Below are 272639 nucleotides of genomic sequence, written 5' to 3'. Positions count from 1 at the left end.
CCCCCACCAATGGAGGGGCCTGTGGAGTCGGCAACTCTGGGTAACTCAAGCAAGCGAGTCAAGCCATGCGCTACAGGGAAGGCAAACTTTCACTGCCCCCCCCATCCCGCTGCCTCAAGTTTCCCTGGGACCCTGCAGGCCAGTCCAGTGCTATGTCCAGGGCCGGATTGAGGTTGGATGAGGCCCTCAGCTCCTGAAGGTAACGGGGCTCTTGCTATGCCCAGCTGTCCTTTGTCCAATAACAAATTGTCACAGTTTTTCGTATTGAATACTGTATTTTTCGCTCCATAAGGCGCACCTAGTTTTTAGAGGGGGAACGCAAGAAAAAAAATTTTTTTTTTAAAGGGAGCACTGAGCAGAGCCTGTATGCATCCCAGGCTCTGCTCAGCGCTCCCTTTCACAAGCCGCATGGAGTGTGTGTGCGGCGCTTGGGGGCTTTCCTCGCCTGCATTCGCTCCATAAGACGCACACACATTTCCCCTTACTTTTTAGGAGGAAAAAAGTGTGTCTTATGGAGCGAAAAATACGGTAGATGCTATATGGTCATTGATGGACCTAAGAGGTATCTCAAGCCATTTGCACATTGCAAAATATGTATTTTATCAAATTGTTATATTAACAGTGAAATACAACTAAGAAGTATATTAATAGTGAAATAATTATTAAGCTCTAACTTAAAAAGATTTTTTACATTTTAGGGAGCAGGCTAGCAGGTGGGGCCCATGACTTACACCTTAGGAGCCTACACAACACAAAACACTGTTGCTGTGTGTAGGTTTTATTTGCTTTTTATCTTATATTTTGGAAATGTATGTTCAGTGGTTTTTTTTCCTTTAAATTTTTGGGGGCCCCAAAAAAAGAGTAGGGCCCTAAGCTACGGCTTGTTTAGCTTATACGTAAATCCGGCACTGGCTGTGTCCCTGAGACCACCTCTGCCGCTGCCCCACAGACACTGCCTGGAGGTGCAAAGGCACAGCTCTGGGCCCCCAGCAGCTGCACCACTGGAGACAGGGCTGGGCGAGGACTGGGACCTGAGAGCCCCCCTCCTTTGAGAGCACTCCCCCCGGCCTCCCCCCCCCTCCGTCGCCATCCTCACCTCTGTTTCTCCAGGCACAGCAAGACGTGCTCGTCGAAGCGGTAATAATGGGCCCGTGAGTGGTCAAAGGTGGTGTAGGGCAGGCCCACGCGGTCAGAGGCTGAGTCTGGGGGGGGGCGAGGAAGCAGTCAGGACCCCTGTGTCCCCTCCCTTTCCGCAAAGGAGGCCTGCCAACCCACCCCTCCTCTTCCTCCTCCTCCTGCCCCACACCCCCCAATTCAGGCTCCTTTGCTCCGTTCCCTGCTGGGGGAGGGGGTCAAAAAGAAAGCGCCCCCACCTTCGTTGCTGGGTTGGCTGACGCGCTCCAGGCCGCGGGATTGGTAGAACTCACGGATCCTCTTCTCCTCACCTGTGGGGGGGGGAGAGGGGGGCAGAAGAGAGCCGGCCGTCGCTGGCGTCAAGGGGCAAATCTCGGCCAGCTTGCACTGACCCTCCAAAAGGGGAGAGAAGGATGGGGGGGCTTGTCTCTTTCCTATGCTCAGGTAGAGGCCCCTCCCAGGGTGGAGCCCCCCTGCAAGCGGAGGGTTGTGGGCCTCCCGGCCTGGCCCCCCAGGGCACCAGGGGAGCAGGCAATGTCCCTCTTTGCCTCAGAGGCTGCTGCCCTGACACCTGCCCTGGGGGGGGCCCAGAGGAGGCAGGAGCCCCCCCCCGCTCCCTCCCCGCACTTACTCTCCTGCAGGCCCGGCACCAGCTTGTAGACGATGTCCTGCATGACGCGGTCCAGCTTGAGGTTGAGCAGGGGCTGCGTCTCGTGGATCTTGGTGCTGCACATGGGGCAGTACTTGCTGGTCTGCAGGTACTTCACGATGCAGCTCTTGCAGACTGGGAGAGAGGGGGGGCGCCATGAGCCGTGCTGGGGGGGGGGTCCCGCCGGGGCAACTCTCCAAAAGGCGGCCCTCCCAGACTCAGCCACAAGAATGACCAGGAGAGGAAACTCCATTGATCTTCCAGCTTCAGAGGTTCCCAGACATTTCCGGGTCCCCTTCCCAGAGCCGGGTGATCTTGTGCCGCTGGTAGAACCGTCCAGACTGAGCCCCCCCCCCCCCCAGCCACGGGATCTTCTCTGCGTCTCTCCTCCAACCCCCCCTCCACCCTTTCAATTCACCCTCTATTTAAAACCATTTCTAATGAGGCAATAATCAATATTTATATTTGCGGACATACTTTTAGCCAATTTTGCGCCCACCTCGCCACCCCCTCACTACAGCCCTGCCCCTCCCCCTTGGTTCCACAGGCTCTGCCCAGTGCCCCCTACCCTATGGAAAGTGCCTTTCAAAACAGCCTTTTTGCAAGACCCACCAAGGAAGATAATACAATAAAACCCAAAATGGTTACAATTAGTTGAACGTTTCTTCAAAATCCAGCTGAAGCTATTTAGATTAATTCAATGAAACTGATGAATGTGTGAACCAGTGATACCAGTCTGACGGTTATTTAAACCCCCATCACCCCCCATTGCCTCCTCGTCTCTTAGCACCCCCCCAGCACCCGAGGGTGCTCCCACCTACTTTGGGAACCACTGGCCTCACCCTCAGATGGCTGTTAAGCAGAGGGTTGGGGGTCTGAGCCCCCCAGGGGTGGCGCTTGGGCCAGACCTCCGCTCTGGAAGGCAACCCCCCCTTCCTGCTTGCGCATGTCAGACACCCCCCCCCCCCGATCTCTGCTTTCCAATGTTTCCCTCCAGGCAAGGAGGGGGAGCACCCCTTTCGCGGTTTCCGTGTGAGAGAGGAAGAGTTTGGGGCGAGCTTAACTTCAGAGCAACAACCTCCGCCTGCACTGCCTCCCCCCCCCCCCCGGCTAACTCTGACCCCCTACTGCTGGCATGTGGCCCCCGGCAGATTTCCTCCCAAGGGAAGGTGGCCCTCATTGGCAAAAGGCTGCTCCTTCTGGTCTGCCCCGCGGAGGACCTTAAGGTCCACAAATGACAAAAAGCCGCAAGGTGGTTAGATTGGTCTCCACTAGGGCCAGGGCCTTTTCAGTACTGGCCCCGACTTGGTGGAACGCTCTGCCACAAGAGACTAGGGCCCTGACATCTTTCCGCAGGGCCTGCAAGACAGAGCTGCTCCGCCTGGCCTTTGGTCTGGACTCAGTCTGACCCTTATATTTCCCTCTCCTTATGGTCTTGATTTATCGGCTACTTTTAAAATGAGGCTGCATTTTAACCTGTCTTTTAAATTGGTTTTTCCCCCCCTTCCCCCTATTATGTTTTTACTGTGATTTTATTGGTGTTAGCCAACCTGAGCCTGGCTCTGGCTGGGGAGGGCGGGGTGTAAATAAAATTTATTATTATTTATTATTAACACACCTCTCTTTGGTCAGGAACATGCCTCCCCCCCGGTCCCCCCCCCGCTTTCCCTGGTGCTACTCACAGGTGTGCAGGCATTCGGTGATGGTCGTGGCATCGATGAAGTATCCGGCGCAAAGGAAGCAGACAATGTGCTCGTTTAGCTCCTTCATCTTCACCCTCACCTCCTCCTGGGGACACGTAGGGGGATTAGACCATGGGTGGGCAAACTAAGCCCCAGGGGCCGGATCCAGCCCAATCGCCTTCTCAGTCCGGCCTGCGGACAGTGTGTTTTTGCATGAGCAGAACGTGTCCTTTTATTTAAAATGCATCTCTGGGTTATTTGTGGGGCATAGGAATTCGTTCATTTTTTTCTTCAAAATATAGTCCGGCCCCCCACAAGATCTGAGGGACAGTGGACCGGCCCCTTGCTGAAAAAGTTTGCTGACCCCTGGATTAAACAGATTGGGGAGAGGGAGCTCCTCAGCCCCTCCCTCCCAGCCGGCCAAGAGAGCTGCTCCTCTACCATCTCTCTCTCTCTCTCTCTCCATAGAATTGTAGTTTGAGAAGGGACCCCCAAAGTCATCTAGTCCAGCCCCCTCCATTGCCAGCCCAGGTCCCACTGGTCAAAGCCTTAGCCCCCCGTTTGAAAGACGGGTCCCAGGAGGCCCCCACCAGCTGCTGGAGGGGCAGCTTGACCCACCCCCTTGTCCCAATGCACGTCCAGATCTAAAAGGCCCGAGTTCCAAACCCGCCTCTGCCATGGCCTCTTTTTCAAGTCTTGGTCCAATCTCCCTCTCTCCTTTAGACCCCCCCCCCCGCCACGGAACAAGCCTCCCCAAATGAAGACGGGCTCCGTGAACATCCCTTTGCCCCTGCGGATCGTGTCCCGCCTCAATTCCTGGGCCTTGCTTTTCCGCATCTCCTCTGAATATTGGGTTGAATTGATGCCATTCCCAGAACGTCTGTTCTTGTGCCCTTATGCCCATTTAAACCGTCCCCACATCAGGCAGGGTGTCCTCATCTCCCAGGGACCCACCAGAGACCCCAAAGGGGTAGGATCCGAGCACAAGAGCAGCCCTCTCCTCTCAAAGTTGGTGGCCATGACTGCCTCTTGTGGCAGTGAGTTCCACCGTTCAACTATGCGCTGCGGAAAGACGGACTTTCTTCCTCTGACTTACGAGAGAGGGAAGGATGCCAAGTTTGGACCTGCCTGGCGACAGGTGAGCAGTTTGCCTGCCTTTGCCATGCGAGGCTTCAAGCGCCCAGTTCGCCCTCCAGTGGGCGCCTGGCTCAACAAACTACAACTCCCACCATTCCTGGCCACTGGCTGGGCTTGCTTGAAGTTGTAGTTCTGCAACACCTGGAGGCCAAAGATTCCTCCCAGCCGGCTCTGAAATCAAGAGCTGCCCTTTGGCCAGGAAATGGCCTGAGCTGAGTCTCAGTTTGCCTGGCTGAGAAATGGGGCCAACACCAACTTGCTCTTCTCAGGACAAAGTCTTGCGGCACCTGAAAGACCAGCACATTTAGTCCATAAATGTCACTTTGTCCGGCAGCCCCTGAAGATGCCAGGGCAGTGCAATGGTTAAGCTTGAGACTGGAAATCGGGAGACCCGGGTTCAAGCCCCCCCTCAACCAAGAAACTCACAGGGTCATTGTGGCAAAATGGAGGAGGGGAGAACCAAGAGCTCCTTGTGGGGGGGGGGGGGAGGTGGCATTTACAAACAGGAAACAAAATGAAATATCTGTAGGAAGCGAATCTGTCTGTGGCTGATCTGCCACAAGACTCTTTTTAGGGCATCCAACCCATAATGTCACACTTTGAGGTGGCCAGGAAGGTGGCATGGGTGCTAATGGGGTTAAGGCAGGACCAGATTTAGATTTTATGAGGCCCTCAGCTCCTGAAGGTAATGGGGCCTTTCCTATGTCCAGCTGCCTTTGTCCATAACAAATTGTCGCTGTTTTTGAGGTTGAATAGATGCTATATGGTAATTTATGGACCTAATAGTTATCTCAAGCCATTTGCACAGCATCTTCAAAAGCAGAGCCATCACCTTGCCAACAAAGGTCCGTATAGTTAAAGCCATAGTCTTCCCAGTAGTGATGTATGGAAGTGAGAACTGGACCATAAAGAAGGCTGATCGCCGAAGAATGGATGCTTTTGAATTCTGGTGCTGGAGGAGACTCTGGAGAGTCCCATGGACTGCAAGAAGATCCAACCTCTCCATTCTGAAGGAAATCAGCCCTGAGTGCTCACTGGAAGGACAGATCCTGAAGCTGAGGCTCCAAGACTTTGGCCTCCTCCTGAGAAGAGAAGACTCCCTGGAAAAGACCCTGATGTTGGGAAAGATGGAGGGCGCAAGGAGAAGGGGATGACGGAGGACGAGATGGTGGGACAGTGTTCTTGAAGCTACCAGCATGAGTTTGACCAAACTGCGGGAGGCAGTGGAAGACAGGAGTGCCTGGCACGCTCTGGTCCAGGGGGTCGCGAAGAGGCGGACACGACTAAACAACAACAAAACCATACAACCAGTCCATGCCAAATGTTGGCACCCTATATATAGAAAGGAGCAAACCAGGGATATTTCAGGGAGCAGGCTAGCAGGCGGGGGCCGACACAACACCAAACACGGTTGCTGTACGTAGGTTTTAATTTATTTATTTTTATCTTATATTTTGGAAATGGACATCCAGATTTTTCCCTTTAGTTTTTTGGGGGGCCCAAGAGAGTGGGCCCCCAAGCTAGAGCTTATATGTAAATGCGGCACTGGGTGAAGGCAACGTCCTCAGAAACGCAGGCCCCCCGCTTGGTGGCGGCAGGTGGCACCCAGGAGAAGAAAGGGGCCTGCACTGCGGGGGGCTGGACTAGATGTCCCTTGGGGCTCCCTCCCAACTCTCCCATGCTGGGATCCTATGACCCCCACAGGAGTGCGGCTCCTGCACCTTTAACAGGGAAGGGACCCCACGGGGTCATCCAGACCAACCCCAGAACTCCTCGACCAATCAGGCGGTCAGAAGCCGAGGGGACTCTCCTTAGCTCCGCCCCTGAGCGCGAGGGGGCGGGGCCACGCCTTTCCCCGCCCCTCTGCGCACGCGGCCGCGGCTCCCCTGCTGCGCATGCGCCCCGGCCCCCGGCGCCCCCGCTCGGCCCCCGCTTCCCGTCCCGGTCCCGCCGGGGCCTCACCTCGTTGCGGAGCGGGTCCATCTTGTAGACGGCCTGGAGCTGGTTGCGGAGCCGCATCGCGATGGCCATCGGGCCCCCCTGAGGAGGAGACGCCATCTTGGAGCCGCCTCGCCCACTTCCGGGTTGGCCGGGGGCGGGGCCTGTCGCCGCGGCAACGGCTGCCGGCGTCACGCCGAGGGGAGCGCGCGGGGCACGCCGGGAGTTGTAGTTGGCGGCGGGCGAAAGCGAGGGAGAAAGAAGGGCGTTAACCCCTCCTGCGCCGGGCGAAGTTCCCGCTCGGGCCACCAGGGGGCAGCAGCAAGGCTGGACGGGGCGGGCAGCGCCGGAGGATCCCCGTGGGATCCGGCCGAAGGAGACGCGGATCTCCGGCCAGGGAAGCCCGCGAGCCAGGCGCGTCCAGCCCGGAGGAGGGGGCGGGAGAGCCCGAAGGGCCGCCCCGTCGAAGAAGGGCCCAGCTTGTTCCGCGCTGCTCCGGGGGCGAGACCTGGACGGAAGGATCCCAACATTAAGTTCCATCTAAATAAATTTAAAAATTGTCCAGTAGCACCTTAGAGACCAACTAAGTTTGTTCGGGGTATAAGTGAAGAAGTGTGCATGCACACGAAAGCTTATGAGATTAAGAGTAATCATTAAAAACTTCCCTAAACTGGGCTGCCCTCAGATGTCTTGTAAAAGTAAGATAGTTCCTTATTTCCTTGACATCTGATGGGAGGACGTTCCACAGGGAGGGTGCCACCACCGAGAAGGCCCTCTGCCTGGTTCCCTGTAACTTGGCTTCTCTCAGTGAGGTAACTGCCAGAAGGACCTCGGGAAGGGGACCCCGGTGTCCAGGGTGGAGACGCTCCTTCAGGTCTACTGGGCTGAGGCCGTTTAGGGCTTTCAAGGTCAGCACCAACACTTTGAATTGTGCTCGGAAACATACTGGGAGCCAATGCAGATCTCTCAGGACCGGTGTTATGTGGTCTTGGCGGCCACTCCCAGTCCCCAGTCTAGCTGCAGCATTCTGGATTAATTGGAGTTTCCGGGTCACCTTCAAAGGTAGCCCCACACAGAACGCATTGCAGTAGTTCAAGCGGGAGATAACCAGAGCATGCACCACTCTGGCCAGACAGTCCGCGGGCAGGTAGGGTCTCATCCTGTGTACCAGGTGGAGCTGGGAGACAGCCGCCCTGGACACAGAATTGACCTGAGCCTCCATGGACAGTGGTGAGTCCAGGATGGCTCTCAGGCTGCGCACCTGGTCCTTCAGGGGCACAGTTGCCCCATTCAGGACCAGGGAGTCACCCACCCGCCGGCTGTAGAGTCTTGTGCCCGACCATCTGAGCTACCCTGAAGAGGGAGGCTGGCACTGAGTGGTGGGTGCCCTCACAGGGGAAGCCGAGGCCTCGCCCGGCACGTGGTGCAGCTGGGAATTGAGGACTGCCTGCCTAGTGACCACCCTGGCATCTGCTTGAAGATGCCAAGCCCCGGCTCCTCCTTGGCACCCTATTGCTGAAGCCATCTCTCTCTCAGGCCTGGTTGCCTCTGCCCTCCTCCTCCTCCTCCTCGCTGGGGGCTCCCCAGGCGGCACTTGAGACCCGGATTGCAGCGCTTAGCCAGCCCCCCGCTAAGGAGCCCCCGCCAGCCAGGCAGCGCTCCTGCTTTGCATTAGTCGGCCCTGATCAAATCAGCCCCATTAGCCTGGCTCCAGGCAGCGGAGCTGGCAGTGCCACGGGGCGTGGGGAGGGGGTCTGTCTCATCTCTCCTCCCCACTCCTGGCCCAAATCAGCCCTGGGGGAGGGGCTGCTCCTTTCCCTCCTGCCAAACCCAAGCAGAGTCTCTCTGCCCGCCTCTCCCCCAACCCAGGGCTTTCTCTTGCCAGCCTCCAGTGCCCTCCAAGGCAACACTTGGGGGCACCTTCCTCTTCAGCCTCAATGCCGATGTGAAGATGGATCCGCTGGAGATCACCGAGGAAATCTTTTTAATTTAATTAACCATCTTTTTAGGCTGCCTTTCTGGGCAAATGCCAACCCAAAGCTGGATGAAATAAATGCCCATCCAACGTGCAAAACAGCACCAAATTTAAAAAGGGCCAAACACTTTAGTAAAAAGTTGCATCTATCTTTAAAAAATACCAAAGTGGTTTGCAATAATAACTCTCTATATAAAAAAAGCACATACTAATTTAAAGAATCAGCTATTGTGGAACGATGTTTTCTTAATTGCCTCTACAATCCTGGCAGCGTAGAAAAGATTTCAGAAGGTGCTTCAAGGTTGAGACAGAAGGCTGGATCTCCTTTGGCAGAGTTTTCCACAGTACCGGGGCTCAGGACGACCCTAAATGCTCTATTTCATGTTGAAATGAAATGAAATGAAATTTATTACGGTCCCAGACCAGCTTCACATACTGTGCCAAGCGAACATAAAACACAATAGAATTAAGTTTGAATTAACAATCGAATGTAACAATAAACAATACGAATATGACAGCCATTAGAAATGTGGTTTAGATCTTAGTCTCTAAAATATGATCTAGAGTTTGCATCTGAGGCCCTAGTCTTTGTAATAGCACAGCTTGTTCCCTGGGTTTTATGGCAGCCGCGCAAAATTTGGCCACCCTTAGCGTGATCTCTGGATCCTTATCCTCTCTCAGGGATTTTTGATGTCAAATGAGCCTCACCCTGCACACGACTCACAGGCCTGGAGGGCCAGCTGGGAAAGAGACCGTCTTCAGGGCCTTCGGGAAAGGCTGCCGTGCAGAGAGTTGGCATAGGTCCAGTAGCAGGGAGTTCCATAGCCCCAGGGGCCACCACAGAAGAGGACCTCTCTCTCATGGCCACCCACCCGACCAGCCCAGCAGAGGGTCGCACCAGCAGAGCCTCTGAAGCAGATAGCCCAGTGTGGGCAGCCCAGTAAAGAGCTCGGAAGCAAATTGCTTAGGGCTGTAACAGTCAATGCTTGGAACCGGGCCTAGAAACAGACTCGTAACTCGTGCAGCTGCTTTTTTCTAGGACAATAAAAATATATATTTGAATATATTGTGCAATTATTTTCCAGTTCCTGATTGCCTGACATGGCTTGGTTTGAAAGAGTTGGGCACTGAAGAACTCCGACTGAGAGCATCTTGTATTTATTGTGGGTTTAGAGAAGCCCTACCAGAAATAGGGTGTGTGTGCTATTATTTTAAGTATTTATTTGTGCTTTTATTCTGTATTTTTACCTTGTGAACTGCCCTGAGATTTTCGGATGAAGGGCAATGTCTAAATTTAATAAATAAATAGTAATAATAATAATTTATTTGAAAATAAAGCAGAGGTTTGGTATGGGGGGGGGGGGAGAAAATGTCCCTCAGCCCAGCAAATGGCTCCTTGAACTGGTTTGGGCAGACTGTGAATGTCCTTTTAAAGGTGTTGGGGTGTGTGGGTGTGTGGATGGGTTTGTTTTGTTCTTGCCCTTGTTTTTCTTATGTATCTTGTGTTCTTATTTTGCATTTTTATTCTGTGAACCAACCTGAGATCTTCAGGTGAAGGGTCGTCTTCTTCTTCGATCCCTCGTATCCGAGTAAGATTGTCTTCCATAAACACGGTTTTAACAATGTGTCCGTAAGTGACTGTGGAGGTCAATTCTGGATCCACATGTCCTTCCGCAGTGGGGACACTGGTTTCCGGGCGGGAGTTGATCACAGTGAAGGTTTGCCTTCCTCTTACCACATTTCTCCCTTGCGTTCTGAGTTCGAATGTCTTCAAAGCCCACGACACCTTTGGTCAAGGCTGTTCTCCAACTGGAGCACTCGCAGGCCAGTGTTTCCCAGTTGTCGGTGTTTATACTACATTTTTTCAGATATGCCTTAAGAGAGTCTTTGAACCTCTTTTGTTGACCACCAGCATTGCGCTTTCCATTTTTAAGTTTGGAATAGAGTAGTTGCTTTGGAAGACGATCATCAGGCATCTGCACACCATGACCAGTCCAGCGAAGTTGATGTTGAAGAATCATTGCTTCAACTCTGGTGATCTTTGCTTCTTCCAGTACACTGATACTAGTTCGCCTGTCTTCCCAAGTGATGTGTAAAAATTTTTTGGAGACACTGTTGATGGCATCTTTCAAGGAGTTGGAAATAGCGTTTGTAAGTGGTCCATGTTTCAGGGTTTTGTACTAACAAACTAACTAACTAACTGGGATGCGGGTGGCGCTGTAGGTTAAACCACAGAGCCTAGGACTTGCCGATCAGAAGGTCAGCGGTTCGTATCCCTGCGACGGGGTGAGCTCCCGTTGCTCGGTCCCTGCTCCTGCCAACCTAGCAGTTCGAAAGCACGTCAAAGTGCAAGTAGATAAATAGGTACCACTGCGGTGGGAAGGTAATTGGCGTTTCCGTGTGCTGCTCTGGTTCGCCAGAAGCGGCTTGGTAATGCTGGCCACATGACCCAGAAGCTGTACGCCGGCTCCCTCAGCCAATAAAGCGAGATGAGCGCCGCAAACTCAGAGTCGGTCACGACTGGACCTAATGGTCAGGAGTCCCTTTACCTTTTTAACTAACTAAGTTCAGCAGGATCCAAATGAATAGATTCAAATGAGAAGAAAGGAAATTCCATCCCAACATGCGTTCAGCAGCAGAATGGGCTCCTTCAAAAGGTGGTGGACTCCCCTCCACTGGAGGCCTTTGACCGGAGGTTGGCTGGCCCCCCTCTGTCATGGAGCTTCAGCTTCAATTCCTGCATTGCAGGGGGTTAACTGGATGACCCTTGGTAGCCCCTTCCAAGCCAACAATTCTATGATTCTTCATGCACATTCCCAGCCTCTACCATGGGCTGAATGTGTTGGGGGCTCCCCTGGAGCTTCTCTCCTGCCTCCTTCTCCCCCCGCAGTTCCCATGCCCAGCAGCATCTCCTGCTGACATGCCCCCCCCCCCCGGCTGGGCCTGACACCCGCCTGCCTGACAGGTAATAATGCTGCGGCCCCCAGCGGCCCCCTTAAGAAGCCCATCCCAGTGATGGCCTGTCAGTCTCCTGTCTGTGGCTGCCCCCCAAGAAACTCATTAAACAGCTGCAGATGGAAGAAGCCCAGCCCAGGAGAGGCCAGAGGGGCTTCGGGGGGGGGGGGGAGCTTGGCTTGGGCTCATTCAGCTGGCTGTGCCCAGCGCCCGGCTTCAGCACCGGGCAGGAAAGGGCAAAACCCAACGGCCAGGAAATATCTACGTGGAGCTGTGGAAAGTGGGAGGTCAGCAAGGCAGGGTTTTCACTTTGGAATCAGCTGGTGATCAAACTGGAAGGGAAGAAACCACTTTGAGGAGGTTTTCTGAAAAAATAATAATAATAAACGTGTATAAATTTTAAGAAATAAATAAAGAATATGAGAATGGAGGTGGTTAGACATCTGGTCACTTTGCATGCCTCCTCCCCTTGCTACCTCAGCAAATACCCAGCCTTTCATCACCATCATCATCCTCATTTATTATTTCTGCCCTGCCCCATCTGGCTGGGTTTCCCCAGCCACTCTGGGCGGCTCTCAACAGAACGTTAAAAACACGATAAAAGGTCAAACATTAAAAACTTCCCTAAACAGGGCTGCCTTCAGATGTCTTCTAAAAGTCAGATAGTTGTTTATTTCCTTGACATCTAATGGGAGGGTGTTCCACAGGGCAGGCGCCACCACCGAGAAGGCCCTTTTCCCTCTTCATAGCTTGATAACTTTGGGGAGGAGGCTACTTTGTGACACCCCCCCCCCAGATATGCCCTCCCGGTGTGTTTAAAGGGAGGCACTTGAAATGGTCAGTCGTTTCCATTCCCTGAGGACTGGCATTAGAATTCCTCAATGCAGATTTCGTTCACTGTCTCCGCTGAGGAAGGCTCAGGACCTGGTGGTTGGGCACTTTGCATGTGGAAAGTTCCAGCATCAGTCCCTGGTGGCATCTCCATTTTATCATCATCATCACTTTATCTGTATGCCACCTTTCCATAGTCGAAACCATGCTCAAGGCGGCTTACAACAGAACAAGGTTTATAGAATTACAAACAAAAGTCATAAACATTAAATAAAACACTCCAAAAAGTTCACAGCCAAGTGGAAACAATTTTCACATAAATCATAAAATTTAAAAGGGAACTTCAGGCATGGGGCAGGTGGGGGGGGGGGGCGCCTTGGGGAAAAGTCAGAAGGGCACTGCCAGCCAAATATTATATGGGCCCACCGTCTGACTTGGTCCGAGGTTCCTTCCTTCCTTCCTTCCTTCCTTCCTTCCTTCCTTCCTTCCTTCCTGCTTCAGGCCCTGCACAGCCCTCTTTCAGAAGCCCCCATCATCTGGGGAGGGGAGAACTTCCTTCCTGATGCAGAGCCTTCCCCATAAGGACCCCCCCCCCCATGCCTGCAACGAGGCACCCAAGCACCCAGTCCCTGATACAGCCAGGGGAGTGACCTGGGCAGGGAGGGGGTCTCCTCTGGAGCCAGTGCTGAGTGCAAGGCACCAAACTGGCATGAGGTGGCGCTGCATCGCTACACGTAGCCAGGCTGGACCGGCTGCAGGGCAGCCTGTTCCTTGTTCCTGCCGCCCCTGGTTCTCCCAGGCCCTCCTTCTGCACCTTCAAAGGGAAGCTGGACTAAGGAGCTGCAGGCCTGGAATTCATAACAACAACAACCAGGGGTGCCAACTGGAATAAAATATGGGGGGCAGGTAAGCGCCACCCTGCATAACTGATCACATGATGCAACACACACACACCATTTGAATGACAATGCTCTTTAATTTGGGGAAAGGCTGGTCCCCTCAAATATTTTATTGGGGCTTGCCAATCAGAAGGTCAGCGGTTCGAATCCCCGCGACGGGGTGAGCTCCCGTTGCTCGGTCCCAGCTCCTGCCAACCTAGCAGTTTGAAAGCACGTCAAAGTGCAAGTAGATAAATAGGTACCACTCTGGCGGGAAGGTAAACGGCGTTTCCGTGCGCTGCTCTGGTTCGCCAGAAGCGGCTTAGTCATGCTGGCCACATGACCTGGGAGCTGTCTGCAGACAAACGCCGGCTCCCTCGGCCTATAGAGCGAGATGAGCGCGCAACCTCAGAGTCGTCCATGATTGGACCTAATGGTCAGGGGTCCCTTTACCTTTTACTGGTTTCTGGTGGGACCCAGTGTAGCGCCTGGCTTGCGGTTGTGCCCAGGCTTATACCCCAAAGCTGGAAGGGCCTTACCCTGGCTTGACCTACAACCCCGTCACTTTGAGGAGGGACCAGTGTGGTTAGAGTGCTGGACTAGGACCGGGGAGACAAAGGTTCAAATCCCCCCGCTCATCCATGAAACGTGCTGCCAGGCTTTGGGTCAGCCACTCACTCTCAGCCTAGCAGCCCACCTCACAGGGCTGGGGGGGGGGGATTAAATGGGAAGGAGCAGAAGCAGGTCTGCCACCTAGAGGAGGAGTATAAAAATGTAAGAGATATACAGTGGTACCTCTGGTTACGAACTTAATTCCTTCCGGAGGTCCGTTCTTAACCTGAAACTATTCTTAACCTGAGGTACCACTTTCAGCTAATGGGGCCTCCCACTGCCACCGCTATGCAATTTCTGTTCTCATCCTGAAGCAAAGTTCTTAACCCGAGGTACTATTTCCGGGTTAGCAGAGTCTGTAACCCGGGGTCAGCAAACATTTTCAGCAGGGGGCCGGTCCACCGGCCCTCAGACCTTGTGGGGGACCAGACTATATTTTGAAAAAATAAATAAGTGAATGAATTCCTATGCCCCACAAATAACCCAGAGGTGCATTTTAAATAAAAGGACACATTCTACTCCTGTAAAAACACGCTGATTCCCGGACCATCCGTGGGCCAGATTTAGAAGGCAATTGGGCCGGATTCGGCCCCCGGCCCTTAGTTTGCCTACCCATGCTGTAACCCCAGGTATTTGTAACCCGAGGTACCACTGTATTTAGGGATTCTTATGACAGGGGAGCAGAATCACCTGCATGCCAGCTGGGTGTGGACATGGCCCCCACTGAGTCCTGGCACCCTGGCACCCTGCTGGAGCTGGCGAGGGAGCCGCCTTCTGCCTCGCCCGCCAGCCAACAGGCACGGTCCTCCCTTGGCAGAAGGCTCTGGGCTGACCATTTGTAGTTGCCACAAGTGGAGATCCTGGGTTCCTGGCTCAGGGCTGAGGTCAATGTGCGGGCAGCTCATCCATCAGGGAGGGGACTGCAGCCCCCCCCCCCGCACAGAGATAGATGGGCTTCGCCTTGCCCAGAGGCTAGGAAGGCACACAGCTGGCTGGAAGTCCAGGAGTCCAGGTTGGAGTGGAGTTGGGGCTACACGGGGGATCGAACCCTCCTCTCGTGCAAGGAAAGGAGACCAGTTTAGAGAGGGAGGCAGAAGGCGGCTGAAGATATGGACTTTCCTCTCAAGAACTGGGCCCCATAAGTGAGTGGCAGACTCTGCTTCCTGGAGGGAGGGAACTGGCTGCCCTCCTAAATCTGAAGAAGGTCCCACATGAAGCCGCTGCCTGCGCTATGACTGGCCCACCCATGAGGCAAGATGGGGAATCTGCCTTGGGGGGCAAGATCCACAGGCCAGCAGATCTTGCCTCCCCCATGCCACCTCCACAGCAGCCTTGTTCCTGGCGTGGATCTTCACTCGCCCCTTCTTCCCTGGCAGGGTGGGTGTGTGCCATTCTGCTTTCACCCCAGGTGCCCAAATGCACTGGGCCAGCCCTGCCTGCTGCAATGCCGGGGGCTGGACTAGATGACCCCTGGGATGCCCTCCAGCAATCGTTCTCTAGCTCCGAAGGCATTTGGCCTTCATTTTGTGGGCCCACGCGCCTCCCCCCCCTTCCCTCCTCCTTGCAGACAGAGCGTCATTTTGCCTGGCACCAGCTTCTGCTCATAAAGGCCTGGTAGCCTCGGGGTAGTCAAGCTGCCCGGCAGCCGCTCTCGTCATCTGGAGGTGGAGGCTGGACTTGGAAAGCCTTTTCCCTTTTCTGCTGAAGCTCCGAGCTCCCCCATCGCCGCCCCCATCGCCAGCCGGCCCTGGCAGATGGTGTGTGCCCCCTCCCCATTGCAAACTGGGATCCACCAGTGGCTGCAATGGGGTTTGTGCCTCAGAAGCTCCTGCTCAGGGTTTGATTTTAGTGGTTTTGCAACAGAACAGAAGAGCCCACCGTCATATTTTGCAAAGATTTCAAACCCTTTACGCCTTTTGATGTGAGGGGGCTGTTGACGGTCATTCGAGACTAGAGCAGAATAAGGCCCCCTGGCCCTGTCCTGATTTGTGTCTTAAGAGTTAAGAAGGATGCCAAGTGGTGGGTTTATGAAATACATACACACATAAACACACATGTATGTTTAAATTCCAATTTCTGCATTGCCTCTGTTTGATCCCTCATACCATGGGGTTCCTTATTCTTCTTTTCCTTCTTAGGTAAAGGTAAAGCGACCCCTGACCACTGGGTCCAGTCGCAGACGACTCTGGGGTTGCGGCGCTCATCTCGCTTTACTGGCCGAGGGAGGCGACATACAACTTCTGAGTCATGTGGCCAGCAGGACTAAGCTGCTACTGGCGAACAGAGCAGTGCACAGAAACGCCGTTTACCTTCCCTCTGGAGTGGTACCTATTTATCTACTTGCACTTTGACGTGCTTTTGAACTGCTAGGTTGGCAGGAGCAGGGACCGAGCAACGGGAGCTCACCCCGTCATAGGGATTCAAACCGCTGACCTTCAACAAGCCCTAATCTCTGTGGTTTAACCCACAGCGCCACCCGCGTCCCTTCTTAGTTGGTTTATATAATGTTATTTATTTCATAAAATTTATATACTGCTTGATTGTAGAACACCTCAAGGCAGTTTACAAAATATGCATGAGGGTGTTAAAAGAAATACAAATTGATTGACTGACTGAGCAAGCCTCTGGGTCACACTAACCTGCAAACAGAATCATTTGAAGAGTGGAGGCAGATTCTTGCTGCCTTTCTAGTCAGTCAGGCTCCTTATTCCCGCCCCCTTTAGACAGTCCACTTACCTGCAACAGAATGTCACAATTGCCCTCCCTCCCTCCTCGCAGAGGTGGCTATTTCTGCTGGAGTTCCCCTTCCAGTGCCTCAGGAACAGCACTTGGGGCATAGCAAGAGGCACCCCTAAAGTGTCACTACCCAAGTGTCCTTCCCCCAGCTCCCCAGATTGCTGCCACGGACCAATATCTTTGCTTGCCATTAAGTGAACCTGCTCTCAGTTCAAAGGTGCTGAACTGTTTCTGCTTCTGCAGCTTCCCTCCAGTTCCTTTGACGCTTTTGGTCTCCTGGTCCTTACACCCATGTCTTTACCACCTGCAAAGTCGGGCCCTGTCAGGTGTGCTTGATCTGCTGCTGTTTGATCCCTTCTAGATGATCAGGACTTGGTTCAGGCTGAAGGACGACCTCAGGAACCAGGGCAAAAGAAGAAGAAAGGAATCATGCCCCATAGTAGACAGCAATCATTAACCAAAAACAAACATCAGCAGCTGGAAATTCATTGATTGGAAACGGCCGAGGAAAAAAGAGGTGGAATTTTCAGCTGGTAGGAGGTACCAATGTGTGGGAATGTTGAGGATAGTAGGAGAGGATATATTGATTAAATATTATCCTTCCTCACTCACGCTAGTGAGTTTATAGCAGAGGACATTCCCTTGTATATAGCAGAAAGCTGGTTGATGGATTCCTTAGAACCATTTGAGTTAAACAATCCAGTCTGCCTTGTCCAGATAGGATTGTTCCTGGTAAATCCCCTTTAAAGGTAAGAGAACCCCTGACAGTTAAGTCAGTCGCAGACAACTCTGGGGTTGTGGCGCTCGTCTTGCTATACAGGCCGAGGGAGCCGGCATTTGTCCACAGTTTTTCCGGGTCATGTGACCAGCATGACTAAGCCACTTCTGGCGCAATGGAACACCAAAACCAGAGCAGCGCACGGAAACGCCGTTTACCTTCCCGCCAGAGCGGTACCTATTTATCTACTTGCGCTTTGACATGCTTTCAAACTCATAGGTTGGCAGGAGCTGGGACCGAGCAACGGGAGCTCACCCCGTCACAGGGATTCGAACCGCCGACCTTCTGATCAGCAAGGCCAAGAGGCTCAGTGGTATAGACCACAGCGCCACTTTAGTTCCCTCTTAAAAACAATAATGACACAACAGCCTTTTAAAAGTAATGATAAGGTTTACTTGCATCCAGTTCACAGTATGAAGGCAGGCTTTAGCTTGTAGTTACAGTTACAGAGAAAAGTGTGCATTCATCCTCTGTGAGGGATGAGTCCATGTGCTTCTGGCTGAGAGCCAGCACACAGCAAGAGGCATCAAGAATAAGGCGAAAAATGGCTGCGTGATCAGTCCTTTTATAGGGTCTTCCAGGGTCCCACGCATCTACCTGGTCACACGCAGGGGGAGGAGGCTTCAGACCAGGTGTGCCAGGAAGTCCTCCTGGCTGGAGCAACACCCCCTGCTGCGTTTCCACTCTGGGCAAACAGGAAGTGTTGCACTTGACTGCTTACGTGATGTTACATCCCACATAATGTCGCTGTGCAAGCACGGGCCAGCTCTTGTTATGTGCAAACATGAATCTGGATTCTGTCTGTGGAAAAAGGGCAGATGCTAGGAAGGGCAGCAAGCGTGGGTGGAGCCAGGATTTTTGTTGGGGGGCGCAGAACCTCAGTTAAGTATTTTTCTTGAATTACCTGATTCAGCTGCCCTCCTGCCCTGCCCCCTTGGCTGCGCCCATGGCAGCAAGGACCAATGGTGGGGAAATAAGACCACGGGGCAGCAGGGGGGGCTCTCTTAGTATTTCATGCCTCCGATGCTAGAGATGAGATTGTTGTAAATCACATGCCTGTCTGAGAAGAGCGTGAGAAACGGAAGACAGTCTTATTTCTTCTGGTGTAATGTAGCCTACCAGAGGATGCTCAGAGTTTCGGGGGCTTGCAGGCACCCCCAGGGCATTTTCCCAACAGCCTCACCTTAAGCTGAGGACAGTGGAGATGGAGAAGGAGGGTCTTCTCATGGGGGGGGGGCAGGGAGGTGGAATGGATCAGGGGGTGCGAGTGTGTATGTAACTGGGGTAAGGTTGTGCATGAGGCATAGAATCATAGAATTTATAGTTGGAAGGGACCCTGAGTCCACAGAGCTGTATTGGTGATAGGTAGAGACTTAGACCATAGAAAATGTAATTGGTAGACAGGGCTCTGTGTGATGTCATTTCCTCAAAGAGCTTATAGTACTTCCTGTTCCCCTGCCATGCTGGCCGACTTGTCCCTGCTTGCTCCCGCTCAGGCAGATGCTTGGAGGTGGTAATACTTGCGAACGTATTTTGCCTGCAAAGGTTTTACTGCTGCTATTGCTGTGAACCACGCATGATTATAAAGGAAGTAAATCATGTTTTAAAGTTACTTAGTAAGTTGTTGTCTGATTCTTTAAGTAGGGCAAGAAAGAAAGAGCCGGGCGACTTCATAGCTGGACTTGCTTAAAACAAGGTTTTACAGCCTGATTCCTCTGCTTTTAATTTTGCTGCCAAGGATGGGATTTTGAAATTCTGTTCAGTGCACACAAGTGGGTGCCTGGAGGGGTAAATTGCAGTTAATATACCCTCTCCTACCCATTCAAATCCATCCCACATTGAGGTCATGCCGGTTTCCCAAAAGAGTCATCTGTTTGACTAGGGGAGAGGTGCTGGCCTGGATGGGCCTGATCCAGCAACTGCAGTAGTACTCAGTTGCTTTGCTGTGCTCAAAGGTGGGTGGGGATGCTGATGGTGCCCCCCCCCCAATATGCTTAGGCAGCCTTCATCTTTCAGCCTCTCTGCCCCTCCGGGGCGAATGTTTCAGTGGGTCAGCCGGGGGCTTTGCTTCTGCCCCCTCCCCGCTGCTGCCGCCTCGAGGGAGGTTATCTCCCTGGGAAGGCCAGCTGCTCTGCTAAAGTCCAACCCCGGCATGTCCCGGTAAAAAGCGAAGCCTGCTGCCCCCTTCCTTGCCAGGCCAGCTGCCCCCTTTGCCCTGCCTTCCTAGACGAAGTCCCCCCCCCTTTTTTTTTTTGCTCTCCCCTCCCAGCCAGGCCTCCTTAATTTGCTCAAGAGGGCACCGGTGTCGGCGGAAGGCAGGCAGCTGCGTGGCATCGAGGGGGCGGCCGGGAGGTGAATGGGCCAGGCAGGGAGGGCGGGTGGTGGCCTCCATGGGTCCCCGGGAGCTGCTCCTCAGCTTCCTGTGCTGGGGAGGAGGCAGGACAGGGCCCCCGGTTGCCGCCTGGAAGGGGGGGGGGTCCGAGGAGCGCTTCATGCGGTTACGACGTGTCTGATTGAGGCAGGAGGCGCCAGCCGCTCCCCCGGGAGCGCAAGGACCCGGCGCACGGCCGGCCTAATGCAATCTGCGGCCGCCGCAATCCAATTAGCCCAGAATTAACCCAGCCGAGAGACGAGGGGGCGGCTGTTCCGCGCTTGCCCTGCGGGAGCCGAGGAAGTGGGTGGGTGGGGGGCGAGGAGATGGCCAGGCAGGCCGCGGCGCGCTCGGGGTGCGGCTCATTGGCAGGACTGCCAGCAGCTGCCGCAGGTGGGCGCCCCCTCGGCCAGAGACGGGGGGGGGGGGGAGCGGGCCGGCACCAGGTCCCCTCCCAGCCTCTTCAGCCATACCTGAAACGGACAAGCGGCAGCGGGGGGCGGGTTGCGCGTGGCAAGCCTGCTCCTCAGTTTCCCAAATGTGAAATAAGGGGATCGGGCGCTGCCCCTCGGGCTCCTTCGAAGGACACGCGCCTGTGGAATGCAGTCGGAAGAAGCGCCTTTTAGGCTGAAGTTGCCTTGAGGATGTGGGTCCGAATGGATGGCCTCCAGGACCCCCTGCTAGAATCAGATTCGAGCTACGGCCGCCTGGGTCCTTGCGTTCACATGTCCCCTTAGTCCCTTCGGGTAGCCTCCCATTTTCAGGTCGCTTTGACCGGACGTCCTGCCAGAAGAAGAGGGACCCCAAAGTGGGGAGGTTTTTCTTGGCCCCAATAAAGAGAGAAGCCCCCGTGTGGTGCAATGGTTAGAGCGCAGGGCTGCTGAGCCCTCGCTTAGCCACGAAGCTCGGAGGCCAGTCACCACCTCTCAGCCTAACCTACCTCACAGGGATGTCGTGAGGATTAAATGGGGGGGGGGGAGCCATGCACACCAGCCTGATATCCTCGGAGGAAAATGTGGTTTATAAATGTAATACGTATTCGTTGGCATCAGTCAAATTATTACAGTGGTACCTCGGGTTGCATACGCTTCAGGTTACATACGCTTCAGGTTACAGACTCCGCTAACCCAGAAATCGGGTTAAGAACTTTGCTTCAGGATGAGAACAGAAATCGTGCTCTGGCGGCGAGGCAACAGTAGGAGGCCCCATTAGCTAAAGTGGTGCTTCAGGTTAAGAACAGTTTCAGGTTAAGTACGGACCTCCGGGACGAATTAAGTACTTAACCCGAGGTACCACTGTATTTGTATGCCGCTCTTCATCCGAAGATCACAGGGACGGTTTACAATATAAAAACACAGAAATACATCTCCTCAACACACACACAATATTCCCCCTAACTAAATGAAGGCTTCGTCTTTGGGGTTTTTCCTAAAGTGCTGCGGCGGCTGAGGACTAGCCTTGACTCGCTGCCTCTGTTTTCGCGGCCCGGTGCTTCTCTCCGGCGCTCGCCCCACAAGACGCGCAACACCCACCAGCGCAAACCTTCCCCTCTGGCCTTGCTGAGAACGGGCGAGCGATTCTCTCTGGTCTGGCTCAGGCGGGCAAACCTAATCGGCGGCGGAGCCAGGAGAAGAGGCTGGGGCGAAGGGGCCGCGTGTGCAAGTCTCACACTCGGTAGAAGTGGCGAAAGAGCGACGGAGAGAGAAGGGATTCAGCGCCAAGCGGGACAGGTTCCTCCTTCGCCAATGAATCTACTACAGGCCATTTTTGCAGCCAAGCCCCCTCAGCCCCCTCCTCGCTACGCACCCATCCAGAGCCAGGCTAGATGGGCGCCTTCTGTTGGTTTTTGCTGCTAAAATGCTCAGCAGAAGTTGAACTTCATACCCTGTTGGAGGTACGCCCTTGATCCTTGATATAATACTTGGAGACTCTGAGTTTAAGAAAACTAAGGAAGCCACGTGACGCCTGCTCCAGCAAAACGCCTGATTGACAGGCGGCGTCCCTCGTTCTATCGAGGGGGGGGGGGGCTTGAGCAGGAGACGCTCACAAAGACTCGTCTCCGAAGGGGAGGGGCATCATCCTCTTGTGTTTATTTCCATGCCTTTTTCCAAAGGGGCTAGTGACAGCATAAAATTTTAAAACAAGATAATGCATGAACAGTTACAAAGCAGAACACTTTTTTAAAAAGCAGCCCTAATACCAACAGGGCAAACAAACTTATCATGTTAATATACACTGCCTGACAATAAATTAGAAGCACCAGAAACAATACCCCCCCTGGAGTGTTGGGGGGCAAGGCAGGTGGAAAAGCGGATGACTGATAGTTCCAGCAGACTCTCCCTTTTGGAAGGAGGAAATGAGAGCAGCAACCCTAAGAGGCATCGGTCCATTGCAGGCGGTTGGACTAGATGACCTTGGGGTCAAGAAGGACTGTCCAGGAAACCTGGAGGCCTCTCTCTCTCTCTCCCTCTCCCCTCCTTCCCATGCAGAAACAGCCGCCTTCAGTGCAATCTGACTTGCACCGCCACACTTCCGACGGCCCCCCGTCAGCCCGAGGGACCACCGTCCTCCCCTTTTACACTGGAGAAGAAGTGGGGAGGCGGAGAGGACAGGTCGTCGAGGTCTAGGCCGAGTACAGGTAAATTGACGCGCAATCGGGGCCAGCGGCCTTTGGCAGCCAGAGGAGCCTCGGAGACGTTTGGGAAAGCGGCGTCATCTTTGCAAAGCCGCTGTTTTCCTGAGGCGAGACCACTGACTCCAACGCTTTAAGAAGTTCTGAAAACAGGAATGTCAGAGTTCTGAACCTGCAGCCCCGGAATCCCCCTGAGGAAGGAAGGAAGGAAGGAAGGAAGGAAGGAAGGAAGGAAGGAAGGAAGGAAGGAAGGAAGGAAGGAAGGAAGGAAGGCCACTGCTGAGCGCCAGGGGACACCGCCGGGTCCCTGGAGAGACCTGCTTGGGAAACCGCGGACCTGGCTGGAGACCGGGCGGGAGAAACTGCGCGCCAGACGCGACGCCTAAACGCACGAAAACCTCAGAAATGCGTCCAGCCTAGTCCGCTGGAGAGGAAACAGGGACGTCATCCTTCGCTGTTTGATGATTATGGTCAGGATTTTGCGGGGGGGGGGGGGCAAGTGCAATCTAAAGGAAGAGTTTCCATTTTGCAGGGAATAGTAAGTGGAACTGAATTAGATCGCGCTCAGTCAGGTCCCCCTCCAGCTCCCTCTGAGCTTCCAACCGAATAAAGCTCGTTCCCACGAATTCGGGAGACTAAACACACGTCTGAACGTTAAATGACGTGTGCCTTTCGGAATCGGGGCTCTTCCCAAAGGCCCCACTTTGCTGGCGGGAGGGCGGGCAGAGGGGCACAACCCCCCAGGCAGAAGAGGGAGGATAGGAAATAGAACATTTGTATAATCGATGCTCCGAAAACCTCTGGGTCCTTCCAGCCTTATTGCCTCCTTGTTTTGCACATTAAGCCGATTCATGAGGAGCGAGATGAATATATTACAATTATAATCGACTAAAAGCTGCCGCATCAAACAGGGCCCGGCGGGAGATTTTTAAAATGCTGTACACATTTAAATAACAGGGACCATTCACTCCGCTTAAAGGGAGGAACCATTTCTCAGCAAGACGTCAAGAAAACAGTGGGCTGCTTGTTTCAGAATGAAATGTGGCTTTTATTTATATTCTATATTTTATTATACATATATTAAATAGGCATATTATACATATACATTTATTATATGTGATCTTCGAATAAAGGGCAGTATATAAATAATAATAACAATAATAATAATTATAATTATAATATTTATTTCAGGTGTGTGCAAGGTTGATCTAAGATTAATTGATATATTACCAAAATCAATGCACAGTACTATAAAATGTGAACCTTAGTTTGGATTAATCCCTGAAGAGAGTTCATTTCATAGAGCTGTAGAGTTGCAAGGGGCCCAGAGGGTCACTTATTAGTTGTGTTTTTGGATACTTGCTTTGGGGTGGTGAAAACACACACACACCCCTACTAAACATAATGAAAAATGTTTTTGTCAGGTGGGGTAGGAGGACAAATAATAACTAGAAACATGTTTCTAGAAAATAAGAGCTGACTCTTATTAGATACTGTATTGTAACAGCTGGAGATCTCTGATCTGATTTTTGCGCAGAAATAAAAATTATTCAACTTTCGAAATAAGTTTTCAAACGTTCAGTTGCAAAAGTCAGATTCAAATGTGACAAAATATCAAGATACATTATTTTCAGTTTAAAGACTTTCTTGCACTGGTCCCACGGTGAGCCCTTAAACTTATTTTACTAAAAAGTAGCTTTCCAGCTAAAAATCAAAATACGACGTCTCCTTCCTCCTCCTGCGCGCACCCGGCCAACACCCAAAGACTAACGGCTATGTGCAACTCTGTGTGTCTCCGCGAGATGCAAGCACTTTCATTTTGCATATATAAACACCACCAACAAACAGCCTCAGCTCCTCTCACCGCTGCCTTGTGATTTAACTCGTGGTCCAAGCACAAAACTCGGTCACGAGGTAGCCTATCACACCTTGGTGGGAACGTCCAGCCCTATGGAAAAATACCGGCTACGTGCCTAAAGCACTTGAATGCCATGCAACTAAAATATAGCATTTTATGTAACACTAAACATAATTTCAGCAGATCTCGCCGCCCCGAGGGTTCTCCATCCGAGACACAGACCGTTCACATTTCCGTCCGGCCGCGTCAGCCGCCGCTCGGTGCCGGGCCCTGATCCTGCGCGGAGGCGCTGCCTTTAGACTCGGTGCCTCCAGAGGCACCTCGAAGAATGCCAAAGTCCCGCCTGGGTTGGTGGCCCTGGGCGACTCGCCCTTTCCCGTCCCTTCCTCGCCGCTTTCGTCCCGCGCTCCCGGCTTGTGCAAGCAGAGCGGACCCGGCGCCTCTGCGCAAGAGGAGGCCGCGCAAACGTGGCTTGGCTTACGAATATACGCGCAAACGGAGCTTCAGCGGGAAGAAGGAGACGCCTAAAAACAGACAGAAGCGACCCCCCTGTCCAGGCTGCGCGCTCGCGCCCCTATTTCAGGTAAGGCCGGCCGAGGCTCGTTCAGAAAACTGGAGCCGCCACTGAGAAAACCGGGAGCGCGTTTCGTCAAAGCGGGCAAGGCAGCTCCGGCTGCACAGGAAACGGCCTGCGAGCGAGAATTTTGAAACATTTTTAAAGTTTTATTTTATTTGTTTTAAGGATCTTGACAGACTGGAAATGAAGACCCCCCCCCCCCAATCCTTGCCATTCGCCGTAATCTCTCGTTGTGTCTTTCAAGTTTTGGATGTGAAATTTTATGCCAAAACTTTTTATTCAAATGGATAAAAGTTGTTCTCAGTCCTGCTGTGGAAAGAGAGGGGGGCTCTTCAGAAAGGCTTTCGGGAGGGGCTGACGCGGATCTGCTCCTCCACTGGCAGCAACCTCCTCCTCAAGCTGTAGGGTGGTGGTTTTCTTGATGTTGCTAGAATTTGTAGATTATGTCATACTCTTTGGAAATATTGCCTTACAGAATTTCAGAATGCCATAAGGGGTGGGTGTGCATAAATGATGTAATCAAACCGTCAGTCACATGTCAGCTGTCAAATGCCATCTTCCAGTATCGACTGTCATGATCCATTATTGATGTCTGGTACCATTTTTAAAAAAGCAACGGCCTCTGAGAACTGACAGTCAGGTAGGAACAGAAGCTCTGAAACCAGATTAAAATGCATCCACAATGCACAGCCCATTGCTGTATCAGAAAAATTAACAAGGAGATTACTAATACAAATGATGTAGAAAATTTTATTGAAATACGTTGTCCTTTTATAATATATTTCACTCATAACCATGAAGAATGACAACCACCGAAATAACTTACTGAACTTTGGCAAACTAAAATAGACTGATCTGTCCTGGAGGTGGAAGTAAGTTGGGATTTTGTTTTTGCATTTTTTATTTTTTGCAATTATTGTTATATATTAGAATTCAATAAAACTAAATATATGAAATGGATCCAGATCCCAAAGTATATGGAAATGCACAGAGCCACGGAGAGAAGTGCTTGCCACACCAAACACATTGCAAAGCAGCCCCAGCAGGGCAGGGCAGGGATGCAGCCCCACCGCTTATGTCACACCCTGCTCAACGGTGATGTCATTTCCCAGGGTGCCATTTGCCAGTCCTCTGCCTGCCAAATGCAGCCAGCTGTTCTCAGGGAGAAACCCACCAGACAGGCTCCTCAGAGGAGGAGAGGAGGCAGGTGATGCCCGACTGCGTGGCGAAGGGTTAAACTGCCACTTTTATTCTGAAAAATCCCAAGGTCCCTTTGCTGTGCCCAACCCAAAACATCACAGGACAGTGGGCAAGCCAGCGAATCTTTCTATCAGACAAACCAGTCATTAGGCAGAGACCTGTTGGGATGGAAGGAGAAACTTGACCCCAGGCAGCCGAGAACGTGGTCTCTGTGGTGGCTTAGAAGTGGGAAGGGAGCAGGCACAGTCATCATTGCTGGAATTCAGATAATCTCTCTCTCTCTCTGTATGTCCCCATTGGAGCTCCTGGTCTGGCTGTGTGTGAGAGAGAGCGAGAAGCTGGCTTGATATAAAACCAATAATTATGTCTGCATTTGTTTTGTTTTTAAATATTTTCGGTCATTTTTCACTTTCAAATACGTAAAAAGCTACTGGGTTGTTGTTTTTATTTTTATTAGGGATTTTGTGGTTTTACATCTTGATTTTATTCTGTGAACCACTCTGAGACCCCCAGATATAGGGCGGTATATAAATTCAATAAACAACAACAACAACAACAGCATCAAAGGTCAAATAAGAAAGGAAAAGAAACAAAATGAATGAGAGGAGAGGAGGGAGCAGCAGTTTTCCAAAAACGGAATTACAGTTCCACACAATTGCACTTCATAAGGATATCTTTCCAAAGGAATCTATGAGATCCCAAGGGGACCTGCTAATCACGTTTCTCTACTTTAATGTGTTCAATAAATGGATATCACACTTTAGAAAATTTGTCCTTAATTTTTGGATGCTGTTGGGTTTGGGTATGTTTTGTCAACTTTTCAATTAGAGCAATGGTTTTATTTTATTTTTAAAATCATTTTTGTTGTTTGGAGCTGTGCTCAGAAAGCAGCTCACACCCCAGGGGTTCCGAACATGAAACAAATGCAGCCCTTGGTATAATAGCCAGAGGCCTCCACTGCACTAATTGTTTGCCATGTGTCTGTCAGTCGAGATCTGAAGCATCTGCGATGCTCACTGAAGCTGCATTGTCTGCCCTGAAGACATCTGGAACAGGGGACGGAGTCGAGTTTCCACTGTTCAGACAGATGTGCCTGTCTAAACAGGGAGCAGCCTCCACATCCCATTTTGCTCAAAGCAGCAAAAATGTACTCTGGAGTTGAGAAATTTCATGGGCTGGTGGCTGCCTGTGGCACCCAGCTCTTTTGGTGGGGTTCCCATGGCAGCTCTGCCCTCCTCCTGCCTGCAAGGCTGCCCAGTGTCTCTAGGTCACCAGCATGTCCAGGCAGACAACCTTCCCCCCAAAATTCTTGATGCACCCGCTGAGGAAAGAACAGCCCACCTCCCAGCTTTTCCACCTGGAGGCAGGTGGCACAGAAGTGGTCTCCACAACTCTTTTCTTGGGGAAACACACCTTAAAGGAACGACCCATTGGCACTTTGGGGAGAGGCACAAAAACATCTGCCTTCTGCCAGACAGGCCAGAAATTGCTCCAAGGTGCTTCATTTATTTGCTTAAAATCTTATGCTCTGCCTTAAAAACAAAAAATCAAAGTGGCTTGCACAACAATAACACATAGATACAACCAGTGCTTTTTTCTGGGGGGACACAGGGGTATGCATACCCCTAAACGTTTTGTGAATCTAAGTTTCGCCTCATTGAGGGGCAGTATTTCAATATGTGTAGGAAAATGAGAGTACCCCCTAAACATTTTTTTTTTTAGAAAAAAAAGCACTGAATACAACAAAACCAACTCCATGGAAGACATTACAATACTATAATAACTTAAAAACATGCAACTCTTAATGCCACCCACCCCCCAAATCCAAGGTAAAGGTACATAGAAAGGAAAACAGTATTATCACATTTACAAAAAAGAGATAACTTTCTCAACTTGAAGGCCTTCTGAGATAACAGGTTTTGACCATTTATTTATTAGCCAGGAGGACACCACACAGGCCAGGTGCTCCCAGCTCTGTTCCAGCATCTTCCTGCAAGAACACAAGGCTTTTCTTTCTACTTAGAATCAGAGAACTGTAGAGTTGGAAGGGAAGCTAAGGATCATTTAGTGTAATCCCCTGCAATGCAGGAATCAAAGCTAAATATTCCATGACAGGTGGCTGCCCGATCTCTGCTTTAAAACCTCCTCTGAGGGGGAGTCTGCCGCCTTCTAAGAGTTCCACTGTTGAATGGCTCTTAACACCCAAAAGTTCTTCCTAAGGCTTAATATGAGGAAGCTGCTCTGCACAAGCAGCCCTTTGCCCCCAAGGAGGTCCTAGCCTTCAGACTGTCCATCTAGCATCTGGCCACTGCCTGGTGCTGCATCTTGATGACCTTTGGGGGGTTCCTTCCAACTCTACAGATCTATTATTCATTCATCAGGTGAGGACGGAGCTGGTGAACCAACTGAAACTGGATAAGAGACGGGACTGCTGGTCAAGGATTGCCCTCAAACTACTGACCTGATCTTTTTTGGGAGGAGGGGAGTTGGGCAGGCAACGCCTTCCATGACAGCTTGAACATTTAACCCCAAGTCAGGCGGCTCATCTAGCAACAGGATTTCCACCTTGTCAGGGTTAAGTTTCAGCTTGTTTTGTCCAAACAAATTGCAGCTCAAGCTTCTCACTGATTCACCAGGATTGATCGAAATGTGGAGCTGAGTAACATCTGCTTCTGCAGCCCAATCACCCCAGAAGTTTCATGTGGATGAAACGGGGGGGGGGGGGGTGGCGCTAGACTTCATAGGTTTCTCAGCATGGTGCTGATGACAGGCCTTCAATTGTAACAGCAGTAGTAGTACTGTAGGTAGTTTTAAAATTTGTATAATACCCATTGTCCGTAGATCTCAGGGCAGTTCACTCCAGTCCTACTGAGTACTGTTTTTGGGTACAGGAGGCGGGCAGGTGTGGGGGACTCCCTGGTCCTGAATGGGGTAACTGTGCCCCTGAAGGACCAGGTGCGCAGCCTGGGAGTCATTTTGGAATCAGCTGTCCATGGAGGTGCAGGTCCATTCTGTGTCCAGGGCAGCTGTCTGCCAGCTCCATCTGGTACACAGGATGAGACCCTACCTGCCCATGGACTGTCTGGCCAGAGTGGTGCATGCTCTGGTTATCTCCTGCTGGGACTACTGCAATGCACTCTGCATGGGGCTACCTTGGAAGGTGACTCGGAAACTGAAATTAATCCAGAATGCGGCAGCTAAAGTGGTGACTGGGAGCGGCCACAGAGACCACATAACACCGGTCTTGAAAGACCTACATTGGCTCCCAGTATGTTTCCGAGCACAATTCAAAGTGTTGGTGCTGACCTTGAAAGCCCTAAACGGCCTCTGTCCAGTAGACCTGAAGGAGCGTCTCCACCCCCATCGTTCAGCCCGGACACTGAGGTCCAGCACCAAGGGCCTTCTGACGGTTCTCTCCCTGTGAGAAGCCAAGTTACAGGGAATCAGGCAGAGGGCCTTTTCGGTAGTGGCGCCCGCCCTGTGGAATGCCCTCCCACCTGATGTCAAAGAAATAAACAGCTAACTGACTTTTAGAAGACACCTGAAGGCAGCCCTGTTTAGGGAAGTTTTTTAAGTTTGATGTTTTATCTTGGTTTTACTATTCTGTTGGGAGCCGCCCAGAGTGGCTGGGAAAACCCAGCCAGACGGTGGGGTATAAATAATAAATTATTATTATTATAGCTTTGCCTAATGGGCATCTGGCTGGCACTGTGAGGCTGGAGCAGGCAGTCTTTGGCCTGATCCAGCAGGGTCTCCTCATGTCCTTGAGGCTGGGCTTCCTCAGAGCTGGAGAGGAGGACATTTGCCCAGCCTCTAGCGCTGGGCTTTGCACGTGGACTGTGCTTCCATGCCAGGCCCCAAGGAGGCAGGGAAGGAGGGCAGGACCCACAGAGTGAGATGGGGAGAAGCCAGGCATCACTCGGCAGTGTAGTGCGTCCCTGGTGCAGCACCTCCAACACAAGCACCTTCTCCAGGGCCTGGGATGGAGCCAAGGCCGCCTCCCCCCTAGGCCTCCCATTCCCGCCCCCTCATCCATCTCCCTGGGAGCCAGTGTGCATTCCGCCCTTTGGGCTCTTCCAGGCAGACACCACTCATTGTGTCAACCTGCCAAGGAAGGGAAGACGCCTCCTCCTCCTCCTCCTCCTCCTCCTCCTCCTCCTCCTCCCTTCAACCCCCCCCCCCAGCCCTGGACCCAGAGGAGGCACCGAGTGGGCTGCATGGGTGGCTAGCTGACTGTGCCCTTCCTCCCATAAGAGGGCCATGGCCGAGGCTCTCCTGGGCTCTAAGGGGGTTTAGTTTTGTGCCCCTGCCTCCACCAGAAGTGGTTTCAAATGTCTCCATATTGATTCACATATTTGTTTAATAATTTTATATCTTACCTGTCAAAACCAGGAAGGGGGGGGCAGTTAAACGAGTCCTCCAAAATCCCAAGACCCCACCACAGCCTCAAACTAAGGCCAGGACAATGACCGTTGACACAGGCACCAGACATACACAACAACAAAGAGGCTCAGAAAGGCAGTCTATAATATTGTAGCAATAATACCATGAATCGTACTGTTTCCTCTGACTATGCAATATAGGAAACTGTAGAAACTTCAGATAATCGCCAAAATTCAATGGCTTAACCCATTTCCTTGGTTCCAAGGCTAATGGCTCCTCTGGAAGAGGGGAATCCATAATCCCATAAGCATAAGGTCACATACTCCTTCCCCCTCCACAAGGTGTGAACTTAGCCACACAATAGGAGGCAGGAGGCCACCAAGGGCAGCACATACCCCAGGCAGAAACCCATCGGGATGGGGGGTTGAATCCTGATACAAAGGAGAAAGCCTTGGAGCCAGGGGGATGTGTAAATACTCTTATTGTTCTTTGGGGAAGAGGGTGTCGGGAACTGGGGCTATTGACGGGGTGGGTGATGGGCTCATGTTTCTACATGCCAAACACCTCCACTTTGTGACATATTTGTGATGTATCGATGATGCTGTTGAAAAATGTATTATGGGAAATGGGGAGAGGCCTTAAAAGTTCACGCAACCCCATGCTCGGGGTTCCTACTCTTCGTGTGTTTGGGCCTGCTCTCATGCTGGTGAGAGAGACGAAATAGGAAGTTACACTGTTCTTTCCCTCCCAGGAGAAGAGGGGAAATGACATCACTCAGAGCCCTCTCTACCAATTACATTTTCTATGGTCTGAATATCTGCCTTTCAGCAATACAGCACTGTGGTATTGTCATGCTAACCAGGAAGAATGTGCATTTGTTAGGTTTGGCTGCCAATCTCCAACAACAACTGGGATAAAGATCTCCCAGTTAGGTAGGACCAATCCACTAGAGTTCAAGAGCGCCCCCTTCCATTGCAAGCTGCATGGACTCCATTCTCTCCCGAGGAACTTTTCCAGCACCTCAAGTCCAGCTCCAGGTTGCTTTCCGGGCGTCATCGGGTCACTAAGAAAACCTCCTCTGTCATAAGAAAACCTCCTCTGTTCAGTGACAGGGGAGGGAGCAGCAAACTTTAGGAATGTGGTTTTGAAAATACAAAATGCGCCTCCGTCTGCTTCCTTCATTCCAGCGAAACAGGACACTAAGAGGGAGTCATGGAGTCATGTCTGTTTGTCTGTCTATCCACACATACACATTATAAACATATAGTGGGTTTTTGGAAGTTGCCTGTGCGCGCATTCGTTTTATGTGTGGAGATCCGCACACGCTGATCAACGTAGTCTTTGCAGAAAGGCTCTATTCTTGTTATCTTGTTGTCTTCTGCCTGTTCTGCCATTGAGGATTTTTTGGATCATTTTTTGTCAATCACTTTTCTGACCCAGGCAGTTATCTTTCTACAAGGGCCGACATTAATACCGAAATCCAGCATCGTCTGAGTTCTGCAAGCGCGGCTTTCTCCCGACTGAAGTGCAGAGTGTTTGAGGACTGGGACATTCGCAGGGAAACCAAAATGCTTGTTTACAAAGCCATTGTGCTACCAACTTTACTGTGTGTTTTCAAAACATGGACCACTTATAAATGCAGCCTCCAGCTTCTTGAAAGATTCCATCAATGGTGTCTTCGGAATTTTTTTATGTTACTTGGGAAGACAGGTGAACAAACGTTAGTGTATTGGAAGAAGCAAAGATCGCCAGTGTCAAAACCAGGGGCGCCATCATGCCCTCAGGATTGTGGGTGCCAGACGCCACAACGGGGGCATGTGACGTCACAAGGCACACGTCTGTCCCGTCGAAATGCCCATTTTGTTCCTAGATGGTGGACGGTCTCTTGGGGCGGGAATGATGCGAGCATTCAAGGTCGCGGGGGAGGGATGGCGCCTCGGCCTGAGAGCCCAGACTCGAGGCCGGGGCCAAAGGGGGACCTGGAGAAAAAGGAAACCCGCAACCGACTCCCGCTCCATCGGCGCACCCTCGGCTAAAGAGTGCGGGCTCCTTCTTTTCTTCCCCGTCGAGGAAGAGGTTCTCACGCGCTGGAGAAGCGGGTCCCCAGTACGGCTCTCCTACTTGGTTACTCAGTCGCTGCCGTCGGTGCACCGACGGAAGAAAAAGCCAGGGCCCTTTCCTTTGCCCTCGGAGCAGGCCGAAGGGCTGAAGTTGGGCAAATCAGCTGGGGGGCCGGTGAACCCCTCTCCCCTCCCTCACCCCCCGATCTCTCCCCACGCAGGGTGCCGCGACCAGAGGCCGAGTGCAGAAGCTCACCCGACGGCGCCCCCCAAAATCGAAGAGCGCCGGGGATCCCGCTCCTGCGCCAGACTCTCCTCGGGCGGAAGCGGGCCTCTCCTCCCCCCGGGACTCCAGTTGGCAGGTCGGAAGGGGGGCAGCGGACCTGAGCTGGACTGCTGGTCCGACCCTCCGCCGCATTCCTGCCCTCGAGACCCGCCCCACCCCCCGGTTTTCAGCGCCGAACGCGGGAATTTTCTTTCCGCGGGTCGGTATGTTTCTGCTTCTCTTACGAAATCGGGCCGAGTTTCACATTCAATAAATACGAATTTTCTCTTTTAAACCAAACAGTACCTACCGATGTTTTTAATTATGCGTTTGGATTCTTTCCCCTGGTTTTATTATATTTCATATGCTGTAAATCGACTCGATATACAGTACTTTAAAGTGTGGATTAGAAATATTTCAATAAATGGAACAACTTACTTCGGCTGCTGCCTCTCTCCTCTTTCGCTGGCTGCTTAAATGCAGAGTTCAGCTGGACAGAATTCGCTTTCCTTCACCGCCTTCCTGCAAACGGCCCGTTGTACCTGAATCTCCCGGCGCGGCGGATCGGGGCCTGACTGCCGATTCGCCTCCTTACTCTTCGCGCGTCTTCCTTTTCTATCTCATCTGCCCTCGTGTGACTGTGCTCTTTTAATTGAGATGACTTGTGTACAAATTTGGTTTAAAAAAAGAAAAGAAAAAAGTATAAACGTGATATCGTTTTTTTAAAAAAATAAATAAATCTCATTTTTCTTGGCCTGGTGGTCTCCTCCTGTCGCGCAAGTCTGGCTTTCTCGCATTTTTCTGACTGCCGCCTCGGCGGTTTTGTCCTCCTTCTTACATGATCGTTGCTGAAATGGTTTCTACTGTATTCGGTAACCAGAAGCTCCCGGCTCCGGGTCCGCGTCCCCCGGGATCCACGAGAGCCTCTCCAACGCGGGAAAACGCTCAGGGCCGTTCGCTTCGGATCTTATTGTAAACAGAGCGCGGATTAGAGATGCGCCTCCCCGTGAGGGCAGAGATGCTGTTGAATGCCTGTATGTTACTTATATAATATTCTAATCTGTGTAATATGCAATATATATCTTGCTTTGTATATATTGCTTTTAATGCTGTAAACTGCCCTCGGACCTTAACGTGCAGGGCAGGTAGAAAATATGAATAATATAAATAGAGAGATCGACTCAGAGACAAGAAGCCTTTTTCTAGTTAAATGGGACTTAGTCCCTGGGAAGTTAATATCTGGCTGCAGCCTTAAATAGCAACCCTGAGATTGTTTCCCCAGAAGTCCGAACGATTGCAGCCTAAAACGGTCAAAAAACCCACAGCTGCCTTGTCAGGGAACAGCCCCCCGCCTCCCCGATAGAGCCAGGGGGTGTCGGGCCGGCGGCTTTGACCAGGAGAAGGAAGAAAACCGGGATTGGAGGCGCGGGGCCCGGAGGGATGTGCGCCCAGAGACCGACGGGGGGTAATTCATGAATTATTCCAAAGAATTCTCATCCGTTCAATCAACAAGTCGTCATTTTTAAGGGTTTGCGGAAGGAATCCTTCCTTCGGGCAGCTCAGATTCTTCAATGGAGCGCGAGGCAGCGGGACTCTCTCGTCGGGTTTTCCTGGGGTTTTTTGCGCGGTAGAGGACGCGGAATGGTTGCGCGATTCCTCCCACTTCCTTCCAGCTTCTCCGCCCTGCCTCTCCTAGGCTTTCGGTCCTGGCCCCTGCCTGCGCTTACTCGGAGGTAACCCTGCCTGCTTTCATTGCTGGTCCGACGGCGAATCGCGCCCGAATTCCCCCCTCGGGCCTCTTTCTGCGTCTCAGCTTCGGGTGCTTTGCCGAGAAGTGGGTGTCGGGCCGCGGTTTCAGGCCTGCGGAGCGGATTCAAGCGCTTCATTTGGGAAGGCGACCCAAAGGTCAAGACTCTCCCCCGACCGACGCCTGGAAAGGGCAGCGGACCCGACGGGGGACCCGGGGAACAAAGGCTGTCTCGAGGGGCGGGGAGAAAGGGTCCCGCTCCGAACCACACCAGGCGGACGGAGACCCCAGGAGAGACCCCCGAGGGCATCCTCGCCCTTCCCCCCTCCCGCTGTCGGAGTCCGCCTGGAGTGGCCCGGATTCTGCAACCCAATGAAATATTATATTTTATTTTGTGTGGGTGCATTTCTGGCCCGGGTGACCGAAGCGTCAGTTCCCTGGTGTGGCGGCGGGGAAGCACCTCCCCCCACCCTCAGGATCCACCCAGACACCCCTCAACTGGAAGGGCGGGAGGAGGAGGAGGAAGCGCAGCGATTGGGCGGCTTCTTTCTGATATCACCCCGCCCCGCCCCCTCTGGATGTCCGCCTGTCAATCACTGCCAGAGGCCGCCAATCAGAAGGTTGGAGGCAGCGATTTTGGCAGGCGGAGATGGAGACGGGGAGAAAAGTGCCCGTAGCCTCGTGGCCCCTGGCGCTCTCCGGGTATGTCCAGCCGCCGAGCAGAGGCGGCAGCGCGCCCAGCCTCGGGAGAGAGCGCCGCTGCTTCCGCGCCCGTCGGAGGGGCCGCTCGGCCACCCGGCCGCCCCTCATGGGGCCAGCGCGGGGCGATGCGCCCTGGCAGTGAGCTCTGCGAGGCCCGTCCGGGGCGCGCCGTCGGGGAAGGCTCGCTGGAAGGGGCAGCGAGAGCGGAGTGCCCCTGCGCGGACCCGGAGCAGGGCGCCGGCATGCGGCAGCTGAGCCGCCGCTGCTGCTGAGGAGGGCAGGATGGAGCCCTCGGGCCTGGAGCTGCTGGAGGGGACCGTCCACACGCCGCCGCCGCCACCGCCGCCCCAAGAGCCCATCCGCTTCGGCATCGACCAGATCCTCGGCTGTTCGCAGCAACAGCAGCAGCACCACCAAGGCGCTTGCGGAGCTGCCGTCGGGGCCCTCGGGGAGCCCGACTTGGCGCTCTACGGCGGCGGTTACGGAGCAGAATACAACCCGGCCTGCTCGCTGGGTGCTTACGGCCTTCCCAGGGCAGCGGCTGGCGGCAGCGGCGGCGGCGGCGTCATCCGAGTGCCCGCGCACAGGCCGGTACCCTCCGCAGCGGCCCATCCCCAGCCGGCGGGAGCTAGCCTCACCTTTCCCTGGATGGAGAGCAACAGGCGCTTGACCAAGGACCGGATCGCAGGTGAGAACAGCCTCACACGCTGGCAGAGCCCTCCCGCAGACTTGAGGCACCCCCCCCCTCCGCGTCGAGGTCTACCAGAGGGAGCCCGGTGCTCCAGCGCGCGGAGTCTCCCCAGTTCAGCTTTCCTCAGGAGCATAGGGGCCAACTCCCAAGGGTCGAGGGGTCTTCGGGCCCCCAATAAAATATTTGAGGGGGGCGCCCCCCAAAGGTGGTGGACATCGCCATTCAAATAGTGTGCGTGCACCACGTCATGTGATCAGTTATGCAGGGCGGGGCTTACCTCAACCCCCCCCCCCCCGATATTTTATTCCAGTTGGCACCCCTGCCCAGAAGTGCCTGGATCTGAGCCAAGACTTTCTGGGGCTCAGCCCCAAAAGGAAGGTACCGAACCCCGAGGGCTCCCCGCATTCTGGGTCTCTCCTGCCCCAAACCTTTTTAACAACTGAATTCTTCGGAAGGGGCGGGAGAATAGGAGCGCGAGCTTCAGATTTCCGCAATAACTTTCGCCAGGCCGGAGAGGAAGGCTGCAGAGGGGCTTGTCTGGCAAGGCTGTCGGTGGGCCCTTCCCATAAATCTCCGGCTCGCTCTGCAGCACCTCTGCCTCCCCTCGCCCCGCACTGGGAGACCTCTTCGCCTCGCAGTTGGCGGAGACTTTCATAGAATTATAGACTTAGAAGGGAACTCAAGGATCATCTACGAGGCCAACCGCCTTCAAAATAGTTTCGCTTCCAGCTCCACCTCTTGCGCCTTCCGACCGTTCTCTGTGAGTGGGGAGCGGGAGGGGGAAGGTTTGGTCCCGGCTCGCATTGCTGTGAAGATACAGCGGGAGCGAAAGCGGTTTTCCCCTCCCTGCCCTCCTGCCTTGCCAGGAAGAGGGACAAGAGAGGAGGGCGGCGGGCGCGGCCAGGATCTGCCCCTTCACCCGCGGGACTCCCTCCCACCTCGACTCCTTCCTCGGAATTCAGGTTGAGGACGCCCCCACCTTGCGCTGCGCCCTTCTCTCCTGCCGCCGGCAGCCTGGATCTCCTGGGAGGGGTCCCTGCGGCTGCCCCCTGGCGGGATGGGGTCCCCAGAGGTCGTCCAAACGTCTCCGACCTGGGAAATAGGCGAGAGGGATTGGTGAGACTCTTCTCCCAGCTGAGCTGCAGAGACGTCAGATCCCTTCGGTCGGTGATCCCGGGAAGGGCGTCCCCGGAGGGAGACTTCTCCACCGCCGCCCTGATCGAGGCAGGGGGTTGGACTAGATGAACTTTAGGGCTCCCCTCCAGTTTTATAATTCTATGACCAGGCTCGCGCTCCCTCGCTCTGCCCGCAGCCGCCCTGCCGCCTTTCTCCGTCGCCCGGCGCATAGGCCACCCCTACCAGAACCGCACTCCGCCCAAGCGCAAGAAGCCGCGCACCTCCTTCTCCCGGGCGCAGATCTGCGAGCTGGAGAAGCGCTTCCACAGGCAGAAGTACCTGGCATCCGCCGAGCGAGCCGCTTTGGCCAAAGCGCTCAAGATGACCGACGCCCAAGTCAAGACCTGGTTCCAGAACCGCCGCACCAAGTGGAGGTACGAGGCGAGGAGAGAGTGTCGCTGCCGTTGTGATTGTTGTTATGATGATGACGATTTTCATTTATCAGTAGCTTTTTACAGTAGCCTCCCCCCCCCGAAAAAGCCCATAAAAACAATTTAAAACCAGAAAAAATGTAAAATACTCAACAATACAAGATGGTTATCTGGCCATAAATTAATGAGAACTTTAAAGGCTGCAAGCCACGTGATGGGGGAGGGTGCTCAGGAGCCCCGGGAGCCCCACCCTGATTGCAAAGTGGTCCTGAGGATAATAATACCGGCCCACCTCTGAGGGTTGTAAGCGCTAAAAGTGTGGGAGGGGGTGTAGAGAGAGGCCCAGGCAGGTGGGAGGGGACGTCAGGTGGGAGGTTGCCAGAGACACGACCCCTCCCCACCTGCCAGTGTGTTTGCCCAGAGGCGCCCCCCTCCTCCGTTTGCTCCAGGCAGGGCGCCCCCTCCTCACTCGCCCGTCCTTGCCGCTAACGCCCACCCGCTTCCTCCTCTCCCTCTCGCCCGACCCCGCAGGCGGCAGACGGCCGAGGAGCGCGAGGCGGAGCGCCAGCAGGCCAACCGGCTGATGCTGCACCTCCAGCAAGAGGCCTTCCAGACGAGCCTGGGGCAGCCGCTGCAGCAGGACCCGCTCTGCCTGCACAACTCCTCGCTCTTCGCCCTGCAGAACCTGCAGCCCTGGGCCGAGGAGCACAAGGTCACGTCCGTCTCCGGGGCGGCGGCCCTGGTGTGACCGGAGAGCTCAGGGCCTCACGGACTGGCCGAAAAGCCTCTTCCTCACGCGGAGCGCCGCTCGGTGCTGCGACCTCACCCCGGAGAGGCATCACCAGACAGCCGCCCCCTCCTCTGCCCCGCTCCCCCCACCCCGCCGCTAATTTATAGTGACTGGTTCTTTCCACAATAAAATGTCAAAGTCTCTCTCCGGGATCCAATCCAGCTGTTCCTCGGCGGCGGAAAGGTTGTCGCAAGCGCATTGCGTTCTCCTCCCTGAATCACCTGCACTGAGCATTGGGCTTCACAGAATTGTAGAATTGGGAGGGACACCCGAGGGTCATTTAGTCCAACCCCTTGCAATGCAGGGGTCGTAAATCTTCGGCCATCTAACCTCTGCTTAAAAACCTCCAGGGCAGGCGCCACATCTGCTGGGGGTCTGTTCCACTGGCGAGCAGCTCTTACTGGCAGAAAGTTCATCCCATTGGTTAGTCGGAATCTCCTTTATTGCCATTTGAATGGGTTGGTTCAGATGCTCCCCTGGAGCAGCAGAAAGCAAGCTGGCTCCCTCTTCCATCCCTTAGGGATCTGAAGGTGGCCGTCGCATCACCTCTCCCTCTGCTCTTTCCTAAGCTTCTTCTTTGGCGATTACTCTTAGCGAGTAAGATCGTGTTCCATGAGTTTGAAAGGTGTGTCCTTAAGTGACTGCGGAGGAGGCCAGTTCTGCTCTTTTCTAAGCTAAACATACCCAACTCCCTCAACCTTTCCTCATCAGGCTTGGTTTCCAGACCCTTCGTCGTCCTGGTCGCCCTCCTCGGCACACCTTCCAGCTTGCCAATCCCCTTCTGAAACCTGCAGAGAGGGCCCCCTAGCGGAGAACTCGCGCACCCAGAGTGGTCGCTGGAGGTCAAGCTGCGATGAATTGAGTCGGGCAAACTGGCCCCAGGACTGGGGCTGGACCACTCCACGTAGGCCGCCCTCGCCCTGTCCGTGAGGTTTTTGTCCTTGGCCCAACTCGTGACTCGGGCTCAGACCAAGCCGAGCGCGGGTTTCTGAGCAGGCGCGGCGGGACCTGTCCATGGTGCTGGAGGCTCCGCCAGGCCCGAGGGAAGCGGCCTCGCCTTCCTTCTTGCTTCAGAGTCAGAACAAGGGGCAGTGAGGGGCCGCAGGAGAAGAAGACCCCAGAGGTAGGGCCCGAGGGGCCATGAATCTCAAGCCCAAGCAGGCACGGGTCCAACCCCCCAAAGAGCAGTAGGGCGGGAGCTCATGGGATCCTGGTTCCCCTCGTTTGTGGTGCAAACGAGGCTGGGGAGATCTCTAGGTCAGCTGAGGCATTTGAGCGACCCCCTTGTTAAGCGTCTCTTCCCCTTATTGCCCACACGCTGAAGAAGCGAAAGACACACACTCCAGCCCGCCGACTCACGGAAAACTCGGAGGGACCGGTGGCTACCAGCCGCCATGTCTGTGTCTCATCTCCACAGCCGGGGCAGCTCTGCAGCTCTGGCTTGTAGGAAGAGCAGCTGCCGCGACCCGCAAGTGAGCGAGAGGGCTGCTGTCGGGCTTCCTAGTGGGGCTTCGCATTGGCCGCTGCGAGAACAGGATGATGGAGCAGATCCAACTCTAGGGCTCTTCCTCATCTTGTTGTGGTGGTGGTTAAATAATTAATAATAATAATAATAATAATAATAATAATAATAATAATAGAATTTATATACCGCCCTATACCCAGAGGTCTCAGGGCGGTTACACTTTTATCATTGGACGTGGGTCAATGGCACAGTCCCCGCACCCAGCGCGCCCGATCCGGCACATCCAGCTCGTGGTCGGGGCTACGCGGCTGCCACTTCTCTCTTCCCAGCCCGGCTTCCCAGCGAGGTTTCCTGCGGGCCTCGGCTGCCGGCTTCGCCCCAGGGCGGGCCATTGCATTGTCCAGGTGATGAGGGGGCGGGTCAGTAGAACTGACCAGAGGGCCGAGGGCGGCTGAAGGAGGCAGGCAGCCTCCTTCCGCGGCTCGAGAGCGACACCTAAGGGCCCCTCGCATCCCGCCCTGCCCTACTGCCGCGGGTCCACCGCCCTCTGGCGGCGGCCCTGGAGGAGGTGGTCTTCTTGGCTCCCCCTGCCCGCAGTCCCCTCTCAGGCGCTGAGAGAAGCCGCGTGGATGTGACAGCGGCGCTCGGAGGAGAGGGAACCTCCGCCTTCTTCACGCGCTTGATATTTCCCTGAGGATGGGTGGGTGGCAGAAACACGTGCCCGCCCGCGGTCGGCAGGTGTCCTCTCTGAGATGGGGGATCCTAAAAGATTTCTGGCTCCCTCCCGCTCCCATTTCCAGCGCCTTTGCTCCGAGAACCAGCGAATTCTCCTGCCCCTGCTGCAGCGCGCCCTGATTGGCTGCCCGGGCTGCCTCTGCCCCTATATAAAGACGGCCCGTTCTGCCGCAGTTCGCAGTTGGCGCAGAGCTGGGCCGGGAGGGCTAGTGGGTAGCGCGGCAGGGATACCGCGAGGCTCCGATCGCCGCGCTTGGAGGGCAGCTCCGCGTCCTCTGTCCCTCCGGGCGCCACGATGGACTCCGAGGGCTTTGGTTGGCGTAAGCCGTGGGAGGATTACCGCGGCGGCGGCGGCGGCGGGGCGGCGCGCTCCGTCCGAGTTAGCTTCTGCTCGCCGGTGCCGCGGCGCGGGGCTCGCCTCCCGGCCTCCGCGCTCGGCGCCTTGACTGACCCCCTGGAGCGCCTGGACCTGGCGCAGGTGAGCAACCTGAACGCGGAGCTGCTGGGGCTGCGCGCCCAGGAGAAGGAGCAGCTGGTGGACCTCAACGACCGCTTCGCCACCTACATCGAGCGGGTGCGGGACCTGGAGCACCGGAACCGGGCGCTGCTGCTGGAGCTGGAGGCGCTGCGGCGGCAGCAGCGGACCCCGGCGCGGCTGCCGCAGCTCTACCAGCAAGAAGCGCGCGCCCTGCGGGCCCTGCTGGACGCCGAGGCCGGCGACAAGGCGCGCCTGGAGGCAGAGCGCGATCGCCTGCGCCTCACCTGCGGCCAGCTCCGCGAGCGCTGCGCCCAGGAGGCGCGCCGGCGCCTGGACGCCGAGGAGACGCTGAGCCGCGTGCGCCAAGAGGCCGCCCGGGCCGCGCTGGCCACCTGCGACGCCGACGGGGCGGCCGGCTCCCTGCGAGCCGAGCTGGCCTTCCTGCAAAAGCTCCTGGAGGAGGAGCGGGCCGAGCTGGCCGCCCAAGCCGAGCTGGCCGCGGCCACCCGGGTGGCGGTGGAGGGCGCCCCGGGGGCGGCGGGGGCGGCTGCTCGGCCCGACATCTCCGCCGCGCTGCGGGACATCCGCTCCCAGTACGAGAGCCTGGCGGCGAAGAACATGCAGGCGGCGGAGGAGTGGTACCGCTCCAAGTTCGCCTCCGTGGCCGAGCTGGCCAGCCGCAACCAGGAGGCCGTGCGCAGCATCCGCCAGGAGACCGTCGAGTACCGGCGACTGCTGCAGAGCCGCTCGGCGGAGATCGAGACCTTGCGCGGCGCCATCGACTCCCTCCACAAGCAGCTGGAGAGCCTGGAGGGCCAGCAGGGAGCCGAGGTGGCCCGCTGCCAGGTAAGGCCGGGAGGGTTGGGGGGCCGCCGCTCTCGTCTCCAAGCCCGCGGGTCACGATGCGCCTCTCCCGCTGCGGCGGGGCTCCGGCTGGCGCTCTTCCTGCTCTCGGCGCCTGCCCTGGGGTCCTTCCAGGGGAAGAGAAAGCGGCGACTTGACCCCCATCTCCGCCGGAAGGGCTGGGAACCCTGCTCATCTGTCAGGGGGGGGGGGGGGCTCCATATGTCTGACGCTTGGGATGCTGGGAGATGGAGTCCTAGCAGCATCTAGAGGGCGCCATGTTGGCAACTCTAGAAGGGCTCCCCCTCTGCTGCCTCCTCCGAATTCAGCCTCGCTAGCGCCAAAATCTCCAGCCAGCACAATTCTGCGGGGCATTTTAAAGCTGTCGATGACATGAACGTCTCGGAGGAAAGGTTTGAACAGTCAGTCCAAGATGGCTCCCAGGTCCTCCTTCCAGGAGCCCTTGGGGGTGCTCTTGTCTTCCAGGCAGCTTCTCTTCTCTGCCCCCCCGCTTCTTCTGTCCCTCTGTCTCCCTTGCTGCACATCAGATTCATGGATGGGGAGGGGGCTCCTTATGCCAGACTCCTGTTCAGTGTCTCTGGCGGTTCTTAGGTCCTTGCCCAGTTTCTTTTAGCGTTCTTCTTTCTCCAGGTCTCAGAGTTTGGTGAAGGTGCGGGGGGGGGGTCCTTCTCCTGCCTCCACTCGCCTCTTCTTCAGTATAAGTCCTGCTCCTGCCCTTGCGTGATGGGAGGGCATGGGAATGGCACTGCCTCTGTGGACTGGCTTGTTCAGGGCGGGCAGGCAGAGGTGCCCTGGCAGGATGGCCCCGAAACCACTTACAGCTCCTCTATTATTAATAGGCAGATTGATTTAATGATGAAGGCCTGCCAGGTTAAACCTCCCATGTGTAGCAGATTAAGTGGCTATTAGGTTAGGAATTGGCTGGCTTTGAATGCCCCCCCCCCTTCCTGCAATGCTGCCTGGGCTTCTGTACCTTCATTTAACATTTAAATTGCCTGGCATGAAATGCCCAGCCAAGGTGAGAAATGAGAGGCTAGTTTGGCTGAAATTAAAATCTCCCACAGGACCTGGAGGAAAGAAGAGCGGCTGAGCCGGCAAAGAGGCAGAAATCAGAAGGTCAGGCAGAAATCAGAAAGTCGGGGCAGGTGGTTGTGTGTGGTGGGGGGAGGTCAAGGGGAGAAATGAGGTCAAGGGGAGAAATGAGGTCAAGGGGAGAAATGAGGCCGGGAGGTCTCCCACATATCCTGGAGTCAAGGGAATTAGATGACCCTGGGGGTCCCTTCTAACTCTACGATTCTGTGTTTATGGGAGTGCAAGAGGCCGGCGTCTCCCCCCCACCCTTCCTTCTTCAGGGTGGTGGGCTGGTGGTGTTAACGGAGAAATCTGAGGGCTCCCTTGGACAAGAAACAAGGACATCAGCCAGGAATACCAGAGCAAAACAGCAGCCAGTAGGCTTGATCCTTATTGAAGACTGTCACAACAGGACTGCCACCTGCCAAAAGGTGGAACAAGATGGAAGCCCCAACAAAAGAGCCCCCAAACTTTTATTAGCTGCTGTAATCCCCATGTTACACCCCCCCCCAAAGTACATCACTCATACATCATGGTTACATCATGAAAGGGCAGGTCTGGTGGCAGGAATCTGAGCATCCTGGACCCTGCCCCATGGTTCCCCTTGCCCTCCACCAAACGCCCATCAAGTGAAACAAAAGATATATTTACATTTCCCTGTTTCCCAGCCCAGTTCATCCCACCCTTTTGTCTCCATCTGGGTTTGTTATTTCTGGAATGGCTACCTGTCTGGCACTCAGGTAACAGGAGGCCAGGGATTATCACTCAGGCAGAGGGGCTGCTGAGTAGCTAAGCTCACAGGTCTAGATGAATTTCTGAAGTTTCCCCTGTGAGCCAGTACAGAGATACATTGATCAGTGAATTCTTACATTTGGTATTGTGCAGCAAAGGCCCTTTGAATAGATAGGAAGAAACTGTGATGAAGTGTTTTGTGGGGACAAATTACAAAAGTCACAAAAGGGATTGTGCTGATTTTGGGAGTGGGCTGCATGTGCATGATATCTGCTGGAGGGGCAGCCCCCCCCCCCCACCTATAGATAAATTCCTGCAACAGTGGTGATCTCTCTGGAGAAGGTGGTCCTGGCAGCCTTGCAGGAATGGGGAAAGAGAAACTCTTGCTTCCAGCTGTAGTTCAGGGCTGTGTGTGGGAGAGCGGGAGAGGCGGGGACTTTTGTTCTTTCAGGAGGTGGCTCTCATCAGTTCCCTTTTCCCTTGACCCCACCCCCAGGAGAGAGTGGCAGAACTGGAGCAGGAGATCTCGGAAGCCAAGGAAGAAATGGCTCGCTACATGCGTGAATACCAGGAGCTGCTGAACGTCAAGATGGCCCTGGACATAGAGATTGCTGCATACAGGTAAGGGTTGCAGGAGTCCCACCCCCACCTGCCCCCAGCAGGCACCTCCGTGCTTGAGGCTGCAGGGCTGGGTGCTCCTTGACTCCCTGGGTGTCCCATGCCTTTGCCCACCTGTGTATGAGCGGCAGTAAAATATGCTCTCCGTTATGGCAAACGGAGAAAGTGTCATGTGTTCTACTCAATATTGATCCAGAGCAGAACTCCAACGTATAGTTATCAGAGCAAAAACTTAAGCACGTTGCAGGGTTCCCAAAAAACAGACCAGAGGCAATGAATATTTCATCCAGCAGACCTTTACTGCTAGTAAATGAGCACAGTGGTCACAAATCCATATACATTCAGGACTGGCACTGTCCATAAGAAATCCAGTTGCAGCAAACTTAACTTACAATAACTTATAAGAAGACTAAACCTTAACAGTAAGCATACTATATACAGAACACCACACAGAACAAGAGAGACAGAAAGAGCAAGTGAAACCCCGGTTTTCTGGCCTTACTATTATGGTCAGCATGACCTTGACAGAAAAAGATAACGGGACCAGTTTAAGCCAGCTTCTGTTCTCAGCTTCTCTGAAGCAATAACCCAAACATCATGAACCTTCTGCTTGTTTCTTTCACACAGAGAAGCTTCCAGGACCCTCTTGAATTAATTAGAATAGGAAATATCTAATAGGGCAGTCAAATTGTTCCAAGAAGGCTGAATCTGGTTCCCGTCTCCTTCCTTCTGTGCGCCAAAGTTTAAAACAGCCTCAAATGGTGCACTTAATAAGCGACTGGAGTTCTTCTGTCCCTGAACCCCAAAATAAGCTCCGGCCTACTCTGTATACAATCTAGAATCCTTTGCATTCAGAGCTTGTGTTCTGTGGCTGAGCTCCTTGTCCGAGGCTGAGGTGTAGTAAACCCCTTTGCCCCCCCTCTTTCTTTTTCAGGAAACTCCTGGAAGGGGAGGAGATGTGGTGGACCTCTTCTTCCTCCTTGCCACCCCTGATGAAGTGACAGATGGTTCTGTCGGGAGCAAAGGAACCTCCTCTGATGACCACCCTCCTTCTCGCCCTCGCCCCTTGAACCTTCCTGCCTCCCCATCAAGTTGCTTGCGCCCTCATTGGCTGGGCTGGTGCCCAGCTGGCCTTGGAACTGGGCCTCCCCCATGGCTCTAGGGAGGGTGGAGGAGCCGGTCCCCCAGGCCAGCCTCACCCCCTGCTCATCCGGCTCTGCTCTTTTCATCCACCATGAGATGCCTCTCTCTCTCTCTCTCTCTCTCTCTCTCTCTCTCTCTCTGTGTGTGTGTGTGTGTGTGTGTGTGAGTGTGACCCTCCTGGCTCCAGAGGCAGCCCCTTCCCCTGCAGTGAGGCTGCCTCCCCCCCACTTTTGAGCCCCTCACCTTTGGAGGATAATAAGCAGGAAACAAGCAGCCTTGCACCTGAAATTGGGTGCAGGGCGGAGGGGTCTTATGTTTTGTACTACTTAATTAATGTGTTTTCAGCAAGGTCTGGGCTAATTGGGATGCATAGTGGGGGGGCGGCTGTGTCAGGGTCGGGGCTGCCTCCTTGCATTAGCTGGGCGAAGGGGTCTCTGTAAGAGGAAGGGGCTGCACTGCTGCTCCCCCTTTGAGGGCTGCATGGCTCCCCCCCAGTGCCTGTGGATGGAGTCAGTGTGGACGCCATGGGGACTGTGGAACAGGGCCAGTAGGGGCTTCCCAGAATTGGGATGGGGGGGGGCTAGCAGGGCTTCCAGGAAAAGAAGGGCATTTAATTATTCAGAATATTTCATATGTGTGGGTTCAGAGTTGAGGGTGGAGTACTGGTCCCCCCCCCCCGCCATTAGCCAAGGGCTTAATCCAGCCCAGCTCTTTGGTCCAAAAGGCTCTCAGAACTGGTCACAAATCTGTAAACAAACAAAAAACCAATACAGTCTCTCTCTGCCTTCAGGTTTATAATCTAAGAAACACAACAAAAAAGGGAAGAGGACAGAAACACACAGTTTTCATTTTGCAGAATGTGTAAAATGTGTTGGTGAAAGTGGCTCACCTGCTAAAGGGGTTTTGAGACTGAGAAACACGGCACAGATTGTTCTTAAGAGGGAACCCCCACCTTTAAAAAGCCCTTCCTCAGACTGAGGATTGCTCCTGGGAGCCAAAGGTTTGAGAAAAGGGAGTTTTCAACACTTGCTGTTCTTTCTAAGTTGGAAGCAGCTGCTCCTACCCCTGAATATGTGCATGGGGCAGATATAGGGTGGTATAATAATAATAATAATAATAATAATAATAATAATAATAATATCCTGTGATTGCCCTTCCCCTCCCCTCTCCTGAACTTGGAATAAACAGCCCCACCTCCGCCCAGTTCTCCTTCGAGATCAGTGGGGGGGGTGACCCCATGGCCCCCTCCCCTGCTCAAGCACTGTGCCCTGGGAAACCAGAGCCTCAAATATAAACACGCACCCTGGCCCCCTCCGGATACTGGGGGGTGAAACTGCACGCAATGACCCCCCACAGCCCCCTCCCAGGCAATGCAGCCGGGGCTGAGGGAGAGATGCTGCCTGCTCCCCAGACCGCCCTGTTTGGGGCTGTGTCCTTAGAAGCACCCCAATAGCGGGGGTGCTCTGGGAAGGCTGCAGCCCCCCACCCTTGGGATGAGAAGCTGCCCTCTATTCCCACAATGTCCCCCCACCTGCCAGCAGACCAGTGAGGCTGCAGCCTCCTAACGCGGGGGGGGGGTGAGGATGTAGCTGTTTGGGGAACCTGCAAGGTCCCTTAGCCCCTTCCTCTGCTGACCCTGGCAGGGTGAGGAGAGCTCCCCTTTGTTTTCTCTCTCCCCCCCCCCAGGCTGACCTTCCACAGGGAAACCCAGTTCCCTGCACAGGAAGCTTGCAAACCTGGATACAGCGTTCCCACCCCACCTCACCCCTTTCCTCAATAACGTGTGCTGGGGGCAGGATTTGCAGTGGTCCTAAAGGCCCCTGCCTCTTCCATTCCCATCCCTGAGGCGCTCCCAAAGTAAAGGAAGGATTGGACTCTGATGATAAGAATACACACAGAGGCTTGAACCAGCAAGACTCTGGGAAGAGTGCGTATGAAAATAACTCCTGTCCACCCTCCGGCCCAGGTCGTTTTATTCACAAAAGAACTTTTTACACAGTGTTCGTAAGAACCAATCAGATTTCCTCTGAGCATTTTAAAAAACCCCACGTGGGACAAAGTTAAAGTTAAAACTACAAAGAGCTAATTTCCTACTTGAGCATGCATATGCAATTAAGAGTAAACAAAAGAGGAAGCGAAGAGGAATGTTTTTAGGAAGGTCATAAACAGGAGAGGGCGGAAGGATGGCAAGGAACGAGTATTCACCATCCCCTTGTGAACTCTCTTCCTGGCCTCTAAGATCTATCTAAAGATTAAACTACATCAAGGTAACCTACTGTCTTTATGTACTGAGGAAGCCTGAGGAAGCAACTGGCAGCTGGGCTGTGTACGTGTCAAGCAAGAGAAATAGGACAGGGAAGCAGAGGCGTGGATTGATGAAAAATCATATCAAAATGGCTCAAACCCAGTCAACGCAATGCTTTCATTGCTGGCACAAATGGCTTGCTCCATATTTTTTCTAATTCCTCATAGCAATCCCACCTGATCACTACACATCCCCTGCTGTCAAGGAACCCCCTCCCACTCCTTAGGGGCTGCTTCTGGCTCAAGACCCTCTTTTCCTGGGGTCTCCCTTCTCCAAAGCACTTTCTGCACACTCATCCCCCCCCCCCACTTTTGGCTTTTGTTGCCCCACTTGTGGGCTCCCTCATCTGGTCAGCCACTGTGAGAACAGGGTGCTGGGCTGTAGGGATGGGCCTCCTTGGAAAAATGGGGGGGCCTCTAAGAATTGCTGTGGAGATCCAAGCAAAGGATCTGGATTACGGGAAAGGGGGTGCTTTATTGTTGTGGTTGTTATCAATATCAATATTAAGTTACAGGTAGGTAGCCGTGTTGGTCTGCTGTAGCACCTTAGAGACCAACTAAGTTTGTCATTGGTATGAGCTTTCGTGCTACTGGAAGGGATTTTTTTTTATTTTGTTATATAATTTTTCTGTTGGTCCAGGAAGGGAGCGAGCAAGGAAAGGGAAAGGCCACCGGCAACACAGCACAGCTCCCCTGCCCCCCCCCCCAGTATCGAGCCAGAAGTAGCGAGGAAGGGAGTGGCATATATATATATATATATATATATATATATATATATATATGATCTTCCTTTTTCCCCTTCTTCCTCCTCCAATTTTAAAGGTGCGGCTTATATTCAGGCCAATAGGTAATATAAACACCACAAAATACATAATAAAAACCAAAAACGAGAAACCCAATAATCCTTCAACACATTTTAAGAGGGCATAATTAGGTGGGGGAGGGAATTTGTCAGAGGTGGGCTGTGGGAGGCAGGTGGGGCTCTTTTTGCACAATGGAGGGGGAGGTGAAGCTAAACACAAAGGGCAGGGAATTAAGACCCCCCCACACACACAATACACACACACACACACACACACACACACACAGAGGCAGGATCAGGCCTGCAGTCCCCTTCGCTTCACCAGCTGCTCCCATTTTATGTCTGTGACAGAATCGGATCAATAAATATTTGTGAAATTATGTGTGCCTGAGGCTCTTGAACCCGAGGTTTGAGGGGGAGGTGAAAGAGTGGAGGGGTCATTGGCTCATCTAACCCAGTGTCGCCTACACTGTCAGGCAGCAGCTTCCCAGGGTTTCATAGAATCCCTGGAAATCCCCCCCCCCCCGTCATCTAGTCCACTGCACTTCCCTGGAAACTGTACAAGTCTATGATTCTATTTCATTGGAGGTTTTAAAGCAGAGCTTGGAGGACCATCTGTCAGGGGTTCTATAGCTGCGATTCCTGGATTTCTGGGTGTTGATGTCCCTTGGGATCTCTTCTAACTATGATTCTTAGGCACTTGGTCTCCCCAGTTCTCTGGAGGAACTTGCCCAGTGTCTGCATTGCGGACAAGATCAAATCTTCAGGGTGCCTCCTGAAGATTCAATTCAATGTTTGAAGACTGAACAATTCAAAGTGTTGGCGTTGACCTTTCAAGCCCTAAATGCCCTCAGTCCAGTATCCCTGAAGGAGTGTCTCCACCTCCATCGTTCTGCCCGGACACTGAGGTCCAGTGCCAAGGGCCTTCTGGCGGTTCCCTCATTGTGAGAAGCAAAGTCACAGGGAACCAGGCAGAGGGCCTTCTCGGTGGTGGCACCTGCCCTGTGGAACGCCCTCCCATCAGCTGTCAAGGGAATTAACAACTATCTGATGTTTAGAAGACATCTGAAGGCAGCCTGTTTAGGGAAGGTTTTAATGTTTAATAGACTATTTTAATATTCTGTTGAAAGCTGCACAGAGTGGCTGGGGAAACCCAGCCAGATGTGCAGGGTATAAATAATTTATTTTTATTATTATTATTATTATTATTATTATTATTATTATTATTATTATATTAATTAATTTTCTGCTGAGGGGCTCCCGTCCCCACAAACCACAGCAGCCCAGCCCTGGAGAGAGTGTGGCCCTCAAGAGCTTCTCTTGCTGCCACACCGTGTGGGAGATGCCTCTGTTGCTCAGGCTTGGCTTCAGGTGGTTTTTCTGCTGCTGCTCCAGCAGCAGCAAATAAATTCCCTACGCTCTGAGCAGGTACAAAGTTACCCAAGGCCAGGCTAGTTTTTTTGGCACTGCAAACTTCAAGTCCTCCATCCCCTCCTTTGCAGTAAAAATACAAAAGAATCCATTAATTGGCTGCTGGCCACAGTGGCGTAGCGTGGGTTGTCAGCACCCGGGGCAAGGCAAGTAATTTGCACCCCCTAACCCGTGGATTTGTGCCCCCTAACCCTAACCCCCAGATGTTGCGCCCGGTGCAGCCGGCCTCCCCTGCACCCCCCACGCTACGCCACTGGCTAGCCAGGGACTGCTCTTTCTGCAGACCAGCTGAAGTGGTCCCCTCTTCTCTCCCTCTGGCTGGGTTGTGTGGGTCTGCACTGCCCACTCCTGGTGTATTTCTGTCATTGCATCTGGCTGCTGAGAACAATCTCTCTCTGTGCCTTGGCCTCACATGAGCTCTGATTTGGGCAACTCGTCCTTCCAGCAGAGGAGAAATCTCACATTATTCTCACAACAGCCTGGCAAGGTAGGTCTCTGCTGCTTGAATTATAGGGCAAAAGGGGAGGGTCTTCATGAAAGCCATGTGCTAATAATAATAATAATAATAATTTATTATTTATACCCCACCCATCTGGCTGAGTTTCCCCAGCCACTCTGGGCAGCTCCCAATCAAATGTTAAAAGCAATACAGCGTTAAATATTAAAAAGATCCCCACCCCGATTTTATCTCATGACCCCAGTAGCCTTCCAGAAACAATAGGAAAGCTGACACAAAACATCAGAGGGTACCACTCCCCCCACCACAGTTCAGAGCACTAGATTTTATTGTGCATCATGGCTGGGTTGGAGATTGAACCAGATCCTGCTCTCTTGGTGCATAATGTTCTGCAACCCCCCCCCCCCCCATTGTAGACTTCTAGGTGTAGAAATGTGTCGATAAACCATATTTCTTAAAGACACTCGCCTCTGCTGCACCTCAATCTTCCTAATAGGAACACAACCCTGGGTTAGTGCCTGGAACCCTCTGGGAATCTTGCTATTGCTTGGCAGAGTAACAATGCTTAGGCTAGAATAAATCACAGACATTTAGATGAGGTAATATTACCTGAGGTAATATTTCTGGGTTAGCGGAGTCTGTAACCTGAAGTGTATGTAACCCAAGGTACCACTGTACTGATTAAGCTCCCATCCACAGAGTTTACTTCCATCTAAAGCATTAAGATAATTTCTCCATAGTGGCTGCTGGGACAGAGGTGGGAGGGAGATTTTTGTACCACTGTTAATAAGTGATATAGACCAAGACCATACGGAGTCAAGCCCATATTTCTTTGTTATTCCTCTTAACACCCTCCAATGGTGAGTTCAGAGTTCCAGAATTGCTATATTCCGCACTTAATGGGTCCAGGTTTATCTGGTGGAAGGAGGTGGTTATCTATTGGAAGCCACGAAAGAAGACCGGCTCTTTATTCTTGACATTGGGACTGATCCCCCCCCCCGACCTGGGATGGGGTAAATTTATTACCTCTACTTTGTCAGGAGGCTCCAAGGGGTGCTGCAGCAATTTCTATTCCACCAGCCCCCCCAGGCAGTTAAGAGCACACGCTTCCAAAACGGTTAAGGGTTTGCATTTTTATTGCTGTAAACAATTTTAGTATTTTTCTGTACTGCAAAGCAGGAGATAAAACATTTTTACAGTAGTACCTCGGGTTACATACAGTTAAGCTTACACACACTTCAGGTTACAGAATCCTCTAACCCAGAAATAGTACCTCGGGTTAAGAACTTTGCTTCAGGGTGAGAACAGAAATCGTTCTCCAGCGGTGTGGCAGCAGCAGGAAGCCCCATTAGCTAAAGTGGTGCTTCAGGTTAAGAACAGTTTCAGGTTAAGAATGGACCTCTGGAACGAATTAAATACTTAACCTGAGGTACCACTGTATTTATAAATGAATGAATGGATTTAAGATTCAGAATTAAAAACAGTTGAAACAGATTGCAGCCCCAGGAACAGGCTCCTGAAAACACACCTCTCTGGCATCAAGACGGAGACAAGGAAACAGTCTGCCCCACCAATAGCCCCCCAACTGAAAGGAGAGGTACAGAAGCAGAGGGGGGGGGAGGAAGATGAAGCTCACTGGAGAGGCTTGCAAAGCGGCGGCTGTGGAGAGGCCTCTGGCCGGGTCCCCCAAGAGAGGCTGCAGCAGCGTCGTCCCCCCCGCCCCGGCGTCCTCAGCGGAGGGTGACCCAGGGTGACCACAGGCTCCACACTGAGTTGGTGAAAGGATCCTGGCAGCGAATCTGCGCCCGATGCACAGCCTCCGCGTCTTTGATGGTTTCCTCCAGCTGGTCCTGTAAGGAGGGCAAACCAGGTGTGACTGGGCTGGAAGAGGGGCAGAGCCAGGGCCTGCTGGGGGGAGGAGGGAGGCTCTCTGATATGGGGGTCCCACAGAGCAGAGGGTCCCAGCTTCTCCCGCTGGCCATGGCTACAGTCCGTGGTGCCCACAGGCCCACCTACTAAGCCCTGGGATTGCGAACCCATTTGCAAGAGGCTCTTAGCCAGGATAAGCTCAGAGAAATGTGGGCTGGAGAATTGCAGCTTTTCAGTTGTTGCCGGACTCCAACTTCCATCATTGTTGACCATTGCTAGATGCTGGGAGATGGAGTCCAGCAGCATATGGAAGCTGCCAGAGCTTCTCCCTGCACAAGGGCAGTATACCTTCCAAGACCAGGTTCTGGGGACAAAGAACAGAAGGGGAGTCGGCTGAGGCTACCGTGCCTCCCTTGTGGGCAACTGGTTGGAAGATGTTGGGATTAGACTCTTGAGCTGGAGGAGCCCTTGACTTTGGCCTGGCCCACTTTGGCCGTGAGTGGGGGAGTCCCAAGGATGGAAGGGGGGTCAGGAGAGCTCACCCATTCTCAGCTCCCTTGAGCATGTGGGAAAGTGGCTGGTTATGTTCTTGTTGTAGGTTTTGAGTGCCAGATGTTGTGGGTGCAAGTCCCCCATAATTCTTGGATTCAACAAGAGTTAGATTTAATCGAGATGGGCATCACAGGAAGAACAAAGGCTGGTGGCGGCCTGCCATTAGCCCATAGTGAAAGCCATCAACAAGGTAAAAGACACATCTGGATTTGGGAGGTGGAAATTTCCAGGGTTATAGTGAGCAATGAGAGAAGTGAACAGGGAAAAAGTGTCCCTTTTGCAAATGGAGGAGGGGGAGCACAAAGGCAGGAAGTCTGTTTTATGCTGCAGAGAGGGTCAGACATGATGCCTGGGGTCTCTTGGAATCTGAAACTGCAGCAATGGAAGGAACAGAAGCTGAATGCTCTGAACTCTCTCCATCTAGACACAGCCTGTATTTATGTTTAGATGAACCCTATATCATAAAGACACCACAGACTCTGCTGTGCCATCTTTTCCAAAGGAAGCACAGACCCCGGGTAAGTGCCTGGAACGTCATACTGATATGTAACACTATGAAGAAGCAGAGAACATAGGAAGAGCATCTGCTGGATCAGGCCAGTGGCCCATCTAGTCCAGCATCCTGTTCTCACAATGGCCAGCCAGGTGCCTGGAGGAAACCTGCAAGCAGGATTTGAGCGACTTTCTCCTCCTGTGGTTTCCAGCAACCGGATTTCAGAAGCATTTACTGAATGTGGAGAGCAGAGCTTGGCCATCATGACTAGTAGCCCTCCATAGCCCTTTCCTCCTTCATGCATTTGTCCAATCCTCTTTTAAAGCCATCCACGTTGGAGGCCATCATTGGCTCTTGTGGGAGGGAGTTCCATAGGCTGACTATGTGCTGCGTAGACCATGATTCTGTCCTGAATCTCCCTACCTTCAGGTTCATTGCATGTCCATAACTTCTAGTATTATGAAAGGAGGGGGAACAAACTGTCAGAGCCCTCTTTCCCATTGGTGTTAGCGGTTCATTGCGCCAGGGCGCCAGTCTCTCAGCGGTGCCTCAGCGAGTGGGGGAGATGCGCGACTTTGCCAGCAGCCTCCCCTTTCCCTGCATGCCCGCCAGCTGCGCCCCGCCAACTATATGGCTGGTGAGCGTGCAGCTTCCTTCCCAAGCCTCCTCAGGAGGAGAGCGATTCCTGCAGAGGCTTAGGATGGAAGCTTCCCTTCCAAGTCTCGGCATCTGCTAGAGACGGCCCCGCTCCTGGTCGTTGTCCTCCTCCTGCTTCCTGGCGAAAGGCGGTGCACAGCCTTTCCGGGCTGCCTTCTCGGGCGCCCCAACGTTGGAGAGCAGGCCCGCCAGCACGTTTTCCTGCTTGATCATCGCCACCACGCCGGGATTGGGGCGGTGGGGAAGGCAGAGGACATTTCCCACCGCCCCCTCCCTTGTTTTGGAGTTGCGGGGGGGGGGGGCGCCGGCAGGATCTTTGCACCGCGGCACCAGATATGCTTAAGACGGCCCTGAAAGCTGTATCCATCTTCTCCAGGCCACCATGCATAATTTACAAACTTGTATCGTGTTGTCTCTCACTTGCCTTTTCTCTAAACTAAAACATCCCCAACTTTGCAACCTTCCTTCGTGGGGAGGAGCTCCATCTCCTTGACCAATCTGGCTGGAATTCAGCCCATGAGGGAAGAAACAGACGTTGAAAACCAGCTTGCTACTTACGCTGCTGACTTCCTTCTGGGTGCCATCGTAATGTTCCAGTTTCAGGCGGTAGCGCAGGGGGAAGTAGGCGGAGGCGCAGTGCCAAGAGGCCGGGGGAGCCCAGCTGAGCTTCAGCTTGGCCCCCGACTCCTTGCGGACGGTCAGCTTCTCTGGCGGGTCTGGCTTCACTGCAGGGGGAGGGATGACAAGAGCCGTCAGGCTTCACCCAGAGCCCCCTCCCTCCCTCCCTCTGCCTCTGGAGGGGCCACAATAGGGAAATGGTGAGGAGGGCCCCTCTGGCCAGTCTTCCGCTACTGCCTGTCACTACTGAGAAGCCCAGATCATCTAGATCAGAGGTTCCCAAATATTATTCAGGCTGCTGCCCATTTGGTGCCACAAACTCATCCCCAGCACCACCCAACCTATGAAAAGCATTTCTTAAAATAGCGGTTTGTACAACCCACTGAGGAAGATAACACAATTAAATTCAAAGCCATCAACACTTGCTCCCCCGCCCCCCAGTTTTTATTATGTATTTTGTGTTTTAATCTTGTATTGTCACGCTGTGATCTTTGGACAAAGGGTGGTATATGAATTTAATAACTAAAAATTTAGTTTGATTAATTCAACAGAATTCATTTGATCCATGGTGATACCAGTTTTTCAAAGTCTGAGAGCCATTTGCCCCCTGGCAGCCCCCTTACCACTTAGAATCCCTCTAAAATCCCACTACCATCGACTTTGGGAACCATCAGCAGGTGTTGATCTTTTGGTTGAGGCATTCCCAGCCAGTGAGGGGCTTGTCAGTTAACTCCCCACCCCCCACAAAAATGGCAGAATTTGATATGTTAGTGGAAGCAGAGCTCTTTGCAAGACCACAGCTCCCCTGCAGGATAAGCTGGGCAGAAGGGAAATCCCTGACAGCAGAACTACAAGGACTGACATCATCTGCTTTTCATACTTAAAAGCAACCCTGCCCCCTCCCAGGCTGCTGCCCCCCCCCCATGTTTTAAACTTCCTTCAGACCAGCCAACAAGAGCCACGCTGGCTGCAAGGGCTGCTGGGAGTTGTAGTCCAACGTGTGGTGGGAGGGGGAGACCAGGCTGAAGTCTCAGGAGGCTCTTGCTCAGAGGTTCGGTGAGGAAATGTCCTTTTGAAATGTCCCTGCCCATAGAGCCATTCCATATAGGCAGTCCCAACTGCCCCAGTTACTTAGCAGCTCCACCCTTGGCAGTGCCGGGGTCAGACTAGATGGCCTCTGGGGGTCCCTTCCCACGCTGCGATCCTGCCCTAGTTCTGCGGGTGGGTGGCCTTTTGCTTGGCCTCCAAAGGCAGCTGCTGGGCTTCTCCTCACGCCTCCTTTGGATTCCGGAGCGGGGCGAGGAGGGCTGGTCTGGCATCCCTACCGATGTCCTGGATGACGACGTCCCTCCGGAGAGCCTCGTAGCTGCCGTCCTCGCCCAGCCCCTCCAGCGCCAGCTCCAGCTCCGTCTTCTCCCCGAAAGGGCAGGGCGAGCAGTCCTCCAGCAGGAGGCGCACCTCGCCCGGAGAGGCAGACACTTCTCTTGCGGGGCAGCGCGCAGAGCCCGGTCCTCTGCGAGACAGAAAAACCTTGTCAGGAGCCTTGGGCGGGGCTGCTCCAATCCTAGGACGCTAAGAGGGAGGGGTCCGAAAAGGAGAGGTCCTGGGGCTCAAAGATGCCGGCCTGCAAGCTCCAAAGAGGCGGTGCCTGGCTGGCTGGCGGCCGTGAGGGGGTGGGTGTCAGCCCCCTCGCCCTCCTGCCCATCTCCCCTGATGCTTCGGGTGTTCCAGGCCCTTCAAAGAGGTCCTGCCTCAAAGCGAGGAGGGGAGGCGAGGTACTCACTTGCGGCGGAGGCTCGCACGGAAGGCGGCCGGGTGCTGAGTTTTCCACCGGCAGCTGAAGGTGCCTCTGTACGAAGGCGCCTCGCAGGTCACCTCAGCGTCTGCCTTTCCAGCTGCAGGGAGCGGGAAGAGGGGTTAATAGGGACCCTGACGGCGACTGCCTTGCCCTTCCCGCTGCTGGAGGAGGAGCCAAGGGATCCCTCAGGCCATCCTGTCGGGGATCTTTGAGCTGTGATTTCCGCATTGCAGGGGGCTGAGCTGGATGACCTTTGGGGTTCCCTTCTAGCGCTACAGTTCTATCAGTCTGTGATTTTGGGCATTGCAGGGGGTTGGACTAGATGACCCTCGGGGTCCCTTCCAGCGCTACAGTTCTATGGCTCTGTCACAAGACAATCGGGCTTCGTGGCGCAGCTTCACGAAGATCCTTTGCCGCGTCTCCACTTGCGCAACAGCGCCCCCTGCAGGAGCGCCCGCGAGGAATAGTCCCTCTACGGCCCGTTCCCTGGGTTTGATGAACGAAAAATTACAATTTAGGAATGAAGCCGGGGCCGAAATATTATAGGAAGTGGAGAGGCCATGTTGAGACTCGCTGATCTCTTCTGACCACTTCCAGGAATGCCTAGATCAGGCATGTCCAAAGTCCGTTTGGGGGGCCTAATCCAGCCCGCCGGGCGGTTTAATCTGGCCCCTGTGGCAGTTTATTTCCTGGGGTAAAATCCCCAAAGAAACCTTGACAACTTCAATCCTATAAAGCTCAACAACTTCAGCCTTAAAAAAAGGTCAACTCTCGTCGGCCCTTTGGTCGGCCCTCACGGCCCTTCACTTCATCAAATCTGGCCCTCTTTGAAAAGTTTGGACACCACTGGCCTAGAGGTATTGCTGGTGGTCGCCAGTCTGCAAACTGGCTGGACCAGTCAAAGAAGGGCAGCTCCTTTGTTTATGAATGGGGAAAGGTTTGCATCAGAGTATTTACCATACGTAAAGGAAGGGATAGAATGTATCTGGCAGGCCAGGAAGAGCCATTAACAAAGTATCTTCAGGGACAAGCTGGAAAGCAAATGGGAAAACAGGATCTTGGCGCCTGCTCAGAGCTTCTTGGACAACCCCTTTCTAGTACCTTAATGTTCCGTTTTGAGGTGGTCTTTATGCCCAGGGGGTGGATAATTTATGGGCTTTTAAAATTGTTGCACACGTGTCTTGGGGGCTCCTCATCTCCTTGCAAGGGTGAGGGGGGGGAGACTCGGTTGCAACAGGTGCAATAAAGATTCCTTGCTTCCTCTCAACTGGTTGTACAGTTAAGGTAAAGGGACCCCTGACCATTAGGTCCAGTCGTGACCGACTCTGGGGTTGCGGCGCTCATCTCGCTTTACTGGCCGAGGGAGCCGGCGTACAGCTTCCGGGTCATGTGGCCAGCAGGACTAAGCCGCTTCTGGCGAACCAGAGCAGCGCACGGAAACGCCGTTTACCTTCCCGCCGGAGCGATACCTATTTATCTGCTTGCAGTTTGACATGCTTTCGAACTGCTAGGTTGGCAGGAGCAGGGACCGAGCAACGGGAGCTCACCCCGTCGCGGGGATTCGAACCGCCGACCTTCTGATCGGCAAGTCCTAGGCTCTGTCGTTAAACCCACAGCGCCACCCGCATAGCCCCTGTTTAAATCTCTGAGCGATTGCTGATCTCAAGGGATGCCAAGTCCCTTGGCTGGACTTAGGCTGTTCAAGCCAAGCCCTTTTCTTATAACAATCCTATGATCCAAATACCAAAGGCCGATCCCGACTCGTAACGTCGGAGCCCGACGAAGGCGCGGATTCCGCGAAGGCTCCCAGGGCGCCCCCTGATCCCCTCCTCACCTTTTCGGAGGAAGAGGGGGAAGTCCGGGTCGCGCACAGCCAGGAAGGTTCTGCGCAGCACCTGTCCTGCAGCTCCCCGGCAGGTGTAGTTGCGGGCGGAGGCGAGGTCCAGCGGGCCGACGCGCAGAAGGTGCCCCCAGGGCGGCAGCGCCTCCATCTCCACCAGGGCTCCGTCCTCCACTTCCCAGCTCACCCGTTGCCCCGCCGGGGCGTCGCACGTCAGGTTCACCTTCTCGTTGATGTCCCCAACCTGCACTGGGGAGGGGAAGAGAGAGAATTTGGGGGGAAGCGGTGGTAGAAGGGCTGCGGGGGGGGGGGGGGGAGCGCCCCTTCATGAGAAGTTTGGGACGCCAAGACTCCAGGCTGGGAGGACTGCACTGAAGGTGCCCCCCTCCCTCGGCCAGGGCACTGTGGTCTTCTAATGGTTGGAAGCAGCCCTGAGTGGCTGGGGCAACCCAATCAGATGGGTGACATACAAATAAATTATTATTATTATTATTATTATTATTATTATTAGGCAGGTCCTGCCCAGCCTATTTATTTATTTATTTATTTATTTTATAAAATTTATGCACTGCCTGACTGTAAAAACAAAAAAAACAAAAGCAAACTACACACACACACAAAGCAGTTTATGAAAAGATAAAACAAGAAAATCAATAGAAATTTACAACAATCCTTTAAAATATACAAAAAGTTTAAAATGCTAAAGCAGTTTAAAATTCAGGTCAACAGTCTACCTATCTGGGTAGGCTTGTCTAAACAAGAATGTTTTTAAAAGGCGCAGAAATGAGAGTAAAGGAAGGCACTTGCTTGATGTCAATTGGCAGGGAGTGTAGGTGCTGCCACACCAAATGATTACATTCTTAGGAATGGGGGTATTATGTGGCATCTGCAGCAGTGCCCGTTCTGCTGATTGAAGTGGTTGAGTGGTCACCTGTGGGGTCAGGCGATCTCACAGGTAAACTGGTCCCAAGTTTTCAAGGGCTTTGTAATACCTTGAACAGTAATACCTTGAACTTGGTCCAAACCTGTTTGAAGGTAAGGGGGACCCCTGACTGTTAGGTCCAGTTGTGGCCGACTCTGGGGTTGCAGCGCTCATCTCGCTTTACTGGCCGAGGGAGCCGGCGTTTGTCCTCAGACACCTTCCGGGTCATGTGACCAGCATGACTAAACCACTTCTGGCGAACCAGAGCAACGCACGGAAACGCTGTTTACCTTCCTGCCAGAGTGGTACCTATTTATCTACTTGCACTTTGACGTGCTTTCAAACTTCTAGGTGGGCAGGAGCTGGGACCAAACAATGGGAGCTCACCCTGTCGCGGGGATTTGAACCGCCGATTTTCTGACCTTCTGATCGGCAAGCCCTAGGCTCTGTGGTTTAGACCACAGCGCCACCCGCATCCCTCAAACCTATTAGGGAAGTTTTTAATGCTTGATTATATTTTTTAATATTCTGTTGGGAGCTGCCCAGAGTGGCTGGGGAAAGTTAGATGCTGACAAGGCCACACTCTTGCCAGCAATTGTGCTGCAGCATTCTGTGCTAACTGCAGCTTCCAAATCAAATATGAGGGAAGTCCCACTGAGCAATTACAGCCCCTCCCCGAATTCCTGGGCTGGGGGGCACACACAAGAGCTACAGAGCACATCTGTGTGCATCCTGCTTTCCTCTTCCTCCTTCTGTGCATCTTTGTGCACAGATTCAAGCAGAGACACGCAGCCCTTTGTGGACCACAGCCCACCCCCCTCCCTTCCCCGTCTGGGCCCCTGAGATGGGGCTTGCCTCTGGGGCACTTACAGTTGGCGGGAAAAGCCACGGAGGCTTCTGCCATGAGCGCCGTGCCCAGAAGGGCCAGCAATGTCATGGCCATCATCTTCAGGCCACGAGGAGGGACTCCGCTGGAGACGAGGGCAGTGAAGGTAAGGGGAGAGGATCCTGGAAGGAAGACAAGCAGCTCAGCAAAATGACCAAAGGGGAAACCCAACTCTCTCCAGACAGGGTCCACCAGCAGCCCACCGGGGTCAGGGCCAGAGACTTCCGGCAGCATCTTGACCCCACTCCCCGTCTGCCTCCACCCTCTGCCTCTCTCGGGGCATGGAAGACCCACTGCCCAATGGGGGTGCCTGCCCTTGCTTCCAGCCACCTCTTGGGAGCAAAGGCTCTGCACCCCCACTCTCCCCCCTTCAGGAAATGAGTCTCCTAAGAGCATCAAAAGAACTTGCTCAACTAGTCCAGCACTTTGTTCTCACAGTGCCAGCCTAATGGGAACCCACAAGCAGGACTGGGCACAAGACCAACCCCATCCCCTCCTGTGGCTCCACTAACTGGCATTCAGAAGCATTGCTGTGCAGAGCAGAGCCATTCTGGCTAGTAGCCATTGATAGCCCTATTCTTCACCATTAGTTTGTCTTTTTTTAAAAAAAATAAAAATATTTTTTACCAACCACCAAAACACAAACAGTGAAACCCCCCCAGGTGGCTGATACATTGGGTGTACAATATTCAATAATATACATATTCAATAATATTCAATAATAACATTAAAATTAACCATATGTATACTTCTATATACCTCAACACTCCTCCTTCCACAAGGTTTATTTAACTTTTAACATTTTACCGTAATTGCCCCAAATTGTTCAAACCTACTCAAATAATTCAATATCTTCTCAAACCAATCCTCCTCATTCTCACTGACCTTAAACCCTTTCATTCTATGTATCTTCACAGTTAGGTATTCTAAAATTATAATATTATTCAGTTTTTTCCTCCATTGGTTCACCCCTCGCTCTTCTGCATTTTTCCAATTACTTGCTATAACCTGTCTGGCTGCAATTACCATCAATTTTACCCATTTGCATTCCTCTTTTGTCTTTAACTCGGTACTACTCTTAATAAGAGCCATTAATTTAGTTATTTCCTCATTCCTTCCCACAATTCCCGATATTTCTATACCAATCTGTTTCCAAAATTCATTAACTAACTGACAATCCCACCGCAACATGAGTTTGTCTAATCCCCTTTTAAAGCCATCACGGTTGGTGGCCACCCCTGCTTCCCACGGGAGAAGAAAGCGCCATGGGTTAACTCTGCGCTGCGTGAAGGACTTTCTGGCTGGTTGTCCTGAGAGGAAGCTACTCAAGGGGCTCCCTGTGGCTGGACACAGCTGCAGCTTGGGGGCCTCATCTCCTGGCCCCACGGGCCCTAAGCCTCCACCCCACAACTGCCTTTTCTTCCCAGACAACTTCCTTCTTGCCCTCTGTTTTGGCACTCTCCTCCTGAGTTGCCCATGAACCTCCCTGGGCGCTTGGGGTTCTGCTGCCCGCCTCCGAAGTGTTGCTCAGACCTTTGCCCTCAGAGTTCCCCACAGAGCCAGTCCCCCCCCAACCTTTTGGGTAGCCCCCCTCCAAAGCCTGTAGCCCAGAAGCCAGCTGCTCCCACTGGACAGTCCTTGCACCCAGAGCCAGATTTACGTATATGATAAACAAGCTCTAGCTTAGGGCCCCAAACTCTTGGGGGACCCCAAAAAAGTTATAGGGAAAAATATAATATAAAAAACAAATAAAATAGATTATGAGTCTTTGTAAATTGTGTTTCTAAAGGAACTTTTGCTATTGCCAAATGTCAATGTGTTTGCATTGTTTTGCTATGAATAAAAAATCCTTTTAAGTTAAAGCTTAGTAATTAATTCACTATTAATATATTATTAATTGTATCTCAGTTCAACAGTTACTTTGATAAAATACATATTTTGTTATGTGCAAATGGCTTGAGATACCTATTAGGTCCATCAATTACCATATAGCATCTATTCAACACAAAAACAGCCACAAAGCTGATGGCCTCATCAAACCTCAATCCGGCCCTGCCTGCATCACAAAGCCCCCTTCCCAAAGCAGGTTGCAGCTCAGAGACTCAGGACCGCCCAAGAGAGCCCTTACCTTCAGGCTGCTGCTGTGTGTGTCTGAGGGCTGAGAAGGAGACCTGTCTTATATTGCCTGTCCTGCAGGGAGGAGGTTAGTAAGTGGGCAAGGAAAATCTCCCCAGACCACAGAGCTGAGGAGGAAGAAGAGATAACCCATCACCGCCCACTTCTGGGCCCGCACCCACCCACAGGCCAGCCATCACCCCCTTCCTTCCCAGGGGAAGGACAGACTGAGCTCTGGAGGAACTGCCACACCTACAGCCACAGCCCAAGCAAGCCCTGGCCCCAAATGGAGCAGAGTGTGGGTGTGGGTGGCTCAGGGCTGCCCGTCCGCTGCAGTGCCAGACCTTTGTGCCCTTTGTGCCCTCACCTGCACAGCACACACAGTGCTCAGAGATCTGTACTGGTTGCCCATTTGCTACCTGGCCAAGTTCAAGGTGTTATTGTTCATATAACCATGTGGGACCAGTTTTCCTATGAGATGGCCTTGCCCCCCACAGGTGCCCACAGGTGCTTTGATCAGCAGAACTGGCACTGCTGCAGGTGCCACAAACGTAAAACCAGATTCAGGTAAGTAGCTGTGTTGGTCTGACTCAGTCGAAATATATAAAAAAATATATAATCTGTCCAGTAGCACCTTGGAGAACAACTAAGTTTGTTCTTGGTATAAGCTTTTGTGTGCATGCACACTTCTTCAGATAAGAATACCAACTCTACATCCGTAATAACTCGGTTGCTCAGTGCGGCAGCACTTAATCTTTGGAACTGCCTGCTGCTCTTTTCAGCGCCTGCAAAAAACATTCCTGTTTTGAGAAGCCTGTCTAGACGTTTAGAAAGCCAGTGAATTTTAATCTATTTTAGTATTTTATTTTTGTATGTTTTTAAAAGTGTTGTGCTTTTTCCTCAATTTTATTATTTTATCTTTTTGTAAACCACTTTGAGGTTGTTGTTGTCTTTTCAATCTAGCAGTGTATTATAGTAATAGTAGTAGTAGTACTCAGCATCTTAAAAAGCAGAGACATCACCTTGCCAACAAAGGTCCGTATAGTTAAAGCTATATAATGTTTTCCCGGTAGTGATGTACGGAAGTGAGAGCTGGACCATAAAGAAGGCTGATCGCTGAAGAATGGATGCTTTTGAATTAGGGTGCTGGAGGAGACTCTTGAGAGTCCCATGGACTGCAAGAATATCCAACCTCTCCACTCTGAAGGAAATCAGCCCTGAGTGCTCACTGGAAGGACAGATCCTGAAGCTGAGGCTCCAATCCTTTGGCCACCTCATGAGAAGAGAAGACTCCCTGGAAAAGACCCTGATGTTGGGAATGATGGAGGGCACAAGGAGAAGGGGACAACAGAGAACGAGATGGTGGGACAGTGTTCTCGAAGCTACCAGCATTAGTTTGACCAAACTGCGGGAGGCAGTGGAAGACAGGAGTGCCTGGAGTGCTCTGGTCCAGGGGGTCACGAAGAGGCGGACACGACTGAACGACTAAACAACAACAGTAGTAGTAGTAGTAATGTATTACTTACACCCTCCCCATCTGGCCAGGCCTCACCAGCCACTCTGGGCAGCTTCCAACATAATATTAAAAACATGGTCAAACATCAAACATTGCCTTCAGATGGCTTCTAAAAGTCAGATAGTTGTTTATTTCCCTCTGATAGGAGGGCATTCCACAGGGCGGGTGCCACTACCGAGAAGGCCCTCTGCCTGGTTCCCTGTAACCTCACTTCTCACAGGGAGGCCCTCGATGCTGGACCTCAGTGTATAAATTTTATGACATTAAATAAGTATATAAGCACACCTGCCCCCCCCCCGCCTAGAGGGTGAGAACAAAGAGCCACCCTCCTCCTTCCTCTGAGCCTTTGCAGCAACAGGGAGTGGGTTGGGGGGTGGGGTTCTCTCATCTCTCCACTTAGTGCCAAGTTTCAAGGGTGGGGGTGTGATCCCCAGCTCTGCCCCCACCCTGCCTTCATCAGATGCTCAATGGCCATGAGATGCTCTGAGTCACTTGCCCTATGACTCCCCCAAGCCCCAGGCCAAGGCCCCACGGCTGAAGAAGGACCAGTAAGACCAGCTACAAGGCTGGGGCGGGGAGGTGGGGCTTATGTGAAGCTGGACTGATAACAGCTCCTTACGCAGAACATCCACACATTACGATGCTTTAAAGGTCAGGTCTACTAGATCCTGACTACTGGCTGGGATGGCCGCTTCCTGATTTCAGAGTCAGAAGGAGCACATGCTACTGAATAAATGTGGCCAGAAGCCACAGAAGGGGAGGGGCCTCGTGTGCTGGAATCACAGAAAGGGCATCTGCATGGATGCTGGACTAGATGGGGCCCCCAGTGACCTGATCCTGCAGTCTCTGATTATTTATTATTTACCAGTTTCCCAAAGCCTGAGAGTCACTGCACCTCACAAAAACAGCACGGTTTAAAAAGCCACAAATTGTTTAAATAGCCGAAGGCCTGAGAGGAGAGGCATGTTTTTGCCTGACACTTAAAGAATTGCAAGGAAGGTTCCATTTGCGCCTCCCTGGGGAGAGCATCCCACAAGTGAGGAGCCACCACAGAGAAGGCCTGCTCTCTCATGTTCTTGGTGAGAAGGGAAGGGGTTTAGGGCAGAGGCAGATGGGGACAAACCCCCAAGCTCAAGACTTGGCCCCATCCTGCTCAGCCTGGCAGAATCAGCCCCACTGCCTCTACCCGCACTGCAGCCATGACGTTTAAATAAGTAAGGGGCTGTCTATAGCGCCCCCCCCCTTTATGCTCCTTGCCATTCTTTGTGTTTGCACAACACATGGGAGACACTATAGGGATTGGGCAGCCGTTTTAGTCAAAGAAAACAGCTGGGAGGGGAGGTTTTAGTGTGGAGGACACAGCCAGTGAGGAGGGAGGGGCAGCTGCCCCCCAAACATGCCTGACACAGCAGGGGCCAGATTGCAGCCTCCCCCCAGCAATGCTGCTGCTGTGTGTGGCCTGAGCTCCCTGGGGGACCTTGGGCCAGCTGCTGTCTTCTCTCAGCCTACCCTACCTCTCAGGGTTGTTGTGGGGGTGCAGGAGGAAGGGGGGGAGCCACGCAGAGCCACCTTGAGCTCCTTGGGGGAAACGGTGGGCTGGAAATGCCACAAACGAGCCATCAGGCGGGCCTGGCACCCTCCCCCCCCGCGCTGGGAGTTCCTCTGAGCCAAAGGGGGCTCCCCCGCTCTCTCTGACCTCGCTGGGCTTTGCCTTCTGCCAGAAGAGGAAGCTCAGCGGGGAGGAGAATTCCCTTTGCGGCAGCGCCCTCTCGGCTGGGGCTGCACCGGGTGGTGCCCACTCGCGCCCGCAGGTGCCACGGGAACGCGGAGGAAGAGCCGCTTGCCATTCGCCAATGACACAATCGAGGGGTTTCCTTCTTGCACAGAGGACTAGAACGGGGTTCTGGAAAGCAGGGTCCTCCTAACGACACCATCGGCCTCTGTCCTCGCACTGCCAACATTTTATTATGTTATATGTTATGTTATGTTATTCATCTGGCTCAGTAAATGCCTCTTGCCCAAGATTTTCTGTGTGCTTCGCTGTGTACTTGTGTTTGCACTCAAGTCTCGTCTCCTAACCTGTCAAAGGTCATAAAACATCAAAATTTCTGCACTTTCCTAACTTTTGGTGATTGCTCTCCAAGCGGCCAGCCAAGTAAATATTTCGTTTTTGGGTCGCCACTTTCTCGTTCTGCTCTTTCCAAGTTGCTCTGATGTCGCATGCAGAATTCGATGTGTAACAGATAACGATCTGTCGAGGATGCTTGAGTCACGACTCATCACTAGCTCCCCCGCCCACAGATCGCTCTCTCTCTCTCAGCTGCCCCAGATCTGATTGTCACTTCCTTAGCGTCAACAGCAGGCTGAAATTAGTCCTCCGCCCGCCCCGCCCCGCCGCCGCCCATCTGCCGAGAAAGAGAGGGCGCTATTCCGGCCTGAGCTGCCTCTCATCTTGGGGGTCGGCTTCCCAAGTCTGTTTTGACCTAAGGACTGTCACCCTTAGTTGTATAAGAAGCTACTTCCTGTCTCATCCCCTGTTCAGTTACGTTTTCAGAATGGTCTCCCATTTCCTTTATGAATTGGTTCAAATATTGTTGTTGTTTAGTCGTTTAGTCGTGCCCGATTCTTTGTGAGCCCCTGGACCAGAGCACGCAAGACACTCCTGTCTTCCACTGCCTCCTGCAGTTTGGTCAGACTCATGTTAGTAGCCTTGAGAACAACCATCTCGTCCTCTGTCGTCCCCTTCTCCTTGTGCCCTCCATCTTTCCCAACATCAGGGGCTTTTCCAGGGAGTCTTCTCTTCTCATGAGGTGGCCAAAGTCTTGGAGCCTCAGCTTCAGGATCTGTCCTTCCAGTGAGCACTTAGGGCTGATTTCCTTCAGAATGGAGAGGTTTGATCTTCTTGCAGTCCATGGGACTCTCAAGAGTTCAAATATACTGCACCTAAATTGGAAGGCTGCAGTACCGTGTTTCAACACTAGGTAGCGTTGTCCCATTGGGTGAGATGGCTGCTGCAGAAGCCTTTGTGAATTTAGAATACAAAGCCGCAATAGTAGTTTTGAGCCAAAAGGTGGCGCTGCTGCCCAAAGTCCTTGATTCCCTTAGCCAGGGGTAGGCAACCTAAGGCCCGTGGGCTGAATGCGTCTCAATCCAGCCCAGGGACGGGACGGGAACCAGCATGTTTTTACATGAGTAAAATGCGTCCTTTTATTTAAAATGCATCTCTGGGTTATTTGTGGGGCATAGGAATTCCTTCAAATTTTTTCACCAAAAGGGCTCTCCTCCTCCCAGAGGGGAGGGGTTGTGAGCGGGAGCAGCCTCCCACGGGGGGGGCAGGGAGGCGCATTTGACTCGCTGCTCCTGATTGCTTCTGCTGCAATCTATGCCTCCCAGCTGACCAATAGTGCCGGCTGGTGGGCAGGGCTAAATGCGTTTAAACAGCCGCGGCAGCACTCTTCTCCCAGTCTGTTCCTGCTTTCTTCGGATCGCCCCCCCTCCCTCCCTCTTAGATCAGCTTCTTTTTGCGTATGACCTTGCTATGGACTTCGGTTGGTCGCCTTGGTTGTCCAGGGGGCCTGGTAGGACTTTTTTATCCATTTGGCAAATTGGTACCAGCCGCCTCTTGGTTTTCTCTTCTACCTCGTAGCAATTCATCACAACTTTCTGGAATTGGCGGTTAGGCATTGGAATATGTGTGCTGTGTTGGAGGATTGGGTATGGGCCATCATTTACCCCTCCTCTTTTGGGTATTCCGTTAAAGGAATCCGGAGGTCACGGATCCTGTCTGATGACCTGCTGGTGGCTAGGGCCATGGCACGACCCCCGGTGACGTCATGGGGGAACCTCCAGTTGTATTTGCATCAACAAGCTCTTCCCATTGGTTGCTAACCCTGTTATGACTCCTGGCTGTGGAGTCTGGTATTGCTGTTTCATCCAATGCCTAAGCCAATACTACTCACATGCAGCTGTAACCAATAAAGTTATGGCCTAATTTTGCCCATTAACCTAAAATAATGTGTCTGTGTGTCTTATTATAATCCTATGCGGGTGGAGGGTCCTCGACTCACAATATAGTCTGGCCCACCACATGGTTTGAGGGATGGTGGACCAGTCCACAGCTGACCCCTGCTCTTAGCTGCGGCAGAAAGATAGGAATGCCTTCCTTAAGAGTTTGCCTTTCACCCCTGCTTTAGCCAGAGATGCTGGATTTGAGGTGCGGCCTCTTTTTCTCTAGGGTTGTAGTCCTGAAATCTTTCAGTTTAGCTGTTTGGGAAGGTGCAGGGGAGAAGGCTTAGAGAGGCAAATCAACTGGGTGAAGGAGAGTTGCAGAGTTGCAGACGTCTGCAGAGTTAGAGATTTGCACTTTTCTTCAATTCAGAGGGTAGGGAAAAATCCCAGGGCTAGCATGCTTGCAGGCTGAGACTTTGAGAACTTTGTTTGCAGACTGTAGGAGTGACTGCATGCATTTGCAAATTTGCTCTAGGAGACCAAACACTTCCCTTGCAGGAAGCAGACAGGGCTGGTTTCACATGCCAACATGTCCTCCTGCACAGAGAAGATGCACATTCTTGTCAGAGAGAAAGAGGGCTCAGCATTCATTCCTTCTTACTGTTCTGTCTGGAGACTTCTCTCTCAATCTGGGTAGTATTCAACAAAACTCCACAAAGCTCTCATGCGTAGATTTAGTGAAGATAATCAAGGCACATGTAGAAATATTACTGACATTCCAATAGGATGAAGTTCTCTTTGGAGTTCATGGAGTTATGGAAGAACGAATGAGTTCAAATGGCAAGACTGAGGGGAGCCATACAATTAGGGAGACTCTGGGGAGGTAAATAGTTATTGCACAAAAACAATGTTCCCCCAATATTTGCATGCTAAACATCTCAGATTCAACCTCCGGAAACTCAAAGTAGAGCTGGTGAAGGTCTGGAGGTCCGAAACCCTGGAGATCCACTGAAAGGACTCATCCTGTCCCCCTTGGGATCGCTGGCTGGCACCTGTGACAGCAAAGAGGAATCCAGATGGGCCTTTGGTCCGACTTAGCGCAGAGCAGACAAGACTGAGCCAGACGGGCCCATGCTGTGAAGAGAGGTGTGGGCATTTGCCAGCTGCCAGAGTGCAGAACTTCTTCACACAGGACATAGTTTAAACGGTGACTCACCATGGGAGCGGTGGGTGCAGGGATAGCAAAGAAGGATGTAACAAAGGCCAGAGGGATCAGTTCTAGTGCTTTATTAAGAGAACGGTGTCAACTCAGCCTGTCAGGTCTCCCAGGCGCAGAATGGACAACACAGCCAAGAGAAGGCCCAAGAAAACAGCCAGACATTCTTTATACACAAAGCAGCAGACGCTACTTTGGCTAGGACTTTCCATCATTTCACTTGAGCCGATGAGGGCATAGGTGGCAAATACCCAAGTCTTACCGGTAATTCCCCTTTCTGGGTTCAGAGCCCAGATAACAGCAAAGAAACAAGTCAATTCCTTATATCAAAGCAAGTGAATATAAACATAGATGAGCTCATTGCTACAACGGCCAATTAATTGCATGCTAAAGCAACATAATTGAAAATAAAATAAAACATCCACAAACATTAAGAGTATTTTGAAACAATTTCTATACCCTCACAGATAAGTCACAAGGCTGCCAGGAATGATATCTTTCATCTGCTGGATACCTGGGCCAACAGGAATGCTTCCAAATCTCCACCAAAGTAAATAATGAGGGAGGCAGACACCCTTCCAGAGAGAACAATCCACAAATGGGGAGCCACCACCAAGAAGGCCCTGTCCCTGGTCAATGCCAATGGGGCAGAGTGCAGAGGCAGCAGCACCCACAAGGCCTCACCTGCCCGGGAGTGCAAGAGAATGTGCCCTTTAAGGCACTTGGATCCCAAGCCACTTAGGGCTTTGCTAGTCTCATACTCTTACTTATTAATGAAGGAACAGACTGCCCCACTTACCAACCTAGCAGCTGCATTCTGTTGTTTTTTTTTTTTAATTCTTTTTATTGAGTTTCTCATTAGAAAGAAAAAAAGAAAAAGATCAAAAAGAAAAAGAAAAAACAAAACTAATCAACAGATTAATAAACAATATCCATACATAATGCAGGAATGACATTCATTACCATTTTTGTCCTTTTCCTTAAAGCATTATATTTTTAAATATTTAAACCTTTTCCCTACACCTCCCTTGACCTCCTACCCTCCCGTTTTCGGGTTTCTTAATAAGAAGTTCTTTCTTTTCTGCAGCTATTAATTGTTACTGGTTTGCGCGTCGTAGGACTTATATCAAACCTGCTATGGTTTTTAAGTCTCTGTAGTTACCTTCAATGTATACCATAAATTTTTTCCAATCATTAACAAACTTTGTATTTTTTTGGTTTCTAATTTTTTGTGTCATTTTTGCTGACTCAACATACTCATACAATTTTGCTTGCCAATCTCTGATCGTTGGGATATTTGGACTCTTCCAATTTTGTGCAATTAATATTCTAGCAGCAGCCGTAGCATATTGGAAAAACGTCTTATCTTCTTTTTTGATTTCGTCCCCAATTATTCCTAGTAAGAAGACCTCTGGCTTTTTAGGAAAGGTGTATCTAAGTATTTTCTTTAACTCATTATATATAAGTTCCCAAAATTTCTTCATTGTTTCACAGGTCCACCACATATGGTAGAAATTACCTTCTTTAATTTTACACTTCCAGCAAGCCTTGTTTCCTGTTTTGTATATTTTCCCTAGTTTTGCCGGTGTGATGTACCACCTATACATCATCTTTACCAAATTTTCTCTAAGTAAAACACATGCCGTGAATTTCATTCCACTAATCCATAAATTCGACCACTTTTCATATTCTATATTATGTCCGAGGTCCATTGCCCATTTTGTCATGACCTCCTTAATTTCTTCATCTTTAGTATCCCAATCTAGTAATATGTTATACATTTTAGATAATAACTTGGATTTGCCTTCAATTATTTCTATCTGGAATTTAGATTTTTTCTCATTTATCCCTTCCTTTTTATCTTCCTTCCAAACTGCATTTATTTGATGGAATTGCAGCCAGCCTGTTAACTTGTCTTTTAGCTCCTCATATGTCCTCAATTTCCATCCACTCTCTGATCTTATCAGTAGGTCTTCATATGTCAGTCTTTCTCCTTCTATGTTTACTTTTTTGATTGTTAGAATATCAATTGGGGATAACCACCAGGGTGTTTTCCATTCCAAAAGTTTTTTATTTCTCTCCCAGACTTCATATAGTGGCCCTCTAATAATGTGGTTTGAAAAACCTTTATGTACCTTTTCTTTATCTAGCCACAAATAGGCATGCCAACCGAACCTGTTGTTGAAGCCTTCCAAGTCTAGCAGGTCCGTATCTTCCATCTTATCCAATCTCTGATCCAACAGAGACAGGAGGCCTCAAAATATGACTTCAGGTTAGGAACCGAGAATCCCCCTCTTTCTTTCCGATCTGTTAGTAATTTGAATTTAATTCTCGGTCTCTTCCCATTCCATATAAATTTCGAAAGAGTTCTTTGCCAATCTTTAAACATTGAGGAGCCTCTAATCACAGGGATGTTTTGGAACAAAAATATCATTCTTGGACCTAGCAGCTGCATTCTGCACCAGCTGCAGCCTCTGGACTGCCTTCAAGGACAGCCCCACATAGAGGGCTTTGCAGTGGTCCAGCCAGCACGTCACCAGCACATGCACAACGGAGGCCAGGCGATTCCAGTCCAGAAATGACTGCAGCTGGCAAATAAGTTGGGCATAAGCACCCCAAGGATGGGGACTGCCGTGACAAGTTGGAATCCAGGAGCACCCCCAAGCTGCAAACCTCTTCTACAACCCCCCCCCCCCGCCCACTTCCAGGACAGGTCACCCACCTAATTCCCATGCATGAGAAGTGTCTGTGTGACGGATACGTGATGAAGATGTGGCTCCGGAGGAGGCCCAAGTCTGAGTCGCATATTCCGGGCATCCCCTGAAACCAGGAATTTCTGGCTTAAAATAGATTAAAATAATTTCTGGAATTTTGTTATGTCTTAAGAGGTGTCCAAGTTCATAACAAGCAAACAATTTTCCAAAACATTTAGCCTATTATCATTCAGTTAATTACTGTACCACTGGGTAATTAAAGACGTGCATGGAATATGCCATCTTCTCCCTGCCTTTTCTTCTTCTCTGGCGATCCCTCACAGCCCAGTAAGATGCTCTTCCATGAACATGGTCTTAGCAGTGAGTCTGGGAGTGACTGTGGAGGCCAGTTCTGGATCCAGACGTCCTTCTACATTGGAGACATAGGTTTCCAGGCGGGAGTTGATCATGGTGAGGGTTTCCCAAGCATGCCTTCCTCTTAGCACGTTTCTCCCTTTCATCCTGAGTTCGAGTGTCTTCAAAGCCCAGGACACCTTTGGTCAAGGCTGTTCTCCAGTTGGAGCACTCGCAGGCCAGTGTTCCCCAATATATCCAGTCTGGCTATTTGCCCATCCAGCCCAGTATTGCCTACTTGGACTGGCAGCAGCTCACCAGGGAGAGGTTCCTTTCCTCCTACCTCCTCCTACCCGAGACCTCCCTGGGAGCCATTCGAGGTCCCACTCGTGGATAAGGGAGCACCCAGTGTTCTGGGACTGGAGGGAGAGACAGGGAAGGCTCCCCCCCCCCCCGTTTTCCTATGGAGCAGTCCATTTATTGAGGACCCCCCCGCGCCCAGAGTGCCCTTAGGCTGCTCCCAGCCACCTCCAGGAACATCCTCCGCGGCAGACTGACTTCCTCACGGGGCCCAAGTGCACTGACATTATTTTAAAGGCGCGCACTTCGGACGGGCTTTTCGGAGCACCGAGCGAATTTTGCAGTGTTTGCGCAGAGCTCTTGCCTGTTGTGTTTGAAATTTCACAGCAGTTTTGGATCTTGCATTTGCCAGGCACATTGAAAAACTGCTGAGATGTTTTTTTTTAACGAACAAATCAACCGATACGTGGCAGACATTCTCTGCCCGCCGTTTGCTCGCGGTCAGAGGCCCATCGTGCTCCTAAAGCAGGAGGCCGGACGCTGCTGCTCCCGTTTGCAGAAGGGGACTGAAGCCTCAAGGGCTCCCTCCAGTTCAGAGAGACAAAGGATGGCTAAGTTGGAAGGGGTCCCAGGGGTCATCTAGTCCAACCCCTTCCAATGCGGGAAGCGAGGCAGTCCTTCAAGACGCCCGAAACGAGCCGAGGGGAGCGGAAGGCCAAGGTGCAGGGCGCGTGTTGGCCAAGGCAGACTTCGGGGGGCTTAAATCACAAATCCTGAGGAGCCGCCCCCCTCCCGTCCTTTTACAGCCGAGGATCCGGAGACTCCGCCTTGGTGAGCGCTTTCTGCCGGGGCGGCGGCTGTGACTCACCCGCTCCCTCGGCCGGGATTCCTCGAAAGCCTCGTCTGCCCCGCTTCAGGTTGGGGAACCCCGCGCCGCCCCCGCCAAGGCGTCACCGGAGCCCCGAAGGAACTGCCGGGAGTCCCGGGGAGGACGCTGGGCTGCCCCCGTGCCGCCTCCCGCTGCTGCCCGCCGGGCTCCGTCTCTTGCCGCTCCCGGTTCGGGGCGCCGCAGCCCCTCTTCCTAGCGGGCGTCGAGGAGCCAGGAGCTGCTCTCAACTCCGTCCGCGTCCCGGGCTCCCTTGGACTCGGTTCCTGCGCGCGTGGCCGCGAAGGGCAGCGTCCCCGTCCTGTTCGCCTTGGGGCTGAGGAAGCCTCACCGCCCCAGGCTAGGCTGGTCCGGGCTAAACCAGACCCTTCTCCCCCTTGGCCCTCTCGCGGCTCCCTGCGGCTGACCGTTTGCCTGCCTATGTCTTTTCCCCTCCCCAAGTAATCCCCATTAGCGATGGTGGGAACGTCTAGATGAACACTGGGGTGCCCTTGCATACAAAGCAGATGCCGGCATCTTTGGAGAATGGGCTGGCTCACTGGTTACTATTTATCATTGTACACCACACAGACAAAATAAAATAATTTATTTGGGAGAGGAAAGGGGGCAAAGCAGGGTCTGTATGGAGTTTGGGGGAGGGGGCTGTATTCAGCCCCCTGGGCCTGAGTTTCTCCCCACATTTTGGCATAACCTTTCAAGCGCCTCCTTTTTGGGGGATCAGAATTCAACCTTGCATTTCACAGAGTCCAGTGTTTCCAAAGGTATCTTTTAATTCTTCTGCTTGGTGAACCACATGCTAGGCCAGAAAGAATCAAAGTGGGGGCGCCAGGTGCCAGGCACCCCACAAATGGCACTGACAGAAGACAGGGCTGCCCCGATCCCAAGAGCCTGTCTAAAGTTAACAGTTCGGGAGCAACGTTTGCGGATGAGGATCGTGGCTGCCACTGCAAGCAAGAGACACCCACCTGCTCCCCTGGTGCAAAGAGTCTGTAAAAAGCTCAGCAGCCACTCAAGGGCCATCTCCCCCCCCCCCCCAATAAGGCAGCAGTAAAAGCAGAGAGCTAAGAAAAGACTTCAGTAAGAGCCAACCCTAAGAGTCCCAAAACAAGGGGGCAGGCATCACCCTCTGCTAAAGCTGCCCCATGGCTGTGGGGAGCCTCCAAGAGGACCCCCCTCAACGGCTCCCAGGTGCACGGCTTGCGTGGCAAGGGGGGAGGAGGAGCAAAGTCTCCTGCTACAAGTGAGAAAGAAGCTCTGCCCAGACCCACTGACCCCACTGCTGCCCACTCCCCAGCAAGGAGGGGGGAGCAAGGCCCCACAAGGAGACACCCCTGCCCCACCTCCAGCCTGGCCTTGCCTCTGCAGACCTGACCGTCTGCCTGGGGTTCCGCCACCTTTGCCAATGAGAAGCTGGGGGGAAGGGGAGCCCTGAGCCCACGGCACACCTCCACCCACAAGGCCATGCCACCCCCGCCCTCCGCTGTGCCACCTGGCTGCCACCAGCCTCTGGTGGGTCCCAGAAAGAGCAGCCAGGCTCCCCGCAGTCTGCCCCAGAGTGTCCAACAGCAAAAGTACAGCAGGACCTGCTTCCTGGGGCCCCTGCCCACCCTCTCCCATGCCCAGGGAATGCCAGGGGCTCTGGCGTCGAAGGGCAGCAGGTGTTGCCACCCAGGAACACCAGTAGCCAGTGCTGCTGCTGCTCCAGGCCTGGGACCCTCCTCTGACCCCTGGGAACAGCATTCCTCCAGGGGCTGGGCTTAATCCAGACCCAGCGGTGCTCCTGCTGGGCTCATTGCAGAACGCAGGTCTCCTCTGTGTCCTCGCCAGCTCTGGGTGCCTGAGGCCCCTCGTCCTGCAGTGGGGACGGAGGCGGAGGCGGCACCTCCGAGGCCCCCGCCAGCTTCTCACGCAGCTCCAGGAGCAGCTCCCGGCTCTCGCTGGGGGGCAAGTTGCTCAGGTAGTACTGGGGAGCCAGCTCTGCCAGCCTGCGGGGAGAAAGGATCAGACACAGTCTGCCAGAATTAAGCTGGGAGCGGCCGCCAAGACCACACAACACTGGCCCTGAAAGACCTACTTTGGCTCTCAGTATGTTTCTGAGCACCATTCAAAGTGTTGGTGCTGACCTTGAAAGCCCTAAACCAGCCTTCCTCAACCTCAGCCCTCCAGATGTTTTGAGACTACAATTCCCATCATCCCTGACAACTGGTCCTGCAAGCTAGGGATCACGAGAGTTGTAGGCCAAAAAGATCTGGAGGGCCGAGGTTGAGGAAGGCTGCCCTAAACGGTCTTGGCCCAGTCGACCTGAAGGAGCGTCTCCACCCCCATCATCCATCCAGCGCCGAGGGCCTTCTGGTGGTTTGCTTAGAGATTACAGGGAACCAGGCAGAGGGCCTTCTTGGTAGTGGCACCCATCCTGTGGAACGCCCTCCCTTCAGATGTCAAGGAAATAAACAACTATCTGATTTTTAGAAGACATCTGAAGGCAGCCCTGTTTAGGGAAGCTTTTAATGTCTGATGTTTTATTGTCTTTTTAATATTCTGTTGGGAGCCACCCAGAGTGGCTGGGGAAACCCGGGGTATAAATAATAAATTAGCATTTTTACCACCCCACCCTGCATAAGCCCCCCTTGCTGCTGCTTCCTGGTCCACAGAGTGTAGGAGCCACAGGGGGCCCACCTAGTCCAGCATCCTGGTCTCACAGCGGTCAAATACCCCAAATAAACTAGGAGTTAGGTAGACTGCCTCTGGGCCTGGAGGCTCTACAAGAATGCCAGAAGAGCTTGGCTGCTGTATCAGCCCACAGGGGACCCCCCCCACCTAGGCCCTGTTCTCTCACAGTGGCCAAGCAGAGGCCTCCAAAGGGAAACCCGCAAGAGCAGGACTCTCCCCTCCTGCAGTTTCCAGCAACGGGGATTCAGAAGCATTTTTGCCTCTGACTGTGGAGGCAGAGCAGAATAATCCCAGCCAGGAGCCATCAAGAGCTCTTTCCTCCATGAATCTGTCCAATCCTCCTCTAAAGCCAAGGCAGCGCTGAGGCATCCCTGTGGAGCTGGCCCACGGCCTGCAGTCCCCCCCGCTCTGAAAAGCCAAGGTCCTAGTCCTCATGGCCAAGGAATGGCGTCGACAGCCCTGCCACCCCCAGCCCCCGACTGATGCTCACATCTCTGGCTGGATCTCGGAGACGATGCTGAGGCAGTTGTCCTGAGAGATGGTGAACTCGTGGTAGAGCACCCAGGGGGGCGGGCGGGGGGGCGGGCGACGCAGCCGGTAGCAGCAGCCGGGGGGCAGCTGGGCCACGTGCTTGTGGGTCAGCAGCAGGTAGTTGCCAGAGCCGTCAATGTCGCGGGCCACCTGGAAGTGGGGGGGGGGAGCAGAGGCTCAGGCAGGCGGGACGGATCCATCCCCTTCCCCAGAGCCCAGGCAGGGAGAGATTGCAGGCAGCCCCAGGGAGAGGATGTCTGGCCAATAGATGGGGTGCAGGGTGGAGCCCCCCAACTCAGAGGGACTCTGGGCTCCGCGATAACCTCCCTTGGCTTCAGCAGCCCGAATCTCCCTGGGAGGCAGGCAAGGAAACCCCAGGCAGCTCTTCCTGGAGCTGAGCACCACCCCAAGATCTCCAGCACCCAAAACCCTGGAGTGAGAGACAGAGTGAGTGTCCAAGAGAGAGAGAGAGAGAGATGCTGTGGGCCCCATCTGTCTCAGATGACAAGGGAAGAGTTTGTCTTTGGGGGTGAAGCCAAAGCATTGGGGAGCTACGAGGGAGACACTCGGGGGGGAAAGGAGAGGAGGGACCCTCCGCTCTCAGCCTGGGCTGCAGTCTCCCTGCCTGCCTCTCCCCTTCCTGGCTGCTTCAGGGCCAGCCTCCTCCGGGGCTCTCCCAGCCCAGAGCTCCCTTGCGCTTCCCGGCCACGCAGGCCTTGAGGCAGCAGCCATACCTTGAGGAAGAAGCCCGAGATGAGGGCCTGCGTCAGGCGCTGGACGTTGCTGTCGCTGCCAAAGGCCGGCGGGGAGACGGGCAGCTCAATGCGCTGCATGACCTCCAGCAGCTCTGCCCGCACGGCCCCCGCCAGCCGCAGGGCCGCCTCGCTCACCGCGTGCTTCCGGCACCAGCTCTCCGGGTCGCTCTCTGGGGAGGGAGGGGGTGTGTGGGTGCCTCTCCTGGCTGCGCCCCTTGAGAGGGGGCCCCAGCAAGGCTCCCCTCCCGCCCTGGTCCCTCCCGCCCCCTCGCAAACTCACGCTGCTGGAAGGCATTGAAGACATTGATGAGGGTGAAGTGGTCTCCCGCCGGGTGCAGAAGACTCCGCTGCCGGGCCGCCAGGGCCTCCTCCCAGCGCGCCCCCTCTGGAGCCAGGAAGCAGGGCCAGGCTGGGGGGGGGGGGAGAGAGAGCTGGTGAGGTCCCTGCCACCATCGCCTGCCCCCCCACCTTGGTGAATGTGAGGTATTTCAAGGGCAGTCCAAAGCAACAATTCATTTTGCCAAAGAGGCGCAGGACAGGAGCTGAAGCTCAGAGCGCTTTCTTGTAAGTTTGCTAGAGAGAACTCTGCGAGAGACGCTCCCATTGTGCCCTGACAGGCAGAGGTCGTAGCGGTAGATATTCTCCTACCTGCCCGGGCACAGCGGGTCTTTTTTGTCGCCTTCCGCCCAGCCAGAAACGTGAGAAGGCCTGCTAAGTCTGAGCTCCAATGCTCAGACACCATTTTAAGCCAGACTTCAGTATAATAATAACAATAAAAATAATAGTAACAACAATAATTTATTTATACCCCGCCCATCTGGCCGGGCCTCCCCAGCCACTCTGGTGGCTCCCAACAGAATATTAAAAACATGATAAAACATCAAACATTAAAAACTTCCCTAAACAGGCCTGCCTTCAGATGTTTTCTAAAAGTCAGATTTTACAAAAAAAAGATAGGTTTTTGTAATTGAATTATCATTTTAAGCCTGCCTGAAGAAAGCTGCTGTATCTGTTATTCTGCAACAGAAACTGTTTGTGTCACTATTGTTTGAAAAGGGGGAGAAAAGGGGGGAATCCCAGGAGAATCCCGTCTGCCTTAAAGCATCCTGGATTACCTAAAGGCTAAAACTAGCCCATCTAAGCTTCTTTTTAAGCTGCAAAGGGATGCACTCTGCTGAGCTAACATATAGCCTTTCCTCGCATTTATTCTCATCCCTTCAGGGAATGCCTTTTGCCTCAATTCCTGCCTTGCAGACGGCTGGGCCAGATGACCTGACCGTTCTGTTTCTCTGTGTCCTAGCTGCAGCACCTGAGGCTGGAAGGGGGTCTGACGCGAGGGCCTGAAGAGCAAAGGATGCTCTTCTCACAGCTGCCAAATCCCCTCAAGAAGCCAGGGAGCTCGATAGACTGCGCCTGGACCTGGAGGTTCCATAAGAGCAGAAAAAGTGCCAAAGGGGGGCCAACCAAATGCCCACTCTGAGAAAGCAGAAAGCAGGACTCAAGCTCCCGGCTTCCAGAAATGGGGATTCAGAAGCCTTGTTGCCTCCAATGAGGGAGCCAGAGAAGAGCCCAGTTCTCATTTAAGCCCTCCATGCTGGTGGCCATCAATGCCTCCTAGGGAAGCGAGTTCAAGTGCCGGCCTGACCTTTTCCCTCTGAGGTCTCTGGAGCTGCGGCCCCAGAGCGCCCCCTGCAGGGCTGAGCGAGAGGCGGCTCCCCCTACCTGCCAGCATGGCGGCCAGGGTGAGCATCTCGTGGACGCAGTCAAACTCGCAGGAGGCCAGCAGGGCCTTGGAGAGCTGGGGGTCCAGAGGGAACTCCGACATGATGATGCCCACCTCCGAGAGGTTCCCGTCGTCGTCCAGGGCAGCCAGGTAGTCCAGGTCCTCCAGCGCCTGCATGAGGGACTCGGGGGCTGGGCAGGGAGAGGAGAGCCCCGGCTGAGCCTGGCCGGCTGGCAGGCAGGGGCCCCGCCCTGCTCTGCCCCCCAGACACCCCCCACCTCCCCCCCAGACATACCTGGCCGGTCCAGGAAGTCGCACTGGCCCATGTCGGCGATGTCCAGCCTCTTGAGCAGCAGCACCAGGCGGCTGAGGTTGGCCTCTGTGATGGGGGCCGGAGGGACGGGGGGCAGGCGCTGCTGATAGAAGGCGTCCGAGTAGAGGCGGAGGCAGGACCCTGCCGGGCACAGGAGGGGGCAGTGAGGCAGCAGGCGGAGTCAAGACTCTAGTCCCTGGGGAAGAGAAGGAGGCTGCTCGCCACCCCCACCCAAAAACCTTCGCCGGAGGTTTTTAAGCAGAGGTCAAATGGCCACCTAGCAAGGATGCTTGAGCTGAGATTCCTGCATTGCAGGGGTTGGACTGGATGACCCCTGGGGGTCCATGAAATCCCAGGGTCTCCAGAGAACAGCCCCCAGAGGCCCTGGGGAAGGAGGCATCGCCTACCTGGGGGGCTCCCCGCTGCCCTGAGTCTCCGCGCCTCGGCCTGCTTCTTGCTTATGGGGCGCAAGCCCTGAGCTTCGGCTCGGATCTGCGGGTTGTAAACCTGCCCAGGAGAGAAAACGTCAGGAGACAGAACATTAACAGTGGGACAAAAACAACTGGAAGGACTTTAAGGTCTGAATTTGAGATAAAACTTCATTCGGTGCAGAAGACGGTGGGGGGGGGGAGGGGAGCCTACAGTTTCTTTATTTAAAGTTTACATTGATGATTTGGCAATCCTCCTCTGAATGTTTAGTTCAGATTATATTTGTACAAGTGAGAACGGAAGAAATCGGGTTATAGATATGGAATATAACATTAAATAGAACTGTGTGTGCAAAAAAAGGGGGGGGGAGGGAAGCTCTATTTTGCAAAAGGTTTACGATGGAAACTTAGAGCTGACTCTTTCCCATCCTTTATTATTTACCGAGTGAACTGAATAACACTAAGAGGACTTGGAATTTAATTGAATTTAATTGGAAGTATTGTTGCTCATGTATCTTCAGTTGGATGGAAGAATGAAAGCAGACTGTGAACTTGCCAAGGAACTGATAAGGTTCTTTATTGAGTCATCTGCAGTTTGACAGACCACTCTTCTTCCCAGGCTGAGAGGGGAAAACGGTGAAAACAGGTTATTCATTGGGACAGTTATTTTTGTAGCTGTTGTTAAAGTTGCAAAACAACGAATAACGGGATGGAGCAATGGAGAAATTTCTGGAAGAACAATGGGATATCAGCTCTGCCCAAGGCATGATGGCGAAGAGCAGCAAGCGAGGAAAAGGAAGACACAACATCTCGCAAGGCCAGGAAGAAACATCCTGGAGAGAATAATTGCCACACTCAGGAAGAGCAAGGAGATAGTTTGAGTGCCTCACTTGTAGTTTCATTTTATGTGTCAACACGAATAGAAGTTATTAATATTGCAGTTGTTGTATAAGGGATTATTATTATGACCAGAATGTAATGGAAATTAGTAAGATTTTGGAATGCAGAAATAAAGCAAATAACCAAGCCATCAATTCTAGCGTGGGGGGGGGGGGCACCTTATCTAAATGATATAATTTGGTATTTGAACTATTGGTGTTAATAATTATATTATAAATTGGTATTGTTATAACGAAGCTATTATTGGATTGTGATTGAAAACGAATAAAATTATAATATATATAATAAAACCCCACATCAGGAGATGGACCCAGAGGAGTCCTGTGCAGACAGATCAAAGGGGGAGACCCTTTGCTGCCCGTTCCCTGCAATGGGGGGGGTTGGACTAGATGACCCCGGGGACCCCCTTTCAACGCCACCATTCTGTGATCGCTGCAGAAGACAGCAATATGGATGAGGAGCCAGGGCTGCCCCCCTCGCCCCAACTATAATTCTCTCCTCCCCACCCCCCAAAGCTCCTCCTGGGGGGCTCCCAGACCCCCCCCCCGGCTCACACTGTGCAGCTCCAGCCCGGCATCTACGACATGCCTGACGGTCCCCATGGAGAAGCCGGCATCTGCCACCCAGTGAGTGACCACGATCCTGCGTGCCCGGACCCCCCCGGGCTGCTCCTGGCCGCTCTCGTACAGCCGCTGGACGTCTCGGCCCACGCCAGGGTGGAGGGGCAGCACCTGCAGGGACCCCAGGCCGGGGTCCAGGGCCAGGGCCTCCGAGCGGATGGCCTCACAGCACTCCTCAATCTCCTGCAAGGGGGGGGGGGGAGAAACATATATTTAGCTGCAGGAGCCGCCCCAGGGAAGAGGAACTCAAGGGACAGCCCAGAAGCCGCCTACCCCAGGACACTGTTCTGATTACTATTCTTGATTGAATTTATATCCCGCCCTATAGCCAGGGGTCTAGGGAACCCGCTTGAAAGGCAACCCCCCAGACCCTAACATTGCTCACCTGCCCCCACAAAGACCCCAAGAACTCACTGTCTCATTTTATTTCATAAAATGGATATACAGCTTAATGGTAGAAAACCTCAAAGAATTTAGAAGAACAAAACAGGAAGACCATGCAAAAAATTAAAAACCAGCAAGAAAATTAAAAGGCATCAGCATTCAAAACAACTAGGCAGACTTGCCTAGGACCCTCGTACCTGCGGGACCGCCTCTCCTGGTATGCCCCACAGAGAAATCTACGGTCTGCAAATAAAAACATCCTGAAGGTCCCAGGCCTCAGAGAGGTTAGGCTGGCCTCAACCAGAGCCAGAGCTTTCTCGGCTGTGGCACCAATCTGGTGGAACGCTCTGTCACAAGAGACTAGGGCCCTGCGGGACTTGACATCTTTCTGCAGGGCCTGCAAGACAGAGCTGTTCCACCAGGCCTTTGGTCAGGGCGCAGCCTGACCCCCTCCTCTGGCAATCTGCACAGGGTCCTGCTTGCTGGTTGCCATCAATTTGTTTCTGATTGATTTTATGGTGAAAAGTTTTTAGAATGTTGGATTGTTTTTATTGTTGTTAGCCGCCCTGAGCCCGGCTTTGGCTGGGGAGGGCGGGGTATAAATAAAATTTATTATTATTATTATTATTATTGCCTGGACCTTAAAGTTTTTAGCAGGTGCCCCCCAAAGGACAGTGGTGGCCCCTGCCTGATATCAAGAGGCAGGGAGTTCCAAAGTGCAGAAGCTGCCCCACTAAACTCTGGCGTTCTTGCCAGCCAGTGCAGAATGGGGCACCTGGATTGGTTCCAGTTCTGCCAATAGGCACATGCAGGTCAACTGTTCCCACGTTGCTCAGGGCTTTAGATGCTCCCAGCAATCCCTTGAACTGGGCCCAGTAGCAAGTGGGCAAGCAGGGCAATCTCTGAGCCCAGGTGTCGGGGGCTGGCAAGGCCTCCCTCCGCTCAGCAATCGCGCTGCAGCATTCTGCACTCACCGCAGCTTCCGAATCCAGTGCGAGGGAAGCCCCACCTAGAGCGCATGGCAGTAATCCAGTCAGTGCCAGATTTAGGTATAAGCTAAACAAGCTCTAGCTTAGGGCCCCACTCTCTTGGGCCCCCCTGGGTGTACATTTCCAAAATATAAGATAAAAAACAAATAAAAGAAAAGCAACAGTGTTTTGTGTTCTGTAGGCTCCTGTGATGTAAGTCATGAGCCCCACCTGCTCCCTCATATATCCCTGGTTTGCTCCTTTCTATATATAGGGTGCTGACATTCTGCAAGGGCTGGTTGCATAAATGACCATATAGCATCTATTCAACACAAAAAACAGTGGCCATTTGTTGTTGGACAAAGGACAGCTGGACATATAAAGGGCCCCATTACCTTCAGGAGCTGAGGGCCTCATCAAACCTAAATCTGGCCCTAAATGACGGCAACCGCATCTGGGGATAAGGCAAGGCCTGCACATTCAGGGGACCCCTCCTGCTCTCTGCCTGTCTGTCTGGGGCCTCATCCAGACTGGAAAGGGAGGGGGCGAGGGCTGCCTCGAGACCCGAAGCCCCACCTGCTTGCTGGCCAGGAAGACCATCACGTCGCCAGGCTCCCTCCGCCGGTGCAGCTCCAGAGCGGCCTGGCAGGCGGCCAAGACGTGCCCCCCTGGCAGGGGCTGCCTGAAGGCCAGGCGGGGGGCTGGGCTGGGCTCCGGGACCCGCACCACAGGGGCCTCGGGGCAGAAGTGCCGCAGGGGCTCCTCCATCAGCGGCTCGGTCACCACCACCAGGCGCAGCTCTGGGCGCTGGCGCTGCACGTCCTTCAGCAGCCCCAGCAGCAGGTCGGTGGGCACCGTCCGCTCCTGCGCCTCGTCCAGGACCACCACCCCGTACTGGTGCAGCAGGGGGTCCGACGTCATCTCCCGCAGAAGGACCTCGTCCGAGCAGAACCTGGAAGAAGCCACAAGGCGCCTGGTGGGCGGGGTCCAGGGGGCAGGGCCCTCGATGCTCCCCCCCCCCCCGTTCTCCTGCTGCTGCTGAAGCTCCTGAGCAGGCAGAAGACGCAATATCACCCTTCCCCTTGAAACCCCCCCCCCAAATAACTGGACCCTCCTGGCAGGTCTCTCAAGAGCCTCATGGCCGAAGCTGGTGAGGAGGGACCACACTGGGGAAGAAAAGAATTGGGGATTTTGACCCCCAAGGACCACCCAACCTCTGCTGAAAAACCTCCAAGGCAGGCTTATTTCCAGACCCTTGACCATCTGGGTGGCCTCTTCTGCAAACATCACAGCTTGTCAACATCCTTCTTCAATTTCGGTCCCCAGAATCGGACCCCGGACTCCAGGTGTGGTCTGGCCAAGGCAGAAGAGAGCAGGACTATCTCTTCCCTTGATCCGGACGCCGCGCTTCTAGAATAAGCCTAAAATAATGTTTGCTTTTCTTGCTGCTGCCTCACACGGTTTCCTCTCAGGCTCCTGAGGCCTCTCATTAGGCAGGGCCTCCTCCATCGCCGCCGCCGCCCTTTGCTTTTCAAGCTAGTCAGGATCTCCTTTCTCTGTCTCCCTCAAACTCTTCATGAGCAACTGGGTCCTTCTGTCCATGAGGCGTTTCCGGCTGACTTGCCAATCCAGTTCTGCCCAGGCTGACTCCTGCTGCCTTTCAGGCTCCTGGGTGACCCAGAGATGGGAGAAGGGTGTGTGTGGCAGAGGCTGTGGGTGCATCGTCACCCCTCACTTCAGGCTTCCTTTCGCCTGTGGGTCAGAGGAGCTAGCGGGGGGGGGGGTAGGTGCCCAAAGGGTTGCGCTTGGGTCGCTCAAGTCTTCTCTTTAGGGGCTACCCAGAGCCTGGGGTGGGGGGTTGAGCAGGACGGCTCCTTCTGAGCCGGGTGATGGGTGCTATGGGGGAGTGTCTGGGGTGCTCCTCTCCTCTGGGCTCCCCCCCCCACCTGCCCCTTTTCCTTTTGCAATGGCTGGGGCAGGGTATGGTAGATATCTTCAAATATCTGAAGAGCTGAAAGATGGAACAAGCTTGTCTCCTGCTGTTCCAGAGGGCAGCATCTGAACCCATGACTTCAAGTTACAGGAAAGGAGATAATAATATAATATAATAATATAATAATAATTTATTATTTATACCCCAGCCACCCTGGGCAGCTCCCAATTGAATATTAAAAACACAATACAGCATTAAACATTAAAAACTTCCCTAAACAGGGCTGCCTTCAGATGTCTTTTAAAAGTCGGATAGTTGCTTATTTCCTTGAGATTAAGGCTCAATATCAGGAAGAACTTTCTGGTGCCAAGAGCTGTCCAACGGTGGAAAGGACTCCCACGGATGGAGGCCGACTCTCCTTCCTTGGAGGTTTTTAAGCAGAGGTTGGGTGGGCACCTGTCAGCTGTGATTTGTGCCTTGCAGGGGGCTGGGCTGGATGACCTTTGGGGGCCCCTTGAAGCCTGCATGGCTCCATTTGCACCAGAGCCAAGGGAGAGGCAGGCCTGGCAGGCCGAGGAGCGCCCCTCCCTGGCAGCCCCGGAGGGTCCCCCGCCCCTCACCTGAGCAGCGTCTCGGAGGTGCAGCAGTCTTCGTAGGGGATGCTGTAGCCCAGCTCATGGCCCACGTTGAGGTCCATTTCGTCCGCCACCCGCAAGGCCAGGCTGAGGGCGGCCAGGCTGTGGGGCTGCGTGCAAACCACTTGGCCGGGAGCAAACTGCAGAGAGAGGGCGTGCTCAGCACACCACTGGGGCACCTGGGGAAGGGAGGAGCGACAGGTGAGGCCAGGCCAGGTGGGGCTTGGCTATCCCTCCCCTCCAGCTGGTGCCATTCTGGACTCCACACTGCCCAGGCACCCATGGAGAAAGCCCAGAATCCGCCATCTGGAGGGGGCAGAGGCTCTTGAAGGCCACCGAGCAGCTTGTAACAACCTAGCAAGAGCTGGCTGGATCCCACCAGGGGGCCATCTAGACCAGCATATGGGTCTCACAGTGGCTGACCGGATCCCCCAAAGGAAAATCTGAAAGCTCAAGAGCAACACTCTCCCCTCCTGCGGTTTCCAGCAGCTGGAACTCAGAAGCAGCATTGCTGTCTCCAACTATGGGGCTGAGCAGAGCCGACACAGCCCAGCAGCAAAAGACCCTGCAGGCGTCTGATTCGCCCAGCAGCAAAGAGAGAAAAGAAAGAAAGAAAAAGAAATTGCTGCCTGGTCTGGTAGCCTGCCAGCAAAAAAGAAAGAAAGAAAGAAAGAGGAAAAAAGAAGTGCCTAGACATTTTGTTTTGGTGCCCACCACCTAGGTTCCAGAAGCCCCTTGGCTCTTAGCTTTCTTATCCCTGCTTCTAACACAATAATAATAATTTATTATTTATACCCCGCCCATCTGGCTGGGTTTCCCCAGCCACTCTGTGCGGCTTCCAACCAAATATTAAAAACATCACAGCATCAAACATTAAAAGCTTCCCTAAACAGGGCCGCCTTCAGTTGTCTTTTAAAAGTAAAATAGTTGCTTATTGCCTTGACTTCTGCTGAGAGGGCTTTCCACAGGGCGGGTGCCACTACCAAGAAGACCCTCGGCCTGGTTCCCTCACTTCTCACAGGGAGGGAACTGCCAGAAGGCCCTCGGAGCTGGACCTCAGTGTCCGGGCAGAACGATGGGGGTGGAGACGCTCCTTTGGGTATACTGGGCCGAGGCCATTTAGGGCTTTCAAGGTCAGCACCAACACTTTGAATGGTGCACAAGAAGTTTCTCTGCCTCCAGCCTTTTTCTTCAGCATCTGAGGAGTGGCGTCATGTCCCTGCTGGGTCTTCCTTGCTCCAGGGAAAACACCCAAACCTGAGCAGGATCCAGCCCCCCAAGCGACAGGCAGGCCCATCGTCCTGGGGCGGAGGGGTTGCCAGCTGCCAGCAAGGACACCCCCTCCCCAAAGCCCTAGGCAGGGAATGTGATTCCGCATTAGTGCCTCGGACACAACACCCCACGGAAGAACAGCTGAGGCCAAGTCTCCCAAGGAGGTTTGGGAAGCGTGGGCCAGGAATGCCCCAACCCAGGGAGACCAGCAGAGCTTCCCTTCTGCTTGCTGGGAGCCACCTCTACCACCTCTGCTCTATAGATTGATCTGCCTCCATGGTGGGGGGGGGGTGAGGGGTCTGCTTCTGAACCCCAGCTGCTGGAAACCACAGGAGAAAGTGCTCTTGCACTCATCTCCCACTGGGAGAGCAGGGGGCTGGTCTGATCCAGCACGCTCTCCTTAATTTACAAAAGTGGGTTTCTTGCTTGCTATTGATCAGCAGGAATTTCAATGAAACCGACGGAGAAAGGGCAAGCGCCACTCAGATTCCTCCATGCCCACCGCTGGGCTAATACCAGATAGCCAGGTGAGCAGATGCCCCCTGGGCCACGGTGCTCAAGATTCTCCTTGGGCAAACAGGTGTCCTTCCGTGTTCAGAGGGAGCCAGCGAGGAAGGCTGCTTCCAATGCGCCCCACCCAGGCCAAAGTCCACCTCCCGGTGGTTTCTCCTTCCGTGTCAGAAGAGGCTCTGCCTGGAATCTGCCCGTCTGGCTCCCAGGTGCTCCGCCCCCCATGCTGAGGGCAAAAGCTGGTTGTAGGCAAGGAAGGAGAAGCCAGCCCCCCCAAGAGGAAAAAGAGTGAAATACAGCTGAAAACACCGGCAGCATTAAGATCAATTCAACAGTGTAAACAAGTTTTGACAGATGCAATAATGGAATACTGAATGATACAGCTTTTTGTAAAATATACAGGGATTTATGATATCTAAAATGAACCATGGAAAGAGAAGCAAAGTCATTGATATATTAAGGATGCAAAATGAGAATTTAAAATGGTAAAACAGAAAATTTAATTAAAGTTTATATATATAAAGAAAGAAAAGAGGTGAGGCCACAAAGCTCCCCCCCTCCCCCCATGATGATGCATCCCCATCTCTGCCAGCAGAGAGTTTGTTCATTCTCTGTCAGGAAGCCCAAGTCAAGGAGAGGCTGAGACAAACCTCAGGCTGCCTGGAGACCAAGGCTGAGGCACACCTTGGCAGGTAAGCAAGCAAGTTCAGATGAGAACACAGCACCCAAGGCCACCCACACAGCCTCTTGGGACTGAGGAAGGGGAGAGCCTCTCACCCCACCCCCGGGAATAACAACAACAGCAACAGCAACAACAACAGCAACAACAACAACATATTACTTATACCCCATCCATCTGGCCAGGCCTCCCCAGCCACTCTGGGCTGCTTCCAACAGAATATTCAAAACACGATAAAACATCAAACATTAAAAACTTCCCTAAACAGGGCTGCCTTTAGACGCCTTCTAAAAGTCAGAGAGTTGTTTATTTCTTTGACACCTGATGGGAGGGCATTCCACAGGGTGGGTGCCAACACCGAGAAGGCCCTCTGCCTGGTTCCCTGTAACTTCACTTCTGGCTGTCAGACATATTATTTTTCTTTAAATATTTTACACTCTTTCTGCAGCACAGCCCCCTTTCTCGGGTGGCCGCTGCTGCCAGCCCAGCTGGGCCCCCTCACCTGGGTGCTCTTGCCGGCCCCCGGCGGCCCAGAGACCAAGACGATGCTGCTGCCGCCCTCCAGGTGCTCCAGGAAGAGGAACTTGCAGCCCCAGATGGGGAGGTCGCGGCGCTGGCGCAGCAGCTCATAGTAGCGGGAGGAGAAGGGCAGCCCGTCGTAAGGATTCACCTCCAGGTCCCCCTCGCCACTCACAGACAGGCCTTCCGTGTGGCTGCCGCCCTCCTCCTCCTCCTCCTCGTCCTCCTCTTCCTCATCCAGGAGGGAGCTCAGCTCATCTGACTGGTCCAAGGGGCCAGAGGGGTCCTCTGCTGCTGCTGCCGCCATGGCAGTCCAGCCCTCAGGGTCTCCCAGGAAACCTGCCGAGAGGAGGGGTCAGAAGAGCTGAAGAAGGAAGGGGTGCAGAAAGGGGTCCCTGGAAGCCCACCCAAGGGACTCTGAATGCGAGATCACGTGAAGCTGTGGTGCTTCTGCCTCAGGCACAAAGGGCTTTTGGCTCTAATCTCCTGGACCTGCCCAAATGTCAGACGGGGAGGAGGGAGCAAAGGGGGGTGAATGGTTCCAGGCGGGCCAAGATGTCCGGGGGGGGGGGCAACAGAGGAAGAAGGCTGCTCCCTGCCCTCCTCCAGGCCCCAAGGGAGAGCAGCTGAAAGGGCTCAGCTCCCCCACTGGCCCTGGATTGGGGTCAGAGAGAGAGAGAAGCAACGGGGCCCCGTGCCCACAACCACCTTCCCTCCTAGAATTGTGGAGTTGGGGGACCCCCGAGGGTCATCTAGCCCAACCCGCCGCAAGGCAGGAATCGTGCGCCCCCCATGCCCAGGCCCCGAGTGGGACAGCAGGGAGGGGAAGAGGCCGGGGCAGCCGGGGAGGCCAAGCTCGGAGGGGAGGGCCGGGCGGAGCCGAGGCTCCCGGTGCCAAGCAGCCAGCTCACGGGCGGCGCAGCAGGGCGGCATCCTCCCCAGACACGTCAGCCAGGCCGGCTGGCCGGGGCGGGGGGCTCCGTAGAGACCGGCAACCGGGGAGACCCCCCACCCCACCCCGGGCCGAGAACGCCTGGCCGCCGCTGCCCCAGGCGGGAGGGTGGGGGTCCCGATCCCGGCAGGGACCCCGATCCCGACGGCGCCTCCGCCCTCCCGCCTCCGGGCAGAGCCGCGCCAAGCGGGCGCTGCGCCCCCGACGCCCCGCCCGGACCGGGGACGGAGAGAGGCGCCCCCCCGGACCCCCGCCCTCCCCGTCGGGCCTCACCTGTCTCACCTGCGCCGCGCAGGCGACGGAGCGGAGGGGAGGGGGGCGGGCGCGTGACCGCGAGCGGCCAATGGCCGCCGGACTAGACGGCTGGCTCTCCAGCTGGGGGCGGGGCCGAGCGGCACTTCCGGTCTCCTCCCCGCCTCCTGTGACGTCATGCTCACCTGGCGGGGCGGGGCGACTCTCTTCTCCCGCCCCCGAGAGCAGGAGACCCCCGGCCCGCCCGGCGCGCTGCGGGGAAGGCGGCCTCTCGGGGGCTCGGGGTCCCGGCGCTCTCCGCGGAGACCTTGGGCTCTGCGCTCCTTCGCCGCAGTCTTTCCCGGGGCGCGCAAGGAGGAGCCTCCGGGAGGGAGGGAGGGAGGGAGGGTGGCCCACTTGCCGCCGCCCCCGGAATGCTGCTGCTGCCCCTTCACTTGGACAGGACCCCCGGACAAGCCCCCACCAAGCGCATCATGCGCTGCCCTGGCTGACTTGGCGCGGAGGGGCAGGAGGCCTCGATGCCCGGGACACGTTGGGCAAGGTGGGCAGGAGGCGAGGGCCGCCCGGGGACTCTGGCCAGGTGGGGGGAGCGACCTAGGCATCGTTGTGGTGCCAGCTGCTCCGTGGCTCACTTCCTTGAGCTCCGCAGTCAGGAGCACGCTGAAGAGTTGGCATCTCCCGGACTGAGTCTTTGGGCAGTTCGGTGGCTTCCTGCCGGGAAAAGAGGGAGGGAGGCTTTGAGTGCCACTGCTTACCCAGATTACAGTATATCTTGCCAGCCATCAGACCTCACTGGCCCCCTTGTTGCTTCCAGGCCCAGTTCACAGATCTGCTCCTTCCCTGACCCCAAAGCTCTAGCTGGGTCTGGACACTCCCTGCTGAGCACCCTCTCACCCCCCCCCCCGTCTGCTCCCTTTCTCTGAATGCCTCAGAGGGGAGCCCCACCTGCGGAAAGGCCTCTGGGCTTTGCTGTCTTAGGCATAGGGCGTTTACTCCTTCAGGTTTGAATGAAAAACAAAGAGTCTGGTGGCACCTAAAAGACTCTGCCAATTATTCATGGCAGGAGATGTCACAAAACACTTGGCGTCTTCCTTACCAGGCCTGTGGTGGAGAAGACCGAAAGGCGTGCACTGAATGACGCCGAGATGCAAAAATGACACTCAGGTAACTCAAGCTTAAATACATGTTAAACAGACACACCTTTAACCTTGTACACCAGCAGATGGGTAATAAACTGACTTGAAACAAAATTAAAAAATTCCTTCCAGTAGCACTTTATCTCCCTGGAGCTGGACCATCAAGAAGGCCGATCGCCAAAGAATGGATGCTTTTGAATTCTGGTGCTGGAGGAGACTCTTGAGAGTCCCATGGACTGCAAGAAGATCAAACGCATCCATTCTGAAGGAAATCAGCCCTGAGTGCTCACTGGAAGGACAGATCCTGAAGCTGAGGCTCCAATCCTTTGGCCACCTCATGAGAAGAGAAGACTCCCTGGAAAAGACCCTGATGTTGGGAAAGATGGAGGGCACAAGGAGAAGGGGACGACAGAGGACGAGATGGTTGGACGGTGTTCTCGAAGCTACCAGCATGAGTTTGACCAAACTGTGGGAGGCAGCAGAAGACAGGAGTGCCTAGCATGCTCTGGTCCAGGGGGTCACAAAGAGTCGGACACGACTAAACAACTCAACAACAACAGCACCTTAGAGACCAACTAAGTGTGTCATTGGTATGAGCTTTCATGTGCATGAAGTATCTGAAGAAGTGTGCATGCACATGAAAGCTCATACCAATGGCAAACTTAGTTGGTCTCCAAGGTGCTACTGGAAGGATTTTTTTATTTTGTTTTGACTACGGCAGACCAAGACGGCTACCTACCTGTATCTAAAACTGACTCGAAGTCACTGATAATATAAAAATTTTAAAGGAACAAAGGCAGAGTTAAACTATGGAACTCATGCCTGGGGGAGGCAGTGATGGCTCCCAACTTGGATGGCTTAAAAGAGGATTGGACAGATTCACAGAGGAGAGGGCTATTGATGGCTTCTAGCCAGGATGGCTCTGCCCTGCCTCCAAAGTCTTCCTGTATTAGCTTAGAATGAATGAAGGTCCTCCCGTCTTTGAAGGAATCTGAGCTGTGTGCATTTGCACAGTCAGCCCACAGAAATCTGACTTTCATTTTGCTGGAATATTCTCTTCTGATCCACCCAGTTCAGCTAACAGTGAAAGTTTGCACAGGGGTTTGGGATGGTGGCCTGCTCTGGAAGGAGCCAATTAATTCCCTCCCGTGGGGGGCGCTGAGTCTCCTTTCTGGAGGGGCCTTTGATTTCACCTTGGCCAAGGGCAGCCTCCCTCCTGCGCTCAGATTCAGAGCCGCCCTCTGATGCACAAAGGGCACAGAGCTGAATGGCCTTGGCAAGGGGGAAGGAGGGCAGCCGGCTGCCATGGTCCTTTTGTGAAATCCTGCCACCTTCCCTGGCTGTGTGGCTTCCTGCGGGTCCTTGATGTTCAACACATAAATGCTTAATTGATTCTGAGAGCCCCAAGAAAGAGATTCTGGGACGGGCTGGAGGCATCATCACTTTCCCTCCCTCCCTCCCGGGTTTTGATCAGCGAAGTTGGATTTTCTCAAGGAGCAACCAGAGCAGCCCCCCCCTCCCAACCAGAGCAATTGCCCCCTCCGTTTGCCTCTGGGGTGGCATTTAAAACAGGGCACTCTGCCACTTAGATTGGATTTTTCCAGCTCCTCTGGTCTTGTCAGGGTGGGGGCATGAGGGAAAAGAGGGGGGGTCCCCTTGGGCTGCCTTGTTCCCATTATTCTGTTACTTCATTTTTTGACTGTGATTAACACAGATCAAAAAGCAAAGGAACAAAATCAGGGAAGGAACCCACGGAGGTGGGGGCAATTTGAGAAAGCTCCCCAACAAATTGAGCCAGCGGTGGATTGGGCAGAGAAGACTGATGATGCTATCAAAGGCTGATTAATGTTCTGTAATTTTTTATTCTGATCAATGGGTAGTTGTCAGATTTCCTGCTTTTTTAATTCAAGGGCGCAGTTATGATCATGAAAACGCATTTCAGCAAAATTGAACACAAAAGCTTATAAATGAGTTGTTTCCCCATTAAATAAGCAAATGTGAAACTGCATCTGAAAGGTAGGCATTGCCATCACTTCCTGTCTACTGTGAGTAGACAGTAAAAAGCCACTCAGAACGCCTTTGGGGTGTCCCTGAGCTCTGCTGCCTGCCCCTCTCTTTCTTTGGGGTCTTCAGATGCTGCTGGGAGCCGCTTAGGAGAGCAACTGTGGGTGGAAGAAAACCGTCACCAGAGGGCAGCAAACAGGAGCCATTTGCCTTCTCACTTGGTGAAAAATTAACCCACCAGCTTCCCTTAACTGGAAGCCAAATAGCGCCAGATCCCTTTTATGCTACGTGGCTTCAGGTATCCAGTGCCTGACCAGAGAAGAGGGAGCCAGAGCCAGCTGTTCGTCAGGGATGCTGTAGCCATGATTCTGGCACTGCAGGGGGTTGGACTAGTAACTCAGTTTTCAATGTTTGATGTTTCGTTTTGTTTTTAATATCCTGTTGGAAGCATCTCAGAGTGGCTGGGGAGGCCCAGCCAGATGGGTGGGGTATAAATAATACATTATTATTATTATTATTATTATTATTATTATTATTATTATTATTACTACTACTCAGAGCAGATCCGTTGGAATGAATGCACATGGCCATGTTTCACCCATTAATTCCAGTGGGTCTACTTAGTTGACTGCTGTCCCTTGTTTTCATCAAACCATTCAAAGGAGTGATTATGACACCGCCCAATTCAGCCTGGGTGGGAGGAGAAAGCGAGAGGGGTGTCCGCCCACTGTCACTTTGAATGTCGGAAGAGGGACTTTTCTCCAAAGGGAGGCTGTTGGCTGAAGCTGAAGGGGAGATGCAGAGCCCAACCCCTCTGTGGAAGATCAGAGATCAGTAGAATAGACTGGCAAAAAATGTACATGACAGATGACAAAAGGTCCAAGGAGATGCCAGCAAGCCTAATGAGCGGAGTCAAGGAAGCCACCAAAGGTTGACTCTGAAAAGTGCATTTATTGACATAAGGAAGAGGAGGAGAAGCACAAACTCCAGCAAAACATGAGCATGAAGGTGAGCAAGCAAACATGAAGGCAGGCAAAGCACATTTCTTTAGAGGTTGCAGGGTGTGGCTCTGCTGCTCCTCCTCCCAAGGGCATTTCTGGAGTGTTGCACGGACCCAGCCTGCCTTCCATGCTATATGCATGAAACTGCAGGGAGAGGACAGCCGGCTCTGCTGTTTCGAAGGGATGCAGCCTGTTGAAGACACGTATGCATTTTGGGCAGGCCCCAGGACTCGGACCTGAACCTGGCTGCCCAGGCCAGGAGCGCATTTGCACAGTGCAGGCTAGTGTGCCAACTGTGCCCCTTCCTTGAGATGTCTCAAGTAGAAGCTGCAGTGACACACACCTTAGTTCCATCCCGTCTGGACTACTGTCATGCGCTCAACGTGGGGCTGCCTTTGAAAAGGGCTCAGAAACTTCAACTGGCTCAAAAAGCTGCAGCCAGAGTGCTGAGCGGGGCTGGTTATGGGGAGAAGACAATTCCCTTGTTTCAGCAGCTCCACTGGCTACTGGTCTGTATCCAGGCACAATCCCAAGGGCTGGTTGTGACCTATAAAACCCTACATGGCTGAGCGTCAAGCTATCTGAAGGACCGTATTCTCTCATGCCAAACGGCCTGCGTTTGGAGATCTTTGAGGGAAACCCTTCTCTTGCTCCTGCCCCCCTCACAGGCCCCCCACAGGTGGGGGTTGTGGGAGAGGGTCTTCTCAGTGGCTGCTCCCAGACAACTTTGGGACTCCCTCCCTAGAGAAGCTTGACTGGCTCCCTCCTTGTTGTCCTTCAGCCAGCATTCCCCTGATCCACCAAGCTTGTAACTCAAGAAAGGAAGGAAGGAAGGGAGAAAGAGAGGAAGGAAGGAAGGAAGGAAGGGAGGGAGGGAGGGAGGGAGGGAGGGAGGAAGGAAGGAAGGAAGGAAGGAAGGAAGGAAGGAAGGAAGGAAGGACTTGTTTTTGAGAAACCCATACTGGGTCTTAGTAATCACAGCATCCTTTTCCAGCTGCTCACAGACTAAATCACAACCAAAGCATCCCTGAGAGACAACGATCCTGCGTCTTTCACTGCACGCAGATGAATCCTTCTTTGCTCCCATTCACTCCCACAGAGCAGGAGAAAACCCAGCCCAGGCCTGCGAGGGAAAACCCAGGAGGAGGAAGAAAAGCCCACCAGCGAGATGCAGGAAAGCTGGCTCTCAGTTTGAAGAAGAGTAGAAGAGTTTGGATTTGATATCCCGCCTTTCACTCCCTTTTTAAGGAGTCTCAAGGCAGCTCACATTCTCCTTTCCCTTCCTCCCCCACAACAAACACTCTGTGAGGTGAGTGGGGCTGAGAGACTTCAGAGAAGTGTGACTGGCCCAAGGTCACCCAGCAGCTGCATGTGGAGGAGCAGAGATGCGAACCCGGTTCACCAGATTACGAGTCCACCGCTCTTAACCACTACACCACACTGGCTCTTTGTGTTTGGGCAACACAATGGCCTGATGCAGCTGTGATGCACCTGGAGGCTCAACCTCTGGGCCAGAGGTGAAATGAGGCTTTATTTCACCCGGGTCAAAGACCCAGTTTGGCATCCCACTACGCACATTTGCGCACACACAAGCACATGCTGGGAGCCTCAGTGGTGCCCCTGTGGAGGCTTCACTCGGGGCAAAAAACCTGGCTAGCCCCCCCCCCCCCCCCGTAGCTGTGTCTCTGTCTTGGCAGTGCCATGCCTGAGACCTTGGCCCTCGCTAAGGAGGTAACAAAACAGCCTCTCACTTTGTGCAAAATGCAGCATGTGAGCAGGAAATGGAGAAAAGGACTATGGCAATTCTTGTGCTGCCTGATGTGAGAGCCAGATCCTGGCATGTAGATGCTGGACCCTGAGGAAAGCATGGTGGGGGGGCAGGAGAAGTGAGATATTCATGGCAGAGATTTTCCCCTCCCCCCCCCCATAAGGCCTGAAGGCAAGGATGAGTCAGTGCTGAGTGAGGCAAGCAGAGTAAAGGCCCAGAGGGAGCGGGAAGAGGTGGGAATATTCAGCGCCATATTCAGAGTCCTTCCCCTTCTCGCTCTCTGAACAAACAGTTTGGGCTGAGAGAGAGAGATCTTATGGCACAGAGAGGATGGGGTGGCATTTGGGGGGGTGAGCGGACAAGGCAGGAGCTAGAGGCTGGACCTTCCCGGGGGCCCCCAGCCAGCCAGCCCTCCTTCTGGAGGAGACTAGCCTTCCTGTTAGGTCAGGGGTAGGCAACCTGTTGCCGGAAAAATCCGAGGGCTCCCTTGGACAAAAAGTAAAGACACCAACCAGAGTAAATTGGAGCAAATCAGCAGCCTGTAGGCTTGGCCTTTATTGTACTGTTGCAGCAGGGTGTTCCCCTCACTCGCAGGAGAGAGGAAAGACCCAGAACAATGGTGTGCAAGACCTTATAAAAACTTTTGAAATTCCCCTCCTCTAGGTCAAGCCCACCCCCCAAAACATCATGCATACATCACAGAAAGGAGGGGTTGAGGGAGGAGTTGTGGTGGTAACCTGAGTGTCCTGTCACCTGGCTGGTTCCTCCTTTCCCTCTCCCCAGGAGTACTTTCCAGGTGACAAAGGGGAGATTGCAGTTTCCTGCCCCCTGAGGGGAAATCCAATCACTGTTCTTTTGTTATAGTCCAGGTTGAATCCACTCGTGTATGCAGGGTTGATGGTTTTCTGTCTGAAACCATCAGGGTTGGCATAGCAACTGGGCAGGGCTCCTGTGGATGTGCTGGAATGTTCAAGGGATTATGGCTGGCCTGTATCAAACCTTCCCCATTTTGTAGTCCTTCCTTCATGGAGTAAAATAAAAGTGGAACAGTGCAAATCTGATGTATGGTTGATTTTCTATGAATTTATAACAGAAGTGTAGCGTATGTAGTGTGTGAGTGTGAGTGTGTGTGAAGTCTGTACAAACTGAATGATGGGGGGGGTTTCCTGCTACAGTTCCCCCCTTCGGAGATAAGATTGCAAAGGTGGCTACTTTGCAATCCTTTTCTCCGCACAATTTAAGGTGGTAAATATTAACCTGCTATTCTCCGTCCCAGATGCGTGTGTCCATGTGAGCCTGAAAGGGACTTGGAGGTCATGCTTCTTTGCATAGAAATGTAACGGTGTAACAGTGCATAGTTAGACATAGGATATCACGTAAAATTAATATTTTGTTGCTCAGTTACTTGTGGTATTCTAGCATCTTGGAAGAAATGTTTTCTCAATAGTGGTCTATGCTTTACATTTAGCAGGAAGGTCCACTAATGACTGAAAAATGCAGTTTGCTTTGCCCCCCGCCATTTTTGTGTGTTTCCCAGGTGTCAAGCTAGCTCTTCTGTGGTCTCACACCGGGCATAGTGCTACAGCAGTGGCAATCCCTGGTGAATCCACTTAGGGCTTTCATATTAACCATGTTGCATGGCCGGTTTGGACACGTCATGAGAGAAATGTCTTTGCCTTGGCCATTCTATGGTATTTTATTATTATGGGCTCTGGTCTTGCAGTCATGGGAAGTTGCTCACTTGCACTTTAAGGACCAAAAAGCTAATTGCAGCCTGGATACACTTGTCCAATTTAAACTGAGTCCAATTTGAATTTATCTTGCCCCATGGTTCTCAACTTTTCGAAACAAACTGTTAAAAGAAAACCATTCCTAAAAAGGGCACTTTTCCAAATAAGTCAATTTAACTCTATAAGGGATCATTCCTGCTAAACCAAAGCATATCCACCTTCATGTATCTTAGAAGCTTCTCCTTGGTAAAGCAAGTTTTAGCACATTAATTTAAAATGGATAGGGAAAGTTGGCAGAGTGCCAGGTGGAACTATGAAATGTGGTTATAAATTGATCTAAACATTGGACTACACAATAGCGTGAGCTATTAGAAAGTATAAAATGCATGAGAATTCTCCATTGGTGTGTAAGCAATAAGACATTAAACATAAAAACAATTACAGACAAAAATTGCCCCCCTTTGTGGAAATCACACTGTCAAGACACATTTCAACTTTCCTACATAACAACACATAATACAAAACAAACTAATTAAATATCAGTTGCATATCTTGACACAATTGTGATCTTCTCAATCCTGGAGCACAGTCTTAAGGTTCAAAAGTGAGACAATGTCCTTAGAATTCAACTCCTCCCCCCTTTGTCAGCCCCCCTCCCCCCTCAGTCTATATCCTTTGAAAGAGATAGCTGTGGGCATTTTGAAAACTGGTGTCTGTTGTTGCAGGTCTTGTGCTGGTGAAGAACTGAGTTGAGGGGTTGTTGCTGCTTTTTCATCATTGCACATCTGTAGAAGTGACATCCTGTGAGAGGGGCAGGGTTTTTTGGGGGACTTAAAGACAGAGTTAGAAAAAGAAGGGGCAAAAGCCCCTCCCCAAGAAAATCTCCTTGAGTTATTAGCTGCAAATAATAAAATCTTAGCATGTTAAGCATTTTACTCATTTCAATATTATTATCACATTTCCATATAATTACTGTTATTATCTGCTAAGTTTGTTTGCTTTCTTTCCCTTAATAAAAAATTACTCCACATGTAGAGAAAGAGAACTGTAAAAATACAAGAAAGGTTAAAAAATAAAAAAGAAAGCAAAAAAAATTAGATTACCAGTCAGATCTAAACAGACTTGACACAAACATCAGATTTAGAAAAGAATTATTATTAAATAATACAAAGATATTATCAAAACCACACAGATTACTACTGGATTGAAAAAGTGGGAAAACAATGGAAAAGGGTTTAAAATTACTTTCAACGTGTGATGGACATGTCCCAAAAGTAAAACACACACACACACACAGTGACTTATGAGGAAGCAAAAATAAATAAATGCTAAGACACACAATTTTTTAAAAAAAAAAACACCTGAAGTAACCTGAAGTAATCTGTTTTGGCATTCTAACAACCCAATGAAAAACTGATTAATAAATGAAAAGCAGATTATTTGTGACCTAAAAAGGTGTCAAAGCCACAAAGAGATAGAGGGAAATCAACTAGCAGGGATTCAGACTTGTTTTGCTGAACAGAAAGAAAGTGACTGTTTGGCTTTAAGGTAAAGAAAGACAAAAGAAATACAAATGCAATTACTTTTTGTAGAGTATTTAAATCACTGTTTGCATCCCCCCCCGTTATCATTTGTGCTGTGGGAGAAAGGAAGGGACAAACACTTTGTTAGTGGGGTTCACATATCCTGTTAAAAGGGAAAATTATTTCATGTGAGAAGTCAGTGGGAGTGCTTTGATATTTACCTGTGAAAAGAATTTGGCATGTTAAGATTTGAAACTTGGCAACCTCTTGACTTTTGATGGTCCAGTACTTAGCCCTTTTGTCTTAAGTAGCCCTTGGAGCAAAAGACACATTGAGGGTGATTTCCCTCAATGGTTCCAAGTTTTACATAAGGAAATTTGGATAAGTTTCTCCCTGCAGCCGAAGCTCTGGAAAAACCTCCTCTCCCCCCTTCCTACAGTTCCCCCTCCTTCCTCTCTCTCTCTTTCTTTCAAGCTGATCTAGCCTCTGTGCATGTGCAGAGTTCATGTCTCTGCAAACCTTTTATACTATTGAAAATGTTGCATCTTTTGGCTAAATTACCATTTGAATAAGGGAAGGGTAAGGAGTAGATTTAAAAAATAGGGTTAGATTTTAAAACAAAAAAGAGAAACTCAGCAATTCAAGTATTCACCAAAGCTAGCAAGGGATTGCTTCCTTTATTTACAGGAAAGGGCTATCATTTTGTGTGATTTCCCTCTGGTCATTCGCGGAACAATGCCACGCCCTTATATATGGGGGAAAATGGCCAGAGAGTCAGAATTTATAAGATCTTAATATTCTCATTCATTTCAGCCTTACCATTTGCAGACAAAATTTTCCTGCCCTTTATTTACAGGATGGTGAAGGCTACTCAAAGTTACTATATGAATTTTTATGTGCTTAAACTTTGAATAGACTTTTAAGTTTGATTTTTGTAAATAATAGACAAAATGATAAACACTGTAATCACTCAAATGCCTGATATCACCAGTTCTGCTTCAAAACATCATGGCTTTCACCTCTCACCTTTTTTTAAAAAAACAAAAAAACAAAGAGCAAAGTTGGGCTGAATTACAACTCATCACATGCTTGCAGACACATGGCCCTCCACACAGCCACAAATTGGGAAAGTTGAAAGGGACCCTGGGGTCATCTAGTCCAACCCCAAAATACAGGGTTCATAGCAAGATTTGTACTACCAAAGAGACACACACATACTTATGTACACAGACACAACTGTTTGAAGAGACCACAAGCCATGCTCCTATCATGTACTAAGGAAGAGGAAAATAAAAGTACCCAACTTTATACAGAACCCTTTTAGCAGATCTTGAAGCTAGTTTGAGTGAGAGTTTACTTCCTTAGATTAAAGAGTGCAAGGAAGGTTGAAGTGAACATTTTTCCTAAGATAGGGAGAGGATAGTTAAAACAGCCATAGATTTGATTTCCTAAACTTGCAGAGGAACAGTAAGCCTAATCTATGCCCCCCCTCCCCTTTGCAGTTTCCTTTAAAGGAAGCTTACTCGGGAGTAAATTTACCTGGCACAGAAGTAAGAAGGAAAGGGAAAAAAACCTGAAAGAGACAGAATGAGACAAGGAAGGGGGGGGCATTTTCTAAGAAAAGAGACCAGGAAGTCTTATAGAGACTGATATCTGGACTGGACTCAGTCAATTTTGCTGGCCATGGAAGCCTCTACATTTAATAACAATTTTCTTAGAAAGGACACCATACTTTCATATACATATACTTAATGAAATACATACACTGCATTTTAGCTTGAGAGCAATTGTGCTCAACTAGGCTTTTGCAGCAGAAATATTTGTGTCTTCACAGCACATTTCAAAATGCTGGAACAAAAGGGTTGGAACAAGGATGTAGACTAAGTTGCAGCAAAACATAATCTACCATCAACTTAAATCAAATCATACTCCTCACTCAAGCTATTCAGAGGAAGACTCTTTGGAGTCTCTCTCAAATAACAAACATTTGCACACTTCATTCTAATATATATATATATACATATATTTATCCTGTTTAAGATTGATGAGGCGCAACATTCCTTAGCTTCCTTAGATTTTAAATTTTGAAGCAAGCTGGCAATTTAAAAACTATGTGCATTTAAGAACAGTCTGTGGATGCCGAAGCCAATGTAAACACAAACCCTTTAAATATTTCTAAATCTTTGAGTACATCTCTTATTCATTTTTTCTCTCTCTCTCTCTCTTTTTTTTTTTTAATATATTTTAGAGAAACTAAGATCTCTAATGTGTGGGCTCTCCGGCTGGGCTGTTATTATATCTACTGCCTTCTGAGCACCATTAGGTTCATGATTTCATGTTCTAACTTTAGGTGATAGTTTAACAACACAATTTTGATGTGTTCAGCTCTCCCTAAGGGTTCACACTCTGATTTTGTTGAAGGATCCCTGAGGTGGCTGCTGTGCCCTGGGTTCCAGGTGGTGGGCCTAAGCTACCCACTAAAAGTTACAACGGTCTTGTACTTTGTACTTGGAAAGACCATTTTTCCCCTTTATTTTAACCTGGAGGGGCGTATCAGAATCCTCTCTGGGGCAAAAAAGCTTCATGCAAGCTTTGTTGCCAGGAGGAGTCCAGCCAGGGTGTCTAGTGAGCTCCCATTTTCCCTCTAATACGGAGGGGGGGGGGTTGCTCAGTAGATTACACTAGGAGGTAGAAGAACGGGTACAAGAAAGGGACAAAGAATGGGGGGGAAGAATATTCTACCAGTATTCAAGTTATCTTTCAGCTAAAGCAATCCCTGCCTAGCAGTAAACTACAAGCAGTTTGTCTAGAAAACCACGGGTCTCTCTACCCGGAAAACCACAGACCTTACTCTTGAAAACCACGGGTCTCTCTACCCGGAAAACCACAGACCTTACTCTTGAAAACCACGGGTCTCTCTACCCGGAAAACCACATGCCTTAAATTCTACACAAACCACGGGTCTCTCTCTCACCCGGAACACTACAGGAACACTCCTGGAAACCACGGGTCTCTTCTACCCGGAAAACCACGTCTCTTAAATTCTACTTCAGTACTGTTCACAAGACTAACCCTAGTGTGGGGCCCCAGTTTATGTACTACCCTCTATTAACCACAACAGCCTCCTACCTGACCTCGAAACTAATTTCGGGATTCCCTACTGAACGCCTGCACAGCGCAGTGCCGGATCGGGGTCCCGGAAAATTAAAGGTTTGGAAAGGAAGCAAATGACCTTGCGTTCTCACGTGCCCGGGTCATCCCTAACAAAGGTCGCCAGGCAGGGGGGGGCGGCTTCATTTGCGTAAGTTTTAGGAGAGTTCGAGAGGAAGGGAGAGATAGATTTGTAAAGAAAAGTGCAGTATAGATCCGCAATTCCCTGGCCGACTCCGAAAGGGAAAAACGGGAGAGGGGGATGGGGGTTAGGACGCCCCTGGACGACCCCGAAAAGGTGGCGTCTGATAGCAGATAAGAACCGTGTTTCCCTGGACGACTCCGAGGGGGAAACCGGGAGAATTAGGACGCTCCTGGACGACCCCGAAAAGGTAGCGTCTGATAGCAGATAAGGACCGTGCTTCCCGGGACGACTCCGAGGGGGAAGACGGGGGGTTTTTTAGGACGCTCCTGGACGACCCCGAAAAGGTAGCGTCTGATAGCAGATAAGAACCGTGTTTCCCCGGACGACTCCGAGGGGGAAACCGGGAGAATTAGGACGCCCCTGGACGACCCCGAAAAGGTGGCGTCTGATAGCAGATAAGAAGGAAAGATAGGAAAGTCCGGCTGTCGTGGGGTACTTTTTACCACCCCCCTCCCAATGTGTCTACTTCAAACCCATACTCACGTTCGCAGATGTCCCCCGTGGATCCCGGGATCCTTTCTCTTTAGCCGGCTTGACCTCGCCTTTGCTCCCCCTGGTTGGGCTTTTGGTGACGATTGATTACCGCCCGCAAAGAGGAGGCAGGGAGAGGAAAAAGGATCCCTGGGCTAAGGTTGCCCAGTGGCGCCTGATCCCTTCCATCTCCCCCCTCACCTTCACAGGAGGACCAAGTGTCCCTGAGCATGGTCGCCAAACTGTTGCCGGAAAAATCCGAGGGCTCCCTTGGACAAAAAGTAAAGACACCAACCAGAGTAAATTGGAGCAAATCAGCAGCCTGTAGGCTTGGCCTTTATTGTACTGTTGCAGCAGGGTGTTCCCCTCACTCGCAGGAGAGAGGAAAGACCCAGAACAATGGTGTGCAAGACCTTATAAAAACTTTTGAAATTCCCCTCCTCTAGGTCAAGCCCACCCCCCAAAACATCATGCATACATCACAGAAAGGAGGGGTTGAGGGAGGAGTTGTGGTGGTAACCTGAGTGTCCTGTCACCTGGCTGGTTCCTCCTTTCCCTCTCCCCAGGAGTACTTTCCAGGTGACAAAGGGGAGATTGCAGTTTCCTGCCCCCTGAGGGGAAATCCAATCACTGTTCTTTTGTTATAGTCCAGGTTGAATCCACTCGTGTATGCAGGGTTGATGGTTTTCTGTCTGAAACCATCAGGGTTGGCATAGCAACTGGGCAGGGCTCCTGTGGATGTGCTGGAATGTTCAAGGGATTATGGCTGGCCTGTATCAAACCTTCCCCATTTTGTAGTCCTTCCTTCATGGAGTAAAATAAAAGTGGAACAGTGCAAATCTGATGTATGGTTGATTTTCTATGAATTTATAACAGAAGTGTAGCGTATGTAGTGTGTGAGTGTGAGTGTGTGTGAAGTCTGTACAAACTGAATGATGGGGGGGGGTTTCCTGCTACAAACCTAAGACCCATGGGCCGGATGCAGCCCAATGGCCTTCTCAATCCGGCCTGCGGACGGTCCAGGAATCAGCGTGTTTTTACATGAGTAGAATGTGTCCTTTTGTTTAAAATGCATCTCTGGGTTATTTGTGGGGCATAGGAATTCATTCATCCCCCCCCCAACTGTTAACGGAGAAAACTAAGGGCTCCCTTGGACACACAAAAAAAGGACACCAGCCAGGAATAGCAGAGCAAAACAGCAGCCAGTAGGCTTGGTCTTTATTGAAGACTGTCGTGACAGGACTCCCACCTGCCACAAGCTGGAACAAGATGGAAGCCCCGAACAAAAGAACTTTTATTAGCTACTAATCCCCCACGCTACACCCCTAAGATTACATCATGACCACATCATGACCACATCATTGACACATCACAAAGAGGAGGGGTTCAGAGAGGAGTTGTGGTGGTAACCTGAGTGTCTTGTCACCTGTCCGGTTCCTCCTTTCCCCCTCCCCATGATTACAAAGAGGAGTTCACTGTTTCCTGTGCCCAGAGGGAAGGGCTGGTCACTGTCCTGTGTTTCAGTCTGTACTGAATCCACTTCCATAGGCAGGTCCTTTGTGAGTGGAATGATCTTCTGTCTAGGACCATCAAGGTTGTCATGCCAACTGGGTAGGGCTCCCTGCGGACGTGTTGGCTGCCTTGTGTCAAGTCTCCGCCCTTTGATAGTCCTTCCTTCATGGTGTAAAATAAAAGTGGAACGGTACAGATCCGATGTACGGGTGATTTTCTATGAATTTTTAACATAAGCGTCGCGTATGTCGTGTGTGAGGGATGGTGGACCGGCTCCCTGCTGGAAACGTTTGCTGACCCCTGTGTTAGGTGGTCACAGAATCATGGAGCTGGAAGGGGCCTCAAGGGTCATCTAGCCCAGTCCCTGAAATGCAGGGATCTTTTGCCCAATGTGGGGCTCCACCAGGAGGCAACGAAGAAGATGAATGGGAGGGGGCTGTGGGGAGTGGGAAGGGGGTCAGGTAGCAGGCAAGAGAGTTTGAAGGGAGGCTGCCTGGCTGCCCCCCACAGAAAAAGGGGAAGAGAAGGGGAGCCAGAGATGCAGGATCAGGCCTCTTGCAGGCCCACACCTTCTGCTTCCACAGGGAGGAGTCCGGGGTGGTGGGCTTGGCTGTCCCACCTCATGCAGCTGCAGCTGCGAAGGGGAGGCCAGTCTTGGTGCCAGCCAAGGACACCCGCGGACGAGGAAAGTGGGCCAAGGACCCAGCCAGCGCCACCCATCCCCATCCTGCTGAACAAGGAAGGAATAGAAATCAATCCCGATTAGCTTGGCAGCAGAGCGGCTGCAGAGGCAGCAGCCCAGCCCTTGCCGATGCCTGGCATGCAGCCAGAGGGCACCGGGGTCAGGGCACCTGCCGCCTTCCCTGGGAATAAGGGCAGTGGGGTCCCTGCCTGCTCCAATCCGCCAGCCAGCCAGGATTGACTTGCCCAAGTGCAAGAGGGGAGCTGAGCTCACAACCACCTCCTGGAGAGGGAGAGGGCTCTGCTTCAGAGTAACCCCCCCCCCCAAGCAGGGCAAGAGCAGCCTGCAGAACCCTCCAGGCCAGGAGGACACAGGTCCACCTCCTCACCAGACCAGCCGCGAGGCGAACAAGGCCCTGGCAAAGCGCAGGAGTCTTTTCTGGGGCCTGATGTGGCGAGCTCAGCCAGCTGGAAACATCCGTTCTGGCAGGCCCAGGACTCCGATTCAGGTGAACTTGCTGCAGCACCAGGAACGGAAGCAGAGAGCCAAACGGGATTTACCTTGAAATCAAGGCACAGGAGGAGCCTAGCAGCAGCAGGATCAGGCCAATGGGTTCGGGTCCTCCTCACAGTGGCCGGCCAGAGGGAAGTGCACAAGGGGGGCCTGAGCCCACCCGAGACCCCCAGAAACTGGAGGCAGAGCACAGCTGTTGGGGATAGCAGCCTTGCCCTCCCCATGGATTTGCCTTAATCCTCTTTTGAAGTCATTGGGCGTCACCGCCTCCTGTGGGAGGGAGTTCCACAGTTCAGCTACGCACTGCATGAAGAAGTTCTTCCATTTGTTTGTCCCCAATCTCCCAACGTTCAGGACTAGAATTTGGGATGCCAGCAGGCCCAGCACTGGCAGCAGCAGCAAGCAGCTCTGGCTCTCCCAGTGCCACCCATGGCCAGCCCACCACTGCCCTTCCCTGACCTGCAGGTTCCGGATCGTGGGCTCTACTGGTCAAAACGGGAGTCTCAGCGATTGCCCTCTCCCACCAGAAACAAACCAGGACTGTTCCAAGAAAACACAAGAGGCAAAAAGGAGCCTTAGGCCCTGGTGGGATGCCCCTGCCCCCTTACTCACTTGTGATTGGCCAAGCGGATAGCCAGCCAATGAGGATTTTTTTAAAAAACAAATTATTCCTTCTCTTCATGCTGTGGCCCCCCATTTACACAATTTTCACCTGTGCCCCCCATGGAATATCCTGGGGGCTCTAGGGGGCCATATGCCCCCCGGTTGGCAAACACTGATGACCCTCCAGGGTCCCTTCCAACTCTGCAATTGGACAAAAACAAAGACACCAACCAGGATAACTTGGAGCAAAACAGTAGCCTGTAGGCTTGGCCTTTACTGAACTGTTGCAACAGGGCGCTCCCCTCACTTGCAGGAGAGAGGAAGGACCCAGAAAAATGGTGTGCAAGACCTTATAAAGACCTTTGAAATTGCCACCCTGTAGATCAAGACCACCCCCAGAAACATCATACATACATCACAGAAGGGGTGTAACCTAAGACCACCCCTCAGATACATACATGACAGAAAGGAGGGGTTGAGGGAGGAGTTGTGGTGGTAACCTGAGTGTCCGGTCACCTGGCTGGTTCCCCCTTTCCCCCTCCCCATGAGTACTTTCCAGGTGACAGAGGGGAGTTTGCAGTTTCCTGCCCCCAGAGGTAAGAGCTGATTATTGTCCTTTGTTCCAGTCTGTGCTGAATCCACTCCCATATGCAAGTTCTTTGTGATCTTGATGGTCTTCTGTCTAGGACCATCAGGGTTGGCATAGCAACTGGGCAGGGCTCCTGTGTATGTGCTGGTATGCTCAAGGGATTATGGCTGCCTTGTATCACACCCTCCCCATTTTGTAGTCCTTTCTTCATGGAGTAAAATAAAAGTGGAGCAGTGCAAATCCGATGTATGGTTGATTTTCTATGAATTTAAAACAGAAGCGTAGCGTATGTAGTGTGAGTGTGTGTGAAGTTAGTACAAATTGAATGATGGGGGGGGGGGGTTCCTGCTACAGCTGCAGTGATAGGGACACCCACCCAGCTGCCCTCAGACCCAGCCTGGCAAGACCTCCTGCCTCAGGTGAGACTAAAGGAGCGTCAGAGGAGCTGGGAAAACATCAGAGGAAGAGAGCAGGCCCACTCTGGCTAAGAAGGCCCTGCTTGGACAGCAGGAAAGAAAGCAAGCCGGAGGAGGGAGGAGGCAGGCAGCTGTAGGGAGCTCCAAGGCCAGGGTGGGGGGCCCCAGGGATGGGCAGTCCGAGCCCAGCTGCCTGCCTGCCTGCCTGCTGAAGACGAAGGAGGCAGCTGGAAGGCAGCGCCAGGGTGACTGACCTTCTAGGGTGAGGCAAGGCAAGGCAGCCTTCTTGGAAGAGGTGGGGCTGGATTAGCAATCAGGAGATCTGTCAGCTTTCATCAAGTCGCCCCTGAGTTCCTCATCCTTCTCTCTGCCTCCACCTGCAGAGCCCACAGCAAAGTCAAAGCTGATTTAGGTAACCACCTGAACCGTCGTCAGTGACTATTGTTGCAGGCCACCCTAATATCCGAGTCATGAGAGATTTCAGGGGTTCAAGGTGCTTACCTAGGGGGTTCGATTCTCTTGGAATGAGGAACAGCAGAGACTGCGGTGCCTTTAGGATCCATAATTTTTAAAATGCATACTCTATATATATATATATATACCCTGAGCCTAAGACGGAGGGGCTCACAGCATTAGCACCCCAAAAGGTCTTGCTTCTCTTAGTCACAGCTTTGAATCAAGCATGAATCAAGCTTGGCTCTATCTCTCAGCTTCTGCCTGGTTCTACACTGGCTAGAGTCCTTCTAAGCACCAGCCAGGTGAGGGTTGGCAAGGCACACAGTCTTTTGTTACGCTCATCATTGTGCTTAACTACTCAGATTCACAACTATTGCCTAGATTAAAGAGAAGCTGATGGAGGTGCTCAAATGGCAAGCTATGGCCATTATCTTACAACTGCCCAGTAAATAGTGGAATTTTCCACCAGATTTCCACCTGTACTGGGCAGAGGACTCCAAGAATTAGAAGGGAGTCAGGACATCAAGAAGACTGACTCCTCAGTCTCACAATAGTATGAAAGAACTTGGTCAGATGTGGCTAGAATGTCCCCACTTGCTGGGAGGAACCTGAGAGGAGAAGGAGGAAGACACCTGAACCTTGGCACCAGATCTCTCCTCCTGGAAATGGAATCCAGATGGTTTAGTCATAGGTTGTTTGACCTCAGCAGAGCCATTGGAGATGGCCTAACAGGGGCAATGACAGCGAGTTATGATCAAAGGTTTGCTGACATAGTATTTTCACACAACAGAAGTGACTCTCATGGCTGATGTCGGCAGTTTAGGAGCAAAACAATGTGCAATACTCATTAGGTTGTGCAGGTTAAATGATAGAGAACACACCAGGCTTCAGGAAGAAAACTTGCTATGAGCAGTGCAAGCTTCCACATTTCTGTATTGGAGCTTACATGGTTGGGAGACCAAGCCCAGAAGAACCAGCCAGCGCTCTGGTGCTGTTTTCAGGGGCCACTGGTCAGCTGAAGACAGCAGACCTTTCTCCAGTTCCTGCAGGGACTTGGCTGGCAGCAGTCATGCAGCTGCTTGCATCAAATAATGTGACCCATGGAAGAGAAGAAAGGAGGAAAGGGGTGGGGGCACGCTGGGCTCTTGGTGTCCCCGCTGTCCCTCTTTTGCTCTGTGCAAGAGTCTCTGTGAAGCAGGAGGAAAGGCTTCTTCATCCCCACCGCAGAGCGTGGAGTTTGCTCTTTTCTTCCCAGCGCAAGAAAATGTTGGTAGCTTCACTTTCCTAATAGCCTCTGTCAGCGCCTTTGCTTTGTGAACAAAACGTTCCCCTCCAAGCTGTACACCAGCATCATGTCCCTGTTCTCGGAACGAGAGGTGACACTCTGTGCACACACCGCTTGATGGGGAAGGGATGGAAGCGACACGGACCGACACCCCAAAACCAGCTCACGATGCGCCCGATTCAAGGCTGTTGTCTGGCCAAGCAACTCAGGAGGAGGAGGGCTGGTCTGTGATGTTTCGCTCCGTCAAACCCCATAAACATTTGTTCTGGCCAGAACTTTTGTGGCATCCCAGACCTGTCCCCACTCAGGTATTTGTGTCGGTCAGTCAGTTTGGCCAGGGATGTATCCTCCACCAGGACTCTTCTGCCCGGTAAGGGCAACACCATCAGCTACTGAACTGACCCAAAGCCTGAGATCATCATCGGAGGCCCTTCTCCACAAGAGGTCTGGTGGCTCCCCATTTGCGGGATGCTCTCTGCTGGGAGACTCACTTGGTGCCTTCATTACATCTCTTTAGGCACCAGGCAAACACATTCCTCTCCTCCCAGGGCTTGGGCTAACTAAACTATCTATAGGGGGTTTTGTTTTTGTTTGTTACTATGTTATGCATTTTTGTGTTTCTGTATTGTAAATCACCATGATTCTAGGATGAAGGGCAGCATATAAATTTATAAATAAAAATAAAATAATGGTACCCAGTTAATCTGGGCATGGCCTGGTGATTATCTGCTTGTGGTACCACGGAGGTGGCCTTTTTCATGGGTGGCACCAGTGTTGAGGAATGTCCTCCCTTTGAGATTGGAGAGGCATTGTCCCGACACTGAATTCGAGATTATGTTGTCTTAACATGGTTTTTTTTAACCTGTTTAAATTGTTTCACTTCTTATCTGCTTTTTTATTGTATATTTTAATTAAGAATGTTTTGATGTTACTGTGTAATTAATTATGGACTGATTTCACAGCTGGGCAGTTTTTGCACCCTTTCCTCTGTGCACCTAAGAGGAAAGACTCCTTGTCCACAGGCTGGACTTAAGGAGCCCCTTCGCCTTCCTTGCCACTTGAAATCAGGAGCCTTGAAGGGCCACCAGTCACACCTGGGGGGGGGGCGGTTTGCCCTGCAGGGCGGAGTCTGCATAGTTTGGGTCCAAAAGCAGCGCTCTTGGTCCAAGCGGCTGATGAATGTTCAATTTCTGTTCCCATCAGCCTCCAGAGCGGAGCTGTTGTCTGCATTCACACCAAGTGTGCCTCGGACAACCCCACTGTCCTTTGCTCCAGCCTAAGTGCGGCCCTTTCCAGCAGCTCCGTTGACCTTCAGAACGACGAGTGTCTCAGTTTCACAGAATCTTAGAACGGTAGAGTCGGAAGAGAACTCCAAGGGTCATCTAGTCCACCCCCTGCAATGCAGGGATCCCAGCTAAGGAATACCTGACAAGGGGCCACCCATGTCTTGGCTATGGGAGGGGCGGCGGGGGCTTCCCCCCGGAGACATTTCTACTTCTGGCTCACAAAGGAGTCTGTTTTATTTCATTCGTTTCATCATATTTCTCTGCCCCTGAATGATCTCAGCAGTTTAGAGATTCCCCAGGCCACACACTCGCCCGGTCCTTGTTGTGACCTCGGTTGGAAAGGTCCTTCCAAAATAGTCCCGACCTTCGGAACGAGGCAGCCCGAGGGGCAGCGGGGGCTTCCTCGGCTCAGGCCCGTGAGTCCCGGGGGGCGGGCGGGGTCCAGATCCGGCGGAGGTGGGGGAACAGCAGCAAACCCCAGCCCCCCAAGAGGGCCAATCCTGCCAGGAAGCCCACCGGCTAAGCCCAGAGGGGGCCGCCACGCCCTCTGCACATGCTCGGAGGCGTCTTCTCCCGAGCCAGGGCCAACCCGGGAGGCAGAGGAGCATCCCCGCGACGTGCAGCTGCTGCCGGGGCTCCGCTCGGGGTCGCGCACGTGGCCGCGTGGCCGGGCCGCCCACCGAGGCGAAGCCCCGCCCAGGGAGGAGGAGGCGGCGGCGGCGGCGGCGGAGCGCCGGTCGCTCTCCCGGGAAGGCGCGACGCCCCCGCCCGCCCCGGCTCCGCCTCTCTCGGCCGAGCGCTTCGGCGGCGGCGGCGGCTCGTCCTCCTCGCGGCCGGAGGACCCTCTCGCCGGAGAGCGAGCAGGCAGGCAGGCAAGGAGCGCGCAGCGGGGACGGAGGGGATCCGGAGCAGCCGCCGCCGCCGCCCGGGATGGCAGGGCGCGCGGATTGGCAGGGGTCTTTTTTGTGGCTGCCATGGGGGGGGGGGGAGGCAGCCCCTCTTCCGCGCCAGGGCAGCTGCTTGGCATGCAGAAGGCTCTCCCGCGAATGGCTTCCCCGGAAGAGAGCCGCTGCTGCCAGCCCGTGTCGAGAAGGCTGAGCTAGGTGGACCAAGCCTCGGCTTGGCTACTCCACATACACACACGCACACCCTGCTACGGAGCTGTGGCTGCTGCCTGGGCCGGGCGGATGCTGCGAACGAGCGCCTTTCTGGGTCGCGGCGCGGCGGCTGGGCGCGCAAGCGGAATGGGGGCCGGTGGAAGCCTTTGGGGAGCCCTTGGAAGCGGGTGGGGGCTAGTCTGTGGCGCCTGTGGGGGGTTATATTGCCCCACCCCCCAAAACCCTTTGAAAGAGACAGTAAGGCGCCAAGGGTGATCTGTCCTGGGGGTGGAAAGTTTGCTCCGCGGCGCCTGCGGTGTTTAGGGGAACTTCGGAGAGTCGCCGCTTCATGTCCGCAACTCCCTTGGCGGGGGGGGGGGGGGCTGGTGGTGACGATTGTTTTATCCGGTGTCTTAAAGTTTAGGCTGGGGCCAAAAGTCCTGAGGTCCGGGGTCTGGCTCCGCCTGGGTTTTAAGGGGGGTTCTGGGGATTATTGGAGGGGGACCCCAAGACATGCCTGACCCCCGTCTCCTCCCCCCCCTTGCCAGCAGGCCAAGGGAGCAGGGAGCAGCGCAGAGGCTTAAAGACCTACCCCTTCATTGTGGGATGTGCTTGAGGGGAGCAGGCTCCAGCCCGCCAGGCTTCATGCTGCCCCAAGAAATGTGTCTGCCATGAAAGTGCCCAGCTGCCCTTCAGGGGATCTTGGAAGGGGGCGGCAGCCAGGGACCCCCTTCTTCCGGGCTTGCCACTCCTTTCTTCTTTGCAGCTTGGACCCTGGATCTCTCCCCCGCCCCTGGACTCTGGCTGGGAGCTCCTGAGCAGCTTCTCTGCTTGTGACCCTGAGGGCCAGGTGAGAGCCTGAGGCAGGGCTGGTGCTCCCTCTTGGCGCCAGCTTGACTTAGAATCGTAGAAGCGTAGAGTTGGAAGGGACTGCAAGGGTCATCTAGTCCAACCCCCTTGCAATGCAGGAACCGCAGCTGAAGAATCCCTGGCGTGACCACCAAGCGGCTGGCTAGAAGCCTCCCCACCTTCTGAGAGAGCCTGTTCCGCAGCCAAGCGGAAAGTTCTTCCCAATGTTGAGTTGGAATCTCTTTTCCTGCAGGAGGGGCTTCTTTCTCCCCAGGGGGCACCCTCACATTGGAGCAAGGCCCCCAGTCCATCTGGCTGGCCACTGCTTGGTCTCCCCCTTCCAGGGCGGCCACCCTAGAGGTTCAGCTTTATGTGGGGCACAGCCAACCAGACTTGAGGCATGGGCAGCGGAAGCTCTCCTTGGATAGTGCCCCACAGCTCCAACCTGCCCCTCTCCTGTTCTTCTGGCCTCCAGGGCCCCCTGGAGTCTCCTCTTGTGGCCCCTGCCTCACTTTCCCTGAGTGCCTTTGCTCCCTGCGGGGGGGGGGGGGGAGTGGAGGAGCCCCCCTTCTTGCCTTCCCTGGACTCGCCCTGCTCCCACCTGCCTCACTGGGCACCCATTATTTCTGGGCTCTCCATTTCCAGGCTTGTGGGCTGGGGAGAAGTGGGGCTGCTTTTTGCCTCTTGCCCTTCAGAGGAGGGTGACCAAGATGGCGAAGCCTCTGGAAACCAGGCCTGATGAGGAAGGATTGAAGGAGCTGGGGGTGTTTCACCTGGAAAAGAGGAGACTGAGAGGAGATGAGGCAGCCACCTTCAAATACCTGAAAGGCTGTCACCTGGAAGAGGCCCCTGTCCTGGATCCTTTAGCTGAGATTCCTGCATTGCAGGGGTTGGACTAGATGACCCTTGGGATCCCTTCCAGCTCTGCAGTTCTAATATTCCGAGAGCTCTTGAGCTGGATCAGGCAAGAGGTGGCCCCTTCCAGCCAGCGTCCTGCTCCCACACAGGCCAGCCAGATGCTCCCAGGCAGGATCTGAGTGCAGCAGCCACACTTGGGATGATCTCCTGCGACTGATGTTCCAAGATGTCTTCGCAGGGGTGGGAGAGCCTGGCCACTGTGCCTGTTGGCTCTCTGTCCTTCTGCTCATTGCCTCTTAGGGCCTGCAGCCCCAGCCGCCTGCTCCAGGCTGGTTGTCTCGTTCTGCAGAACATTCATAGAATCACAGCATGCTAGTGTGGGAAGGGACCCTGAGGGTCATCCAGCCCAACCCCCTGCAATGCAGGAATCTTGATGAAGGCATCCATGGCAGATGCTCATCCAACCTCCATTTGAAAGCCCCCAAGGAAGGAGACAGTTCTCTCCCGCCATCTGCCCTCAGGGAAGGGTCCTGCTTGTGATCACGGGCAGCCGGCCGGGCATTGGGTGTGTGCTGTAAGCCACGCACAGGCGCATGCCCCCCCCCCCGCCACTCTCCTCGCCCGGTGTTGCCAATACTAATGAGAGGCCCTTCCAGTCAGGTCTGGGTCTGGGCACAGCTCCAGGAACAGGAAGGAAATTGCCCAGGTGTCTGCCTGGGTGGCAGGTGGTCCAGAATCCTCAATTCTGCTGCAGCAAAATGGGTGGGGGGAGCAGGCAGGCTCCCTTCTCCTCCTCCTCCTCCTCCTCCTCCTCCTGGGGTGCTCTGAGGAAGGCCAGTGATTCGCTCGCTCAGCAGTTGGAAACTTTGCTTGTTAGCAGTGCGGGAGAAAGTCTGGGCGGCTGTGCTGAGCTGGCAACTCCCTTCCTGCTGGGGAGAAGCGATGGCACAGTGTGGGGGGGGGGACTGCAGCTGGGCAGAAAGGGGCTCTTCTGGCCTGGCCCTCTTGCCAGGAGGCCCTGGCCTGCCTAGGACGCCCCTCCTGCGCAGCCCGGAGGCCTCTGCCCTTCATTCTCACTCCTTTCTGCCACATCGGCCGCAGGAGGGAGAGTGTTGCGCACAGGGCACGGCTTTGGGTGGGGGCTTTGGGGGCTCCCACCCGGCTAAAGGGCTCTCCTTTGGCTCTCTGGGAATTCCCACCTTACAGAGGGAGCTTCTGGCACCTTCTTTAGGCCTTCTTAGAGCTCTGCTGGATCAGGCCATCAAGTCCGCCTTCCTGTTCTCAGGGCCCCTGACAGTCCTGTGGGACAGTTTCCATCGCATGCTGAAGACACACCATTTACTCTGCCCTCGATGGCACCTGGGGCTTTATTTCTTTATTGAATTTCCATCCCACCTTTTTCTACAAGGAGCTCAGGAGGGCAGGTTCTCCCTTCCTCCTAATTTAATCCCCACAACAACCCTGTGAGGTAGGTCAGGCTGAGAGGAGCATTGACTGACCCCTAAGATCCCCCAAGGAGTTTCCTGGCCGAGGAGCGATTAGAACCCTAGTCTTTCCCAGGCCCTAGTCCAGCACTAACCGCTGGCTCTCTATTGAAGATACCGGTAGATAGATCCCACAATAATTCATATTAGACTCTTTTTAATACTGCATTTTTAAATGGCTGTAGCCTTCCTTTCCTTTGTTGTCAGTTGTTAAGCAGAGATCAGACGGACATTTGTCAGAATCATGGACTCAGTTGTGATTCCTGCCAGGGGGAGGCCTGGTCGGGATGACCTTTCAGTCATTCTGTATCCTGGGACCTTACGGTGGGGGCAGGCAAGAAAATCAAGAGCCATTGATAAAAATGAAAGCAATGTAAAAGGTTCACTGGCTTGCTACTTTTTGCTTTCTCCCCCCAGTTCCCAGAGGTGCCCCCCCCCCCAGCACAGCCACTTGGAGGTCAGCTGGGAAACTGAGTGGCGGGGGGAAAGGGACACCAGCCGGGGAATTCTCTCTGTGGCAAAGAGAGGCTGTGGCCTCCTCCTGCCTCTGGGCTGGGAGATGGACCCCCTGGTCTGTGTGAGGGGGCACAGCAGAGGCTCTTTGGGGGTGTCCCCTCCCTGATGCTCCTCTTGGAGGCCGACACAGGCGGTGGGACGGCTGGAAGGGAAGGAGGGTCCTCCTAACAGGATGGTGAGGGCTCCTCGTCCTCCTCCTCCTCCTCTTCTTCCTGCTCCCCATGAAGGCCAGGCTGCTATTCTTAGCTGTGGCTTCTGCCTGGCTGGCGTTCCTGGCCTGTTTACGCTGAAGGGCCCCTTCTCTCCCCCCCCCTTCCCTCTCTCTCTCTCTCTCTTCCTCTCTCTCTCTTCAAACAGAGGCAGCAGCAGCAGCACCAAAGACCAGAGCTTGTCGCTTTGTGTTTTGTGATCCTGCCTGAGACTGGAGGTGGCAGAGAGACGGGAGAGGGGTGTTTTTAGGGGGTGGCCACGTGGCAGAGGAGGTTGTGGGAGCCTCCGAAAGGAAACTGGACACGTTTTAAGAACCCCAGAAGAGCCTGCTGGGTCAGGCCAGGGGCCCATCGAGTCCAGCATCCTGTCCTCACGGGGGCCGACCTGTGGGAGCCCCCCAGGCAGGAGCTGGGCACACGGCAGCGCTTCCCTCCTGCCACTGGGATTCAGGAGCATTGCAGATTCCCACTGTGGAGGCAAAGCAGGGCATCCTGGCTAGTGGCCCTCGATCAATCGCTCTCTCGTCCTCCATGGATGTCTGTTTCACCAGACCTTTGGGTGGGATGGGTGGGTGACAGGCTTGGGGAGTTATTTCAGAAGAAAAGTGAATGGGAAGGAAAGGTATAAGCCCTCCCCCTCAGCCCTACTCCGATGCAACTCCCCCCCACAGCCGCTCTTTAATGGTCAGCCCCTTTAGTGGCCTGATCCAGCTGCTACAGAGCTCGCTTTAGGTTCTTGTGATTCCTAAGTGGAGCCTCCATGGATAGCATCAGTCTACCTTAGAAAGGTGGAGAACAAGAGTGGGAGAGGGCTGCTGCTCTCAGGGCTTCCCTTGGAGGGCTCTGGTTGGCCAGGGGGAGAGCAGGGGGCTGGACTAGGAGCCCCACTCTGGTAGCCTCATCCAGCTGCAGACTCCTCTCTCTCCTTGGCTCCTGGGCCACTTGGTCTGAGCCTGGGCTAGCAAGGCTGCTTCTTATGACTCCCCATCTGCTCTGCGTAGCATTAAGGCCGGTTTATAGGACAAGTCGGATTCCTGCATTGCATTGCAGGGGGTTGGACTGGATGTCCTTTGAGGGTCCCTTGCAGCTCTGCACTTCTCTTATTTTCATTATTCCTGTCTTACTTTTACACTGTTTTTCTCAGCCCGGCTTGTAGTGTGGAGTATAACTGGAACGGGTTCACACCCATTCATCTCCTCTCTTCTCTCTGCAGGTCCGTTGCCCAGGGAGGCTATGGGCTGGCGCTGTGCCTGCTGGCCCCACAAGTGACCGACCCTCCGGAAGTGGAAGCAGCCGCCGTGAGCAGGATGGGCCCCCTTCTCCCCTCTCCCCTCGGTGGCCAGGGACGGACCCTAGAGAGGGGGGAGGGGGGAGGAGAGCAGGCCATGGGGTTCCTGCCGGTTGGGGGGCAAAGGCCAGGCCTCCTCCAGCCATGAGGCGCCGGCTGCCCCCTTGGGAGTCGCTGAGGCTGAGCCCCAGGCAGCAGCACCCACGGGAGAGATGCTTTGCGCCCCGGCTGAGGGGGCAGCCGAATCGACGCTTTCTGGGGAACGGCTTGTGGTCATGCGGGGTAGGAGGCTGTGAGGCCCCCCTGGTGGGGCAAAGGGGCTGCCATGTCCAGCCAGGAGGCAGCCCCGGAGGCTGGCCAAGAGAAGGCTGTCGCCGGGGTCCGCTCCGTGCTGCTCAAGCGCGACTCGCCGGGGGCTGAGGACCGCTTGCAGCGCCGCCGCCACCGCGCCCAGCAGGTGCGCTTCAAGGACCTGGAGGAGGGCGGAGAGGAGCCCCCAGGCAGCCACCCCCCACGTGCCTCTGCCGCAAACTGCGCCAGGCGGAGCTGGCCCCAATCCGGGCCCCGCCTGCTGCTCGCCCTGCCGGATCCCCACGGGGCGACTGGCATCAGCACCGCCAGCCAGACGTCACCCAGCCTGCAGCGGCCCCCCCGCAGCAAGAGCTCCTGCGACCTCGCCCAGGAGGGGGCGCCCTGTGCAGTGGGCCGCAGCCAGGATCTGCCCCCGGGGGGCACCGCCAGCCTTCCTGCCCTTGGCTGCTCCCTTGCCTCACCCCACGCCCAGCAGCGCCCCAGACTTCCTGCCACCCTGTGCCCCGGGCTGCCACCTCCCGGGGGGTCATGCCCCCTGTACCCGGGGCAGGGGACCCCGTGCCTCTCCACCAGCTGCTCTTCCCAGCGCAAGCACTGTGCCCCCTCCTCCACGCAGCCCCATGCCACCTCAAGCAGCTGCGGCAGCTCTGGCGCCCCCTGGCTGTGCCCACCCCCTCTCTGTCAGACTCCCTCTGAGCAGGCCTCGAGAGCCCCTCCCTGTGCCCCCCAGAGGGGCATCCCTGCCCCCCGCCCCCTTGCTCAGGGCCCCCCCACCGAAGACCCCACCTCTGCCTTCCTGCTTCCCACAGCAGGGCCCCCCAAGTCAGGAAAACCAGCAGCGTCTGCGGCCTCCCCAGAGAGCCTCAGCACCACTCAGGCCCACCCCCCAGTCCCCACGCCTTCCCAGAAGCCTCCGGACCCCCTTCTGCCCTCCTCTGGTCACAGCTGCCCCCCTGAGACCTGCCTCTCCGCCAGACCCGGGGAGACGTTTCCCCGCGGCCAGGCCCACCTTCTGCAGCTGGTGTCTGTGGCTGCCGCGGAGAGGGGGCCCCCGCCAGCATCTCAGGACCTCCCCGGGCGGGTGGGTGACATCCACTCCCAGCTGCAGTCCCTGGAGGGGGTGCTGGAGACCAGCCAACGAACCATCAAGGTGCTACTCGATGTCATTCAGGATCTGGAGAAGAAGGAGGCGCAGCGTGATGGGTGAGGCGGGTCGGGGGGGGGGTTGGGTTGCCCAAGGAGCCCCCACTGGCCAGGCCTGGAGCCGCCTTGACCCTTTGGAGCCAGGGATGTTGAATAGATGCCAGGAGAGGCTGTATTTCTTAGATATTCTCCTTCCTCACGTTTGTGAGTTCTGCAGAGTGAGTTCTGCAATGGAGGAATATGCAGCTATCCCATATGGGGATCGAACCTGTGACCTTTGTTTTCAGCACCGGCTCCAACCAAATGAGCCAATTTGAGAGGCAGACTTAAGTTTAGCTTGAAATGGTGTCTGAGCATTGGAGCTCAGGCTTTGCAGGTGTTCTCCCATTTCTGGCTTGGGGATTCTCCAGGCAGGCAAGGAGAATAGATCTGTGGCTGTGCCCTCTGCCCGTCTGGGCACCGCGGGACTCTCTCTCACAGAGTTCTCTCCAGCAAACGCACAGGGAAACACTGTGAGCTTCAGCTGTCCAGCAAAACACGACTTTTTGGTTTGACTGCGCTTTCAATGATGGAGTGTTTTTATGGTGGCAGCAGCGGGTTCTGTGGGCCACAAGCCAGCCTTGGCATCGCCTGGCACTGTGCCTGCTCACTTTGGAAGCCAAAGCAGTGCCACTGTGGGGCCAGCCCCCTTGCCTTGGGGCGGCCTCTGTGCTGTGAGGCCTGAGGGAGTCCTTGCCTGCCTTGCGCTTCCCTCCCTAGGACCTCCCGTGGGTCTCCTGGCCCCCCAAGCCAGCCCTGATGCTTCCCCTCCCCCTGGTCCCTGCTGTTTGACCAGATGCCCTTTGGGCATTGCTGCTTGTGCCCCCCTGGCACCAAAGGGGGCCCCTGCGACCAAGCAGGGAGGGGGCTTCTGGGCCTTCTGCTCATGGGCTCCTTCTGCTCCGTTTCAGGCGGCAGTCCTACCGGACCGGGCAGGACACCACCAACTGCGGGACGTGCCGGGACTGCGCCTGCATCATCTACAGGTAGGAGGGGCTTGGCAGCGGGGGTGGGGTTTGGGGGTGCCCAGTCACACCAGGCCCCCTGGCGTCCCCCCCCCCTGCTCTTGGCTGCTGGCCACAGCATCCACCGGCAGCCCAGACATCGGCTGCTGACCTTCACATTTCACATCAACATAAAATGTTCAGTATTATTGATGTGATGACCCTGCGTTTTCTGCTGAGGAGGGCAAAGGGGGCTCCGGAGAGAGGAAGGCTGTATCGTTGGCCCGGCTTCAGAATGGGGTCTGGGGTGAAGAGGACCCCCTCCCTAAAGGGCCAGCATCTCCCCACACCGTCAACACACTTTCAGGCTAAGCCCACCCAGCTCCTTCATCTTTTGGCTGCTTCCCAGTCAGGGGGTCCTGCTGGGTCTCAGGCAGGCCACTCTTCTCCCTGCCAGCAGATTTTCCTCTCGCCTTCTCCCGCCCCAGACCACCCACTTCTCCAGCAGAGCCCCTTCCCTGCTTTGGCCTATGGCTGAAGAGCTGGAGGGGGCCAGGCTTCAGACGGTGAGGCTGCCCCCCAGTCCTGCTTAGAGACACCTGGGCCCTTGCTTGGATGGCCACCTGTCTTGCATGCTTTAGCTGAGATTCCTGCGTTGCAGGGGGTTGGCCTAGATGACCCCTGAGGTCCCTCCAACTCTCCAATTCTATGAGTCTGTGTTCTTGACTCTGACATTTCATACATTCATAGAGTTGGGTTGCACAAGAAGAGTCTGGCTGCTGGATGAGGCCAGTGGACCACCTAGTCCAGCATCGTGCTCTCGCGGTTGGGCTGGGTTCAGGGTGCCTTGGGGCTGCCAGAGGTCTTGGGTGCTGGAGAAGTCCCAAGGGAGCTGGCAAGGGCTCCCATGCCTGCCCGCCTGCCTGCCCCAATCAAGTTCTTGAGGGAGGTGGAGGCAAGCCTTTCTGGCAGATGTGATATGAAGGGTGCCTGCGAAGAATGACAGGCCGCCACAGCCTGTCTCCTCCTGCCAGAGATTCTCAGGAGTCCCTGAAGTGGCACCCCCCCCCCCAGCATGGCACGAGAACGGAGGCTGCGTCTCTGGCCCTGCCCCTCCCTCGCTTTAGTCCTGGGACGCTGAGTCAGCCAATGACTCCCGCTGCCTTGAGGCTGGGGAGGGATGCCAGGATGCCCCCCCCACCCTGGGCACCAATCCATCTATGGTGCCCCTTGCTTCAGTGGGTGTTAAGGAGGGTAGGTAGCCGCGTTGGTCTGATGCAGTCAAAATAAATTAAAAAATTAAAAATTTGTCCAGTAGCACCTTAGAGACCAACTCAGTTTGTTCTGGGTCTAAGCTTTCCACTACCTGAAGAAGTGTGCATGCACACAAAAGCTTCTATCCAGAACAAACCGAGTTGGTCTCTAAGGTGCTACTGGACAATTTGTTAAGGAGGGGTTAGAGGAGGGCTGTGAGCCAGGATGGTGAAAGGGCCTCCATGCCAAGGGAGAGGCAGGTGTCTCTGCCAGTTCCTTGCCGGGGGCAAAGATGGGCTGAGCTCTGGGTTCCATAGAATCAGAGTCCTAGAAGGCTCTTGCTCTCAGCCCTGGCTGTTTGGCACAAGGAAGACATCTTCCACAGACCATAGAATCCTAGACTTGTAGCGTTGGAAGGGACCCCTGAGGGTCCTCTAGACCAGCCCCCCGCAGGCATCCCTGGCAGATGGCCTCCCGACCTCTGCTTAAAAACCTCCAAGGAAGGAGAGACCGGCAGCCTCTGCTCCTTGGAGCCTTTTCTCTGTGTTCCTCCCCTACGTTTCCATTGACCTTCGGAGGCTGTTTCGGGGGTGGGGGGTGCTGGCTGGCTGGCTGTGCAGAGCCTCCCTGGCAGGCCTGGGCCCTCTTCCTCTCCCTGCCACCCTGCCTGCCTGCCCGCCCGCCGGCTCCTTCTGGCCTCCTGCCTGTGTGGCTCACACAAGGCCTCAGCGCTAATTGGGATTGACGGGTCTGTCTCTGCCGCTGCGGCGATGGGTGAGACATGCCAGGGTCGGCGGAGGCAGGCGGGCTCCCATTGGCGGCCCCCCCAGGCTCCTGCCAGCTGAGCTGCCTCCTCTGCACCAGCTCCCACGGCCCCCCAGGAGGGATGGGGCAGCCCAGCCCAGCCAGACCCCCATCTCTGCACCCAATCACTAGCATTGGCTGAGTGGGGTTCCTTGGGAGACGCCTCGCTCTGACTTGATCCCCCCCCCACACAGCGTGGAACATGATTTCCGGAAGCAGGAGGGGCGTTTGCAGCAGGTGCTGAGCACCATTGAGCCTGAGCTGAGCCACAGCCCCCCAGTGGCCACGCGAGCTGCCACGCCGAGCCACCAGGAGCCGTCGCCAACGCTGAATCTGCCCGTGGTGAAAGCGGAGCCCAAGAAGTCCCGGCGAAAGTGTTTCTGGTTCCTGTGATGGTGCCGTGCCCAGAAGGGTCCGGGGGTCTCCCTCCCCAAGGGGAGGAAAAGGAGCCATGGGGTGAGGGGGCTGCCTCCCCCCCATCAGTCCACACCAGTCAACCTGCCACAGAGCCGCAGCGTGGAGGGATTGCACCAGCCTTTTTATTGTTCAAATCTGTCCAGTTTAACGTGCAGAGCCCCCCACCCTCAATGAAAGGATGGGAGGAGAGAAGGGAAGACACACACACTGTATCCGAGGAGGTCTCAATAAACTCCTGTGAGGCGCCTGTTTTCAAACTGCTTCTCCTTCAGAGTCTTTCTTCGGGGGGGGGGGGAGGCTGCTTTATCCCAGAATCAGGACAAGCCCATCCCCCTCCCAGCAGCAATGTAACTTCCTAGTCTGTGGCTTAGGAAGGGGGGTGCAGGGGGTGTCATCACTGAGGGGGGGGGACAAAAAATAACTCCCGCACCCACCGCACGCCCTTTCCTGCGCCACTGCAGAAGCCCAGATAGCTGGGTGAGGTGGGGGGCACTGGGCGCCACACCGTGGGGCCTGCAGCCTGCCTGAGCCACGCATCTTTCCTGAGGGGGGGGGGGGGCGGACTGCCTGCAAGCTCCGGGCTGCTTTTTCGAGGGCTTGCGTCTGCCCACCGCCTCAGCCGCCCTACAGCTGAGAGGAGGCTGTGGAGAGGGTTCGCGCAGCGCACCTTGTCTTAGCTGGCCCGTCCCCATGGGCGGCTCACTCTGTCCCCGACTGCAAGGCGTGCCACCACCCCAGGCACCCGAGGGACTAGCTACGCTGCTGTTCCTAGTCACCTGGCGGGGGGGGGGGGGCACTGCAGGACCCGAATTGGGGCATCAGTAAAGTTCAACCAATGATCTTTATTATAAGATACTGGCTGTTGGGGAAGTGACCCACACATTTGGGTTTATTGTTTCAAGCACTGAAATATTTGGGCCACAACTGATGCAAAGTGTGTAAAATCAAAGACCCACATCACATGGGAATCTAACCAGCAGTTTTTAAAATTGTAGCTGGAGTGGGGAGATTCCTCCCCTTCTGTGTGATCACCCAGTGACGTTGATTGGCCAGAGGATCAAGTCCTTCTGTGGGCCAGAGGCAAGTGCCTGGGTGAGGAGACACTTTCTGGTGGCCCCGAGGAGCTAGAGGGGAGGGGGCAACCCCCTTGCCCTCATCTGCCATGGCCAGTCTTGATCAGGGAGGGTCCCTTTCTGCCCCCACAAGGCCCTCAGGGTGACCATGAACCTCTAACTTCTTCCTTGCACAACAGAGTGAGGCTGCTGGATCTCTTGGCTTGGCCTGGACTTGGCAGGGAAGCAGGCCCACGTGGGCTCCTGACCTCTGGCTTGGCATCCCCGATGGGCATCTCAAGGGCCTTTCCCAGTCAGTGGCTGCAGCAGCAGCAAAGGAAGCGTGTGTCCTGTCTGCCCCCTTTGCCCCCCATGGAGGGATCCAGTGAGGAAGAGACTGAGCTGCTTGGCAGGGAGGCCGTCAGCCCCTGCGGTCCCAGAGGTGGGGCTATGGAAGGTGCTGGGGGGCGCCCAGTAATCAGAGCACAGGAAGAGCCTGCTGGATGAGGCCAGTGGCCAGCCAATGGGAAGAAATCCACAAGCAGGACCAAAGCTCAAGAGCCAAACTCTGATTCCTTGCGATTCCCGGCAACTGGTACTGAGAGACCTCTGCCTCTGATTCTGGAAGCAGGATACGGCCATTGTAGGTAGTGACCATTACTAGCCTTCTTTCCCACAACCTCTTTTAAAGCCATCCAAGTGGGCTTTTCCCTCTTGTGGCAGTGAGTTCCACAGGTCTATCGAGGGGCTGTGTGAAGTCCGTTCTCCTGCCTGTTCCAAATCTCTGGCTATGATTTCAGCTTCCAATGATGCATGTCCAGATAAGCAGCTCTAGTAGCTTGACCCGGGACGGGAGGAGCTGCCAGTCAGAGTGGGCTATGCTGGGCTCACCAAGGCAAGTGGAACCTTCCCTTGGTTTTGCCTTGTGCAACAAGGTCAGGACTAGGAAACCTTGGCCTGCAGACCAGCATGGAGGCGCCAGGAGAAGGCCAAATGCTGGACTGCAGCACCCTCTGCTGGTGGCGAGGAGAAGTGTGGGCTCCAGATGGAGTGTTAAAAGTTAAATAGAGAACATCATGGAAGGGGAAGTCAGTGAATAAATTCGGTGCTTTTTTTCTATAAAAAAAAATGTTGAGGGGTACTCTCATTTTGACTCAAGAAAATCACAATTTTATAGTTCAAATTGTACCCCTGTGTCCCTCCAGAAAACACTGGATAAATTAGATGTTAGAGTATGTAAACTTTTGAAAACTAAATAGAAAAAATAAGAGCAGTGTGGGGTCCGGCCAGGGACTGGAGAAAAGAGAGGTGCCCCTAGCCAGGCTGAGAGCAGCAGCTCCCCCCAGCGACACGGGGTGCTCCCCCCAGTGATGGAGGAGGCCTCAATCCAAGGCAGCCCACGCTTCTACGGGTACACAGGACCCAACTCCTAGGGTCTGAGGTCCCTTTGGCTCCACCAATAACATATATGAGGGGGCTTCTTACCCCATGGCATTGCCAGGACATGGTGCCCCTCACTCCACACCCAAAGCACAACTACTCTCCCCCGTACATTAAAAATAAATGCCTAGACTTTTTTAGGATTTTGAAAAACAGGATTTATTTCGAATGAAGCAACGGCATGTTCCAGTAGATCAGCTGCCATGCTTTGCTGCAGATTGTCTTTCCGAAGCTCCTTGGATTGGCATGGGGGGGGGTAGAGCAACCTCCAGATGTGGCCTTCCAGATGTGTCCAGGCTCTAACTCCCAGCTGCTAGCAGGACCCACAGGAGAGGAGGGGGAGGAAGGGAGCTGCTGCTGCTGCTGCTGCTGCTGGAGTCCAGCAACCCACTCCCCTCTGCCCCACTGCAGCAGGGAAATTGGAGAGGGGGCTTTGGGGCTAAGTCCATGACACTCTTTATGAAGGCTGGGCCCCACAGCAGAGGCAAGGAAGGTTGTGTACACGGAAGTGGGTGGGTGAGGGTATCAGGTTTGATGCTGGGCTCTGCACCACTTCTCAGGTGGTCTTGGGCAAGATGAGGCCGTGCAACAGCTTGGTGGGGAGCGTGGGGAAAGGGGAGCTGGGTGGGGTGGGTGTCCCAGGAGGCCCCTCGCGGCTTCTCACAGGCTGCTTGATGGGGAGGCGGCCAGACGCTTCCCAATACAAATGCTGGAGAGAGGAGAGGAAAAGGGGAGTGAGTGAGGGGCTTGGTCAGGTGAGGCAAGGCCAGCAGCCCCCTCTCTTGCTACGCTCCTCCAGGCAAGTGGGAGAGGCAAGGGAAGGCTCTGAGCAGCAGAAGAACATGAGAAGAGGCTGCTGGATCAGGCCAGAAGAGACCCATCTAATCCAGCACCCGCTTCTGCAGCAGCCAGCCAGGTGTCTGTGGGGAAGCGGGGAAGCAGAGCTCAGAGACTTCACCGCAGGTCTCAATACGCTTTGGAGGGGAGGGGTAGGAGACAGACACTATAGGGGGCTGGCTGCACTGGGCAGAATTAAGGGTGTTTCCGTAAAGGGAGAGAAAAATCAACCCCCGTCCCCATGTTTTGCCATGATCCCATTTCTCCTCAGCTGATGGGCCACTGCTGTGTGTGACAGAGGAGTCCAGGCAAGAGGTTTGGAGGTGCTAACTGTGCCTGGTTCGTTGCCTCCCCCCCCCCCGACTCACCCAAGGCCGAAGGCCAAGACGTGGCTGAGCAGCAGAGAGGGGATGACCAGAAGCAGCAGCTGGGGGTCCCGCAACCCCCTCCTCCTGTGCAGAACTGGGCTGAGCAGGGGGGCACACGCAGGGGGCAGGCAGGCCAGCTCCCTGCAGAGAGACAGACAGTCCAAAGTGGAGCAGGCAGTGGGGCAGGAGTCTTGGGGGGGGGCTGCCTGAAGCCAGGACCCCCGGGGAAAGGCAGTGAAGAGCCATCCTTACTTTTGGTGCTCAGGGGGGCTGGGCCACGACCAGGGCAGGGTCCCCAGCTGGACAGACCCTTCAGCGTCTTCCCTCTGCAAAGAGAAAGTGCAGCATCCCATCATATTTTTTTAAGGGTGGAGGGGGACATATCACCAGGGCAACCCTCTGGGCATGTCTTGTGGGTGGGTGTGAACACACCTGTCTACGGAACTCAAGGTGCTTCGTGGGTCGGTCAACACAATGACCCCTGAGATTAAACCTTTCAAGACCCCAGTTTGGCTGGTGCCTTCTCAATCTGAGGCTACAAGACCACAAGCCCATGGCCCAGGTGGGTCCTTTGCACACCTCAGCGTTGACACTCACCTGCCCTGGGCTCAGGTCCTCCACACCAGGCGCCTTCAGTGCAAGGAAGGAGCTGGAAACACAAGAAATGGAATCTGCTGGTGAGAAATTGCTCTCGCTGTATGTGTGTTGATGCACAAGAGAGATTTCTCTGCCATGCTGTTTGCGAGCATGCTCAGAAGCTGCTGTGAAGCCCTTCAGAGGCTGATGCCCTCACTGGACCTAAATCTCTACCAGGCAAGACCTGTCCACAGCCCGTGAGGATGCTCCGGTGAGCCCTTCAGAAGGCAGGAGCCTCCTGTCCTGGGCAGGTGAAGAGGCTGGCCAATGGAGCCCTGCCTGCCTCAGACAGGAGAAGGGAGCTGAGCTGTCACCCCACAGAAGCAGCCCAGGTCATCCTTGCAGGGGCTTTTGTGTGTCCTGACTGGTGGCCACTCCCAGGCCGCTCTTTCTGGAGGAGCAGCTGTAAAAACCAGAGCCCACAAAGGCTCCTTGTGACTAAACCCCAGGAAGAACTTTCTGAGCTGTCTGACAGTGGAGCAGACTCTCTAGGGAGGCGGTGGAGTCTCTCTCCCTGGAGATTTCAAAGCAGAGGTTGGATGGCATCTGCCATGTTGCTGAGATTCCTGCATTTCAGGGGGTTGGACTACAATTCTGTGATTCCACGATTCTTCCAGCTCTGGTACAGTTATAATGGCAGGATGTGGGGTTCACATCCTCAGGTTCGTGTGGCAAGGTGCAGCCCAAAGAAAATCAGCCGGACTTTCCAATTTCTCAGTGAGAAGTTCAGAAATACAAATCTCAAGAGAGGCGATTTGGTTCAAACTTTGACGTTTCAGAGCATCCCAAAAGGGAAGAGAACAGAACCGCGAGTACCGAGGGAACATCTGTGCAACAATTAGCATTAAAAGGAGCTGACCGGAATTTGCTTAGGAGCGCAGTTATGCCAACTCCAGTGAAAGCCTAAGGAGCCCCACATGCAGCCCCATAGCCTGGGGGGGGGGGGAGTCGAGTCAGGCTCACGGGAGGACTTGGAAGGAAGAGCTGGCCTCCCCCAGACAGTGGGCCGCCCCCTGGGTACGCAGCCCTGACCAGGGGTTAAGGAAGGGGCGAAGAGCCAGGGATGCCCAGTAGCGCCTGTCTGACTCCGAGGGGCTGATCTGCCTTCCCCTCACCCGAGACCCGGTACTCCAAGCTTGGTCTCTCGCCGCCCCCCGGTGTCGTCGCTTCCCGACCCTTCGGAGCTAGCAGCCGCCGCCCGCTTGTCCACCGCAGAGCCTTCCTTTCGCCTGCTGCGCTCGCGGCCAGTTGCAAGGAGTTCCGCCGACCCCGCTGCCCACGAAAGAGTCATGATCCGCCCACGGCCACCTACCCCTCGGCCCGCGGCGGCTCCACCTCCAGCTGCGCCTCCAGGAGGATCCGTTCCATGTCGCGGTGGGGCGCACAGGCCGGCGTGGGGGGCTCCTCCAGGTCAAGTGGGGGCACCTCCACCCAGGAGCCTAGGAAGCGGGCAGGCAGGCAGGAAGGGGCAGTTAGAGGGACCGAACTGGATCCCCCCACCGCCTGGGGGATGCTGCTGCAGCTGCTGGGCGGGGGGGGGGGGAGTCCCAGAGCCCCTACCCCAATCTGGCCCCGCAAGGGACTCGGCGCGGGAGCGCGCTTCTCCTCCCTCCCCCCCCCCGCGGCCACTCACTCTGCAGGGCGTCTTCCCGGGGCGCCTCCATCGCTCCGCTGCCTGGGCTCCCTCCCGGTGCCAGGCAGGTGCCCGTCCCATTAGCCAGCCGGCCAGCTGGAGGCCACGTGACGCCCAGCCGGCTCCCTTCTGTAAACAGAAGCGCCGGGCACCCTCGCGCCTTAAAAGGGCGACGCCAGCCTGTTCCGGGAGGGGTGGGGACCCCAACCGGCGAGGGACAGGGGAAGGGGCGCCGCTCCGTGTGCCAATATCGGACGGGCTGCTGCCCCAGGAAGACGGAGCCGGCTCATTTCCAGCTGCTCCGAACCACTGGATTCAAAGGATAAGGAACGAAATTCTGTCTTTCGACAGGAAGAGCCGTTCTTCCTCGGAAGCAGCGGAGTCTCTCCCTCGTAGGAGGGATGCTTTGGCAGGGATGCCTGCATTGCCAGGGGTTGGACTAGATGACCCTTGGGTGCTTCCATCTCTGCAATTCTAGGATTCTAAGGGGAAGGCTTGCTGAACATCACACCGTCGAGTCAGAATCAGAATTCAAAATGACCGGAACAGATGGGAGAACTGGGCGCAAGCTGAGAAAATGAATTTCAACAGGGACAAATGCTGGGTTCTGCACTTAGGCAGGAAGAACCAGGTGCCCAAATATAGGGCGGGCAGCGCCGGATTTACGTATAAGCTAAACAAGCTCTAGCTTAGGGTCCCACTCTCTTGGGGCCCCCAAAGTTACCATATAGCTGCATATACTGCATTCAACACAAAAAACAGCAACAATTTGTTGTTGACAACGGGCAGCTGGACACATAAAGGACCAGGGCCTCATCAAACCTCAACCCTGAGGACGGGGGACACCTGGCTCACTAGCAGGACATGGGAAAAGGATCTCGGGGTCTCGCTGGACCACGAGCTTCACGCGAGTTCAGAAATGGCGAGTGCTCCCCCAGGCTGCATCAAGAGAAGCCCTAGTTCTGCTCTGCTTCCTTCGGCCTCGCGCTGCCCGCTGGTATTTCAACGAGCGGGGCGCCGCCGAAGCCACGGAAGGAGGGAGCCGGAGGAAGGCAACTCCGGGCCGCCTCCTGTCGCCCCTTTAAGAGTAGCCGGCTACGTGCTCCATGAATGAATGCGCGCCCGGGAGGGGCGCAGCCAGACATGCCGAGCTGCACGCATCTCCCGCCCGGGAGGAGGAGGCTGACCTGGGCCGACCCCGCGAGCCGAGCAGAAGGGAGCAGCTGCCCGCCCCCCGCCCAGCATCCTCCGGAGCGCGCCGCGCGCCCCCGTCTCCCGGGCAGACTTCCTCGCCCCTCTCCTCCTCGCAGCATCATCTGCCCAGACTGTGGGGCTGGGGAAACCTGAACAATTTAGGCTGCCCCACTGATTCAGAGACCTGGAAGGGGACCCCCCCCCACAAGGGACATCTAGTCTAGCGCCCCCCCCCCTTGCAGGAAGCGCTCATCGAAAGGATGCCCAGAATATAGGCAGCAAGGATACAGAGTTCCTCCTGCCACACAGGTGTGGGGAGCACCCCCTTTGCCCCCTCCGGGTCGCTTAAGACCTCCCCCTGGAACCCGGTTCCCCCCAGGAACTGCCACCCTCCCCAAGTGGTCAGGAAGGTTCCCTTTGTCTAAAGCACAGGCAGCCAATTGGAGAGAGTGACAACCACCCACTTTCAACTCCTATGTGATTTTCAGGGCTCAGGTTGATTCTACTGTATCCCCCTCAGGGAAAACAGCATGCAGGTGGCTGAGCTTTCTTTCCTTGGGGGAGCAGAAGGGCTGGCCCCACAGCCCTCCTCAAGGATCCACAGGCGTCCCCTTTGGGGCCCCTGCTCTGCATTCTGGCTGTGCCTGGATTTTGCAGCAAGGCTGCCGCCCCAAGGAGACCAAAGGAAAGAAGCAGCCATCCTGCTAAGGGAAGAGCAGCTATAAAAGGCTGTCAGGCATTGGAAGGGAGCCCATGGGTCATCTAGTCCACCCCTCACAATGCAAGAATCACCCCCACACTACAATCACCCCCCGCATCCCACAGCCCCTCCACCGCACAAAGCTAAAGCAGACTCTGACCACACAGAAACAGAAACCAGAGACTCAAGATGGCGAGGACACAAAAACCAGCCACTCAAAAGCGCTTGGGATGGAGCTTCGTGTGGCTCAGGCTGGGTCAGGACAGGAGGACCTGGCTGGAGGCAGGAGACAGCTCAGCCCGCCAGCTGAGTGACTCGGGGGCCCACCCCCTCCGGAGCCAGGGCACAGAGGGCAGAGCCAGAGGGAAGGCAGCCTGGCCCCCCTGACCCGTCCCAGCAGCAGAACAAGGACCTGTTGCGTCTCCCTTGGCAGGGCTTCTGCTGCCTCTCAAGCAGAGTCAACAGCAGCGAAGGAAGGCGCGTCCGAGAGGATGAGAATTAGAGTAACGTTTATTTTGATAGTGAAAGCTTGCCCCCTCCCACCCGCACTCCGAGGCAGGCCGTCGGTGGCCCCGGCTGTGTGGCAGGGCGGTGTGGAGTCCGGGCCTTGCAGCAGGTGGGGTGGGGGCTGGGAGCCTCCCTCTTGCCCTGCGGAAACGTCAGGCGGGATGGGCGCACACCACTCAGGGGCAGCCACGGACACACTGCCAACCCCACACGGGTCCAGCGGGGCAGCAGTGTCCGCAGCAACCCTCCACCAAGATCCAGAGTTGATCAAGCCAGCAGTCCTCAAGAAAAACACCAGCCGGTCAGTGGCTCCCCTCCTTCGGCGCCATCCCATGCTTCTCCATGAATCTCCTGCGAAGGCAAGAGAAGCCTTTCATCAGCACATGGTGGCGCACAGCTGCTCAGCCAGAGCAAGCGCAGACGGGGGGGGGGGTGTCAGAGAGAGACTGCTGGGGGGCGGCGTTCCACCCCTTGCTCCCTCTGCGACAGGGCAAGGGTCCCGGCCTCACCTCCTGGCGTAGTCGTACAGCAGCCGCTTCCGCTCCTGGAGGGAGAGGTGCCTGGCCTCTGGGGACCGGGCAAAGAGCTTCATGGGGGCCTGCAGAGAGAGGGAGGAGGAGGAGCTCAGCCTTGAGAAGCCCCAGCACCTCTTCATCCCCCCATGGCCCCCCATGGCCTGCTTCCTCCCTCCTTCTTGGGGTGGGGGGTGTTGGATACCGGGGTCAGGGGAGCAGAGGCGAGGTAGTGAGCGCCAGAGACGGACGGGGCAGCCGAGGAATCCTCTGCCTCCGCCTCGCTGGGGGTGAAGGGAACCCGCCCCTCCAGGAGATTGGCAATGGTCGCATCCACACAGTTCGTCCGAGCTGGAAGAAAGAGAGGAGACCAGACTCAGAACTGACCGCAGGCTGGGTGGTCCTGGGGCGCTTCAGTTGGGACGCCTGCATTGCAGGGGGCTGCACTAGGGCCCTGGTGCAAGCCTTAGACAGACACACGTTACTCTGGTGCAAGACCTAACTTTTTATTAAAAACTAAATGGAAACATATGACTAGGCCTCAAATATCCAACAGACCACCTCCTTCTAGTGTCATGATGAGAGATTCTGTGTTTCTAGTGGGGGGAAGCTGCCCTCCCCAACCCTCCTGGGTATGAGAATCCCCCTTCAAGCACTTAACCAAATGCTCCCCCCCCCAAGCCTCTCCCCCCCCCCCACGCACCTAGATCCTTGCGGATGACTGCCAGGGGCACATGGGGCAGGACTTCTTTGACACGCTGGGCCATGCCACTCCAGCGGACATCCTCTGCAGAGGCAACACTGGGAAAAGCTCGGTCCTGGGTCCCCGAAGGCTGGCTTGGAGCTGAAAGGAAGGAAGGCAAGGGGAAAGGGGGCGGCTGAGGCACAGAGGCCTGGGGGGGGGACACAGCCCCCATGGTGGCCTGGATCCTCCCTGCCAGCCACTGCTAAGCAGAGTGGGCAAGACCCTCGCCACCCACCAGGAGAGAGCTGGGAGCAGGCAGAGCCCAGGCAGGAGCCACCCAGGGCTTGGAGCTCTGCCAGCAAGCAGGCCTATGGCGGCAGGGGAGACGAACCGCTTTGGCCCCACTCACCTGGGGGGCTGTAGGGGGCTGAGGGGCTGTGGCGCAATCGCTTCAGGTGCTCGGCTTTGTCAGCAGCAGTGAGTCGCGTCGACACCACACCCAGCTCCAGGGCCAGGAGCTGCAGGGAGGAGAGACCAGGGCTCAGCTAGGAAGCTCCCCAGTCCAGCCTCTGACACAGCCTGAGCGGACAGAGGCAGCACCTCAGCACGGGCATCACGCCCCCCCCCCACCGCTGAGGAACATGCAAGACCACAGCCATGCCAGTCATTCACGCCGCCCCCCCAGCCCTCCGCTCCTACCTCCTGAACCCGCAGCGCAAACTCCTCGCGGGTTTCTTCAACTAGTCTGCCGATGGGCGGAAGCCACCTGGGGAGGAAGGAAGGGAAGAGGGGAGGACAAGCCCCAGGCTGCCCAGGTGACCTGCCTCCCCCTCCCCAAAACGAGGACCAAACTTCCCCTGTTGGCAAAGGCAGAGAGAGGGGCTCAAGGGCAGAGGCCTCCTTCCCTTCCGCTCTGAGAGCCTCTCTCCTCTCCTTCCGTCCAGGCCCCCCTCCGCCCCCACGCAAGGAAGTAGCAGAGACTGTTAGTACCTTACTTGATAAACAGTGAAGGGCACAAAGAACGTCCAGAGCAGCTCCGTCACCCAGGAGGCGTCAGCCACACTCTTGGGGGGGGGGGAGAGAAGGAAAATAGTAAAAAGCCAAGAGGGGTGGGGGCTGCTGCAAGTGCATCCCCCTTGGGATGGGGGAAGCAGCACCCATCACAAACACCCATTGCTGGCGGGAGGTTCCTGTGGGTTCTGCTTAACGGCCGCAAACAGACAACCCCCTGCCCCCCCCACTCACCACAGCGACAAAAGGCCTCTGGACTTGCAGAGCCACTGGCTGGACGCTGTCCAAGATGGAGAAGGGCCATGAGCTGGAGAGGGAAGGGTGCAGTCAGTGGGGCAACACTCAGCAGGAGACTCCCCCCCCCCCCGTGGCACCTGGCCAGCCAATATGAGAACCAGATTGTGGGCTGGATGGCCCTTGGTCTGACCGGGTGCCTGGCGCCAGAGGCTCTGCCCACCTGAAGCGCAGGAGACCCACGCGGCCGTTGGTGGTCGTCTCCTCGGGGAAGAGCAGCAGGGGCGGGTTGCCCCCCTGGGAGGAGTAGGCCTTCAGGGACTCCAGCAGCTCGGCTCGGCTCTCTGCACCCCCCACCTCCAGGAAGCCCCGGGACCAGCAGATGAAGCCAGAGGTGCCGTTCAGCACAGGCTGTTGGGAAGAGAATCCGTCAGGGCCTGTCGGGGACGGGCAGCAGCCCATGGCTCTCCACTGGAGGGGATGGGGCAGCTGCAGCCCTGGGGAAGCCAGCCCCCAAGGACCACAAGGACACGAGCATTCAAGTCAGATGCAATAACACTTCTGGATGCCAGAAACCAGAGGAGGGGCGAGGGCTCTTGTGCCGAAATCCTGTTGGGGCATCTGGTGGGCCTGATCCAGCGGGTGCTTCTTACCTTGGCAAACGCTGCGCTAACCAGACCTGCATCTCTCCGGAGCAAGAGGAGAAATGGCGTGAGGCCCGGAGGCGGCTGAGCGAGCCAGACCGAAGCCTCTGCACCTCCCGGAGGGCACATTTCCCCGGGGAGAAGCGCGCCAGGAGGGCGCCTTTGCTGTGCCTCCGGCCCCGGGCGCTGCTCCCCGGCCCGGCAGGGGCTTTCCTGCCTCCCCCGCCCCCCCCCGCCCCCCGCTCACCGCGTTGCAGGAGGTGAGCAGGTTGAGGACGTTGTGGTCGAAGTGGGTGACGTGGTTGGCGATGAAGACGCGGGCGCGGAGGCTGCGCTGGCGAGGGTCCCCCTGGCGCACCAGGACGCCCAGCACCGAGCACATGACGCGCACGATGAAGCGGCGCGGGGCGCTGTCCGGGAGCGCGCAGCTGACCAGGAAGACGTGCAGCCCGATGAAGAGGCGCAGCAGCAGCAGCGCCAGCCCCACCGGCGCGTAGAGCAGCAGCGCCAGCAGCACGCGCGGACCCTCGCCGGGGAGCCTGCGGGGAGGAGGAGGAGAAGAGGGCGCCGGGGTGAGCAGGGAAGAGGGAGGCCCGCCGCCCCGCCGCCCCCCCCGCCCCGAAGGAGGCCCCCCTCACCGGTGCGCGTCGAAGAGCCGGTCGGGCGCCACGGGGGCGGCGGCGGCGGAGGCGTCCATGCTGCCCGCGGTCGGGAGGCGCCGCTCAGCGGGACGCGGCCAGGGCCTGACGGGCCGCCGCTGCCATCTTGGACGCGCCCGCTCCGGGGGGAAGCGCGTCACCGCGCCCGACGCCGCCGCCCCGCCCCTTCCGCCGCCGCCCGCCCGGACTACGTTTCCCGGCGTGCCCCGCGAGGCGGCCCCAGCAGCATGGCGGCGGCGGCGGCGGCGGCGGCGGTGTCTCGGGTGGCGCGGCGCTGGGCGGCGGCGGCGGCGGGGCTGCGGAGCGGGGTCGGCGGCGCCTGGGCGGCGGGGCTGGGCGGCGGGGGCGGCGGCCAGAGGCGCCCTCCGTCTCCTCCTCCTCCTCCTCCTCCTCGGCGGGGGTGGCGCTGGGCGGGGGCGGGGGCGCTGCTGGGGGGCTGGGGGCTGCTGCTGCGGGGCCGGGGCGAGGGCGAGGAGGGCGAGGACGGCGGGGCGCGGCGGGCCTTCCTCTGGCCGGGCCTCCCTCGTCTGCTGGCCGCCGTGCCCTCGCCGCCGCCCTCGCCCTCCTCGCCCTCGCCGCCGCCCCCGCCCCCGCCGGGCTCCCCGCGCGCCACCTACAACTTCATCGCCGACGTGGTGGAGCGGACGGCGCCGGCGCTGGTCTACATCGAGATCCTGGGCAGGTACTGGGCGCCCGGGCAGCGGCAACGGGGGGCAAGACATTCGGGCGCTTCCGCTGCGTTGACTTGTAAGCCGCCTTTGCCCTGGGCAGAGGCTCCAGGCGGCTTCCGGCTGCAATGTTCACCGCTCAAAGCATCGGGCCAGGAAGCAAGAGTTGAGAAGCGGTGAAAAGGGGTAGAATTAAGATGCCAGGAGGAGGAGAGCAGGAAGATCCCAACCGTAGAAACCTCCCGGCTAGCTTTTCCATTCAAAGCAGTGCATTTCCAAAAGTAGAGGGACAGCAAGCAGGCAGCCAGTCCGGCTTCTCTAGGGAAGGAGTTCCAAGTGGTCTGGCAGCAGCAGCCACCACTGAGAAGGCCCTGTCCTGCTTACGTTTTCCCATGGGGGCACCTGGTTGGCCACTGTGAGAACAGGAGGCTCCTCTAGGTGGCCCATTGGCCTGATCCTGGCTCTGCTGGAGTCCTTGACGTGTGCCTGGCTGTGTGTCCCCCTCGCCTGGTTCCCATGCCCCTCTTTCCCTCCTCCCTCCCACAGGCACCCATTTTCCGGCCGGGAGGTGCCCATCTCCAACGGCTCCGGCTTCGTGGTGTCTGCGGATGGGCTGATCGTCACCAACGCCCACGTGGTGGCCAACCGGAAGCGGGTGCGGGTGCGCCTGGCCAGCGGGGAGCTCTATGACGCCGTAGTGAGGCAGGTGGACCAGGTGGCCGACATTGCCACCATCAAGATCAATGCCAAGGTTAGTGCACTGGGGCAGTGGGTGATTTGCAGTAGTGCCCCTTGGCTCTGTGAGCTGGGCAGGGAGGGGGCAGCGGTGGCATCATCCCAGACCCTGTTGGAAAGTTGAGATTGGTGGGCCAGAAGCCAAGAGCAGTTCCTGGTTTGGTGGGGGCATGCCGGGCAACCAGCCTCAGGCGGCCATCTAAGCTGCCCAACTCCCCTCCTTCCCCCTCCCAAGCTGGGCTGACGCCAGTCTCCTGGTGATTTCCTGACCCCCAGAAGTGGGGCCATGCTTCTGCCCCTCACCGGTGGGAGAGGAGTCCAGACGAGGCCAGAAGGAGAGCTCAGCATGTGGGGGGGGGGGTCTCCCATGCTGTGTCCTGGTACTGACACCTGTCTCTTTCCTCCTCCTCCTCCCCCCCAGCGCCCGCTGCCCACACTGCCCCTGGGCCGCTCCTCTGATGTGCGCCAGGGGGAGTTTGTGGTGGCCATGGGCAGCCCCTTTGCCCTGCAGAACACCATCACCTCGGGCATCGTCAGCTCTGCCCAGCGAGGGGGCCGGGAGCTGGGCTTGGCAGCTTCAGACATGGAGTACATCCAGACGGACGCAGCTATTGACGTAAGGCCCGCTGGGCATGAGAGCCGGGGGGGGGGGGGGCAACGTGGTGGTGGGGGCTTTTTGTTGGCCTGTCCCCTCAGTGGGGGGGGCCTGGGTGATTCCTGGGCTTCTCTCCTGTCCTTGTGGGGGTGCCCAGAGGCACCAGGGGCAGCTCTGGGTCACTCCAAGTGACTTCCTGTTCGGTTTTCCGCTCTGCAGTTTGGAAACTCCGGGGGACCCCTCCTCAACTTGGTAAGTCCCTCGTCCTCTGCGTATTTCCTGGGAATGGGGGCTTCTGCTTGCACAGGGGGGGGATCTTTGCTTGTTGACTAGGCGGGGAACAGGCCCTTCATTTCCCAGGTGGCACAGGGGGCTTGGCTCCTAAGAGCCTGCTGCTGCTGCTGGATCAGGCCGGGGGGGGGGGGCATTTGGTCCCACATCCTGTTCTCACAGTGGCTGACCAAGGGATACCTGCAAGCTGGATCTGGGCCCAGGAGCAACTCTGTCCAGCAACTGGCATTCAGAAGCGGGGCTGTCTCGGGGGGGGGGGACCCCCACAGCCTCCTCCTCCACGCAGTCTCATCCTCTGAAGCCATTTAGGCTGGCGGCCACCCCTGCTTCCTGTGGGAGTGAGTTCCACAGTTTAACTATGCATTGCATAAAGAGGGATTTCCTTCTATCAGTCCCAAATCGCCCAATGTTCCTCTTGGTTGGATGGCTAGGAGTGTTAGGAGGGTTTGAGCAAAGCTTTTCTCCCCCGCCCTGAAGTGGCTGCCCTGGGGCTCCTCTCCCTGCCTCCTAGGACGGCGAGGTGATTGGGGTGAACACCATGAAGGTGACCCCTGGGATCTCCTTCGCCATCCCCTCCGACCGACTGAGAGCCTTCCTGGAGCAGGAGGAGAAGCGCAAGGGTGAGGATCTGCCCCCCTTCCATGGGTGCTGAGCCTGCCAGGGGAGAGAGGTGGGGCTGGCCTCTAGGGTGAGGCTACCTGAGCCCCCCCAACCCAGGGATGTTCCTCCTGGCAGCCTTGAGTCTCTCTTGGGCTGGGTTGGCTTCAGGCATGGAGGGGTCTCCTTCCTCCCAGGGTCAATGACAGCCTCTCCCCCTCCCCAGACTCCTGGTTTGGCAGCACAGACGGCAAGAGGCGCTACATTGGGGTGATGATGCTGACCTTGACGCCCAGGTAGGTGCTCAGCACCAGATCCTTCCAGGCCCAAGGGGGGCGGCAGCGCAGGTCTCCCCGCCTTGGGCCGTTTGCTCCAGAGTGGGCCCTGGTTCCCCCTAAGCTGCTGGGGCAGAGGGTCTTCTCTGCTGCCCCCAGGAAAGCAGTGCCCCACTTCCTTGGGTGTCTGCACAGAGCCTTCTCTCCCCCTCCCCCCCCCCAGCCTGCTGGAATCCTAACCTTGTGGCTCCCTCTCCCACTCCAGTATCCTGTCTGAGTTGAAGATAAGGGACCCTGCCTTCCCCGATGTCTCCTACGGGGTCCTCATCCACAAGGTCATCATTGGCTCTCCGGCACATCAGTAAGTGCGACACTCACCTGCCCACCTGATGGGGGTTGGACTAGATGACCCCTGAGGTCCCTCCCCACCCTAGAATGCTAGGCTTTGGGTTCCCAGTTCCCCCTGGCTGGAGGGCAGAGCAAGGCGTATGGCCCCTGGCCTGTCTCTCTGCCCTCACCCCGCACTCTGCTCTCACCGCAGGGCAGGCCTCAAGGCGGGGGACGTGGTCATGGAGATCAACGGCCAGGCGTCCCGGCGGGCAGAGGACATCTACGAGGCGGTGCGGAGCCAGAAGACGCTCACGCTGCTGGTCCGGCGCGGCTACGAGGCGCTGCTGATGAACATTGTCCCCGAAGTCACAGAGTAGGGGCGGGTGGGGGTTGTGGCCGCTGCGTTTGGGGGTCTGGGCAGGAAGACGGACTTTGCCTTGAGCGTGGAGAGGACTGATCCTGCCCTCTGTCCCCACAGAAGGAGGGGGGCCCAGCGGGTGTCGGGTGGCAGTTCAGTGGCTCTCGCTCCTCCGTGGTTGCGTGATGTCAGCCGGGGGCTCTCTCTGACGTGGCAGGAAAGGCCCTTTGTGGGGGGCAGTGCTTTCCTTTTTCCCTTTCCCCATTGGCTATTGACCTGTCCAGGCCCACATTTTCTGGAGAGCAGGGGTCATCCTCCTTTGTCGCACTGCTGCTCAAATGGGCATCGAAGGGCAGGCCAGGTGCGGGCTCTGGTTTGCCCCTTACCCAGCTGTTTTAAAAGGGGCCAAGAGGCCAAGCCGTGGGGCAAGTGGCCATCCCTCTGGGGGGGAATTGGCAGCAAGGTGGTCCCTTTTGCTCCCCCCCCCCAACTCAGAATCATGTGGCGCGAGCCGAGCAGGGCCCAGTCTGCAGCCCCTTCTGCTCCCAACTGGTGCTGCAGTGAAGCAGGAATCCTTAAGGGGAGGGTCTCTTGCCACTGCAAGGCTGGGGGGGGGGCTGAGGGGTCCGTCTGCAGTGGGTGCCATAAAGGGTGGGGTACGTTAATGGAGGCTGGGAGGGCTGGTGGTTGTGCCATCCACAGGGTCCTTAAGGACTAGAAAATTGTTTTTAAACCCTTCAGAGCTAGCCGCTGCTCAGCCTGACCTGACTTGCTGCAGAGCCAGGCGGGGAGGGGCTTTGTGGCTCAGTCCTTTCTGCTCCAATAAAGGGTTCTGCCAAGGGGGCAGCAGTTTCGTCTTTATTATGGGATGCTCAAGGGTGTTTAGCAGCTCTGCAGTGGCTCCTGCTGCACCCATTTGAGGCGGGGGCTACACAACGGCTGCGTGGCTGGCTCAAAGGACTGGCACATTTGTTGCCTCGCCCTGGAGGAACGGGGGGGGGGGGCGCTCTTCCTTCCCCCCCAAAAAACAAGGCCTGCATTGAGGGAGGGCTACTGGAGGTGGGCACAGAAGAGCCGCCCCCTGACCAAAGAGACGTGCCACCTCAGCGCTTAGCGATGGCGACACTGTCCTTGCTCCCGAGTGGGCTGATTTCTGCCGGGGGGGGCTGCCTTGGAAGTGGTCTTGCTAAGCCCCAGGAATTTTGAGGGGTGGAGTGGGGGGCTGTTTGTTTTTGAGGGGCTTGGCTGCGTCTCACCGGGAGGGGTGGCGAGTCCCTCTGTGCCACCACCGGCTGCCCAGACAGGCCTCTCTTTCACCTCCAGCCGTGGAATTTGTTTCTCTGCAGCCCAGCCAGGAAGGAAAACAGGACACGGAAAGTAAGTGGGGGGGGGGGCGAGGGGGGTTCTTGCAGGAGAATTAGGCCCGGCCGGCCGACTGACCGCAGAGCTCCCTTCGGACATTTCTCGCATAGCTCTGAAGTGGCCCAGGGAGGGGGGTCCCGTGGGGCGGGGGGGGGGGCTGTCCTAAATGCCCTTTTTCTTCTTGGCTGTCTCCATCTGAGACGCCCCACCCAGATTAATAGGGGGAAATAGAGCAGAGAGAGAAGTTTTTCTCCTACTCTCTCAAAACTAGAAATTGTGGACTTCCAAGAAGCTGGATGTTGGAAGGCTCAGGACGTCACACGGTGGAATCTGTGGAACTCCCTCCCACAGGAGGCAGGATGGCCACCAACTGGAATGGCTTTAAAGAAAGTGACAGATTCATGGAGGAGATTATTATTGATGGCCCTCCTTTGCCGTGGCGATGGGTCGGCGTCCCTTTGGGGCATCCGATTGGCCGCTGTGAGAACAGGATGCTGGGCCACTGGCCAGATTCTGCAGCTTCTTGTGATCTCGCGTAATCCTGGCACTTTGGGGGCTACAGGACCCATCCCTCCACCACACTGAGGGGCTGCCAGACCCCTCCCAGGGGCAGCTGGCTCTGGCCAGGCGATGCAAGTGCCTTTGGGGGGCAGGCAATGGGGGGTGGGGGGGGGAGCTTTTCCTGTCTCAGAGCTGAGCTGCCCCTTCCTCACACATCAGCTGGGAGGCAAGTTGGACAAAAGACATGAACTTTATATAGGAAACAAGAACTGGCCTCAGAGCCTGCAGCACCAGAAAGGGGGGGGGGCTGTGCAGGGGGGCAGAAGGAGCAGCTCCTGAGCAGGCAGGCAGGAGTGGTGTGGACAGCCTTCCTCCTGACCCCCCCCCCCCTGCAATTTCTCCACCATGTCAGATGCTCCCATTTGTGGGAAAGAAAGCAAACAGCTTTGAGGTGGGGGTTGTGGGGGAAGGGGGGTTTGGCCTTGCAGTTCAGTCCCAGCTCCCCTATGGAGGGGGGGGAGCAGGGGGTCAGCAGGCTGCTTTCCTTCTGCCCATTGCCAACCGGCTTCTTTGCACCGTCCAGGGCCGTGGCGCGCCAGGTGAGCCGCTGTCTGTCTGTCATGGGCTTTCAGGGTTCAGCCCCCCTTCTGTGGGGCAGGCCAGCCGGTGGCGCTTGTGGTCTGGCCTATAAAATCTGGTTGTTGAGCTGTCCTGGGTACTGTTCAAAGCGCCTGTTTGCCTCCTCACTGAGAGCATCACCTGCAGCAGAAGGACCAGAGGAGGGCATGAGGAAGAGGAGGGGACCCCCAGCAAGCCCCCCCAAAAAAACCCTCGGAAAGTACCTATATGGCAGCTGTGCACCCAGATGCGATGGCCGTCATACTTGCAGTTGCACTTCATGGCGTTGTTGGTGAAGTCGCTCTCCGCCACTTCATACCGGGGGTTAATCACCACCTGGAGGGAGGGAGGGAGGGAGGCTGAAGGGAGCTCTGTGCCCCATGGGCTGCTGGGAAGAACTGGCACCCATCCGGGGAGGGGCAGGGAGCGCTCAGAGCTGGAGGGTAGGAGGAGTGAGGCGGAAGCTCCACAGGTGCAGTGCCCCCTGCCATGCCTGTCCCACTGATTTCAACAGGGCCTGATTTAGTGCCCAGCCTTTGATGGCCTTTTGCTCAGAAGTACATCCTATGGGGCTCACTGCCAGATCAGTGTCTATGGAGTTGCATCCACAGGGCTGGATCAGGCCCTATTTATAGCAAACTAGGCGGGGGGGGGGGGGGGTAGAGAGAGGAAATCACTTCCTGCCTCTCATAAGACCAGGCTTGGCAGGGACTCCCTTAATAGAAATGGAGGGGTGGAAGGACCTCCTGTGTGTGTGTCTCCTTTGGGAGGAAATTCTGTGACAATCCCTTGCCCTCCCTGTCCACCAGGCTCTCAAGCTAAGCAGTCATGTGCCTGGGGGCTCCAGACAAACACACCCTGTTCTGAGACTACCAACCTTTATTTTACTGTAACTTAAAAGTGTCGTTATGCTTCTACTTTCCTGTATTTGCTGCCTGCACTGAAATGTAAGTAAACAATTTTTGTTTGCATTACGAAAACGTGTAGTACCTTTTCTGCAGCAGGTAAAGAGAGGAAGGTCAGTAAGCCGCAAATAAAGGTATAAAAAGGTATAACTGCCCCATTCCTAAAATTCAGGAAGCTGCAAAATGACTTTAAGTGTGTTTACTTTGCCAAAAAGGCTTCACAGCCCACTTAGCTTTTCCATTTCTCCCACATGTGGGATAGGTGGTTTAATCTACAGATTTAATCCTGAATTCATCTCCTGCCGAAGGGACCCCCAGGGCCATATAGTCCAACCCCTGCAATGCAGGAACCGCAGCTGTAGCATCCCTGACAGTTGCCATTCACACAACCTGCAGTTCACCTGTGGAGTTTGCTGCCCCCTCCCCTCCCTCTTCCGGTCTCACCTGCAGGATGTAGTTGCCAGCCTTGACGTCGGTGATGTCTATCCACTGGCAGTCAATGTCGTGGCGATAGAGGTCCCAGCAGCCCACCGTGATGCCCTGCTCCCCAAAGTTGGCACATTCATAGCGCTTGCTCACGTCTGTCCAAAAAAGGGGAGGGGGTCAAGTCCTGCCAGGGGCAGCAAACTCCTCCCTGAACCCCTGGGAAGCTGCTGCTGCTGCCAGTCAGTCCTTTCGATCCCATGCCTATCTGGGCTTCTGAGCCTCAGAGCAAAGGCAGCTGCTGCCCCCCTGCTCCCCCCCCCCACGGCCACAGGCACTCTGGCAGTTTCACCCACCCTCGTGGCATTCAGTGTCCTCCAGGCAGAAGCTGGCCTTGTGTCCCTCTGCGACTTTGGTGCCATTGGAAGTCAGGAGGTCATAGTGGGTGAAGACGTCCATGCTGTGGTAGTGCCTGGGGTGAGACATGGCAGTGTTGTGCAGTGGTTAGAGCATCGGACAAGGAGAGACCAGGGTCCATGAAGCTCCCTGGGCAACTAGCCCACCTTGCAGGGTATTTAAATGAAGAGGGCAGAGAGAGATCCATGCCTTCGCCCCCTTTAGTTCCTTGGGGGAAAAGGTGGGATATAAAGGCAACAGAATGAAAAGAGCGAGAGACCCAGCCCTGAGCCCAGAGGGAGCAAGAGAAGGGTGCTCACCCGTGACATTCGTGCCAGACCCAGGAGTGGCGCCCGGCCTTGGGGCGAAAGTCGGCCCGGCCGTTGTTGTGGATCTGCGAGGAGAATCGCAGGAGTCGGCGGTGGCCGTAGGGCCAGTTGGCATTGCGGGCGCTGCTGGACAGGCAGTTCTCCTCCGCAGCGCAGTAGAGCATGTGCAGAGGGCGGTCCTCAATGTACGCCGTCTCTTGTACCAGGGGGGCATGCAGCAGCAAGTCCGAGGCAGCTGGGAAGAGAGGAGAAGGGGAGGGGGCCGGGCCCAGCAGCTGTGGGGCTAGCCCAAGGCATAGGGCCGGCTGAAGAGCCAGCCTCTGCTGTGGGGCTGGCCCCTCTTCCTCTCAGTGACCCCACACCCGGGGCTTCAGAGCCGGCTCCCAGTGAAGGTGGGAGGGCATGTCTCTCAAAGGAGCCCCTTCCTCCCCTGACCCCCAATGGGCTTCCCAGGAGCAGCCCAGGCCCGGGGTCTCTCTCTGCCCCCCAGCAGCCCCTCCCAGCCTCACTTTCTGAGCAGATGACTCCAGCGGCGAATCGGGTGCCCGTCTTGGGGCAGTTGAGGGTGCTGTGGTGCTGGCAGTGGCTCAGCGCCATCTCGTGCCCCCCACACTTCACCCCGCTCAGCACCATCTCCGTCACGTTGCTGGCATCCCAGTACCACGTTTCCTGGAGATGGAGCACAAGAGGCAGGGCAGTGGGGCACCTTTGCCCCTCTCTGTGGCCAGCACAAGCAGAAGCACCAAACAGAAGGGCCCTCCAAGGGCCATCTAGTCCTGCCCCCTGAAATGCAGGAATGGCAACAAAAGCCTCTGGGACAGAGGGCCATCCAGCCTCTGCTTCCAAGCTCCTGAGGGAGTCTGTTGTGCTGGTTCCCAAATCCTGATCCTGCAGTGTCCGACCAGAGACCAGAGCACCAGATCCAATGGACTCTCCTGCCTTGTGGGAGCAGAGCAGCTGGTCATCTGCCAGGGCTGCTTCAGGGGGTCAGACTAGATGGCCTCTGGCGTCCCTCCCAACTCCACAGTTCTTTTGGCTAGTAGTAGCCCCCACATCCCTCTTCCTCTCCACTGGGCCTCTTCTCCTTCACCCAGCTGCCCTCCCAGGAAACCCCTCCCCCCCGACTGCCTCCTTCCCAGCCCCACGGCTGCCCCACACCTACCGTCACGGCATGCATGGCGTAGCCCAGGCCCAGTTGGCGACAGGCCACCATGGCCTCGGTGGTGCTCCAGCCTGTGCTGCAGACGGTGCCCCAGCGGCCGGCGTGCTTCACCTCCACGCGCCCCTCAAACGCGGTTCGGCCCCCGGCGATGCGGATCTGTGGGGAAGCCCAGCGATGAGCCGCCGGCTGTCCCTCCCCATCCTGTCTCGCTGCCCCTTCCCACCAGCCAAGGCCAGGAAGGCAGGCGGGCAGTGGCCAAAGGGGGGGCACGTCATGATGGGCTCAAGGGTGCCCCAGCCCTGGCCTCAAACCAAGCACTGGGGGTTGGCAGCCCCAATCAGGATAGGGGGCGTTGGGGGCTGGGCAAAGCTTGCAGGCAGCCTAGTGAAGTTCGCAGTCCTTTGGGAGGGGCTGCTGCTGCTGCTACTTGGGGGGTGGAGAGAGGACAAGGCCCCTCTTCCCTGGGGCCCCCAGTGCTGACCGTGGTCTCGTGGCCCATGTAGGGGACGTTGCAGCGCACGGCCGCGTCCTCAGTGTGCTTGCAGTCCTCCTGCGTGATGTTCTTGTGGGGGCAGCTCCAGAGGGACTTCTCGGTGCCCAGGCAGCGCACCTCATTCAGGTGGATCTGGCCCATTCCTGTGGCAGGAGAGGAAACGTTGGGCCTCTGAGAATGGCCAGCTGAGAGCCCCTTTTGGGGGGCAGTCTATGGGGAAGGTGGTGGTGGGGAGCCAGAGACGGCCTGTGCCCCCTTTCTTCACCCCAAGCCACCACCCACATTTCATTTGCTAGTCTTTTCTGTAGAAGTATATTTCCAAAGTCAGCACATATCTGCCTGGTGGGGGCGCATGCAGAGTTAGGGGACCCCCCCCCATGAACATGGAGTGCCAGGCCTTTCTGGCACCTGTGGCAGTCCAGACGGATGTGGGGGGGTGGAGGGACTGTTGGACTGGGGGGCACCCGTGAAGGAGCAGCCCAGGCCCCCCCAGCGGCTCACCTTGGCCCATGCGTGCCCCCGTCAGAGCCTCCTTGGCGCTCCCAAAGCCCAGCTCCCGGCACACGACACTGGCGGACGCCAGGCTCCACCGGTCGTCGCAGACGGTGCCCCACTCGCCGTTCTTCAGCACCTCGACCCGCCCCTCGCCGAGCTTGGCCCCTCCCTTCAGCCGTACGCGCTGCTGTGGGGAGCAAAGGGCAGTTGAGACGCCCAGGAGGTGGGGCCCTGAGGCTGCCCCACTCCACAGTCCTCAGAGGTAGTGCAGCGCAGTGGTTCGAGAGCTGGGACCTGGGAGAGACTCCAGCACCCTGGAGCTCACAGGCCGATCTTTGGGCAGCTGCCATCTCTCAGCCTGACCTGTCTTCCAGGGTTGGTGCAGGACAAAATGCTAAGAGGGTGCCAACTTGCACTCCATTTGGAGGAAAGGAGGGAGGTTTAGGTCATAATAAAGAGCTGTGTCCTGCGTTCCAGGGGTTGGACTGGATGACCCTTGGGGGTCCCTTCCAACTCCACAATTCTAGGATTCTGTGAAAGAGCGCCCCCTGCTCCCTCCTTCCTCGCTCACCTGCCCCGTCTGCTGCCGCTGCCTCTTCTTCTTCTGGGCGTTCCCGGTGGCAAACAGCGGCCCAGGGACGCAGCTGACCACGGCCGGCATCCCCGCCCTGCAGACGCCCGTGGCATTGCCCTTGTAGAACTCGAAGGAGCAGAGGGAGAGGTGCACCTCCGTCCCCAGGCAGGCCACCGAGTGCAGGCGGTAGTTGAGCGGCTGCCGCTCCAGGGAGAGCCTGCAGGGAAGAGGAGAGGGGTCAGAGGGCAGGGCTGGAAGGAGCACACAGGTGGGGCACCTGTGGGGCAGGCGTGCATCATAGCATCTGGCCCCCCCTCCAATGTCCCCTGCACTCAATACCAAGCAGGGCCCTCGGCTTCTCTGGACCTGGAATGACGGCTGCAGAAGAGCCTCTGGCTCCCTCCAAGGGCAGGAGCCGGGTGCCAGGCCTGCCCTCAGACTCCCAGGGACTCGCAAGGCCCCATTACCTCTTGGTGCCCCTAAAGTCCTCCCTGCGTCTATGTTTGGGGCGAGACCTGGAGACCGGCCTGGAAGACAGACAGACAAGGTGAGTGACGGAGCCCACCATGCACCCCTCCCTCCCTGGGGCCGGATCCTTGCAAACTCTCTGCTCATTTGCACTGCTCCGGGATGGATCAGGCCGCAGAGGCCAGCCCAGGCTTGTCAGAAGCAAGCGTGGCATCCATTCCCCCAGGACTCATGCCAGCAGACCCAGCCCCACGCAGAGAAGCCATGCAGCCCCACACCGGCAGTCATGCATTACGGGGGGAGGTCTCTTCCAGCTCTGTAGTTCTATGGCTCAATGTCTCATTTCTGCCTTGGGACACTGAAGAACAGGAGAATGCCCCCTCCTGCCCTCGCTGGGCATTCAAAGCCTCCCTCTAGCCCACCCCACTGTGCCCCACAGCACCACGCAAAATGCTGTGAGAAACCTCAAAGCTGATCGCAGTCCCCATTTTCTCCCCAGCAGCTGGCACATGTAGGATGGTAGACTGCTTCTGTAAAAGGAGGCTCCATTTAGCCAGATGGGATCCTAGCTCAGCAGCAGAGGACATGGTGTTTTGAATGCAGAAGAGCCCAGGATACCCCCCCCAAAAAAAATCTCTCTCACACACACAAAAGGCTGGGAAATATCTTTTTTCCACCTGGTGGGACCTTTGGGGAGTCACAACAGAGAGCTCAGGGCAGGATGGGCCAGGGAATGAGGCAGGGCAAACCCACTTCCTCTGGGCTTCAGGAATTTGTCTAATTCCCTTCTAAAGTGCCCCCATCTGACTTGTGGAAGCAGATTCCGTGTTCTGCAATGAAGAGCTGCCTTTTTCCCCATTGGAACTCTCCCAGCATTGGATCACTTCCTGAGTCCTGGAATTATGAAAGAGAGAGCGCCCCCCCCAAAAAAAGAAGCACTTTCTGTGTGATTTTATAAACCTTCCTCCTCTACCTCCTTTTGCCCTCAGGCTGAGCTGAAGAGCCTCCCAGAATTTGCCCTTTTCCTCAGAGAGGAAACTGATGATGCCACACAGTGGACCCAGGTTACACGGCGACTGTGTTGCGGTGGGACCTGGGTGCTCAGCTCCCTCCCAGCGCCCCCCCTTGCAGCCCACCTTTGCTTGCCTGCCTGCAAAGATGCCTCTTTCTTCCCAGCTGAAGGCACACAGAGGTGCCCTCAGCCCAGCAGTGAGTCACCGCTCAGACATCCCTGGACCAGACAGAGCACACACTGCCGCCTTTGTCCAAAGTCCTCCGCGGCCAGACGCCCATTCACATGGCTCAGGTGCTGCTGCCCCACTTTCCTTCTCCCCCCGCCCTGCCCGCTCCTTTCCTCGGAAACATTCCGGCGTCTTCCCGTGCCATTGACACACCAGCTCCCCAGGCCAAGTCAGGGTGATGGAGACGGGCAAGCGTCCATCGCAAGGCCAGAGGGCTTCTCTCCTGTCTGTCTTGTCTGTCAAATGACCCTCAGGTCCCTTCCAACTCTATAATGCTATGATTCCAACTCTGCATGGGGGGGGCGCTCCAAAGGGTCCTATCAAGACAAATGCTGCCCCCCCCAACTCTCCATGTTCCTCAGTGCCAGCCCCCGTCCGCACAGCAGAAATGGCTCAGCTCCAGGGCAGCCTAAGGCCATGAGACACTCATGCCCCTGGCAAGACAAGAAATGTCATCCGCACCTGGGGAACGCCCCAGAGAGAGGTGCTGCCCCACTGAGAGGCAGAGGAGGCAGAAAGCAGAGAGCTCAGCCCTCCAGCAGCGCCTCTGAGTCACCGGTGAACCTCCTGCCCTCAAACCGGCAGGGGAAGCATTGCAGAAAGGGGGGCTCGGTTTGGGGAGGAGGTTCACCACCTCCCCTTCTGGATCCACAGCCAGTGAATCCGGACTGAGCAGGACAGCATGGCCCCCTGTCAGGTGGGGGGTAGGGCAAGACTCAGGAGCCGGGGGGCCAGGGGCCACCTGCTGCACAGAAGCAGGGCCTCCTGGCTCCGTTACCTCTTCCGGGGGCCTGGCTTCCTCCGGCCCTTGGCAGCTCGCTTGGCCCGCCTGCGGGAGGAAAGTCAACATGGCCTCTTCAGGAAGACAGGCGAGGGGCCTGGCAGGGGGAGGTGGGGGAGCCCCCAGGGCAACATCTGGCCAACTTGGTCCCCAATCCTCCCATTCTCTAGCTGCAAGAGCTGGAGGTGCTTCCGCTGAGCAGCTTCCCACCGAGACAGCGTCCCCAAATCTAACCAAATCTAACCGTCTGAATTCAAAGCAGCTTAGCTGGCAAGACAGGAAGGTCCAAGGCAAGACAGCAACCTCCTCCAAAGACCTTGGCTCCTTGCAAGGCAAGATGGACATTGCTAGACGGGAGCTGTAGGATAGCTCAGCTCCAGGGTGGTGATGTCATTTACAGCAGTCCAAACCTATAAATTTTGGTGCCCAGAACTGGACATGGGACTCCAGGTGGAGGCTGACCAAGACAGACTAGAGCAGGACTCTGACTTCCCTTGATCAGGACACTAGACTTCTGTTGATGCAGCCTAGAATTGCATTAGCTTTTTTTTGCAGCTGCATCACACTGTGGACTCATGTCAAGCTTGTGATCGTAGAAGACCCCAAGATCCTTTTCACATGACCTGCTGTCAAGTCAGGTGTCCCCCATTCTATATACAAAGCTGGTTATCCTTGCCTAAGTGTAGAAACTGAAATTTGTCCCTATTAAACTCCATTTTGCCAGTTTTAACCCAGTTTCCCAATCTGTTAAAGGTTATCTTGAACCCGGATTCTGACTTCTGTGGCATTTGCGACACCTCCCAGTTTGGCGTAATCCTTGACAGGAATTTGCACTCAGGGGGGCAGAGCCTTAAAGGGGTCTTGACACATGGCTATGATGACGACAGTATCCAAGACTTAAGGGCAGAGGATGGGGAAGAGCCCAACGGTCCTCTCCTGGTTTCCCAACAGATGACCGCAGTGCCTGGAGACAGACAGTGAGGTCATGCATCTATAGCAGTGACCAGAGGAGGAATGACCACTGGCAGGAGCGCAGAGAAAAGAAATGCCATGGTGCAACTGACCGCCTTTCTCTGCCCCAGCTGCAACAAAACATGTCTCTCCCCTATCGGTCTCTCCAGTCACAGCTGGAACTCTTCAACAGTCTGACTTCACCCACAAAGACACCCTCCTCCATTGTCTCCAGGGACAGACACTGTTAACCAGCAATTTCACAGCATGTGACCAGTCCATTTCCCCTGCCCCCTCCCCCATCGAGGTCAGTGGCAAGACTGTCCTCCAAGGGTCTGAATGGGGGGGCATCTCGGTTCTCCCCCCTCCACGCAGTCACTCACTTGTAGAAATTGCGGTTGACCTTCTTCTCAGCAGGGAAGCCCAGCATCCCGCAGATGACGCGGCTGTTGCGGCTGCTCCAGTTCTCATCGCAGATCTGTGCCCAGCTGCCCCGGTGGCGGACTTCCACAATGCCCTCCGCCACAGGCAGTGGCCGCTTGGCGTGGGAGACAACGGGGCGCAGGCGCAGCTCCTCCACCTGGTTCTGCTCTGTCTGGAGGGAGGGAGGGAGGGAGGGTCAGCCCCAGGCAGAGACCTCTGCCCTGACTGCCTGGCCTGGCAGGGGATTGGGTTCCACCCGAGAAAGGATGCTTGAGTTGAGATTCCCACATTGCTGGGGGTTTGGAGAGGGTTGCCAGGAGGAGGAGTTGGAGGATGGAAGGTGGGACCTATCTGGTGGGAGCCTGTTGGGAAAACAACTTTTAACACCGCCCCCAAACACACACAGAAAACCAGCAGGGTCTCTAAAGTGGGGGGAGGAGGAGGAGGAGGGCAGAGACTCCTTTGCTGAGAGGAAGGAGGCATCTGGGGCTGGGGTGGAACCTCCTGCTGTTGAGAAAAGAATCCCTGGGCCCAAAAATGCAGCCACAGGGGTGTGGGGCCTGCTTAATAGAAAGCAGCATGGCTTTGCTGTGGCCAAGTGACGCCAGGCGGCCCCTACTTTCCCCTCGAGTGACGAGTCACAGAACGGAATGCTGTGGGTGTAAAACGCCTCTGGCCTTCTGCCCAGCTGGTGCCCCAGTTCCAGCCGTGACGTCACCCGCCAGCTGGAGACGGGAGGCCGTCAGGGCGGTGTGAGGAGGAAGCCCTGAGCAGAGGAAGGAAGAGCCAAGGGGGGGCTCTGTGGAGTGAGGGGTCTGCTGTAGCTTCCCAGGAGGACTTCCTGAGTTGGGCCTGGCCAGCTGGGAGAGACTTGCAGGGAAGCCCAAAACTGGGGGTGGGGAAGAGTTCACCCACCTCAAATTTCTCCAGAATATAATATGGGCAAACTGGCAATGGAAAAATGGAAGGAATGTGGCCCCAAACCAGCCCTGCCCAACTCCCAGGGACACCTCAGGCCAGGCTCCCTCTTGCCCCCCACTCCTCCCCCGCTTCCGCAGTGACCCCCTTACACCCCCAGGGCTAGATCCCAGACTGCGCTAACAGTGACGTTAAAGCCCCACATAGGAATGCGCCTGGAAAAGTCTGTGCGCTGGAGCCACGAGACATTTTTCCTGGAAAATCACCCTCCAACTGAACATTTGCTCTCCCTTCGTGGAGGAAACGCGTCCCAGCCAGCTGGCCACAGGCAGCTGCAAGAGGAACATCTGGCCAGAGCTACCTTGCTCTCGCTTGCTGTTTCCTACTCTTTCTCGCCTGCCATAGATGCATGAACACCCACACCTGGGCAGCCCATGAAGCTGAGGCTGGAAGATTCAGGGTAGCTGAATCCTTCCTCAAGAGGGACTGAGCCCCAAGCAACAGGCCCAGGCACGAAGGCAGGCCTGGCCCAGCTGGGGGCCCTTCTTCCTTCCTTCCTCCCCCCCCCCCTGCCCCGCCTGGGCCTCCTCCAGTCTCTTTCAGGGAACATCCTGTGCTCTTCCAAGCCTTCCACTTCTGACTAATGCAGCCTTGTTGGGACCCACATGCTTAGGGAGCAGTTGTCTGCAGCAGGAACAGGGATCCCCCTAGCTCCCACTGCCTCTGCTCCCACAGGCACAGCAGCCCTGCCGGCCTCCCCCCCTGCCCCTGCCTCCAAGCAAACGTCCCCCCCACCCACCTCAATCACATTGGAGTCCACAAAGCCAGGGATGCGCTCGTCTTTGCAGATGACACCGGCGTCTTCTTCGTGGGAGCAGTCGCTGTTGCCCCAGCCCCTCGACCGGCAGTCCGTGATGCTCTTCTCGCTGCCCCCACAGTTCACATTGTCCAGCCAGATGCGCCCTGCAAAGCCGTAGCCAGGAGGAGTCAGGTGGGTGATGGAGAGGGAGAAAAAGAAAGAAAGAAAGAAAGAAAGAAAGAAAGAAAGAAAAGGAGAGAGCACTCAGCCTAACCTGAGAGCATCTCTAGCCAGAGACTTTTCCTTAGTCAATCTTGGATGCCTGCTCCTTAGGACTGGCTGAGCTTACCCAGCAAAGAGGAGAAATGCTCTCTGCATATGCTTAAATGCACAATCTTTTAGTATTCCTTCACTGGTTCTGCAAGATTGTGGCCTAGAAAGTGAGGAGCCAGTGTGGTTTTGTGGTTAGAGTGTCAAACCAGGAGAGACCAGGGTTCAAGTCTCCATTTGCCCATAAAGCTCACTGGGTGACCATGGGCCAGTCCGTGCCTTTCAGCCTTACCCACCTCACAGGGTTGTTGTGCAGATTAAATGAGGAGTGGGAGAAGCACGTGCTCCAGTGTGAGCTCCTTATTTAAGTGCAATAAACAATTACATAATATTATGTATTTAAACAATCTGTGGCCTTTTAAACTGCATGGTGTGCTTGTTACTATGTTATGTATTTTGTGATTTTTTTTATTTTGTGAAGCACCCTGCGATCTCCTAGAAATTTAATAAAATAAAATGTGAAGCCTGGATCAGATCAAGGCTGCAGCTTATGAGTGTCTCCTCTTCTCAAGAATGAAACAGTGCAGGGGCTGCCCCGCCCCCCCCCCACCCCAGCGCCCCTTGCCCCGGCCCTCGATGCTCACCGATGCCTTTGCCATACTTGGCGCTGTGAGTCCAGCCGGTGGCGGCCACAAAGCCCAAGTGGCGGCAGAGGACGTGGGCGTTGGCCAGAGTGAAGTCGTCGTCGCAAATGGTGCCCCACTCCTGGCCATAGAAGACCTCAATGCGGCCCTCGTTGTGCTTGCGGGGGTAGCCAGCCAGCCGGAACTGCAGCTTGGGGCCAGCTGGGGTGCTCTGCGCTGTGGGTGCCGCTGGGGTGCTCTGCTGGGCGGCGCTCACCCCCAGCCAGACACCACACAGCAGCCCAAGCGCCTCCCACAGAGCAAGACCCATCGTCCTGGCTGCCTGGACCTGGAGGGGAAGAGAGGGAGCTTGAGGGGGGAGTACCCCCAGGGCCCAGGCAGGCAGTCGCGGCCCCGCAAGTTCAGCCTCGCGGTCGTCCTGCCCCAGCGAGGCCATTCCTCCACCCGGGAGCACAGAGCAAATCCCCGCGGCCATCCAGCGCCCTTGCCCAGGACCAGAGGCGCCCCACCCCGCTTCTCCTGCTGAACTGGCGCGGATGCTGCTCCCAAGGGGCCGGAACAAGTCCCCCCGCCGCATAAGAAGCCTCTCGTCCACAGGAGCCCCTTCCGCTGGCCCAGGTGGGCGCCACTTGGGGATCGAGTCACCCTGCGGAACTGTCGAGGGGCTTTTAACTTTCGCAAAAAAGAGGGTGGCCGGTGGGCAACCTGAGACGCGCGGAGGGAAGGAAAGCGGAGGCGGCTTTGGCCCCTCCTGGGCCGGGCAGAGAGCCCTTCGGGCGGAGGAGGCAGCCGGCGGCCGCATTGGCCGAGCCGGGACTTTTAAAAGGAGAAGGTGGTTGCGAGCCGGGAGAGCGAGATGGAGCCTCCACGGGCAGAGGCCGTCTACCTTCTCCCGTCGGGGCCTTGCGAGAGGAACCGCGGCCCGCCCGCCCGCCCCCGCGAGGAGTCCTGGCCTCCAGTGGCCGGGCGGGGAGGCGTCTGGAGACCCCCTTCCTCCCCCGTCCCCTGTCCCGCCTCCCAGCTGCCCCGGGATGCCGCGGGGTCCCACGCAGCCGCCGACCCCGGAGCTCCCCCGTCCTCCCGGCCAGGCTCGGGGGCGGCCTCTGCCCTGGGCGCCTGCTTCGGAGACGGCGTCGCGTCTTCCAAGTTCCCCCTCCCGCTCGCCCAGCTCCATCTCATCCCGAAGGAGCGCGCGCCTCCGGTGCGCTCCCCGCAAGAGCCGTCCTCGTCGCCCCGCCCGGGGTCCCCGCTGACCTCGGCTGAGCTGCGCCGCCTCCACTGCGTCCCCGCCGCCGCCTCCGAGCCGCGCTGCCCCGCTGTTCAAGGCCAGGCGACTAACGGGCCGCCCCCGGCCGGCCTCTCCTTCACCCCGCCCCCGGCCGGCCTGCTCGCGCTTGGCTCGGGCCGGCGGGGCGGGCGCAGGGAGCAGCCCCCGGGCAGCGGGAGAGGCGCAGGCGCGCCGCCACCGAAGAGCATCGGGGGCTCCGCTTCGGACGGGGCGGGCGCAGCTCCGCGGCGGGAGGGAGGGAGAAGCCTGGCTGGAAGGCCCCTCCCTGCGTAAGGCGGGACGGGGAGCTCCCGGGAGCCGAGAGGGTCTCGAGCCAGCAGCAACAGCAAGAGGAGGCGCGCAGGGCGATCCTATAGCGGAGACCAATGGCTGGGCCACGCAGCCTACTTTCCGCCAGAAAACCACCTTGGAGAGGAAAAAGGCACCTCTTGCAGTCGAAGGAAGGAGCCCTCTCCAAGGAGTGGGGTGTGGTCGGGACTCCGCTTCAGACCCCACAAGGGGCGTCTCCTCCAGGGCCTCCGACTAGCTCTGGGTCAGGAGAGGACGCCGGATTAAGCACTGGAACTCCCTGCCTCAGGATGCAGTGATGGTCACCAACTTGGATGACTTTAGAATTCATGGAGAAGCCTACTTGGTTTTTCCCTGGTATGCAGTGCATTCCCCTAGAGCATATCCCCCCGTTTTCTTCTTCCCCCACAAACCCCCTCCCCCCCCCAAGAAACCAAATAAAAAAGGAGTCATGGCAGCTTTTAAACTGATTGAGGGATGAAAGCCCCAGAGTAATTCAGTCCTGGAGACATGCCATAGTCCCCCCGATCCAAATGCTCAAGGAGACCTTGACAGGATGAATGAAATCAAGGAAGCATCCGAAAGCAGAGGCACGGACGCAATGGGCGACTTCCGCTGTGCTCACCTAGGCGGGCTGCATGTGGGCACGACAAAGAGGCCGGGTTTCTAGGCGTCCTAAACGCGCTGGAACAGCCGGTGCTGGAACCAAGCAGGGCGCAAGCGCCCTCTAGTGGGGAAACAGCAGCCCTGCCCGGCCGCCCGCTACTGATTTCAGAGGACTCTGTAGGAGCAGGGACGTCGCTTGCGGGTGCTGTACTTCTTGAGGCTCAGTTGACCTGAGTGACGTGGAAACTGGGAAAACCCTCCATCAGCTTTGGCTGGTGACCCAGCTGCATCCTTATCTGGACAGGGACAGCCTAACGTCCATTGTCTATGCTCTCCTCATCTCTAAGTTAGATTACTGCAAGGCATTATACGTGGGGCTGCCTCTGGAGACAGTCAGCTGGTGCAGAATTCAGAAGCCAGGTTGCTCACCAGGGCAAGAGGGTTGGAGAATATGGCACTGATCCTGGTGCAACTGCACTGGCTGCCGATGAGTTTCTGGGCCCAATTCAAAGCACTGGTTTTGACCTATCAAAGCCTTAAACAGCTCAGGATCGCAATACCTCAAGAACCGCCTCCTTCAATATGAAGGTACTTGGACCCTGAGATCATCTTCTGAGGCCCTTCTTTGTTCCCTTTCAAGCAGGCCTTCAAGGATACTCTCTGAAATGCTGTGGGGACGGGGTTATTGGTTGGTTTGTTTCTTGTTTTTATTGCGTATTTCGTGTTTTTCTCTTTTATTTTATGTTGTGATTGCCCCAAAATCTAGGGATGAAGTGTGATATACAAACAAACAAACAAACAAAATAAAATAAAAATTCCATACTGCAGATGCCTCTCAGCTGAGAGGCCATGGGGTTCGGCAGAAGCCCCTTCCCATGCCAGAGAAGAGCCACCCTCAGCCATGCAGCTGCTGCTGCGGGAGCTCTGCCCGCCTCCTCTGGGCTCCAAGGGCAGGAGAGGCTTTGGCCCCGCCCTGCTGGGATCCTAAGCTGGATGCCAGTCCTTCCTGAGGGCCCAGGTCAGGCCCTTGTCGGCGCTGGGAGGGTCCAGTGGTCAAGCGCAGGTCATTCCCTCCTCCTGGATGTGCAATGTGTCCTCCCGCGTGGTCTCTAGGGGGAAAGGTGGGGCAGGAAGGCATCACAGAAATGTAGAGTGGGAAGGGACCCTAGGGTCATCTAGTCCAACCCCAGAACGCAGGAATCTCAACTAAAGCATCCATGATGGAAACGGAACAAGTGCCCTGTGGCTGCTGCTAGATCACCCCAAAGGGGACCCCGCTCGTCCAGCCTCCTGGCTACCCCCCCCCCCCGTTGCCAGACAGATGCCCATCCTGGGAAACCCGTCAGCGAGTCCAGAGTGCGACAGACCCCACTCCTCTCTTGCGGCTTCCCCGCCCGGACCGACTCCGCATTGCGGCCGAGAAGCTCTTCGGGGGTCCAGGACGGACCTGCAGCGCGGGGATCCTCCCGCCCACGGATACGCGCGCTCCCACCCGAGACCTACGAGCTCCGGAGTCACGAAGCAAAAGTTTCGACAGCGTTTCTGACGTCGCAGCCAACCCCAACCCCCCGGGGGACTTGCCACCACGCTTCCAAATACAAACGCGTTTCTTTCCTCTTTTTTTCCGTCGGTTGGGGATTATTTTTTCCTTTAAGGCGGCCTCTCGCCTGAATGTCCGCTCCAGAAAGCGGAGTATTTTATCAAACTTTTTTTTGTCCCGTCGAAGTTTTGATGTTTCTGGTCTTGTAACGTCCCAAATGCAGAGGCAAACTTTGGATCACGAAACCAGTTCGCTTCGAAGCTTTCCTTGGCGGTGGCCACGTCGTCCGGGATGAGGCCCCCGAGCAGAGAAAGGGCCCCCCGGGCGGCCGCCCTTCGAGGCTGCTTCCGGCCAGAGGGCGGCCCCGAGCGCGGCCGCCTGCCCCCTCCGGCCCGCCCCTTGTCGGCCGGGCTGAGCCAGGCGAGCGCCCCTATCCCTGGCCTGGGGGCGGAGCTGCCCCTCCCCGCCCGGCGGCTTCCGCTCCGTCGGCAAAGGCCCTCCCCGCGCCGAGAGGCGGCGGCGGCGCTGACAGATCCGGAGCGGCTGGGCTGCCCGCGGCGACTCTTCCGGATGGACCCGCCGGTCAAGGCCGGGCCGCTCCTGCTCCAGCAGCCGTCGGGGCTGCGCATCGGCGCCAAGGTAAGGGCGTCCTGCCGCGGCCGGGGCCCCTCGGCGGGCGTTGCTCCGAGCGCCACCCGCCCGCCCGCCCGCCCGCCGGCGCTTCCGGGATGGGGCGCTGCCGGCAGCGCGGTCTCTGCGCGGGCGGCCGAGGGGCGACTCTCCTGGACCCGGCGCGGCCCGGAAGCGCGGCCCCGCCCTGTCCGCGCCGCCCCTTCGGGATGGGGGCCCCGTGGGCTGCTCTGCCTCGACCACCTCCCTGCCCGAGGCCCATCCGGGCCCCGCTCCTGGGCTGCTAGGGGCACCTCCCGTGCTCTCCCTTCTTCTGACGCCCCGTCGAAGCCAGAGGAGCCGCGCGCGGAGGAAGCGGCGGCGGCAGCAGCAGCGTTCATTCCTGCCGCTCGGGCGCCTTGTCTCGCCCTCCGGGGCCGCCCGTCCAGCTTCCAACTCTGGGTCTGGTCCCGGCGAGGGCTCTGCTCTCTTCTCAGGGCTTCCCGGCCCTTTCCACAAACGTGCGCCAGACGAGCGCCCCCCCCCCCAGCGCCCCGGGGTGCTAATAGGGGTACCTGGTTTGGCCCAGACGGGGTGGGGCGTCGTGGCCGCTGCAGGGAGCAGAACTGGACCAGGCCGGATTGACCACTCTCCTTGAACCCTGACTTGGAGGCACCTGTTGGGCCTCTCATATGCCAGCTGAAGGCAGCGAGGGGAGGGCAGACCCTTCCCTGGCTATATGCAAATTCCCTGCTTGCAGAAAGGCAGGCTCCAAGTGCACCGACTGTGTGTCCCTGCGCTCCTTTGCCCCCATTTCCGCTCTGCCTCTCGTTGCAGCGATGGAAGAAGAGCTGGTTTGTGCTCTACCCGGCCAGCCCGCATGGTGTGGCGCGCCTGGAGTTCTTCGACGGCAAGGAGGGTCCCGTGCCAGCGGAGCGAGTGGGCACCAGGCGCCTGGACAAGAAGATTGTGCGCCTGGCGGACTGCGTGAGCGTGGCCCCCGCCCCAGACGGCAGCCCCAAGGAGGGCCTTTCCGCCTTCCGCCTGGAGACCAGCGAGCGCAGCTACCTCTTTGCCGCTGAGCCCCAGGAGGCGGCCGACTGGATGGCCAAGCTCTGCGAGGCAGCCTTTCTGGTGAGCCCACCCTGGGGTGGCGGTGGGGGGTCTCGGCCCTTGCCTGAAACCCTGCTCAGCTGCTGCTGCCAGCCAGTGTAGACAATACTGTGCTGGCTCTGCATAAGGCAGCTCCCGATGTTCCAGGGACGGTGGAGGGCTGGTCAGCCTTGGCTGGTGGGAAGAGCCCCCCACTTCACTCCTTGCCCCCCCCTGGCCGTGCTCAGGGGCGGCAGGGGTGCTGTACATGCCAGGGATGCCCTGGATGCCCCCTGCAGCAGAGGAGCTGCCATTCCTGGGAAGGGCTGGGGGTGTCTGCTGACGTTCTTCTCTCCCGGCAGGGCAACCCTGGCAAAGCAGCACAGCCTGCAGCCGACTGCGCTGGGGGGCGACCCCTGGAGATGGCCATGAACGCCATTTATTACTCCCGAGAGGAAGGTAGGAGGCGCTCGGGAGCAGAGCTGGCTCCACCCTGTCCCCGTCAGACTTTCAGCCCATTCCCCCCCCCCCGTAGTTTGGGTGGTGGGGCAGAGGGAGTGCCATAGGAAGTCACGGCTGCTGCAGGACAGAATTGCATGCTGGGAGTCCCCCGCTTTGGAAAACGCAGCTTAGGCTGGGAGGATTCTGGCTGCCAGGGCTGCTGATTCTGGGGTGACGGCTGCTGGGTCGGGTGCCTGCCCCCCCCCCCGAGGGTCCCTGGGGGTCGCCTGCTCTGACTCTCCCCCTTGGCCACAGTCAGCGAGTTCTGGGTGACGGTGCAGAAGACGGAGGCTGCTGAGCGCTGCAAGCTGCAGGGGGTCTACGTGCTCAAGGCGTCCGGCGAGGGCCTCATCCTTGGGGACCCCCACTCCAACCAGCCCCTCTTCACCTGGCCCTACCGCCTGCTCCGCAGATATGGCCGGGACAAGGTGGGTCCAGGAGGAGGGGTGCATGGGGGAGGGAGAGGCAGGTAGGCGGGGGGGGGGGAGGCTGCATTACTGGGGGCAGGACCATGGGGGCAGGATCATGGAAGCCCAAGGAGTGATTTAGTTGAGATTCCTGCATTGCAGGGGGGTTGGACTAGATGCCCCTCAGGGACCCTTTCAATTCTGCAACTCTGTGAACAGGAGGAGCTGCTCTTGCTCGCTGTCTGTCAAAGAGCTGCCCTGGGAGAGCTGGTGCTGGGGCTGGGCTCCCTCAGTGGTTGAGGAGGTGCCCAGCTGGCACTGGGTGGGGCAGTGGGGAGCAGGCCCCGGCCTTCTGTGCTGCCCAAGAGCTTTACGGCCAGCTGAGGGCTCTTGCTGGCCCTGTGGGATTCTGGCTGGCGGGGCTTGTGCTCAGAGCGGGCGGAGCAGGGGCGGGGGAGGTTCCTGTGCCCCTCAAAGGGTGCCTCTTGGCCCCGGGGCTCCTTTGCGGCCCCTGACTGTGCCCGCTCTCTGCCCCGCAGGTGATGTTCTCCTTTGAAGCCGGCCGGCGCTGTGAGTCTGGGCCAGGCAACTTCACCTTTGAGACCAAGCAGGGCAACGAGATCTTCCACGTGGTGGAGGCGGCCATTCAGGCGCAGAAGGCACAGGTGGTTGAGCATCGCCACAGCACCTGCTCCCTGGACGCCGAGGTGGGCCAGCTCCCGGGCGCCCTGGCCGGCTCGCTCAGCCTGGAGGGGGAGAGCCTGGCGCCCGCTCTGGCCCCCGAGAGACCCGGCCTGCGCCCGGCCCTGGCCGCCAAGCTCAGCGCTGCCACTGCCGCGGAGGAAGAGGAGGCGGCGGCCCCCGCCAAGGGGCTGGGCCTGCGGGACCCTCTGGCCAAGTGGCCCAGCACTCCCCCCCGCTCCCCACTCCCTGAGGTGCCAGGACACCCACTGCCCCCCGAGGACGCGGGCAACGTCTACTCCGAGCCTCTGGACGCGCTCAGGGCCCCTCGCCCCCGGCCGGACGCCCTCTATGCGGAACCCGTGGACAGCCGGCGCGAGGGGGGCAAGGAGCGTTGCCCTCCCCAGAGCAAACTGCTGTATGAGGAGGTGGGCCCTGGCGGCGGCCAGGACAAGCACAGCGGCAAGGTGCACATCTACGACGAGCCGGAGGGGCGGGCCCAGTGGCCGGTGCCCACCCCCACTGCCATCTACGACGAGGCCCGCCTCCCCTGCGAGGCCTGGCGGACGCAGGGCATGGAGAGCCCGGCTGGCTACGAGCTGCCCTGCCTGCCGGGGACGGGGGAATATTCAGTGCCGGCCTTCCCCCCGAAGCAAGGCCTCTCCAAGCCCCCCAAGCCCTGCCCGGCCCCCAAGCCCCCCCGCACCCACAAGAAGCCCCCCCAGCCTGGAGCCCCCAGGCTGGCCCCTGGCAACAGCAACAACAACAACAGTGGCCGCGGGGGGGAGGAGCCCCTCTACAGCAAGGTGGTGAAGCCCCCCCTGGCCAGCCCCGGTCGCTCAGGGGGGAGCAGTCGGAAGGAGCAGTCGGTGGACGAGAGCCGGCCGGCCTCCGTCTACGAAGACCTGGGTGAGATCTGATGGCTCCCAGGGAAGTCGGGGGGGGGGCAGGGGACCCCCTTGGGTCCTTGCAGGATCCGTCTTGGGCAATATTTTTCTACAGATGTCTATTTTCATATTAAAGCATTTTGTTTCAGTGGAGCTGAATGCACTTGGGGGGTGGGGCTGAATGCCCCAGGGGGGCAACGGGTGGGGGGGGGGCTGAGCAAAGCAGGTGTTTGGAGCTGCTTTGGGAGGCTGCAGTTTGGAGCAGGCCAGGAGAGGGGAAGCTGAGCCCTGCCAACTGTCGGGGTGGGTTCCCCCCATCTTCCCCTGGTCCCAAGGGCCCCTCCAATGTGGGGTGTCCTGCTTCAGAGCATTGGACTATCTCCTTCAACTGGGGGGTCTGCCCCACTTCATTTTTTCTGGGTGGGGGGGGGGGAGAGATGCCCCTTTCCTGGCCCCTGAACTGCCTGGGAGTGTTGAGCCACCCCCCCCCCGCTTCCTTTTACTAGTCCCAGGCAGAACTCCCTCCCCCAAAAGATGCAGCCTGGGGGTGCCAAGGCGGAAGAGGCCCAGGGAGCGGCTGCAGCCCCCGCCTCCTGCGCTGCTTCCTCCTCTGTGGCTTCCCAGCAGGTTCCCTCTTCTGTCTTCCCCACAGCTGGGGGGGGGGGAGTGCCCTGCTCTTGCGGGGGGGGGGGGACGGGACGGACAGAAGGGCACAGCTCAAGGTTTGGTGCAACAAAGACAAAAGTTTATTGAAGGGGGTCTCCAGAAACTGGGGAGGGGGCTTTTAGCCACACTCGTCCCCCCTAAGTAGACAAAGATCCAGGCATTGCTGCAGAGGCTCCAGTTTTGCCACACGAAGGGGAGGGACAACTCCAGGCCCCCCCTCAGGTGCTCAACAGGGTCCTTGTCATGGGGTGCCTGTATGGGTTGGGCTCCTCTTTTTGTGGGAGCTCTGGCTCAGCAGGGCCTCCATGGGGCGAAGGGAGTGGCCCCTGCGGCGTCACATGGCGTCCAGGAACTCTTCGTCGTCTCCGGAGAACAGGGAGAAGGCGGGTGGGCGGGGGGCAGCGGGTGCCATGCGCAGGGGGGCCACCATGGCCCTGGCCTTGCCCAGGTGGGGGCGGGTGCCCTGCTGTGGGCAGAAGGAGGAGGTGGAAGAGGCAGCGTGACCCCCAGGCGAGGGCTGGGTCCCCCTTGCCACTCCTGGGGGGCACCGGTTCCCTTTGCATCTCAAGCGGTCTGGCACAAGTGGGGTGGACCTCCGCCCCCCAACAGCCACTGGGGTGGCCCTTTGCGGCCCCGTCTGTGGGGTGAGGGTGCCTGCCGTACCTACCTGACGGGGCAGGTGCCGATCTGCCTTGCGCTCGGGCCGGGAGGGTGGTGGGCGCCCCAGGCTGCTCCTCAGGGCTTGGTACAGGGGGGCCCCCCCACTCAGGGGACTGTAGGCCGGCTCCAGGTCCAGGCCGTCCAGGAGGTTCTGCAGGGAAGGAGCCAGCGGGAAAAGGCGGTTTCATCATGGAATCAGAGGGAGCATCCCAAGCCGCTGGCGCCCAGCCAGGCCCCTCCTGCCACCCACCGCCAAAGCCCCCTCCCAGCAAGGATGAGGTGCAGGCCCTGTATCTCCACACCCTCAGGGCAGGAGGGTTGGAAGCAGGCAGAGCCTGAGGCTGGGACCACGAGGGTGCAGCCCCTGGACCCTCTCCCGGGACCACCCCCCTTCCTCATGTTTTCTCTCTGGTGGGCCAGTCCCTGCCTGCTGGGGTTGTTGGTGGGGTGGGCTGCCTGGCTCCCTCCCCCCCCCCCGCTACTTGCCTCCATTTGGCCGAGAGTGTCCTGGGGAGGCTCTGCTGGCAGGAGAGGGAAGCTGCAGGGCAGGAGGAGCTCCCGGCCCACCAGGGAGCAGAGCAGCAGCGAGGCGGCCCCTTCGGAGGGCAGGAGGACCTGGAGGGGGCTCGGCCAGGGGGGGCCACAGCCAGGACCGGGGGCCCCTGGTGGGGTCTCATATTTGGCCAGCAGCAGCCAGTTTCGCTTCTGAAAGAGGAAATTACAGTCTCAGGCACCCCCTTCCCGGGGGGGGGGGGATGTGTGGTTCTCCTTCCTCTTTCCCAGGGACCCTGTGCCAGGGAGAAGGGGGGTGCCCTCTCCTGGCGGGGGTCACTATGGCTTAGCCCTGCAGGCGTGGAACCTCTCCCCCCCCCCATAACTCAGTGCCTTGCGACTCTGCACCCTCCACCCCAACTCACCCACAGACAGTGGCAGAGGGCCCGGAAGAGCTGCTGGTTGGCCTCCAGTTCATCCCAGTTCATCCGCCAGCAGCTTGTGGGCCGGATGACCAGAGGCAGCCCATAGAGCAGCGAGGTGCACAGGCCTTTGGCCTCCAGGGCCCTGCAAAAGACGGGGGGCAGGGCCTTGGTCAGGGGGGCAGAGCCTGCCTCCGGCTCCCAGGCAGCACCCAGGGCCCCCCAGGACTGGGAATGATCTAGGGGCAAGTGACTCCCCAGTGGAGGAAGGCAGCCGCATCTGCAGCTTTTTAGTTTGCAGAAAAGGCAAGTTTTAGACAGCATCAAAGTTTATAAAGCAATGCTTGGCATGGAGAGAGTGGATGGAGGAAAGATTTCCTCTCTGAAAACCATGGAGCTGGTGGACATGGCAGAAAGCTGAACGTTGGAAGACTCTGGCCAGATAAAAGGAACTTCTTCATGCAGAGCAGAGTTCACCAGTGGAACTCCCTCCCTCAGGAGGCAGGGAGGGCCACCAGCTTGGAAGGCTAACCAAGAGGATGAGCCTAGTCCTGGGCCCAAGGGCTCTGGTCTGCCTCCGGGGCCCCAGGCAGCCGTGCTTCTGATTCCCAGGGGCTGGAAGCCCCAGGAGGGCAGCTGCCCTTGGATCCCTTTGGGGCATCAGGATTCTGGGCTGGAGAAGCCACTGGCTGGACCCTGCAGGCTCACAAGCAGAATTGGGAGGGAGAGGGGTTCTTCTCAGAGGGGCCATTTCTGCAAAGCAGTCTGCACTTCCTGGCAGGATGTCCTGCACCAAAGGGGAACCTGCAGCAGCCTGGCTGTCAGCAACCGCCAGAACAGCCAAGAAGGGGAAGCTGGTGCTGCTGTTTGTGTGCCTGTCAGCTACTTGCCTGCCTGGCAGCTCCCGGGGGGGGGGGGGGGGCTCTGTGCTGAGCTGCTGGGGGTGGAGTGGGGGTGTGTGTGGCTGTCCCCAAGCAGAGCGCCAACCAGCCTCTGCCCTGCCATGGCACTTTTGCAAGCAGTGCACTCCCTCCCACCCCGCAATGCACATCTTGCCACCAACTGGGGTTATATCCGCAGACAAAAAACCAGGCCACTTGATAGGCCTGTGACTTGCCCAGTGTGGCTCCAAGGTCTTCTATGACACCCACTCCTCTGCCCCCTTTGTCCACCTGCCCATGCCCGGGGGGGGGAAGGGGGGTGGAGAGGGAGAGCTGTTAAGGTGCTCCTGCATCATGGCGGGGGGAGGGCTTCCTGGCCTGCCAGAGCCTCGCGATCTGTGGCTGCACCTCATGACACAGTTTGTCCACACTGGTGGGGGCACTTGGCCCCCCATGCAGATGGGAAGTGGGGAGCAGGGAAGAGGCTGCTGAACTCCTCGCTCTGCTGCATTTAAAAAGGCAAAACAGGAAGTGGGTGAGTTGGGGTCTCCTTCATTCAGTCAGGAACAGCCTTGCTGGGCTTCCTCCAAGCAGCCATTTGTTTGTTGCTATTTTTCAGGCTTTGTGTTGTGTCTTCTGCCTCAGGCTCTCCCAAGGGAGGAGGATCCTCCCCCCAGGCTGTCTGCAATTGTGGAAGCCAGTGGGGGCTGCTGCTTGTCCTCCCCACCCTCCTCAAGCGCCCCTGAGCCAGGCAAGCCAGAGCAGGTTCAGGGGAAGGGAGCAGCCGGCCCAGAACAGGAAGCGCAGGGGCGAAGGACAGAGGCAGAGAAGCACACTGGCTCCAGCCCAGCAGCTGCCCCCCCCCCATGGAGCTCCTCCCCCAGGTGCCGCTTGAGGGGCCCTTTGGCCAAAAGGTCCTGTAGCCCAGAGAGTGAGTGGCCAAAGCCAGATTTCCTGAGTTTTAACAAGAGCCCCTTTTTGGGTTAAGAGTGCCTCTAAGCATGGACAGAGTGCTTCTCACTGCAGTCACACCTCTTGAACATGGGACAGGGCTCCCAGGGCAGCTGATGTGGCCACAACATGATTTTTCCATTGGAATCTGGGAACCGGGGAAGGGCTGAGGGGCATGGCAGGCTGGCCCTCTTCTCAAAGGGGCCCTTGGGGGCGCTCCCAGTGTGTCTCCCCCCCCCCCCGCCCAGCTCAGATGGCTCCTGGGCAGGTACCTGAGGATGCGGAGCTTGCGTGGCACCAGGCCTGGGCCAGCTGCCATCCAGAAGGGGCCACTGGCATCCTCCCATTGTGCGGTGGGGCCATCTCCGCTGGCGGAAGTAAGCAGAGCGGGGCTGAGGAGCCTCTCCTGGGCATCGCATTTCACGCACACTGCAAGGGCAGAAGGCAGCAGGGCTAAGGGGGCGCAGGGCATGCTTCTGCCAAGCCATGGCAGCTGGGGACCCCTCCAGCTGCCAAGGACCCAGAGCCACTGCCAGCCAGAGCGGGCAGCACTGCCTGCCCAGGATGAATCTCAGGGCAGAGGGCGAGGGCTGTGCCAAGGACTGGAGAGGTCAGGTTGGTGTCTTTCGGCCGATGTCCAGGGTCCCCATGGGAACCCCTTGGAGAGGCAGCCCTGGCCTGGTACAGCTCCAGGGGGGGGGACGGGGAAGGGGGGAGCTCAGCCTGGGGCCTCGGGCACAGCCACCGCCAGGCCCCGTCCAAATTCAAGGCACCACTCTTGGCATTTAATGCCCCCAAGGACTCTCCCCTCACAGACTACAGCACCAACACTCTGGAACTCAGTGCCGATGGGAACGATGCTAGCACTTTTGCTGCAGCACTTTGGAGACCTAATTATTATTTGCTTCAGTAAGCTTACCCGTGTATGTAAATTTGATATTGTCAGGGGTTCAGGAGCAGAGGCACAGGATAAGGAGGAAATGGAGAGTGAAGGGGAGGAGTCCGAAGGAAATGTCAGCGATGACAGCGATCCGAGGTCTCTGAGTCTTTCCAGTGAATCGGACGATTCACAGAAAGGAGCTCCCATGGTCAGGGCAAGGGGAGTGCCCAGGGGGACACCTCGGGAAGAAGGGGGCAGAGGGGACTCAGAGAGTAGCAGTTGGAAATCAGGGCCCACGTCCCCCCCAGAGTGCAGTAGGGGGGAGGAGTCCCAGGCATCGGGATCAGGTGGCGCGCGGGCAGCGGGAGAACGTGAGGCAGGATTGACCACACCTCCGTCGGGGAGTGAGGAAACGGTCATCAGGAAAGTTAAACGCGCGCGCGCGCCAAGTTCAAATGTACAGGAGGGAGGCACAGTGGGCAGCCCGGGAAGAGAGCCAGGTCCTAAAGCCCGCCGAAGAGAGCGGGAGGAGTCGGGGGGTCGTCATCGTCAGCCTCAGAGGAATCCAGGGAGACAGGGGCCCCGGAGGGCAGCAGGACCCAGAGGAGAAAGAAGAGGTGGAGTAAAGCTAGAGTCTTAAACTGGTGTACAGGGGGCGGGGACTCAGATGGAGCTTCGCCGGTCTAAAGTCTAGACGTAGAGCTGGAGCGCTGCGGCATGGAAATGGAAACTGTACTTCAATAAAGACTTTTGTACATAAATACCAGCCAGCGTTGGTCCTCTGTGAGCTGGGACCAGGAGCCAGCCCTGACAGTAAGCTCCATCACACAGAAGATTTTCCACCAAGAACCTCGCAACGTGAGTCTACGTAGCGAGGGGAGAGAAGTGGTGCTTTGCGAGCTCACAAGAATCAGACAAGATGACTACAGAACAGGAATGGACAGACCTGCGAAATGCTGTGGTTCAACTCAACGCAGAGGTGCGTGCCTCCAGAAAAAGGGAAGAGGAAATGGATACAGTCTGCAAGGATCTCCAAGCCAGGTTGGACATGCTTACTAGACAAGGGCAACCGGGACCCAGACCAGAGGGCATAGGGCTGGGGAAAAGGGGGGGCAGCCTGGTATCGCATTTCGACGGGAGTTTACCACAGTACCCTAATTTCCGAGCAGACTTGCTCTTTGCGCTGAATCTGCTGGAAAAGGACTTTAGAGATGAAAGAGAAAAAGTAGGGTTTATCCTATCCCATTTGCATGGGGAAGCCAAAGCGTGGCTGAGAAATTTATGGAGAGATAATGATCCGGCGCTCCAAGATGCGGATGCGTTCATTAAAGCGATGGATTCATGTTTTTTATCAAAGATAGACATCGATATTGCCAGAAGAGACATACATGGTCTCAAACAAGGCAAAGCCAGTGTAAGGCAGTATCATGCCCGCTTTTTTGCATTAGTCCACGCGCTGGGGTGGGAGAAGAATTCTGCTCCAGTCAGAGACCTTTTCTGGGAAGGATTGAATGCAAATGTGAAAGATGAGATTGCAAGAGGAGAGAGACCTAAGACCACTCAACAAGTGGTTCAGAGGGCGCTGGAAATCGGCGTGCGTTTGGAAGAACGTCCATGGAACAGAGATGAAGGGCGTTGGGGACGTACACCAGCGAAAGCACCTCCCCTTTTTCCCAGAGATGCAGCGCGTGCGCAATCCACACCCCCCAAGGAGGGGGGGAAGAACCGATGGAGATTGGAGGTGCCAGGGCTCAGTCAGCTACCAGAGCCTTACCACCGGGAGCAGCCAAAGCGAAGCTTCCTAGAGGGAACAGGAAGTGCTACATCTGTGACAGTGCCCAGCACATGGCGAAAGAGTGTCCCCAGAGGCTCCACAAGCACACTGCAGCCTCTGCAACAGTATCAAACCCAGCTTACCAGGGAGAACCACTGCAGGGAAACGACAGAGTCTGGCTGGAGGAAGAAGCACTGGGGTCCAGCCAGACAAGTCAGTGAAGCAATCCCCAGAGATTTTGCAGCCCACAGACCCCCTCCCACCCAAACCAGTGGTGCAGCTTACAGCGTTGCTTCAACTGCCCAATGGACTCACTATGGAAGTGCCAATTACCATTGACTCTGGGAGTAACGCGGACTTTATAGGACTGGATTTCATTCAAAAGCACAAAGTAGCACTACTGCCGGCCACGCTGCCTTTGCAGGTGGTCACGGTGGATGGCAGGGAATTGCTGGGGGGGCAAGTGGTGCACCAAACGCCTCCCATGGTGATGCAAATTGGCAATCACCGAGAAGTCATCAGCTTCAATGTCACCCACCTGTCAGACACGCCTGTAGTATTGGGCATGAGTTGGCTGCACAGGCACAGTCCAGCGCTGGCGTGGTACCAGCGCCAACTGACCTTCGGCTCCTCCTACTGTGCGGAACACTGCATTCTGCCTGACCAGGAAGGGGGAGAAGATGACCCGCAGCTACAATTGGGAACGCTGCAAGCAGTGCCACTCAAGTATGCAGCGTTTTTGGAGGTTTTCTGCGAGAAAGAAGCGGACAAGCTGCCTCCCCACCGGCCCTATGACTGCAAGATTGACCTCCTGCCTGGGGCGACGCTGCCAACAGGGAAACTGTATTCCATGTCTGAAGACGAGATGCAGGAACTCAGGGAGTTCATAGACCTCAACTTGAAGCGCGGATTCATCCGGGAGTCGAAGGCAGTGGGGGGCAGTCCGGTATTCTTTGTGAAGAAGAAGGACACGCCCCAAAAAAGACTTGTGGTAGACTTCAGAATTTTAAATTCCAGAACCAAGCCCACGGCCTTTCCCATGCCCAAAATAGACGACCTGCTGGCAACGGTGAGGAAAGGACGCGTTTTCACAAAGTTGGATCTGCGAGGGGCGTACAACTTGATCCGCATACGGGAGGGCGATGAGTGGAAGACTGCCATGTTCACGCCCCTGGGCACCTATGAATACAGAGTTATGCCCTTTGGATTACAAAATGGCTCTCACTGTTTTCAAGCCTTCATGCATCACGTACTGGCGGGTCTCCTCTACAAGAAATGCGTCTGCTTCCTGGACGACATCCTGATATTCTCAGAATCGGAGGAGACCCACGAGGGAGACGTCAAGGAAGTTCTGCAGCGACTGCAGGAGCATAGGCTGTACGCCAAGCTGGAGAAGTGCCAGTTCGACAGGAAGGAGGTAGATTTCCTGGGCTACAAGTTGTCGGACAAGGGGCTAGCCATGGACAGCGCCAAGGTTCGAGCAGTGTTGGACTGGAAGAGCCCGCGCAACCGGAAGGAGGTCCAGCGCTTTGTGGGTTTCGCCAACTTTTACCGCAAGTTCATCAAGGGGTTCGCGATGCAGACAGCGGCCATTACAGACACGCTCAGCTCCAAGAAGAAGAAATTCATCTGGACGGAGCAAGCGGAGCAGTCCTTTCAGAACCTCAAGCGTCTCTTCTCCTCCGAAGAGCAGCTACTGCACATGAATCCCAGCAGACCGATGAGGGTTGAAACGGACGCCTCGGACAGAGCCGTGGGAGCTGTACTGTTGCAGCAGGACCCGCAGGGGAACTGGAGACCGTGCGCCTTCTACTCTCGAAAGCTCAGCAAGTCCGAGCAGAACTACACCATCTGGGACAGGGAGTTGCTGGCCATTCATGCAGCATTCAAGGCGTGGCGGCACTTCCTTATCGGAGCCAAACACACAGTGCAGGTTCGCACGGACCATAAGAACCTGGAGTACTGGCGCACGGCAAGGTTCCTGAACCAGCGGCACATACGGTGGGCGGAGTTCTTTGCAGATTTCGACTTCCGGATAGAGTACATCCCAGGCGACAACAACATCATGGCAGATGCACTGTCCAGGAAGCCGCAATACCTCGAGGAGGCGGCACCAGCAGCGGCCAAGCACATTTTCGCACCGGAAGCGTGGGCGTGCGCGTCAGCAACCGTGGACCTGGAAGCTGTACGTCGAGCGCTGCAGGAAGACCCCTTTGCACAAGCCAAGATGGAGGAGGTGCACAAGGGCACGGCGAAGGACGATGAGTTCCAGATACGCGACGGGTTGCTCATCCGCAGAGGGGCCCTCTACGTACCGGGAGACGACCTACGCGCGAAAGTACTGCAGCAGTTGCACGACGCACCCACCGCTGGGCACTTTGGCAAGGAGAAGATGGCAGAATTAGTTGCCAGAGATTTTTGGTGGCCCAAGATGAGGGTGGAAGTCGCGGAGTACGTCGCGAGGTGCGACACCTGCCAAAGGGCCAAGTCAGTGCACAAACCTCCGGCGGGGCTGCTCGAACCGCTGCAAACCCCGAGTGCACCGTGGGAGAGGGTGGCCCTGGACTTTGTCACGGATTTACCCAGCTCGAGGGGCAAGACGGCAGTGCTAGTGGTGGTCGACATGTTCACCAAAATGGCCCACTTCATTCCGTGCGCGAAGGTGGCCACGGCGGAACAGACCGCCAAACTGTTTATAGACCACGTCTTCCGGGTGCACGGTCTGCCACGGTCTATCTTGTCCGACAGGGGGCGGCAGTTCATCTCGAACTTCTGGCAGAAGCTGATGGGTTTCCTAAACGTCAAGATCAACCTAGCGTCGGCGAGACACCCGCAGACCAACGGACAAGCGGAGCGAGTCAACGCCATCATGCAGCAGTACCTGAGATGCTATGCAAATCAGCAGCCGGCAACATGGGTGGACTACCTGCCGCTTGCTGAGTTCGCCTACAACAACACGAAGCACGTGTCCACGGGAGTGACACCGTTCTTCGCCAACAACGGGAGACATCCCAGAACCTTCCCGGGATTAGAGAGACTGGGGGAGGGGGAGCCACAGGCAGCGGAAGTCTTAGCGTCAGAATTGCAGAAGGTGCATGAACAGCTTCGGAGGCAGTTAGAATTAGCAAAGCACGCATACAAACTGCAGGCTGATAAGCACAGACGGGTTGGGGAGGACATACAAGTGGGAGACTGGGTTTGGTTAGCAGCCCAGGCAGTGCCGACCAGATCGTTAGCGAAGAAGAAGCTCGGGCATAAGCAGCTAGGACCTTACCAAGTCGAGGCACAGATCAATCCAGTGGCCTTCCGGTTGACACTTCCGGAGGGATCCAGAATGCACCCAGTGTTCCATAGATCAGTGCTCACGCCCTACAAAGCACCTCACAGATTTCAGGCGCAGGGCACGGCACCAGACCAGTATAGGGAGACGCACACAAGGAGGGGGTCGCCACGGGGGGAGCCCATCAACCAGGTCACAGAGATTTTAGACTCGAGATGGGGGGAAGAGGGAGTAGAATATTTCCTCGCCAAAGAAGGTACCCCGGCCAGCGCCAACAGTTGGGTGCCGGACTATGCCTTGGACGAGCCTCTTCTCAAGGAAGAGTTTCATGCCTTGTTCCCGCACAGACCCATGCCAGCCGAGTATTTCGACGACTGGCTTTTCACACCCACGCTTTCAGCCAGCACGTTCCAGGGGTTCACCTCGGACGACGAACCGACACTGGACACACGCTCCCCGGAGGGATCGCCCTCAGGGTCGGCCTCAGGCCAATCTTTGTGGTGGGACGATCGATCAGAGGAGCGGTGGAGCAGGAGGTGGATGGGGGGTCCCTGGCAGGCAACGGCCCCAGAGGTCAACGGGGGAGAGATGGACACGGACGTGCTGGGGGAGGACCTTGGGTTCGAGCACGGCGGCACAGAGATGGAAGCAGAGGAAATCGAGGTCGGCGAGAGCACGGAGGACGAGCTGGACTTATCCGGTTGGATGCACGCCAAGGGGGACGAACTGTATCCGCCAACCACCCCCACAACGACGGAGCACCCGGCACCCGCGCCTGAAGGAGGGGAGGGGGGAAGGGGGGGCTTCGAGGGGGGGATGGATGTCAGGGGTTCAGGAGCAGAGGCACAGGATAAGGAGGAAATGGAGAGTGAGGGGGAGGAGTCCGAAGGAAATGTCAGCGATGACAGCGATCCAAGGTCTCTGAGTCTTTCCAGTGAATCGGACGATTCACAGAAAGGAGCTCCCATGGTCAGGGCAAGGGGAGTGCCCAGGGGGACACCTCGGGAAGAAGGGGGGAGAGGGGACTCAGAGAGTAGCAGTTGGAAATCAGGGCCCACGTCCCCCCCAGAGTGCAGTAGGGGGGAGGAGTCCCAGGCATCGGGATCAGGTGGAGCGCTGCCAGCGGGAGAACGTGAGGCAGGATTGACCACACCTCCGTCGGGGAGTGAGGAAACGGTCATCAGGAAAGTTAAACGCACGCGCGCGCCAAGTTCAAATGTACAGGAGGGAGGCACAGTGGGCAGCCCGGGAAGAGAGCCAGGTCCTAAAGCCCGCCGAAGAGAGCGGGAGGAGTCAGGGGGGTCGTCATCGTCAGCCTCAGAGGAATCCAGGGAGACAGGGGCCCCGGAGGGCAGCAGGACCCAGAGGAGAAAGAAGAGGTGGAGTAAAGCTAGAGTCTTAAACTGGTGTACAGGGGGCGGGGACTCAGATGGAGCTTCGCCGGTCTAAAGTCTAGACGTAGAGCTGGAGCGCTGCGGCGTGGAAATGGAAACTGTACTTCAATAAAGACTTTTGTACATAAATACCAGCCAGCGTTGGTCCTCTGTGAGCTGGGACCAGGAGCCAGCCCTGACAGATATGTATTCAAATATATGGTTTTATTTTTTCAAAACCATTGGGTTTATTTAAATTTTGATTCTTTTTTTAAGTCAGCTTCCTTGTAACGTTTCATTGTATCAGTCATTATAGTACGTGTGTGTATTTATTTGTGTAAATAATAATTTCATTTATGAGTGGCTTCCCATGAGGGATGCCGAAGCAATTTACTATGCAATAATTCATATGAAACAAATATGGAAATAGCAAGAACAACTGCACACAGGGAAACAATTTAAAAAACCAAAACATTTGTAAATGTAAAGGGAGTTTAGCATACTGGACAAACACTGAATGGGATAGAGATGTTTAGCAGTGGAGGCAAGAGAGGAGGGCCCCCGTCTCTCCCACAACAGCAAGGGGTCCCAAAGGGTAGGTGCTGGGTGTGGTGTCAGCAGGCTCACAGAAGCAGGGAACCGTAGAGTTGGAGAGACTCCCTGAAGAGGAAGCTTTCGGTTTGGGTGAAGAAGCAACACAGGAATCCCATTGGCTCACACTTACCTGGGCAGCTCTGGGCTGCAGTAGGGGGGCAGAGCGCTCCAGCGGGCAGGAGGAGGTGGAGGTGCTCCTGGTCTGGGCTGTGGTCGTGGAACCAGCCCTTGAAGAAGGTCTCTAGGGCCACCACGTCATTCTCCACGGTCTGGAGGTCAAGGACTGCGCCCAGGGTCACAGCGCTCTCTGCAGGGAGAGGAAAGGAGCCCCATCTGCACATGCCTGGGTACCCCCCCCCCCGACAATGGCTCAGCCTGGGCATCCCAACAAGTTCCTGCCACCCCCCAGAACAAAGAGACAGCTCCCTTAGAGCAGCCCCCCCCCCAATGCCCACAGCTGCATAAGCAAAGTCTGGGGCTCCTGGAGGGTCAGCGTGTCCTTTGAGTGCCTCAGGAGGAAAGGAGCTGCCAGCCTGGCCAGCCCATCCTGTGCCACCCGACCGAGGCCCATCCTCCAGGGCCTTGAGCTGCCTGAGTTCTAAGTCATCCCACTTGGTGGCTGCCGCCTCTTCTGGGGGCCAAATCTGTCCTGAGCCTCCCAGCCTCCAGCTTCCAGCCTTGTGAAACGCTCTTGCTCCACTTTCTCCGCACCAGGTACCCTCCTATAAGCTACCATATCCCCCTCCTCCCCCAAAGCCTTACTATTTTTCTGAACAAAAAGCCCTGAATATTGTAGCGTCTCCTCCTACGAACATGAGAAGAACCCGCTGGATCAGGCCAGTGGCCCATCTAGTCCAGCATCCTGTTCTCGCAGGGCCAAGTGGATGCCCCAAGGGACCTGGGCGCAAGAGCAGGACTCTGCTCTCCTGGGCGTTCTGGCATTCACAACCTGACCGTCTCCGAGGGTAAAGGCAGAGCAGAGCCCTCTCCTCATAGGAGGGTCCCTCCAGCCCATGGATCACGTTGGCTGCCCTTTTCCGGGCCAAATGTTGTCTCTTCTTGCAGCTCTATTCTCTTTTCTGAGGGGGACAAGAGGAACTGCCCAGAGTAGGCCGAGCACAGATGCAAAACATTTAGGAAGCACCTTGAAGTGGTTTCCCATGGCAAGAAGAACACATAAGACCACTGTGTATCTAAAGAGACCCTGCCTGGGACTCGCATCTCTGCTGGGGAAGCTCCTTGCAGGAGGAAAGTCTCCAGCAGAGGTGATGGTGATCTCTGGGACCAGGGTGACCTTGTCCCACCTCGTCCCCCAGTGCAGAGACCCCCTGGGCACCGGGGGCAGGAGGCCCACCAGCCGCTGCTGCAGGCATACAAGAGCACGAGGGCCACGGTTCTGGCCACTGCTGCTCAGAAATGGGCACCCAGCAGGGGCTGGGGTCTCTCCCCGCAGGAAGCCTGTCCCTCTCTGGAAGCAGAGCCCAAGTCGGTGGCTGTGAGAAGGGAGAAGTGGGAATCCTGCCTGCCTGGTTAGCAACAGAGAGAGGACCAGTCACAGCTCAAGGAGGGTGGCTGGCTTAATCCGGGCTGAGCAGGGGGATCAGGCCAGCAGGGGGTGGGGGCCAAAATCTGCGCCTGAGAAGGAGGTGGCTCCAGATTAAGAACGACAGATGCCACCATCTGTCCCTCCCCAGCAGCCCCACTGAGGAGGCAGGGAGCACACAGCCCTCCAGCGCCCAGCCAGGGGGCAGCCAGCCGCCTTGCAAAGGGAAGAGCCCGCAGCCCAAGCGAGGGCAGAGACAGGGTGGCCGTGCCCACTAGGGGGCAGCAGAAGGCCATTGCTAAAATCCTGGCGGCTGCAGCAAGGCGTTCCTGCGGCTGTGCATTATGATATTGACGGTCTCTTTTCCCTTCCCTTCCTAGGAGCCCTAGCCTGGAATCTGCTACTTGGTGCCTCCAGCACCAGGGGCACTCTGGACTTTGTGGGGCTTCCCAGGGGCATCTGGGGGGCCAGGGTGGGGCACTGGGGGCTGGGCAGACTGGATGGGCCTCGGTTCTGATCCAGCAGAGCTCTGCCCCAGTCCCGTCAGGGAGCCACACTCCAGATCCTCGAGAGACCCAGGCGGATCAAGGCTCCCTGCAGCCAGCAAGAGGGGAGGAAGCAGACCCAGCGCACAGCCCAGCCACACGCCAAGGCTGGGCCCCTTTCACTGCTTTCCCTTCTGCATCTGGGCTGAGACTGAAAGCAAGACGTCCCCCGCGGTTTCTTTGGCTTTCCCCAGAGAAGGGCTTCTGTCAGCCGGCCTGGCCAAAGGGTGACTTGGGGTGGGGAGCGCATTTGTCTCTCCACATCAAGTCTAGTCGCCTCTGCTGGGCCTGTCTGGCCCAGGGCCCTCTCAGGATCTCTTTGCACCCGGCAGTGTGATGGTTGCGCAAAGGGCAGAAAGAGCTGCCCTGGCTCCTGCCCTCCCGAGGCTCCTGCCGGCTCAGGCGCTGCTGGTGCCAACCCACAGCTGTGCGCCAGAGTTTCCTGCCTTTTCCCCCAAGATCTGATTTGTGGTGATTTCCCCCCACTTAAAATTCAGCGCCAGCCAGCCCAGAGGGGGCAGGCCAAGTGCCGCAGAGGCTTTCCTGGGCTCTCGTGCCTTTAATTAGAGGTTTCCCCCTTTGGGCCGAGCGGCTTCCTCCGCCTCTAAGTGCTTCCTCCTCAGCAGCGCTTGGGATGAGGCATGAATTATTCACTGAGCACCAAGATCTGCGACTGGATCTCCTGACTCTCTAAGTCTCAGCAAAGGGCAGCCCTGGATGCCCTGGGAAACCCGTCTCTGCCCTGAGTGTCACCCTTTTAGGTGGCACTCAAGCGCAATTACCGAAGTTCCTCCTAATCCAGCCAGATTCAGCTGGTTCCTCTCCAGCTGCTCTCTGCTACAACTGAGCAGCCTGGGAGGTCCCAGCGCAGATCTCTGGCAAGCCTCTTCTGTCAATTTCTCCTCCTCGCCTGGTCGGGGTGGGCTTCAATTAGTGGCATCCTTTCATTGTCTTTATTTTAATGTGCTGTAAAAGCCAGAGAAGAAAATGTAAAAACCCATGAGAGGACCCAAGGAATTAACGGCACCTTTCCCATTGCCCTGCAGGGAACAGAAACTGACATCCTGTGCACTTAGGGGGCACTTTGCCAGCCATTCACCGCTAATCAGGCGCAGAAGCCTTGAGCACCAAGTTCCCTTTCATGAATGGCGCTTGCTCTGGAGCAGACACCAGAGGAGCATCTCGGAGTGATAATCACACCCAGCGGGAGGCGAGGGGCCGCTTGGAAGCTTCATTTGAAATGCCACAGGTTGGGGGGCACTTACCCCCACGGCTGCTGCTGCTGCTGCTGGGGGTGGCTCCCTCTCCGTCCTCCGCCGCAGCCTCAGGTGCCTCCTGCAGCCCCCTTGTGGAGACCTCCACCACCTGCAGCTGGCGGAGGTTGACCAGGTCAATGCCCTGCAGCCCAGCCTCCAGCTGCTTGGCCACCTTGGCGTTGGGCTGGCCAGTCAGGATGGTCATCTGGAAGAGAAGCCCCATGGCTGCCGGAGACTCAGAGGGGAGTCCAGAGGGGTGGGGTGGGGGCGCTTCAGATCCCGGCTCAGCCAGGAACCTCACTGGGTGACCTTGGTCCAGTTCAATGCACCTCACCAGGATGCTGAGTGGATAAATTTGGGGAGGGATAGGTGGACATGTGCCCTGAGCTTCTTGAAGCAACAGATGGCAGTGTCAGCAACCATCTGCCCAGGCTTCCTAGTGCCCCTCTGCCATGAACATCCCTGGCAGTAGTGGGACACACGAGAGGGAATCTGCCACTCCCCAGATTCTGGCCCCTGTCATGCTGGATTCTGTGCAAGGAATCAACTTGCTCTTTCCATGCAAACTGATGCTTTGCAGAGCTCCTTGTATTGCCTGTAGGATGGCAGAGGTGGGTTTGCAAGGCCTCCTGGTCTTGCTGGAGGCTGCAGAAGAGGCAGGCAGCGAGGGGGCAACTCAGGAATGGATGTGGTCCTGGAGGGCACCAGAGGCTCCTGCCCACTACCATTATTATTATTATTATTATTATTATTATTATTATTATTATTATTATTATTAGTGCCTCTGTGCCAGCTTCTGCTTGGCTTCTGTTTGGGCAGAAATCTCCTAGGGACACCGAGGATCATCTAATCTAACCGCCTGCAGTGGAAGACCCCCAACCTGGCTGGAAGGTGATGGGGGAGATGGAAGTGGAGAGAACAGCGACCCTCCTCCCTAATTGGGCAATGGCTAGTTGGTGTGCAGCAGACACAGGGGCCCCTCCCTCTGGCCTCCTCTTACCTCCAGGGCAGAGCTGCTCAGGGAGGCCCCAGCCATGCCTTGCCCCGTGTACTGCTTGAACTGCTGCCCGCAGCTTCTGCCTGCTCCCCTGGTCTCTGGGATGGGCCTGAAGTGGGACACATTGGGCACTGGAAAGCCCCCCCCCCCCCAGATGCAGCTGCTGGGGCTGTTGCTGGGGCCGGCCTGGGGGTGATGGCTGGGGGCCAAGGCAGAGACACAGCCAGGGTGCTGAGCGCAGTTTTGCTGCCAGTTAGCCTTAGTTAATGAGCCCCTCTGTGGGCAGGAGACACCCGAGTCTAGACATGCTTGGCCAGGAATGAGCTGCAGCCCAGCCCAGCCGAGGCGCTCTGGGAGTCTGCTGCAGGAACCATGCAAGGAGACAACTGCCTTGTCTGCTCAGGACGAAGGTGGCCAGGCTCTCTGAGGCTCAGCTCCTCCAGAGAAACGAGGGGTCCTCTTTGCTTTGGGGACAGCTGAAGAGTTTTCTGGAGGGGGCGGTCTGTAGCAAGAGCAGGGCAAGGCCCTCAGAGGCACCTGGCTGCTGGATCAGGCGCAAGGAGGCCCACCTAGCCTAGCGCCCTGTTCTCACTGGGTGCCAGCTGGCCAAGCAAGGGAAGCCACTGGCAACTCCTAGCCGCGGGCATTCGGAAGCATCCAACCCCAGACAGAGGAGGCAGAGCCACGGAGAGCCGTATGCTCCATGCATTTGTCTAATCCGCTTTTAAAGCCATTGGTGCCTCCTGTGGGAAGGAGTTCCATAGTCTAACGACACTTTGCATGGAAAAGCACTTTCTTTCTCTGTCCTGAACCTTCCACCATCCAGCATCACTGGATTGGCCATTATGAGAGAGAGAGAAAAAGCTCCTCACATTCTCCAGGCAGTGCAGCATTGCACACACTTCTATTCTGTCACTTTTTACACACCTTTTCTGTAACTTAACCCCCCCCCCCAGCACTGCCATTGCTCCTTCTTGGGATCGCTCCATTCCCTGGATCGCTTTGCCTGCCCCTTCCTGGACCTTTTCCAGCTCTGCAGCACCATTTCTGAGGTGAGCTTCTTCCAAGCTGCCCCTTCTGCCCAGAAGTGCTGCCGCCTGAAGCTGCTCCATTTTACCCCTCCAGAAAACACAAAGGAGCCCTCCATGGCACAAGGCCCCTTGAAAGTGGGCATTTGGAGCCCTTTAAATCGGCTGGCGTGTGCTGGGATGGCAAGCCAAGGAGCAGGACGAGGACTCTGCATGGACAGACCAGCAGAGAGATGCCCCTTCAGAGAGATGCCTCCCCTCCCCCCAGCGGCACTCACTCACCACAAAGGGCAGAAGGCACTCCTGCTGGCTCTGGACCACGTAGAGGCTGAGCAGAGGGACGCGGGGTGGACCCGCCAGACTGCAGGCCAGAGAGAAGACGTTTTCCAGGGCATCGCAGAGCTTGTGGCAGGTGTGGGCCCAGTGGGAGGGGTGGGCCTCCACCACCAGGATGTGAGGGGGCTGCCAGGAGTGAGAGGCGGCCCCAGCCAGGCCTTTGCCAGCACCATCTCTGCTGCCTCCTCGCGGTCTAGAACTCATGGTGGTCCAAGGGAAGCAGAGCTTGCGGCTGCCTCTGAAGAGGGGAGAGCTAGAATGAATGTGCTTTCCTCACCCACCAGCACCACCCCCCCCCCACTGGGAAAAGACCTCCCATCACCAACAAATAGGGGGTGGAGAGGGCAGCAGATGCAAAGCAGTCCCTTGCGGCCATGCCCACCCCTCCCTGCCTCCCTCAAGCTCCCAGGCCTTCTTTCTGTGCCCATGCCAATTCTGGGTCTGGAGGCAGGCAGGCTGGTGGGGGACAAAGAGGACTGTGCCCCAAAGGGGGGGGGGTAGCTTCCTTGTTCAGGCTCAGAGGGCAGCCCACCTTCCTTCTGCTAGGGAGGCAAGGCCCCCAGGGAGACTCCGGGGAATGTGGGGCATCCCTGTCACATTCTAAGGCCCTCTATGCTGCTGCCGCAGCCGCATCCTGGCACCGCAGGCCTAGCCCCCGGTTGGCAGCAGGAGTCAATGTGAGTCAAGGTGGAGAGCAGCCGTCTGTCGGTTCTGCTTCATCTCTGTGTTCAGAGTCTTGTCTAGCCAGCCAGTTTCTCACCAGCTTGACAGGGATCTCTGGGAGGCGTCTGGGGGGGGGGGGCATGAGGCTCAAGAGCACTGAACACACCTTCCTTGCCCCATGCTGCCCCTTGAGTTCTCTTCTTAAGGCTTATTTACTCTCCTGCAATACTGATACACTTCCCAATAGCAAAGGCTCTCTGCCATTTACAGTAAAAATGAAAAGACTACCAAATAATAAAACTCAAATGTGAAATCTAAAAGTAAACAAACCCCAAGCTGGCCAGAGAGAGCAATATCAGGATGTGGGATCTCACGAGCACTGAAGAGGCTAAAGAGAATGACATGTTTGAGGAAATGAAAACGTCTTTAGCTGGTGCAGAAAAAGGCCACAGCGTGGGCCTCAGAGAGCCTGGCTGGGGGGACACAAAACTGAAGAGAATCTCGCTCAAGGAACCTTCTCCTTCCCCGGCATCCAGAAAAGGGCCTTGACCCTTCAGCTGCCCCGGCCTCAAGCCTTTGGGGGCCTTAAAGGGTAACAGCAGCACTTTGAGTCGGGCCCAATAACGGGATTAACTCAATAAAAGGGTTGCAAACAGATTGTTTCTTTCTGTAAAAAACTAGCCCTGAATTGAGTGCTAAAGTTCCACTACATTTCCAGAAGTGGTCTTTATGCCCCGTGAAAGATCACTAAAAATGCAAAAATTAACTGGCAAGGACACCTTGGGAAAGCAGCGCAGGCAGCGTGGTGTGACCCGTCAGCCAGACGCTGCTGCTGGCCTGTTTTGGACCAGCTGGAGTTTCCTGGCCATGTTCAAAGACAGGCCCACCCAAGACACATAGGAGAACATCCCCCACTCCTTTGCATTAACACCAGTGACCGGAGGGCAATTCCCCCCAGGGCAAGCGCAGGCAGGTGAAATGGGGGGGGGGGTCACTCTGTCCAGGGCTGATTAAACTGGCAGAGAAGGGGGGTGGCTGCAGCCCCAGGGCAGGGCAGCAGAGGCAGAGCAGATCTGCCCCACAGGGCTGCCTTGAGCAGCCTGGCAGGGACAGGGGAGGAAGAGAGTGGCATTCTTGGCAGGGACTCTAGATTAGGCTCATTCTAAGTGGCTTCATTAGAGAAGGGCTGGCGGCCAGCCTGGGCTGCTCTCGCATGAGCAACACAGGCTGCCTTCGCAGACAAGCAGCCGGCTACAGCCTGGGACTTGCCCTTCAATTATATATCCTTCATTCCATCTAGAAAGCCATGGGGGGGGGGTAATGCTACATCATCCCAAAAGGAAGACTTTTATTACTCTGGTCAAATGAGATCACAGGCGATAAAGAGATCTCTTCCTCCAATGCAGCAGCAGGTGGGCTGAGCGGCTTTGGAGCTTGATTGAGAGTGGAGCCTGAGAGTCACCAACTCCCCCCCCCCCTCAATATGCAGCACCCCCACCCCAGAGAGGTGCCTCAAGGACTGGGTGACACTTGGGTGACAGGGTAGCAACCGAAGGCATCTACTCAACGCACCAGCTGCACAAATGGAAGAATCCACAGTAATCCTCGCAAGGAGAGCAGCAGCCTTAGAGAGAAAGTGGAATGTCAGAGGCACAGGAGGGGAGCAGGAGGGAGGGAGGGAGGGAGGGAAGGAGGGGACCCAGTCACCACCTGCTCAGCGCACCTGGTGCTGAGCTGACAGGCGAACCAATGAGCACGAAGAAGGACTCCAGGGCACAGGTGGTGGGGGCAGGGAGGGGGCAGCGTGGCAGCAGGGTGGAGCTCCAGGCCTGGACCTGAGCACTTCACTTCCTGGATGGCTGGGCAAGGCTGAGTTGGAACCATGGACGCAGCTGCTCCTGGGATGGAGGGGAGCAAGCATGGGGAGAAAAACAAGTGGGACAGGGCTAGGAGACCACTAGAAATGTGCTACCAGGGTACAGTAATAATATAACATTCTTATAATACTAGGGTGGTAGTCAACAAAGTTTTACTCAAAGTAGACCCACTGAAATTGATGAATGTGACTAAGGTAGGTCCATTACTTTCAGCAAGTCTACTCTGTGCAAAACTTAGATAAACAATGTCTGTAATCGAAACAAAATAAAAAAATCCCTTCCAGTAGCACATTAGAGACCAATTAAGTTTGTTACTGGTATGAGCTTCCGTGTGCATGCGCACTTCTTCAGATACCTGCGGCAGATCAACATGGCTACCTACGTGTAACTAATGTCTGTGATGTTTTAGTCCTCCAGAAAAGGGTTCTGGAGAATGCAGAAGGGCCTTGAGAAGCTGCAGCCTTTTGCTCTGGCTGAAGACGCAAAACACATCAGGCCAGGGAGACCCAGGGCTGCAAGAGCAAAGGGGCACCTCTTGAGGCTGGAGGAAGAGGTTGCATCTTTGACTACTGGGGGGCAGAGGCAGCAGCGGGCAAACTGTGTTGTCAACCACTTTGCTATGATGTCCTGCGATTTAGCCATTCTCCCTGGTCAGGCAGGTTAAAGCTCAGAAAGCACTCAATCCTGCGAGAGAGGTTAAAAATAATAAGGGGTTTTTCAGCCTTGTTCAAAGCAAGAGGAAGAACAAGCAAGTAGTAGGTCCTCTGTGTGGAGAAGATGGAGAAATACTGTTGGGGACAGGAAAGGCAGAACTGATCAACACCTACTTTGCCTGTGTCTTCGCGCAAAACGAGAGCAGAGCCCAACCTGGTGATAACAGAATAAACGCCACAAGGAGGGAGCTGCTGCCTAAGACAGGGAAAGAGGTGGTCAGGGAAGACCTAGCTATTTTGAATTAATTCAAATCTCCAGGGCCTGATGAGCTGCACACAAGGGTGTGAAAGGAGCTTGCTGGTATAATATCAGAGCCTCTATCTATAATCTTCGGGAATTGTTGGAGAACAGGTGAGGTTCCTGCAGACTGGCGTCCGGCAAATGGGGGTCAGACTTGATGACCCTTGGGGTCCCTTCCAACTCTAAAAGTCTCTGATTGTTTGTTTATATGGTGCCATCAGTATGAATGACACTTTACAGAGCACAGGTCCCTGTCCCAAGGGGCCTATCATTTAAAACTCGACAGAGGGGAGAAAACAGAGGAAGGAGAAGCACAGGGTTTCAGTTATACATGCTTAGGGTCAGCTATAGGGCCTGGGAGGTAGGGGGAAGGGGTTAGTTAGATGTTAGGAAATGGGCCTCACACCCTGTTAGTGAGCTTTGCAGGGCCATCCGACTGGCCACTCTTGGGGACCAGACCCTTGACCAGCGAAACAAGATGAGGCAGCCTGGCAAGGCCCATGTTCCCACCACCTTGCAAGTCCAGAGTGTCTTGCTCTTGCAGTGGACGGGAAGGCCAGTTCTGTGGAAGGCCTAGTCAGAACTCAGGGAAGCACTGTCTAATTTGCCTTCTAGTGAGTTATTTAACAGGCCCCAATTCTGGAGTTAGCCCAAGAGAAGGTTAATAAAAAGCTGTCTGAACATATTCTGGATGTGCCTTTACAAGCTGGTAGATGCAACCCTTTTATCTCACCATCAAAGGCAGAGCAAAAGCCAGCAGATTAAGGTAATAGTTCAACAGACTGAAGATGTGCCCAGTTTCACGGGAGGGGACTGGCGCTAGACGGATTGCCCGGCCCAAGATTTGAGGGGGTGTGTGCTCCCCACCAACTTATTGTCTGGCTGCTGCAGTTCTGTGGGCTCTGCTGCCAAGCAGGCGTCTAGGCCATGGCCACAACCGCAGCAGATCAGAAAACAAGCCACAGCCAAGTTGTGCAAGCCCCTGCCCCCAGGAGGTCACCTCGGAGGCTGTTCCCCAGGGGCTGCCCAAGCCGCTTGTCATGGCTTATGGGACTTGCACTGTCCTTTCACTCTCTCTCTTCATTCTTCTTCCTTCCAGATTGTTCCTTTTTATTGTATTTACATACCACTTTTCCTCCCAAGAGCTCAAGGTTGCACGCATGCCTCCCCCATGGAACACGATCCTCACAACAACCCTGAGAGATGGGGCAAGTCTAAGAGACCGTAACTGCCCCAAGGCTCATAGCTGAGTGGGCATCTGCACCCGTCTCCCGGCTCTACCCCACACTGACGGTTTCTGATGTAACGCGCCCCGGGTGCAAAGCGGAAGGGCTGCTGCCAAATTCCGGCATATCTGCTTCTTTGTTAATCAGCAAGTAGATGGAGCCTCAAGCTACAAGAAGAGTCTGGTCAGCCAGGAAAGAGGGGCATTGTTCACAGAAAAAGGGGGCTTCTCACGTGATGCCAGTGGCTCCCATTTTGGCCCCAGACGGGGGAAACTTCCCTCCAACCTGCCTTTCCCACATGCGCAGAAGTCCCCCATCATCTGTTGTAAATATAAATACAGTGGTGCCCCGCAAGACGAATGCCTCGCAAGACGGAAAACCCGCTAGACGAAAGGGTTTTCTGTTTTGGAGGTGCTTCGCAAAACGAATTTCCTATGGGCTTGCTTCGCAAGACGAAAATGTCTTGCGAGTTCCTGCGGGGTTTTCTCCCCCCCCTTTCCCCAAGCCGCTAAGCCGCTTATCAGCTGATCCGCTAAGCCACTTAACAGCTGATCCGCTAAGCCGCTTAACAGTTGATCCGCTAAGCCGCTTATCAGCTGATCCGCTAAGCCGCTTATCAGCTGATCCACTAAGCCCGCTAAGCCGCTAATAGCGCTAATCCGCTAATGGGCTTGCTTTGCAAGACGAAAAAAAACGCAAGACGAAGAGACTCGCAGAATGGATTCTTTTCGTCTTGCGAGGCACCACTGTATGCCCTTTTCTCTTATGGGGTATCCAAGAGCCCATATAGAGTCTTTACGTGGGTTCCCTATTGGTAGGAGAAAATAACAGAGACCAACCAGAGAATATTGAGAAGCAAAGCAGCTACTAAGCTTGATCTTTATTTATCTGTTGCAACAGGGTGCTCCAGTGGTGTAGCGTGGGGGGTGCAGGGGGGGCCGGCCGCACCGGGCGCAACGTCTGGGGGCGCGCGCTCGCACTTGCAGCTCTCTGCCCCTACCTGGCTCACTCACTCTCTCTCACTGCAGTGCTGGCTGTGCAAATCCGAGCCGAGCCGCCGGGTCACCGCCCACTGTGGAGGGGGGGGTGCCAGGCATGCGGTGCGGTGCGGAGAGAGAGCGAGGGACTATCTGGGGGAGGGACAGTGCAGCGGGGGGGGGGCGCAAATTAATTACTTGCCTTGCCCCGGGTGCTGACAACCCACGCTACGCCACTGGGGTGCTCCCCTCACATGCAGGAAAGGAGGAGGACCCAGAAAAATGGCCTGCAAGGCCTTATAAAGACTTTTGAAATTCCCATCCTGTAGATCAAGACCACCCCCTGGAACATCAGACATACATCACAGAAAAGGTGGTAAACATAAATTTCAATATTGTTTTTCTCCTGTCCTTATTTATCTCCTGTCTGGCAGGTTACTTGATTGGATTTCCTGGGGAGCCTGGCCATTCTTTTGTAATGATAAATACTTAGTTCCTGAGCCAGGTCACAGGCTCACACCCTTATTCAAACACAGACATACCCTTAAGACAGGATTTGTGAAGGAAAAGACAATGGGGAGGCTTTTCCAGTTTGACCTTGCAGAGGAAACATTTGCTCAGTTTAGGAATCAAAATGGTTCCAGGTTGGCCTTCCTGTGCTGATCTATGTATGTGCTTGCTTGGTACACTTATGAACATTACCATATATCTAAGACCATGAAATTCCTATCACACTTCCTACCTGTTACACGAAGGAAAAGCCTCTCAGCCCAAAGCAGACCTGGAATGGAGACAAGAGAGGAGAGGCCGAGTCAGAGGCGGGCAGGCAAAGGCCACCAAGGCCAGTCCCAGCCCAGGCAAAGGGGGCTCCTGAGTGCCCCCCAACAGACATTCAGGAGATGGTGCCTGGCATGGGGGGGGGGCTGACTAGACCAGGCCAGTGGCTTCCCCAGGGGAGGACTTTCTCACCCCCCAGGTGCAGGGGGGCTGACGTGGCCTTCACTGCCTGAGGGCTGGGGGGCAGGCCACTGTGTCTACTGGGGGGGGCAGACATGGGGGGGTGACAAAGCGGCTTCTCCCTGCTCTGCCCCAAGGTCCAGCCACCCTCAGCCCCTCCACCCCCAGCCCAGATTCCCCCATGGGGGGTCCCCAGATGAGGCAGGAGACCTTGGTGGGAGTTGCGGCTCCAGCTGCAAAATGGCCCCCTGCTGCCCCCCTTCAGGGCCGGGCCTTGTCCTCTTGCTGCCCCGGGGGCTCAGCTGGGGGCCAATTGGGGGTGCCCCCTCCCCGAAGGGGCGCTTAGGGCCTACTGGCAGGAGGGCAGGCAAGGCCCCGGCCTGGTCTGGGCCTCCATCTGGGCCTCCTCCTCCTCCCCAGTCAGGCGCCTGGGCCTGCAGCTGCCTTCCAGTCTGTCCCTTTACGGTGCTTCTTATCTTAGGTCTTGTGTGTTTTATGCCTGCGGTTTCTTGATACCTTGAACAAATGAAAAGAATAAGAATACCGTATTTACGCAAATCTAAATGCACACCCTAATTTTTGCAACATACCGTATTTTTCCGTGGATAACACCCCCTTGTATAAGACACCCCTTATTTTGGGGGACTCAAATTAAAGGAAATGGGGGGAGATGGCCCATCGTTGTTGGGGGGGGTTGCCAAGATTTCTTGAGCTTCTTGGGGGGGGGGACTGCAGAAAATCGCTAATCAGAATGGAAAACGCTCAGATTTGCTCGTGACGTGCAACACAGGAAGCGTCTTCCCACTCGCCAACAGCAGCCGGGTATCGAACGCCCGATTGTGGCAGCAACAGCCAACCCACGGCAGCCCTTGCCGCAGCAGCCAACAATCACCCACCAAATCACTAATAATAATAATAATAATAAATTTATACCCCGCCTATCTGGCTGGGTTTCCAACAAAATATTAAAATACAATAGTCCTTCAGATATTAAAAACTTCCCTAAACAGGGCCGCCCTCAGATGCCTCTAAAAGTCTGGCAGTTGTTTTTTCCTTTGATGTCTGGTGGGAGGGTGTTCCACAGGGCGGGTGCCACCACCAAGAAGGCCCCCAATGACAAGCTGCACCTCGTGGCTGCAACCAATCGCCTGGCCCCACAATGCACTGCCTGTGTGTAAGACAAGTCCAATTTTGTTTTTTTAATGATATTTATTAGAAATTTAATAATTACAGAAGAAGGAGAGAGAAGAAAAAGTACAATAAAAAAGAGAAAAATAAGAATAAAAAAAATAAAAATACATAGAACAACCCCTCCACCCCACTAGAGAAAAAGCAAAAAAAAAATAAAAACCCTTCCATTTTTCACAATTCTATCCTTCAATGACTTATTTCCTCGACCTCCTCCCACCTCCCTTTTTTGTATTCTAGTTAATAATTAAGTCAGCAAATTCTTTCCATCTTTCACTGCTTCTTCTTCTTCTTCTTCTTGTTGTTGTTGTTGTTGTTGTTGTTGTTTAGTCGTTCAGTCGTGTCCGACTCTTCGTGACCCCATGGACCAGAGCACGCCAGGCACTCCTGTCTTCTACTGCCACCCGCAGTTTGGTCAGATTCATGTTTGTAGCTTCGAGAACACTGTCTAACCATCTCGTCCTCTGTCGTCCCCTTCTCCTTGTGCCCTCCATCTTTCCCAACATCAGGGTCTTTTCCAGTGAGTCTTCTCTTCTCATGAGGTGGCCAAAGTATTGGAGCCTCAGCTTCACGATCTGTCCTTCCAGTGAGCACTCAGGGCTGATTTCCTTAAGAATGGATGCATTTGATCTTCTTGCAGTCCATGGGACTCTCAAGAGTTTCCTCCAGCACCATAATTCAAAAGCGTCAATTCTTCGGCGATCAGCCTTCTTTATGGTCCAGCTCTCACTTCCATACATCACTACTGGGAAAACCATAGCTTTTACTATACGGACCTTTGTTGGCAAGGTGATGTCTCTACTTTTTAAAATGCTGTCTAGGTTTGTCATTGCTTTCCTCCCAAGAAGCAGGCGTCTCTTAATTTCGTGGCTGCTGTCACCATCTGCAGTGATCATGCAGCCCAAGAAAGTAAAATCTCTCACTGCCTCCATTTCCTCCCCTTCTATTTGCCAGGAGGTGATGGGACCAGTGGCCATGATCTTCGTTTTTTTGATGTTGAGCTTCAGACCATATTTTGCGCTCTCCTCTTTCACCCTCAATAAAAGGTTTTTTAATTCCTCCTCACTTTCTGCCATCAAGGTTGTGTCATCTGCATATCTGAGGTTGTTGATATTTCTTCCAGCTAGGGATTCATCCAGCCCAGCCTTTCGCATGATGAATTCTGCATATAAGTTAAATAAGCAGGGAGACAAAATACAGCCTTGTCGTACTCCTTTCCCAATTTTGAACCAATCAGTTGTTCCATATCCAGTTCTAACTGTAGCTTCTTGTCCCACATAGAGATTTCTCAGGAGACAGATGAGGTGATCAGGCACTCCCATTTCTTTAAGAACTTGCCATAGTTTGCTGTGGTCGACACAGTCAAAGGCTTTTGCATAGTCAATGAAGCAGAAGTAGATGTCTTTCTGGAACTCTCTAGCTTTCTCCATAATCCAGCGCATGTTTGCAATTTGGTCTCTGGTTCCCCTGCCTCTTCTAAATCCAGCTTGCACTTCTGGGAGTTCTCGGTCCACATACTGCTTGAGCCTTCCTTGAAGAATTTTAAGCATAACCTTGCTAGCGTGTGAAATGAGTGCAATTGTGCGGTAGTTGGAGCATTCTTTAGCACTGCCCTTCTTTGGGATTGGGATGTAGACTGACCTTCTCCAATCCTCTGGCCACTGCTGAGTTTTCCAAACTTGCTGGCATATTGAGTGTAGCACCTTAACAGCATCATCTTTCAAAATTTTAAATAGTTCAGCTGGAATACCATCACTTCCACTGGCCTTGTTATTTGTAATGCTTTCTAAGGCCCATCTGACTTCACTCTCCAGGATGTCTGGCTCAAGGTCAGCATCCACACTACCTGGGGTGTACGAGGCATCCATATCTTTCTGGTATAATTCCTCAGTGTATTCTTGCCACCTCTTCTTCATGTCTTCTGCTTCTGTTAGGTCCTTACCACTTTTGTCCTTTATTATGGTAATCTTTGAACGAAATGTTCCTTTCATATCTCCAATTTTCTTGAACAGATCTCTGGTTCTTCCCATTCTGTTGTTTTCCTCTATTTCTTTGCATTGCTCATTTAAGAAGGCCTTCTTGTCTCTCCTTGCTATTTTTTGGAATTCTGCATTCAATTTCCTGTATCTTTCTCTATCTCCCTCGCATTTTGCTTGCCTTCTTTCCCCCGCTATTTGTAAGGCCTCATTGGACAGCCACTTTGCTTTCTTGCATTTCCTTTTCACTGGGATGGTTTTCGTTGCTGTCTCCTGTATAATGTTTCGAGCCTCCATCCATAGTTCTTCAGGCACTCTGTCTAGCAAATCTAAATCCTTAAACCTGTTCCTCACTTTCACTGCTTACTATCATTTAATTATCTTAATCCATTTTAGCCTTATCTTCCCATCAACATCTTTAAAATTATCTATACTTCACTCTAATAAAGAGGAAAAAAAGAACCTTAAAACTTAAACCCTTAAATCCTAAAATCTTAAGTCCTTATCATATTTCAACTAAAGTCATATAAATTCATTCCACCATCTCCCAACATTCCTTAATTATACAATATTATTCTAAATAATGTTTAAAAAATTTTCCAATCTTCTTCCACCCTCTCTTCTCCCTGGTGTCGGATTTTGTCAATCTTTTCTATCAATTCAATATAGTTCATCAACCTGGTGCTCTTGTGTCCGAGGCTCTTAACTCTTCTCCCTGCCCTGGCTGCAAGTTTCTTTTAGTGCCAAAGATTAAGTCCCCAAGGGCTTTCTTAATGCCAAAGCAGGGAACCTGGATCTAGTGCCAACTGGCACTCGATTCTTCTCTGGGTTCCTGGGTACCGCCCCCACATTGGGCCCCAGATTATGAAGAGTTTGTGGGTCCCAGACTCCCCTAAATTCCTGGGTCTAGTAGGTGTTAGAATGCATTCAATGCTTGGAGTGTTGAAACTGGATACTAGACCCATGTACATTAAGCTGAGTGCTAGACATTTATTTTTAAAAATAATATTTTATTGGTTTTCCTAACAACACCACCACCACACAATAAAACAAAACAAATTGACTTCCCTTGAGTCCCTTCCCTAGTTCCATTATTTGTCGATATACTGCATGTCCATTATTAAATTTATAATTTATTTAAATTTATTTAAATTGAGAGCCAGTGTGGTGTAGTGGTTAAGAGCGGTAGTCTCGTAATCTGGGGAACCGGGTTCGCGTCTCCGCTCCTCCACCTGCAGCTGCTGGGTGACCTTGGGCCAGTCACACTTCTCTGAAGTCTCTCAGCCCCACTCACCTCACAGAGTGTTTGTTGTGGGGGAGGAAGGGAAAGGAGAATGTTAGCCGCTTTGAGACTCCTTAAAAAGGGAGTGAAAGGCGGGATATCAAATCCAAACTCTTCTACTCTTCTTCTTCATCACTATTGTTCATTCATTCTGAAATTACAAGTACTTTTAAAACCCTGCTAATGTATTAACCTGAGTACAATGCTTCTGTATATATGCAATAAACATCTTCCATTCTTCCTTAAATTCATTGTCATCTCTGTTTTTTAGTTTCATTGTCAGTTTTGCCATTTAACTTGCCAATCTTCTTTGGTTAGGGCACCTTCTTCTTTCCAAAGTTGTGCTAGTAATGTCCGTGTGGCGGTAGTTGAATACATAAATAAATAATTTTGTGCTTTTGGTAAGTCCACTTCTGTAATACCTAGTAGGAAAGCTTCTGGATTTTTTTTAAACAAAGTTTATTTTAAACATCTTCTTCAGTTCATTATAAATCATTTCCCCAATATTTCTTTATAATTTTACAATCCCACCGCATGGGGAAATAAGTCCCTTTTGTTATTTTACATTTCCAACACTTGCTTTCCTTAGTTTTATACATTTTTGCTAGTTAAGTACCATCTATACATCATTTTCATATAATTTTCTTTAATCGCCACACATGCTGTAAATTTAAACTAATTCTTCCATAATTTTTCCCATTCCTCCATCTGAATATTGTGTCCCACATCTTGTGCCCAATTAATCATAACTGATTTAACCTCTTCATCTTTCGTTTTCCATTCTAGCAGCAGATTGTACATTTTTGATATTAACTTTATATCATTTTCTATTCTTTATCTCTGAAAAATTGAAATTTTGTGCAAAAATCCTATCTTTTTATGATTATTAAATATTTCATTTAACTGTAAATATTGTAACCAATCTGTTACATTCTCTCTAACTTTGTTAAATTCTTTCAATTTTAATTGACTTTCTGATTCTATTAACAACTCTCTGTACATAGCCCATATTTATTCCCCCCCCCCCCCCGATATTGCCTCTAGTGGAGAAAGCCACCATGGTGTTTTTTGTTCTAGTATTCCTTTATACTTCTCCCAAACTTTAAATATTGCTTTTTTTATAATATGACTTTGAAAACTTTGATTTACTCTTGCCTTTTCGTACCATAAGTATGCATGCTAGCCAAATCTATTGTCATGACCTTCCAAATCTAATGGATCTGTATTTTTTAATTTTATCCCTTCCGGGATCCAACAAATACATTTGTATTGGTTGGGTGCTAGACATTTCTAATCCCCTGGAATCAGCAAATTTTAAGAGCTAATTAAGCTGGGCTAAGCTTCCCATGTCCAGGAAATAGCCCGGTTGAAGGGCCATTAAGACACAAAGGATCAAAAAGACTTGGTGCGAGACGGCAAATGAGTGGTGCCTTTCCCTAAACAGATAAAGCCAGAGCTTAGAGAGGCTAGAATTAGGAGTTGTGTGACTGAGATGCAAAGCAGCAAACAGAGAGCAATGTCTGGTGTCTGACTGGATCCAAGGCTGTGCCCATGGGAGAAACAAAACCCCCTTGGAGTGCCGATGCAATGAACCCCTCCATCATTGGGGCTTCCAAAAGGAACCACTGGGATCTGGCACTCTTGAGATTGGGGTGGTATACAGCAATAGGTATGATAAGTTACCCGCCCTTCACCCTAAGGCGGTTTACGACAATTAAAACGCCATGTTAAAAGCAGTTTAAAACCCCCACAGATATAAGGTGGGTTCTACACCTGTCCATCCCAGGTGTCAAACATCCTGGCTGTCTCATCCTGGCTCTGTCCTCTCCCTGAACCCACAGGCTCACCCACTCGGCTTCTGCCTGGAAATGCCCCCCAAGTGCCGCTTCTCTTCCTTCCGTCTGCCAAGGCAGAGCAGCTGCACTGAGCGGACACCTGTAAAGGAAGCACCTGGGTGATTGGGCTTGCTGGGGTTGCCACAGGATCCTGTGGGGCAGCCAACCAGAGGGAGCGGCTCCGAGGGGAACCAGGGCCTGAAAGCGAAGCAGGGGCAGAAGTGGGTCAGCCCCCTGCTCAGCCGAATTCCCCCTTCTGCTTCCTTGCCTCAGGCCAACTTCCTTCAGGTAGAAGGAGGAACTGAGGCGGCAGGGAGAGGAGCTGGCGTTTGGCAGTGAGCAGCTTCTTCCTGCCATTCAAGGAGCCCTCAAATGAAGTCCCCCCCCCCCTTTCACAATCTGCCGCTCCAGCCCTCCAAGGAAGCAGCAGCTGCAGCCTCTAATCCGGAGGCCTTTCACCAACCTGACCTACATTCCCGTCCGGAGAACATGGGAGCCGCTTCAGACCCCCACCCCCCACCAGCCGGAGATGCGCCACCATCACTCTCGCCTCCTTCGGATCCAGACGCTGGTCCAGAAGCATCTTGCAAGCAGGAGCAAGAGCAGCCTCTGTGCTGAGCAGCCTCGCCTTGGCACGGGCAGGATCTGGCCCTGCCCCCCCCCCCGACTCAGGGCTGGCCTGGCGGGCCCATCTCCCCCCGTCCTGCTGGGCTCCTTCCTTAAGGCCTTGCTGCTCGTCTGCCCCACGGAGAGGGGGCGCTTGGGGCCGGAAGGGCGGCGCTTTGCCACCTGAGGCCGGGCTTCCCCCTGCCTCGTGGGGAGGCCTCGGGTCCAAGGCGCCTGCGGAACCTCCTGCCGCAGGAGGGGAGCTCTGGGGCGGCAGGCTCCTCCGCCCGCCGTGGCCCGGGGCGCCGCGCTTCTGCCTGGGCGGAGCCAGCCCCGCCAAGCCCCGCCCCCGGCCGCACCTGATCCTCCTGCCGGCGACGCTACCTGCGCGGCGGGCGGGCGGGGCTGGGAGTGCGGGCCGAGTGACGTCAGCGCCCCACCTGGGAGTGGGCGGGGCCAGGCGGCAGCCCAGCGAGCAGCGAGCGAGGAAGAAGCAGGAGAAGGACGACGACACGCCGCCGCCGCCGCCGCCAGAACCGGGAGCGAGCGAGAGAGCGCGCGCGCGCGCGCCCCGACGGCTGGGTGGGCCTGGCTGTGCCCGGGATGGGGCTGGCGCGGCGCCCTCCGCCCGCGCCCCTCCGCCGCCTGCTCCTCGCGTGCCACCTCCTGCTGCTCCTGCCGCCGCCGCCGGGGTCCTGGGGGGCGCCGCCCGCCGCGCGGCCCCGCATCGCGCGCCTCTTCCCGGGTAAGACCCCCGGGATTGCCCCCCTCGCCGCCCGGCACGCCCAGGCGCGGCGCGCGCTCCCGCGGGAAGCGGCATCTCGGGGCGCCCCGCCCGCCTGGCACGGCGATGCCCGAGCGCCTTTGCCGCAGCCGCGCCGGGAGGGGAGGGGGGATGCCCGCGCCCGGGCTATTGTCTCCGTCCCCTGCTGCGCGGACCCGGCTGGGCGCGGAAGGGCGAGGCTCGGGGGGCGGCAGGCTGGTCCCCCGGCAACGGCCCTTGCTGCAGCGGGTCCCGGGGGAGGTGGCGCCCGCTCGGAAGCCAGCCTGGCCAGCCCCGGAGCCAGACTCCCCCAGGGGCAAGGGTCCCTCGCGGGCCGGAGCGCTGGGGTGCTGCGGGTGCTGCGGGCCGCCAGCCAAGCCTGCAAGATCTTGTCGGCCTCGACGCGTTCGAAGCGCTTCCCTGGGGCCAAGCCCCGACCCCTCGGCCTCTCGGACCCCCGAAATAGGAGGAGTGGGACGGGGCGGGTTCAGCGTCCAGGCTTTGCTGGAGCAGCACTGCGCAACAAGCAGCGGGAGAGAGGCAAACGAATCGAGCAGAAAAGGGTGAGGAGGCCGCCTTGCACAAGAGGGTGGGTTTAATGGCAAGAATGGTTGCAGAATTTTAAGGAGGGGGTTACAATCATCCAGCACTTTGACAAGTCAGAATGTAGGATTGAAAAGGAAAAAGGTAAAAGGCGGATCTACACGGATCCTCGTGAATTCATATGATTTTTTCATTCAAATTAAATAAAACCACCATGATACTGTAGACCATGTCTTACTCTGTAGAAAGCATCAAAAAAACCACGCACCCACTGTTTCGGGGGGGCTCAGGAGCGCAAAAACATGGTTAAAAAACACGGATCCTCATGGATCCTCATGATTTTTCCACTAGATCATCCCAAAGTCACCATCAGATCAAAGATCATGGCCATGGGCACAGCATCCACCACAAAAATCACGGATCCACAGCTTCCTGGCGAAACCGTGGCCCAAAAACGTGGTTTTGCAGCACGGATCTTCATGGATCCACACGCTTTTTGCATTGGGCCAACCCAAACTCACCGTCAAATCACATATCATAGTCAGGGGCACAGCCAACACCACAAAAAACTCGGATCCACGCCTGCCTTGCCACGCCCTGGCCCAAAAACGTGGTTCCGAAGCACGGATCCTCATGAATCCTCATGATTTTTGCACTAGATCAGCCCAAAGTCACCAACAGATCAAACATCATGGCCAGCAGCACAGCATGCAACACAAAAATCACGGATCCACAGCTTCCTGACCGTACCGTGGCCCAAAAACGTGGTTTTGAAGCACGGATCCTCATGGATCCTCACGCTTTTTGCATTGGGCCAACCCAAACTCACCATCAAATCACACATCATGTCCAGGGGCACAGACTGCACCACAAAAATCATGGATCCACGGCTTCCTGGCCACTCCGTGGCCCAAAAACGTGGTTTTGAAGCACGGATCCTCATGGATCCTCACGCTTTTTGCATTGGGCCAACCCAAACTCACCATCAAATCACACATCATGTCCAGGGGCACAGACTGCACCACAGAAAACACGGGTCCACGGCTTCCTGGCCACTCCGTGGCCCAAAAACGTGGTTTTGAAGCACGGATCCTCATGGATCCTCACGCTTTTTGCATTGGGCCAACCCAAACTCACCATCAAATCACACATCATGTCCAGGGGCACAGACTGCACCACAGAAAACACGGGTCCACGGCTTCCTGGCCACTCCGTGGCCCAAAAACGTGGTTTTGAAGCACGGATCCTCATGGATCCTCACGCTTTTTGCATTGGGCCAACCCAAACTCACCGTCAAATCACACATCATGTCCAGGGGCACAGACTGCACCACAGAAAACACGGGTCCACGGTTATCTGGCCACTCCGTGGCCCAAAAATGTGGTTTTGAAGCACGGATCCTCATGGATCCTCACGCTTTTTGCATTGGGCCAACCCAAACTCACCGTCAAATCACACATCATGTCCAGGGGCACAGACTGCACCACAGAAAACACGGACCCACGGTTATCTGGCCACTCCGTGGCCCAAAAACGTGGTTTTGAAGCATGGATCCTCATGGATCCTCACGATTTTTGCATTGGGCCAACCCAAACTCACCATCAAATCACACATCATGTCCAGGGGCACAGACTGCACCACAGAAATCACGGGTCCACGGTTATCTGGCCACTCCGTGGCCCAAAAACATGGTTTTGAAGCACGGACCCTCATGGATCCTCACGCTTTTTGCATTGGGCCAACCCAAACTCACCGTCAAATCACACATCATGTCTAGGGGCACAGACTGCACCACAAAAAACTTGGATCCACTGCTTCCTGGCCACTCCATGGCCCAAAAACGTGGTTTTGAAGCACGGATCCTCATGGATCGTCACGCTTTTTGCATTGGGCAAACCCCTAGCTCACCCTTTATTCAAAGATCTTGTATATAATCGCAGATCTGACCACCAAAATCATGGATCTACAGCTTTGTGGCGCTGGCTAGATGTTTCCCTGGATTTATTGACCTGTTTTTAGGCGTGTGAGTTTGGACGAAAGAAACAGCGTCACCTGAATCTCAATCCATTAACGATGGTCAACATGGCACATTGACTTTGCCAGCTATAACACCTTTGTGGTTCTGACAGTCAAACTCCACCAAAAAGGCAGGACCTTTGGTGGCTTGCTACCTGTCAGGAAACTGCCATCGGAGCGGGAAGCGGAGAGGAGTCTCCAGGACGATGGTGGAGAGGGTACCAGTAGGGGGAGAGGTAGCCCATCCACGGATCCTCATGGATCCTCCACTTTTTAAACAATAACTCCAACAAATGCAGTGTCAAATCACACCTGGAAGGAAGGACTACAGACTGGAGTATAAAAAACGTGGATCCAACACTTTGCCGCGCTACAGCACCACAAAAACATGGATCCAAGGCACGGATCCTCATGAATTCATATGATTTTTATATTGAAACAAAATAAAAACACCATGATACTGTAGACCACATCTTAGTCTGTAGGAGGAACCAAAAAAATCACGCATCCACTGTTTCGTGGTGCCGCAATGGCGCAAAAACATGGTTAAAAAACACGGATCCTCATGGATCCTCATGATTTTTGCACTAGATCAGCCCAAAGTCACCATCAGATCAAATTTCATGGCCATGGGCACAGCATCCAGCACAAAAATCACGGATCCACGGCTTCCTGGAGACACCATAGCCCAAAAACGTTTTGAAGCACGGATCCTCATGGATCCTCATGCTTTTTGCACTGGGCCACCCCTAAATCACTGTCAAACATCATATCATAGCCAGGGGCACAGCCTGCAGCACAAAAAACTCAGATCCATGCCTGCCTGGCCATACCGTGGCCCAAAAACATGGTTTTGAAGCATGGATCCTCATGATTTTTGCACTAGATCAGCCCAAAGTCACCGTCAAATGACACATCATGGCCATGGGCACAGCATGCAACACAAAAATCACGGATCCACGGCTTCCTGGCGAAACCATGGACCAAAAATGTGGTTTCGAAGCACGGATCCTCATGGATCCTCATGCTTTTAGCATTGGGCCCGCCCAAACCAACGGTCAAATCACACATCATAGCCAGGCACAGCCTGCACCAGAAGAAACTCAGATCCACGCCTGCCTGGCCACACCGTGGCCCAAAAACGTGGTTTCGAAGCACGGATCCTCATGGATCCTCATGATTTTCGCACCAGATCGGCCCAAAGTCACCAGCAGATCAAACATCATGGCCGTGGGCATAGCATGCACCACAAAAATCACGGATCCACGGCTTCCTGAAGAAACCGTGGACCAAAAACGTGGTTTTGAAGCACGGATCCTCATGGATCCTCACGCTTTTTGCATTGGACCACCCAAACTCACTGTCAAATAACACGTCATAGTCAGGGGCACAGCCTGCACCACAGAAAACTCAGATCCATGCCTTCCTGGTCATACCATGGCCCAAAAACCTGGTTTTGAAGCACGGATCCTCATGAATCATCACACTTTTTGCATTGGGGAACCCCAAATTCACCCTTTATTCAAATATCTTGTAGATAACCACAGATCTGACCCAAACATCATGGATCTACTGCTTCATGGCCCAGGCCAGATGCTACCCTGGATTTATTGGCCAATTTTTAGGTGGGTGTGCTGGGATGGAGGAAACGGAGTCGGCTGAATCTCTATCCAATAAAGATGGGCGTCCAATGGCTGGGCCAGAATGATTTCGATTCGGTTTGCCAGCTCCCAGCCTTCATGGGGCGCAATAGTCACCTGTAGCCTCCATCAGGAGTCCCAGTATGATCCTGGATGCTTCTGTCTCTATGGAGGCATTGGTCAGAAATGTAGCAAAGTGCCATTTTTTAATCTATGTCAGGTTAGGCGATTGGTACCGTACCTGTCCCTTTCCAACCTAGCCATGGTGATCCATGCAGTGGTCACCTGCAGACTAGACTACTTTAACTTGCTGTACACCTGAGCCGGGGAGGGCAGGGTATAACTGCGATAGAGAGAGAGAGTGTGTGTGTGTGTGTGTGTGTGTGTGAGAGAGAGAGAGAGAGAGAGAGAGAGAGAGAGAGAGAGATGCAGGGCTACCCTTGAGACTGCTCCAGAAACTCCAAATGGTCTAAAATGCAGATGCATGATGTCAGGGAACTGCCATCGGAGTGGGAGGCGGAGAGGAGGCTCCAGGACGATGGTGGAGAGGGTACCAGTAGGGGGAGAGGTAGCCCATCTGCTGGGGAAGGAAATCAGCGTAACACCAGTGGAGAAGGGGGGCAGATGGGGGAATCGGAGAGGTGGCTCCAGGACTCTTCGCAAGAGACCAGCGGAGAGGGCACGAGTACTCCGTTGCCCACACCCACTTTGCGTAGAAAACGTCCGCGCAGGCAAAGGGGGAGGAGACTGGGCGTCAAACAGCTTTTATGCTGGAAGAGGTTTAAGAAACGCCCACTGACGGATTCTGCCAGCGACTGAGGCAGCCACGGAACTTGAGGCTGTCCAGACAGCAAGGGTTCAACCAGGCAACCTAGCCAGGAGTAACGGCAACTTACGCACGAGCAACCCCTAGAACCATTACACATGAGTTCTTACTTGGACTTTGTGGAGAGCCCACATTCAGTTGGTTGTTCATCAGCTGGATTGGCTCCAGGTGGAGTATCGAATCAGGTTCAAGGTTTTGGTGCTAATCTTTAAAGCCCTAAACAGTCTGTGACCTTTCTTATCTGTGGGAATTATCTTCCAATACACCCCCCCCCCCATGAGTGTGACGCTCATCTGACAGCAACCTACTGGTGGTCCCTGGCACAAAACATATCCAGCTGTCCTCGACCAGAGCCAGAGCCTTTTTGGTGGAACGCTTTGTCTAATGAGACCAGGGCTCAGTGCAATCTATCTCAGTTCTCTCACATGTCATGGTGAGTGGGCTTGCACATTCCTATGACCCTTGTGAGCGAAGCCGTTGGGAATCTCATACTCCCAGCAGGGTCACCCAAGGCCAAAGAAAATTAAATATGCTCAGAGTCCTGTAGTGATTTCATGCTCTTTATTGCAGCTTGTAAAACAGTGACTGAATTTCCCCCCAAACCTCAGGCTTTTATATACATCATTTACACAATGAGTCCCGTCTGACTGGCTGGTTCTGCTTCCCTCCTGGAGCCTGATTGGTCTTTTCCTGCAAGCCAATCAGTTCTTGCATTCTAGGATCCTACTTGTCTATTGTTCTAGGATCCAAGCTTAGTACATAACAGGGAAGGAGCTAGACAAAGAATGATCCAAGAAGTCTCAACGGCAGAACAAGCGGATGATAACAAGCAGTGTGTTACAATGGCTCTGAAGGCGGATGAAGGCTGCAGCAGATAGGATCCACCAATTTGTCATGACTACTCATGCCATCAGAACAGAGCCCTACTGCGAAGGCTGTGCGTTGGTCAGCGTGCACTGATCTGCACACCTAAAAGAAATTCACGCACAGGCGTCTTCCAAAAACCCAACCCAACACCCCCCCCCCATTGTGATCAGCAAATGGCTTACGGAGGCAGGAATGTGAAATCTGGAAGCCCCTAGTCATAAATTGACACATGGGCAGTGGATACAGATTCAGTCGTTCTGACTCAAGGAATGAGGCAGTTGAGCAGCTCGGCAGCTGTATCCATGACTGAGCAGCCCTTTTAGGATCCTCTCTGCTCACCCCGAAAAGAGAGAGTGGCTGGAAGCGGTGCCCTAAACATAGTCTGCCTCCCTTTTTCCCTGACTGGATTACTGCGCCCAGTGGGGTCACCACCCAGGGGCCGTAAAAGACAATTGAACTTTGGAACATGGAATATATGGACTTTGTCAGATAACACAGACAGCGAACGTCCTAAATGCAGAACTGCCATCATTGCAAGAGAGCTGCGATGTTTTAACATCGATATTGCAGCGTTTCAAGACTCTCGAAGAGCAGGCAAAGGACAACTGAAGGAAGAAAAAGGAGGCTACACATTCTTCTGGAGAGGTCTATCTGAACAAGAATATTGAATACATGGGTAGGCTTCGCTATGAAAAACGACCTTGTGAAACTCCTGTCAGAAGCCCCTACTGGCATTAATGAGCGACTCTCAACCCTTCGAATAAAGCTCACAAAAAACCAACAGATCACTATAATCAGCACTTATGTACCAACAGTGGATGCCGATGAAGACATTAAAGAAAATTTTTACTCTCAGCTGGATACCATCCTATCAGAGATGCCTAAGGAAGATAAAATTATCCTCCTGGGTGATTTTAATGCAAGAGTTGGGTGAGATTTCGATTTTTGGCCTAGGACTATTGGGAAAGAAGGAGTTGGCAACAGCAACCAGAATGGAATCTTACTTTTGACGATATGTGCAGCGCAGAACCTTGTTATTACCAAAACACTCTTTTGACAGAAAAATAAATTTAAAACTTCATGGAGGCATCCTCGGTCTAACCACTGGCACCTCTTAGACTATGTTATTGTCCGTGCTAAAGATCAACGTGATGTGCTCCTTACCAGAGCTATGACGAGCGCTGGACAGATCACCAACTAATACGCGCCACGATGGCTATCAAGATTATACCTCAACGCAGGCTTCAGGGAATAAAACCAAGGCGCAAAATGAACACTCGAGCCCTTCAAGTTCCCATTAAGCAGGATTGCTTCTAAACGACTCTTAAGGACCACCTGCTTTCAGAATTCCCTGATAACATCGAGGAACACTGGACCAAGCTAAAAACTGTTAGGATATAGCTCCGTTCCTCCTTAAAAGAGTCAGGCATGATTGTTGTGTGTCACATGCCTGTTTAGTCCCAGCATTGTTCTCACTGGGAACTTCCGTTTTGTATATAGCTTTTGTTCTGGCTTTTTCCTCGACAGGGATGCAAGCAGCCATGTTTTTCCTTTGTTCTGACCTATGTTGAATAAAGCTGTTAATATGCTCTTCTGTCTGAATCTTCCATTGCGGAGGCTGCTGAAAAGGGTGTGCATGAGTCTTGGAATGTGTCTGAGGCTCATGTCGCTAATTGACTGATGCTGTTTCCACGGGAGACCGGTGATCGTCCGGAGACGGCGTGGAGGCCTGATGCCTCTGTCTCCCTGGCAATTCTCCAACAAAAACATCCATTATTGCAGTCTGTGAACAAACTATTGGATACCGAGAACTCCCAGAAGTGCAAGCTGGATTTAGAAGAGGCAGGGGAACCAGAGACCAAATTGCAAACATGCGCTGGATTATGGAGAAAGCTAGAGAGTTCCAGAAAGACATCTACTTCTGCTTCATTGACTATGCAAAAGCCTTTGACTGTGTCGATCACAGCAAACTATGGCAAGTTCTTAAAGAAATGGGAGTGCCTGATCACCTCATCTGTCTCCTGAGAAATCTCTATGTGGGACAAGAAGCTACAGTTAGAACTGGATATGGAACAACTGATTGGTTCAAAATTGGGAAAGGAGTACGACAAGGCTGTATTTTGTCTCCCTGCTTATTTAACTTATATGCAGAATTCATCATGCGAAAGGCTGGGCTGGATGAATCCCGAGCTGGAATTAAGATTGCTGGAAGAAATATCAACAACCTCAGATATGCAGATGACACAACCTTGATGGCAGAAAGTGAGGAGGAATTAAAAAACCTTTTATTGAGGGTGGAAGAGGAGAGCACAAAATATGGTCTGAAGCTCAACATCAAAAAAACAAAGATCATGGCCACTGGTCCCATCACCTCCTGGCAAATAGAAGGGGAGGAAATGGAGGCAGTGAGAGATTTTACTTTCTTGGGCTCCATGATCACTGCAGATGGTGACAGCAGCCACGAAATTAAGAGACGCCTGCTTCTTGGGAGGAAAGCAATGACAAACCTAGACAGCATTTTAAAAAGTAGAGACATCACCTTGCCAACAAAGGTCCGTATAGTAAAAGCTATGGTTTTCCCAGTAGTGATGTACGGAAGTGAGAGCTGGACCATAAAGAAGGCTGATCGCCGAAGAATTGACGCTTTTGAATTATGGTGCTGGAGGAGACTCTTGAGAGTCCCATGGACTGCAAGAAGATCAAACGCATCCATTCTGAAGGAAATCAGCCCTGAGTGCTCACTGGAGGGACAGATCGTGAAGCTGAGGCTCCAATACTTTGGCCACCTCATGACAAGAGAAGACTCCCTGGAAAAGACCCTGATGTTGGGAAAGATGGAGGGCACAAGGAGAAGAGGACGACAGTGGACGAGATGGTTAGACAGTGTTCTCGAAGCTACAAACATGAATCTGACCAAACTGCGGGTGGCAGTGGAAGACAGAAGTGCCTGGCGTGCTCTGGTCCATGGGGTCATGAAGAGTCGGACACGACTGAACGACTAAACAACAAACAACAACAACAACCAAACCAAGAAACACCAGGACTGGTTTGATGAGAATGACAGTGAGATTGAATGCATGATTGACAAGAAAAGGAAGGCATTTCAGATCTGGCAAAGAGAAAGAAACTGTGCCACTAAGAAAAAAACCCTATGCCAATGCTAAGAACCAGAGAACTAAAAAACACCTGGTGGATAAAAAAAAACCAAAACTCAAGAGATCCAGCACTTAGCCGACACTCATGATGCACAGAGTTTCTTTAAAGCCACAAAGACCATCTATGGACCAATAAATCATGGCATATGCCCCCTATGCTCAGCAGATGGTACCACAAAAGAAGCTTTTGCACTGTGCTGGAAAGGACAGTACCAACATCTCCTTAACCACAACTCCCCCATAGCTGCTGAGGCCCTCTCACAAATCCCACAAAAACAAATTAGAGATGAGCTTGCTGTATCTCCAAATCTGGGAGAGTTGCGTACAGCTATTAACCAAGTGAAAAACAACAAAGCCAGTGGACCTGATGGGATACCTGCTGAAATCTTAAAAGTGGGTGGAACTGAACTTACACAACAACTTCACAAGCTCATCAAAGAAATCTGGGAGAGAGAAGCAATCCCAGCAGACTTTCAGGGATGCCAAAATTATCAATCTCTTTTAAAAAAGGTGACAGGACTGATTGTAGAAACTATAGAGGCATCTCTCTATTAGCTGTGGCCGGCAAAATGCTTGCAAGGATCTTAGCAAACCGTCTCTTAACATTATCCGAGGTGACCCTTCCTGAATCCCAAAATGGTTTTCAGCCTTCTAGGGGGACAGTGGACATGGTTTTCACAGCTCAACAACTTCAGGAAAAATGCAGAGAGCAAAACCAACCTTGGTACTCACACCAAGCTGCCAGTTCTAGTGGTGCATCCAGCACCTCAGGGGCTCCCCTTGCTTGCTTATGAGAAGAACTGGCTGAGGGGGGGGCGCTAGGGGCGCATTGGAAGATGGCCAACAATACCATCTCTCCGGCTCACACGAGGTAATTAAGAGGCTAATATGGGAGTAATTAGCCTCCCGGGTTTTCCCAGGGGGAATGGGAAAACGCTGCCTCGTCCGCGGATGCCTATAAATAACCCCCCGAGTTCGAAAGAAGGAGGGGGTGAGGGCACTGGACGGAAAGCCCTTGTGTGAGTTTTTGGCTCTCCCGGACACTACTTCTGATCGCGATCCTAGTTGCAGGCTCAAGATAAACAATTAGAGAAGAGTAAATGCACATGTTTCGAGCGAAAGAAAGGGAGTTTTGACTGCTAACTGAATCGACCTCTGAGAAGTTGAGTGATGGGTTGGATTGAACAGAAAACTAGATTAAAGAAGATTACATCAAAGATGTCGGTATGTTGAAACGGAGTGGAAAGGGGGGGGGGACTTTTCTTTTCTTCTATGTGATTTACCTAACAACCCCTCCCTAAGAAGAACCATCGCATAACCGATAACAAGAGAGATGGAATAATAAACTGTGTGGAAATGAATCATTGACTAAAGGCTTTGTTTTGTGGAAGATCTGGAAAGCAAATGAAAGGCTTTTGGATGACGCAGTTCTAATGGAGAATCGCCATGGCGAGACAGGCTTTGTTGCAGGATTTATGATCAAGAGGGGGAGGAAGCCACGGCTTTGCTATCATATCTGAGTTCTACATTTGACTTGGCAAGAACTACGCTGAAAAGATTGATGTCGGAGCAACAGGTCTGGGAAAGTTAATGAGCAGATGTTTAGACTGTATTTTATGGAAACGCTGAAATGGCATCTGCCGTTCGAACAGGACCTTTGGATTAAGGTGAAAATCCACACAGGACTATAATAATGTTTGTTTCAATTCACTTGTGGAGACTTTCAGAGTTTATAAAGAAAAGAAAAAACGATAACAAGAACAAGATTGGAAGAAGATTGGTAAAGGATAACAACAAAGAGATGGAAAGATGGAACTCTGAACATCAAAGCAGCACAAATATGAGAGGATTGGACCCTTTTTGAGCTCGAAGCATGGGTACCCCCAACAAAAATTAAAAATTTGGCTAAATATTTGGAAATATTTGGAGTTTATTATGTATTGGTATAATTTGGAATTAATGTGATTTGATTGGTTTGTTAATATTTTTTTTTTTTTTTTAAAGAGAAGAACTGGCTCTGCATTCCATACAAAATGTTGTTGTGCCTGCTGTTTGCTACAGAGACTGAATATTCCTTCCCCCAAGTTTTGGCCCTGCTCAAGAACCAGTTAAGCACTTCTATGCCCCATTCATTTAAACTGCTGAATAAACTTGGCCCTTCCATGAATCCCATTGAAATCTATAACATTATTATTATTCAGTTGTGTCTCAGCATATTTATGGGAAATGTCACTATTACAAAGTGTTTGGAAGAAGAGTTTGGACTTGATATTTCGCCTTTCACTCCCCTTAAGGAGTCTCAAAGCAGCTAACAATCTCTTTTCCCTTCCTTCCCCACAACAGACACCCTGTGAGGAGCTGCATGTGGAGGAGCGGGGAAGCGAACCCAGCTCACCAGATTATGAGTCCACCGCTTTTAAGCACTACACCACACTGTCTCAAAGACTAATAGATGGCAGCTATACATAACCTTTAGCTTAAATAATAGCAACAATATCCATCTAATGTAACAGTGCAGTGTACTAGCTAGTGTCATAGAATCATAAAATCATAGAGCTGGAAGAGACCGCACGGGCCATCTAGTCCAACCCCCTGCCATGCTGGAACACACAAGCAAAGCACGAGCAAACCACGTTTTTGGGCCATGGAGTGTCCAGGAAGCTGTGGATCCGAGTTTTTTGTGGTGCAAGCTGTGCTCCTGGCTATGACGTGTGATCTGACGTTGAGTTTGGGTTGTCCCAATGCAAAAAGCATGAGGATCCATGAGGATCCGTGTTTCAAAACCACGTTTTTGTACCACGGTACAACCAGGAAACCAGGGATCTGAATTTTTTGTTGTGCAGGCTGTGCCCATGTACATGATGTTTGATTTGACAGTGAGTTTGGGCTGGCCCAATGGAAAAAGCATGAGGATCCGACCTTCAAAACCACGTTTTTGGGCCACGGCGTTGCCAGATAACCGTGGATCTGAGTTATTTGGTGTACAGGCTGTGCCCCTGGCCATGATGTGTCATTTGATGGTGAGTTTGGGGTGGCCCAATGGAAAAAGCATGAGGATCCGTGAGGATCCGTGCTTCAAAACCACATTTTTGGGCCACGGTACGGTCAGGAAGCTGTGGATCTGAGTTTTTGGTGGTGCAGTCTGTGCCCCTGGACATGATGTGTGATTTGGTTTCTTAGGTGGCCTGTGCGAGTGTGAATGGGGCAATTCGTTATTAGGATGTCCATAAGCTCCTCAAACCAAGTGACTCTAGCTATTGGAGGAAGTTCAGCACTCCCTACCAAGATCAAGTGAGTCACACAATCAGAATACACCAAGGTTTGGAAAGACGATAGTGTATGCTCGTTAATTCAAATCCTTATGTACTGAAGATGCGTTACCTGGGGGAGTGGATTGATTATATATTCTGGCACTCTCAATGGAAAGACAAATTTACATTGAAGGGGGAGATGCTCACTAAGCATAGGATTACCTATGTGGAACTCTACCCTGAAGGGCAACATTTTAGTGGGAACCAGAATATAGTCTGCCCCACTATTTCCTTGTGGGGAGAGTAAGGTAAAATTCCCAAAGCCTTCCCAGTCTGGCAGCCCATTAAGCCACAACAAGGCCCTGGTGGTAGTCAGCTTGGTGAGCCGTAAGCCAGCCAGGTTGATTTCTAAGTCCCGTGATTCTCGTTCCCATAAGCGGAAGAGCAGTAGAGTCCAAGATCTCCCAAGCTTTTGTATATACTTCCTGCCCTTGGCCTAGGCAGGCATTAAAATACCCTGTCAGGACAATAGGTAAATTGGGGCAAATGGTGTCCAGATTCTCGAGCACATGTGCAAGGAGATCCCATTGATGGTTCTTGGCTGCGACAGTAGAGGAGGGAGAAATAAATATACACATTGACATGACCTGGCTCTCCATCTCTATCTTTGTTGCTAAAGGTTTGCAATTTGCAATGGCAGAGAGAATGTGTTCGCATTTTATATGGAGAGCCACCAGGGGTAGTGTAATGGTTCTAGGGGTTGCTCGTGCGTAAGTTGCCATTACTCCTGGCTAGGTTGCCTGGTTGAACCCTTTCTGTCTGGACAGCCTCAAGTTCCGTGGCTGCCTCAGTCGCTGGCAGAATCCGTCAGTGGGCGTTTCTTAAACCTCTTCCAGCATAAAAGCTGTTTGACGCCCAGTCTCCTCCCCCTTTGCCTGCGCGGAAGTTTTCTGCGCAAGGTGGGTGTGGGCAACGGAGCACTCGTGCCCTCTCCGCTGGTCTCCTGCGAAGAGTCCTGGAGCCACCTCTCCGATTCCCCCATCTGCCCCCCTTCTCCACTGGTGTTACGCTGATTTCCTTCCCCAGCAGATGGGCTACCTCTCCCCCTACTGGTACCCTCTCCACCATCGTCCTGGAGCCTCCTCTCCGCCTCCCACTCCGATGGCAGTTCCCTGACATCATGCATCTGCATTTTAGACCATTTGGAGTTTCTGGAGCAGTCTCAAGGGTAGCCCTGCATCTCTCTCTCTCTCTCTCTCTCTCTCTCTCTCACACACACACACACACACACACACTCTCTCTCTCTCTATCGCAGTTATACCCTGCCCTCCCCGGCTCAGGTGTACAGCAAGTTAAAGTAGTCTAGTCTGCAGGTGACCACTGCATGGATCACCATGGCTAGGTTGGAAAGGGACAGGTACGGTACCAATCGCCTAACCTGACATAGATTAAAAAATGGCACTTTGCTACATTTCTGACCAATGCCTCCATAGAGACAGAAGCATCCAGGATCATACTGGGACTCCTGATGGAGGCTACAGGTGACTATTGCGCCCCATGAAGGCTGGGAGCTGGCAAACCGAATCGAAATCATTCTGGCCCAGCCATTGGACGCCCATCTTTATTGGATAGAGATTCAGCCGACTCCGTTTCCTCCATCCCAGCACACCCACCTAAAAATTGGCCAATAAATCCAGGGTAGCATCTGGCCTGGGCCATGAAGCAGTAGATCCATGATGTTTGGGTCAGATCTGTGGTTATCTACAAGATATTTGAATAAAGGGTGAATTTGGGGTTCCCCAATGCAAAAAGTGTGATGATTCATGAGGATCCGTGCTTCAAAACCAGGTTTTTGGGCCATGGTATGACCAGGAAGGCATGGATCTGAGTTTTCTGTGGTGCAGGCTGTGCCCCTGACTATGACGTGTTATTTGACAGTGAGTTTGGGTGGTCCAATGCAAAAAGCGTGAGGATCCATGAGGATCCGTGCTTCAAAACCACGTTTTTGGTCCACGGTTTCTTCAGGAAGCCGTGGATCCGTGATTTTTGTGGTGCATGCTATGCCCACGGCCATGATGTTTGATCTGCTGGTGACTTTGGGCCGATCTGGTGCGAAAATCATGAGGATCCATGAGGATCCGTGCTTCGAAACCACGTTTTTGGGCCACGGTGTGGCCAGGCAGGCGTGGATCTGAGTTTCTTCTGGTGCAGGCTGTGCCTGGCTATGATGTGTGATTTGACCGTTGGTTTGGGCGGGCCCAATGCTAAAAGCATGAGGATCCATGAGGATCCGTGCTTCGAAACCACATTTTTGGTCCATGGTTTCGCCAGGAAGCTGTGGATCCGTGATTTTTGTGTTGCATGCTGTGCCCATGGCCATGATGTGTCATTTGACGGTGACTTTGGGCTGATCTAGTGCAAAAATCATGAGGATCCATGCTTCAAAACCATGTTTTTGGGCCACGGTATGGCCAGGCAGGCATGGATCTGAGTTTTTTGTGCTGCAGGCTGTGCCCCTGGCTATGATATGATGTTTGACAGTGATTTAGGGGTGGCCCAGTGCAAAAAGCATGAGGATCCATGAGGATCCGTGCTTCAAAACGTTTTTGGGCTATGGTGTCTCCAGGAAGCCGTGGATCCGTGATTTTTGTGCTGGATGCTGTGCCCATGGCCATGAAATTTGATCTGATGGTGACTTTGGGCTGATCTAGTGCAAAAATCATGAGGATCCATGAGGATCCGTGTTTTTTAACCATGTTTTTGCGCCATTGCGGCACCACGAAACAGTGGATGCGTGATTTTTTTGGTTCCTCCTACAGACTAAGATGTGGTCTACAGTATCATGGTGTTTTTATTTTGTTTCAATATAAAAATCATATGAATTCATGAGGATCCGTGCCTTGGATCCATGTTTTTGTGGTGCTGTAGCGCGGCAAAGTGTTGGATCCACGTTTTTTATACTCCAGTCTGTAGTCCTTCCTTCCAGGTGTGATTTGACACTGCATTTGTTGGAGTTATTGTTAAAAAAGTGGAGGATCCATGAGGATCCGTGGATGGGCTACCTCTCCCCCTACTGGTACCCTCTCCACCATCGTCCTGGAGACTCCTCTCCGCTTCCCGCTCCGATGGCAGTTTCCTGACAGGTAGCAAGCCACCAGAGATCCTGCCTTTTTGGTGGAGTTTGACTGTCAGAACCACAAAGGTGTTATAGCTGGCAAAGTCAATGTGCCATGTTGACCATCTTTAATGGATTGAGATTCAGGTGACGCTGTTTATTTCTTCCAAACTCACACGCCTAAAAACAGGTCAATAAATCCAGGGAAACATCTAGCCAGCGCCACAAAGCTGTAGATCCATGATTTTTGTGGTCAGATCTGTGGTTATATACAAGATCTTTGAATAAAGGGTGAGTTAGGGGTTTGCCCAATGCAAAAAGCGTGAGGATCCATGAGGATCCGTGCTTCAAAACCACGTTTTTGGGCCACGGAGTGGCCAGATAACCGTGGACCCGTGTTTTCTGTGGTGCAGTCTGTGCCCCTGGACATGATGTGTGATTTGATGGTGAGTTTGGGTTGGCCCAATGCAAAAAGCGTGAGGATCCATGAGGATCCGTGCTTCAAAACCACGTTTTTGGGCCATGGAGTGGCCAGGAAGCCATGGATCCGAGTTTTTTGTGGTGCAGTCTGTGCCCCTGGACATGATGTGTGATTTGACAGTGAGTTTGGGTTGGCCCAATGCAAAAAGCGTGAGGATCCATGAGGATCCGTGCTTCAAAACCACGTTTTTGGGCCATGGAGTGGCCAGGAAGCAGTGGATCCGAGTTTTTTGTGGTGCAGTCTGTGCCCCTGGACATGATGTGTGATTTGACGGTGAGTTTGGGTTGGCCCAATGCAAAAGGCGTGAGGATCCATGAGGATCCGTGCTTCAAAACCACATTTTTGGGCCACGGAGTGGCCAGATAACCGTGGACCCGTGTTTTCTGTGGTGCAGTCTGTGCCCCTGGACATGATGTGTGATTTGACGGTGAGTTTGGGTTGGCCCAATGCAAAAAGCGTGAGGATCCATGAGGATCCGTGCTTCAAAACCACGTTTTTGGGCCACGGAGTGGCCAGATAACCGTTGACCCGTGTTTTCTGTGGTGCAGTCTGTGCCCTTGGACATGATGTGTGATTTGATGGTGAGTTAGGGTTGGCCCAATGCAAAAATCGTGAGGATCCATGAGGATCCATGCTTCAAAACCATGTTTTTGGGCCACGGAGTGGCCAGATAACCGTGGGCCCGTGTTTTCTGTGGTGCAGCCTGTGCCCCTGGACATGATGTGTGATTCGATGGTGAGTTTGGGTTGGCCCAATGCAAAAATCGTGAGGATCCATGAGGATCCGTGCTGCAAAACCACGTTTTTGGGCCACGGTACGGTCAGGAAGCTGTGGATCCGTGATTTTTGTGTTGCATGCTGTGCTGCTGGCCATGATGTTTGATCTGATGGTGAGTTTGGGCTGATCTAATGCAAAAATCATGAGGATTCATGAGGATCCGTGCTTCGGAACCACGTTTTGGGGCCAGGGCGTGTCCAGGCAGGCATGGATCCGAGTTTTTTGTGGTGTTGGCTGTGCCCCTGACTATGATATGTGATTTGACGGTGAGTTTGGGTTGGCCCAATGCAAAAAGCGTGTGGATCCATGAAGATCCGTGCTGCAAAACCACGTTTTTGGGCCACGGTTTCGCCAGGAAGCCGTGTATCCGTGATTTTTGTGGTGGATGCTGTGCCCATGGCCATGATCATTGATCTGATGGTGACTTTGGGATGATCTAGTGCAAAAATCATGAGGATTCATGAGGATCCGTGTTTTTAACCATGTTTTTGCGCCATTGCGGCACCACGAAACAGTGGATGCGTGATTTTTTTGGTTCCTCCTACAGACTAAGATGTGGTCTACAGTAGCATGGTGTTTTTATTTTGTTTCTATATAAAAATCATATGAATTCATGAGGATCCGTGCCTCGGATCCATGTTTTTGTGGTGCTGCAGCGCGGCAAAGTGTTGGATCCACGTTTTTTATAGTCCACTTTGTAGGTGTGCCTTCTAGGTGTGATTTGACACTGCATTTGTTGGAATTATTTTTAAAAAAGTGGAGGATCCATGAGGATCCGTGTAGATCCGCCTTTTATGCAGACCCGATTGAAAACAGCAAATGACAAGCAAGCAGCATGTGGTCAAACTCGACTTCACTGGCACAAGCTGTAGTGATGATCCTCACCTTGGGGGGCTTTAAAAGAGAACTAAGACAAATTAATGGGGGATGAGACTAGAGGTGGCTCCTGCCATGACAGCCATGCTCTGTCTGGGGATGCCCAGCAACTGGCAGCCTCAGGCCCCAAAGGCCTCTGGGAATCCCAAGCAGGGAGGGGCTGCTCCCAGGTCCTGCTTCCTGGAATAGGCATTGACAGGCTTGATCCTATACTGTGCAGGTCCAGCTATGGAAGGGAGATGCTCTTGCACCATCCACTTGCAGCCACCCGCAACCTGGTCCCTTCAATAGACGGCCGCTGAAATGTGCTCTTTGTGGGGCTGCCCTTGAAGACTATGCAGAAGACACATATTATACCAGGACTGGTTGGTGCTGTGCTTGAGGGCCTGAGTCAAAGTGCTTCTGTGGCTTCTGTTTGCTTTTTAAATATGTTTTTATTAAGATTTTCCAAATGTAACAAGTGTGTGTCTATTTTCAAATCTTCTGTGGCTTCCGTTGGCATGCAGAGCCCTCATTGACTTGCCCCCAAACACCTGAAGCAGCAACATCTGTCCAGACCCACCTAGATGTTGGGGTCTGCAGGGAGGCCTTGCTGGCAGCTCCACTGGGGGGGGTGTATGAGAGAGAGGGGGGACTCTTCTTCCTGGTGGCCCCTGAGATGGTGGGATGCCCTTCCTGGCACCCAGCAGCACCTGCCCTTATTACTGTATTCATGTCATGTTAGGTAACAATGAGCCTTTTGGGGTGGAGGATGAGATCAGAATATCCCTCCTCTCATCATAGTGTTGTTTCTGTTTCTGACTCCTCTTGATTCAGTTCGTTTATGGTCTTGTAACATTTCTGTGTTTCATAGTTTGCTTCTTGTAATGTGTTGTCCGTCATCCACCCTTGGACTGCATGGTGAAGGGCAGGCTGAAAATGCACAGCAACATATAAAATCCTGCAGCAAAGAGTTCTGCAAGTGTTGCATCTCTTTGGCTTGATTCTGCCGCCGGTTGTTTTGGCTGTGTTTGCCCAGGGCTGCCATGAAGAACGCTCGGTTCCCTCTGCGCCTTGCAAGTCCGGCTATGTCCTCTAATTGGTTCCTTCCCAGCAACTGCTCTGGCTTCCTCCTTGAGGACATTGTGGTTGCTTGAGTTGCCCTGCATTTTTAGTTATGCTCCTAGAGGCTCTCAGTCCTACTCAGTGCATTCCAGACATGAGCCAGGGCAGGGGGCGCATCTAGAAACTTTGCATTCCTCCCTACTTTAGTGCAATGCAGGGGGCCCAGGAGAAGGAAGTCTCTTGTTCAAATCTCACTTCTGGCCTGAAGTGACTAAGTAGCCTCAGGCAGCATCACGACTTTCCTGCTTTACCCTAGTGATGGCTAAGTGTGATGATGTACAGGAAGTGCTTAGCACACTCTAAAGCCTTATACCAATGCTCAAGACTGTTACTTATTTTCTTTCCCCCCCCTTTTTTTATAATTTTCAACTCACATAAGATGAAGCAGCAAACACAGCTGATGTGATCAGTTCTTGTTTTTCTCTCTGTGCATTAACCTCCTGGTATCTCAGGGAGCAAACAGAGTGGAGGAGAATCCCTCTCCCTTGTTCTGCCAGAGGGCAAGGCAGGTGCGATGGGCCAATGCCCCCCCCCTTGCTTCTGGCTTGGTTTATAAGACCATCAGGAGAACCTGACTGCTGCTGAATCAGACCACTGGGGGCTTGGCTAGCCAGCCAGTGGGTGGAAGTTCCCGTGCAGGACTTGAGGGCGATTCCCAGCTTCCTCCCACAGCAGAGGGAGACTTCCTAGCCTAGCTGCTGAGCACTTGCTTCAAGCCCTGCTATACTGGAGAGCTCCAGTTGGGGACTCCAGGGAGGACCCATTCCCACAGGAGCTTCTGTTTAGTGCCTAATCCAAGCCCCCCTCCCCCAACAACAGGGAGCACATTTTAAGGCTCCCAGTTCTTCCCTTTACTTGCCCCACACCCGAGCCCCTGCCGGGAGTCCCCAGTGAATATGTTCAAAAGCGCTGGTCCCAATATGGACCTTTGGGGGACTCCACTTTCTACATCCCTCCTTTTGGAGAATGTATTCCCACGCTCTGCTTCCTGCTTATTAAGCAGTTCCTGGGCTCCCTCTCCTCTTCTTCCTCTGGAGTCTTTGGCAGGTAGCTGACATCTGAAGTGTCGTGTCTGTTGGATCCGTTCAGTCCGTGGCTTGCAGATACTCTTCAGAGAACCCCAAGAACAGCCTGGCAGGCAGGAGCTTCTCCCCAGTATCCGCCCTGCTTCAGTCCTGCCTGCTCTGCTATCTGCTTGGTCATTGTGTCTCTGACAATATGTTCCACCACTTAAGCTAAGCGGTTTGTAATTTCCAGGATCCTCCTGGATCTCTTTTTAAAAACTGGTCTGTGTTGGTCATGTTCCAGTCCTCAGAAATGGAGGCTGATCTGAGGGACAAGGGACATTTTTGTGTTTGCTGTTCTGCCATTTCACATTTTTGCTCTTTGAGAACTCTCGGGTGGGCCAGAGGTTTGGGCCAAAGTGTGTGTTCCCTTTTTGCCTCATTTCTCAGGGAAGCTGCTCTGACTCTGCTCATTCACCATGCTGGCATCCTCTTGGCCTTCCTTGATCTGCGGATATATGGAGATATTAGCTTTCATTATTGTGGCTTTGAAACACCCCCGGGCATTCCAGAGCGAAAGGCCCTTTTTACATGGCCTTTTTAACAGCCCCCTCATTTGGGGAAAGTTTCTTCTTTTGAAGTCAAACGTGCCTGTTGATGCTTATCTCAAATGGGAGAGCACTTGGGTCACTGTTCTCAGTCCATTCAACAACACCTAACATTTCACACCAAGTGCTGGGAACCACTTTGGATTAAGCCCAAGATCGCCCTGTCTCTGGTTGGTTCCTTGGCCAGCTATTCTCGCAGACAGTGCTGGTCTAATTGAAATTGCCCATGGCTGCAGCACTTCCTCCTTGGGAGGCCTCTCCGAGTTCATTCTCCATCTCAAGATCACCCTGGGCATTTGGGGCCCCAGGACTAAATGTCTTTAGGGGCCCCACCTTGCAGGCCCTACACTTGACTCCCTGCATGTAGACTGGCATCCTCACATCGGCAGCCTGAGGGCCTGCTCCCTTGGCAAGGGCTTGCCTGGATCAGGGCTGCCCTCCTCCCAGAAGCCAGGTCTGGTGGGAGAGCTGAGCCGAGGTGCCCAGTGTCCTCCGAAAGGGAACAAGCCTGGCTGGGCTTTGTGGGCAGTGGGGATAGGCTGCATGCCTGGCAGGGGTGAGGCCTTGCTTCTCTTCAGGGAAGGACTCGGCCGCTTCCCACCCGACTGGGGAGCCTGGCCTGCCCCCCCCCCCCGGCCTCTGGTCACACACGGCCTGCCTTGTCTCTGTGTTGTGCCTGAGGCCCTTAGCCTTGGCCTCCTGCCCCTGGAGCACACTGGGGTGTTTGTCTGGGGGCTGTGAAGGGGCCGCCCTGCAGCTCAGCCCCCGTGGAATGTGGGGCCACATCCAGCTGGGTGCTCAGCTGCTTGCCGGGAAAGGGCAGGGCTGAGTGCCGGGATTCTGCTGCAAGAGGGCGGAGGCCGGGATCTCTGGGGTGCCCAGCTGGGCTCTCTCCTGGGGCTGCTCCGAAAGGGGCCTGGGCTGGGGCAGATTGGCTCCCTTACCCTGCCTGATCTGACCACCTCCAGGGTTCCTCCTCTGGGGTGCTGAGGAGACGTGGGGCAGCAGGAGCCTCTGCAGGGAGGGGCCCCATTGTCTGGGCAGGAGTCACTGTAGCAAGGGCTCTTCTCCTGGTCACTGCCTGGCAGCGTGCTGTGATGGCTGGGGGCCTGTGCCAGGTTTCCAGGGCTGTGGGTTTAGGCAAGCCACTGAACAGTGCTGCACAGGGAACCGCAAATACCTGCAGAATCAGGAGCCAAAATGGACTGAATTCTGTACATCAATAGATTTTAGCAAGGAGGCAAAACCTTTCAGTGTAGGAATGCTGCCTTAAGCCAAGTCTTAGCCATTGGGGTCCCTGTAGCTCAGCACGGGCAGGCAGCAGCAGCCCTGCAGGGCCCAGGCAGATGTCTCCACCGACCCTCCTGGCAGCCGCCGATGGTCTTGTCCTGGGCTACAGGGTCTCTGGGTCCTCCTTTCCCGTGGCTTTGGGGTGTTCCCTCCTGTGTAGCTCCCCAGGCCTGCCTGCAGACGGGGGCAGATCCTCCGCCTTCCTCCGCAGTGGCCAGGCGGGTGATGCTCCTTGGCCAGGCGGGCAGGGACGTTCTTGCCTAGGCGGAATGATGTGGCCTGTGCATCTGACTGTGGCCCGGGGCTAGTTTAAGTGGCGGCTGGCAATCCCTGAGAAGGGAGGAACCCAGCCGGCAAGAGGCCCCAGGGGGAGGCTGGTTCTCTGGCATGTTCACGGGGCCGCCCAGGTGTCGGGAACAAGCCACCGGCAGATGGGTGGGGCTGTGGGTGGGGAGTCCCTCTTGGCACTGGGGAGTGCCTGGCACAGGGGGGGTGGTCAGAGGGTGGTCTTGAGGGGTGGGGGGCCCTGGCACTTCTTGCAGGGGAGCTGCTTCCTTGGCCCCACTCCCTCCAGCTGCCTGGCCTACTCTGCAAAGTGGAATGGGGCCTGCTTCCTCTCTGCGGCTGCATGCCCTCCATTGGCCTGCCTGTGTTGAGCAGATGCAGGATCTCTCCCTCTGGCTTCAGCAGGGCAGCCCTGCAATGGGGAAGGGCCCTTTGCTGTGAAACGCCCCCCCCCCCCGGGCCTGTGGGGCTGCCTCTCTGGGACCGCCAGAGCCCCCAGCACTGCTTTGCCCGTTGTGCGGCATCTGACTGCTTGCAGCCGCGGAGGTTCCTCTTTAATTAGCGGCAGGGATTTCTCCGAGCAAAGCCAGCGGCCGCCTTATCTGCTGCCGGGAACTGCCATCACCCACAGAGATCAAGTTCCCACACTCTGGTGCTTCCCACACAGGCTCTTGCTGGGGGGGGGGTGCTTGGGGTGGGGCTCAGTGGTTACTTGAAGGCTGCTGAAATGGCAGACTTGACCCTGATTCCTTCCTGGGCGGGGGCAACTCCCTTTGTCTCCAGTGAGTCTTCAAGCCCCCCCTCAATGCAACCCCCCATGCTGTTCAGATGGCCCTTCCTGGAGCTGAAGAGCTTTGAGAAGCAGTTGTGGGTGTTGTGGAAAAGGGGCAGGATGGGGGGGGGGACTCAAGGAGAGGGGAGCCCCACATGCTCTGGGTCCTTCCAGCTCTGGATCTCTCCTCAGGTGCTTCTGAGACTGGCTGGGGGTGCCAGGCCCCTTGGTTCTGCTTCTGTTGTGGGGGGGGGATGGCCCCCAAGCAGAGCAGAACACCTTTTGAGGGACCCTCCTTCCCTCATTGTGAAGCCCCCCAATATCTACTGATTCTTCTTTCCACTTCTTCATTCACCTGCCTGCCTTGCCTGGGCCCTGATCTCTCACTGGCTCAACCTGGGGATCAGTAGCAGACCCCCCCCCTGATATGGTTGCAATGGGGAGGGGGCCCTGTGCTGCAAGGCAGACCCCCCTGCAAAGGGCCTTGGCTCAGAACCTGCTTTCTGTGTGGAAGCTTCCAGGTTCAAGCCCCAACTGCTGCCAGTCAGTGTTGGCAGTGCTGAGCTTGATGGACAATGGGGTCTGACTCAGGCAAAGGCCACTGCCTCCATTTGTCCCACTTGTGTTGCTGCCGCTTTAATATAGATGACAGATGTGCGCAGAGAGCAGAGCAGGATCCTTGCAGCTACAGCAGTCCTTGCAGATGTCGCCCCCCCCTCACTGGTTGAAAACCTCCAGAGATGGGATGGGGGAGAGTCCACATCCCAGACGGGTGGCTCTCCAGTCTCTAAATCCTCCCCCCTTCGTGGCTCCCAGGCAGAATCTGCTCCTTTGCCAGTGGCTCACCCTTCCTAGGGTTGGGTCTCAATACACACTCTCTCCCTTGTCATTTGAACCCTCAGCAGCAGAAAGCAGATCTGCTCCATCCTCCTGCAAAGTGGCAGCGCTTCCAATGCCCGCAGGTGGCTGTTGTGTCGCCCCTTCTTTGGGTGGAGCATCTCTCACAGCTTCCCACCGACAGAATTTTGTCTTCAGCCCCCCATCCTTGCGGCCGTCCTCTGGACACTTTCCCATTTGTCCAGCCCTAGACTTGGCCCTTTAGGTGAGATGGCAAGGCTAAGCAAAAGTGAGTGGGTCCATTAGGACAGGTCAGCGTCAGGCCTTTGGGCTGCCGGATCCTGCAGCTGACTCATTCTGTAACTTGTGGTCTCCTCCGAAACCCTGAGTTCCTTTCTATATGACTGGATGACCTTTAAGGTTCCTCCCAATTCTCTGATTCTATCAGCCAGATGACACCCATCCTGTTTTTTGTCCATCAGCTTATTCTTCCCTGCTTAAGTGCAGAATTTTACATTTAATCTCTGTTGAAATTCCTTTTGTTAGTTTTCTCCATCTGTTTCTGTTGACTTCAAACTCCAGCAATGGCTGGACTTCACCATCTCAGGCCTTTTGTAAAGGGCGGCTGGAGGCAGTGATGGCTACCAGCTTGAATGGCTTTAAAAGAGGACTAGACAAATTCATGGCGGAGGAGAGGGCTCTCGGAGGCCCCTAGCCCTGGTGACTCTGTTCCTCCTCAGCTACCAGGGACAGAATCCAGTGAAACTGAATGTTGGAAGATTCAGATAGATAAGAGGCAGAGGCAGTAATGTCTCTGAAGGCCAGTTTCTGGAAACCACAGGAGGAGAGAAGTCTCTCGTTCTCACATCCTGCTTGTGGTTTTCCAGAGGCATCTAGGAGAACAGGATGCTGGACTAGATGGGGGGGGGGCTGTTGTAGTTCTCGGCAACTTCGATGGCTTCTGAAGAAAGGCTATTTAACTCACATGGTAGATTCTGGTGGCAGACGTGGCGTGCAGAGCCCGGATGGAGGTGGGGGCTGGTTGGGAGAGGGGCCCTCCTTCCGTGGGGCAGCATGGTGAGGCAGGGAGGCCCTGCCCCTGGGAGGCCCATGGCTTGTGCTGTGGGAGTGGGCTCAAAACAAGGTGTGGAAAGATGGTTTCCTGCCTTGGATGGCCACGTGGGATTATCTGGGCCCTGGGCTGGGGCATTGAGCCCTGAGCCAGAAGAATGTGGGCCCAGCCCAAGGCTTTGCTGCCTGAGCCCCAGCCTGGCTACAGAGCCACCGCCGCTCCCTGCCAACCCAGCCATGGGGGACTTGGCTGTGCCTGGCCACCTTGCATGCCACTCTGGCCACGGCCTGCTGTCACCGCGGAGCATCTGGCCTGGCCGGGGACGATGGTGGCAGCTGCCCCTGCCTCTCTCCCCCCACTCTCAGCAAGGCGGTTAGTGCAGAAGCCTTTCTGCAGCGCTGCTCTGGCCTCTGGCTGCTCCTTCAGATTTCTGCTCTCAAAAGATGTGATTGTTTGTGGCTCTCTGCGTGCTTGTGCTCAGACAATGCCTGCCAGGCCAGGCCCTGAGGCGCCAGCCCCCTCACAGGCTGCCCCACCCGCCCTCAGCCTTGAGTCTCCGTGCGCTGACAAGGAAGCAGTTTGAAAGCATACCAGTGCAGGTAGATAAATCGGTATAGCTGCAGCAGGAAGGTAAACGGCATTTCTGTGCGCTCTGGTTTCTATCACGGGTCCCGTTGGCCGGAAGCGGCTTAGTCCTGCTGGCCACATGACCCGGAAAGCTGTCTGTGGACAAACGCCGGCTCCCTTGGCCTGAAAGCGAGATGAGGGCTGCAACCCCAGAGTCGCCTTTGACTGGACTTAACCATCCAGGGGTCCTTTACCTTAGATCCTCTGGAGTGGGCCCACGAAGGGAGTGCCTGGGGTGGGTGGGGGGCAGGCCACCCCATTCCCACCAGTTCACTGGCTGCAGCAGCACTGGACCTTGTCAGATGGGGAGGGACAGGTCTTGTCTGCATCACTTCTGCATGCACACAAACGGGAAGGGAGGGGAGCAGTGGCCTTTGGGTGCAAGGAAATTGAAGGAAGGTCTGGTTGCCTCCCCTCAGAAATATTGCAGAACTGCGTGCGGGGGGGGGGGGGTGACTCTCCTGTGAGGAAAGGACTTTTTCGTTTAGGGAAAAGGCAAGGGAAGTGGGGCATGGAAGAGGTGCGCAGAGCCAGGCCTGGCCGGGAGAACATGGGCAGAACAATGTTTTCCTCTCTTTCTCTTAACCCTGGGAGTTCTGGGCATCCGGTGAAGCTGAGGGTTGGGAGGTTCAGGTCTCCTCTGCAAGTGTCACCAGCTGCCCACCTGGGTGGCAGTCCCTGAAGGCGACTGGCAGGCAGTCTCTGTGCTGCTGCCCTTTTCTGTTGGCTCTTCCTGCAACGCCCTTCCCCTGCCAAGAGCCTCCTGGGATGTTTGCTGCGAAGTGGTGGCTGCCAAAGGTCAGCCTAATAATCTTTCTTGGAAGCTTCCTGCTGGCAGCGCTGCCCCTTTTCTTCCTGCTCCTTGAGGGGGGCTGGGAAATGTCCTGATAACTGCCCCCCAACAGCCTTCTCTTTGTTGGGCCTTTCTCTTTGCCTTTTCTAGCAAAATAGGGACCCCACCAGCTGCTATGCGAAGAAGGAAAGGAAAGCAGCAATTAAAGCACATCCTGTTGAAAGTGGCTGATTCTGCAGCAAAAGCCCAGCCCTTCCCCATGAGGCCCCTCTCTCGCTCCCCACCCCAGGGACCCCCACCCCACAGCAAGCAGGAACCTGTGGTGCCCCACATCCAGCCAGTCGCTGAGAGCCAGGCCCCACAGCAGGAGATGAGGGGAGCCTGCAGCCCTTCTCGGGGTGAGCGCAGCGTGGCCAGAGGACTGTCACCTGCTGAGTCCTCCCTTGGCTCAAGAGGCTGCGGATGAGCTACTCAGGGAACCCTGCAAGTGGTCCAGGACTGGGCGCGGAGCGTGGCGGCTGCCTCTGTGCCCGGGCAGCTCTGGACATAGGGCAGGTGGCACCCAGGCATGGCTGGCATTGGGTGGGTGCAGCTGGCACAGGCTGTGGCCCCACTCCTTGGAGGGTGAGGCTGGAGGTGATGCTTGCTGCCACCATTTATTTTATTTTATTTTTACTGAATTTTTATACCTCCCTATAGCTGGATGTCTCTGGGCATTTCACAGAAAATATCACAATATATAAAGTCAAAATAAGAACAATAACCCAGTAACACCCAGTAACATGGGAGGGAGGGTGGCCTTCCTGTCTGGACGTGCCCAGTCCCCTCTCTGCCCAGGGCTGCACACAAGCCCTGTGGGCATGGAGGCTCTGGGGCGATGCCTCCCCAGGGCTAAAGGAGGCACTCCTGCCCCCCCCGACCCCTTCTCCTATGCTGCGTCTTTCAGTGCACTGTGGGGAGGGGGGCAGAGCTGGCCCCTCCTGGCACTGGCCGGGGGCTTGCATGTCTTCGGCTGCTCCCCACCTTTGAATTGCTGCCCCCATGCCTGGCATATGCCTTGGGTGCTGTGTGCCGGCCAGTCACCCGCAGGTGCTCTCTTTGCAGAGGTGGAGGGTCTGGTGCAGCGATTCTCTCACGAGGCCATTTCCAACTACAGCACCTTCCGGGTGGATCCCCGATCCCACACGCTCTACGTGGGCGCCAAGGACACCCTCCTCGCCCTGCCTGTGGGCACCATCAGTCAGGGGGCCAAGAAGGTGAGCTGGGTGGCAGCCGAGTCCCCATGGGATGGTTGGGCAGCCGGAGTCCTGTGGCCCCTGCCCTCCTTTTACCTCTGTCGCTTGGGCAGGGAGCAATTGGGGCGGGGCAAGGCAGGGGTGGGGGTTTTTTTGGGGGGGGGGGGAGGTGTTTCTGCCATCCTGGCCAAGGTGCCTCTCTGCTGGGCCAGGAGCATCAGATGGTGGTCCTGCCTGCCTCTCCCTTGCTTGGGTGGGGATCACAAGCCCCTCTGCATGGGGCAGGAAGGGTCCCCTGGTGGGGGAGGGGAAGATGGCCACTGGAAGCCTTGGGGCTTTTCTTCACTGTCTTCCAGATAGCCTGGAATGTGCCTGAGAATCTCCAGATCTCTTGCACCTTGAAAGGGAAAAAAGAGGTAAGTGCTGCTGGGGGCTGGGGGGGGGGGATCCTTGGCCTCTTCCTCCTCATCTTCCCGAGGGCTCTGAGTGTTGCTGTGGAGCTGCCCATATCCTGGAGCCCCACAGAGCAAAAGGCTCCCCCCAAGGCCAGGAGGGTGGGGGGTTCCTGGCCTCTCCCCCTCGCACCCGGCTGACGGCTGCCTCCCTCTCGCCTCCCAGGCCGAATGCCACAACTTCATTCGCATCCTGGAGTTTGCCAACCAGACGCACCTCTTTGTCTGTGGGACCTTCTCCTTCAGCCCCCAATGTGGCTACATTGTGAGTGGCTGCCTGGCTCAGCCGTGTGTGTGTGTGTGTCTTGCAAGCGCTACCCTTCAACTTGGGGGGGGGGGGTCTGTATTGCTTCCACCCTGACTGGGACAGATGTCTTTCAGCCTTGGGGAGGGGCAACTCCGCAAAACCCCTTGGCACCTGCTGGAGGGTTTCAGAGGGTAGGGGCCCCACACCCCCTTCCATGCCGTTCACGTGCAGACATGGCTGGGGGGTCCTTCCTCTCTTGCAGAAAGTGAGCGACTTCCGCACTGTGGAGCGGCAGGAGAGCGGTCGGGGGAAGTGCCCCTTTGAGCCCCTGCAGCCGTCTGCAGCCATCATGGCAGGTATGGGGGGGAGGGGCGCATCAAGGGGGGGGGGCTTGTGAGGGTCTGGCAGAACAGTGAAGCACCCACAAGCCAGGGGCCACCTCAGGGGCCTCCGTGGGCGGCTGGGGAGTGCCAAGTCCCTTGTTCCTGCTTCTGTTGTGGGGTGGGGGCCTGATCCTTCCCTGCCCTCGTCCAGTTGCCCTTCTGGCTCCTCCTTGCCATGGATGTAGCTGCCCTGGCCTTTGCCCCTCTTGGCTCCTCCCCTTTCGTCTTCAGCCTGGCCGTTCAGCTGGGGTGTGGCCACTTGCACCCCCATCAATGAAGCCTTGAGGTGGCCCTTCCCACCCCCCATGTCTTGCCCTTTCCTGCTATGCCTCTTTGCCCCCTAGATGGTGTCCTGTACGCAGCCACAGTCAACAACTTCCTGGCCACGGAGCCCATCATCTCCAGAGCCACAGGGAACCCTACAGAGTTCATCCGAACAGAAAACTCCGTGGCCTGGCTGAATGGTGAGCTGGCGAAGGCAGCGGCTGCTGTGGTTGGGCAGGGTGGTGTCTTGGGATCAGGGCCTGGCGGGGGGGGGGGGCTGGAGAAGTCCTTGCATGGAGCTTTGCTTGTTTCTTCCACTGCCCAGATCCTGAATTTGTGGCCTCGGCTTTTGTGCGGGAGAGTGAGAACGGTGAAGATGACAAGATCTACTTCTTCTTCACGGAGACTGCGCGCGAGTACGACTTCTACGAGAAAGTCAAGGTTGCGCGCGTGGCCAGAGTCTGCAAGGTCAGTGCCCTGATGGGGGGCGGGGGGCTCTGGGGCTGAGGCCTGGTGCCCAGCTGGTTCTCCCTCTTCCCTGGAAGCCCCATGTCCTCCTTCCTTATGGGGCTGTGACCCACTTCCTGCTTCAGCCGGCCTTCCACTCTTTGCCCCAACCACCTTGGCTCAGTCCCCCCGCACCATCTCCCCCAACCCAAAATGTCTGCTGGGGTGGGGGCTCCTTGCTGTGCCTGCATTGCCCCCACCATCTCTGCCCACTTGTCTGCAGGGAGACTTGGGAGGCCAGAAGACGCTGCAGAAGAGGTGGACCACCTTCCTCAAGACGCAGCTGGTCTGCTCAGACCCTCAGAGCGGCACCGTCTTTGGCATCCTGAAGGACGTGGTCACTTTGTCGTCAGACAACTGGAACGCCACCGTTTTCTATGGGGTCTTTGCAGCCCACAGGTGAGGGAGGCGAAACCCATGGCAAGGCCACCTTTGGGGTGGGCAGGGTAGGAGGGAAGGTGCCTCCCTCTGGGCTGCTCCACCAGGCAGGCTTTTCTCTGCCCAGATGTGGGGGGTGAGGCGGCAACATCAACATGGGCTCTTGCTTCTCTCTTGCTGGGACACCTTGTCCTGCCTGCCACGCCTGGGCACAGTGCCAGCCAGCCTTGGCAGAGGCAGCCAGCACTGAAGAGGGAGGAGCAGGACTTGGCTTGGTCTGTTTCTGGAAGGCGGAAGGAGTGGCAGGATGCCTTTGCAAGGATTGGCTGCTGGATCAGACCAGAGGGGAAGCCCCACAGCTGGACCTGAATGCCAGCTGCCTCTTTCCTGTGCTTGTTGCTTAGCAGAGGTTTCAGAGGTAGACAGCCCTTGGAAATGGGGGCTCCGCTCACCTGCTGTGACACACAACTGGCAACCAGCTTCTTTCCTTGCTCCTTTCCAAGCCATCCCTGCTTGGTGGTTGGGGTCAGTCTCCACGAATCCTTTCTGGGTTGCATAATGGAGGACTTTGCTCTCGACTTTCCTGGATTCCTTCCCAGCCAGTTTCATTGGGGGCCGAGATGGAGGTGAAAGGGGAAGCCCAGTGGCAGAATGGCAGGCCTGGCAGGGGGAGGCTGCTTTGCTGGGGGGTGCTGTCTCAGCTGGCAGAGCAGGGCTCCACTCCCCCCGCCCCCCTGAGTGAGGCTGCCTTGCTGGTGCCTTTCAGGAAGGAGGGGAGTGCCATTTGCGCCTACGGCCTGCAGGATATCCAGAGGGCCATGGCTGGACGCTTCAAGGAGTTCCGGCGCGACTGCGACAAGTGGACAAGTGTCATGCAGGACAACGTTCCTGACCCACGGCCGGGGGCAGTGAGTGAGGCCCAGGGGGGTGCTGCATTGGGTGCTGGGTGGCCTGGGTCCCCTGGGCTTGAGCAAAGCCCCCCGATCCTGAGCCCCCCATCCTCTCTTCCCCTCAGTGTGTCACCAAGAGCCTGAAGCTGGAGGGGATCGGGTCCACGCTGGCCCTCCCAGACCGAGTCCTGACCTTTGTTCGTGACCATCCTCTCATGGACGAGCCTGTCCACCCGCAGCAGGGCTCTCCGCTGCTGGTCCAGCTGAACACCCAGTACTGCCGGCTGGCTGCCCACCGGGTCAGGGCGCTCTCTGGGCAAGAGTATGATGTCCTGTACCTGGGAACAGGTAAGGAGGTGGCTGGGCAGCAGGTAGGCATGCCAAGTGGGGAGGCAGGTATCAGAGGGGGCCAGGCTGAACTGCCCTTCTGCTCCCCCAGAGGACGGACACCTGCACAAGGTGGTCAGGACCAGCCAAGAAACCTCCCAGGTGATAGAGGACCTGGAGCTGTTTGCTGAGCCTCAGCCCATCCGCAACCTGCAGCTCCACCAGGTGAGTGGCCGGTGGGTCTGGCCTGGCCCAGAAGGCTCAAGGGGGACAAGGGCCAATGGGATCTTCTCTCTCTGGCCCTGGGACCCCCATCCAAAAGGGCTGGACTTGGCCTTCCTTGCCCTCCTTTTGGAGGAAGGGGGGAGCCTGGCTCCTCTTCAGGGTCCAGCCCTTCGTGGCCCCTTCCAGACAGTGGGAAGCTGAACTGGGAGCTCACTGGTTGCCAAAGCAGCTTTTTTTTGGGGGGGGGGGGGCTGTGAACTGCCCTGGAAGGAGCATTCTCCAAACAGCCAGGATGGCGGCCTGTGGAGTGAACAGGGAAAGCTGCCCCTCCTTCCTTCTTGGAAAGGGAACAGTTCCTGATCCTCCCAACTCTGCTTCTCTGTCTCTGCAGAATGGCCAGTGCAGCACTTGGGCGGTGGCGGCTGCTCCGCATTTGCCCCCCAATGGCCACAGCTGGCCCCATGTGGGAGATGCTGCGCACCTGAGGGACCTTTTCCTCACATGCATCTTTGCAGACTCCCTCCTTGGGACCCCCCCCCAATCTCCCAATGAGCAACTCTCTCTTCTTGCTTCCTCTGCAGAACTGGCTCTTTGTGGCTTCTGACAGCGAAGTGACCCAGATCAGCACCTCCACCTGTGCCACGTACAGGACATGCCAGCAGTGTGTCCTGGCCAGAGACCCAGCCTGTGCTTGGAGCAGGGAGCAGGGGGCCTGCAGGGACCACCACGGGCAGGCTGGGTGAGTGAGTGAGGGTGGGGGCTTGGGGGCCCAACTGCAAAAGCAGAGCTGCCAGGGCCCCAATGCAGCCGGCAGGCCATTCTAGGTGCAGCTTCAGGAGCACCTCTGCTTGGAGTTGGGGGAGCCTGGAGGGATAGGCTCTGCTGCCAGCCAGTGTTGGGGAGGTCACCACGGACATTATTGCTATTATTTATTGAACTTATATACTGCCCTATATCCGGGGGTCTCAGGGCGATTCATAAAATAAGATCAAGATATAAAACCAACCCAATAGCCCCCCCAACCACATTTTAAAAGGACATCACTGTGCACAGCCAGCGGGCAGCAAGCAGAGCCTTCTCTCAAAGCAGGAGGCTCGTTGGGTGCTGGGCCCCTTGGAAGGCTGCCTCTTTGCCCAGCTGCTTTGCTCAGCAACTGCCCCCTTTCCCTCTCCTCAGCCTGGTCCAGGATATGACGGCAACCAAGGTGCTGGCGCTGTGCCCCACGGAGGAAGGCCTTGCAGGTGCGTCCGACCTTCTCCTGCAGAGAGGAAGTGCCCAGGGAGCTCCCTCTGACAGTCAGCTGTGGGGCGGGAGAGATGACCTGTGGGGGGCTAGAGGGGGAATTGTGAAGCGGGGAAGGTGGTTCGGTGGGGTGCCGCCTGGGCATCAGCTGCCACAGTATGAAGATTTGGAGGGATGGGCACCTCAGCCTCTGCTCATGGGCTGTCCTGGTGCTTCCACCCGCTCCCCAGTTCCTGCTGCCCTCTGACTCCCTTGCCTGCCTTTTCCCCGACAGAGGCTGCCCCGGTGGTCGAAATCCTGGCCCCCCTGTCTGCCCGCGTGGTCCTGCCTTGCGCCCCACAGTCTGCCTGGTCCAGCTGCGAGTGGCAGAGGCCTTCCCAAGACACCTCCGCCTACGTCCTGCGCAGGGATGGGCTGGAGTTCACGGCTGCCGCAGCCACGCTGGGCGAGTACACCTGCCGCTGCACAGAGCGTGGGGTGGGCGGGGTGGTGGCTGCCTACAGCCTGGTGCTTGGCGGGCGGGAGGCCAGCAGTGCCTCTCGCTCAGAGGAGCGCAGCTACAGCGTCCTGGTGGGGGTGCTCTGCTTTGTGCTGGGCGTCTTGGTGAGCAGCGGCTGCCTCCTCGTGCACGAGCGGCGGCGGAGGGAGCGCCTCCAGCGGGAGCTGATCTGCCGCGAGCGGAACGGGCTGGACCTGATGCAGTCGACCACCACCAGCTGCAGCCACGAGCCCCAGACACCCAGCTCCCCCGAGGATGAGCGCCACCCGCTGGCCAACAGCAAGAAGAACGGCAGCCTCAATGGCTACCCCCACCTCTACATCAACGAGCTGGACACGGAGCAGGCCCGCATCTACCTGGCAGGGGTCCCCCTGGCCAAGTGTGATGAAACCTCCATCTAGAAGGGGGCGTCCAGCTCACTCTTGCCGGATGGCTCTCTGGAAGTGGCTGCCCCACTGCAGCCAGGCTGCTGAGATCTCTCTGGGGCCAGGGCAAGTTTGTTTGGGGGCCAGCTGGGCTGCTGCTGCTCCTGGCAGAAGGCCAGGCTGAGCAACTCCTTCCTATGTTGGGAGACCAGAGGGTCCCCCTGGCTTTCTGGTGGCCAGGGAGAAGCAGGGGGCTGTGAGAGAGGCCGCAGGGCTGGTTTCCAGGGCCTGGAGAAGCCCCTGACTGTGCCTGTGTGATGCGTACTGGAAAGTTCAGTTTGCCTGCCTGCCGCCCTCTCTGCAGAGGCCCTTCTGCCACTCTGCCTGAGCCACTCAGGCTCAGCCATGTTGCCCGAGGGGGCCGTGAGCGCCTGGCCCTGGGACCTGCTGTGAAGGACGTGCCAAAGTGCCCAGTGAGGGGCGGTGCCTTGGCACATGGAGCCCCCTTGCCAGCTGCAGCAGCAGCACCTGGAATGTTTACTGGGGGGTGACCTGTTCCCCTCACCACCCACCTCCATTTCAATCCCTGCAGCTGCTCTTTGGACAGAAGAAGGCAGGCAGACTGCCCCCCCCCCCTTCCTAGCAGATTCAGACTGATAAATGTGAAGGATGCTCCGTGTGGGAGCAAAGGACCTTTTGGAATACCGCCCTCCTGCTCAGTCTCGGAGGGACACAGACTCTGTAGTTCCCCACCTTTTGAATGTGGCCAAATGTGTACCCCCTTTGATCTCATATCCTGGATCTCTGCCTCCCCCCCCCCCCTTTGATGTCCCACAGGGTTTTTGTTTCCTAAGAAGCTGTACCAGGGACCATCTTTCTGTGAAACGGGTGTTGTGCTCTCCTACTGTTGTATTTTGGTTGTTTTAATTTCTTGGTTTTGTGACTTATTAAAAGGGATGAAACTTAGGAGCCCAGTCTCTCTTGTGCTTGAATCCTGCTTGCTGGTTTCCCACAGGCTGCTGCTTGGCAGCTGTGAGAACAGGATGCTGCTCTAGGTGGGCCAGTGGTCTGACCCAGCAGGCCCTGCTTATGTTTTTAGTTCCATCTAGTAGGAGGAGGGGTGGCCTGGCCAGTGGGGGGTGGGGGTGGCCTGTGCTAGAAGCACCCCTCCCCCTGCTGGCCTGGCCACAATCCCAAACAAGCCACGTTGCAGCGGGGAGCCTAGGCTGTGAACCCTCCTGCCTGGCCTGCCACAGCACCCCCTTAACTGCCTGTTCTGCAGCCTTTCAGAGAGCCTTTGTGTCTGTCTCCAAGGCATGTTTCTTCACCTGCTCTGAAGTGCATTTGTGCCCAATTGTTTGAAATTCACCAGAGCTACCTGGTTGGCACAATTGGAAGGGATCCAAAGGATCATCTAGTCCCACCCCCTAAACATACCCAGCTCCTTCAAGCACTCCTTGTAAGGCTTAGTTTCCAGAGCCTTGATCATCTTGGTTGCCCTCCTCTGCACAGGTTCCACATAAAGTGTGACAGTCGGAAGGGGACCCCCAAGGGTCATGTAGGCCAATCTGGAGAAGCCCTGCCAGAGGACCGCGCCACCTCTGCAGAAGGGGCCTGAATTTTTATGCAGCGATGATTCTCCTGACCCCGCCTGTTACACAATCAAGCCAGCTTCCGGCTTCGAAGGGGAATTGTGTCTTTTGTGTACCAAGGGTGCGACTCCCGCCTGGTTGTCGTTAGGGGAAAGACTGCAGCCCTTTGCCCCAAAGAACAGCCCCTCCCAGCTGGGCCTGCATCCTCCCTCCCGGAACAGTGGGGGGACTTTTCTCCCAAGTCACGCGGGAGGCGCTGAGCTCTGCTCGCCGCCTCTGCTGTTTCCACGAGGGTCGACCCACTGAGGCTCCCGCGGGGCGGAGAACGCAAGCGGAAAAGCCGCCGACCAGCCGCACCCTGCCCGGGGTTGGGCTACATGCCCTCCGGGATCCCCTTCCAGCCTTGTACTTCGGTGATGCGGCCCGGCTCCCGCAGCGCCCCCTCAGCTCCACCTCCCGGCCAGCAGGAGGCGCAGCTGTGGGGCGGAGGGACGAGCCTAAGCACCGCCCCCTCACGCTCGCGTCGCGTGACAGCGACCCTCCGGCTGCCCCTGAGCCACTTCCGGCTCCGCCATGACTGCGGCGCCGCCTTTGCTTCCGAATCTTCGCCCTTCGCGGCCTTTTTGCCCGCTTCTCTTCCTGCTGGTGCAGCCGGGACTCGCCTCCCGCCCCTCGACCTCCCTTTCTCTGGGAGCAAGGAAAACAACAAGGCAGTTTAACCCGGAAGTCAGATGGAGGCGTCTCCTCTTCCTGTTTCTATCTCTGTGGGCCACGGCGTGTCCGCTTCTTCTTCCGGGGCGTATCTCGGGATCCGGATGCTGAGGCGGGAGCGCCGCGGAGGTGCTTTCCCTCCTCCTCTCTGTGGCAGGAAGGAGGCCAGGGAGGCGCCCGGCGCGAATAACGGAGAGCGACGGCGTCCCGGAGCCGAGGCGCGCTCTCTCTCGACGAGAAACTCCCAGCCAATCGCCTTTCGAAGAGGCGGCGCTGCTCCGCAAGGTCGAATCAGCGGCTGCGGCGCTTTCCTCGCCACCAGCCAATGAGAGGAAATGGAACGCCTCCTGGGGGCGTGGCGGTGGGCGGTGGCGCGTCCGTTGCCAAGGCGACCGCTTGAAGGAGGCGCTCGAGGCGGGCAGGTGAGCCGAAAGGCGGTGATGGTCCCGTGACGTCATCCTCCCTCGCTCTCCACCTCCCCAACGGAGCGGCTCGCCTGCGGAACTCGCGGCCTCGGGACGCGGCGCCGAAGGGCGGGCCAAGCCGCAGCGGGAGCCTCCACGCCCAAGGGGGAGTGAAGCGCAGCAGGCGGGACTCGGCTCTGCGTCCCCGTCTGATCCTGCAAGAGCCTGGCTGGGGAGCGGGCCGGACCCCTTGGAAGGGGCTGGGGGAGCGTGTGACCCCCCATGGCTCCCCCCGCCAGGCCCCTTTGCCCCTGCGGCCGTGGGGTAGGGGGTGTTTCCCGTTGCCCCCTGCCTCTGACCTCGAGCGCCCTCTTCCGCTCCCTCTCCCCCCAGGGATCTCCCAGGGCTCATGGCCCACCGGCGCCTGGCGGAGGCTCTGCAGGTCTCGCGGGACTTGGTGGTGAGCGGGTGCGGCAAGGACGGGGTGTGGCCGGCCAAGGGGGACTCCTGCTGCCCCAGCAGCCTGGCCTGCCTGCGGCAAGTGCCCCTTGGCAAGGATGCGCATGGAATCTACAGCCTCTGCTTTGCCCCGGGTGGCGGGCAGTTGGCAGCTGGCTTTGGCAACGGCTCTGTGCAGGTGAGCGGGGACAGGGGGCAGCCCCCAAGTGGGTCCTGCAGACCTCGGCCAAAGGGCTTGCAGGGTGGAAGATGTGGAAGGGGTTGGCCTGAGGGGCTCTTGCTGGCAGATTGAGGGTGAGGAGACCTCTGGGTGGCCCAAGGGGGCAGTTGAGCCGCCCTGGGCTCTCCCCACCTTAGCCCAGTGGGTGGAGAGACAGCCGAAATTCCTGCCCCCCTTTCTGCATGGGGCCCCATCTACCCTGCCCTCCTCTCCCTCCCCCAGCTGGTGGATGCCTCCAGGGGTTTGCCTGGCCCCTCCTTGTTCCCGGGGCACCGCACACGGCAAGCGGTCACTGCTCTGAAGTTCCACCGGGCGAAGCCAGGCCTGTTGCTGGCTGCCGGGGCGGATGGCACCATCTCCATCTACGACCTGCTCTCACACTACCCTCTGGCTTCCTGGACAGGTATGGTGGGGTGGGGTGGGGAGTCCAGCCCTCAGGCACTGGGCCTAGGCTGGGGGACCCCTGCAGCTGCCCTGGACCTCCCCTCTCCTTCTGCTCCCCAGAGACGGAGAACGAGATCAACGCCATGGACTTCTGCCGGGACGGAAGCTCCTTTGCCACCGCAGGCAAAGATCGCCATATCCGACTCTACGACAGCCACACCAACCAGGTGAGCCTGCAGTGCTGGTGGCCTGAGATCTGGAGATCTGCACCCTCTTGGTCCGTGGGATGCTCTTTGTCCGCCTACCTCTAACGCTTCTCTCCCACTCTGCAGCTCTTTCACATCATGCATGCCCCAGATTTCATGGCCGGGGATGAGTTCACACCCCTCAGCGGACACTCGCGGCGGATCTTTGCCTTGCGCTTCCACCCCTCAGAGCTGCATCTCTTTCTGACGGGTGGCTGGGATAATTCTGTCAAGGTCAGTCCTCGGGAAGGCAATTTGTGTGCACGTGCAGCTCCTGACCTTCTCTCGCTGCTTTTCTGCACCTGGGGGGCGGGGCAGTGGGGACCGCCCTCTGCCTCCTGCATACAGGGGGATACACAGTTCACCCTTTTGCTCTTCCCTGTGCCAGGTGTGGGACAAGCGGGTGTCCAAAGGTGCAAGGAGTGTGATCAACGGGCCTCACATCTGTGGCCCCGGGATTGATGTGAAGGTGAGGAGCTGGAAGGGAGCTGGGTTTCCCCCTCTGCGGCACAGCGGTTCAGAAGAGCCTCACTGGCTCATCACTTTTATCTAGTGGGGTTCTTATGCTCTAGATTTTTATTTATTTACTCATTGGACAGAACAGAAAAACTACAACAGAAAAACTTTAAAATATGTTTAAAACTTTAAAATATGTTTAAACAATCACACACTTTCACTGCTAAATAATATCAAGGTTGCCAGAAATGATGGAATTCAGGCATCAAGCGTCTGGGTGAACAGAGATGCTTTAACATCCTGCTTAAATGTCCATAAGGAGGGAAACAGGCCCACCTCACCAAGAATGGGGGCATTTCGCAAGCAGGAAGCCGCTCTGGAGATGGACTTATGGAGGGTCGGCACCAGTCAGGTACCCCCCCCCCCGCCCCCCGCCTGCAGTCCCACCATCAGGACCTCCTCCTGCCAAGTGCAAGGTCTGAGGTGGTCCCTCTTGGAAGGGGCATCCCTGAGGTCCTTCAACCCCAAGCCACTTAGGTTTTTGCATGGTAGTTCTTTTTTTTAAAATAAAATTTATTAGAAATTTTATAATTATAAAAAGAAAAACAATGAAGGAAAACAATACATGAATTCAACAAACAATACATCAACAATAAAAAACAATAACAAAACAATACAACAATACAACATTAAAAAAAACCAAAAACACACATCCAAATTTTGTATCTAAATCTTTCATTAGCTTATTTCCTCGACTTCCTCGCTCCTCCCTTTTTTGTATTCTAGTTCAAATTATCTGGTTCAACAAATCCTTTCCCTCCTCTTCAATTTTTATTCTATAATTTATCCTAACACAATTTAACTTTAAATTTTCCACTTTAACACATTAACACTTAATATTCATACAATTCTTAATAACTCTTCTGCTAAAACCATATAGCTTCATTCCAGTATACTTCTAACATTCATTAATTTTGCAGTATTTCTGTAAATTTTTTCCAATCTTCTTCCATCGACTCTTCTCCCTGGTCTTGGATTCTGCCGGTCATTTCCACCATTTCCATGTAGTCCATCAGTTTCATCTGCCATTCTTCCCGGGTGGGTAGTTCTTGTGTCTTCCAGTACTTTGCGATAAGTATACTTGCTGCTGTTGTAGCATACATAAAAAAGGTTCTATCTTTCTTTAGCACCAATTGGCCGACCATGCCCAGGAGAAAGGCCTCTGGTTTCTTCAGAAAGGTATATTTAAATACCTTTTTCATTTCATTATATATCATTTCCCAGAAGGTCTTAATCCTTGGGCACGTCCACCAAAGATGAAAGAAAGTACCTTCCACTTCTTTACATTTCCAACATTTATTATCAGGCAGATGATAAATTTTTGCAAACTTGACTGGTGTTATGTACCACCTATAAATCATTTTCATTAAATTCTCCTTTAAGGCATTACATGCCGTAAATTTCATACCAGTGGTCCATAACTGTTCCCAGTCAGCCATCATAATGTTATGTCCAACATCTTGTGCCCATTTAATCATGGCCGATTTCACAATTTCATATTGAGTATTCCATTTCAACAGCAAGTTATACATTCTTGACAAGTTTTTGACTTTGGGTTCCAACAATTCTGTTTCCAATTTTGATTTTTCCACCTGGAAGCCTAATTTTTTGTCCAATTTATATGCCTCCATTATTTGATAATAATGGAGCCAATCTTTCACTGTGTTTTTTAATTTTTCAAAACTCTGCAGTTTTAGCCTGTCTCCCTCTTGCTCCAAAATTTCCCAATACTTTGGCCACTTGGCCTCCATATTGAGTTTTTTCAGTGCTTTCACTTCCATTGGTGACACCCATCTTGGGGTTTTATTTTCTAACAAGTCTTTATACCTTATCCAAACATTAAACAGTGCTTTCCTGATAATGTGGTTCTTAAAGGCCTTATGAACCTTAACCTTATCATACCACAAGTATGCATGCCAACCAAATACATTATTAAAACCTTCCAAGTCCAAAACATCAGTGTTTTCAAGAAGCATCCATTCTTTCAGCCTTTGCATGGTAGTTCTTGGTGCTTTTAGGATTGGTGACCAAGGGCTCCATTCGTTGAGCTGGTGGCCCCCTCTGCACTCCGTGCAGCTTCCACACACCTTCAAGGGTGGCCCCACATGGAGCATATTGCAGTAGTCCAAGCGGGAGTTCCCTGCAACTATTGCAGTTGAGGAAAAGCTGTGGCTGGCGGAGTCTTAGCCAGGTGCAAGCACTCCTCCACAGAGGCTGGTTGGCCTTCCAATGACTGGCATCATGATTAACTTTATTAACATGTATTTATATAGCACCATCAATGCACATGGCTTTGCACATTTAAAACAAGAAACTGAACCCTCAAGAGTGCAATCTAAGAACTGCAGTCTAAGAATTGCGAGAAGGGCTGCTCAGCGACTGATCTCCTCATGTTGCTATCTCTGGCGGAGGAGGGTTTCCTGCTTGTGGGTTTCCCTGTGGGGCATTTGGCTGGCCGCTGCCAGAAGAGGGACTAGCGGGCTCACTGGCCTGACGGACCAGGCTCTGCTTCTGCTCTTAGTCCCACCGAGAGGGAGGAGGGATGGCAGGGACGGGGGCCGTTGGCCACTGTGAGAAAGGGGTGCTGGGCTTGCTGGGCCCCTTTTGGCCTGATCCGACAGGCTCTTCTCTTCCCAGAGAGAGGAGGCCACCAGAGAGGACTTGGGCTAATGCCTTGGGGGTGTGCCTGCACATGCTTTTGAGCCAGGAAGCCCGGGAGGGAGACTCAGCGGAGTTGACTTGTGCGCTTCTCTCTTCCTCACGTAGGGAGACCAGGTCCTGACTGGCTCGTGGGTGCCCCGCAATGCCCTCCAGCTCTGGGACCTGCGCCTGTCTCGCCTGTGGCAAACCCTGCCCTTCCCCTGCAGCCCCACGCAGGGCGAGTTCCTCTACTCGGCCCAGTTTTGCATGGGGGACGTGGTGCTGGCTGGCGGCAGCGGGACCAGTGGGGCAAGCGCCATCCACACGGGCACAGGCCAGGTAAGAGGACCAGCAGCTCAGGATCCTGCGCCTCCTGAGTCACGTTGCCTCCTCTGCTGGCAGCCCCACTCCCAGGGCTGAAAATGGAGATGGGGGGGGTGAGGGGTGGAGTCCGCCTGCATCCTTCCCCACACAAGGCACATGCCCTGAACGGTCGCTTCTCTCCTGGGCTGCTTCTCCTGCTGGAGGGGGCCTGCCTGCCTCCCTCCTGCCAGGCTCCTTGCTGACCCCCCTCTTCTTCTCTCCCTCTTCCTGGCAGGTGGTCGGGGAGATTCTGCTGCCCAACAAGCCCGTCCATGTGGTGGCCTCTGCCCCCGGAAGCCAGGCTGTGGCTGTGGCTGGGGCAGGGGGCAACCTTCACTTGGCAGAGCTGCACTGAGCCCTGGAAGGCAGAGGCAGAGCATCCTGCAGATGCCCAGCCCTGGGGTTCAGGGGCAGGGAAGCCGTCAGCCCCACGCTGCCACGGCCAGGGCGGCAGAGCCAAGCTGCTGCCTCTTGCCACAGGGGTGATGTGGGTGGGTGCCACCCCCTTTCCCCTCCTTGCCCTGCCCAGGCCCCCTGCCCTCCCTACCTCAGTTTCCCTTGTTTGTTCTGTCTGGACCAGGGGATGCCTGGAGCAGAGGCTCTTCCCTCCTTCGGATCTGTGCAATAAAAGCTTCTTGGATCTGGAGAAGCGGCTGGCAGGATTTGTTTCATGGGTGGGTCAAGTGGACGGGACCCACAGCAAGGCTGGAGCAGGAGTCTGGGTGGGGAGCTTGCCTCAGCTGGCAGGGAGGGGTTGGCTCAGCTTTTTGAGGACCCTGAAGCGCACGTGGTGAAGTGTGTACAGCAGAATCCTGGCAAGACTTGAACCCCCCCCCCCCCCCGCTCAAACCACCACCAGTTCATTTGCCGTAGAGCCAGCTGCTTTGACCAGCGCCTGGAAGCGGCTGCCGCCTCTGCACTTCTGAGTTCACAAGGCCTTGTTTTGTGGCGGATGAAAAAACTCCTGAGTCTGCCATCTTTCTGTCCCTGGCTCTGCAGTGGCCCAGCAGCCCTCCTCACTGAGGGGGCTCCGTGAGCCCCCCTAGCCCAGGGAAGACAGCCACACGGTGCTGCCTCAGGTCAGAGGCATCTGGGGGGCCTGTGCTGGCAGGGGCGGCTTCATCAGGCAGTGGGGTGATGGGCGAAAAGCGCCTGCCGGCATCTAGTTAGTGGCAAAACTGCCTCTCTGCTTGCTAAGTCTCTTTGGAGTTGGGGGGGGGCAGGGGTCCCTCTCCCACCAACCACAAAGCTCCCTGGATATGTCCTCCTGGCACCACCTCATGGGCGGTGCCCCCCCAACCCAGAAGACAAACACCTATGCAAAGGGATTTGGATGGGTGTTCATTTCCTGGGCTCTTTTTTTTGGGGGGGGGGGGTGTCCCCAGTTGGGCATTCCAGCAAAGAGGGAATGCACCTTTTCCTGCTTCCAAAAGGGAGGAGGCAGTGGGAGCTCCCCTAGCCCAGCTTGTTTGGACACTTCCCCGTTGTTGGAGCCATTGAAGCATTATGGGGTGGTGGCTCTGCTGTCAGGAGCAGGGTCTGGGACACCAAGGCAGGAGGTGAGCTGCTGGGGAGGGTCTTTGAGTCCCAGCTAGGAAGGAGGGGGGCAGAGGAGGGGGTCCCTTGGTGCTGCTGTGGCCAGGCTTTCCGGGTGCCCCTCAGGCAGGGTCTCCCGCAAATGGTTCTGGGGAAGCAGTCCTGGCCAGGCTCACCTGCCCTGTGGTGGAGAAATGGCCGCTGTCCAGCCAAATTTGTGCATATTGATTTATTTTTAACATTTAGATCTTGCCTCACGGTCCCAGGGAACCCTCAACCCAACTCACAGAGCAACTTCAAACTCAGGTCCTGCCAGGCCACCAAACCGTTCCTTGCCCTGTGTGCCAGTCAGACGCCGTCCAATATTGGGTGGGGGGAAGCTTCAGGGCAGGCCACTTTTGTGGGTGGGGGCTGGCATTGGCACTGTGAGTTCTACACAGCAGCTGGGTCCCCCAAAGCCTCTTCCCTCTCCTACTGCTCTTACATCCGGCGCTGCAGCTGGGCCTGGCGGCCTTCCTGGTGCCAAAGGCTGTCCACTTCTGGACTACTGCTGGGCCTGCCCTCCTCAGTCCTTGCCCACAATCCTTCACGCCTGTGATGCCCATGTGGAGTCATCTCTTAAGAATTCCCTGCCATTTTTTTTTCAGAGGCTCGTTCCTTTTGCGATTCGGGGAGGGTCTCTGGGAAGCAGTGCAGGGAGAGGGATGCCCACATCCTGCCCACTGCACCCAGGAGGCTCCCCCCCCCCAGCTGTGAATGCAGCAGCCCCCTGTGGTGGTGCTTTCGTGCGGGAGGTTGCTGGTGCCACTGGGAAGGAGACCTGCGTTCCAGAGGAGTAGGAGGCAACTCTGCCACAGCAGCTTGATCCATGAGGGCTCAGTGCAGAACTGGGACAGCCCTGTTCTGCTCCAAAGGCATTTCCCAAGTATGGAAGATGTAGGTCCATGGTAAGAAGTCCCACTTCTGTGCCCTTTGAGCCTTCTCTGACTGGCTCACCCAGCTGGTACGTGAGGGTGCTGGGTGGGCGCCTACAGTCCAAGAGGGTCCATGAAGTCACAATAGACCAAGGGCAGCGGCAGGAGCGTGGCCTTGACTCCGGCGCATCATGGAGCAGCCCTGCTGTCACCTGCGGACGGCAGCAGCCAGGGCCCTTGGGGGGGGGGGTCCTTGGAGCACAAGGTGGGGGCCCCCCCTCTGCAGCAGGTGCCTCCAAGCACACCATTTGCAAGCAGCCTGAAAAAGGCAGAGAGATGTCAGGACCTGGGCTGCGTACTACTACAACAACTTTATTATTTTTACCCTGCCACTCCCCCACCCCCCATGGTGCTGAAAGAGGGCTGGTGTGTGCATGCACTGGGGCTGCATCAAGGGATGGGAGTTTTGGACCAAGTGCTTTGGCCATATGGTCGACACCCCGTCTTGGGACGCTGGGAAAAGCTTGTGCCTTTTTCTCCTGTCTGAGGACCTTGACTGTCATGCACTGGCTGGACACCCTCCATCAGTTGCAAACCTTAAAGGTTAAACATGGGCTCCAGTCTGTTCAGAGGGGCTGAGGCTGAAGGGGGAAGCAGGTGGGCAATGAATATCAGGAGCTGCTTAAAATATCAGTCATTTTGGTTTCAGTCAGCTGCTGCAACTGGAAATATTCTGCATTCCCCATTTCTAAATAGAAGAGCCTTCTGCTAATTTCTTTGGCTAGACTCCTTGGCGGAAGGAGGGAAGGTGGGCTGGCTCTGCTCAGATGCTGGTTTTAACCTTTAAAAGCCCTATACGGCCTAGGACCCTTGTACCTATGGGACCGCCTCTCCTGGTATGTCCCATGGAGGACCTTACGGTCTTCAAACAAAAACATCTTGGAGGTCCCGGGCCGCAGGGAGGTTAGGCTGGCCTCAACCAGAGACAGGGCCTTTTCGGCCGTGGCCCCAATCTGGTGGAACGCTCTGTCACAAGAGACTAGGGCCCTGTGGGACTTGACATCTTTCCGCAGGGCCTGCAAGACAGAGCTGTTCCACCAGGCCTTTGGCCAGGACACACTTGACCCCCTCCTTTGGCAATCCTCACAGAACTCTAGCCCAATGGTTGCCATTAATCTGATTTGAATTGATTTTATAATGGAATGATTTTAGAATGTTGTATCATTTTTACTGTTGTTAGCCGCTCTGAGCCCGGCTTCGGCTGCGGAGGGTGGGATATAAATAAATTATTATTATTATTATTATTATTATTATTATTATTATTATTATTATTATTATTATTCTGCCCTGACGTGGTATTGCTCCTTTGGGTGCTCTTTGCCCACAGGTGCCCCAATGTCATCAGTCCAGGGAAGGCCCAGCACACTTGGCCTAGAGACTGTCCTAAAGCGATACCTTTATGGTCGACCGTCCACCTGGCTCAGGTGGGCACCTGCATGCTGAGGGCTCTGCTTCCTCCCACCACTGGCGGTCCTTCTGGAAGGAGTGGAGATCCCAGCCGGGGCTTCAGCTGAATGCCTTCGGTCTCCTCGGCTGGACTCGGTGGGCTGCTTCCCTGTAATGGGGCAAAGTGGGCAGCATTGACCATCCTGTGTTCTGGGAGAAGGAGTAAGGAAGACTGGAACCCAAAGCAAGCAAGGGCCACTTGAACACTGTCCTCTGGCCCTCCCTGCCCTGGAGGCTGAGGCATGTCTGAGCCAGCCCCCAACCCCCCCCCCCGCCAGCAATACCTCGCTGAGTGATGCTGCGCTTGGCTCTCCTGGGACTTTCCAAGCCCAGAAATGCAGTCCCTTCCAGCAGTGGGGGGCGTGGCGTTGGCGATTCTGGTGGCAGCAACATTGGGCTGGGCGCTCTGCTGTCACACTCGCTGAGCAGTTTCCCTTTGGGGTGTGAGAGTGAGAGAGACCCAAGGGGTTAACCTCAGCCTGCCCACTTCCCCGCACTTCTAGCCACACAGCAGCTCAGCTTTCCCCCAGCCAGGCAGCCACTCCCACATTGCCTCATTAGGGAGACCCCCCCCCCCAAGGTGATGGTGAGCAGAGCAGGACTTGGGTCTGGGCCCAATCCACCTACTCCGCAGAAGCCTCTTGCCCTCTTGAAAACCTGGTGGTCACTATCCTGCAAAGAAGCAACCAGGGCTGTTACAAAGGGAGGAGGGGTGAGTCTGGGTTCTTTCTAGGCCTGTGACTGTGCCAAGGGGGGATGGAATCCCGCAGAAGAGGCTGCTGAACCTGAGCTGGCTGTGTCTCACCTGCAGAGCTGCCCTTGGTCTCTGGAGTGCTCTTCTCTCCAGCACCTGACAGCCTGGAGGGGAGGAAAGGTAGGTGGCACTTCAGTCTTTGCTTCTCCAGGCACCTTTCCCATCCTCTGGCTTCTTGCGGACGGCTGGTCCTGTGGCCCTGGTCAGCCTCGCTCCTCCCTGCCCCTCTCCTCCCTCCACTGGCCTTGTGTCCCTGGCCTTGCACCCATTCATCTGCCCCCCCCCCTTGCTCCCTTGCACAGACACCCCCACTACACATCCTGCTCATCCCTTGGCACCACTAACGTCTCCACTTTCCCCCGAACACTCCCCATTCTGTTGGCCAAGGTGTCTTTGGCGCCTGAGGGCACCCACCCACCCGCCTGCCTCACAGCTCACCTCCGCTTCACTGACAGCTTCTGCAAAACCACCCGGTACGTTTTTGCAAAGTGCACCATGATGGGATCTGGGCTGGACTCAAACTCCTGGAAAACTAGAGCAAAGCAGGTGTGCTGGTCACAAGGCGGTTCCAACAAGGCCTGGCTGCCACCAATCATGGTGATGTTGCTCACCCTGGCTAGGATTGCAGTCCTATAGAAACCCATGGAGAAGGTCAGCCTCACAAAGCCCTCGCTCTGGACCCAGTCCTGGGAGCAGGAGCAGCACCAGCCACCGGAGAACCCCTTCCACAACCCTCACGGTGGCCTCTGGGTTGCACAGGGAGGCAGAGGCTGCTTGATCCTCCACTGCCTCCCTCCAGTGGAGCTTTCAGAGCGGATCCATGGGGCTAGGCATTGAGGGGGCCCATCCTGACTCTCAGCTGCTACTGAGGTGGCCAGAGGGACTCGGGTTCTGTGGTTGCCCCGTCTGGCTCTTGGGGCAGGAGGCAGAGCCCTGGCCGTCTAACCCCAAACCAGCTACAGGGGCTTTCCTTCCCCTGGAGATGGAGACGGGGTGGGGGGCATCAGATGCTGCTGCCCTGCAGCCCCACCATCCTCTGCCCCAGAGGATGGAAGCTGTGAGCCCAACAACGTCTAAGGCATTTCTAAGTCGTTTGACTTTTAAAAGTCCCTCAATCACATGAAAAAATACAAGATAAAGATAATAAAGCAGAAACACAACGTCATACCAACCAGTGAAACATGACTATAAAAGCAGAGAGAAGCTGGACTGCCGGAACAACAGGGTCAAATCTGACGGGTCAGGGAGAGGCGGGACACACAAGAAAGAGGCCTCCGCAAGACGCCTGAAGCGATGGGTTGTTGCATGCCTGGTGGAGGGGCGGGCATTGCCTCTGTAGCTCTGGGCCTGCACCAGAAGGTCTTCCTCCCAGGGCACCCCTCCCCCCTTACCTTTGTTCAGGTAGACAATGTCCTCCTGCTCAAGGTTTTTTGAAAGCTCAGAGCTGTAGTAGTTGAGAGTGTGACCTACACAAAGAGGAACACAAGGCAGTTGGGGCTGCTTCTCCAAGGACTGCTCAAGACTCTGCTGGTTTGCAAGGGGAGAGGTCTACAAGCCCAAACCCGCACCCAAGTCCGAAGGCACCATTTCAAATGCAAAGGCTTATTCATCCTTGTGCGGCTCATTCACAGATTAAGGCGATAAACATTGGGAAAGGGGGCTCAGAAAAAGGGGAGGCCATGTCAGTGGAGGTGAGGCAATGTCAGGAGGCCTGAGGCTCCCGGTGGCCCTGATTCTGCCCCCCCCCCGGTGGGGGTGAAGGCAAGAGCCCACCCACTGCCTGTCTCCTGGGCTCCTTCTTACTGGCTGGGCTGTCACCCCAGGGATGCATCACCACACATCCTGCAGGGAGTCCAGCACACTGCATTGTGCTCCCTTTCTTCAGCCACAAAATAATGTCAAATAGTGAAGGTTTATGGGGGCACCTGGGCATCCAGCTGCATTGGCAGAAGTGCTAACTCAGAGTTGGCCTATTTCCCTGTAGGGGAGAGGAGCATTGCTCTCTGCTCACCTGTGAATCGGGCGGCTGCATGACTTATTTCTACCTGGGGGTGATGGAGGTATCCCAAGGCCTGGGATATAAAAACGTGGATGTCATCGTGGTGGTTCCTCATCTGCAGAGACAAAAAAGGCTGACATGGATTGCGGAGGCTGCTTTGATTCCTCCTCGATTTTGAGTCTGTTCCTACAGGCAGGTTAACCTGCCCTCTGATCCGCGGGCAAAGGGGGGTATATACATTTAATAAAGAATGATTATTGACAAGCCTTTGCTGCTCCTTAAGCAAGCAGTGCAACCAAGGCGGAAACACAACAAGGGCCTTTTCAGGACGCGACCCCTTGGTGCTGCAGCCCCAGCAGCCAGGTGCACCTTTAAGGAGACTGGCTGGCCATTTGCAGGGCCTGGGGAAGCAGAGACTCCCAAGCAAGCAGGGTGAGAGGCAGGGCTGGGCCTACTGCATCACACAAGGGAAGCCCTGGCCCTGCAGATGTTGCTGAACTACAACTCCCATCAGCCCCACCAAACATGGCCAACACCAGGGAGGATGGGAATTGTAGCTCAGCAGATCTCGAGGGCCAGCGGTCCCCCACACCAGTCCCAAAATCTGTGCCAGAGAAGCTCTGGTGTGGCTGTGTCCTTGAATTGGCCTCCTAATCTGGACTCAAACCCCCACTCCTTGCTGGGGCCAGAGGCTCCCCGTTCCCAGTTGCCTGCCTGGTCCAAGTGTCCTGGGATGATGATGATGATGATGATGATGAGAATTTATATACCACCCTATACCCGGAGGTCTCAGGGCAGTTCACATAAAAGATCAACAAAAAACCACAATATATATAATTAAAATAAAAACAACCCAATAACACCCCTCCAAAAACAGCCACATTTTAAAAGGGCATAGGATGTCAATCAATTCAGCCAAAGGCCTGGTTAAAAAGGAACACTTTTGCCTGGAGCCTAAAGGTGTATAATGAAGGCACCAGGCGAACTTTCCTGGGAAGAGCATTCCACAGACGGGGAGCCACTGCAGAGAAGTTCCTGTTCTCATAAATGAAGAGGGGCAGCTTGGAAATCAAACAGATAAATGACGGGCAGAGCCACATCTGACAGCAGGGGTGCCAACCTCAATAAAATATGGGGGGGGGGGGCAGGAAAGTCCCGCCCTGCATAATCAACCACATGACATGGTGCACCCAAACCATTTGAATGGCAATGCCCATTAACTTTGGGAAGGCCCAGCCCCCTCAAATAGTTTCGGGGGGGGGCGAAGACCCCTCAGCCCCTAGGAATTAGTTCCTATGCCCAACAGCACAGTTTGCCAAGCTCTTAATCTGGAAACCTCCTGTTATCTGGGTGGGAGCACTTGTGGGAAGGGAAGGATCCTTTTTCTCTCCTGTGTTTGTCCTCTGCAAGAAAAAGAGCAGCTGCCCTTCACCCCCAAAGCTGTGCATCTCCTTCGCTCACAGCAGCAGAAGACTGTGGCTCTGGAGGCCAATTCAAGGATGCGGCCGCACTGGGGGCAGCTTCAGAGACATCGACAGGGAGGAAATAAAAAAGGCTGAGAAGCTGAGAGGGGGCTGCTGAGCATGATGGGGGTCGTTATGGAGGATGAGAAAAATGTGGTCAGATGGGGGCATGGAGACACATGAATGCCAATAATTTTGTATCTATCTCTGAAAAACCAAACCTCAGACTGGGTGCCCCACTGACCAGGTATTTCCAGACATTCACCACGCAGTTCCGGGAGTCATCCCAGGCCAGGCTCCGGAACATCAGCTTCAGGTGGGCCCACCCGAGGAAGACCCCGCAGTGCAGGAGGGTCAATTTGCAGCTCTGCAAGCAGAGGGAAAGCCAGGGGGGTCACCCAGGGAGGAGGAGAGGCAGCTGCACTTGATCCAAAGAGATGCTTCAGAGGACGGCTCCCCCCACTTTGCCAGCAGCCGGTATCTCCTTCCCTCTCTGCTCCCCTCCCTGTTGGCTGCCCAGATTCAGGCTGCTTGGTCAGGAGAGCTGCTAGGAAGAGCGCTAGCTCACCATGGCCGAGTCACCAGCCCAGGACTGTCCGCACGGACCAGCAGCTCTCTCCGAGGTTTCAGGTAGTGGCCTTAGCAGAAACTGCTGGGAGGCAACAGGGATTGAGTTTGGGACCCTCTGGGTGGGGGCTGCCCTGTGGAGTGGTGCCCATTTTCCTCAACTCAAAGGGAGATTCCAGCTGGATCTACATTGATGCTCTAAACGTCTTAAATTAAAACGTTCTATAAAGCTTAATAGGAGTTTCCCATTGTCACGAATATCTGACAGATATTGAGTGAATCCAGAAAATGATTAGAGTGAAAGGAGAGTAAAGTCAAGATAGAAGAAGAGATTAAAGAAATAATGAAATGCGTTTAAGCTAGATGGAAAAATAAAGTAGTGTAACAAGAATGGCTGGAAGTCAAGTCACTTGGTGGGTGTCCGTGAGGTGTGTAGGTATGATGATATGTACAGTATAGGTAGGTAGTATATAGAGTAATGTAGGTATGTTTTATGTTATGAAAATAAGGTAGTGTGTTGTGTATGTGTATTGTGTAAATGTATATGTATGTGTTTTATATGTTAATAATTTTTTTTTAAAAAGGAGTTTCCCATTCTCAGAGGCTTGCTGCTCTGCATCGCCCTCTGGTGTCATATTTTAATAATGCATTATTAAATGACGAGTGTCAATCAGTCCTCCACTGCTCACGATGTAAGGGGAGCAGTTTCCCAAAAGCTGCCTTTTGGTGAGTCAGACTATCAAGTCTGCCTAGCTCAGTGCTGCCCACACTGACTGGCAGCAATGGCTCTCCTGGCTCCGGGCAGGGGTCTTGCTCAGCCTTCCCTGCAGATGCTGCCAGGCAAAGCATCTTCTGCATGCAAAGCAGGTGTCCACGGCCCCAAAGCGCTGGCCTTGCCAGTGTGCTGGGCCTGCAGATCTGAGGAAAGGGCTGGGCTCCCTCCCTCGGGGGCACTGAGGCTACTTGCCATGGCTACTGTGCCGTCTCGGTCCTTCAGGTGGAGCAGCAGAGAAAGGAGGCTGTAGAGGACTTCCTTCCTCAGGAGAGGCTTGTCTGCTTCTTTGGCCTTCATCACCAGCTGCCCAAACAGGGAGATGGATGCTGCACGGACGGGGCCTCGCTCCTGGGAGGGGGAACACCAAGGCGGACAAGAGGCACCCAGGTCAGGGCCAGGACAGCTGCGCAACACAGGGTGGAGATGCAGGAAGGTGGGTCCGGGGGGGGGCGCTGGGTGACAGGTGCTTCTCGCCCCCCAGCTCTTGGGGGCACTGTGCCTTCTCCAGCGCTGTTTAACCGGTGGCCACTGGGATCGGGGTGGAGGAGAAATGCATTTTGGCTTGCACCTGAAGCCAAATCAATCAAATCCACACTTTCTAAAGCAATGTGAGAACAGAACCATCCTTTGAAGTTCACATATATTCAAATTATGTGATGCAATTCTCCAACCAATGTTTACAAAATGCATACTTTGGGCAAAAGTGTGCACAAAAATGAAGATATTAGTGAAAACAACATTTCTCAAAAAGATTTGAACCTGTCCAGGCACTCAGGGGAAAGCGTCTCTGCCTCCAGGCTCCCTTCTCTGCCCTCAACTGGGTGTCTAAGCAGCAGCAAAGACCAGTGGCCAGAGGAGAAGAGGCAGGACCACCCCCTCCCTGGAGGCCAGGGGCCCTCATGGCTGACGCTGACCCTCGAGGCGCTGGCTGCCTGGCCTTGTGCCTTTGCAAACATCCTCCTTCCCCAAACGTCCCCCACTCACATCTTCGAAAAAGGAGCGCACATTAAGGGCCAGGTCCATGCAGAGGGGCCCGATCCCCTGGCCGTCCATCTCGTAGATGGCAGTCATGATGTCCTGCAGGCCCTGCAGGATGTCTTGTTCGTGGCCACTGAAGACGGAGCCAATCAGGGTGGGCAGCTCCTCACGGAGAACCTTGACCTGGGGGGGGGAGAGGGTGGAGGGGCTGGGGGGGCTCAGCATCCGCCACTCACACCAGCCTCATCTGTGAGGGGTGTCAAGCACCCCCATTGCTCAGACAGCCTCCCAACTGCTTCCTCTCCCACCCCAGCTTTGTCCTGACCAGAAGTATTTATTGCCTTGGCAGAGCACCAAGATGCGGGTGGGGAGGAGAGTGAGCGAAGGCAGGGAGACCCCCACCCACCAGGGGCCGGGTGAGGCAGGAAGCAAAGGCTTTGAAGGAGCGGAGGAGGTTTTTGGGGGAGTCCTGCTGACTCCTGATCTGAGAGGGTTTTCCTGGCTAAAAGCTGAACCCCCCCCATGCCCCCAGAGTCTGCTGCAGCTGCGCTGGCAAGAGGCTGGCAGGACACTGGCTGCTCCTTCTCCCTGGTGCTTGTTCAGGATCTTCCTTCGGCCCTTTGGCCTGGGGGTTAGGGGCACAGGGGCTGGAACTGCTTGGCCACCCCCTCTTGGAAGAGGCTACCTCCCCCCTCCCCCCCTCCCCCCTCCCTCCCTCCCGGAGGCTGTGTCCCAGAGGGAGCCTCACCTGAGATGAGCACGAGGGGCCCAAATGGAAGCCCTGTTGTGGGGGGCAGAGCATGAGGCCGCTCTTCAGCCCCTGGGGCCCTCCAAGCTCCAGCTGCTTCCTGGGCCCCCCCCTCACCTTTGCCGGCTGGAAGACAAAGCTGCCAAGCCCCTTCAGGCACAGCTCCTTGATGATGGGGTTGGCGGCTGCTGATCCTTCCTCCAGGTGGTCTCGGAGGCTGAACCGGTTCATCATCTTGACAGCGGATGGGCTTTTGAGGAACTGAGAGGCAGGAGGGAAGGCTGAGCGGAAGGACCCCCAAGCCCTGATGGGACCCCCTCCCACAGAGATGCCAAGAGGCAGCCTGAGAGGAGGCGAGAAACGACTCAGTGAAGCCCCCCCCCCCCCGACTTGCCCTGGGCTCCAGGGCCGTCCTTGCGAGAAACCCCTTTCCCCAGCCCTCCGCTTGCCCTGACCACTCAGGGCTTCTGAGGGGTGGGAGGAAGCTGGCAGCTGCCTCTCTGACCCCCTGGCACCGCCTCACCTCGATGACAAGAGCCAGCGCAGTCATCTTTTTCATCTCATCCTCCTCGCTGTTGAGGATGAGCGCCGCTTCCCCAAAGATGCCTGGGATCTGGGGGCTGTCACACTCGGTCATGGCCCTGCTCAGGCGACAAGTGGAGAAGGCAGGATGTCTGGGGAGGGCTAAAGTGGGGAGGAGGAGCAAAGGCAGCGGAGCCGAGGGGGACCTGCACCCCCCAGGAAGGAGGCCTGGGAAGAGCTGCCTGGCAGGGCTTCCCCTCACCTGGCCATTAGGCGAGTGCCTTGCAAGAAGCGATCCGGGGTGCTCAGGACCATCCATCCCTGCTGGAACTCAATGCAGGCATAGACGGCCCAGTCTCCAGCCACAGAGAAGAGGTTCTTCATGATCTCTACCGAAGTTCTGCAAGGGACCACCAGGAGTCAGAGCTCCCCAGAACTCCCCCGAACTCTCCTCCCGCAAGATACTGCCTTGGGCCTGGCTCTGTGATGAGGCAGAGAGGCAGGTGCCTCAGGCGGCAGGGGCTGAGGGGAGGGGACTGCGAGGGCCACATCGCCAGCCCTGTAGCCGCCATGCTAGCCTTCAGCCCTCAAGTGCGTGGGAGATGCTGTCCTTTCACCAGCACTGGAGTGAGATCCGCCTGCCAATCCAACGGGCATCTGTATGTGCCTGGGGGGAAGGTACTACCTTGCCCTTCACCTCATGCAGCAAAACGTCTTGAGAGCCAGCTCTGCTGCTGCCCCATTTCTGAGCAGAATGTGGCAGGAAGAGAAAGCCAGAAGCCTCCTCCAGGCACCAGTGAACTCCATCTGTGCCACTCCTGCCTGCGGCTCCCAAGTCCAAAGGAAGAGGCTTCTTCCCATTTTTAGGAGACGCTGCATTTAGCAACGACTTGAGAACAGGCAGGTGGACTCAGAGGCCCCTCCTTCCCCGCTTTCCGCACAAAGAGCCCCAACCCACTTGTTGCATCAGCTCTTTCCTGCCTGCTGGAGGGGGCGGCCTCCATGGAGCAGGCAGAAGGACCTCCTGTCATGCTGCACCACACAGGCCCCCTGCCTGCACACCCCCCCCCCAGTTCTTCCTGCTGCAGGGCAGGACCCTCCCTGCCCCCCCCCCAACAGACGCACACCACTTCCTGCTGGGGACCAGCCTGGCCAACCTTCCCTTACGGATCCTGTCAGGTACCTCTGGAAGCTGAGGGCACTGGTGTTTTCTCTGAGGAGGATTTCCTGCCTGACTTTCAAAGAGTCGGGCAAGTCCAGCTGCATCACATACAGGACCTGCTTGAGCAACGGGATGAACAACTGCAGGTGCATCTCTGCCAAGGCCTTGCGGTATCCTGGGATGTGGAAGGTCTCGTAGATGACGTTCATGGCCTGAAGAAGAGGAGCACCAGGCACTTGTCCTCACTGGGCCTCTGCACCCAGCAGCTTATTCTTCTGGAACATGCCATGTCCCCTCAAGGCCATTCACGCCACTGTCGCCTGTCTCCAAGTGCCAGTGCTCACACCCAAGAGAGAGGGAGGGGCCCTCTGCCTAGAGAAGACCAGCTTCCCACCCACCAGTCAGTGGGACACAGCCAGGCCAGGCCCCGTTACTCACAGCCAGAGACATGGTGGCACTTTCTTCGTTGCTCTCCAGGGGATCCTTGACCTGAAGGTGCTTCAGCAGGAGCTGCAGGACTTGGATGGCCACCTGGGGGCCAGAAGCCATCACTGTCCAGAGCTCGTTGGCGTGCCTGTGAAGTCAGCCCCGCGGGATGCAGGATCAGTCAGCGGCTTCCCCTGGGAGGAGCAGCAGCAGGGAGCAGAGCATGGCTGTGGGGGGCAGCCTAGCCACGGTTACCCAGAGAATCAAGCAGCCTACCTGTTGACAGGTATTGAGAAGGACAGGCAGCTCCGCATCACCTCCTCCATGTGGTAAGGGACCATGAAGGCCAAGGCCCTCAGCACCACCTTCCGGGTCCAGCAGGAGTGCTGGCACTGCTGCAGACACAGGTAGATGGCACCAATGATGTCTTTCACCTGGGAGAAGAGAAGCGCTGAAGGCGGCCCAGCAGAGCTTCCGCCCTGTGAAGTGTGGCCCAACCCCAGGTGCCCCCTGGGCTCTCAGGGGAGGAGTCAGGCCAAGGCTCCTTGTTCAGGCCAGCGCCAGAGATGTTTGGGTGCAAATGCTCTTTGGTTTATGTGGGACCTCAACACACACACTCCATTTTTGGCTTATGTGTCTCAGTGGGGTTCATCATTTGCAAAGGGAAGGCAGCTCTAGCTCCTCAGTTGGAGTCACTGAGCCAGCAGGGTGGAGCAGAGGCTCCCAGGCTGAGGGACTCTTCTGACCATTAGCTCCAGGCTATCTGAAAAGGGGAATCCCCTCACGCAAACCTGCCTGAGCTCTGAGGTCTCCAGGGGAGGTCCTTCTGTTGGTCCCACCACCCTCCCTGGCATGCTTGGTGGGGAGGCAGGACAGGGCCTTCTTGGTGGTTGCGGCTCCCAGGCAATTTTAGAACTCCCTCCCCAGAGAAGCCAGACTGGCTCCCTCCTTGTTGTGCTTCTGCCAGCAGGTGAAGACCTTCTTGTTCCAACAGGCTTTAGGGGACTGACTGCTTTTAATGAAAGGGCTACTTGCATGGTTTTAAAAGACTTTATATATGCATAGAGTTTTACTTCTATCAGTGTTCTGCATTCTGATGACGGATTTTCTATATTTTTAGCTGTTCTTGGTTTTATCTGCAAGGTGCCTTGAGTCCCATCAGGGGAAAAGGTGGGGTATAAAGAAATCTAGAATGATAGTCATAATCACCCTTTCCACCTTCATTGCGTGGTTCTTCAGAACGGCATTGAGCACTTCCTCTGCAGCCTTCAGCAGCTCAGCGTTGGAGCCTCTCAGATTATCCAGAACGGAGAGCAGGAAGTTTGTCAGCTGAGACGGGAACAGGTGGTCCTCACAGTGCTGCAAAGAGCAGGGGGAGAGTAAAAGGTAAAATGGTGGACCGGACCCACCAGGAACCCTCCCTGCTCTGGAAGCGTCCTGGGTTCAACCCCAGCAGCATCTCCAGGTGAGAGGACCAGGGAGTAGCAAATGAAAGATCGCAGGACAGACCACAATGAGCCTGAGGGACCACGATGCCCAGCCTGGCATAAAGGCAGCCTCTTTGGGGCCTTCTTTCAGGAGCAAAGAGCTCATGGTGGACGCCTGTCAGGGGTTCAGGAGCAGAGTCACAGGAGAGGGAGGAAGTGGAGAGCGAGGGGGAGGAGTCCGAAGGAAATGTCAGCGAAGACAGCAGTCCGAGGTCTCTGAGTCTCTCCAGTGACTCGGAAGATTCACAGAAAGGGGCCCCCATAGTCAGGGCAAGGGGAGTGCCCAGGGGGGCACCTCGGGAAGAAGGGGCCAGAGGGGACTCAGAGAGTAGCAGCTGGAAATCCGGACCAGCGTCCCCCCCAGAGCGCAGTAGGGGGGAGGAGTCCCAGGCATCGGGATCAGGGGGCGCGCGGGCAGCGGGAGAACGTGAGGCAGGAGGGACCACACCCTCGTCAGGGAGCGAGGAAACGGTCATCAGGAAAGTTAAACGCGCGCGCGCGCCAAGTTCAAATGTACAGGAGGGCGGCAAGGTGGGCAGCCCGGGTAGGGAGCCAGGTCCTAAAGCCCGCCGAAGAGAGGGGGAGGAGTCAGAGGGGTCAACTTCTGCCTCAGAAGAGTCCAGGAGGGAGGAGACCCCGGGGGGTAGTAGGACCCAGAGGAAGAGAGAGAGAAGGAAGAGGTGGAGTAAGATTAGAGTCTTAAACTGGTGCGCAGGGGGCGGAGACTCAGACGGAGCTTCGCCGGTCTAGAGTCCAGATGTAGGACTGGGACGCTGAGGCTTTGAAATGGAATCTATTCTTCAATAAAGACTTTGATACTTTACTACCGGCTAGCGTTGGTCCTTGGTGAGCTGGGACCCGGAGCCAGCCCTGACAACGCCTTTTCCTTGCCACCCTTTGCTCTCATTTTAAACATCCCATAAAAAACGCATAATTGTTCCCTTCTTAAAAGCCTAGATCTACATCCCCTTGGGAAGGCAGTGAGAGTAGTACGGCTGCTCTGCAGGTATGAGGCTGTGTGAGCAGAGGTGGATTTAGGGGAGCACAGCCGCTGGGTGAAGAGCCTTGGGGGTGCTGCAGGAGAATGAAAGGCAAGAAGTGGTGTGGGGAGCCGAATTTTGGTGTCGCACAGGTCCATGACTGGTGGGAGATCATAGAATCATAGAATAATAGAATCATAGAGTTGGAAGAGACCACAAGGGCCATCGAGTCCAACCCCCTGCCAAGCAGGAAACACATATGGTTGTCAAGCCTCTGCTTAAAGACCTCCAAAGGAGACTCCACCACACTCCTTGGCAGCAAATTTCACTGTTGAACAGCTCTTACTGTCAGAAAGTTCTTCCTAATGTTTAGGTGGAATCTTCCTTCTTGTAGTTTGGATCCATTGCTCCGTGTCCGCTTCTCTGGAGCAGCAGAAAACAACCTTTCTCCCTCCTCTATGTGACACCCTTTTATATATTTGAACATGGCTATCATATCACCCCTTAACCTCCTCTTCTCCAGATGCTGGGTGGTTGTCCACATGGTCAGAGGGACCAAGCAGAACCTTCTTGTTCTGGGCAAATTTTGGCCAGGCTGGAGTATTATTATATCAGAGATCATAGTCCAGAAAATCTGGAGGTGCCTGCCCATCAGCTGCTCCACGTGAACCCCCACTCTGACCCTCACAAGGACAAAACAATGGTTTTTGTTGGCTGCAGGCAAGTGCCAGGCCCCTCTCCCCACATCGCCACCAGGGATCCATGCCATTGGGGTGGGGCTGGCATGGGATTCAGTTGGAGCCCATGCACAGAGGCCCAGGGGTCTGGAGCCGGTGGGGGGCACTTGGGACCTCGTGAGGCCATTTCCATTGCTGAGAGTGAGGTGCAGGGCACCTGCAGGGCACCACCTGAACCTGGCTTGTGGCGTTAGGCCCTCCCTCCTCCCTCCTGTAGATCAGAGATCAGGTCCAACATTTTTTGTGGTCTTTAATGCTGGCTTTGCACCCCTGCTGTCACCACCATGACCCACTCTCATGGCTCCACAGGGGGTGGCATGGGTTTGTGTATCTGTGCCCGGTCCCTGCTCTGCTGTGCAGGGGGCAACGCATCCTGAGAGGCCCCCTGCTGCTTTTGCAGAGGCCCCTGAGAGTTGCTGCCAACACACACTTTCTAGGGCTGGGGGAATTGTCTGGGTGACACGCAGAGCTGGATTCTGAAACCAGCCGCCATGGCTGAGCTGTCTGTCCCTCTGTGCGCCAGGGGACTTGTCACCATACCATGGCCATGTGCCAGCTGCTCTCTGGAATCAGAAAAGAAAAGCCATCCTCTTCCTGGGACCTCGAGTACCTCCTCACTGACCACCTCATCCTCTTCTGCTTGCTCTTCTTCAGCGCTGTTGAAGGAACAGAGGGAAAAGGAGGAGACCACTCTGGGCAGCAGCGACTTCAGCATTTGCCAGAAGCTGCATATTGAAGATGCCAGGCAGGCACACCCTTGCGGGGAGGGAGTCCCACAATTTAGGGGCCGCCACACAGAACACCCTCTCCCAGGCCGAAACCTCCAGCTTCTGCAGGTGGAGGAACTACCAAGAGGGCTCCCTCCACGCAACATCTTGGAAGGAGGCAGCCTTCCAGGTATTTGGGGCCTGAGTCATTTAGTGCCCTAAACACCAATGTAAATGTGGACTGGACCCAAATGGTGGCCTTTAAGAAATCAGTCTGACACGGCTGACACCCCCTCACCCCCTGCAGGTGCAATGGACAATTGTGGCCTCTGGCTCACTCACTATCTGGGCACAGCAGCAAAGAATCACAGAATTGTAGCATTGGGAGCAATGCCAAGGGCAATCTAGCCCAGTCCCCTGCAATTCAGGAAGCACAGCTAAAAAGATGTGGTGGCGGCGGCAGATCCCCCATGTCTCACCTTGCCGACGCAGCAGGACCTCATAGAGGCAACTGACTCCTTGCACCGCAAAGGAACTGATACGCTGCACCGGATCATTGCACAGAGTAATCAGGACAGCTGTCAGATGAGCCAACTTGCAGAATTCCCCTGAGAACTGATTTACAGAAGGGAAGGGAAGGAGCTGCTGGCAAGGCACCCTCCGAGCTTCAATGTGGTGCTGCCTGCTGTTGTGCATGGACTGGGATGCCCACTGCGGCGACCCAACCGCCACAGGACACATGTCTGGAAGCAGCTTGGGCAGGATCAATGCCATGCGTGCTCAGGAGAAATGCCAGGGGAGTCTGAGTGTGTCTGCTGGAGGGGAGCATTGACCTCCCCCCTCCACAAACCCATGCAGAGTCCAAAGAGGCCTTCATGGGTTCTACCAACACCCTGAGCCATCATCATATCATCATCTTCACCACCACCACCACCACTACCATCATCTTATTATTATTAATTCAAACAGCCCAGCACCATCCTGGGCCTGTTTTCCTCCCTAGGGAGCCAAGGTTTCCTCTGCCAGGCGCTGCGATGGGCTCCAGGGGGCACCGTGCCATATGTGGACAAAGGGGGCAATGAGGAGGGGGCTCATTAGCCCCAGGGCTGTCCCTGCTGGGCTTCTGGCCAGGAGCGCATGAGGAAGAGAGGCCTATTCTGGGCCCAAGGAGACTCTGCTGATACTCACGTCTGAGTGGAACTGTGTAGCGACGAATTTCAAGAGCTTCATGGCTGTCTCCACAGCCTTCTCTCGCACATGGTTGACATTTGCCTTCATCCAGGGCTCCATGAGCTGGAAGACAAAGGGGAAACTCAGGAAATGTGTCCTGGCTGAAGTCTGGGACTGAAGTTGAGGGTTGCAGACAGCGCTTCTCTTCCGTCAGATTTTGCAGAATTAGCAGGACCAATTATTGGGTGTGTGTTTGCTCCTGTTAGCATATTAGCAGTCACCTCTGCATCTTTGAAAACAAATGATTTATGACACTAAACATGTCTCTGAGCACCCCCTGCCCCCCTTCAGAGATTTGCTTGGCATCCTGTGATGTGTGGCCGAAGAGGAGAGAGCCTGAGAACTACGAGAGGTGCCAGCACTTGGCGAAGGCACCAGAGCTCCTTCCGCTGCCCCCTCTCTAGCTGCACACCCCCAGCATTGGTGCCCAGGGAGGCGGGCAGGTGAGGGGCTCTGGCACCAGCTCCCATGCTGATGAGCACGCAAAGGATTGTGCTGCTTGCCTCGCCACCATTGCATTCCTTTGCATTCAGTCATACCTCCATCATGTGCTCCAGCTCACTTGGGCTTCGGTTTTCCAGCAGCAGGGCCTGCAACATCTCTTCAAAGCTGCTGATGGTCTGGAAGTAGAGCCCCTGGAGCAGAAAGAGGCAGCTGCCATTAACCTTGCACAGCCCAACGGAAAAGAGGCATGGGAGCTGTCTCTCTCTCTGTGTGATCTACCTACCTACCTACCCCTTGCTAAGAGTTTGTGGGGTGCAAGACATCCTAAATCCCTGGATACAATAACAGAATGAATCAGGCTTGGGGGAGTTAAACTGTTCCAGGCACTGAACCCCTGGATAAAGTGGTTATGTTAACAATACAAGCCAGGCCAAATTGGTTATCGCTTCCTGAGTGTGGGTCATTCAGGAAACAAAGCCTAGAGAGGTAGTTAGCGGGGGACATAAGGCCAGAGTTGTGATGTGCTGACAAAGCCTGTGACAACTGTAGGAAGGAGTCAGAGAGCAGGGCTGATTTCTGTTTTGGATCCAAAGCTATTGCGCCTATTGGAGAAGCAAGACCTCTGGAGCTCAGGTTGTGTACATGGGTAAATGAACCATATATCATAAAGATAGAAGGGGAAGAAATGGAGGCAGTAAGAGATTTTACTCTTGGTTGGGTTCCATAATCACTGCAGATGGTGACAGCAGTCACGAAATTAAAAGACGCCTGCTTCTTGGGAAAAAAGCAATGATAAACCTAGACAGCATCTTAAAAAGCAGACACATCACCTTGCCAACAAAGGTCCATATAATTAAAGCTATGGTTTTCCCAGTATGTATGTATGTATCGCCGAAAAACTGATACTTTTGTATTATGGTGCTGGAGGAGACTCTTGAGAGTCCCATGGACTGCAAGAAGATCAAACCAATCCATTCTGAAGGAAATCAGCCCTGAGTGCTCACTGGAAGGACAGATCCTGAAGCTGAGGCTCCAATAGCTTGGCACCTCATGAGAAGATAAGACTCCCTGAAAAAGACCCTGATGCTGGGAAAGATGGGGGGCACAAGGAGAAGGGGACGACAGAGGTCGAGATGGTGGGACAGTGTTCTCGAAGCTACCAACATGAGTTTGACCAAACTGCGGGAAGCAGTGGAAGACAGGAATGCCTGGCGTGCTCTGGTCCATGGGGTCACAAAGAGTCAGACACGACTAAATGACTAAACAACAACAAATCATAAAGACTCCATAGACTTTGCTGTGCCTCATTTCCAAAAGGAAACACAAGCCTTGTATAAGCCTCAGTACCCTGGAGTCTCACACCAGAGAGATAAAACAGCCTGGCTGACACCCACCCCCCTTACCACATGGGGTTGGGGCCAGGTCATTATCCCAAGAAGTCATTTCTCTGCCTGGACTAGCCAGAGTAGAGGAGGAAAGGTAAGGGGTGTCTGGGTGTTGGCTCCTTTCTGCCAGCTCTTTGACTACGGAGGGCGAGAGAGCTGGCGCAGGCCTCTCCCCACCCAATAAGCAAACTGCAGCTCCATGCCACCCACAAAGCAGCCATATCGAGACCATTCTGCACAGAGAAGGAGCTTCTCAATTCACTGATGGAGCCTGGAGCAGTTTCGCGTGCTCTGGTGTTGGTGGCGGATGGGTGGGCGCGAGGGGGGAGATGCAGTGGGGCAGCACAGCTCCCCATGTTTCCTGTCCTGCGCCCATGAGGAGCCCTTGAAATGAAGATTGATCCAAATGACAAGTTCTAAAATGGCAGCCAAGATGCTTCCAGGGCCGCATCCAGAGCGTGCTGTCAGAGGGCCCCTTTCCTGTGTGGGGAGAGATCTGCTCCTTCAGCACAAGCACTTTCATCCATTTGGCTGGTGGCCACTGCCAGACAACTACTAACAAGTTTTAAACAGTAAAATGCAGCTAAAAGCAATTGATACAAAGAGAAAACAAGCCGACCAGTACAAAAACATCACAAAACCACCCCAAGCCAGCACAAGGTCAAAACCCACCAGGGTGAAAAGCCAGGCAGCTCAAGGAGCTGCAATTCCAGCCAAAGAGGCCAGGCAAGGCAGAGCCTGGGGGGCGCACCCCATAAGCACCTGGGGCATGACTGCCAGAAGAGCACCATGCTCAGCCCTGGGAATGCAACGGCAGCACCCAATGGGAAGTGGAGGCATGCAAACAGACGTGCATAAATTTGCATGCACAGTTGGTTGGGATTTGCCAGATCTCTCATCTGCTCATTGTAAATTCCAGGGAAGTTCTCATACGGAAACTATGTTGCAATGCAAGTGAGATGGCAAAGGGAAGGGCTCACTTTGACGCTGGCTGCCTGCTCATCTGCCGCAATTTGCCCTTCCAGGAGCTCCAAGGGGGCCAAGCAAAACATGCTTTGGAAGGAAGCACAGAGGAGGCTGGTCTTCTTCTCTGCCTCAAGGGGAGGCTTCAGTTTGCTGAGGAAAAAGAAACACACCTGAGATTAATCTGTGGCAACAAATGGTGAAATGATGGTTGTGCTCAAGTCGATTGAGTCACATCCTTCGATTCACGTCCACATCAGTCCAACAAAGGCACCTTGGGGCTCCTAAGCACCCTGCAGCTGCAGTCAAGGATGGTAGCAAGGCAGGGAACCCCTCAGCTCTGAGGGCACGTGCCTGGCATGTAGAAGGCTTGATCTCCAGCATCTACCCTCAGAGGTTGCCAGGGGCCCCTCCCCTCTGCCTGAGCCCATGCAGAGGCTGCTTGGGCTACTGTCTGGGCCAGTCACACAGGCAGGTTCACCGGTCTCCGAGGAGGGACCCACTCAGCACATCCCCCCTTCCACTCTCAGTCAGGGGAGCAGCTCTGAATTTTACCCCCCCCCCCAGCATCGTTTTGCCCCTACCTGAGTTGTGTCACGATGTACATGGCGTCTTGGCGCACGGTGTCCGTCAGGGCATGGATGGGCTCTCTCTCAATCAGCACCTGCCAGTCATTGCAGGGACACAGTATGAGTGGCATCACTGAGCATGGCAGGCACCCTGGCAGGCAGACCCAGAACTGCTCTGCCACCTCTTGTCACTTCTGTCTTCTCTTTTCCAGGCTAAACACACCCAACTCCCTCAACCGTTATTCATAAGGTTTGGTTTCCTGACCCTTGATCATCTTGGTAACCCTCCTCTGAACATGTTCTAGCTTGTCAATATCCTTCCTGAGTTGGGCCACCCAGATGTGGACCGGGGACTCCTGGTGGGGTCTTACATGGCAGAACAAAGTAGCACTGTGACTTCTCTTGATCACTTGCAACAAACAACCTGTGAGTTGAACAGAGCTGGCCCAAATCAGCCCAGTGAACTTTATGGGTTTGGGTTGTGTCCTACCCCAAACTGTCTCTGGATCAGTGGCCAGGCACTGGGCAGAGACTTGGTGAGGACCCACCACTGCGATGATCAGGGAGGATGCTTCCTCAGACCACCAGCTTATAGGTGTAGCAAGTCTAGAGAAGCAACCAGATTAGTCTGTTCACTTACTACAGGTTTCTGGGTACAGAGTGTGCAGCTGACTTACTATCAGGCATTCCACAAGGGGGGATTTCATGTACACTCGAAGGCTGTGTGCTTTTCCTGTTGCAGAAACGGCCTCAAGGAACATCAGCACCGCAATCAAAAAGGTTTTCTTCAGGCTTATGGTCTAAACCCAAACCCAGAGCAAAACACAGACACTCATTGTGGCAGTGAAAATCAAATGAGGAGCTGCTCAGAATTTGGGGGAAAGTGCCCATGTTGAACTGGTGAATGAACAAAAGGGGAGGCAATGAGGTGCAGCTTCAGTGTCTCACCAGAATAATGTCTGGCACCACAGCTGCTGAGCACGGAGCCAGTGTTTCCTTTGAGCTTTTCCCTCAACCCACCCAGAGCCCTAGCCAGCAGTCAGCTCAATCCCTATTGATGTATTACTACTACTACAATTTATATACCACCCTTTACCAAAAGGTCCCAGGGTGGTGTACAACATTAAAAACACATTTTTTGCTTCAATGGGCATTATGTTACACTTCCTTGCACTGAACCTGCTTTTGCCATTTTGTTGGCAGAGATCCTTCTGCAGCTCTGCAGTTTGCTAGTGACCTGACGGGGTCTTGACCACTGTCACTGATGCTATGGCAACTGCTAATTCTGACTCCCAAAGCTGCCCTGGAGGTTGATCTGTTTTCCAGACCCAGTTCAAGATGCTGGTTTCTACCCACAGATCCCTCAAGGTCAGGGGACCCTCTTATTTCTGCCCATGCCTCCTCCCCCCCATGCCACAGCCTTCTCCTGAGATTTAAGCTCCACTAAGGAGGCCCTGCAACAAGTGTCACCTGGTTTGCATTCCAGTCTGGCCTCCATGCTGCCAGATACCCCAAGCTCTGGCATCTCCATGAACCCGGTTCTCTTCCACCCTTCTGGAAGCAGACCCAGACCTGACCTTGCTGTTGAGATTAAAGTCTGCATATCTCTGTGCAGCTGTTTATTGTTTGATTTTGCTCTTACTGGAGTTTTGGTTTTAGGAACTTGAAAAGCTGCCTTATATATGCAGACTGATCAATATTATGAACCTTACCAGTAAGGAGTTATAAGCTGGTTGCTCCAAGCTCAGAACATGTAGTTGAAACAAGTCACCCTTGTGTGTCTGCACAAATAATTTAGAAACATTCACTACTCTGGAACCTAAGTTGTACTGCCTGTGTTTTCTAACTGCTGTGTGGAAAAGCACATGAACCTGACCTTTGAAAAGTTTGTAAAAATATCCCTTTTAACCTACTAAACATGTGGTCTCTTACTATGCTAAGGGAAGAGAGAAGCAATATAGAAGAGGCTATTTTAAAGGTCTAAGAGCCTATACTTCCACACATTACTTTTTTGCATATGTTGTGATTTTAAATTTCTGCTGGGTTTCTCTCACCAAAGAGTACTTGCTCCAAAACTTGATCTTGGCTTCCAAGGCACTCTTTTTTATATACCTGTATAAATCTCATTTAAGCAGAGGTTGGATGGTCATCTCTCAGGGACACGTTCGTTGAGATTCCTGCATAGCAGCGGGTGGACTAGGGGACTCTTAGGATCCCTTCCAACTCTACAATTCTATTATTCTAATTGGTATAGAAAAGTTATGAAATAAAATAAATCCCGCCCTTCCCATGTCACAAAACACATTATTGATATAGAATTAAAAACCATAACCTGAAAACAATTAAAACATATGAAATACAGCGATTTGTTGATACACATAGTGCATAACACCATTCTCTTTATCGTAAAGGCAAAAATGGCCACAATACCATTGGGCTGGTGGTGCAATACTCAATCAATTTGGACAGAATCAGGTCCACTCTCGGGAGAACTTCATCTTTGATCCCCAGGGCCACCTGCCCATAGCAGAGCAGAAGGGTGTTCCACTTGAAGTCCTGGGGGTGGGGGAGACTGTCAGTGTTGCCAGGATCCTGTCCAGCATTACAGGGAAGCCAAAGTCAATGGGATTACCCTCCTTCTATCATTCCCCCAAAGGTCCTTCCCTTCACTCAAGCAGCAGAGAGTTTGACTTTCTTTTTTGAGAAGACAAGATCCCTGGAATCCCTGCAGATAGAGGTGGCTCCTTAGTGCCCACCTAGTGGAGAACGAGGTCAGAGGCCTCCCTGGTGAGACTGTGGAAAGTTCTGCAGCAGCCTCTCTGACTGCAGGCGGAGGTGGGGGTGGAGGATGACATGAATCAGCACAGTGCTGAATTCAGGGTGGTGAGGGCAGCTGCCTTGCGTGTCTAATGCATCCTGCAGGCACTCTGGGAAAGGCCAAGGATCTTGCCTTCTGTCCAGCCTTGGGCCCATGATGAGCCAGAGGTCACCAGGAGGGACTACACAAAGCCTCCATTACAGGACTTGCCACACTTGCTTAAGGCAGTCTCATATGTTCTGGAGTCATTGCGACACAGAGAGACATTGCCAAACAGAGTGGAGCAGAGCAAGGAGTTTGGGAAGCCACAGCCAGCAGCAAGGAGGACCCAATGGCAATCAAGCACTTTTGCCCCATGCAACTAATGGGAGACAATGCAGAAGTCTCCCAATGGCAATCAAGCACTTTTGCCCCATGCAACTAATGGGAGACAATGCAGAAGTCGCCTCACCCTCCCTGAGAACCAGTGAGAACACCAGACTTCGGCTGTGTCACAAGCAGTAGGCTCGTACTGTAACCGGTAGGCTAGTCTTTGCAGAAGTACAACATAGCCATGTCCAAAAGAAACTCATAACTTCCATATTTATACTTGGGAATAAAAATTGTCTAATTTCAACAAAATATTTTGTTGTTTAAGAATATAAAAAAGGAGAGGAAAATACAATACCATGAGCATCTCCCCTCCCCGCTGCCCTGGCAATGTATTACTTTTCTGAAATAATACCTGGCTGCTGCTTTCTGTAGATGTTTCATGGGTGGAATAAGCCTTGCTGAAGTTCTCCAAGGCTTTGAAAACCTCATCAAGGTGGCGAGACGCAGCCAAGCCAACTGCAGAAGCAATGCCCTGAAGGAGGAGGAACCAGCCAAAGGAGACAGGGTGAGGAGGGAGCAGGGTGTGTGCGCACATGGCCCCATCTCTGCACAAGTAGATGAGCCAGACCAGACCATGTTTGTCCTGAGTTACACAAAACTCTTCCCTGGGCAGAGGAGCCAGGCAAAGGGATTCTCTGAAAGGTTTCAGAAACCTTTCTGATTACAAATGCAAACATTTTAGGCACTTCAGCAGATCAGCACCCTTGGACGGCAAAGGGCTGCACACGACATAAACAACACGCTAAAGATCTCTGCTAAATCCACTAGCCTTTTAGGATACAATTCTCAGGCAAGTCTCTCAAGGTGACCAAGAGACTGATGGCACTCCAAGGACTAACCCAAAATGTATAGTGACATCAGCATTCATGGATCAGAGGCCACCTAGACAGAGACATGGAACGGCCACCTAAGCGGGCAAGGAGACCGCTTCTGAGGTTGCAGGGTTTGAACTCTATCCAGGTGGCTCTCCACCTGCTCACTGACTGCTCACTTGGTGCACCTGGCAATGAAACTCTGGCCCACAAGATAAAGTATTAGCCTTCCAGATGCCATAGGATTCTTGACTGTTGCAACAGAGCAAACCAACAAATCCAGCTCTTGTTCCTAGTCAGTCACCACCAGTTCAGACTCCATGATTAGACTTCTTTGCCCCAATATACATCGCTTGATACTTGCACCTGCCATTTTGCTGCCATTTCACTCATTTCACAAACTCTTTCTACAGCTTCTTACAATCCTGTGTTTTTTTAAAAAAAAATCACGCTAAATAACATAGTATCATTGTTCATCACCAAATTTGGCCACCTCACTGCTCATCCCCAACTCTAGATCTTTCATGAACAAGTTAAAAAGCAGAGGTCTCTCCTTTCTTGTAACTTGAGTCCATTGGCATAGGCCCTACCCTCCAGAGCAGGAGAAAACAAGCTTGCTCCACCTACTTCCTTCCAATGGGAGAACAGCCTCTGCTTCCTGTTTCTTAACCAGTTATTGATCCACAAGGGGACCTTTATCCCATGACTATTGAGCTTACTCAGGGGTTTCTGGGATGCGGCATTTTATCAAAAGCTCTTTGAAAGCCCGGTTACACAATGTCAACTGAATCACCCCTATCTGTATGCTTGTTACAAAACTCTCAAGGTTTTGTAAACTGTTTGAAGGTTTTCTTACAATCAAATTGTATAAGAATTGTGTGGGACGGAAATATACAAATAAAAGAGTGCTAAAAGGTTAATGAGACAGGACCTAACCTTGCAGAAGCCATGCTGGTTCTGTTTCAACCAGGCTTGTCCTATCTACTTCATAATTCCACATTTCATAATGCTTTCCACCATTTTTCCCAGGGCAGACATTCATCTAACTGGCCTGTCATTTCCCAGATCTCTTCTGGGCCCCTTTTTGAAAACTGGTGATCCATCAGCTACTTTCCAGCTTGACTGCTGCATTTCCCATTCCCTTGCCCTTCAGAGAACTCCCTTCTGCTGGTCCTGTGGACAAGGAGGAGGCTGGAAACCTCTTACCTTTTGCTTTCCTCTTGGATTACTGAGCTGTGCCAATGGCCCAGCATCAGCCTTGGGCCCCCAGGGATGTGTCCAGGCCCTTGTGATCATGTCAGATTGGGCAGGAAATCAGGTGACAGATGTCTCAAGGGAGCCAACTCAGAGGCATTTCTTCCCTCCCACACTCAGAGCCACTTTTCTCTGGGACAAGCAAAGCTCAAATTCTTTCACCTGGTTAGTGAAATGCCCTGAGGATGGGTGCTCCTCTTTCTCCTCTGGGCCTCCCCACCTGCATTTCCCACGCCAGCCCAGCCCCCTATTCCCTGCCTCAGAAAGTGCAACACTTCACAGGCTGCTCTCCTTCTCCTGACCCACACTTTGCCCTAAGGTCCAAGCTGGGCCATCAAGGACAGCAGGAGGATGTGGGGCTTGTCTACAAATGCAGTGATGGAGCCCCTTTCCTGGGAGGAGATCAGCTGCCTTGCCTCACCGTGGCTTCCCAAGGTCCTCTGTGGTGCAAGGCCAGGAGATGGCTGAGCTGCTCCTGGACTAACTGAGAGTCATCTGAGACACGCAGGATGGCCCCATAATACTGATAGAGAAAGACCTGTTGGAAGAAGAGGAAGAAAACAAACACCCACAAGATCACAGGGAGAACCTGGAGTGTGTGTGTGTGTGGGTGGGTGGGTGGGTGGGTGTGGGGGTGTGGGGGTGGTTGACTGATATTTCTTTTCGAAAGCATGTTACAATAGTGTTGTGAGCCTTGGTGGTAGTGGGCTGGGATAGGTGGTATTCCCAAGTCCCTTCTAATTCCTGGATCCAGCAAGGATTCAGTTGTTGCAATAACCAGGCCAGCTTCTTGGTAAATTAATAGCCCCTATGTGCAGCTGGGATAACAAAGGAAGTGGCTTTGTGCTGGTAGCTATCCCTTCCTCAACTGGCTTGTAGCTAGAAGGAGAAAAGGCAGAGTTGAGGCATGCGTGAGCTGGGCTGGAAGCAGGAGGCTGGCAGAAGCCTGAGAGGGAGAGACATGCTTTATTTCTGTTCGAAACCAAGGCTGTGACTATGGGAGAAGCAAGCCCTTTTGGGGTTAATACAATAGTACCTTGGTTTTCAAACTTAATCCATTCCGGAAGACTGTTTCAAAACCAAAGCATTCTAAAAGCAAGGTGCGCTTTCCCATAGAAAGTAATGCAAAATGGAATAATCCGTTCCAGACTTTTAAAAACAACCCCTAAAACAGCAATTTAACATGAATTTTACTATCTAAGGAGACCATTGATCCATAAAATGAAAGCAATAAAAAATGTCCTGCAGTCACACACACAAAAAAGAGCTACGAAAACAAAATAAATAGCAAAAACAGACAGACCTCAGAGTAACACTCAAAAGGGAAGTGTGGCACTCAAATCGGAAGTGTAATGCTCAAAATAGAGCATGTTTGGCTTCCGAAAAAAGCTTGCAAACCGTAACACTTACTTCCAGGTTTGCAGTGTTTGGGTTCCAAGGTGTTTGAGTACCAAGGTGTTTGAGAACCAAGGTACCACTGTAATCTGAGCTCCTCCATCGTAGGCTGAGGTTGTATATGTGTGTAAATAAACCACAGGTCCTAAAGGCACCACATTCTCCACTGTCCCTCATTCCCAGGAAACTGAATGCTGGGGAAAACACCTGGAACCTCTGGAACCTCTCACTGCTTGGAGACTGGGGTGGTGTGCAACATAGAAAGTCCTTCTTCATGCAGTACAAAGTTAAGCTGTGGAACTCCCTCCCACAGGAGGCAGGGATGGCCACCAACCTAGATGAGTTTAAAGGAGGAATGGACAAATTTATGGAGGAGGGTATGGCTTTGGGTGGCTCCTAGCCAGGATGGCTCTGCTCTGCCTCTACAGTTGGAGGCAGCAATGCTTCTGAATCCCAGTTGCTGGAAACCGCAGGAGGGGAGAGGGCTCTTGTGCTCAAATCTTGCTTGCAGGTTTCCCTTTGTGGTTGGGTTAGGGGTTCAGGGGCAGCATTTTGCAGCTGTAGGGAACTGAACTAATGGAGAAAAGAAACATGACTGGGTCACATGAAAACTCCATGAGAAACTTCTTCTGGAAAGCTGACCGGATTGCTAGGACCCCACTGACCCCAGGGGTGGCCAGAGCCCCAGGCCCTCCACAAGCAGAGCAGTTCATGGGGTTCCTTCTTCCACGAACCTTCTCTGGGCTTTGGTCGTTTTGGGTCTGCTGCATTCTCATCAACTCACGGCTGAGCTCTGCACAGCAGGCCTTGTCCGTGACGTCAATCAGGAGCCGCTCCACAAACTGCAGGACACAAAAAGGAGAAACAGACTGAAGGGCAACAGCTGGCTCTTCCCAAGGCCCCCCACTGCAATGCCAAATGCTTTGGAGTGGCCTTCAAGATTGCTCAAATATATCCCTTGATTTTGTTTTAAAAACCTGACTGGTGCCTGAGGGTCCCCACTGTGGTGCCAGCAGCAGAGAAAGGCTGTTTGAACTTAGCCAGCAAATTTAATGTACTTTAATATCACCCCACCCCACAAGTTAGAACAGCCACTCTGTGACATAGGTGCACCAGTTTCCTCCTGCCTCATGACTCGTTGGCTCTGCTTAGGTCACCTGAATAAATGCCCACCTCCCTGCCCTTGAGGAAGAAGAGCTCTCACCTTACCTCCACCAGCTTTCGCTCCCACACATCAGTCTTGTAGGCGTCACTCTCTGTAAAGGCTGCATAGGAAAGGCAGGCAGTGGATCAGGACCACTGAGTTTCATGAGCATCATAAAGCGCTTCAGACACTAAGTCTGTGGAGCAAGCAAGCATTGGTCCTTTTGGCCTATGCAATGCTAAATCTGATGGTGTGGGCTTCAAATGCATATCATAGGAAGCCCATGCCATTATAGGCTGCAATCCTAACCCCACTTTCCTAGGATTAAGCTCCACTGAATACAGTAGGACTTACTTCTGAGTAGACATGGTGGTAATGACAGTGTTAGACTGTGCACCAAAATAAACACAAGCTTATCAGCAGCACTCAAACTGTGTGTGTCCAGAAGAGCTTTGCTAGGCATTTCCCCAGAGCTCATTTGCAGGCTTCAGCAGCAGCCATGGGCAGTTCATTAGCAGTTCTCCAAATCTGTGAGGCAACTTTTGTTCATGGGAGGGGCAGGAGAGGCATAAGGGGAACAATGAGGGACCTTGAGGGATAGACAGGCAGCGTCCGCTGTGCAGGGTCTCTCTTAGAACACACTGTCTGGGTATTTGCCCCCATCTGCCCCAGTATAATAAGGGGTGGTGGCCGTTTTCTGTGATGGGCAGCTAGCAATGCTGGTCCTGTGCAGGGACCTCTCAGGGACCTGCTGATGGAAGCTGGCTGCTGCCTCTGGCTCATTTGGCTGAGCAGGCCTAGTTTTCTCAAGGTGACCCCTATCCCAAACACACCAGAGAACTTTGGATCAGAACCAGCTCTGTTCTGAAGACACCGAGGCAGAGTGGAAAGGGAGTACTGGGAAGGATGAGGCTTTTGTACCTTTGTTTGCCAGTTTCCCCAGAACACAGAGGATGCTACGGTATGGGAGCAGCCGCCCTTGGAAGCCGTCCAGGAGCTTGCTCAGCACTTCTACTGGGAAGTGGTTCCAGAGGGCCACCAGGATGTCGCCAGCTGCATCCTGGTACAGGTCCCGAAGATCCTGCAGAAGCAAAGGAGATATAAATGTCAGGTGGGCAGCTGAGGCCACTTGCCCATTTCTGCTCTGTGGGGAGTGGGGGGCACTGCAGCTGAAGGGACCTTTCACTCAGGCACCCCCCACCCGCTGTATTTCTAACAGGCGCGGACAAAGCTGTTGGTCAGGGTAATATGGTGAAAGGTTGTTTTCCATAAATTATCATCACAGGCCATTAAAAGACAAGAAGCAGCTCCTTCAGTTTAACCTGGAAACATGTTGGCAGGGGGGTTGTGGAAGATCCCTGGAACATGGTTCAGCTAACTGGTTGTGCTGAAAACATGGGCGGCAGCATTTCAAGGCACCTGAGATTCCCAGAGCACCTGCAAGGGCAGACACATGTGGAGCACATTGCAGAAATCTCATCTGGACCACTGCAGGACCCAGTGTAACTGATAACTGAGTCTGTGTATAAGAGCAAAGTGGTCAAAGGCACTTCTGGCTACTGCTGCCTCCTGGCCACACAGAGGCCAGGCGGTGCCCAGGGCTCCTCCTTGGTGAACCTGCGGGTTGTGCAGGACTCCTCACTAGACTCCTCTGTCAACATTTGTGTGGGGTGGGGCTGGTTGTTCCTAAAGAGGACCTCCCTGGACCCCAAGGTGCTTGACAATTACCACCCTGCCACAAATACCCCTTTGGGAGTGAGGTGGTTGAGAAGGTGGTGGTAGTCCAGTTGCAGACACCCTTGGTGGAAATGGGTTGTCTTGACCTCTTCCAGCCTGGCTTCAGGCTCTGCTTTGGGGCAGAATCTGCCTTGGTCAACCTGGTAGAGAACTGTCTTCAGGAGAGGGATGAGAATGGAGACCTTGCTGCTCTATGGCTTTCATCACCACTGACCATGGCCTCCTCTGGACCTTCTCCATGAGCTGGTGGCACTGTGGTCCAGCAGTTCTGCTCTGGACCTGAGTCCAGGCAGAGAATAACACTGGGGAGTTATGCTGCCCCTTGGCAGTTGTGCTGTTGGGGTCTGAAGGGCACCATTTTACCCCAGCACTGTTTAACATCTATATGAAGCCATTGAGAAGGGTCTCTGGGAGGTCTGGGGCAGGGTTTCAGCAGTATGGTGATGACACCCAGCTCTGTTTCTGTCTTGCATCTGACTTGGAAGAGGCTGTGACTGTTTTAAGCCAGTGCCTGGGTGCAGTGGTGAGCTGGATGAGGCCAACAAACTGAGAAAGAATCTTGGTAAGATGGAAGACTCAGCAAAAAGAGCCTCCAAGGTCTGGGAGTTGGGGAGCTCATCAGTTGTGGATGGAGTTATCCTCCCTCTGAAGAAACAAGTGCATTGTTTGAGGAGCTCCTAGACCCATCTCTGTCACTGAAGACTCAGATGATGTCTAGGGCAAAGCAGCTACGGTCAGCATAGACTGGGATGCCAACCACACCTTTTTCTTAGCTGCTATTACTGGGGATGGGCTAATGGGATGGCCTGTTGTTCCACCAGTGCTCTGATTGAATGAAATTCTCCCGTATTTGCAATATGCCCAAGTACTGGAAATTATTGGGTTGCTTATATCCTTATTTTTATTATGTATTTTGTGCTTTTTATATTATAATTTTATGTTGTGAACTGCACTGGGATCTACAGATGAAGGTTGGTATACAAAATTAATGAAAAAATAAATAAAATATTGCAAGGCTTGAAAGGTGGTGGGAGAGAGCCAGCATCGCTCACTCCTTCAGCTTAGTGATATATGAAGCATCTATTTCACCAGTTCGCTCCTTACTGTGGTCCTCAGCATATCTTCAGCAGCTAGTTTGATGATGACTTTAGCCAGTTTGTAGTCTACGCTATGTGCCGACCTGATCACAGCCTGCAGGATTTCATTAATACGCAATCGATGCTTTGGAGAGATCTGCAAAAAAGAAGGAAATGCTAAAGGAAACCAAAAGTCTCATGTCAAGTGCCAAAGGTGGTTTGTGGATGCATGCAAAAAGCAGCAAAGGCCAGCATTGGATTCACTCAAGGCACCCTGAAAAAAGAAGAGAAAAGAAGCTTCCGTCTGAACCCACACCTGACTCCTCAAAGAATTCATGCTGGTGAGAAGCCACAGAAATGCTTGCAGGGAGAGACAGATTTAAGGTTAGCACAAGGCCCCTCACATCTCACTTGGAGGACTACAAGGCTTTCCTCTCACAGAACAGGGGTGGATCCTGAACTCCCCTGGGCTTGTGGGTCATTTTAACAGTTGGCTGGGGCCTCTTTCCTGTCACTCACCTGATGACCAAGCTGAAAAAAGAGATTCCTTTGCAGACATGGCTGGCGCCAGACAGAGGAAGGTCCTTTGTTGCACCAGCTTCCATTCAAGCAGGTGCCACAAAGGGGCCTGCTCTGGTCAGTGCTGGTCAGCTGCCCTCTGTACTGATCTCTGGCAGGCAAGCAAGCCCTGATAAGAAGTAATGATTCTCCGAAGGTTTTATGTATGTTTATTTACAAAAAACCCACACACATCCAGAGCACAGCTTCTCGCCTGCTCACATTTACAATTGTTGGTCAATCTGAATCTTCACATCTCCCACAGCAGGAAGGCCTTAAACTCCTGCCTTCCCCCTCTTGCCCTTCTGATCTTATCCAGATGCCTAGAACGGGGACTGAGAGGCTGGCCTGCCCCCTCCCCACTGACCTCTGCTTATCTGCTATGCTCTGGCTGCCTTCCAACTCTTCCTCCCCTTGAGAGATAACAGAGTCTTCCCCAGGAAGGGGGGGGGGGTTGAACTGCCCTTTCTTGACTCTGTCAGCCAGCTCTCATCTGCAGAATTGTTCCCTCGTTCACTTAGTTCAATTTCTGAGTCTAACTCTTTCCCTGTGCTCTGGGGGGGGGGCACATTCCTGACACCCTCCCACCAATTTGCCTCACCACCACACCCCAACACCAAGACGGAGCAGTCCTCCTTGTGTCCCCCCGTGAGCCACCCTTTCTGCTTTCTCCTTTCTGGCCAAACACGCAATCGCAGTCTGTGTCTCTGACTCTCCCAGACACCACTCTGCTTCACATAAATGCTTCAGAAGTGCCCAGACGGACAACCAAGCTGCAGCTGGGGGGCATGCAGGTCCCCCTGCCCCCTGCTGCTCCCAAGGTCAGTAGGTGCCTTTGGCAGGTGGTGCTTGCTTGGAAGTGCCTAAGGAACATCCAGAAAGGTTCCAACGGCAGAAGAGCCCTTCTGATGGGTGCTCTTCCTGATGGCTGATAATGGCTCCAAGTTCAAAAAGCATCTTGAGAGGCAGAACACAGCATGATTCACCTAAGGGTGTTTTGACTATGAGGATGTAGAAACCACATTTTATAATAATAATAAGTTTATTATTTATACCTCACCAATCTGGCTGGGTTTCCCTATGGCATAAATGATGTGTAATCTTTGGGCGTCACAAGCAGACCAGATCCAGGAGACCCTCAGTTCCCTTCTGCAGCTAAGCCTTATTGCCATTGCTATTTAACATCGGCATGAATCTGTTGGGAGCGGCCATGAGGCATCTGGGAGCATCTCACAGTCACAGAGTTTTCCTGCCTACCTTGTGGATGCTCTGGCGATACTTGCAGATGGCCCGCAGGACCCCAGCCAGCTTGGTCTCTGCCAGGGCACACAGGTTGTCGATGGAGGCCTGCACCAGGAAGGGCCCAGTTCCTTCCCGGAGATTCCTCAGGTTGCAGAAGCAGATCTGTGATTCTGGTAAAAGGAAAGAGTGAACCCTGACCAGGCCATTCTGAATGGGTCATTTATTTTTTATTAACATTTATGCAATTTCTATGAAGAGGTAAAATCAGTTATGATTAAATGGGCACAAGATGTAGGTCACAACCTTATGATGGAAGATTGGGAAAAATTATGGAAAACTGACCTAAAATTTACAGATTGTTCCCTATTGAAGGAGAATTACATGAAGATGATGTACAGATGGTACACAACACCAGTGCAGTTAGGGGAAATGTACAAAACTAGTTCAAATATATGTTGGAAGTGTAAGGAAAAGGAGGGGACATTTTATCATATGTGGTGGGATTGTAAGGTAATTTTAAAAATTTGGGAAATGATATACAGTGAATTGAAGAAAATGTTCCATTCAACATTTGTTAAAAAACCTGAAGCATTTTTATTAGGGATTGTAGGGAAAGATCTGCCAAAAAAGCTGAAAAACATCTTCATGTATGTGACAACGGCTGCAAGAGTTCTGGTAGCACAAGAATGGAAGACTGAAGAAACCCCAACCAAAGAATCATGGTAAGAAAAATTGATGGACTATGTAGAACTGGCAAAACTGACATACAAGCTACGGGACAAGGATAACTGTGACTTTAAAGATGAATGGGAACCCTTTACAAAGTATTTGAAGATACAACAAAGCGAACTGGACTCCTTTATACAACTGTGTAACATGCAGAAAACAGCATTTTTAGAGAAATCAAAGACTGGAACTGAGGGAAGTCGGGGGTGGGGGTGGGTGGGTTCTGTGGGGGGAGGGAGGAAAAATGGGGGGAAATAAGGATGATATGTTTCTGGATAATATGTTTTGTTTTAATTTTGAATAAAAGTTATTTTTTTAAAAAAAAAACATTTATGCAAGTTCTGTCCTAATACATGAAAGGTGGGTGTGGGTTGTGGGCAGTAGTGCTGCCACTGAAAGAGAAGCAGTTCAGCTCTGCTCTCTGCAGCCAGCAAGTGCAGCAGCCTTTTCCAGGGGGTGGGGTGAGGGCTCAAACACAGCATCTGAGCCCCTCCCTGTGAAAAAGGGTGCCTCACTGGGACAATGATTTCACAACCCCCTTCTTCTGCCTAAGGCTGACAGCTCACCATTCTCGTCTAGCTCTTCCTTGCGTGGCTCTGCCCTCTCCTTTTGCCGGGGAAGAGCAGCAGGCGCTGTGTCTCTGCTCCGACTGTGCTCCTCTTCTCTCGCTGGATGAGCCCGCACTCTATTCTTCCGTGGACTTGCTCTCTTGAAAACGGAGCAGATCCTGGAACAGAAATGAGAGCTGAGGCAGGCAGAAATATCTTTCCCAAAGATTACTTAGATGTTTCCTAAACCCACCATCACCTTGTAATATCATGTTAAATGTTATTGCAAGTCTTCTCAAAAAAAGGCTAGACAGAGGGCACAAAGAAGAGAACCATTTTTTTGAATGGCAGTTTATAAAGAGCTCATTGTCCAATATTTAATATGAGAGACTGTGTGTTCTCCAAAAGAATATAACAAAGGAAGACAGTCTCCTCAGTCTTCCCCATGTGATTACAGAGCCCACACAGCTAAAAATGCAGAGCTGACCAGCATGAAGTTCTATAAAGATCTAATAAAACCATAATAGAAGAGTAACAGAATAAGGTGAAATACATAAACTTTCTGAACTTTAACAAGCCAAAGTATAGCACCATGCACACATAGGCCTACAAGGGCCAAAAGAATAAGGGAGTCAGTGACATTTGGGGAATCCCCCTCATCAAAGGAACAGCTTTTCCTCACCTGCTGAAACATTGGTATCTGAAGAAGTGTGCATGCACACGAAAGCTCATGCCAATAACAAGAAGAGTTTGGATTTGATATCCCGCTTTATCACTTCCCGAAGGAGTTTCAAAGCGGCTCACATTCTTCTTTCCCTTCCTCCCCCACAACAACCACTCTGTGAGGTGAGTGGGGCTGAGAGACTTCAGAGAAGTGTGACTGGCCCAAGGTCACCCAGCAGCTGCATGTGGAGGAGCGGAGACGCGAACCCGGTTCACCAGATTACGAATCTACCACTCTTAACCACTACACCACACTGGCTAACAAACTTAGTTGGTCTCTAAGGTGCTATTGGAATTATTATTATTATTATTATTATTATTATTATTATTATTATTATTTTGTGCTGAAACATTGACATCAGTCCAGAAAGGGAAGCAAAGAGCTGCAAGAGAGCCAGGTTCACTGAGCCCCTGGGAGAGCCTGATGCTGTGAGTTTTTCACACAGGGCATCTGCCAGCTTCAGTTAACAGAAAAGTCGACATTTCCCACTCAATTGTTAATCAATTGTTAATCAAGCAGCAACCCAAAGGATGGTTGTAAGTTCCTTACTTATCCATTTGGGACCCAGATTAATGGAAAGTAGGGTGAATTGGGGACAGAGGTGTACCTAGGCTCCCGAGTGCCCTTGGCAAAGAGCTGCATCAACACCCTCCTTGCCCCTTGCACCCTGGGTAAGGAGCTGTATTGCCCCCAAACCCCAAGCAGCAGAGCAGTGGTCTGGGGAATGCACAGATGGCCAGGTGGGATGCTAGCCACTCTGAACCAGAGTGGAGAGGCACAATTTTGCACACATGCACCCAGGCCTGCATCCTTGGCGGGGCCCAACTTGACCAACCCCTAGGTATTAGATTCAGGATGGTAGCGTGTTGGTTTCATGGTATCTGAAGAAGTGTGCGTGCACACGAAAGCTCGTACCAAGAACAAACTTAGTTGGTCTCTAAGATGCCACTGGACTTTAAAATAAATAAATAAATAATAATAATTCAATAAATCCCTAGGTATGTCCCTGATTGGGGCATGGGGGGCAGTTTGGTTTGTTATTCCGGACATATGACCAAACACCTCATCCTGCTGTGGATGCAGCAGGGACCCTCTTTCTCCACACTCCTGCACAGACTCAGAGGAGAAGCTGTTATGCGCAGAAGTTACCATGACTGGAGTAAAGTGGCAGCAATGGATTGCTTTGAGCAAGGCTTCTCTAATTATTATTTCTTCTTATTCTTATTTACTTCATATCTTTACCACTTTAGAACAGAAAAAGAAAAAAAATCTCAAAACATCTTACAACACTTTAAAACATCAAATAAAACAATCCAGATTAAAAGATTACTGAAGACAGTCAAATCGAAAGTATACATTCAAAGAAACATAATTAACAGGAAACTAAAATATTAATTACATATTTAACACAAATTTAACAAAAAAATGTCTTAAATATTTCAAAAGAAAACATTACTCAAGGAAGTCACACATGAAATCTACAGCACATGTGAGAAAGTAACAGATCCATAAATGTGACTGCTCCATTAGTGGTTGCTCATATCCCCTTGCGAATCACCTGGAACGACACAGGTTCCCTATCTCTGAGATACTGAATTTGGTTGTTTAATTGCAGCTGAAGTGGAGCAGAAAGGAGTTCTCAGCCAGAGCAGAAAGGAGTCCTCAGGCAGAGCTGCTCCACAGTCTTGTTCCCATCCTCACTTCAGCCCTTTTAGGGCACCACAGAACTGTTGCTGCATTTTATGGATTGAAGATAGCATTGTCTTTAGCCTCTTGCAAACTTTCCACTTCACAGAAAGGTGAGGAGGAAGAGGAAGGGCTGGGTTCAGTTCCTCCCCCTGCTGAATTGCTGGTTGGTGTGACAATGGATTGCCTGAGAGAGCTCCAGGCCTGTATAGGTTGACCAGAGTCCTTGTTCCTTCACAATTGCACAGCAAACAGTCGACAGATACAGCTTTCTTAGTCAGGAGACTCAATTACGGAAACACCAGTGCTAATGTGCACCCGTTAAAACCACACCCGGGCTTTAGGGTGGGTAGGTGGGTAAGTGGGGAGCCAGCAGCTCCAGAGAGACAGGTGAGCTACATTATTTGATGGCTTGCACATTTCCAGCTGCAAAAGGCATGTGCAGCCGGGCAGCTCCTTGGGTCTGGGGCTCCTACATGGTGATCTGTTGCCTCCAATGAGCTGAAACCATTTGTCTTGGCATAGCCAGGGAAATGGAGCCCCCTCCACCCTTCACACCAGCCTCCCTCCTGCTCCACACACATGTCTCGCCCCGCCTTGCCAAGCACAAGGCCAAAGATCTGACAATCATCTAAGATAAGGTCTCAACTTCTGTCCACCAATTACCTTCCACAGAGAGTCATGTTCTTTTGTGAATTTTGTCTGACTCAACTTGGCTGACATTTTCCAGACGTTTGTGGGCAACTCTGTTCTCCAGTTCACCACAATGTACTTTATGTCATACGTGACATCACAATCACGGACTGCATTCATCCCAGTCTGTCAGCGCCAGCACTGAAGGCTTGGAAGCTCTGGAGTTCCCTGCCCACTGCGGGGAGAAGTGCCAGCACATAGCAGATGCCCAGAGGTCAGGGCAGAAAGGGCAGCAGCACAAGGCCCCTCCTGCTGCAACAAGGGCCTGAACACTCTGCACCTCCATGTTTTAAAATAGGTGCAGGTTGTGAGAAGTCACAGCACAGAGCCCCTTCTGCTGTAATCCATTCTGGGTCTTATTACTAAAAAATTTTCTCTCCCAAACTGGTTTCATTTTTCAATTTTGACCTTCTTCCCAAAGACTGCGGTGAACCATCCCAGGTTTCTAATGGTGTAACTCTGTAATTTAATAGTGCCAAATGAAGATCATATTGTGACTCTTCTGGTTTGATAAGGAGTTGCTATCATGACATGAATTCCATTAGACTGGGAATATTCTGGAAGTGACATGGTGAAACTGTTTTTTATTAATTCTGAAGAGAATCATAACACGCAAAAACAATTTCAATCAATACAATTGTTTTTCCCAAAAGGTGGGATCAGGATTGTTACCAATAAATCATATGCTGTGATGTAACTGATGGGAAGAATTAAGCAGATGGATAAATAGAGTTGCGTGCCACCCCAGTCTCTGAGAGATGTGGGATTCCAGCGGTTCCAGGTGCTTACACAGTGTCTGTTTCCCTTTGGAAATGAGTCACGGTGGAGACTGGTGTCTTTATAGTCTTCTTCTTCTCTGGCGATCACTCATAGCCAAGTAAGGTTGTTTTAACAGTGAGCCCAGAAGTGACTGTGGAGGCCAATTCTGAATCCGTACACTGTATGTCCTTCTGCACTGGGGACATAGGTTTCCAGGCGGGAGTTGATCATGGTGAGGGTTTGCCAAACACGCCTTTCTCTTAGCTCATTTCTCCCCTTCAACCTGAGTTCCAGTGTTTTCAAAGCCCATGACACCTTTGGTAAAGGCTGTTCTCCAACTGGAGCGCTCGTAGGCCAGTGTTTCCCAGTTGTCAGTGTTTTTTAGATTTGCCTTGAGAGACTCTTTAAACCTCTTTTATTGACCGCCAGCATTACACTTTCCATTTTAAAGTTCGGAATAGAGTGCAGTTGTACCCTGGTTGTCAAATGCCTTGGTACTTGGACGTTTTGGCTCCCTAACGTCGCAAACACGGAAGTGAGTGTTCCAGTTTGCGAACATTCTTTGGAACTTGGACGTCCGATGGGACTTCCGTAGCTTCCGATTGGCTGCAGGAGCTTTGGTTTTCAAACATTTTGGAAGTCAAGCAGACTTCCGGAACTGATTTCATTCAACTTCAGAAAGGCCTTCATTTGGCACCTACACCAAAGCTAAACAGTTTGACAGTTTGCCTCAGAGAATTGTAGGCTTCAGAGATCCCTCAAGGGTCATCCAGCCCACCCTCTGCAATGCAGGAAGTACACCTTGATTACAACTGACTCCCAGCCACTGTTGCTCATGAGCATCAGAAGCAGGTGTTGTCCCCTTCCAACGAAAACCCACTGTTTTTGGAGGTCTCCTGACACACCTCAATGGGAGAGATGGAAGGGCCTCAAGGGTCATCTAGTCCAACCTGCTGCTCAGAGGCATAATTCCCAGGACTTTGGGAACTGAGAGAGGGAAGAGAGAGAGGGACGGGATTCGCAGCCCCCGTCTCCCTTCGCCCCCCCGGCTCACCCCAGCCCAGCAGGGCACTCCACAGCACCCACAGGCGCGCCATCCGCCCAGCAGTGCCCAGCAGGACTTCGCCCCCAACTTACCTGCGCGCTGGCAGGGGGAGGCGGGCCAAAGGTAAAAAGCAGGACTTTGGCCCCTGCACCCCAAAAGACACCTGGGGGGTCAGGAGCCCACCTCGTGGGGCTACCCTGGCCTCCCAGGTGCCTCTTCTGCTCTGGCGGAGCCTCCTGGGCCAGAGGCAGTCTACCTGGGCTGCTCCTGAGGGAACTTGGAAGCAGCACTCAGGGACACGTTGCGAATAGGAGGAGAATAAGGAGAATGCTAATAATGAGGATTAATAATAATAATTAATTATTAATAATGAGGATTATTAATAATAATAATGAGAAACCTTAATTATAAGGTTATAAAATATTATATATATAATATGATATAATTATGTAATATATATAATAGAATAACAACAAGAATATTAATATAATAATATAATAATAATAACTAGGAGAAATCAGGCCCCTCAGGCACTGTTGGGACTCCTCCCTGAGGGGATTTGGGGGGCCCCTCCGGCCTTCCGTCTCCGCAGGGACCCCCAACGAGGCGCCCACCTCACGAGGGAGACCAGCGGCACCCAACGGCCAGGCTAGGTCCCACTGCCCTCAACCAAAATGGTGGCGCGTCTTCTGCCCTTTCTTCCCCCCTCCGGTCCGTTTCCTTCTTTCCAGTCATGTCCCCCCTAGGACCCCCTCGCTCGATGCACGCGTCCAGCAGCCCCAGCAACAATAAAAATCTCGGCAGCAATAGGTCGGCCTCTTGGCCAATCACAGGTCGGGTTGTGGGCGGGGCCAGCCATTTGGCGCTTTTTCTCCTCAGTGTTTCCCACGCCGTTTACATGAAGGAAGCTTGTAAGTTTTGTCGTGTTTTTAATACTGTATTCTGTTGGGAGCCACCCACAGTGGGTGGGAAATAATTATCATCATTGATTTTTAAATTATTATTATTATTATTATTATTATTATTATTAGAAAAGGCTTAGGGAAGTTTGTAATTATTATGTTTTGTCGTGTTTTTAATATTCTGTTGGGAGGAGCCCACAGTGGCTGGGGAAGGATAATAAATTATGATTATCTTTAATTTTTAAATTGTTATCATTATTATTATAATTGTTATTATAGTTTTTTTTTTAAATAAATATTTTATTCGATTTTACATAAAAGACGACAAAGCAAAACAAAAGCAACAAACAATACACCAAAAACATACAGAATTACACAAACATAACATACTACAAACAACAGAAATAAAAACAATCTTATCTTCATATTGATCTTGCATTAACTTGTTTCTCTGACTTCCCCAAGTCTCCCTTCCCTGTATTCCAATTCATACAATTAAACAACAAATCCCTTCCCTCTGTCATAATTAACCTCCTTTCTGATTTGAATGTCTTAATATAGCTTATTCAATGCTTAGAACTTAAGATGTTGGGTCTTCTGATCCTTAAAATTTTACTCCAATAACCTTATACATTCAATCTGGTGTTATTTTAACATTCATTAATCTTGTAGTGTTTCTGTAAATAGTCTTTAAATTTCTTCCAATCTTCCTCCACCGTCTCTTCTCCCTGGTCT

The 272639-nt window shown here is 54.5% G+C and overlaps 15 protein-coding genes and 2 long non-coding RNA genes across 28 annotated transcripts in view; 7 read left to right on the top strand and 10 right to left on the bottom strand.

The window, feature by feature from the left end:
* The window catches only part of PCGF1 (polycomb group ring finger 1), a 12373-nt gene extending 5672 nt beyond the window's left edge, over nucleotides 1–6701 (bottom strand). The window contains exons 1-5 of the mRNA XM_083398788.1: nucleotides 6565–6701; nucleotides 3466–3571; nucleotides 1766–1918; nucleotides 1374–1445; nucleotides 1097–1202 (exon numbers count right to left, since the gene is read on the bottom strand). Of these exons, the coding sequence (XP_083254914.1) occupies nucleotides 1097–1202; nucleotides 1374–1445; nucleotides 1766–1918; nucleotides 3466–3571; nucleotides 6565–6660 (533 nt within the window). The 5' untranslated portion in view covers nucleotides 6661–6701. The remainder of the gene's footprint in view (nucleotides 1–1096; nucleotides 1203–1373; nucleotides 1446–1765; nucleotides 1919–3465; nucleotides 3572–6564) is intronic.
* Nucleotides 6702–35351: 28650 nt separating this feature from the next.
* On the top strand, nucleotides 35352–38089 carry TLX2 (T cell leukemia homeobox 2). The gene is made up of 3 exons (XM_083456739.1): nucleotides 35352–35788; nucleotides 37104–37341; nucleotides 37870–38089. The coding sequence occupies exons 1-3, from the start codon at nucleotides 35383–35385 to the stop codon at nucleotides 38084–38086; spliced, it is 861 nt and encodes a 286-aa protein (XP_083312865.1). The 5' UTR covers nucleotides 35352–35382; the 3' UTR covers nucleotides 38087–38089.
* A 2416-nt stretch (nucleotides 38090–40505) lies between these two features.
* Nucleotides 40506–46053, top strand: LOC310685510 (alpha-internexin-like). The gene is made up of 3 exons (XM_083457750.1): nucleotides 40506–41652; nucleotides 43970–44094; nucleotides 45026–46053. Exons 1-3 carry the CDS (start codon nucleotides 40624–40626, stop codon nucleotides 45090–45092), a joined length of 1221 nt encoding a protein of 406 aa, XP_083313876.1. The 5' UTR covers nucleotides 40506–40623; the 3' UTR covers nucleotides 45093–46053.
* Nucleotides 46054–51534: 5481 nt separating this feature from the next.
* LOC310657665 (interleukin-12 subunit beta-like) lies at nucleotides 51535–62288 on the bottom strand. The gene is made up of 8 exons (XM_083398696.1): nucleotides 62231–62288; nucleotides 61992–62106; nucleotides 59848–59985; nucleotides 58050–58304; nucleotides 56201–56312; nucleotides 55743–55930; nucleotides 54358–54524; nucleotides 51535–52078 (listed from the first exon to the last, which is right to left on the bottom strand). Exons 3-8 carry the CDS (start codon nucleotides 59921–59923, stop codon nucleotides 51959–51961), a joined length of 918 nt encoding a protein of 305 aa, XP_083254822.1. The 5' UTR covers nucleotides 59924–59985; nucleotides 61992–62106; nucleotides 62231–62288; the 3' UTR covers nucleotides 51535–51958.
* Nucleotides 62289–68162: 5874 nt separating this feature from the next.
* On the bottom strand, nucleotides 68163–72955 carry LOC310657787. The gene is made up of 2 exons (XR_014501936.1): nucleotides 71101–72955; nucleotides 68163–69461 (listed from the first exon to the last, which is right to left on the bottom strand). It is a non-coding gene; the product is annotated as an uncharacterized lncRNA (long non-coding RNA).
* Nucleotides 72956–73643: 688 nt separating this feature from the next.
* On the bottom strand, nucleotides 73644–89076 carry DQX1 (DEAQ-box RNA dependent ATPase 1). Of its 2 annotated transcripts, none has more exons than XM_083398347.1 (12): nucleotides 88957–89076; nucleotides 87715–88070; nucleotides 84737–84930; nucleotides 82760–83135; nucleotides 80766–81014; nucleotides 79291–79390; nucleotides 78866–79024; nucleotides 78570–78761; nucleotides 77128–77256; nucleotides 76827–77017; nucleotides 76052–76242; nucleotides 73644–74876 (listed from the first exon to the last, which is right to left on the bottom strand). In XM_083398347.1, exons 2-12 carry the CDS (start codon nucleotides 88036–88038, stop codon nucleotides 74681–74683), a joined length of 2301 nt encoding a protein of 766 aa, XP_083254473.1. In that variant the 5' UTR covers nucleotides 88039–88070; nucleotides 88957–89076; the 3' UTR covers nucleotides 73644–74680. The 2 variants fall into 2 exon arrangements, with proteins under 2 accessions (XP_083254473.1, XP_083254474.1); XM_083398348.1 differs by having other exon boundaries at nucleotides 88966–89036.
* A 12898-nt stretch (nucleotides 89077–101974) lies between these two features.
* LOC310685119 lies at nucleotides 101975–105991 on the bottom strand. The gene is made up of 3 exons (XR_014515082.1): nucleotides 105434–105991; nucleotides 103047–103068; nucleotides 101975–102165 (listed from the first exon to the last, which is right to left on the bottom strand). It is a non-coding gene; the product is annotated as an uncharacterized lncRNA (long non-coding RNA).
* Nucleotides 105992–115613: 9622 nt separating this feature from the next.
* Nucleotides 115614–120736, top strand: LOC310657489 (uncharacterized protein). Its single transcript, XM_083398081.1, has 3 exons — nucleotides 115614–117081; nucleotides 117972–118046; nucleotides 120257–120736. The coding sequence occupies exons 1-3, from the start codon at nucleotides 115892–115894 to the stop codon at nucleotides 120453–120455; spliced, it is 1464 nt and encodes a 487-aa protein (XP_083254207.1). The 5' UTR covers nucleotides 115614–115891; the 3' UTR covers nucleotides 120456–120736.
* A 2368-nt stretch (nucleotides 120737–123104) lies between these two features.
* LOC310657717 (BCL2/adenovirus E1B 19 kDa protein-interacting protein 3-like) lies at nucleotides 123105–126898 on the bottom strand. The gene is made up of 6 exons (XM_083398832.1): nucleotides 126446–126898; nucleotides 126125–126251; nucleotides 124774–124825; nucleotides 124429–124502; nucleotides 124177–124317; nucleotides 123105–123680 (listed from the first exon to the last, which is right to left on the bottom strand). The coding sequence occupies exons 1-6, from the start codon at nucleotides 126474–126476 to the stop codon at nucleotides 123632–123634; spliced, it is 474 nt and encodes a 157-aa protein (XP_083254958.1). The 5' UTR covers nucleotides 126477–126898; the 3' UTR covers nucleotides 123105–123631.
* A 1933-nt stretch (nucleotides 126899–128831) lies between these two features.
* On the bottom strand, nucleotides 128832–132732 carry AUP1 (AUP1 lipid droplet regulating VLDL assembly factor). Its single transcript, XM_083398531.1, has 11 exons — nucleotides 132571–132732; nucleotides 132180–132471; nucleotides 131512–131699; nucleotides 131289–131361; nucleotides 131034–131107; nucleotides 130743–130809; nucleotides 130453–130561; nucleotides 130062–130202; nucleotides 129564–129709; nucleotides 129356–129444; nucleotides 128832–129197 (listed from the first exon to the last, which is right to left on the bottom strand). The coding sequence occupies exons 1-11, from the start codon at nucleotides 132627–132629 to the stop codon at nucleotides 129149–129151; spliced, it is 1287 nt and encodes a 428-aa protein (XP_083254657.1). The 5' UTR covers nucleotides 132630–132732; the 3' UTR covers nucleotides 128832–129148.
* Nucleotides 132733–132818: 86 nt separating this feature from the next.
* On the top strand, nucleotides 132819–137283 carry HTRA2 (HtrA serine peptidase 2; the record flags this gene model as incomplete). The annotated part of the gene is made up of 8 exons (XM_083398073.1): nucleotides 132819–133273; nucleotides 133806–134010; nucleotides 134416–134610; nucleotides 134809–134841; nucleotides 135392–135500; nucleotides 135704–135773; nucleotides 136018–136113; nucleotides 136294–137283. 8 exons carry the CDS (start codon nucleotides 132819–132821, stop codon nucleotides 136457–136459), a joined length of 1329 nt encoding a protein of 442 aa, XP_083254199.1. The 3' UTR covers nucleotides 136460–137283.
* Nucleotides 137284–137860: 577 nt separating this feature from the next.
* LOC310657504 (maestro heat-like repeat family member 5) lies at nucleotides 137861–270082 on the bottom strand. 4 transcript variants are annotated; one of them, XR_014501807.1, is made up of 35 exons: nucleotides 269172–270081; nucleotides 266114–266274; nucleotides 264837–264991; nucleotides 263050–263178; nucleotides 261130–261289; nucleotides 260274–260329; nucleotides 259799–259906; nucleotides 258091–258207; nucleotides 255956–256075; nucleotides 254844–254969; nucleotides 253091–253213; nucleotides 252429–252508; nucleotides 251862–251997; nucleotides 249592–249687; nucleotides 249011–249115; nucleotides 248302–248437; nucleotides 247656–247771; nucleotides 245121–245270; nucleotides 244188–244345; nucleotides 243924–244059; nucleotides 243507–243697; nucleotides 242586–242723; nucleotides 242325–242442; nucleotides 241919–242062; nucleotides 241060–241236; nucleotides 240268–240423; nucleotides 238978–239100; nucleotides 237283–237385; nucleotides 236663–236737; nucleotides 235710–235803; nucleotides 235323–235375; nucleotides 234802–234951; nucleotides 234467–234626; nucleotides 233094–233330; nucleotides 137861–137875 (listed from the first exon to the last, which is right to left on the bottom strand). XR_014501807.1 is itself a non-coding variant. In XM_083398172.1 (34 exons), exons 1-33 carry the CDS (start codon nucleotides 269186–269188, stop codon nucleotides 234469–234471), a joined length of 4056 nt encoding a protein of 1351 aa, XP_083254298.1. In that variant the 5' UTR covers nucleotides 269189–270082; the 3' UTR covers nucleotides 231930–233330; nucleotides 234467–234468. The 4 variants fall into 4 exon arrangements, 2 of the variants coding, with proteins under 2 accessions (XP_083254298.1, XP_083254297.1); XR_014501806.1 differs by lacking the exon at nucleotides 236663–236737 and having other exon boundaries at nucleotides 269172–270082; XM_083398172.1 differs by lacking the exon at nucleotides 137861–137875 and having other exon boundaries at nucleotides 231930–233330; nucleotides 245130–245270; nucleotides 269172–270082.
* Nucleotides 138535–151585, bottom strand: LOXL3 (lysyl oxidase like 3). Of its 5 annotated transcripts, XM_083398320.1 has the most exons (16): nucleotides 151080–151382; nucleotides 150194–150521; nucleotides 149280–149443; nucleotides 147523–147734; nucleotides 146186–146236; nucleotides 144166–144225; nucleotides 143696–143915; nucleotides 143131–143311; nucleotides 142618–142772; nucleotides 142137–142292; nucleotides 141484–141643; nucleotides 140966–141209; nucleotides 140606–140721; nucleotides 140271–140407; nucleotides 139146–139257; nucleotides 138535–139062 (listed from the first exon to the last, which is right to left on the bottom strand). In XM_083398320.1, exons 1-16 carry the CDS (start codon nucleotides 151365–151367, stop codon nucleotides 138989–138991), a joined length of 2658 nt encoding a protein of 885 aa, XP_083254446.1. In that variant the 5' UTR covers nucleotides 151368–151382; the 3' UTR covers nucleotides 138535–138988. The 5 variants fall into 5 exon arrangements, with proteins under 5 accessions (XP_083254446.1, XP_083254444.1, XP_083254442.1 ...); XM_083398318.1 differs by lacking the exons at nucleotides 146186–146236; nucleotides 151080–151382 and adding an exon at nucleotides 151448–151585; XM_083398316.1 differs by lacking the exon at nucleotides 146186–146236.
* On the top strand, nucleotides 154406–158240 carry DOK1 (docking protein 1). Its single transcript, XM_083456730.1, has 5 exons — nucleotides 154406–154554; nucleotides 155362–155658; nucleotides 155979–156075; nucleotides 156373–156545; nucleotides 157064–158240. Exons 1-5 carry the CDS (start codon nucleotides 154486–154488, stop codon nucleotides 158123–158125), a joined length of 1698 nt encoding a protein of 565 aa, XP_083312856.1. The 5' UTR covers nucleotides 154406–154485; the 3' UTR covers nucleotides 158126–158240.
* On the bottom strand, nucleotides 158816–177668 carry M1AP (meiosis 1 associated protein). Its single transcript, XM_083398072.1, has 10 exons — nucleotides 176764–177668; nucleotides 175713–176008; nucleotides 174410–174801; nucleotides 173419–173614; nucleotides 170196–170372; nucleotides 162437–162593; nucleotides 160336–160477; nucleotides 159905–160123; nucleotides 159426–159596; nucleotides 158816–159224 (listed from the first exon to the last, which is right to left on the bottom strand). Exons 1-10 carry the CDS (start codon nucleotides 176835–176837, stop codon nucleotides 159093–159095), a joined length of 1956 nt encoding a protein of 651 aa, XP_083254198.1. The 5' UTR covers nucleotides 176838–177668; the 3' UTR covers nucleotides 158816–159092.
* On the top strand, nucleotides 189738–223993 carry SEMA4F (ssemaphorin 4F). Its single transcript, XM_083398345.1, has 14 exons — nucleotides 189738–190056; nucleotides 217118–217269; nucleotides 217605–217664; nucleotides 217867–217965; nucleotides 218210–218303; nucleotides 218675–218794; nucleotides 218920–219062; nucleotides 219325–219500; nucleotides 220246–220387; nucleotides 220495–220717; nucleotides 220809–220921; nucleotides 221503–221660; nucleotides 222098–222162; nucleotides 222438–223993. Exons 1-14 carry the CDS (start codon nucleotides 189915–189917, stop codon nucleotides 223061–223063), a joined length of 2313 nt encoding a protein of 770 aa, XP_083254471.1. The 5' UTR covers nucleotides 189738–189914; the 3' UTR covers nucleotides 223064–223993.
* On the top strand, nucleotides 225179–231210 carry LOC310657633 (THO complex subunit 6 homolog). 4 transcript variants are annotated; one of them, XM_083398587.1, is made up of 8 exons: nucleotides 225179–225752; nucleotides 226128–226371; nucleotides 226636–226816; nucleotides 226918–227024; nucleotides 227130–227276; nucleotides 227431–227511; nucleotides 230325–230436; nucleotides 230797–231210. In XM_083398587.1, exons 2-8 carry the CDS (start codon nucleotides 226144–226146, stop codon nucleotides 231045–231047), a joined length of 1107 nt encoding a protein of 368 aa, XP_083254713.1. In that variant the 5' UTR covers nucleotides 225179–225752; nucleotides 226128–226143; the 3' UTR covers nucleotides 231048–231210. The 4 variants fall into 4 exon arrangements, with proteins under 4 accessions (XP_083254713.1, XP_083254714.1, XP_083254716.1 ...); XM_083398588.1 differs by having other exon boundaries at nucleotides 230325–230537; XM_083398590.1 differs by lacking the exon at nucleotides 227130–227276.
* Nucleotides 270083–272639: the final 2557 nt, after the last annotated feature.

This window comes from Podarcis tiliguerta (assembly GCF_965153285.1).
Source record: "Podarcis tiliguerta genome assembly, chromosome: 9".
NCBI lineage: Eukaryota > Metazoa > Chordata > Lepidosauria > Squamata > Lacertidae > Podarcis > Podarcis tiliguerta.
Note: the sequence above shows the minus strand (reverse complement) of the source record. Positions and strands in the feature narration are given on the sequence as shown.

Coding starts and splice junctions, on each gene's coding strand:
- DQX1 (XM_083398347.1), bottom strand. CDS start 88,038: ATGGCGGCAGCAGCAGCAGAGGACCCCTCTGGCCCCTTGGACCAGTCA. Junction 78,762..78,865: donor CGACTTCCTGGACCGGCCAG/GTATGTCTGGGG, acceptor CTCCCTGCCCAG/CCCCCGAGTCCCTCATGCAG. Junction 77,018..77,127: donor CTTCAATGCCTTCCAGCAGC/GTGAGTTTGCGA, acceptor CTCCCTCCCCAG/AGAGCGACCCGGAGAGCTGG.
- LOC310657633 (XM_083398587.1), top strand. CDS start 226,144: ATGGCCCACCGGCGCCTGGCGGAGGCTCTGCAGGTCTCGCGGGACTTG. Junction 227,277..227,430: donor GCTGGGATAATTCTGTCAAG/GTCAGTCCTCGG, acceptor TCCCTGTGCCAG/GTGTGGGACAAGCGGGTGTC. Junction 230,437..230,796: donor CCCCTGCAGCCCCACGCAGG/GCGAGTTCCTCT, acceptor TCTTCCTGGCAG/GTGGTCGGGGAGATTCTGCT.
- LOXL3 (XM_083398320.1), bottom strand. CDS start 151,367: ATGGAGCTGGGCGAGCGGGAGGGGGAACTTGGAAGACGCGACGCCGTC. Junction 141,210..141,483: donor TGGAGTCATCTGCTCAGAAA/GTGAGGCTGGGA, acceptor CTCTCTTCCCAG/CTGCCTCGGACTTGCTGCTG. Junction 139,258..140,270: donor CTGGCAACTACATCCTGCAG/GTGAGACCGGAA, acceptor CCCTCCCTCCAG/GTGGTGATTAACCCCCGGTA.
- LOC310657665 (XM_083398696.1), bottom strand. CDS start 59,923: ATGATGGCCATGACATTGCTGGCCCTTCTGGGCACGGCGCTCATGGCA. Junction 55,931..56,200: donor CGTGCGAGCCTCCGCCGCAA/GTGAGTACCTCG, acceptor TCTGTCTCGCAG/AGGACCGGGCTCTGCGCGCT. Junction 52,079..54,357: donor CCCAGAAGGAAGTCAGCAGC/GTAAGTAGCAAG, acceptor CCCTCCTTACAG/GACCAGCTGGAGGAAACCAT.
- LOC310657717 (XM_083398832.1), bottom strand. CDS start 126,476: ATGGAGGCGCCCCGGGAAGACGCCCTGCAGA. Junction 126,252..126,445: donor CCGGGAAGACGCCCTGCAGA/GTGAGTGGCCGC, acceptor CCCGCTTCCTAG/GCTCCTGGGTGGAGGTGCCC. Junction 123,681..124,176: donor GTCTTGGCCTTCGGCCTTGG/GTGAGTCGGGGG, acceptor TCCTCTCTCCAG/CATTTGTATTGGGAAGCGTC.
- LOC310657504 (XM_083398171.1), bottom strand. Junction 245,271..247,655: donor GCAGCTGGCACATGGCCATG/GTATGGTGACAA, acceptor TGCTCTTTGCAG/CACTGTGAGGACCACCTGTT. Junction 242,063..242,324: donor CGCTGGCTCTTGTCATCGAG/GTGAGGCGGTGC, acceptor CCTGCCTCTCAG/TTCCTCAAAAGCCCATCCGC.
- SEMA4F (XM_083398345.1), top strand. CDS start 189,915: ATGGGGCTGGCGCGGCGCCCTCCGCCCGCGCCCCTCCGCCGCCTGCTC. Junction 218,304..218,674: donor GTCTGCAGCCATCATGGCAG/GTATGGGGGGGA, acceptor TTTGCCCCCTAG/ATGGTGTCCTGTACGCAGCC. Junction 218,795..218,919: donor CTCCGTGGCCTGGCTGAATG/GTGAGCTGGCGA, acceptor TCCACTGCCCAG/ATCCTGAATTTGTGGCCTCG.
- TLX2 (XM_083456739.1), top strand. CDS start 35,383: ATGGAGCCCTCGGGCCTGGAGCTGCTGGAGGGGACCGTCCACACGCCG. Junction 35,789..37,103: donor GACCAAGGACCGGATCGCAG/GTGAGAACAGCC, acceptor CTCTGCCCGCAG/CCGCCCTGCCGCCTTTCTCC. Junction 37,342..37,869: donor AACCGCCGCACCAAGTGGAG/GTACGAGGCGAG, acceptor CCGACCCCGCAG/GCGGCAGACGGCCGAGGAGC.
- DOK1 (XM_083456730.1), top strand. CDS start 154,486: ATGGACCCGCCGGTCAAGGCCGGGCCGCTCCTGCTCCAGCAGCCGTCG. Junction 154,555..155,361: donor GGCTGCGCATCGGCGCCAAG/GTAAGGGCGTCC, acceptor CTCTCGTTGCAG/CGATGGAAGAAGAGCTGGTT. Junction 155,659..155,978: donor TCTGCGAGGCAGCCTTTCTG/GTGAGCCCACCC, acceptor CTCTCCCGGCAG/GGCAACCCTGGCAAAGCAGC.
- AUP1 (XM_083398531.1), bottom strand. CDS start 132,629: ATGGACGCCTCCGCCGCCGCCGCCCCCGTGGCGCCCGACCGGCTCTTC. Junction 131,108..131,288: donor AGAGGCCTTTTGTCGCTGTG/GTGAGTGGGGGG, acceptor CCCCCCCCCAAG/AGTGTGGCTGACGCCTCCTG. Junction 129,445..129,563: donor CCTCTGCTCCCCTGACCCCG/GTATCCAACACC, acceptor CTCTCTCTGCAG/GCCCCCATGAAGCTCTTTGC.
- LOC310685510 (XM_083457750.1), top strand. CDS start 40,624: ATGGACTCCGAGGGCTTTGGTTGGCGTAAGCCGTGGGAGGATTACCGC. Junction 41,653..43,969: donor CCGAGGTGGCCCGCTGCCAG/GTAAGGCCGGGA, acceptor CCCCACCCCCAG/GAGAGAGTGGCAGAACTGGA. Junction 44,095..45,025: donor ATAGAGATTGCTGCATACAG/GTAAGGGTTGCA, acceptor TTTCTTTTTCAG/GAAACTCCTGGAAGGGGAGG.
- M1AP (XM_083398072.1), bottom strand. CDS start 176,837: ATGTCATTCTCTTTAGCCTCTTCAGTGCTCGTGAGATCCCACATCCTG. Junction 170,373..173,418: donor CAGCAGCAGCAGCCGTGGGG/GTAAGTGCCCCC, acceptor CTCTCCCTGCAG/AGAGCGCTGTGACCCTGGGC. Junction 162,594..170,195: donor TGCAGCCCAGAGCTGCCCAG/GTAAGTGTGAGC, acceptor CTGCCCTTGCAG/TGTGCGTGAAATGCGATGCC.
- LOC310657489 (XM_083398081.1), top strand. CDS start 115,892: ATGTCCAGCCAGGAGGCAGCCCCGGAGGCTGGCCAAGAGAAGGCTGTC. Junction 117,082..117,971: donor AAGGAGGCGCAGCGTGATGG/GTGAGGCGGGTC, acceptor GCTCCGTTTCAG/GCGGCAGTCCTACCGGACCG. Junction 118,047..120,256: donor TGCGCCTGCATCATCTACAG/GTAGGAGGGGCT, acceptor CCCCCCACACAG/CGTGGAACATGATTTCCGGA.